This window comes from Lingula anatina, chromosome 7 (genome assembly GCF_051362555.1).
Source record: "Lingula anatina isolate TDL-2025a chromosome 7, LinAna3.0, whole genome shotgun sequence".
Classification (NCBI taxonomy): domain Eukaryota; kingdom Metazoa; phylum Brachiopoda; class Lingulata; order Lingulida; family Lingulidae; genus Lingula; species Lingula anatina.
The window spans coordinates 5,563,271-5,785,581 of NC_141773.1; the positions used below are offsets into that span (position 1 = coordinate 5,563,271).

At 36.6% G+C, this 222,311-nt stretch overlaps 12 protein-coding genes across 27 annotated transcripts; 4 read left to right on the forward strand and 8 right to left on the reverse strand.

The window, feature by feature from the left end:
• Nucleotides 1–218: 218 nt before the first annotated feature.
• On the reverse strand, nt 219–2,625 carry LOC106170129 (uncharacterized). Of its 4 annotated transcripts, none has more exons than XM_087018319.1 (2): nt 2,455–2,625; nt 219–1,966 (listed from the first exon to the last, which is right to left on the reverse strand). In XM_087018319.1, exon 2 carries the CDS (start codon nt 1,964–1,966, stop codon nt 857–859), a length of 1,110 nt encoding a protein of 369 aa, XP_086874445.1. In that variant the 5' UTR covers nt 2,455–2,625; the 3' UTR covers nt 219–856. The 4 variants fall into 4 exon arrangements, with proteins under 4 accessions (XP_086874445.1, XP_086874443.1, XP_086874444.1 ...); XM_087018317.1 differs by having other exon boundaries at nt 219–1,979; nt 2,455–2,594; XM_087018318.1 differs by having other exon boundaries at nt 219–1,979; nt 2,320–2,499.
• A 1,433-nt stretch (nt 2,626–4,058) lies between these two features.
• On the forward strand, nt 4,059–6,947 carry LOC106170130 (uncharacterized). The gene is made up of 2 exons (XM_013549875.2): nt 4,059–4,083; nt 4,665–6,947. Coding segments are annotated over exons 1-2 (1,116 nt in total). The 5' UTR covers nt 4,059–4,081; the 3' UTR covers nt 5,779–6,947.
• A 3,882-nt stretch (nt 6,948–10,829) lies between these two features.
• Nucleotides 10,830–99,767, reverse strand: LOC106170113 (centrosomal protein of 70 kDa). Its single transcript, XM_087017694.1, has 18 exons — nt 99,690–99,767; nt 99,296–99,367; nt 95,606–95,705; nt 91,446–91,569; nt 90,846–90,942; nt 90,114–90,287; nt 89,582–89,667; nt 89,276–89,344; nt 88,945–89,100; nt 88,546–88,623; nt 87,655–87,766; nt 14,562–14,660; nt 14,136–14,303; nt 13,500–13,640; nt 12,983–13,154; nt 12,582–12,696; nt 12,167–12,246; nt 10,830–11,705 (listed from the first exon to the last, which is right to left on the reverse strand). The coding sequence occupies exons 1-18, from the start codon at nt 99,726–99,728 to the stop codon at nt 11,644–11,646; spliced, it is 1,944 nt and encodes a 647-aa protein (XP_086873820.1). The 5' UTR covers nt 99,729–99,767; the 3' UTR covers nt 10,830–11,643.
• A 5,325-nt stretch (nt 99,768–105,092) lies between these two features.
• Nucleotides 105,093–112,144, reverse strand: LOC106153127 (mitochondrial glutathione transporter SLC25A40). Of its 2 annotated transcripts, none has more exons than XM_087017261.1 (9): nt 111,984–112,144; nt 110,885–111,072; nt 110,548–110,615; nt 109,896–110,023; nt 109,405–109,578; nt 109,093–109,199; nt 107,947–108,025; nt 107,481–107,564; nt 105,093–106,655 (listed from the first exon to the last, which is right to left on the reverse strand). In XM_087017261.1, the coding sequence occupies exons 2-9, from the start codon at nt 110,996–110,998 to the stop codon at nt 106,435–106,437; spliced, it is 975 nt and encodes a 324-aa protein (XP_086873387.1). In that variant the 5' UTR covers nt 110,999–111,072; nt 111,984–112,144; the 3' UTR covers nt 105,093–106,434. The 2 variants fall into 2 exon arrangements, with proteins under 2 accessions (XP_086873387.1, XP_013382394.2); XM_013526940.2 differs by lacking the exon at nt 111,984–112,144 and adding an exon at nt 111,530–111,780.
• Nucleotides 111,970–130,838, forward strand: LOC106153125 (tetraspanin-31). Of its 3 annotated transcripts, none has more exons than XM_087017264.1 (7): nt 111,970–112,107; nt 119,044–119,211; nt 122,518–122,625; nt 123,081–123,197; nt 123,402–123,566; nt 124,886–125,002; nt 127,482–130,838. In XM_087017264.1, the coding sequence occupies exons 1-6, from the start codon at nt 112,048–112,050 to the stop codon at nt 124,958–124,960; spliced, it is 693 nt and encodes a 230-aa protein (XP_086873390.1). In that variant the 5' UTR covers nt 111,970–112,047; the 3' UTR covers nt 124,961–125,002; nt 127,482–130,838. The 3 variants fall into 3 exon arrangements, with proteins under 3 accessions (XP_086873390.1, XP_086873388.1, XP_086873389.1); XM_087017262.1 differs by having other exon boundaries at nt 124,886–124,956; XM_087017263.1 differs by lacking the exon at nt 124,886–125,002.
• Nucleotides 130,839–131,381: 543 nt separating this feature from the next.
• Nucleotides 131,382–134,955, forward strand: LOC106160861 (isoamyl acetate-hydrolyzing esterase 1 homolog). 2 transcript variants are annotated; one of them, XM_013537628.2, is made up of 6 exons: nt 131,382–131,540; nt 132,568–132,623; nt 133,029–133,248; nt 133,618–133,705; nt 133,936–134,066; nt 134,376–134,955. In XM_013537628.2, exons 1-6 carry the CDS (start codon nt 131,490–131,492, stop codon nt 134,550–134,552), a joined length of 723 nt encoding a protein of 240 aa, XP_013393082.2. In that variant the 5' UTR covers nt 131,382–131,489; the 3' UTR covers nt 134,553–134,955. The 2 variants fall into 2 exon arrangements, with proteins under 2 accessions (XP_013393082.2, XP_013393083.2); XM_013537629.2 differs by lacking the exon at nt 131,382–131,540 and adding an exon at nt 131,962–132,178.
• On the reverse strand, nt 134,840–146,486 carry LOC106153109 (glycerophosphocholine cholinephosphodiesterase ENPP6-like). Of its 2 annotated transcripts, none has more exons than XM_087017067.1 (8): nt 146,222–146,486; nt 138,642–138,790; nt 137,915–138,080; nt 136,906–136,996; nt 136,388–136,595; nt 136,074–136,211; nt 135,672–135,786; nt 134,840–135,364 (listed from the first exon to the last, which is right to left on the reverse strand). In XM_087017067.1, exons 2-8 carry the CDS (start codon nt 138,717–138,719, stop codon nt 135,123–135,125), a joined length of 1,038 nt encoding a protein of 345 aa, XP_086873193.1. In that variant the 5' UTR covers nt 138,720–138,790; nt 146,222–146,486; the 3' UTR covers nt 134,840–135,122. The 2 variants fall into 2 exon arrangements, with proteins under 2 accessions (XP_086873193.1, XP_013382373.2); XM_013526919.3 differs by lacking the exon at nt 146,222–146,486 and adding an exon at nt 141,802–142,614.
• Nucleotides 146,487–147,508: 1,022 nt separating this feature from the next.
• On the reverse strand, nt 147,509–170,035 carry LOC106153124 (coatomer subunit alpha). Of its 4 annotated transcripts, none has more exons than XM_087017071.1 (30): nt 169,865–170,035; nt 169,255–169,368; nt 168,785–168,858; nt 168,589–168,669; nt 168,238–168,314; nt 167,797–167,906; nt 165,380–165,595; nt 164,860–164,995; nt 161,563–161,796; nt 161,128–161,194; nt 160,716–160,791; nt 160,222–160,304; nt 159,900–160,039; nt 159,498–159,583; nt 159,086–159,224; nt 158,617–158,779; nt 158,073–158,219; nt 156,788–156,977; nt 156,356–156,451; nt 155,897–156,109; nt 155,441–155,533; nt 154,993–155,099; nt 154,383–154,526; nt 154,009–154,145; nt 152,876–153,062; nt 152,329–152,439; nt 151,939–152,100; nt 151,505–151,617; nt 151,089–151,170; nt 147,509–148,122 (listed from the first exon to the last, which is right to left on the reverse strand). In XM_087017071.1, the coding sequence occupies exons 1-30, from the start codon at nt 169,902–169,904 to the stop codon at nt 148,063–148,065; spliced, it is 3,678 nt and encodes a 1,225-aa protein (XP_086873197.1). In that variant the 5' UTR covers nt 169,905–170,035; the 3' UTR covers nt 147,509–148,062. The 4 variants fall into 4 exon arrangements, with proteins under 4 accessions (XP_086873197.1, XP_086873196.1, XP_086873195.1 ...); XM_087017070.1 differs by having other exon boundaries at nt 155,441–155,536; XM_087017069.1 differs by lacking the exons at nt 147,509–148,122; nt 167,797–167,906 and adding an exon at nt 166,685–166,794 and having other exon boundaries at nt 150,992–151,170.
• A 990-nt stretch (nt 170,036–171,025) lies between these two features.
• On the reverse strand, nt 171,026–175,628 carry LOC106153118 (beta-1,4-N-acetylgalactosaminyltransferase bre-4-like). Its single transcript, XM_087017127.1, has 7 exons — nt 175,619–175,628; nt 173,813–174,048; nt 173,328–173,521; nt 172,561–172,689; nt 172,058–172,162; nt 171,692–171,830; nt 171,026–171,091 (listed from the first exon to the last, which is right to left on the reverse strand). The coding sequence occupies exons 1-7, from the start codon at nt 175,626–175,628 to the stop codon at nt 171,026–171,028; spliced, it is 879 nt and encodes a 292-aa protein (XP_086873253.1).
• A 378-nt stretch (nt 175,629–176,006) lies between these two features.
• LOC106153117 (beta-1,3-galactosyltransferase 1-like) lies at nt 176,007–176,933 on the forward strand. Its single transcript, XM_013526928.2, has one exon. It carries the CDS (start codon nt 176,007–176,009, stop codon nt 176,931–176,933), a length of 927 nt encoding a protein of 308 aa, XP_013382382.2.
• A 151-nt stretch (nt 176,934–177,084) lies between these two features.
• LOC106153108 (carbohydrate sulfotransferase 11) lies at nt 177,085–193,561 on the reverse strand. Of its 5 annotated transcripts, XM_087017988.1 has the most exons (8): nt 193,209–193,561; nt 190,432–190,489; nt 182,955–183,530; nt 181,545–181,631; nt 181,074–181,166; nt 180,528–180,598; nt 180,026–180,166; nt 177,085–179,332 (listed from the first exon to the last, which is right to left on the reverse strand). In XM_087017988.1, exons 4-8 carry the CDS (start codon nt 181,624–181,626, stop codon nt 178,454–178,456), a joined length of 1,266 nt encoding a protein of 421 aa, XP_086874114.1. In that variant the 5' UTR covers nt 181,627–181,631; nt 182,955–183,530; nt 190,432–190,489; nt 193,209–193,561; the 3' UTR covers nt 177,085–178,453. The 5 variants fall into 5 exon arrangements, with proteins under 5 accessions (XP_086874114.1, XP_086874115.1, XP_086874113.1 ...); XM_087017989.1 differs by lacking the exons at nt 190,432–190,489; nt 193,209–193,561 and adding an exon at nt 183,904–184,192 and having other exon boundaries at nt 182,955–183,507; XM_087017987.1 differs by lacking the exons at nt 190,432–190,489; nt 193,209–193,561 and adding an exon at nt 183,904–184,192.
• A 294-nt stretch (nt 193,562–193,855) lies between these two features.
• LOC112041261 (carbohydrate sulfotransferase 9-like) lies at nt 193,856–194,773 on the reverse strand. The gene has a single exon (XM_024074148.2). It carries the CDS (start codon nt 194,752–194,754, stop codon nt 193,864–193,866), a length of 891 nt encoding a protein of 296 aa, XP_023929916.2. The 5' UTR covers nt 194,755–194,773; the 3' UTR covers nt 193,856–193,863.
• Between the last annotated feature and the right edge of the window lie 27,538 nt (nt 194,774–222,311).

Sequence of the window (222,311 nt, forward strand, 5' to 3'; positions counted from 1 at the left end):
AGAAAAAACAGTGACTTATAAGCCCACCGGGGCTGGGTGCAAAAAATAAATTAATTAATTGACAAATTAAAAAAATTAAAAAGAAGGAAACACCTTGTGCACTTTTTCCTTAAACGACGTTCTACATTCTTTCCATCAATAATTGAACCATCTACGGTATGACATGGTAGCCAGCCCGTGTCCCCATGAAGTGCTAGGATAGGTAGAAATCGATGAAATCAGGAAAAGTAAGGAATTGGTTTATTTTGAGTGTTTTCACTATGAGAATACATCTAGAATCCCCAGACTTTAAAAGCATACTAAGTCTAAAAGGGTGCAATACATGAAAAATGCAATATCTTATAGGACTGAAATTAGTTAAAAAACATACCAGAAATGTAAAGAACTACATACTCAAGTGATAGGAATATGTACTGTCTGTATTATAAACATCTCCATGCCTGCCAGTGACATATGAAGACCCCCAGAGGGCTGCAATTATTTAAGTACGCTTTGGTGTGCAATGTGACCCATCAGTTTATTATAGTCCTACTTCATGTGAATGAGTATAATTTGATCCTTATCTCTTTTTTTTTGGAGCATTTATTAAATGTGTATGTTGGGAGAACAACATTAACCCGTTTCCGAGTTTCAAACTTTTAATTCTGCACAACTACACGTGAAATTCGCCAGTTTACTTTATGAAAGTGGTTAAATTACCTTTATTTTCCTGCATAATTTATGTTTGTCCAACGAGGCAAGATAATTTTCGTTTTTCTTTTGGTTGTCCACCCCCTGCAAAAAATCCTGGGTTCAGCACTGAAAGTAATGTCTTACTGTTTTCCTTATAGAGGGGGTAGAACGTATAAGAAGGGAGTTAGTGCAAGGGAAAAACATCAGGAAAGAAATCGGGTTCATCCTTCTCATTCCCATACAGGATTTTCTTTACTTTTGGTAAACTTCTCCAGTGCAGAATCCTTTGAATACCTGGATGGGACTTATTGAATGCAGTGGTTATAAACTTTGTGGAAACTCTGTATTCAACACTTTGTTTTCTCCTGGCTTTCCCTGGAATGTCAGTATACATGGCCTGTCCCTTAAAAGTCTGAAGCAAGTTAATTTTCCCCCCTTTAGCGGTTTCAACTGTGTTGTTCTTGTTAATCCACGTACGAAAATAGTCACGCGATATACGGAAGTCTTCAGAATCGGTGTAGGCTCCCTTTAACATATTGATCGAGTGATGCCTTGCATTATTTGCGTACACCGCATTGCAAAGGACACGATTTGAATTATAAAACATCGCAGATATGTGAATGACAAACCACTGAGCAAAGAACCATGAGGTGTGATCTAAATCGCTTATGTATGGCAACAAAAAGGAAATTGTGTGGCGGTGAAACCCGTTGAAAATAGCATCGAAGTTGTATTTCACCCCAACTGGGGCTGGAGCATCGTGCTTGTTAAAACTATATCTTGGAAACCCAACTGCCGGTTGGAAATCGAGTAAAAACATTTCAAATCGATCATAAGGGTTTCTTGGTAATTTTCTTCGCCACCAGCGTTTTTTATTCTCCTCATTAGTTAGCAACAGATCATCGTCCAGAAATAGGTAGTACAAGTAGCCGCCGTCATTCCTTTTAGCTGCACGTTCAATTGCTTCCCAAAGCAGCCGGTTACGACCTGTGGCATGAGTGCTATTCGGAAAGTAAATGTCGCCTGTTTTGTCTCTGTAAGTCAGCCATATTATTTCTCTATTCGGCGTGGCCTTGAGACCGGGAATAGGGCGTCTTGATGCACCTTGGACGAGATAGACAAACTGCGATTTTCTTGTCCTTTTGGGTGAATCATTTTCACCTGTGCTATTAGATATTGGAGAACGGGTAATCACAGTGTCTGGGACATCCAAGCGAGCCGTATATTGCACCCACAGGAGTATCACAGAGCCAACAGCAAACAAGAATACGTGAAAGCATTTCTTCATCGCCATCTGAGACCCGATCCTAAACAAAAATAAAAAGAACAAAATTAATTAAAATAACCTTGATGTTCCTCTGAATTCTGAGGACGCTATGCTAACCAGCAGCGCATTTTAAATAATATGCTGTTTTGAGGATGTTCTCTTTCATTTGAGACAAAATAGATCGATTGTATTAACAAAATCAGAAGCATATCGATATAGGCTACTATTGTTATTGAGGCTGATAATGTGGTTTAAAAGATTTGAGATTTTTTTATTCAAGATAAATCACCAAAGCAAGAATCAAAAGGCCACGAATGCATTCCACTCAGTTGCTCGGTTGCTTCAAAGGGTAAAGGTATATATGCTATCACAATAAGTACCTGTAACTATTCTTTTGTCACCTCACGTATCACTAACACTGCTGCTGCTAGTTATTCTGATAAATTCACATCTACTGCATAAAACAACTGGCCACGAGTGGGCGCAAACTAACTCCCTTGTACATTTATACTAACCTGGGTTTTACCAGTACATTTGTCCTGCGTCCGTTCGCAGGCTCTATTCTAGTATTGTACACCGTTGAAGACAGGATACAGTACAGTGCGGTCAAGATATGAATCTGTGTATCGCACGATCATCGACCCTACGATATATGTGTGTAAGTATGCAAATTATCATGATGGTCTGACCAACAATTTTGGTAATTTCGGTTTAATTTGCATTTAATGATAAACTTCTCAGCTGCCCTGCATTATACATGTACTTGCACACGTATATACTGGGGAGGGGGAGGGGGCGGTGTCACCGTACAGTATTATTTGCCATGCATTCATAGGGAAATAATGAACTTCCATAAAAAACAATACTTTTGAAAAGAAAATTGATAACATCGCACTTAAGGTGATCTGGAGAATGGATTCATAAAATTTTAATTGTGGTCATCGTTTGAACATTTACCTTTGTGTGATTTGTCTTCGTTGGCACTTGAAGGCACTGTGCGTACAGCTCCCCCCCCTTCGAAAAAAAGTTAATTCCTAATTGATAAAATATTTAATTGTTTCACCCAAGTCCTCTTTTTAAAATTCCATGTCTTATGAACAAAATTTCCATGAGAATCGACCTTAAATCATTATTCGTAGATGCACACAGGGCGATAAAATAATAATAATAATAATAATAATAAATAGTACATATTTCACGTAATTTCCATATCTAAATCTTATAAAGAACCTTAATAAAAAGAGATATTCCAACTAATTTCTAGATTCAATTCTAATCATAGCAACATAAATAATTGCTTATAAAACCTTAATTCATACATGTAAAACGCCAGTACGATACAATACAAAGCTCCAAGAATGTCGAACAGGTTTTATTTGTCATTCTGTTGTGGTGTCCAATTCACACAGCCCCTACCATGCCAACCTGACAAGGTAACAGGAGAAGCCGCCCTACTACTAGACTCTTCTTTCCTGCCATGTTCTTCTTGTAGCTCGTACTGTGTATGTAGCTCCAAAAGTTCGTAATCAGGAGATGTCATTTTCAGAGCCATAGGGTGCATTCCCAGATCGATCCAGACGTTTAGATTTAGATTGGCCTAACTCCTAACTATAACTAATTAGCTTTTTTGGAGGAGGGGAAAAGTTGTACGACCATTAGGTGCGATGTTATCAACGTATTCTTCTCAAAATTATTTTTGATTAAAGAAAACGTTTACGATGCCCCTATGAATGCATGTCAGTTAATGTCAGCTGACACCGCCCCCCATAAATATACATGTTAATGAAAATTTGCATATATATGTATCCATTGGTCAAAGATCGTGCGGTAAATTGATGCATATCTTGCCTGCATTTTATTGGAGGGGGGAAATAATTGTACGACCATTAGGTGCGATGTTATCATCGTATTCTTGTCAAAATTATTTTTGATCAAAGAAAACGTTTATGATTCCCCTATGAATGCATGTCAGTTAAAGCACTGACACCGCCCCCATAAATATACATGTAAATGAAAATTTGCATATATATGTATCCATTGGTCAAAGATCGTGCGGTAAATTGATGCATATCTTGACTGCATTTTACTGTAACTTGTCAGTGTACAGTATTAGAAGAAAGCCACCGAACGGTAAGTACAAACATGTATGTAATAAAGAGTAAGTTTGCGCCCACTCGTAGCCAGTTGTGTTCTGCAGTATATGTGAATTTAGCAGAATAATTAGTAGCAGCAGTATTATTGATACGTAGTTGACTAAAGAATAGTTACAGGCACTTTTTGTGATAGCATATACCTTTACTCTTTGAAGCAACTGAGTCTGAGTAACATGTCATTTCTCGCGAATTAAGGCATTCTTACGTACATTGTATTTTTGTTAACAAGTTTACAAACCCCAAAAAATCCACTGTAACATTTATTAATCCGAAACTGTATACATCAGTCACACATAGCGGCACATGGGATTGATTCAGGGTCTTTTGATTCATAATTTGGACATTTATCTTTAAAGCAAAATCTTTTAAACCACTTCATTCATCTCAATAACATTAGCATCTAACGAATATAATTTTTAAATGACTTTTTGAGTACAATCGATCTACATGTTGTACTTCGTCCTAAATGAAAGATACTTTTATTCTTTGAAAATGTGCTGCTGGTTTACATAAAAGGGCACGTATACAGAGGAACACCAAGATTAATTAATTTTCTTTTAATTTTTGTTTAGGATCAGAACTCAGATGGCGAAGAAGAAATGCTTTCGCCTATCCTTGTTTGCCGTTGTCTCTGTGATACTCCTGTACGTGCCATATATGGCTCGCTTGGATTTCCCAGACACTGTGATTACCCGTTCTCCGATATCAAGTAGCAGAGTAGAAAATGATTCTCCAGAAACGACAGGACAACCGCAGTTTGTCTATCTCGTCCAAGGCGCATCGAGACACCCTATTCCCGGTCTCAAGGCCACGCCGAATAGAGAAATAATATGGCTGACGTACAGAGACAAAACAGGCGACATCTACTTTCCGAATAGCACTCATGCCACAGGTCGTAACCGGCTGCTTTGGGAAGCAACTGAACGTGCATCTAAAAGGAATGACGGCGGCTACTTGTACTACCTATTTCTGGACGATGACTTGTTGCTAACTAATGAGAAGGATAAGAAACGCTGGTGGCGAAAAAATTTACCAAGCAACCCTTTTGAACGATTTGAACTGTTTTTACTGGATTTCCAACCGGCAGTTGGGTTTCCAGGTTATTTTTTTCACCTCCCTGATGTTCCATCCCCAGTTGGGGTGACATACAACTTCGATGCTATTTTCAACGGGTTTCACCGCCACACAATTTCCTTCATGTTGCCATACATAAGCGATTTAGATCACACCTCATGGTTCTTTGCGCAGTGGTTTGTCATTCACATATCTGCAATGTTTTATAATTCAAATCGTGTCCTTTGCAAAGCGGTGTACGCAAAAAATAAAAGGCATCACTCGAGCAATGGAGCCTACACCGATTCTAACGATTTCCGTATATCGCGTGACTATTTTCGAACGTGGTTTAACAAGAACAACACAGTTAAAACCGCCAACGGGGAGATTATTTACTTGCTTCAGACTTTTAAGACACAAGCCATGTATTTGGACATTCCGGGAAATGCCAGCAGAAAACACAATATGGAATACAGAGTTTCCACAAAGTTTATAACCACTGCATTCAATAAGTCCCATCCAGGTGTTCAAAGGATTCTGCACTGGAGAAGTTTACCAAAAGTAAGGAATATTCTCTATGGAAGTGAGAAGGATGAACCCGATTTCTTTCCGGATGTTTTCCCCTTGCACTAACCCCCTCTTTATACATTCTACGCCCGCCACAAAGAAACCAGTTAGACATTTTCACTGCTGGACCCAGAATTTTTCTGAAAGGGGGTGGACAACAAAAAAGAAACGACAAAATATCTTGCTTTCCTGGACAAACATTAAATATGCAGGGAAAGAAGTGGTAATTTAGACACTTTCATAAAGTAGACTGGTGGACTCACATGACGCTGTGCAGTATTAGAAAAAAATTAAAACTCGAAAACAGTTTTATGTTTTTCTTTCAGCGATTTTCGACAGGGTTTAAATTGGTTCTTATGGGGACATTGCTTAAATCAACAGGTCTTTTATATAGATATGAAACACACATGGTGTATGCCTTAAATATTATGCACATATATATATCATGTATCTTTCTATCCGGCATAATTTCGAATTTAAATAGGGAATCTTATGTAAATGGAGAGCATAGAGTAGGAGTGACCACTGACCAGTACCGATAGAATAATAAAAACCCCTTGCTTCAACCCCTGAGTTCTGATCGAGTACGGGCGGGGAGACGGCAGTTGCCGTCTATAAAGGGCTGTAACAATGTATGTTCCACGTGTCCTACCCTTTACCACTGGTAGCACCAGGACCACAGATTGATTTATCACTAAACATTCACAGTTATGTCTCAAAATAAATGATAGCACTTTTCTCACATACTTACCAGGGTATCTGCGACCTACCCTCTACCAGGTTCACGGTTATTATTGTGGTCATTTTTTTTTTTTTTTGCTGAATGACATCAGACCAAAATGACTGTCTATTTATCTAGAGACTTATCTGTGAATATCTGTGAAAAATCAATCTGTCGCCCTGGTAGAGGGTATCTGCGACCCTGGTAAAGGGTATATATACACACACACCCCACATCCTTCTCGGGTGCGGACACAAAGACATCGTGATGTCCTACTCCCAGGTTCAAAATTTCACTCAATTAAACATAAACTAATATGCTCTTCAAAAAAGAGATATGGATCAAATTATACTCTTCTACCGGTACACGAAATAGAAGTTAAATAAACTGCTATGTTATCATTATATTTCACATCTAAATAATTGCTGTCTAACAGCCCTCTGTGCGTCTTCATATGTCACAGGCATGCATGGAGACAGTTTTTATATAATAAAGACAGTACATATTGCTATCACTTGTGTCTGTCAGCGTAGTTCCTTACATTTCTAGTGTTTTTCACTAATTTCCATCCTATGAGACATTGTATTTTTCATGTACTGCACCCTTTTAGATTAAGTTGTGTTGTGAACCGTTCAAAATGACTTTCACTTTAGTTTATAACTGTACTGAACTTCAGTGCATGTATCAATTTCCATTAAAGAATTAACTAATCTATGGGCTCCGACATGACTCCGGATTCGACTCAGTCTTTCACTTTACGTGCACAGAGAAGCATAACAGAATAACCTTACATCTTCAGTCTCAAGTCTAAAAGTGTCTTTATTATGTACAACATTCACATTTTATACACACTATCTACAGGGAATCTATGCGTACAAGTGGCTGCTACTTATTTACATACTACTAATTGTTGTGCAATATTAACAGGTGATATGTATCTGTCTCAGGCATAGGCCTACCTATGGGCCTCTACAGAAAATAATATTTATGTATACAGGACAGACGCAAATAAGATAATAATAATGTGGAATTGGTGCAGGAGTGCAGAGTATGCTTTGGAGTTCGGATTCAGGATATACTCTCAGTGAAAGCGATTCGTTTTTTTTTTCAGAGTTCATCGAATTCTACTTACATGTATTCTAGCTCTAAACGAGGACACAGGACGGGTACCCTGTAAGTGCCGTAGGTGCTTCAATTATTGATGGAAAGAATGAAGAACATCGTTTAAAGGAAGAGTGTATACAATATTTTCTTTTTTTTTTGCACCCAGCTCCAGTGGGCTTATAAGTCACTTTTTTTCTTTATGTTAAAAAATTTCAATCAACTAATACTAAAAACATATAAATACGTTAACTAAATATAAACGTGTACCTAATATTTCTTACAGATTAAAGTTTTCAGATCGTAAAGGCGCACTCGGTACATGTAGGCCCTACCTCTGGTAAATATTATATATATATATTTTCCATTACTTTTTAAAGTTTTTCTAACCAATCCAAATTTAAAAAATCTGAATCGTTCTCCAAAATTCTTGACATCATATCTTCTATGAGGTTATATGTACAGTAAGCCGAACATCCACATATAAAATGCCTCTCGTCTTGTATTTTTCCACACTCACCAGGCCCGTAGCCAGCTATTTCAAGGGGAGGGGGGTCTTTTTCTGAAAAAGTGGACCTTTTACCATATAATCCCCATGTACCTAGGTCAAATTTTACCCAGAGTGGACCTTTTTCCAGCAAAAAGGGGGGCTCTTTCGAACCCCCCGAACCCCCCTGGCTACGGGCCTGCTCACACATCTATATCACACACACTCGTTCCTCTACACTTTCCCTAACAAACATGCCCGTCTCTTTGGGGTGGTAAACCTATCCTTAACTGTGTCGCCAATAATCTTGTCATTTTGTCAACTGTGACATATTTTTCTACCTTACATTCCCTTTCAAATAGTCTGTACATGTACGTCCCGAGTTTATCATAAAAGGGAGAATCTCTCCATTCTCTCGACACCAAATCTCTCAAGCTTATATAGGCCTATATTACCGCACAACTATCCACATCTACCTGTACAGGTACACTAGCTCAAATTTACTTGTGATGCTAAATTCTTGTAGTACAGTATATAACTCCCTTGATAAGTTATTTTTGCGCTTATTATGATATATGATAAAAAACTTTTTCGCTGATCTTGATGAATTCATTAAAATCAGTTTGGTCCAATATCTCAGCATATTTAACCACCTTATGGGAATGGGAATGCAATCCGTCTCTTCGCGGAGCCCCAATACAGTGGCGGATTTTGAGGGGGGATCAGGGGGGTCCTGACCCCCCCTTCGATTTCTGGTCCCCTCTTGAAATGAAAAAAAAATTGACTAACTGAATCATAGTTCTAAACTGTTCCAGGCCCCCAATCCCACACCATGTCTCTCTGTGTGTGTGTGTGTGTGTGTGTGTGTGTGTGTGTGGGGGGGGGGGGGGGTCGGCTTCGCATCTACGGATCCCCCTTCAAATAATCCTAGATATGCCCCTGTAATATAATATGGGTGCAAATTTATTAATACCTGCTTTTAAATGACTAAAGCCCCAAACAGTAGACGAATATTTCAACTATGATTTAAACTTGATGTTTCAGAGACTTTTTGCTTCATTAATAACTGACACAAGAGTTCCACCTTCAGACTCAGACAATAGTTTACACATGGTTTAACACCAGGCTCATAACGTACGTGACGATTAATGATATGAACGGCAAACTTTTAAAATTTATTATAACTGTGAACACATGGAAACTGGCCAATTTCTTAATTGGTGCATGCTTTTGAAAAAAGATAAGTATTAGTAACACTATAAAACACACATAAGACCCCATCATTACAGGCATTTACTGGCGCATTAATTTACATAGCAGGAAACTTGATTGCTTATTTTTAGCCATATTATAGTTTAGATTATCAGTATAAGATATTCTTAATCACACATCTCATGGGCGTAACTAGGCATACGCACGGATGCACTGTGCGTACAATTTTTTTGGCCAACCATGATATTATTTTATATAAATTCACGGAATATAAAAGAAATTCCTCTGCTTATTAAAGTCACCTGCATGTACAAATCCTCTGTATCAATTGTATAGGCACAGTTGTTCTTGCAAACTGAGGTAAACAATGCCTGTAACCTTAACAAGTCCTATCTTAATCGTCCATCTAACTGATACTTTCTTTACCTCTTAATTGGAGGGTTCAGTGGCCCTCAACTCTTCTGTACCCTCTTTCTTGAGAATATCTAGCGATATTTATTTAAGAAGGAGCTAGAGAAACAAAGGAAGAATTTTTCCTGCAAAGCTTCAAAGAATTTTGACACGGACTTGACCCAGCTTACCCCTCCAAACTAACAGGGTGACATGGGCAATTTTTACAAACAAATAATTTAACTAAGATGTATCAGAGCTCTGTCGTGTCGTACAATTGGTTGTTTTTGGGAGCCTTGCATCCACATGTATGGTGAATGAAACATATATGCGAAGCTAGCCTCCTTTTAAATAAATATACCGTTCTGGGTAATAAGAATATTGAAACTTTTTTAATTGCGAGAATATTTATGACTAATTAATGATTTTATTATTAATGGAAATTAAGCTGCGATGTGTGGTACATATGCTGTAATTACGCTGTCCTTCATTCCTGCATTAGTCTACATTTTGCTGGGAATTATAAAAATCTGTGCGTACAATTTTTAAAGGTCTGGTTACGCCCCTGCATCTGAATCACAATGGCATTATACAGTCCCGTTGAAAAGAAATTGTTCATTATCACTAAATCTATCGTCTTCATAATGATTATTGTAGAAAAGAAATTGTTCATTATCACTAAATCTATTGTCTTCATAATGATTATTTGATATGGAAGGGGATCATTTGATGGGTACTAGTATCAAATTGCAGGATTTGGATTTATATCACAAAACCCACATATAAAGACAGTGTCTGCATATACAGGTAAAAACTTGAAAAAAAAATACAATTATTTTATCAAATACATTAGCTGAACAGGTCTGGTGATAATTCAAAGTGACAGATAAAAAAAAAAAAAAAAAAAAAAAAAAAAAAAAAAAAAAAAAAAAAAAAAAAAAAAAAACTCGATATCTAGATTTTGAAATAAACTTTTCTTCTAAAAAATTCATTTGGAGTATATTATTAAGGCCAGTCACATGATCATATCAATGGGGGTGAGAATATGTGTACGCGCATGTGCACGCACGTGTGCAGGGAATAGAAGCCTCTGGTGCCCCCAAGCATTCCAGAAAAAGAGCTGACCAACATCTATTTTCAATAGTATTGCAACTATCCCCAGCACTAGTGCATAGTCCATTCCAATAATCTTCAATGAATATCAAAAAAGTGGAAAGCTACTTTTATTCAGATTTAAGCATCATGACTGGAGTGTTACAAAAACTGCGGTGTGAAATTCTGATACAAGAAGAAAGAATGATGAATTGCACATATGTATTTGTAAAAGAAAAATATTTATAATTTTGGAAACTGAATGTATATTGTAATGCTAAGAAAACAATTTCTTAATTTTTAAAACTGTTATAATGTGGTGAAATATAAAACTAAACAGGCAACACAGAAAGTACTTAGTGTACTTTAACTATTGCAACGTATGACTGGAAACCAACATGGTAAAACTAATTTTCTGAATTCCAGTCATTAGACTACAGACTCTAGCACACTCTCACTAAGGCACTGCTTGGCTTAGCTGTATAACAGTTAATGTCGTCATGAAATAAAACAATTTAATATAAAATGATTATTGTAAAAGTATTCTAAAAGTTTCCTTCACAAGTGTGTAATACAAATAAACAGACCTGATAAACTAAATTTTTTCCAACCACTATGACAGTATAATTTTATGCAAATTCTTCCCAACTTTGTGTTGTAATATTTATACTACTGCTCATATCTATAAATATAAATAAAATTCACAATAATATGCTATTTTTTAGACTTCCAATGTGTTAGGCTTAATAGAAAACTTTTTACTGTGGAATGTTTCATTCACATCGTTTTTTTAGAGAGTATGAGAGATAGTATGTTATCAAAAGTTCAGCAGTCAAGTACAGAATATTTTGTGTCTTCATGTCCAGTTTCATTCCATTATAATCATCATTCTTATTATGCTTGTATACAAGTCGGTGTGGCTGGCTGATCATTCTGTTAACAACTTCAGAGCTCTCACTGCTGGGATGACCTGGTCTATACGGCTGACACCTGTTAATAAATAAATAAATAAATAAATAAATAAATAAATAAGTTAAAAAAAAATAAAATGTCAGTGATTAAGGCCATGTGCAATTTTGCTCAAAAGCTGTGGAAAAATTGAACATTCATTTTTTATTAATAATATGTCGAATAATACATAAAGTCTTTTACTCACTAATAAAGTAATGAAACAAAAAATACTGAAGTTACTATAAATTAATTTATTAAACTAATGAAATTATTGAAGAATATCATAAACCTTCACTATAATCTTGTTTTACAAAAGTAAGAGGGTTAAGCTCCAAAACTAAATTTAAGTTAAAAAAAGGGCCTTCAAAAACAAATGATTTTTTTTGCTTTACAAACACTAAATAGACCATTTCATTCTAGTTTCAAAAGTTCAGCAGTCAAGTACAGAATGCCATGCCAACATACAATATTCACAAATATATTTAAAATATATATTATACCTAGAATATCCATGAGTTTATCCATCATTTCCTGGAAAACTGGGAAGAATTCATCATGCTGCTCAAGGCGTTTACGGACACTGGAATGAATAAATATAAGGTATGTGAAAGCTTGAAAAAGGCAGGCAATGGAAATTCTTCTTAAAGAAAAGATGGTTTCATTCTTCTTATAAATAGTATGGTTTCAAAGGAACAAATCATTCAATTAACATAAATATCCAAGCTGCCTTTCTGCTTAATTATGATACTCATAAATCTTCTCATTAACTTTTAATGTCTGTCAAACTATGGATGGACTAAAAACATCAAAATTTTATTGAAAACAAAATGTGTAGAAAACTAAAAAATGCACTTTTTTCACACCTCTAATATCACCTTTTTTTTCAGAAAAAGTAGTACACTGTACACACTGTACCTATCTAGGTCTTCCTCCTCCAGTAGTTGTTTCAGCTGCCTCCAGGTGGTGCTGGTGTGCTGTTGACACAGTTGACCCACAGCATCTACTATGGCAGTGGACTTGGCATCTTCAGCTGATTTAATAAATAAATAAATAAATAAATAAATAAATAAATTGATATGCTAATCTATACATTAATCTATAGAAAAATTATGTAAAAACTAATTGGGTGCAGGACACAAAACCTCCGCCCAGGTTCTTCTTGAGGACACTTGTTTGAGAGAACACAACTGAGCAATTGCTCTTCTCATGGGCCACAGGGTCTGGAAATCTATTTCTGCTAATCTCTGATTGATGATGCTGATGGTGGACTGTAGTCATTATGATGATGACAAAGATCAAACTCAAAGAGTACTTACGCAGTCCTAAGAGATCTCTGAGAGACCTAAGCACATTGTGGACCTCCCCAAGCTTGCTGTAGATCTCGTTCATTCTGGGATACACTCCATTCACAGATTCCACATCAAAAAGGTTCTGGAAGTGCTCCACTATGTTCTTCAGCACTGTACCAGAAGGAAGCTCTGTGCCGTCCTGAAATACACCAAATCTCATCAATATTTTAAAATGGCAATGCAGCTTAACCCCCCTGTGTCTGTGAATTAATCTTGTCCGTTGGCTTGTCTGTCCATCCTCCCCTCCCCCGAACAAAAAGTTGGTAACTCTTATGGAAGTTGAAGTGTAACTATATATAGGATAAACAATTTAATAAAGGTGGTTTTCTGTGTCCAATCAACATCTGTATCATCTTGCAATGCACATACATTTATAAAGTAAAATGAACAGTCGGGTAAATATAAAAATCTCAGAACTGCACAAAAAGTTCAACAAAAGAAGCCTACATGGTTCCCCAACCTCATACTTTGCCCCTCTACTTACTGGCTCCTCTGACACGCCACCCTCAAAGGTCAAGGCATCAATGGCTGAAATGATCTGAGAGACTTTGGCGTCCCCCACCAGCTTACGGTACGTGAAGGGTGCGAGCCTGGTTGACAGCTTGTTCACAGATTGCTGCAACTCCTACGAGGTACAAAATCAAAAATTAAATTTATATTGCTATATAGCATTTGTGGTGCTTTGACGGCACACAATAGACTTAAAGAGTAGCTTTCTTATAAAATTTGTAGCTACATCTCAACCGGAATGTTCTAGATAAATTTTAAAGGAACAATGACTTAACAATACAGTATCTGTAAAATACACAAATTGTTCACACTCTGCTGCAACTCTTACAGGGTAAATTAATTTTTTTAATGACAAATAATTTTATACAATAAAATAAAATTTATATATATAATATATATATTTTCCCCTTTTTTCTACACTCTGATTCTTTTACAAGCATCTACAGTTTTTGTCTAAAGATGCCTTTTCATGTTCTGAAAACTGAAAACACTGATAATAAAATTCATTTTTTAATCATTGTAATCAAAAGAAGTGAAAATAAAACTTAACTAAAAAGTTTTTGATAACTCATTTATAAAAGTTTTAAAAAAATCATAAATGGGATCTTACTCTAAGAGAGGCAAGCTCCTGCACCCAGAATTCTAGAGTGGGTAGAACATGACTCCATGTCCTTTCACACCAGACTGCATGCTCTCGTTTGTGAGATGTGCGCTGAGCAAAGTCTTTAAGTTTCGGGGCTCTTTCAGAATTAACAATCTTCAGTACATCTTTTGCAAACTGAGGAAATAAAAAATTCATTCATCAATACAACTGAAAATTGATAAAAGTGCACAAAAAATTGCTGCATTATTGCTGTAAAGAGTTTCAACACTAATGAATTCTTAATCAATTATTACTGTCAATGGGTATTATTTCTTTTTTTATTCACAGCGTTACATATTTTTGTTGAAAAAAGTGTGTGTGTGTGTGTGTGTGTGTGTGTGTGTGTGAGAGAGAAAGAGAGAGAGAGAGAGAGAGACTGTCATCTTAACAAACCTGTTCAAGTCTTGGAAAAGCCTCAACTGCATTCTGCTGCTTTTCAATCTTTGGAGTTATATGCCTGAGGTCAAATACACCAAGACATTCACAGGTACCCTAAAGATAACAAAAAAATTTAAACTTAATGATATTTTTAAAGTCAAACCGTCATCCTGATATTCTACTGTCTTAACCTAGAATGACAGCATGCATATACACACATGTAAAAAAACATCATGATTCAATTGAATATGTGAATATAATCTTATCAGATAATGTTTTCTGTGACTGAACAAATAATAACAACCAAACTAAAACACATTACTGAATTGTTTTGCCAGTCTTGTTGCAATAACCAACTTGCTAAATAAATATGAGACAAATAAAAAAGAAGACTGAAATGGTAATACTGGGTATATGGCACCAAACCTTATCATACAAGTGATAGCTAGAAGATTGTAATTTAAAAAATGACACGCAGGTAAACTACTGATAATTTATGTATATATTGCAACAAAATTAATTAAACTAAATGGGGGTTGGCTGATGTTTAAAAAAATAAACTGTTAGGTATGTTGATTGCAGCAGTATCAACAAATAAAAATGACAGAAAAATATCAAGTGTAGAAGAGAGAAGAATGGTATACTGGTATATAGACGAGTTTTTATCAGATAAAAAAGGAAACAAAGCTGTCAAATGTACAGACAAAAAAAAAAAAAAAAAAAAACTCATGCACAACAGGTAACATGATTAATCAGATTACAGTTTCAGGACCAGGTAGAGACAGTGAAAATACAAGTGAAGACAAATCGAATGATGTTAAGAAACTGACACACATTGGAAAAAATTATTTTTAGAACATGATGTAGATTTGGCAAAAGATTGTGGCTGTGAATGTGATCAGTTGCAATTTTATGTCAACACCACACCAAAGTCCAGTCAACAGCTTTGTTTGTTTTGTTGTAGGATTAAACACTGTAAGATGATTAGTTTACAGGTAGACAAGATAAAATCTTGATTGCAATCATAGCTCAGAAGTCACCTGTGGAAAGTCTACTACTTGGGCTGTGACAACTGTACACATGACACATGAATAGAACAATGGTGACACTAAATACAACTGGTAAGAAGGGACAGACAGAGATAAGACAGCTTGACAGAAGTAAACTTGAATATCTTGACATATTTGACATGTGGGATAAGGTATAAAAGCAACTACACAGTAGAAACCAGACAGAAAGCTCTTGGACAAGAGCATAAGAACAGTCATGATGTAAGGTGTACATAAATTTTGGGCCATGATATAGAATTGGCAGAAGATTGTGGCTGTGAATGTGACCAGTCACAATTTTAAGTCAACATTACACCATGGTACAGACAGCGTGAAAACACAAGTGAAGATTTATTCGAAGATTCAACCCACTGTATATTTTTGGCAATAAAGGAGTGGCTGGGGAATATAACACCAGTGCTTCTTTTTGTCAAACCTGTTCAGTGGGAAAAACCTCAAATAATGTGAAGAAATAGATGCAGATGGGATAAAAATTGGCCATGATGTAGAATTGGCAGAAGATTGTGGCTGTGAATGTGATCAGTCGCAATTTTAAGTCAACATTACAACATGGTACAGACAGCGTGAAAACAGAAGTGAAGAAATGTACGAAGAAGATTTAACCCACTGTATATTTTTGGCAATAAAGGAGTGGCTGTGGAATATAACACCAGTGCTTCTTTTTGTCAAACCTGTTCAGTGGGAAAAACCTCAAATAATGTGAAGAAATTGATGCAGATGGAAAACAAATTTGGTCATGATGTAAAATTGGCAGAAGATTGTGGCTGTGAAACTGACCAGTCACAATTTTATGTCAACATTACAACATGGTCAAGACAGCGTGAAAATACGAGTGAAGACGAATCGAATGATGTTAAGAATTTGACACACGTTGGGAAAGATTATTTTAGGCCATAATGTAGAATTGGCAGAAGATTGTGGCTGTAAAACTGATCAGTTGCAATTTCATGTCAATACTACACCAAAGTCCAGTCAACAGCTTTGTTTGGTTTGTTGTAGGATTAAACATTGTAAGATGATTAGTTTACAGGTAGACAAGATAAAATCTTGATTGCAATCATAGCTGAGAAGTCACCTGTGGAAAGTCTACTACTTGGGCTGTGACAACTGTACACATGACACATGAATAGAACAATGGTGACACTAAATACAACTGGTAAGAAGGGACAGACAGAGATAAGACAGCTTGACAGAAGTAAGCTTGAATATCTTGACATATTTGACATGGGGGATAAGGTATAAAAGCAACTACACAGTAGAAACCAGACAGAAAGCTCTTGGATAAGAGCATAAGAACAGTCATGATGTAAGGTGTGCATACATTTTGGGCCATGATGTAGAATTGGCAGAAGATTGTGGCTGTGAATGTGACCAGTCATAATTTTATGTCAACATTACACCATGGTACAGACAGCGTGAAAACACAAGTGAAGAAATAATCGAAGATTCAACCCACTGTATATTTTTGGCAATAAAGGAGTGGCTGGGGAATATAACACCAGTGCTTCTTTTTGTCAAACCTGTTCAGTGGGAAAAACCTCAAATAATGTAAAGAAATAGATGCAGATGGGATAAAAATTGGCCATGATGTAGAATTGGCAGAAGATTGTGGCTGTGAATGTGATCAGTCGCAATTTTAAGTCAACATTACACCATGGTACAGACGGCGTTAAAAACAGTAGTGAAGAAATGTAAGAAGAAGATTCAACCCACTGTATATTTTTGGCAATAAAGGAGTGGCTGGGGAATATAACACCAGTGCTTCTTTTTGTCAAACCTGTTCAGTGGGAAAAACCTCAAATAATATGAAGAAATTGATGCAGATGGAAAATAAATTTGGTCATGATGTAAAATTGGCAGAAGATTGTGGCTGTGAATGTGATCAGTCGCAATTTAAGTCAACATTACAACATGGTATAGACGGCGTGAAAACAGAAGTGAAGAAATGTACGAAGAAGATTTAACCCCACTGTATATTTTTGGCAATAAAGGAGTGGCTGGGGAATATAACACCAGTGCTTCTTTTTGTCAAACCTGTTCAGTGGGTAAAACCTCAAATAATGTGAAGAAATAGATGCAGATGGGATTAAAATTGGCCATGATGTAGAATTGGCAGAAGATTGTGGCTGTGAAACTGACCAGTCACAATTTTATGTCAACATTACACCATGGTACAGACAGCGTGAAAACAGAAGTGAAGATTTATTCGAAGATTCAACCCACTGTATATTTTTGGCAATAAAGGAGTGGCTGGGGAATATAACACCAGTGCTTCTTTTTGTCAAACCTGTTCAGTGGGAAAAACCTCAAATAATGTGAAGAAATAGATGCAGGTGGAAAACAAATTTGGTCATGATGTAAAATTGGCAGAAGATTGTGGCTGTGAAACTGACCAGTCACAATTTGATGTCAACATTACAACATGGTCAAGACAGCGTGAAAATACAATTGAAGACGAATCGAATGATGTTAAGAATTTGACACACGTTGGGAAAGATTATTTTAGGCCATGATGTAGAATTGGCAGAAGATTGTGGCTGTTAAACTGATCAGTTGCAATTTCATGTCAATACTACACCAAAGTCCAGTCAACAGCTTTGTTTGGTTTGTTGTAGGATTAAACATTGTAAGATGATTAGTTTACAGGTAGACAAGATAAAATCTTGATTGCAATCATAGCTGAGAAGTCACCTGTGGAAAGTCTACTACTTGGGCTGTGACAACTGTACACATGACACATGAATAGAACAATGGTGACACTAAATACAACTGGTAAGAAGGGACAGACAGAGAAAAGACAGCTTGACAGAAGTAAACTTGAATATCTTGACATATTTGACATGGGGGATGAGGTATAAAAGCAACTACACAGTAGAAACCAGACAGAAAGCTCTTGGATAAGAGCATAAGAACAGTCATGATGTAAGGTGTGCATAAATTTTGGGCCATGATGTAGAATTGGCAGAAGATTGTGGCTGTGAATGTGACCAGTCACAATTTTATGTCAACATTACACCATGGTACAGACAGCATGAAAACACAAGTGAAGAAATATTCAAAGATTCAACCCACTGTATATTTTTGGCAATAAAGGAGTGGCTGGGGAATATAACACCAGTGCTTCTTTTTGTCAAACCTGTTCAGAGGGAAAAACCTCAAATAATGTGAAGAAATAGATGCAGATGGGATAAAAATTGGCCATGATGTAGAATTGGCAGAAGATTGTGGCTGTGAATGTGATCAGTCGCAATTTTAAGTCAACATTACAACATGGTACAGACGGCGTTAAAAACAGAAGTGAAGAAATGTACGAAGAAGATTTAACCCACTGTATATTTTTGGCAATAAAGGAGTGGCTGGGGAATATAACACCAGTGCTTCTTTTTGTCAAACCTGTTCAGTGGGAAAAACCTCAAATAATATGAAGAAATTGATGCAGATGTGATAAAAATTGGCCATGATGTAGAATTGGCAGAAGATTGTGGCTGTGAATGTGATCAGTCGCAATTCTAAGTCAACATTACAACATGGTACAGACGGCGTGAAAACAGAAATGAAGAAATGTACGAAGAAGATTTAACCCTACTGTATATTTTTGGCAATAAAGGAGTGGCTGGGGAATATAACACCAGTGCTTCTTTTTGTCAAACCTGTTCAGTGGGAAAAACCTCAAATAATATGAAGAAATTGATGCAGATGGAAAACAAATTTGGTCATGATGTAAAATTGGCAGAAGTTTGTGGCTGTGAAACTGAACAGTCACAATTTTATGTCAACATTACAACATGGTCAAGACAGCATGAAAATACAAGTGAAGACGAATCGAATGATGTTAAGAATTTGACACACATTGGGAAAGATTATTTTAGGCGATGATGTAGAATTGGCAGAAGATTGTGGCTGTGAATGTGATAAGTCGCAATTCTAAGTCAACATTACAACATGGTACAGACGGCGTGAAAACAGAAATGAAGAAATGTACGAAGAAGATTTAACCCTACTGTATATTTTTGGCAATAAAGGAGTGGCTGGGGAATATAACACCAGTGCTTCTTTTTGTCAAACCTGTTCAGTGGGAAAAACCTCAAATAATGTGAAGAAATAGATGCAGATGGAAAACAAATTTGGTCATGATGTAAAATTGGCAGAAGATTGTGGCTGTGAAACTGACCAGTCACAATTTGATGTCAACATTACAACATGGTCAAGACAGCGTGAAAATACAAGTGAAGACGAATCGAATGATGTTAAGAATTTGACACACGTTGGGAAAGATTATTTTAGGCCATGATGTAGAATTGGCAGAAGATTGTGGCTGTAAAACTGATCAGTTGCAATTTCATGTCAATACTACACCAAAGTCCAGTCAACAGCTTTGTTTGGTTTGTTGTAGGATTAAACATTGTAAGATGATTAGTTTACAGGTAGACAAGATAAAATCTTGATTGCAATCATAGCTGAGAAGTCACCTGTGGAAAGTCTACTACTTGGGCTGTGACAACTGTACACATGACACATGAATAGAACAATGGTGACACTAAATACAACTGGTAAGAAGGGACAGACAGAGAAAAGACAGCTTGACAGAAGTAAACTTGAATATCTTGACATATTTGACATGGGGGATGAGGTATAAAAGCAACTACACAGTAGAAACCAGACAGAAAGCTCTTGGATAAGAGCATAAGAACAGTCATGATGTAAGGTGTGCATAAATTTTGGGCCATGATGTAGAATTGGCAGAAGATTGTGGCTGTGAATGTGACCAGTCACAATTTTATGTCAACATTACACCATGGTACAGACAGCATGAAAACACAAGTGAAGAAATATTCAAAGATTCAACCCACTGTATATTTTTGGCAATAAAGGAGTGGCTGGGGAATATAACACCAGTGCTTCTTTTTGTCAAACCTGTTCAGAGGGAAAAACCTCAAATAATGTGAAGAAATAGATGCAGATGGGATAAAAATTGGCCATGATGTAGAATTGGCAGAAGATTGTGGCTGTGAATGTGATCAGTCGCAATTTTAAGTCAACATTACAACATGGTACAGACGGCGTTAAAAACAGAAGTGAAGAAATGTACGAAGAAGATTTAACCCACTGTATATTTTTGGCAATAAAGGAGTGGCTGGGGAATATAACACCAGTGCTTCTTTTTGTCAAACCTGTTCAGTGGGAAAAACCTCAAATAATATGAAGAAATTGATGCAGATGTGATAAAAATTGGCCATGATGTAGAATTGGCAGAAGATTGTGGCTGTGAATGTGATCAGTCGCAATTCTAAGTCAACATTACAACATGGTACAGACGGCGTGAAAACAGAAATGAAGAAATGTACGAAGAAGATTTAACCCTACTGTATATTTTTGGCAATAAAGGAGTGGCTGGGGAATATAACACCAGTGCTTCTTTTTGTCAAACCTGTTCAGTGGGAAAAACCTCAAATAATATGAAGAAATTGATGCAGATGGAAAACAAATTTGGTCATGATGTAAAATTGGCAGAAGTTTGTGGCTGTGAAACTGAACAGTCACAATTTTATGTCAACATTACAACATGGTCAAGACAGCATGAAAATACAAGTGAAGACGAATCGAATGATGTTAAGAATTTGACACACATTGGGAAAGATTATTTTAGGCCATGATGTAGAATTGGCAGAAGATTGTGGCTGTGAATGTGATAAGTCGCAATTCTAAGTCAACATTACAACATGGTACAGACGGCGTGAAAACAGAAATGAAGAAATGTACGAAGAAGATTTAACCCTACTGTATATTTTTGGCAATAAAGGAGTGGCTGGGGAATATAACACCAGTGCTTCTTTTTGTCAAACCTGTTCAGTGGGAAAAACCTCAAATAATGTGAAGAAATAGATGCAGATGGAAAACAAATTTGGTCATGATGTAAAATTGGCAGAAGATTGTGGCTGTGAAACTGACCAGTCACAATTTGATGTCAACATTACAACATGGTCAAGACAGCGTGAAAATACAAGTGAAGACGAATCGAATGATGTTAAGAATTTGACACACGTTGGGAAAGATTATTTTAGGCCATGATGTAGAATTGGCAGAAGATTGTGGCTGTAAAACTGATCAGTTGCAATTTCATGTCAATACTACACCAAAGTCCAGTCAACAGCTTTGTTTGGTTTGTTGTAGGATTAAACATTGTAAGATGATTAGTTTACAGGTAGACAAGATAAAATCTTGATTGCAATCATAGCTGAGAAGTCACCTGTGGAAAGTCTACTACTTGGGCTGTGACAACTGTACACATGACACATGAATAGAACAAGGGTGACACTAAATACAACTGGTAAGAATGGACAGACAGATAAGACAGCTTGACAGAAGTAAACTTGAATATCTTGACATATTTGACATGGGGGATAAGGTATAAAAGCAACTACACAGTAGAAACCAGACAGAAAGCTCTTGGATAAGAGCATAAGAACAGTCATGATGTAAGGTGTGCATACATTTTGGGCCATGATGTAGAATTGGCAGAAGATTGTGGCTGTGAATGTGACCAGTCACAATTTTTTGTCAACATTACACCATGGTACAGACAGCGTGAAAACACAAGTGAAGAAATATTCAACCCACTGTATATTTTTGGCAATAAAGGAGTGGCTGGGGAATATAACACCAGTGCTTCTTTTTGTCAAACCTGTTCAGTGGGAAAAACCTCAAATAATGTGAAGAAATAGATGCAGTTGGGATAAAAATTGGCCATGATGTAGGATTGGCAGAAGATTGTGGCTGTGAATGTGATCAGTCGCAATTTTAAGTCAACATTACAACATGGTACAGACGGCGTTAAAAACAGTAGTGAAGAAATGTACGAAGAAGATTCAACCCACTGTATATTTTTGGCAATAAAGGAGTGGCTGGGGAATATAACACCAGTGCTTCTTTTTGTCAAACCTGTTCAGTGGGAAAAACCTCAAATAATATGAAGAAATTGATGCAGATGGAAAATAAATTTGGTCATGATGTAAAATTGGCAGAAGATTGTGGCTGTGAATGTGATCAGTCGCAATTTAAGTCAACATTACAACATGGTATAGACAGCGTGAAAACACAAGTGAAGATTTATTCGAAGATTCAACCCACTGTATATTTTTGGCAATAAAGGAGTGGCTGGGGAATATAACACCAGTGCTTCTTTTTGTCAAACCTGTTCAGTGGGAAAAACCTCAAATAATGTGAAGAAATAGATGCAGATGGAAAACAAATTTGGTCATGATGTAAAATTGGCAGAAGATTGTGGCTGTGAAACTGACCAGTCACAATTTGATGTCAACATTACAACATGGTCAAGACAGCGTGAAAATACAAGTGAAGGCGAATCGAATGATGTTAAGAATTTGACACACGTTGGGAAAGATTATTTTAGGCCATGATGTAGAATTGGCAGAAGATTGTGGCTGTAAAACTGATCAGTTGCAATTTCATGTCAATACTACACCAAAGTCCAGTCAACAGCTTTGTTTGGTTTGTTGTAGGATTAAACATTGTAAGATGATTAGTTTACAGGTAGACAAGATAAAATCTTGATTGCAATCATAGCTGAGAAGTCACCTGTGGAAAGTCTACTACTTGGGCTGTGACAACTGTACACATGACACATGAATAGAACAATGGTGACACTAAATATAACTGGTAAGAAGGGACAGACAGAGATAAGACAGCTTGACAGAAGTAAACTTGAATATCTTGACATATTTGACATGTGGGATAAGGTATAAAAGCAACTACACAGTAGAAACCAGACAGAAAGCTCTTGGACAAGAGCATAAGAACAGTCATGATGTAAGGTGTACATAAATTTTGGGCCATGATATAGAATTGGCAGAAGATTGTGGCTGTGAATGTGACCAGTCACAATTTTAAGTCAACATTACACCATGGTACAGACAGCGTGAAAACACAAGTGAAGATTTATTCGAAGATTCAACCCACTGTATATTTTTGGCAATAAAGGAGTGGCTGGGGAATATAACACCAGTGCTTCTTTTTGTCAAACCTGTTCAGTGGGAAAAACCTCAAATAATGTGAAGAAATAGATGCAGATGGGATAAAAATTGGCCATGATGTAGAATTGGCAGAAGATTGTGGCTGTGAATGTGATCAGTCGCAATTTTAAGTCAACATTACAACATGGTACAGACAGCGTGAAAACAGAAGTGAAGAAATGTACGAAGAAGATTTAACCCACTGTATATTTTTGGCAATAAAGGAGTGGCTGTGGAATATAACACCAGTGCTTCTTTTTGTCAAACCTGTTCAGTGGGAAAAACCTCAAATAATGTGAAGAAATTGATGCAGATGGAAAACAAATTTGGTCATGATGTAAAATTGGCAAAAGATTGTGGCTGTGAAACTGACCAGTCACAATTTTATGTCAACATTACAACATGGTCAAGACAGCGTGAAAATACGAGTGAAGACGAATCGAATGATGTTAAGAATTTGACACACGTTGGGAAAGATTATTTTAGGCCATAATGTAGAATTGGCAGAAGATTGTGGCTGTAAAACTGATCAGTTGCAATTTCATGTCAATACTACACCAAAGTCCAGTCAACAGCTTTGTTTGGTTTGTTGTAGGATTAAACATTGTAAGATGATTAGTTTACAGGTAGACAAGATAAAATCTTGATTGCAATCATAGCTGAGAAGTCACCTGTGGAAAGTCTACTACTTGGGCTGTGACAACTGTACACATGACACATGAATAGAACAATGGTGACACTAAATACAACTGGTAAGAAGGGACAGACAGAGATAAGACAGCTTGACAGAAGTAAGCTTGAATATCTTGACATATTTGACATGGGGGATAAGGTATAAAAGCAACTACACAGTAGAAACCAGACAGAAAGCTCTTGGATAAGAGCATAAGAACAGTCATGATGTAAGGTGTGCATACATTTTGGGCCATGATGTAGAATTGGCAGAAGATTGTGGCTGTGAATGTGACCAGTCATAATTTTATGTCAACATTACACCATGGTACAGACAGCGTGAAAACACAAGTGAAGAAATAATCGAAGATTCAACCCACTGTATATTTTTGGCAATAAAGGAGTGGCTGGGGAATATAACACCAGTGCTTCTTTTTGTCAAACCTGTTCAGTGGGAAAAACCTCAAATAATGTAAAGAAATAGATGCAGATGGGATAAAAATTGGCCATGATGTAGAATTGGCAGAAGATTGTGGCTGTGAATGTGATCAGTCGCAATTTTAAGTCAACATTACACCATGGTACAGACGGCGTTAAAAACAGTAGTGAAGAAATGTAAGAAGAAGATTCAACCCACTGTATATTTTTGGCAATAAAGGAGTGGCTGGGGAATATAACACCAGTGCTTCTTTTTGTCAAACCTGTTCAGTGGGAAAAACCTCAAATAATATGAAGAAATTGATGCAGATGGAAAATAAATTTGGTCATGATGTAAAATTGGCAGAAGATTGTGGCTGTGAATGTGATCAGTCGCAATTTAAGTCAACATTACAACATGGTATAGACGGCGTGAAAACAGAAGTGAAGAAATGTACGAAGAAGATTTAACCCCACTGTATATTTTTGGCAATAAAGGAGTGGCTGGGGAATATAACACCAGTGCTTCTTTTTGTCAAACCTGTTCAGTGGGTAAAACCTCAAATAATGTGAAGAAATAGATGCAGATGGGATTAAAATTGGCCATGATGTAGAATTGGCAGAAGATTGTGGCTGTGAAACTGACCAGTCACAATTTTATGTCAACATTACACCATGGTACAGACAGCGTGAAAACAGAAGTGAAGATTTATTCGAAGATTCAACCCACTGTATATTTTTGGCAATAAAGGAGTGGCTGGGGAATATAACACCAGTGCTTCTTTTTGTCAAACCTGTTCAGTGGGAAAAACCTCAAATAATGTGAAGAAATAGATGCAGGTGGAAAACAAATTTGGTCATGATGTAAAATTGGCAGAAGATTGTGGCTGTGAAACTGACCAGTCACAATTTGATGTCAACATTACAACATGGTCAAGACAGCGTGAAAATACAATTGAAGACGAATCGAATGATGTTAAGAATTTGACACACGTTGGGAAAGATTATTTTAGGCCATGATGTAGAATTGGCAGAAGATTGTGGCTGTTAAACTGATCAGTTGCAATTTCATGTCAATACTACACCAAAGTCCAGTCAACAGCTTTGTTTGGTTTGTTGTAGGATTAAACATTGTAAGATGATTAGTTTACAGGTAGACAAGATAAAATCTTGATTGCAATCATAGCTGAGAAGTCACCTGTGGAAAGTCTACTACTTGGGCTGTGACAACTGTACACATGACACATGAATAGAACAAGGGTGACACTAAATACAACTGGTAAGAATGGACAGACAGAGATAAGACAGCTTGACAGAAGTAAACTTGAATATCTTGACATATTTGACATGGGGGATAAGGTATAAAAGCAACTACACAGTAGAAACCAGACAGAAAGCTCTTGGATAAGAGCATAAGAACAGTCATGATGTAAGGTGTGCATACATTTTGGGCCATGATGTAGAATTGGCAGAAGATTGTGGCTGTGAATGTGACCAGTCACAATTTTTTGTCAACATTACACCATGGTACAGACAGCGTGAAAACACAAGTGAAGAAATATTCAACCCACTGTATATTTTTGGCAATAAAGGAGTGGCTGGGGAATATAACACCAGTGCTTCTTTTTGTCAAACCTGTTCAGTGGGAAAAACCTCAAATAATGTGAAGAAATAGATGCAGTTGGGATAAAAATTGGCCATGATGTAGGATTGGCAGAAGATTGTGGCTGTGAATGTGATCAGTCGCAATTTTAAGTCAACATTACAACATGGTACAGACGGCGTTAAAAACAGTAGTGAAGAAATGTACGAAGAAGATTCAACCCACTGTATATTTTTGGCAATAAAGGAGTGGCTGGGGAATATAACACCAGTGCTTCTTTTTGTCAAACCTGTTCAGTGGGAAAAACCTCAAATAATATGAAGAAATTGATGCAGATGGAAAATAAATTTGGTCATGATGTAAAATTGGCAGAAGATTGTGGCTGTGAATGTGATCAGTCGCAATTTAAGTCAACATTACAACATGGTATAGACAGCGTGAAAACACAAGTGAAGATTTATTCGAAGATTCAACCCACTGTATATTTTTGGCAATAAAGGAGTGGCTGGGGAATATAACACCAGTGCTTCTTTTTGTCAAACCTGTTCAGTGGGAAAAACCTCAAATAATGTGAAGAAATAGATGCAGATGGAAAACAAATTTGGTCATGATGTAAAATTGGCAGAAGATTGTGGCTGTGAAACTGACCAGTCACAATTTGATGTCAACATTACAACATGGTCAAGACAGCGTGAAAATACAAGTGAAGGCGAATCGAATGATGTTAAGAATTTGACACACGTTGGGAAAGATTATTTTAGGCCATGATGTAGAATTGGCAGAAGATTGTGGCTGTAAAACTGATCAGTTGCAATTTCATGTCAATACTACACCAAAGTCCAGTCAACAGCTTTGTTTGGTTTGTTGTAGGATTAAACATTGTAAGATGATTAGTTTACAGGTAGACAAGATAAAATCTTGATTGCAATCATAGCTGAGAAGTCACCTGTGGAAAGTCTACTACTTGGGCTGTGACAACTGTACACATGACACATGAATAGAACAATGGTGACACTAAATACAACTGGTAAGAAGGGACAGACAGAGATAAGACAGCTTGACAGAAGTAAGCTTGAATATCTTGACATATTTGACATGGGGGATAAGGTATAAAAGCAATTACACAGTAGAAACCAGACAGAAAGCTCTTGGATAAGAGCATAAGAACAGTCATGATGTAAGGTGTGCATACATTTTGGGCCATGATGTAGAATTGGCAGAAGATTGTGGCTGTGAATGTGACCAGTCATAATTTTATGTCAACATTACACCATGGTACAGACAGCGTGAAAACACAAGTGAAGAAATATTCGAAGATTCAACCCACTGTATATTTTTGGCAATAAAGGAGTGGCTGGGGAATATAACACCAGTGCTTCTTTTTGTCAAACCTGTTCAGTGGGAAAAACCTCAAATAATGTAAAGAAATAGATGCAGATGGGATAAAAATTGGCCATGATGTAGAATTGGCAGAAGATTGTGGCTGTGAATGTGATCAGTCGCAATTTTAAGTCAACATTACACCATGGTACAGACGGCGTTAAAAACAGTAGTGAAGAAATGTAAGAAGAAGATTCAACCCACTGTATATTTTTGGCAATAAAGGAGTGGCTGGGGAATATAACACCAGTGCTTCTTTTTGTCAAACCTGTTCAGAGGGAAAAACCTCAAATAATGTGAAGAAATAGATGCAGATGGGATTAAAATTGGCCATGATGTAGAATTGGCAGAAGATTGTGGCTGTGAAACTGACCAGTCACAATTTTATGTCAACATTACACCATGGTACAGACAGCGTGAAAACACAAGTGAAGATTTATTCGAAGATTCAACCCACTGTATATTTTTGGCAATAAAGGAGTGGCTGGGGAATATAACACCAGTGCTTCTATTTGTCAAACCTGTTCAGTGGGAAAAACCTCAAATAATGTGAAGAAATAGATGCAGGTGGAAAACAAATTTGGTCATGATGTAAAATTGGCAGAAGATTGTGGCTGTGAAACTGACCAGTCACAATTTGATGTCAACATTACAACATGGTCAAGACAGCGTGAAAATACAATTGAAGACGAATCGAATGATGTTAAGAATTTGACACACGTTGGGAAAGATTATTTTAGGCCATGATGTAGAATTGGCAGAAGATTGTGGCTGTAAAACTGATCAGTTGCAATTTCATGTCAATACTACACCAAAGTCCAGTCAACAGCTTTGTTTGGTTTGTTGTAGGATTAAACATTGTAAGATGATTAGTTTACAGGTAGACAAGATAAAATCTTGATTGCAATCATAGCTGAGAAGTCACCTGTGGAAAGTCTACTACTTGGGCTGTGACAACTGTACACATGACACATGAATAGAACAAGGGTGACACTAAATACAACTGGTAAGAATGGACAGACAGAGATAAGACAGCTTGACAGAAGTAAACTTGAATATCTTGACATATTTGACATGGGGGATGAGGTATAAAAGCAACTACACAGTAGAAACCAGACAGAAAGCTCTTGGATAAGAGCATAAGAACAGTCATGATGTAAGGTGTGCATAAATTTTGGGCCATGATGTAGAATTGGCAGAAGATTGTGGCTGTGAATGTGACCAGTCACAATTTTTTGTCAACATTACACCATGGAACAGACAGCGTGAAAACACAAGTGAAGAAATATTCAAAGATTCAACCCACTGTATATTTTTGGCAATAAAGGAGTGGCTGGGGAATATAACACCAGTGCTTCTTTTTGTCAAACCTGTTCAGAGGGAAAAACCTCAAATAATGTGAAGAAATAGATGCAGATGGGATAAAAATTGGCCATGATGTAGAATTGGCAGAAGATTGTGGCTGTGAATGTGATCAGTCGCAATTTTTAGTCAACATTACAACATGGTACAGACGGCGTTAAAAACAGAAGTGAAGAAATGTACGAAGAAGATTTAACCCACTGTATATTTTTGGCAATAAAGGAGTGGCTGGGGAATATAACACCAGTGCTTCTTTTTGTCAAACCTGTTCAGTGGGAAAAACCTCAAATAATATGAAGAAATTGATGCAGATGTGATAAAAATTGGCCATGATGTAGAATTGGCAGAAGATTGTGGCTGTGAATGTGATAAGTCCCAATTCTAAGTCAACATTACAACATGGTACAGACGGCGTGAAAACAGAAATGAAGAAATGTACGAAGAAGATTTAACCCTACTGTATATTTTTGGCAATAAAGGAGTGGCTGGGGAATATAACACCAGTGCTTCTTTTTGTCAAACCTGTTCAGTGGGAAAAACCTCAAATAATATGAAGAAATTGATGCAGATGGAAAACAAATTTGGTCATGATGTAAAATTGGCAGAAGTTTGTGGCTGTGAAACTGAACAGTCACAATTTTATGTCAACATTACAACATGGTCAAGACAGCATGAAAATACAAGTGAAGACGAATCGAATGATGTTAAGAATTTGACACACATTGGGAAAGATTATTTTAGGCCATGATGTAGAATTGGCAGAAGATTGTGGCTGTAAAACTGATCAGTTGCAATTTCATGTCAATACTACACCAAAGTCCAGTCAACAGCTTTGTTTGGTTTGTTGTAGGATTAAACATTGTAAGATGATTAGTTTACAGGTAGACAAGATAAAATCTTGATTGCAATCATAGCTGAGAAGTCACCTGTGGAAAGTCTACTACTTGGGCTGTGACAACTGTACACATGACACATGAATAGAACAAGGGTGACACTAAATACAACTGGTAAGAATGGACAGACAGAGATAAGACAGCTTGACAGAAGTAAACTTGAATATCTTGACATATTTGACATGGGGGATGAGGTATAAAAGCAACTACACAGTAGAAACCAGACAGAAAGCTCTTGGATAAGAGCATAAGAACAGTCATGATGTAAGGTGTGCATAAATTTTGGGCCATGATGTAGAATTGGCAGAAGATTGTGGCTGTGAATGTGACCAGTCACAATTTTTTGTCAACATTACACCATGGTACAGACAGCGTGAAAACACAAGTGAAGAAATATTCAACCCACTGTATATTTTTGGCAATAAAGGAGTGGCTGGGGAATATAACACCAGTGCTTCTTTTTGTCAAACCTGTTCAGTGGGAAAAACCTCAAATAATGTGAAGAAATAGATGCAGTTGGGATAAAAATTGGCCATGATGTAGGATTGGCAGAAGATTGTGGCTGTGAATGTGATCAGTCGCAATTTTAAGTCAACATTACAACATGGTACACACGGCGTTAAAAACAGTAGTGAAGAAATGTACGAAGAAGATTCAACCCACTGTATATTTTTGGCAATAAAGGAGTGGCTGGGGAATATAACACCAGTGCTTCTTTTTGTCAAACCTGTTCAGTGGGAAAAACCTCAAATAATATGAAGAAATTGATGCAGATGGAAAATAAATTTGGTCATGATGTAAAATTGGCAGAAGATTGTGGCTGTGAATGTGATCAGTCGCAATTTAAGTCAACATTACAACATGGTATAGACGGCGTGAAAACAGAAGTGAAGAAATGTACGAAGAAGATTTAACCCCACTGTATATTTTTGGCAATAAAGGAGTGGCTGGGGAATATAACACCAGTGCTTCTTTTTGTCAAACCTGTTCAGTGGGTAAAACCTCAAATAATGTGAAGAAATAGATGCAGATGGGATTAAAATTGGCCATGATGTAGAATTGGCAGAAGATTGTGGCTGTGAAACTGACCAGTCACAATTTTATGTCAACATTACACCATGGTACAGACAGCGTGAAAACACAAGTGAAGATTTATTCGAAGATTCAACCCACTGTATATTTTTGGCAATAAAGGAGTGGCTGGGGAATATAACACCAGTGCTTCTTTTTGTCAAACCTGTTCAGTGGGAAAAACCTCAAATAATGTGAAGAAATAGATGCAGATGGAAAACAAATTTGGTCATGATGTAAAATTGGCAGAAGATTGTGGCTGTGAAACTGACCAGTCACAATTTGATGTCAACATTACAACATGGTCAAGACAGCGTGAAAATACAATTGAAGACGAATCGAATGATGTTAAGAATTTGACACACGTTGGGAAAGATTATTTTAGGCCATGATGTAGAATTGGCAGAAGATTGTGGCTGTTAAACTGATCAGTTGCAATTTCATGTCAATACTACACCAAAGTCCAGTCAACAGCTTTGTTTGGTTTGTTGTAGGATTAAACATTGTAAGATGATTAGTTTACAGGTAGACAAGATAAAATCTTGATTGCAATCATAGCTGAGAAGTCACCTGTGGAAAGTCTACTACTTGGGCTGTGACAACTGTACACATGACACATGAATAGAACAATGGTGACACTAAATACAACTGGTAAGAAGGGACAGACAGAGAAAAGACAGCTTGACAGAAGTAAACTTGAATATCTTGACATATTTGACATGGGGGATGAGGTATAAAAGCAACTACACAGTAGAAACCAGACAGAAAGCTCTTGGATAAGAGCATAAGAACAGTCATGATGTAAGGTGTGCATAAATTTTGGGCCATGATGTAGAATTGGCAGAAGATTGTGGCTGTGAATGTGACCAGTCACAATTTTATGTCAACATTACACCATGGTACAGACAGCATGAAAACACAAGTGAAGAAATATTCAAAGATTCAACCCACTGTATATTTTTGGCAATAAAGGAGTGGCTGGGGAATATAACACCAGTGCTTCTTTTTGTCAAACCTGTTCAGAGGGAAAAACCTCAAATAATGTGAAGAAATAGATGCAGATGGGATAAAAATTGGCCATGATGTAGAATTGGCAGAAGATTGTGGCTGTGAATGTGATCAGTCGCAATTTTAAGTCAACATTACAACATGGTACAGACGGCGTTAAAAACAGAAGTGAAGAAATGTACGAAGAAGATTTAACCCACTGTATATTTTTGGCAATAAAGGAGTGGCTGGGGAATATAACACCAGTGCTTCTTTTTGTCAAACCTGTTCAGTGGGAAAAACCTCAAATAATATGAAGAAATTGATGCAGATGGAAAACAAATTTGGTCATGATGTAAAATTGGCAGAAGTTTGTGGCTGTGAAACTGAACAGTCACAATTTTATGTCAACATTACAACATGGTCAAGACAGCATGAAAATACAAGTGAAGACGAATCGAATGATGTTAAGAATTTGACACACATTGGGAAAGATTATTTTAGGCCATGATGTAGAATTGGCAGAAGATTGTGGCTGTAAAACTGATCAGTTGCAATTTCATGTCAATACTACACCAAAGTCCAGTCAACAGCTTTGTTTGGTTTGTTGTAGGATTAAACATTGTAAGATGATTAGTTTACAGGTAGACAAGATAAAATCTTGATTGCAATCATAGCTGAGAAGTCACCTGTGGAAAGTCTACTACTTGGGCTGTGACAACTGTACACATGACACATGAATAGAACAAGGGTGACACTAAATACAACTGGTAAGAATGGACAGACAGAGATAAGACAGCTTGACAGAAGTAAACTTGAATATCTTGACATATTTGACATGGGGGATGAGGTATAAAAGCAACTACACAGTAGAAACCAGACAGAAAGCTCTTGGATAAGAGCATAAGAACAGTCATGATGTAAGGTGTGCATAAATTTTGGGCCATGATGTAGAATTGGCAGAAGATTGTGGCTGTGAATGTGACCAGTCACAATTTTTTGTCAACATTACACCATGGTACAGACAGCGTGAAAACACAAGTGAAGAAATATTCAACCCACTGTATATTTTTGGCAATAAAGGAGTGGCTGGGGAATATAACACCAGTGCTTCTTTTTGTCAAACCTGTTCAGTGGGAAAAACCTCAAATAATGTGAAGAAATAGATGCAGTTGGGATAAAAATTGGCCATGATGTAGGATTGGCAGAAGATTGTGGCTGTGAATGTGATCAGTCGCAATTTTAAGTCAACATTACAACATGGTACACACGGCGTTAAAAACAGTAGTGAAGAAATGTACGAAGAAGATTCAACCCACTGTATATTTTTGGCAATAAAGGAGTGGCTGGGGAATATAACACCAGTGCTTCTTTTTGTCAAACCTGTTCAGTGGGAAAAACCTCAAATAATATGAAGAAATTGATGCAGATGGAAAATAAATTTGGTCATGATGTAAAATTGGCAGAAGATTGTGGCTGTGAATGTGATCAGTCGCAATTTAAGTCAACATTACAACATGGTATAGACGGCGTGAAAACAGAAGTGAAGAAATGTACGAAGAAGATTTAACCCCACTGTATATTTTTGGCAATAAAGGAGTGGCTGGGGAATATAACACCAGTGCTTCTTTTTGTCAAACCTGTTCAGTGGGTAAAACCTCAAATAATGTGAAGAAATAGATGCAGATGGGATTAAAATTGGCCATGATGTAGAATTGGCAGAAGATTGTGGCTGTGAAACTGACCAGTCACAATTTTATGTCAACATTACACCATGGTACAGACAGCGTGAAAACACAAGTGAAGATTTATTCGAAGATTCAACCCACTGTATATTTTTGGCAATAAAGGAGTGGCTGGGGAATATAACACCAGTGCTTCTTTTTGTCAAACCTGTTCAGTGGGAAAAACCTCAAATAATGTGAAGAAATAGATGCAGATGGAAAACAAATTTGGTCATGATGTAAAATTGGCAGAAGATTGTGGCTGTGAAACTGACCAGTCACAATTTGATGTCAACATTACAACATGGTCAAGACAGCGTGAAAATACAATTGAAGACGAATCGAATGATGTTAAGAATTTGACACACGTTGGGAAAGATTATTTTAGGCCATGATGTAGAATTGGCAGAAGATTGTGGCTGTTAAACTGATCAGTTGCAATTTCATGTCAATACTACACCAAAGTCCAGTCAACAGCTTTGTTTGGTTTGTTGTAGGATTAAACATTGTAAGATGATTAGTTTACAGGTAGACAAGATAAAATCTTGATTGCAATCATAGCTGAGAAGTCACCTGTGGAAAGTCTACTACTTGGGCTGTGACAACTGTACACATGACACATGAATAGAACAATGGTGACACTAAATACAACTGGTAAGAAGGGACAGACAGAGAAAAGACAGCTTGACAGAAGTAAACTTGAATATCTTGACATATTTGACATGGGGGATGAGGTATAAAAGCAACTACACAGTAGAAACCAGACAGAAAGCTCTTGGATAAGAGCATAAGAACAGTCATGATGTAAGGTGTGCATAAATTTTGGGCCATGATGTAGAATTGGCAGAAGATTGTGGCTGTGAATGTGACCAGTCACAATTTTATGTCAACATTACACCATGGTACAGACAGCATGAAAACACAAGTGAAGAAATATTCAAAGATTCAACCCACTGTATATTTTTGGCAATAAAGGAGTGGCTGGGGAATATAACACCAGTGCTTCTTTTTGTCAAACCTGTTCAGAGGGAAAAACCTCAAATAATGTGAAGAAATAGATGCAGATGGGATAAAAATTGGCCATGATGTAGAATTGGCAGAAGATTGTGGCTGTGAATGTGATCAGTCGCAATTTTAAGTCAACATTACAACATGGTACAGACGGCGTTAAAAACAGAAGTGAAGAAATGTACGAAGAAGATTTAACCCACTGTATATTTTTGGCAATAAAGGAGTGGCTGGGGAATATAACACCAGTGCTTCTTTTTGTCAAACCTGTTCAGTGGGAAAAACCTCAAATAATATGAAGAAATTGATGCAGAAGGGATAAAAATTGGCCATGATGTAGAATTGGCAGAAGATTGTGGCTGTGAATGTGATCAGTCGCAATTCTAAGTCAACATTACAACATGGTACAGAGGGCGTGAAAACAGAAATGAAGAAATGTACGAAGAAGATTTAACCCCACTGTATATTTTTGGCAATAAAGGAGTGGCTGGGGAATATAACACCAGTGCTTCTTTTTGTCAAACCTGTTCAGTGGGAAAAACCTCAAATAATATGAAGAAATTGATGCAGATGGAAAACAAATTTGGTCATGATGTAAAATTGGCAGAAGTTTGTGGCTGTGAAACTGAACAGTCACAATTTTATGTCAACATTACAACATGGTCAAGACAGCATGAAAATACAAGTGAAGACGAATCGAATGATGTTAAGAATTTGACACACATTGGGAAAGATTATTTTAGGCCATGATGTAGAATTGGCAGAAGATTGTGGCTGTAAAACTGATCAGTCACAATTTTATGTCAACATTACACCATGGTACAGACAACGTGAAAACACAAGTGAAGAAATATTCAAAGATTCAACCCACTGTATATTTTTGGCAATAAAGGAGTGGCTGGGGAATATAACACCAGTGCTTCTTTTTGTCAAACCTGTTCAGAGGGAAAAACCTCAAATAATGTGAAGAAATAGATGCAGATGGGATAAAAATTGGCCATGATGTAGAATTGGCAGAAGATTGTGGCTGTGAATGTGATCAGTCGCAATTTTAAGTCAACATTACAACATGGTACAGACGGCGTTAAAAACAGTAGTGAAGAAATGTAAGAAGAAGATTCAACCCACTGTATATTTTTGGCAATAAAGGAGTGGCTGGGGAATATAACACCAGTGCTTCTTTTTGTCAAACCTGTTCAGTGGGAAAAACCTCAAATAATATGAAGAAATTGATGCAGATGGAAAACAAATTTGGTCATGATGTAAAATTGGCAGAAGTTTGTGGCTGTGAATGTGATCAGTCGCAATTTAAGTCAACATTACAACATGGTCAAGACAGCATGAAAATACAAGTGAAGACGAATCGAATGATGTTAAGAATTTGACACACATTGGGAAAGATTATTTTAGGCCATGATGTAGAATTGGCAGAAGATTGTGGCTGTAAAACTGATCAGTCACAATTTTATGTCAACATTACACCATGGTACAGACAACGTGAAAACACAAGTGAAGAAATATTCGAAGATTCAACCCACTGTATATTTTTGGCAATAAAGGAGTGGCTGGGGAATATAACACCAGTGCTTCTTTTTGTCAAACCTGTTCAGTGGGAAAAACCTCAAATAATGTGAAGAAATAGATGCAGATGGAAAACAAATTTGGTCATGATGTAAAATTGGCAGAAGATTGTGGCTGTGAAACTGACCAGTCACAATTTGATGTCAACATTACAACATGGTCAAGACAGCGTGAAAATACAAGTGAAGACAAATCGAATGATGTTAAGAATTTGACACACGTTGGGAAAGATTATTTTAGGCCATGATGTAGAATTGGCAGAAGATTGTGGCTGTTAAACTGATCAGTTGCAATTTCATGTCAATACTACACCAAAGTCCAGTCAACAGCTTTGTTTGGTTTGTTGTAGGATTAAACATTGTAAGATGATTAGTTTACAGGTAGACAAGATAAAATCTTGATTGCAATCATAGCTGAGAAGTCACATGTGGAAAGTCTACTACTTGGGCTGTGACAACTGTACACATGACACATGAATAGAACAAGGGTGACACTAAATACAATTGGTAAGAAGGGACAGACAGATAAGACAGCTTGACAGAAGTAAACTTGAATATCTTGACATATTTGACATGGGGGATGAGGTATAAAAGCAACTACACAGTAGAAACCAGACAGAAAGCTCTTGGATAAGAGCATAAGAACAGTCATAATGTAAGGTGTGCATAAATTTTGGGCCATGATGTAGAATTGGCAGAAGATTGTGGCTGTGAATGTGACCAGTCACAATTTTATGTCAACATTACACCATGGTACAGACAGCGTGAAAACACAAGTGAAGAAATATTCAAAGATTTAACCCACTGTATATTTTTGGCAATAAAGGAGTGGCTGGGGAATATAACACCAGTGCTTCTTTTTGTCAAACCTGTTCAGAGGGAAAAACCTCAAATAATGTGAAGAAATAGATGCAGATGGGATAAAAATTGGATATGATGTAGAATTGGCAGAAGATTGTGGCTGTGAATGTGATCAGTCGCAATTTTAAGTCAACATTACAACATGGTACAGACGGCGTTAAAAACAGAAGTGAAGAAATGTACGAAGAAGATTTAACCCACTGTATATTTTTGGCAATAAAGGAGTGGCTGGGGAATATAACACCAGTGCTTCTTTTTGTCAAACCTGTTCAGTGGGAAAAACCTCAAATAATGTGAAGAAATAGATGCAGATGGGATAAAAATTGGCCATGATGTAGAATTGGCAGAAGATTGTGACTGTGAATGTGATCAGTCGCAATTTTAAGTCAACATTACAACATGGTACAGACGGCGTGAAAACAGAAGTGAAGAAATGTACAAAGAAGATTCAACCCACTGTATATTTTTGGCAATAAAGGAGTGGCTGGGGAATATAACACCAGTGCTTCTTTTTGTCAAACCTGTTCAGTGGGAAAAACCTCAAATAATGTGAAGAAATAGATGCAGATGGAAAACAAATTTGGTCATGATGTAAAATTGGCAGAAGATTGTGGCTGTGAAACTGACCAGTCACAATTTGATGTCAACATTACAACATGGTCAAGACAGCGTGAAAATACAAGTGAAGACGAATCGAATGATGTTAAGAATTTGACACACGTTGGGAAAGATTATTTTAGGCCATGATGTAGAATTGGCAGAAGATTGTGGCTGTAAAACTGATCAGTTGCAATTTCATGTCAATACTACACCAAAGTCCAGTCAACAGCTTTGTTTGGTTTGTTGTAGGATTAAACATTGTAAGATGATTAGTTTACAGGTAGACAAGATAAAATCTTGATTGCAATCATAGCTGAGAAGTCACCTGTGGAAAGTCTACTACTTGGGCTGTGACAACTGTACACATGACACATGAATAGAACAAGGGTGACACTAAATACAACTGGTAAGAATGGACAGACAGAGATAAGACAGCTTGACAGAAGTAAACTTGAATATCTTGACATATTTGACATGGGGGATGAGGTATAAAAGCAACTACACAGTAGAAACCAGACAGAAAGCTCTTGGATAAGAGCATAAGAACAGTCATGATGTAAGGTGTGCATAAATTTTGGGCCATGATGTAGAATTGGCAGAAGATTGTGGCTGTGAATGTGACCAGTCACAATTTTATGTCAACATTACACCATGGTACAGACAGCGTGAAAACACAAGTGAAGAAATATTCAAAGATTCAACCCACTGTATATTTTTGGCAATAAAGGAGTGGCTGGGGAATATAACACCAGTGCTTCTTTTTGTCAAACCTGTTCAGAGGGAAAAACCTCAAATAATGTGAAGAAATAGATGCAGATGGGATAAAAATTGGCCATGATGTAGAATTGGCAGAAGATTGTGGCTGTGAATGTGATCAGTCGCAATTTTAAGTCAACATTACAACATGGTACAGACGGCGTTAAAAACAGTAGTGAAGAAATGTAAGAAGAAGATTCAACCCACTGTATATTTTTGGCAATAAAGGAGTGGCTGGGGAATATAACACCAGTGCTTCTTTTTGTCAAACCTGTTCAGTGGGAAAAACCTCAAATAATATGAAGAAATTGATGCAGATGGAAAACAAATTTGGTCATGATGTAAAATTGGCAGAAGTTTGTGGCTGTGAATGTGATCAGTCGCAATTTAAGTCAACATTACAACATGGTCAAGACAGCATGAAAATACAAGTGAAGACGAATCGAATGATGTTAAGAATTTGACACACATTGGGAAAGATTATTTTAGGCTATGATGTAGAATTGGCAGAAGATTGTGGCTGTAAAACTGATCAGTCACAATTTTATGTCAACATTACACCATGGTACAGACAACGTGAAAACACAAGTGAAGAAATATTCGAAAATTCAACCCACTGTATATTTTTAGCAATAAAGGAGTGGCTGGGGAATATAACACCAGTGCTTCTTTTTGTCAAACCTGTTCAGTGGGAAAAACCTCAAATAATGTGAAGAAATAGATGCAGATGGAAAACAAATTTGGTCATGATGTAAAATTGGCAGAAGATTGTGGCTGTGAAACTGACCAGTCACAATTTGATGTCAACATTACAACATGGTCAAGACAGCGTGAAAATACAATTGAAGACGAATCGAATGATGTTAAGAATTTGACACACGTTGGGAAAGATTATTTTAGGCCATGATGTAGAATTGGCAGAAGATTGTGGCTGTAAAACTGATCAGTTGCAATTTCATGTCAATACTACACCAAAGTCCAGTCAACAGCTTTGTTTGGTTTGTTGTAGGATTAAACATTGTAAGATGATTAGTTTACAGGTAGACAAGATAAAATCTTGATTGCAATCATAGCTGAGAAGTCACCTGTGGAAAGTCTACTACTTGGGCTGTGACAACTGTACACATGACACATGAATAGAACAAGGGTGACACTAAATACAACTGGTAAGAAGGGACAGACAGAGATAAGACAGCTTGACAGAAGTAAACTTGAATATCTTGACATATTTGACATGGGGGATGAGGTATAAAAGCAACTACACAGTAGAAACCAGACAGAAAGCTCTTGGATAAGAGCATAAGAACAGTCATGATGTAAGGTGTGCATAAATTTTGGGCCATGATGTAGAATTGGCAGAAGATTGTGGCTGTGAATGTGACCAGTCACAATTTTATGTCAACATTACACCATGGTACAGACAGCGTGAAAACACAAGTGAAGAAATATTCAATGATTCAACCCACTGTATATTTTTGGCAATAAAGGAGTGGCTGGGGAATATAACACCAGTGCTTCTTTTTGTCAAACCTGTTCAGAGGGAAAAACCTCAAATAATGTGAAGAAATAGATGCAGATGGGATAAAAATTGGCCATGATGTAGAATTGGCAGAAGATTGTGGCTGTGAATGTGATCAGTCGCAATTTTAAGTCAACATTACAACATGGTACAGACGGCGTTAAAACAGAAGTGAAGAAATGTACGAAGAAGATTTAACCCCACTGTATATTTTTGGCAATAAAGGAGTGGCTGGGGAATATAACACCAGTGCTTCTTTTTGTCAAACCTGTTCAGTGGGAAAAACCTCAAATAATATGAAGAAATTGATGCAGATGGGATAAAAATTGGCCATGATGTAGAATTGGCAGAAGATTGTGACTGTGAATGTGATCAGTCGCAATTTTAAGTCAACATGACAACATGGTCAAGACAGCGTGAAAATACAAGTGAAGACGAATCGAATGATGTTAAGAATTTGACACACGTTGGGAAAGATTATTTTAGGCCATGATGTAGAATTGGCAGAAGATTGTGGCTGTAAAACTGATCAGTTGCAATTTCATGTCAATACTACACCAAAGTCCAGTCAACAGCTTTGTTTGGTTTGTTGTAGGATTAAACATTGTAAGATGATTAGTTTACAGGTAGACAAGATAAAATCTTGATTGCAATCATAGCTGAGAAGTCACCTGTGGAAAGTCTACTACTTGGGCTGTGACAACTGTACACATGACACATGAATAGAACAAGGGTGACACTAAATACAACTGGTAAGAATGGACAGACAGAGATAAGACAGCTTGACAGAAGTAAACTTGAATATCTTGACATATTTGACATGGGGGATGAGGTATAAAAGCAACTACACAGTAGAAACCAGACAGAAAGCTCTTGGATAAGAGCATAAGAACAGTCATGATGTAAGGTGTGCATAAATTTTGGACCATGATGTAGAATTGGCAGAAGATTGTGGCTGTGAATGTGACCAGTCACAATTTTATGTCAACATTACACCATGGTACAGACAGCGTGAAAACACAAGTGAAGAAATATTCAAAGATTCAACCCACTGTATATTTTTGGCAATAAAGGAGTGGCTGGGGAATATAACACCAGTGCTTCTTTTTGTCAAACCTGTTCAGTGGGAAAAACCTCAAATAATGTGAAGAAATAGATGCAGATGGGATAAAAATTGGCCATGATGTAGAATTGGCAGAAGATTGTGGCTGTGAATGTGATCAGTCACAATTTTATGTCAACATTACACCATGGTACAGACAGCGTGAAAACACAAGTGAAGAAATATTCGAAGATTCAACCCACTGTATATTTTTGGCAATAAAGGAGTGGCTGGGGAATATAACACCAGTGCTTCTTTTTGTCAAACCTGTTCAGTGGGAAAAACCTCAAATAATGTGAAGAAATAGATGCAGATGGAAAACAAATTTGGTCATGATGTAAAATTGGCAGAAGATTGTGGCTGTGAAACTGACCAGTCACAATTTGATGTCAACATTACAACATGGTCAAGACAGCGTGAAAATACAAGTGAAGGCGAATCGAATGATGTTAAGAATTTGACACACGTTGGGAAAGATTATTTTAGGCCATGATGTAGAATTGGCAGAAGATTGTGGCTGTAAAACTGATCAGTTGCAATTTCATGTCAATACTACACCAAAGTCCAGTCAACAGCTTTGTTTGGTTTGTTGTAGGATTAAACATTGTAAGATGATTAGTTTACAGGTAGACAAGATAAAATCTTGATTGCAATCATAGCTGAGAAGTCACCTGTGGAAAGTCTACTACTTGGGCTGTGACAACTGTACACATGACACATGAATAGAACAAGGGTGACACTAAATACAACTGGTAAGAATGGACAGACAGAGATAAGACAGCTTGACAGAAGTAAACTTGAATATCTTGACATATTTGACATGGGGGATGAGGTATAAAAGCAACTACACAGTAGAAACCAGACAGAAAGCTCTAGGATAAGAGCATAAGAACAGTCATGATGTAAGGTGTGCATAAATTTTGGGCCATGATGTAGAATTGGCAGAAGATTGTGGCTGTGAATGTGACCAGTCACAATTTTATGTCAACATTACACCATGGTACAGACAGCGTGAAAACACAAGTGAAGAAATATTCAAAGATTCAACCCACTGTATATTTTTGGCAACAAAGGAGTGGCTGGGGAATATAACACCAGTGCTTCTTTTTGTCAAACCTGTTCAGTGGGAAAAACCTCAAATAATGTGAAGAAATAGATGCAGATGGGATAAAAATTGGCCATGATGTAGAATTGGCAGAAGATTGTGGCTGTGAATGTGATCAGTCGCAATTTTAAGTCAACATTACAACATGGTACAGACGGCGTGAAAACAGTAGTGAAGAAATGTACGAAGAAGATTCAACCCACTGTATATTTTTGGCAATAAAGGAGTGGCTGGGGAATATAACACCAGTGCTTCTTTTTGTCAAACCTGTTCAGTGGGAAAAACCTCAAATAATATGAAGAAATTGATGCAGATGGAAAACAAATTTGGTCATGATGTAAAATTGGCAGAAGTTTGTGGCTGTGAAACTGAACAGTCACAATTTTATGTCAACATTACAACATGGTCAAAACAGCATGAAAATACAAGTGAAGACGAATCGAATGATGTTAAGAATTTGACACACATTGGGAAAGATTATTTTAGGCCATGATGTAGAATTGGCAGAAGATTGTGGCTGTAAAACTGATCAGTCACAATTTTATGTCAACATTACACCATGGTACAGACAGCGTGAAAACACAAGTGAAGAAATATTCAAAGATTCATCCCACTGTATATTTTTGGCAATAAAGGAGTGGCTGGGGAATATAACACCAGTGCTTCTTTTTGTCAAACCTGTTCAGTGGGAAAAACCTCAAATAATGTGAAGAAATAGATGCAGATGGAAAACAAATTTGGTCATGATGTAAAATTGGCAGAAGATTGTGGCTGTGAAACTGACCAGTCACAATTTGATGTCAACATTACAACATGGTCAAGACAGCGTGAAAATACAAGTGAAGACGAATCGAATGATGTTAAGAATTTGACACACTTTGGGAAAGATTATTTTAGGCCATGATGTAGAATTGGCAGAAGATTGTGGCTGTAAAACTGATCAGTTGCAATTTCATGTCAATACTACACCAAAGTCCAGTCAACAGCTTTGTTTGGTTTGTTGTAGGATTAAACATTGTAAGATGATTAGTTTACAGGTAGACAAGATAAAATCTTGATTGCAATCATAGCTGAGAAGTCACCTGTGGAAAGTCTACTACTTGGGCTGTGACAACTGTACACATGACACATGAATAGAACAAGGGTGACACTAAATACAACTGGTAAGAATGGACAGACAGAGATAAGACAGCTTGACAGAAGTAAACTTGAATATCTTGACATATTTGACATGGGGGATGAGGTATAAAAGCAACTACACAGTAGAAACCAGACAGAAAGCTCTTGGATAAGAGCATAAGAACAGTCATGATGTAAGATGTGCATAAATTTTGGACCATGATGTAGAATTGGCAGAAGATTGTGGCTGTGAATGTGACCAGTCACAATTTTATGTCAACATTACACCATGGTACAGACAGCGTGAAAACACAAGTGAAGAAATATTCAAAGATTCAACCCACTGTATATTTTTGGCAATAAAGGAGTGGCTGGGGAATATAACACCAGTGCTTTTTTTTTGTCAAACCTGTTCAGTGGGAAAAACCTCAAATAATGTGAAGAAATAGATGCAGATGGGATAACAAGGCAGCAAAGCTGTCAAATGTACAGACAAAAACCAGAAAATAAAAACGCAGGAAATAGGATACTGTCAATTCTGATGAACTAATGTATTATGCTTACTGTAACTGCATAGCCAACATCAAATTCTTATTCTGCATAACATTGGATTAGGATGAAAGTAAAATGTGTATCAAGCATTAGACTAAGTTCCCATACCTAAATCAATCTAACAGGATCAATGCAACTCCAAGGGGTTTCTCACTAAATTGCTTTCAGTTTGAGAGTCTTAGGATTCTGGCATGCCAGTTTCAGAAGGCGTGACAGACAACTAAGCCACTTACATTGATTGCAATTTAGCGAGAATTCCCATGGAGATAGATCGATCCACAGTTAGCGTGATAGGGTCTGGAAATAGTCCCTAAGGTGTCAGGCTGATAAGAGTTAAACTTTGGAAATGCCAGAATGAGGTACAGTGAAAATCACACACAAAAAAATTGCTTAAACTCATTAAAAAAAAAAATATATATATATATATATGTATATATTATTAATTTTTTTTTTTTGGGCTGTATGTCAATCCTAAGAATCATTCTTGTAACTTAACAAAATACAGAAAATGTTACAAAGTAAGAGTACAGGGCTCCTGGCAGATGGGAGTGATAAGTCACAACTTGAAAATGCCAGTATAGCACTCTATAAACCTGCATTGCCTCCAAAACAGAAAACAATCACACTGGTTTTCAAACACAAGCTGCGCACTTCTGTCTTATGAAACTTTTCACTAAGTTTCAGTATCGTAAGTAACATGGTTTTCCCTTAATCGCTATCCTGGCAGCAGTGTCCAAAATAGGGTTTTCTTCAACTTTCATGCAATAAAACATAATACTTAACAGCATAATGACCATCAAATTTTTTATAAAAAAATAAAAGTATCATGAAAATTCAGAAAATGTGATTTGGGAAGGTCTTCAAGGCCATGGAAGTTCAGAGTCACACTTTCAAAATGCCAAAATGTAAACAAGAGATAACTGTACTGAAATGATTTTCTTTCCATTTTCAACACCTTTTTTAAAACAAAATGATCAATAAACTGTCATTTTTAAATGTTCAACTAGGAAAATATAGGAAAAATAGCAATAGAACAATTTTCAATGTCCAATTTGCTCCATTTGCAGATGCTGAACATAGTGAATGATTAAATCTGACAAACTGCAATGATGAGTTCCTTTCCATTTATGATACTTTATTACACAATGCACAATATTATAACAGGTTTACCGTCATTTTTATATAATCAACAAACAATATTGTTAAGAAGCAGAAAATGTCAAAACAACACTTTTACATATCTTATTAGTTCCATAATGAGACTGTTAACATGCCTAAGAATTAAATCTGAAGAAATAACAATTATATACAAAAATACAGAAAATGCACAGCACTTCTGGTGGATGGGAGTATAAAATCACATCTTGAAGATGCTTGTGTTTGAAAAATAATTTTAAAAAATTTTTAAATAAAACGTAAAAAATTCCAATAAAGCTGCTATTCAAACTTTTAATCTAGCTGTATTAACTTGATATTAATAACCCCACCAAGTTTGAGAAAAATAAAGCACTGTTATTCATCTATAGCATGTTGGCATAACACAATCTTTTTGTTGTAAATTTATTTGCAATGTTAAATACCATTTATCTGCACAATTATCACCAAATCCTAATTTTGTGACACAGTTAAGAGAGCTAAACCTATGGGACTTTACAGGGAAATCTCAAGGAGTGTTTTATGTAATCTCATTTAATGGCCAATTGAAAATTAATGAGTAGGCAAGTGACTTTATAGACCTTAATTTAATTAGTGATCACCCAAGGGACAATTTTATAGACTAGCTGCCATCCATACAGTACCATCATATAGCACAAAGGTGTTGCATACATGCTGAAAAAAGTGAAAAAAACAGCATAACTTCCCTAAAAATGACCCGATGATGCTGATTTTCAAACTTGACCTGCGTATTATGAATATTCATTAGTTCTGCAAGTTTCAAACCAAAAGGTAAAATGGTTTTCCACTTATCATGTTATCAGTGTTGCATATATGCTGAAAAAAGTGAAAAACAGCATAACTTCCCTAAAAATGACCCAATCATACTGATTTTCAAACTTGACCTGCGTATTATGAATATTCATCAGTTCTGTAAGTTTGAAACCAAAAGGTAAAATGGTTTTCCACTTATCGTGTTATCGGTGCTGCATATATGCTGAAAAAAGTGAAAAAACAGCATAACTACCCTAAAAATGACCCATTCATGCTGATTTTCGAACTTGACCTGCGTAATATGAATATTCATTAGTTCTGCAAGTTTCAAGCCAAAAGGTAAAATGATTTTTCACTTATCATGTTATCAGTGTTGCATATATGGTGAAAAAAGTGAAAAACAGCATAACTTCCCTAAAAATGACCCGATCATGCTGATTTTCGAACTTGACCTGCGTATTATGAATATTCATCAGTTTTGTAAGTTTCAAGGGAAAAGGTAAAATGGTTTTCCACTTATCGTGTTATCGGTGCTGCATATATGCTGAAACAAGACAGCACTGTTCTGCAATGGGTTTACTTCCATTTTTAAAACACTTTTTTAACATAAAACAAAATAAACAGTTTTCTACCATTTGTATATGATCAACTAAGAAAATTGATGAGATGGGAAAAATATCAATAGAACAGTGTTAAATGTCCAATTTCCTCCATTCTGAGATAATGAATATAGTAGATGATTGAATCTGCCAAACTGCAATAATATTTATTTCCATTTTTGACACTTTATAACATAATGCACAATAACAAGTTTACCATCATTTTTACATAATCAACTAACAATGTTATTAAGATGCAGGAAATGTCAAACAAACACTTTTACGTATCTTATTAGTTCAATAATGAGACTGTTAATATGCCTAACAATTGAATCTGAGGAAATGTGAAAAAACAGCATAACTTCTAAAAGAATGGCCCAATTATGCTGATTTTGGAACTCAACTTGCGTTTTAGTTAGTTTGACTACTCCTGTGAGTATAATGACAATTGGCCTATCTGTTTTTCTTATATTGTGTTATAAGCGTTGCATATATGTTGAAAGAAGTGAAAAAACAGCATAACATCCCTAAAAATGGCCCGATCATGCTGATTTTCAAACTTGACCTGCGTAATTTGAATATTCATCAGTTTTATAAGTTTCAAGCCAAAAGGTAAAATGATTTTCCATTTATGGTGTTATCGGTGCTGCATATATGCTGAAAAAAGAGAAAAAATAGCCTAAATTCACTAAAAATGATCCAATCACGCTGATTTTCGAACTTGACCTGCGTATTATGAATATTCATCAGTTCTGTAAGTTTCAAGTCAAAAGGTAAAATGGTTTTCCACTTATCGTGTTATCGGTGCTGCATATATGCTGAAAAAAGTGAAAAAACAGCATAAATTCCCTAAAAGTGACCCGATCATGCTGATTTTCGAACTTGACCTGCGTATTATGAATATTCATCAGTTCTGTAAGTTTCAAGTCAAAAGGTAAAATGGTTTTCCACTTATCGTGTTATCGGTGCTGCATACATGCTGAAAAAAGTGAAAAAACAGCATAAATTCCCTAAAAGTAACCCGATTATGCTGATTTTCGAACTTGACCTGCGTATTATGAATATTCATCAGTTCTGTAAGTTTCAAGTCAAAAGGTAAAATGGTTTTCCACTTATCGTGTTATCGGTGCTGCATATATGCTGAAAAAAGTGAAAAAACAGCATAAATTCCCTAAAAGCGACCCGATCATGCTGATTTTCGAACTTGACCTGCGTATTATGAATATTCATCAGTTCTGCAAGTTTCAAGTCAAAAGGTAAAATGGTTTTCCACTTATCGTGTTATCGGTAAAAGTGCACGGCGACGGCAACGGCGACGACGGCGACGACAGACGCAGATGATGGCAATATGTACAGACACATCTGTGTCTGTACATAAAAATTGGCCATGATGTAGAATTGGCAGAAGATTGTGGCTGTGAATGTGATCAGTCGCAATTCTAAGTCAACATTACAACATGGTACAGACGGCGTGAAAACAGAAGTGAAGAAATGTACGAAGAAGATTTAACCCCACTGTATATTTTTGGCAATAAAGGAGTGGCTGGGGAATATAACACCAGTGCTTCTTTTTGTCAAACCTGTTCAGAGGGAAAAACCTCAAATAATGTGAAGAAATAGATGCAGATGGGATAAAAATTGGCCATGATGTAGAATTGGCAGAAGATTGTGGCTGTGAATGTGATCAGTCGCAATTTTAAGTCAACATTACAACATGGTACAGACGGCGTTAAAAACAGAAGTGAAGAAATGTACGAAGAAGATTTAACCCACTGTATATTTTTGGCAATAAAGGAGTGGCTGGGGAATATAACACCAGTGCTTCTTTTTGTCAAACCTGTTCAGTGGGAAAAACCTCAAATAATATGAAGAAATTGATGCAGATGGGATAAAAATTGGCCATGATGTAGAATTGGCAGAAGATTGTGACTGTGAATGTGATCAGTCGCAATTTTAAGTCAACATTACAACATGGTACAGACGGCGTGAAAACAGAAGTGAAGAAATGTACAAAGAAGATTCAACCCACTGTATATTTTTGGCAATAAAGGAGTGGCTGGGGAATATAACACCAGTGCTTCTTTTTGTGAAACCTGTTCAGTGGGAAAAACCTCAAATAATGTGAAGAAATAGATGCAGATGGAAAACAAATTTGGTCATGATGTAAAATTGGCAGAAGATTGTGGCTGTGAAACTGACCAGTCACAATTTGATGTCAACATTACAACATGGTCAAGACAGCGTGAAAATACAAGTGAAGACGAATCGAATGATGTTAAGAATTTGACACACGTTGGGAAAGATTATTTTAGGCCATGATGTAGAATTGGCAGAAGATTGTGGCTGTAAAACTGATCAGTTGCAATTTCATGTCAATAATACACCAAAGTCCAGTCAACAGCTTTGTTTGGTTTGTTGTAGGATTAAACATTGTAAGATGATTAGTTTACAGGTAGACAAGATAAAATCTTGATTGCAATCATAGCTGAGAAGTCACCTGTGGAAAGTCTACTACTTGGGCTGTGACAACTGTACACATGACACATGAATAGAACAAGGGTGACACTAAATACAACTGGTAAGAATGGACAGACAGAGATAAGACAGCTTGACAGAAGTAAACTTGAATATCTTGACATATTTGACATGGGGGATGAGGTATAAAAGCAACTACACAGTAGAAACCAGACAGAAAGCTCTTGGATAAGAGCATAAGAACAGTCATGATGTAAGGTGTGCATAAATTTTGGGCCATGATGTAGAATTGGCAGAAGATTGTGGCTGTGAATGTGACCAGTCACAATTTTATGTCAACATTACACCATGGTACAGACAGCGTGAAAACACAAGTGAAGAAATATTCAAAGATTCAACCCACTGTATATTTTTGGCAATAAAGGAGTGGCTGGGGAATATAACACCAGTGCTTCTTTTTGTCAAACCTGTTCAGAGGGAAAAACCTCAAATAATGTGAAGAAATAGATGCAGATGGGATAAAAATTGGCCATGATGTAGAATTGGCAGAAGATTGTGGCTGTGAATGTGATCAGTCGCAATTTTAAGTCAACATTACAACATGGTACAGACGGCGTGAAAACAGAAGTGAAGAAATGTACAAAGAAGATTCAACCCACTGTATATTTTTGGCAATAAAGGAGTGGCTGGGGAATATAACACCAGTGCTTCTTTTTGTCAAACCTGTTCAGTGGGAAAAACCTCAAATAATATGAAGAAATTGATGCAGATGGGATAAAAATTGGCCATGATGTAGAATTGGCAGAAGATTGTGACTGTGAATGTGATCAGTCGCAATTTTAAGTCAACATTACAACATGGTACAGACGGCGTGAAAACAGAAGTGAAGAAATGTACAAAGAAGATTCAACCCACTGTATATTTTTGGCAATAAAGGAGTGGCTGGGGAATATAACACCAGTGCTTCTTTTTGTGAAACCTGTTCAGTGGGAAAAACCTCAAATAATGTGAAGAAATAGATGCAGATGGAAAACAAATTTGGTCATGATGTAAAATTGGCAGAAGATTGTGGCTGTGAAACTGACCAGTCACAATTTGATGTCAACATTACAACATGGTCAAGACAGCGTGAAAATACAAGTGAAGACGAATCGAATGATGTTAAGAATTTGACACACGTTGGGAAAGATTATTTTAGGCCATGATGTAGAATTGGCAGAAGATTGTGGCTGTAAAACTGATCAGTTGCAATTTCATGTCAATAATACACCAAAGTCCAGTCAACAGCTTTGTTTGGTTTGTTGTAGGATTAAACATTGTAAGATGATTAGTTTACAGGTAGACAAGATAAAATCTTGATTGCAATCATAGCTGAGAAGTCACCTGTGGAAAGTCTACTACTTGGGCTGTGACAACTGTACACATGACACATGAATAGAACAAGGGTGACACTAAATACAACTGGTAAGAATGGACAGACAGAGATAAGACAGCTTGACAGAAGTAAACTTGAATATCTTGACATATTTGACATGGGGGATGAGGTATAAAAGCAACTACACAGTAGAAACCAGACAGAAAGCTCTTGGATAAGAGCATAAGAACAGTCATGATGTAAGGTGTGCATAAAATTTGGGCCATGATGTAGAATTGGCAGAAGATTGTGGCTGTGAATGTGACCAGTCACAATTTTATGTCAACATTACACCATGGTACAGACAGCGTGAAAACACAAGTGAAGAAATATTCAAAGATTCAACCCACTGTATATTTTTGGCAATAAAGGAGTGGCTGGGGAATATAACACCAGTGCTTCTTTTTGTCAAACCTGTTCAGAGGGAAAAACCTCAAATAATGTGAAGAAATAGATGCAGATGGGATAAAAATTGGCCATGATGTAGAATTGGCAGAAGATTGTGGCTGTGAATGTGATCAGTCGCAATTTTAAGTCAACATTACAACATGGTACAGACGGCGTGAAAACAGAAGTGAAGAAATGTACAAAGAAGATTCAACCCACTGTATATTTTTGGCAATAAAGGAGTGGCTGGGGAATATAACACCAGTGCTTCTTTTTGTCAAACCTGTTCAGTGGGAAAAACCTCAAATAATGTGAAGAAATAGATGCAGATGGGATAAAAATTGGCCATGATGTAGAATTGGCAGAAGATTGTGGCTGTGAATGTGATCAGTCACAATTTTATGTCAACATTACACCATGGTACAGACAGCGTGAAAACACAAGTGAAGAAATATTCGAAGATTCAACCCACTGTATATTTTTGGCAATAAAGGAGTGGCTGGGGAATATAACACCAGTGCTTCTTTTTGTCAAACCTGTTCAGTGGGTAAAACCTCAAATAATGTGAAGAAATAGATGCAGATGGGATTAAAATTGGCCATGATGTAGAATTGGCAGAAGATTGTGGCTGTGAAACTGACCAGTCACAATTTTATGTCAACATTACACCATGGTACAGACAGCGTGAAAACACAAGTGAAGAAATATTCGAAGATTCAACCCACTGTATATTTTTGGCAATAAAGGAGTGGCTGGGGAATATAACACCAGTGCTTCTTTTTGTCAAACCTGTTCAGTGGGAAAAACCTCAAATAATGTGAAGAAATAGATGTAGATGGAAAACAAATTTGGTCATGATGTAAAATTGGCAGAAGATTGTGGCTGTGAAACTGACCAGTCACAATTTGATGTCAACATTACAACATGGTCAAGACAGCGTGAAAATACAAGTGAAGACGAATCGAATGATGTTAAGAATTTGACACGCGTTGGGAAAGATTATTTTAGGCCATGATGTAGAATTGGCAGAAGATTGTGGCTGTAAAACTGATCAGTCACAATTTTATGTCAACATTACACCATGGTACAGACAGCGTGAAAACACAAGTGAAGAAATATTCGAAGATTCAACCCACTGTATATTTTTGGCAATAAAGGAGTGGCTGGGGAATATAACACCAGTGCTTCTTTTTGTCAAACCTGTTCAGTGGGAAAAACCTCAAATAATGTGAAGAAATAGATGCAGATGGAAAACAAATTTGGTCATGATGTAAAATTGGCAGAAGATTGTGGCTGTGAAACTGACCAGTCACAATTTGATGTCAACATTACAACATGGTCAAGACAGCGTGAAAATACAAGTGAAGACGAATCGAATGATGTTAAGAATTTGACACACGTTGGGAAAGATTATTTTAGGCCATGATGTAGAATTGGCAGAAGATTGTGGCTGTAAAACTGATCAGTTGCAATTTCATGTCAATACTACACCAAAGTCCAGTCAACAGCTTTGTTTGGTTTGTTGTAGGATTAAACATTGTAAGATGATTAGTTTACAGGTAGACAAGATAAAATCTTGATTGCAATCATAGCTGAGAAGTCACCTGTGGAAAGTCTACTACTTGGGCTGTGACAACTGTACACATGACACATGAATAGAACAAGGGTGACACTAAATACAACTGGTAAGAATGGACAGACAGAGATAAGACAGCTTGACAGAAGTAAACTTGAATATCTTGACATATTTGGCATGGGGGATGAGGTATAAAAGCAACTACACAGTAGAAACCAGACAGAAAGCTCTAGGATAAGAGCATAAGAACAGTCATGATGTAAGGTGTGCATAAATTTTGGGCCATGATGTAGAATTGGCAGAAGATTGTGGCTGTGAATGTGACCAGTCACAATTTTATGTCAACATTACACCATGGTACAGACAGCGTGAAAACACAAGTGAAGAAATATTCAAAGATTCAACCCACTGTATATTTTTGGCAATAAAGGAGTGGCTGGGGAATATAACACCAGTGCTTCTTTTTGTCAAACCTGTTCAGTGGGAAAAACGTCAAATAATGTGAAGAAATAGATGCAGATGGGATAAAAATTGGCCATGATGTAGAATTGGCAGAAGATTGTGGCTGTGAATGTGATCAGTCGCAATTTTAAGTCAACATTACAACATGGTACAGACGGCGTTAAAAACAGTAGTGAAGAAATGTACGAAGAAGATTCAACCCACTGTATATTTTTGGCAATAAAGGAGTGGCTGGGGAATATAACACCAGTGCTTCTTTTTGTCAAACCTGTTCAGTGGGTAAAACCTCAAATAATGTGAAGAAATAGATGCAGATGGGATTAAAATTGGCCATGATGTAGAATTGGCAGAAGATTGTGGCTGTGAAACTGACCAGTCACAATTTTATGTCAACATTACACCATGGTACAGACAGCGTGAAAACACAAGTGAAGAAATATTCGAAGATTCAACCCACTGTATATTTTTGGCAATAAAGGAGTGGCTGGGGAATATAACACCAGTGCTTCTTTTTGTCAAACCTGTTCAGTGGGAAAAACCTCAAATAATATGAAGAAATTGATGCAGATGGAAAACAAATTTGGTCATGATGTAAAATTGGCAGAAGATTGTGGCTGTGAATGTGTTCAGTCGCAATTTTAAGTCAACATTACAACATGGTATAGACGGCATGAAAACAGAAGTGAAGAAATGTACGAAGAAGATTTAACCCACTGTATATTTTTGGCAATAAAGGAGTGGCTGGGGAATATAACACCAGTGCTTCTTTTTGTCAAACCTGTTCAGTGGGTAAAACCTCAAATAATGTGAAGAAATAGATGCAGATGGGATTAAAATTGGCCATGATGTAGAATTGGCAGAAGATTGTGGCTGTGAAACTGACCAGTCACAATTTTATGTCAACATTACACCATGGTACAGACAGCGTGAAAACACAAGTGAAGAAATATTCGAAGATTCAACCCACTGTATATTTTTGGCAATAAAGGAGTGGCTGGGGAATATAACACCAGTGCTTCTTTTTGTCAAACCTGTTCAGTGGGAAAAACCTCAAATAATGTGAAGAAATAGATGCAGATGGAAAACAAATTTGGTCATGATGTAAAATTGGCAGAAGATTGTGGCTGTGAAACTGACCAGTCACAATTTGATGTCAACATTACAACATGGTCAAGACAGCGTGAAAATACAAGTGAAGACGAATCGAATGATGTTAAGAATTTGACACACGTTGGGAAAGATTATTTTAGGCCATGATGTAGAATTGGCAGAAGATTGTGGCTGTAAAACTGATCAGTTGCAATTTCATGTCAATACTACACCAAAGTCCAGTCAACAGCTTTGTTTGGTTTGTTGTAGGATTAAACATTGTAAGATGATTAGTTTACAGGTAGACAAGATAAAATCTTGATTGCAATCATAGCTGAGAAGTCACCTGTGGAAAGTCTACTACTTGGGCTGTGACAACTGTACACATGACACATGAATAGAACAAGGGTGACACTAAATACAACTGGTAAGAATGGACAGACAGAGATAAGACAGCTTGACAGAAGTAAACTTGAATATCTTGACATATTTGACATGGGGGATGAGGTATAAAAGCAACTACACAGTAGAAACCAGACAGAAAGCTCTTGGATAAGAGCATAAGAACAGTCATGATGTAAGGTGTGCATAAATTTTGGGCCATGATGTAGAATTGGCAGAAGATTGTGGCTGTGAATGTGACCAGTCACAATTTTATGTCAACATTACACCATGGTACAGACAGCGTGAAAACACAAGTGAAGAAATATTCAAAGATTCAACCCACTGTATATTTTTGGCAATAAAGGAGTGGCTGGGGAATATAACACCAGTGCTTCTTTTTGTCAAACCTGTTCAGTGGGAAAAACCTCAAATAATGTGAAGAAATAGATGTAGATGGAAAACAAATTTGGTCATGATGTAAAATTGGCAGAAGATTGTGGCTGTGAAACTGACCAGTCACAATTTGATGTCAACATTACAACATGGTCAAGACAGCGTGAAAATACAAGTGAAGACGAATCGAATGATGTTAAGAATTTGACACGCGTTGGGAAAGATTATTTTAGGCCATGATGTAGAATTGGCAGAAGATTGTGGCTGTAAAACTGATCAGTCACAATTTTATGTCAACATTACACCATGGTACAGACAGCGTGAAAACACAAGTGAAGAAATATTCGAAGATTCAACCCACTGTATATTTTTGGCAATAAAGGAGTGGCTGGGGAATATAACACCAGTGCTTCTTTTTGTCAAACCTGTTCAGTGGGTAAAACCTCAAATAATGTGAAGAAATAGATGCAGATGGGATTAAAATTGGCCATGATGTAGAATTGGCAGAAGATTGTGGCTGTGAAACTGACCAGTCACAATTTTATGTCAACATTACACCATGGTACAGACAGCGTGAAAACACAAGTGAAGAAATATTCGAAGATTCAACCCACTGTATATTTTTGGCAATAAAGGAGTGGCTGGGGAATATAACACCAGTGCTTCTTTTTGTCAAACCTGTTCAGTGGGAAAAACCTCAAATAATGTGAAGAAATAGATGTAGATGGAAAACAAATTTGGTCATGATGTAAAATTGGCAGAAGATTGTGGCTGTGAAACTGACCAGTCACAATTTGATGTCAACATTACAACATGGTCAAGACAGCGTGAAAATACAAGTGAAGACGAATCGAATGATGTTAAGAATTTGACACGCGTTGGGAAAGATTATTTTAGGCCATGATGTAGAATTGGCAGAAGATTGTGGCTGTAAAACTGATCAGTCACAATTTTATGTCAACATTACACCATGGTACAGACAGCGTGAAAACACAAGTGAAGAAATATTCGAAGATTCAACCCACTGTATATTTTTGGCAATAAAGGAGTGGCTGGGGAATATAACACCAGTGCTTCTTTTTGTCAAACCTGTTCAGTGGGAAAAACCTCAAATAATGTGAAGAAATAGATGCAGATGGAAAACAAATTTGGTCATGATGTAAAATTGGCAGAAGATTGTGGCTGTGAAACTGACCAGTCACAATTTGATGTCAACATTACAACATGGTCAAGACAGCGTGAAAATACAAGTGAAGACGAATCGAATGATGTTAAGAATTTGACACACGTTGGGAAAGATTATTTTAGGCCATGATGTAGAATTGGCAGAAGATTGTGGCTGTAAAACTGATCAGTTGCAATTTCATGTCAATACTACACCAAAGTCCAGTCAACAGCTTTGTTTGGTTTGTTGTAGGATTAAACATTGTAAGATGATTAGTTTACAGGTAGACAAGATAAAATCTTGATTGCAATCATAGCTGAGAAGTCACCTGTGGAAAGTCTACTACTTGGGCTGTGACAACTGTACACATGACACATGAATAGAACAAGGGTGACACTAAATACAACTGGTAAGAATGGACAGACAGAGATAAGACAGCTTGACAGAAGTAAACTTGAATATCTTGACATATTTGGCATGGGGGATGAGGTATAAAAGCAACTACACAGTAGAAACCAGACAGAAAGCTCTAGGATAAGAGCATAAGAACAGTCATGATGTAAGGTGTGCATAAATTTTGGGCCATGATGTAGAATTGGCAGAAGATTGTGGCTGTGAATGTGACCAGTCACAATTTTATGTCAACATTACACCATGGTACAGACAGCGTGAAAACACAAGTGAAGAAATATTCAAAGATTCAACCCACTGTATATTTTTGGCAATAAAGGAGTGGCTGGGGAATATAACACCAGTGCTTCTTTTTGTCAAACCTGTTCAGTGGGAAAAACGTCAAATAATGTGAAGAAATAGATGCAGATGGGATAAAAATTGGCCATGATGTAGAATTGGCAGAAGATTGTGGCTGTGAATGTGATCAGTCGCAATTTTAAGTCAACATTACAACATGGTACAGACGGCGTTAAAAACAGTAGTGAAGAAATGTACGAAGAAGATTCAACCCACTGTATATTTTTGGCAATAAAGGAGTGGCTGGGGAATATAACACCAGTGCTTCTTTTTGTCAAACCTGTTCAGTGGGTAAAACCTCAAATAATGTGAAGAAATAGATGCAGATGGGATTAAAATTGGCCATGATGTAGAATTGGCAGAAGATTGTGGCTGTGAAACTGACCAGTCACAATTTTATGTCAACATTACACCATGGTACAGACAGCGTGAAAACACAAGTGAAGAAATATTCGAAGATTCAACCCACTGTATATTTTTGGCAATAAAGGAGTGGCTGGGGAATATAACACCAGTGCTTCTTTTTGTCAAACCTGTTCAGTGGGAAAAACCTCAAATAATATGAAGAAATTGATGCAGATGGAAAACAAATTTGGTCATGATGTAAAATTGGCAGAAGATTGTGGCTGTGAATGTGTTCAGTCGCAATTTTAAGTCAACATTACAACATGGTATAGACGGCATGAAAACAGAAGTGAAGAAATGTACGAAGAAGATTTAACCCACTGTATATTTTTGGCAATAAAGGAGTGGCTGGGGAATATAACACCAGTGCTTCTTTTTGTCAAACCTGTTCAGTGGGTAAAACCTCAAATAATGTGAAGAAATAGATGCAGATGGGATTAAAATTGGCCATGATGTAGAATTGGCAGAAGATTGTGGCTGTGAAACTGACCAGTCACAATTTTATGTCAACATTACACCATGGTACAGACAGCGTGAAAACACAAGTGAAGAAATATTCGAAGATTCAACCCACTGTATATTTTTGGCAATAAAGGAGTGGCTGGGGAATATAACACCAGTGCTTCTTTTTGTCAAACCTGTTCAGTGGGAAAAACCTCAAATAATGTGAAGAAATAGATGCAGATGGAAAACAAATTTGGTCATGATGTAAAATTGGCAGAAGATTGTGGCTGTGAAACTGACCAGTCACAATTTGATGTCAACATTACAACATGGTCAAGACAGCGTGAAAATACAAGTGAAGACGAATCGAATGATGTTAAGAATTTGACACACGTTGGGAAAGATTATTTTAGGCCATGATGTAGAATTGGCAGAAGATTGTGGCTGTAAAACTGATCAGTTGCAATTTCATGTCAATACTACACCAAAGTCCAGTCAACAGCTTTGTTTGGTTTGTTGTAGGATTAAACATTGTAAGATGATTAGTTTACAGGTAGACAAGATAAAATCTTGATTGCAATCATAGCTGAGAAGTCACCTGTGGAAAGTCTACTACTTGGGCTGTGACAACTGTACACATGACACATGAATAGAACAAGGGTGACACTAAATACAACTGGTAAGAATGGACAGACAGAGATAAGACAGCTTGACAGAAGTAAACTTGAATATCTTGACATATTTGACATGGGGGATGAGGTATAAAAGCAACTACACAGTAGAAACCAGACAGAAAGCTCTTGGATAAGAGCATAAGAACAGTCATGATGTAAGGTGTGCATAAATTTTGGGCCATGATGTAGAATTGGCAGAAGATTGTGGCTGTGAATGTGACCAGTCACAATTTTATGTCAACATTACACCATGGTACAGACAGCGTGAAAACACAAGTGAAGAAATATTCAAAGATTCAACCCACTGTATATTTTTGGCAATAAAGGAGTGGCTGGGGAATATAACACCAGTGCTTCTTTTTGTCAAACCTGTTCAGTGGGAAAAACCTCAAATAATGTGAAGAAATAGATGTAGATGGAAAACAAATTTGGTCATGATGTAAAATTGGCAGAAGATTGTGGCTGTGAAACTGACCAGTCACAATTTGATGTCAACATTACAACATGGTCAAGACAGCGTGAAAATACAAGTGAAGACGAATCGAATGATGTTAAGAATTTGACACGCGTTGGGAAAGATTATTTTAGGCCATGATGTAGAATTGGCAGAAGATTGTGGCTGTAAAACTGATCAGTCACAATTTTATGTCAACATTACACCATGGTACAGACAGCGTGAAAACACAAGTGAAGAAATATTCGAAGATTCAACCCACTGTATAATTTTGGCAATAAAGGAGTGGCTGGGGAATATAACACCAGTGCTTCTTTTTGTCAAACCTGTTCAGTGGGAAAAACCTCAAATAATGTGAAGAAATAGATGCAGATGGAAAACAAATTTGGTCATGATGTAAAATTGGCAGAAGATTGTGGCTGTGAAACTGACCAGTCACAATTTGATGTCAACATTACAACATGGTCAAGACAGCGTGAAAATACAAGTGAAGACGAATCAAATGATGTTAAGAATTTGACACACGTTGGGAAAGATTATTTTAGGCCATGATGTAGAATTGGCAGAAGATTGTGGCTGTAAAACTGATCAGTTGCAATTTCATGTCAATACTACACCAAAGTCCAGTCAACAGCTTTGTTTGGTTTGTTGTAGGATTAAACATTGTAAGATGATTAGTTTACAGGTAGACAAGATAAAATCTTGATTGCAATCATAGCTGAGAAGTCACCTGTGGAAAGTCTACTACTTGGGCTGTGACAACTGTACACATGACACATGAATAGAACAAGGGTGACACTAAATACAACTGGTAAGAATGGACAGACAGAGATAAGACAGCTTGACAGAAGTAAACTTGAATATCTTGACATATTTGACATGGGGGATGAGGTATAAAAGCAACTACACAGTAGAAACCAGACAGAAAGCTCTAGGATAAGAGCATAAGAACAGTCATGATGTAAGGTGTGCATAAATTTTGGGCCATGATGTAGAATTAGCAGAAGATTGTGGCTGTGAATGTGACAAGTCACAATTTTATGTCAACATTACACCATGGTACAGACAGCGTGAAAACACAAGTGAAGAAATATTCAAAGATTCAACCCACTGTATATTTTTGGCAATAAAGGAGTGGCTGGGGAATATAACACCAGTGCTTCTTTTTGTCAAACCTGTTCAGTGGGAAAAAAATCAAATAATGTGAAGAAATAGATGCAGATGGGATAAAAATTGGCCATGATGTAGAATTGGCAGAAGATTGTGGCTGTGAATGTGATCAGTCGCAATTTTAAGTCAACATTACAACATGGTACAGACGGCGTTAAAAACAGTAGTGAAGAAATGTACGAAGAAGATTCAACCCACTGTATATTTTTGGCAATAAAGGAGTGGCTGGGGAATATAACACCAGTGCTTCTTTTTGTCAAACCTGTTCAGTGGGTAAAACCTCAAATAATGTGAAGAAATAGATGCAGATGGGATTAAAATTGGCCATGATGTAGAATTGGCAGAAGATTGTGGCTGTGAAACTGACCAGTCACAATTTTATGTCAACATTACACCATGGTACAGACAGCGTGAAAACACAAGTGAAGAAATATTCGAAGATTCAACCCACTGTATATTTTTGGCAATAAAGGAGTGGCTGGGGAATATAACACCAGTGCTTCTTTTTGTCAAACCTGTTCAGTGGGAAAAACCTCAAATAATGTGAAGAAATAGATGCAGATGGAAAACAAATTTGGTCATGATGTAAAATTGGCAGAAGATTGTGGCTGTGAAACTGACCAGTCACAATTTGATGTCAACATTACAACATGGTCAAGACAGCGTGAAAATACAAGTGAAGACGAATCGAATGATGTTAAGAATTTGACACACGTTGGGAAAGATTATTTTAGGCCATGATGTAGAATTGGCAGAAGATTGTGGCTGTAAAACTGATCAGTTGCAATTTCATGTCAATACTACACCAAAGTCCAGTCAACAGCTTTGTTTGGTTTGTTGTAGGATTAAACATTGTAAGATGATTAGTTTACAGGTAGACAAGATAAAATCTTGATTGCAATCATAGCTGAGAAGTCACCTGTGGAAAGTCTACTACTTGGGCTGTGACAACTGTACACATGACACATGAATAGAACAAGGGTGACACTAAATACAACTGGTAAGAATGGACAGACAGAGATAAGACAGCTTGACAGAAGTAAACTTGAATATCTTGACATATTTGACATGGGGGATGAGGTATAAAAGCAACTACACAGTAGAAACCAGACAGAAAGCTCTTGGATAAGAGCATAAGAACAGTCATGATGTAAGGTGTGCATAAATTTTGGGCCATGATGTAGAATTGGCAGAAGATTGTGGCTGTGAATGTGACCAGTCACAATTTTATGTCAACATTACACCATGGTACAGACAGCGTGAAAACACAAGTGAAGAAATATTCAAAGATTCAACCCACTGTATATTTTTGGCAATTAAGGAGTGGCTGGGGAATATAACACCAGTGCTTCTTTTTGTCAAACCTGTTCAGTGGGAAAAACCTCAAATAATGTGAAGAAATAGATGCAGATGGGATAAAAATTGGCATTGATGTTGAATTGGCAGAAGATTGTGGCTGTGAATGTGATCAGTCGCAATTTTAAGTCAACATTACAACATGGTACAGACGGCGTTAAAAACAGAAGTGAAGAAATGTACGAAGAAGATTTAACCCACTGTATATTTTTGGCAATAAAGGAGTGGCTGGGGAATATAACACCAGTACTTCTTTTTGTCAAACCTGTTCAGTGGGAAAAACCTCAAATAATATGAAGAAATTGATGCAGATGGAAAATAAATTTGGTCATGATGTAAAATTGGCAGAAGATTGTGGCTGTGAATGTGATCAGTCGCAATTTAAGTCAACATTACAACATGGTATAGACGGCGTGAAAACAGAAGTGAAGAAATGTACGAAGAAGATTTAACCCACTGTATATTTTTGGCAATAAAGGAGTGGCTGGGGAATATAACACCAGTGCTTCTTTTTGTCAAACCTGTTCAGTGGGAAAAACCTCAAATAATATGAAGAAATTGATGCAGATGGGATAAAAATTGGCCATGATGTAGAATTGGCAGAAGATTGTGGCTGTGAATGTGATCAGTCGCAATTTTAAGTCAACATTACAACATGGTACAGACGGCGTTAAAAACCGAAGTGAAGAAATGTACGAAGAAGATTTAACCCACTGTATATTTTTGGCAATAAAGGAGTGGCTGGGGAATATAACACCAGTGCTTCTTTTTGTCAAACCTGTTCAGTGGGAAAAACCTCAAATAATATGAAGAAATTGATGCAGATGGGATAAAAATTGGCCATGATGTAGAATTGGCAGAAGATTGTGGCTGTGAATGTGATCAGTCGCAATTTTAAGTCAACATTACAACATGGTACAGACGGCGTGAAAACAGAAGTGAAGAAATGTACAAAGAAGATTCAACCCACTGTATATTTTTGGCAATAAAGGAGTGGCTGGGGAATATAACACCAGTGCTTCTTTTTGTCAAACCTGTTCAGTGGGAAAAACCTCAAATAATGTGAAGAAATTGATGCAGAAGGGATAAAAATTGGCCATGATGTAGAATTGGCAGAAGATTGTGGCTGTGAATGTGATTAGTCGCAATTTTAAGTCAACATTACAACATGGTACAGACGGCGTTAAAAACAGTAGTGAAGAAATGTACGAAGAAGATTCAACCCACTGTATATTTTTGGCAATAAAGGAGTGGCTGGGGAATATAACACCAGTGCTTCTTTTTGTCAAACCTGTTCAGTGGGAAAAACCTCAAATAATATGAAGAAATTGATGCAGATGGGATAAAAATTGGCCATGATGTAGAATTGGCAGAAGATTGTGGCTGTGAATGTGATCAGTCGCAATTTTAAGTCAACATTACAACATGGTACAGACGGCGTGAAAACAGAAGTGAAGAAATGTACGAAGAAGATTTAACCCCACTGTATATTTTTGGCAATAAAGGAGTGGCTGGGGAATATAACACCAGTGCTTCTTTTTGTCAAACCTGTTCAGTGGGAAAAACCTCAAATAATATGAAGAAATTGATGCAGATGGAAAACAAATTTGGTCATGATGTAAAATTGGCAGAAGATTGTGGCTGTGAATGTGTTCAGTCGCAATTTTTAGTCAACATTACAACATGGTACAGACAGCGTGAAAACACGAGTGAAGAAATATTCGAAGATTCAACCCACTGTATATTTTTGGCAATAAAGGAGTGGCTGGGGAATATAACACCAGTGCTTCTTTTTGTCAAACCTGTTCAGTGGGTAAAACCTCAAATAATGTGAAGAAATAGATGCAGATGGGATTAAAATTGGCCATGATGTAGAATTGGCAGAAGATTGTGGCTGTGAAACTGACCAGTCACAATTTTATGTCAACATTACACCATGGTACAGACAGCGTGAAAACACAAGTGAAGAAATATTCGAAGATTCAACCCACTGTATATTTTTGGCAATAAAGGAGTGGCTGGGGAATATAACACCAGTGCTTCTTTTTGTCAAACCTGTTCAGTGGGAAAAACCTCAAATAATGTGAAGAAATAGATGCAGATGGAAAACAAATTTGGTCATGATGTAAAATTGGCAGAAGATTGTGGCTGTGAAACTGACCAGTCACAATTTGATGTCAACATTACAACATGGTCAAGACAGCGTGAAAATACAAGTGAAGACGAATCGAATGATGTTAAGAATTTGACACGCGTTGGGAAAGATTATTTTAGGCCATGATGTAGAATTGGCAGAAGATTGTGGCTGTAAAACTGATCAGTCACAATTTTATGTCAACATTACACCATGGTCAAGACAGCGTGAAAATACAAGTGAAGACGAATCGAATGATGTTAAGAATTTGACACACGTTGGGAAAGATTATTTTAGGCCATGATGTAGAATTGGCAGAAGATTGTGGCTGTAAAACTGATCAGTTGCAATTTCTGGTCAATACTACACCAAAGTCCAGTCAACAGCTTTGTTTGGTTTGTTGTAGGATTAAACATTGTAAGATGATTAGTTTACAGGTAGACAAGATAAAATCTTGATTGCAATCATAGCTGAGAAGTCACCTGTGGAAAGTCTACTACTTGGGCTGTGACAACTGTACACATGACACATGAATAGAACAAGGGTGACACTAAATACAACTGGTAAGAATGGACAGACAGAGATAAGACAGCTTGACAGAAGTAAACTTGAATATCTTGACATATTTGACATGGGGGATGAGGTATAAAAGCAACTACACAGTAGAAACCAGACAGAAAGCTCTAGGATAAGAGCATAAGAACAGTCATGATGTAAGGTGTGCATAAATTTTGGGCCATGATGTAGAATTGGCAGAAGATTGTGGCTGTGAATGTGACCAGTCACAATTTTATGTCAACATTACACCATGGTACAGACAGCGTGAAAACACAAGTGAAGAAATATTCAAAGATTCAACCCACTGTACATTTTTGGCAATAAAGGAGTGGCTGGGGAATATAACACCAGTGCTTCTTTTTGTCAAACCTGTTCAGTGGGAAAAACCTCAAATAATGTGAAGAAATAGATGCAGATGGGATAAAAATTGGCCATGATGTAGAATTGGCAGAAGATTGTGGCTGTGAATGTGATCAGTCGCAATTTTAAGTCAACATTACAACATGGTACAGACGGCGTTAAAAACAGTAGTGAAGAAATGTACGAAGAAGATTCAACCCACTGTATATTTTTGGCAATAAAGGAGTGGCTGAGGAATATAACACCAGTGCTTCTTTTTGTCAAAACTGTTCAGTGGGAAAAACCTCAAATAATATGAAGAAATTGATGCAGATGGAAAACAAATTTGGTCATGATGTAAAATTGGCAGAAGATTGTGGCTGTGAATGTGATCAGTCGCAATTTTAAGTCAACATTACAACATGGTATAGACGGCGTGAAAACAGAAGTGAAGAAATGTACGAAGAAGATTTAACCCACTGTATATTTTTGGCAATAAAGGAGTGGCTGGGGAATATAACACCAGTGCTTCTTTTTGTCAAACCTGTTCAGTGGGTAAAACCTCAAATAATGTGAAGAAATAGATGCAGATGGGATTAAAATTGGCCATGATGTAGAATTGGCAGAAGATTGTGGCTGTGAAACTGACCAGTCACAATTTTATGTCAACATTACACCATGGTACAGACAGCGTGAAAACACAAGTGAAGAAATATTCGAAGATTCAACCCACTGTATATTTTTGGCAATAAAGGAGTGGCTGGGGAATATAACACCAGTGCTTCTTTTTGTCAAACCTGTTCAGTGGGAAAAACCTCAAATAATGTGAAGAAATAGATGCAGATGGAAAACAAATTTGGTCATGATGTAAAATTGGCAGAAGATTGTGGCTGTGAAACTGACCAGTCACAATTTGATGTCAACATTACAACATGGTCAAGACAGCGTGAAAATACAAGTGAAGACGAATCGAATGATGTTAAGAATTTGACACACGTTGGGAAAGATTATTTTAGGCCATGATGTAGAATTGGCAGAAGATTGTGGCTGTAAAACTGATCAGTTGCAATTTCATGTCAATACTACACCAAAGTCCAGTCAACAGCTTTGTTTGGTTTGTTGTAGGATTAAACATTGTAAGATGATTAGTTTACAGGTAGACAAGATAAAATCTTGATTGCAATCATAGCTGAGAAGTCACCTGTGGAAAGTCTACTACTTGGGCTGTGACAACTGTACACATGACACATGAATAGAACAAGGGTGACACTAAATACAACTGGTAAGAATGGACAGACAGAGATAAGACAGCTTGACAGAAGTAAACTTGAATATCTTGACATATTTGACATGGGGGATGAGGTATAAAAGCAACTACACAGTAGAAACCAGACAGAAAGCTCTTGGATAAGAGCATAAGAACAGTCATGATGTAAGGTGTGCATAAATTTTGGGCCATGATGTAGAATTGGCAGAAGATTGTGGCTGTGAATGTGACCAGTCACAATTTTATGTCAACATTACACCATGGTACAGACAGCGTGAAAACACAAGTGAAGAAATATTCAAAGATTCAACCCACTGTATATTTTTGGCAATAAAGGAGTGGCTGGGGAATATAACACCAGTGCTTCTTTTTGTCAAACCTGTTCAGTGGGAAAAACCTCAAATAATGTGAAGAAATTGATGCAGATGGGATAAAAATTGGCCATGATGTAGAATTGGCAGAAGATTGTGGCTGTGAATGTGATCAGTCGCAATTTTAAGTCAACATTACAACATGGTACAGACGGCGTTAAAAACAGAAGTGAAGAAATGTACGAAGAAGATTTAACCCACTGTATATTTTTGGCAATAAAGGAGTGGCTGGGGAATATAACACCAGTGCTTCTTTTTGTCAAACCTGTTCAGTGGGAAAAACCTCAAATAATATGAAGAAATTGATGCAGATGGGATAAAAATTGGCCATGATTTAGAATTGGCAGAAGATTGTGGCTGTGAATGTGATCAGTCGCAATTTTAAGTCAACATTACAACATGGTACAGACGGCGTGAAAACAGAAGTGAAGAAATGTACGAAGAAGATTTAACCCCACTGTATATTTTTGGCAATAAAGGAGTGGCTGGGGAATATAACACCAGTGCTTCTTTTTGTCAAACCTGTTCAGTGGGAAAAACCTCAAATAATATGAAGAAATTGATGCAGATGGAAAATAAATTTGGTCATGATGTAAAATTGGCAGAAGATTGTGGCTGTGAATGTGATCAGTCGCAATTTTAAGTCAACATTACAACATGGTACAGACAGCGTGAAAACAGAAGTGAAGAAATGTACGAAGAAGATTTAACCCACTGTATATTTTTGGCAATAAAGGAGTGGCTGGGGAATATAACACCAGTGCTTCTTTTTGTCAAACCTGTTCAGTGGGTAAAACCTCAAATAATGTGAAGAAATAGATGCAGATGGGATTAAAATTGGCCATGATGTAGAATTGGCAGAAGATTGTGGCTGTGAAACTGACCATTCACAATTTTATGTCAACATTACAACATGGTCAAGACAGCATGAAAATACAAGTGAAGACGAATCGAATGATGTTAAGAATTTGACACACATTGGGAAAGATTATTTTAGGCCATGATGTAGAATTGGCAGAAGATTGTGGCTGTAAAACTGATCAGTCACAATTTTATGTCAACATTACACCATGGTACAGACAGCGTGAAAACACAAGTGAAGAAATATTCGAAGATTCAACCCACTGTATATTTTTGGCAATAAAGGAGTGGCTGGGGAATATAACACCAGTGCTTCTTTTTGTCAAACCTGTTCAGTGGGAAAAACCTCAAATAATGTGAAGAAATAGATGCAGATGGAAAACAAATTTGGTCATGATGTAAAATTGGCAGAAGATTGTGGCTGTGAAACTGACCAGTAACAATTTGATGTCAACATTACAACATGGTCAAGACAGCGTGAAAATACAAGTGAAGACGAATCGAATGATGTTAAGAATTTGACACACATTGGGAAAGATTATTTTAGGCCATGATGTAGAATTGGCAGAAGATTGTGGCTGTAAAACTGATCAGTCGCAATTGTCAACATTACACCATGTCAACATTACACCATGGTACAGACAGCGTGAAAACACAAGTGAAGAAATATTCAAAGATTCAACCCACTGTATATTTTTGGCAATAAAGGAGTGGCTGGGGAATATAACACCAGTGCTTCTTTTTGTCAAACCTGTTCAGTGGGAAAAACCTCAAATAATGTGAAGAAATAGATGCAGATGGAAAACAAATTTGGTCATGATGTAAAATTGGCAGAAGATTGTGGCTGTGAAACTGACCAGTCACAATTTGATGTCAACATTACAACATGGTCAAGACAGCGTGAAAATACAAGTGAAGACGAATCGAATGATGTTAAGAATTTGACACACGTTGGGAAAGATTATTTTAGGCCATGATGTAGAATTGGCAGAAGATTGTGGCTGTAAAACTGATCAGTTGCAATTTCATGTCAATACTACACCAAAGTCCAGTCAACAGCTTTGTTTGGTTTGTTGTAGGATTAAACATTGTAAGATGATTAGTTTACAGGTAGACAAGATAAAATCTTGATTGCAATCATAGCTGAGAAGTCACCTGTGGAAAGTCTACTACTTGGGCTGTGACAACTGTACACATGACACATGAATAGAACAAGGGTGACACTAAATACAACTGGTAAGAATGGACAGACAGAGATAAGACAGCTTGACAGAAGTAAACTTGAATATCTTGACATATTTGACATGGGGGATGAGGTATAAAAGCAACTACACAGTAGAAACCAGACAGAAAGCTCTTGGATAAGAGCATAAGAACAGTCATGATGTAAGGTGTGCATAAATTTTGGGCCAGACGGCGTGAAAACAGAAGTGAAGAAATGTACGAAGAAGATTTAACCCACTGTATATTTTTGGCAATAAAGGAGTGGCTGGGGAATATAACACCAGTGCTTCTTTTTGTCAAACCTGTTCAGTGGGTAAAACCTCAAATAATGTGAAGAAATAGATGCAGATGGGATTAAAATTGGCCATGATGTAGAATTGGCAGAAGATTGTGGCTGTGAAACTGACCAGTCACAATTTTATGTCAACATTACACCATGGTACAGACAGCGTGAAAACACAAGTGAAGAAATATTCGAAGATTCAACCCACTGTATATTTTTGGCAATAAAGGAGTGGCTGGGGAATATAACACCAGTGCTTCTTTTTGTCAAACCTGTTCAGTGGGAAAAACCTCAAATAATGTGAAGAAATAGATGCAGATGGGATAAAAATTGGCCATGATGTAGAATTGGCAGAAGATTGTGGCTGTGAATGTGATCAGTCGCAATTTTAAGTCAACATTACAACATGGTACAGACGGCGTTAAAAACAGTAGTGAAGAAATGTACGAAGAAGATTCAACCCACTGTATATTTTTGGCAATAAAGGAGTGGCTGAGGAATATAACACCAGTGCTTCTTTTTGTCAAAACTGTTCAGTGGGAAAAACCTCAAATAATATGAAGAAATTGATGCAGATGGAAAATAAATTTGGTCATGATGTAAAATTGGCAGAAGATTGTGGCTGTGAATGTGATCAGTCGCAATTTTAAGTCAACATTACAACATGGTATAGACGGCGTGAAAACAGAAGTGAAGAAATGTACGAAGAAGATTTAACCCACTGTATATTTTTGGCAATAAAGGAGTGGCTGGGGAATATAACACCAGTGCTTCTTTTTGTCAAACCTGTTCAGTGGGAAAAACCTCAAATAATATGAAGAAATTGATGCAGATGGGATAAAAATTGGCCATGATTTAGAATTGGCAGAAGATTGTGGCTGTGAATGTGATCAGTCGCAATTTTAAGTCAACATTACAACATGGTACAGACGGCGTGAAAACAGAAGTGAAGAAATGTACGAAGAAGATTTAACCCACTGTATATTTTTGGCAATAAAGGAGTGGCTGGGGAATATAACACCAGTGCTTCTTTTTGTCAAACCTGTTCAGTGGGTAAAACCTCAAATAATGTGAAGAAATAGATGCAGATGGGATTAAAATTGGCCATGATGTAGAATTGGCAGAAGATTGTGGCTGTGAAACTGACCAGTCACAATTTTATGTCAACATTACACCATGGTACAGACAGCGTGAAAACACAAGTGAAGAAATATTCGAAGATTCAACCCACTGTATATTTTTGGCAATAAAGGAGTGGCTGGGGAATATAACACCAGTGCTTCTTTTTGTCAAACCTGTTCAGTGGGAAAAACCTCAAATAATGTGAAGAAATAGATGCAGATGGGATAAAAATTGGCCATGATGTAGAATTGGCAGAAGATTGTGGCTGTGAATGTGATCAGTCGCAATTTTAAGTCAACATTACAACATGGTACAGACGGCGTTAAAAACAGTAGTGAAGAAATGTACGAAGAAGATTCAACCCACTGTATATTTTTGGCAATAAAGGAGTGGCTGAGGAATATAACACCAGTGCTTCTTTTTGTCAAAACTGTTCAGTGGGAAAAACCTCAAATAATATGAAGAAATTGATGCAGATGGAAAATAAATTTGGTCATGATGTAAAATTGGCAGAAGATTGTGGCTGTGAATGTGATCAGTCGCAATTTTAAGTCAACATTACAACATGGTACAGACGGCGTGAAAACAGAAGTGAAGAAATGTACGAAGAAGATTTAACCCACTGTATATTTTTGGCAATAAAGGAGTGGCTGGGGAATATAACACCAGTGCTTCTTTTTGTCAAACCTGTTCAGTGGGTAAAACCTCAAATAATGTGAAGAAATAGATGCAGATGGGATTAAAATTGGCCATGATGTAGAATTGGCAGAAGATTGTGGCTGTGAAACTGACCATTCACAATTTTATGTCAACATTACAACATGGTCAAGACAGCATGAAAATACAAGTGAAGACGAATCGAATGATGTTAAGAATTTGACACACATTGGGAAAGATTATTTTAGGCCATGATGTAGAATTGGCAGAAGATTGTGGCTGTAAAACTGATCAGTCACAATTTTATGTCAACATTACACCATGGTACAGACAGCGTGAAAACACAAGTGAAGAAATATTCGAAGATTCAACCCACTGTATATTTTTGGCAATAAAGGAGTGGCTGGGGAATATAACACCAGTGCTTCTTTTTGTCAAACCTGTTCAGTGGGAAAAACCTCAAATAATGTGAAGAAATAGATGCAGATGGAAAACAAATTTGGTCATGATGTAAAATTGGCAGAAGATTGTGGCTGTGAAACTGACCAGTAACAATTTGATGTCAACATTACAACATGGTCAAGACAGCGTGAAAATACAAGTGAAGACGAATCGAATGATGTTAAGAATTTGACACACATTGGGAAAGATTATTTTAGGCCATGATGTAGAATTGGCAGAAGATTGTGGCTGTAAAACTGATCAGTCGCAATTGTCAACATTACACCATGTCAACATTACACCATGGTACAGACAGCGTGAAAACACAAGTGAAGAAATATTCAAAGATTCAACCCACTGTATATTTTTGGCAATAAAGGAGTGGCTGGGGAATATAACACCAGTGCTTCTTTTTGTCAAACCTGTTCAGTGGGAAAAACCTCAAATAATGTGAAGAAATAGATGCAGATGGAAAACAAATTTGGTCATGATGTAAAATTGGCAGAAGATTGTGGCTGTGAAACTGACCAGTCACAATTTGATGTCAACATTACAACATGGTCAAGACAGCGTGAAAATACAAGTGAAGACGAATCGAATGATGTTAAGAATTTGACACACGTTGGGAAAGATTATTTTAGGCCATGATGTAGAATTGGCAGAAGATTGTGGCTGTAAAACTGATCAGTTGCAATTTCTGGTCAATACTACACCAAAGTCCAGTCAACAGCTTTGTTTGGTTTGTTGTAGGATTAAACATTGTAAGATGATTAGTTTACAGGTAGACAAGATAAAATCTTGATTGCAATCATAGCTGAGAAGTCACCTGTGGAAAGTCTACTACTTGGGCTGTGACAACTGTATACATGACACATGAATAGAACAAGGGTGACACTAAATACAACTGGTAAGAATGGACAGACAGAGATAAGACAGCTTGACAGAAGTAAACTTGAATATCTTGACATATTTGACATGGGGGATGAGGTATAAAAGCAACTACACAGTAGAAACCAGACAGAAAGCTCTAGGATAAGAGCATAAGAACAGTCATGATGTAAGGTGTGCATAAATTTTGGGCCATGATGTAGAATTGGCAGAAGATTGTGGCTGTGAATGTGACCAGTCACAATTTTATGTCAACATTACACCATGGTACAGACAGCGTGAAAACACAAGTGAAGAAATATTCAAAGATTCAACCCACTGTACATTTTTGGCAATAAAGGAGTGGCTGGGGAATATAACACCAGTGCTTCTTTTTGTCAAACCTGTTCAGTGGGAAAAACCTCAAATAATGTGAAGAAATAGATGCAGATGGGATAAAAATTGGCCATGATGTAGAATTGGCAGAAGATTGTGGCTGTGAATGTGATCAGTCGCAATTTTAAGTCAACATTACAACATGGTACAGACGGCGTTAAAAACAGTAGTGAAGAAATGTACGAAGAAGATTCAACCCACTGTATATTTTTGGCAATAAAGGAGTGGCTGAGGAATATAACACCAGTGCTTCTTTTTGTCAAAACTGTTCAGTGGGAAAAACCTCAAATAATATGAAGAAATTGATGCAGATGGAAAATAAATTTGGTCATGATGTAAAATTGGCAGAAGATTGTGGCTGTGAATGTGATCAGTCGCAATTTTAAGTCAACATTACAACATGGTATAGACGGCGTGAAAACAGAAGTGAAGAAATGTACGAAGAAGATTTAACCCACTGTATATTTTTGGCAATAAAGGAGTGGCTGGGGAATATAACACCAGTGCTTCTTTTTGTCAAACCTGTTCAGTGGGTAAAACCTCAAATAATGTGAAGAAATAGATGCAGATGGGATTAAAATTGGCCATGATGTAGAATTGGCAGAAGATTGTGGCTGTGAAACTGACCAGTCACAATTTTATGTCAACATTACACCATGGTACAGACAGCGTGAAAACACAAGTGAAGAAATATTCGAAGATTCAACCCACTGTATATTTTTGGCAATAAAGGAGTGGCTGGGGAATATAACACCAGTGCTTCTTTTTGTCAAACCTGTTCAGTGGGAAAAACCTCAAATAATGTGAAGAAATAGATGCAGATGGAAAACAAATTTGGTCATGATGTAAAATTGGCAGAAGATTGTGGCTGTGAAACTGACCAGTCACAATTTGATGTCAACATTACAACATGGTCAAGACAGCGTGAAAATACAAGTGAAGACGAATCGAATGATGTTAAGAATTTGACACACGTTGGGAAAGATTATTTTAGGCCATGATGTAGAATTGGCAGAAGATTGTGGCTGTAAAACTGATCAGTTGCAATTTCATGTCAATACTACACCAAAGTCCAGTCAACAGCTTTGTTTGGTTTGTTGTAGGATTAAACATTGTAAGATGATTAGTTTACAGGTAGACAAGATAAAATCTTGATTGCAATCATAGCTGAGAAGTCACCTGTGGAAAGTCTACTACTTGGGCTGTGACAACTGTACACATGACACATGAATAGAACAAGGGTGACACTAAATACAACTGGTAAGAATGGACAGACAGAGATAAGACAGCTTGACAGAAGTAAACTTGAATATCTTGACATATTTGACATGGGGGATGAGGTATAAAAGCAACTACACAGTAGAAACCAGACAGAAAGCTCTTGGATAAGAGCATGAGAACAGTCATGATGTAAGGTGTGCATAAATTTTGGGCCATGATGTAGAATTGGCAGAAGATTGTGGCTGTGAATGTGACCAGTCACAATTTTATGTCAACATTACACCATGGTACAGACAGCGTGAAAACACAAGTGAAGAAATATTCAAAGATTCAACCCACTGTATATTTTTGGCAATAAAGGAGTGGCTGGGGAATATAACACCAGTGCTTCTTTTTGTCAAACCTGTTCAGTGGGAAAAACCTCAAATAATGTGAAGAAATAGATGCAGATGGGATAAAAATTGGCCATGATGTAGAATTGGCAGAAGATTGTGGCTGTGAATGTGATCAGTCGCAATTTTAAGTCAACATTACAACATGGTACAGACGGCGTTAAAAACAGAAGTGAAGAAATGTACGAAGAAGATTTAACCCACTGTATATTTTTGGCAATAAAGGAGTGGCTGGGGAATATAACACCAGTGCTTCTTTTTGTCAAACCTGTTCAGTGGGAAAAACCTCAAATAATATGAAGAAATTGATGCAGATGGGATAAAAATTGGCCATGATGTAGAATTGGCAGAAGATTGTGGCTGTGAATGTGATCAGTCGCAATTTTAAGTCAACATTACAACATGGTACAGACGGCGTGAAAACAGAAGTGAAGAAATGTACGAAGAAGATTTAACCCCACTGTATATTTTTGGCAATAAAGGAGTGGCTGGGGAATATAACACCAGTGCTTCTTTTTGTCAAACCTGTTCAGTGGGAAAAACCTCAAATAATATGAAGAAATTGATGCAGATGGAAAACAAATTTGGTCATGATGTAAAATTGGCAGAAGATTGTGGCTGTGAATGTGATCAGTCGCAATTTTAAGTCAACATTACAACATGGTACAGACGGCGTGAAAACAGAAGTGAAGAAATGTACGAAGAAGATTTAACCCACTGTATATTTTTGGCAATAAAGGAGTGGCTGGGGAATATAACACCAGTGCTTCTTTTTGTCAAACCTGTTCAGTGGGTAAAACCTCAAATAATGTGAAGAAATAGATGCAGATGGGATTAAAATTGGCCATGATGTAGAATTGGCAGAAGATTGTGGCTGTGAAACTGACCATTCACAATTTTATGTCAACATTACAACATGGTCAAGACAGCATGAAAATACAAGTGAAGACGAATCGAATGATGTTAAGAATTTGACACACATTGGGAAAGATTATTTTAGGCCATGATGTAGAATTGGCAGAAGATTGTGGCTGTAAAACTGATCAGTCACAATTTTATGTCAACATTACACCATGGTACAGACAGCGTGAAAACACAAGTGAAGAAATATTCGAAGATTCAACCCACTGTATATTTTTGGCAATAAAGGAGTCGCAGGGGAATATAACACCAGTGCTTCTTTTTGTCAAACCTGTTCAGTGGGAAAAACCTCAAATAATGTGAAGAAATAGATGCAGATGGAAAACAAATTTGGTCATGATGTAAAATTGGCAGAAGATTGTGGCTGTGAAACTGACCAGTAACAATTTGATGTCAACATTACAACATGGTCAAGACAGCGTGAAAATACAAGTGAAGACGAATTGAATGATGTTAAGAATTTGACACACATTGGGAAAGATTATTTTAGGCCATGATGTAGAATTGGCAGAAGATTGTGGCTGTAAAACTGATCAGTCGCAATTGTCAACATTACACCATGTCAACATTACACCATGGTACAGACAGCGTGAAAACACAAGTGAAGAAATATTCAAAGATTCAACCCACTGTATATTTTTGGCAATAAAGGAGTGGCTGGGGAATATAACACCAGTGCTTCTTTTTGTCAAACCTGTTCAGTGGGAAAAAGCTCCAATAATGCGAAGAAATAGATGCAGATGGAAAACAAATTTGGTCATGATGTAAAATTGGCAGAAGATTGTGGCTGTGAAACTGACCAGTCACAATTTGATGTCAACATTACAACATGGTCAAGACAGCGTGAAAATACAAGTGAAGACGAATCGAATGATGTTAAGAATTTGACACACGTTGGGAAAGATTATTTTAGGCCATGATGTAGAATTGGCAGAAGATTGTGGCTGTAAAACTGATCAGTTGCAATTTCATGTCAATACTACACCAAAGTCCAGTCAACAGCTTTGTTTGGTTTGTTGTAGGATTAAACATTGTAAGATGATTAGTTTACAGGTAGACAAGATAAAATCTTGATTGCAATCATAGCTGAGAAGTCACCTGTGGAAAGTCTACTACTTGGGCTGTGACAACTGTACACATGACACATGAATAGAACAATGGTGACACTAAATACAACTGGTAAGAAGGGACAGACAGAGATAAGACAGCTTGACAGAAGTAAGCTTGAATATCTTGACATATTTGACATGTGGGATAAGGTATAAAAGCAACTACACAGTAGAAACAGACAGAAAGCTCTTGGATAAGAGCATAAGAACAGTCATGATGTAAGGTGTGCATAAATTTTGGGCCATGATGTAGTATTGGCAGAAGATTGTGGCTGTGAATGTGACCAGGCACAATTTTATGTCAACATTACACCATGGTACAGACAGCGTGAAAACACAATTGAAGAATTATTCGAAGATTCAACCCACTGTATATTTTTGGCAATAAAGGAGTGGCTGGGGAATATTACACCAGCGCTTCTTTTTGTCAAACCTGTTCGGTGGGAAAAACCTCCAATAATGTGAAGAAATAGCTGCAGAAGGGAAAAAATGGCCATGATGTAGAATTGGCAGAAGATTGTGGCTGTGAATGTGATCAGTCGCAATTTTATGTCAACATTACAACATGGTATAGACAGCGTGAAAAAAGAAGTGAAGAAATGTACGAAGAAGATTAACCCACTGTATATTTTTGGCAATAAAGGAGTGGCTGGGGAATATAACACCAGTGCTTCTTTTTGTCAAACCTGCTCAGTGGGAAAAACCTCCAATAATGCGAAGAAATAGATGCAGATGGAAAACAAATTTAATCTTGATGTAAAATTGGCAGAAGATTGTGGCTGTGAAACTGACCAGTCACAATTTTATGTCAACATTACAACATGGCAAAGACAGCGTGAAAATACAAGTGAAGACGAAAAGAATAATGTTAAGAATTTGACACACATTGGAAAAAATTTATTTTAGGCCATGATGTAGAATTGGCAGAAGATTGTGGCTGTAAAACTGATCAGTTACAATTTCATGTCAAAACTACACCAAAGTACAGTCAACAGTTTTGTTTGGTTTGTTGTAGGATTAAACACTGTAAGATGATTAGTTTACAGGTAGACAAGATAAAATCTTGATTGCAATCATAGCTGAGAAGTCACCTGTGGAAAGTCTACTACTTGGGCTGTGACAACTGTACACATGACACATGAATAGAACAAGGGTGACACTAAATACAACTGGTAAGAATGGACAGACAGAGATAAGACAGCTTGACAGAAGTAAGCTTGAATATCTTGACATATTTGACATGTGGGATAAGGTATAAAAGCAACTACACAGTAGAAACCAGACAGAAAGCTCTTGGATAATAGCATAACAACAGTCATGATGTAAGGTGTGCATAAATTTTGGGCCATGTTGTAGAACTGGCAGAAGATTGTGGCTGTGAATGTGATCAGTCACAATTTTATGTCAACATTACAACATGGTATAGACAGCGTGAAAATACAAATGAAGACGAAAAGAATGATGTTAAGAATTTGACACACATTGGGAAAGATTATTTTAGGCCATGATGTAGAATTGGCAGAAGATTGTGGCTGTAAAACTGATCAGTTGCAATTTCATGTCAATACTACACCAAAGTCCAGTCAACAGCTTTGTTTGGTTTGTTGTAGGATTTAACACTGTAAGATGATTAGTTTACAGGTAGACAAGATAAAATCTTGATTGCAATTATAGCTGAGAAGTCACCTGTGGAAAGTCTACTACTTGGGCTGTGACAACTATACACATGACACATGAATAGAACAATGGTGACACTAAATACAACTGGTAAGAAGGGACAGACAGATAAGACAGCTTGACAGAAGTAAGCTTGAATATCTTGACATATTTGACATGTGGGATAAGGTATAAAAGCAACTACACAGTAGAAACCAGAGAGAAAGCTCTTGGATAAGAGCATAACAACAGTCATGATGTAAGGTGTGCATAAATTTTGGGCCATGATGTAGAATTGGCAGAAGATTGTGGCTGTGAATGTGATCAGTCACAATTTTATGTCAACATTACACCATGGTATAGACAGCTTGAAAACAGAAGTGAAGATATGTACGAAAAAGAATACACCGACAGAATATTTTTGGCAATAAAGGAGTGGCTGGGGAATATTACACCAGCGCTTCTTTTTGTCAAACCTGTTCAGTGAGAAAAACCTCCAATAATGCCAAGAAATTGATGTAGATGGAAAACAAATTTGGTCATGATGTAAAATTGGCAAAAGATTGTGGCTGTGAAACTGACCAGTCGCGATTTTATGTCAACATTGCACCATGGTATAGACAGCGTGAACACATAAGTGAAGAAATATTCGAAGATTTAATCCACTGTATATTTTTGGCAATAAAGGAGTGGCTGGGGAATATAACACCAGTGCTTCTTTTTGTCAAACCTGTTCAGTGGGAAAAACCTCCAATAATGCGAAGAAATAGCTGCAGATGGAAAAAATGGCCATGATGTAGAATTGGCAAGAAATGCGAAGAAATAGATGCAGATGGAAAACAAATTTGGTCTTGATGTAAAATTGGCAGAAGATTGTGGCTGTGAATGTGACCAGTCACAATTTTATGTCAACATTACACCATGGTATAGACAGCTTGAAAACAGAAGTGAAGATATATACGAAAAAGAATACACCGACAGAATATTTTTGGCAATAAAGGAGTGGCTGGGGAATATAACACCAGTGCTTCTTTTTGTCAAACCTGTTCAGTGGGAAAAACCTCCAATAATGTGAAGAAATAGCTGAAGATGGAAAAAATGGCCATGATGTAGAATTGGCAGAAGATTGTGGCTGTGAATGTGATCAGTCGCAATTTTATGTCAACATTACACCATGGTATAGACAGCTTTAAAACAGAAGTGAAGAAATGTACGAAGAAGATTTAACCCACTGTATATTTTTGGCAATAAAGGAGTGGCTGGGGAATATAACACCAGTGCTTCTTTTTGTCAAACCTGCTCAGTGGGAAAAATCTCCAATAATGCGAAGAAATAGATGCAGATGGAAAACAAATTTGGTCTTGATGTAAAATTGGCAGAAGATTGTGGCTGTATATTTTTGGCAATAAAGGAGTGGCTGGGGAATATAACACCAGTGCTTCTTTTTGTCAATCCTGCTCAGTGGGAAAAATCTCCAATAATGCGAAGAAATAGATGCAGATGGAAAACAAATTTGGTCTTGATGTAAAATTGGCAGAAGATTGTGGCTGTGAAACTGACCAGTCACAATTTTATGTCAACAATACAACATGGTATAGACAGCGTGAAAAAAGAGGTGAAGAAATGTACGAAGAAGATTAACCCACTGTATATTTTTGGCAATAAAGGAGTGGCTGGGGAATATAACACCAGTGCATCTTTTTGTCAAACCTGCTCAGTGGGAAAAACCTCCAATAATGCGAAGAAATAGATGCACATGGAAAAAAAATTCGGTCTTGATGTAAAATTGGCAGAAGATTGTGGCTGTGAAACTGACCAGTCACAATTTTATGTCAACATTACAACATGGCAAAGACAGCGTGAAAATACAAGTGAAGACGAAACGAATGATGTTAAGAATTTGACACACATTGGGAAAGATTATTTTAGGCCATGATGTAGAATTGGCAGAAGATTGTGGCTGTAAAACTGATCAGTTGCAATTTCATGTCAATACTACACCAAAGTCCAGTCAACAGCTTTGTTTGGTTTGTTGTAGGATTAAACACTGTAAGATGATAAGTTTACAGGTAGACAAGATAAAATCTTGATTGCAATTATAGCTGAGAAGTCACCTGTGGAAAGTCTACTACTTGGGCTGTGACAACTGTACACATGACACATGAATAGAACAATGGTGACACTAAATACAACTGGTAAGAATGGACAGACAGAGATAAGACAGCTTGACAGAAGTAAGCTTGAATATCTTGACATATTGGACATGGGGGATGAGGTATAAAAGCAACTACACAGTAGAAACCAGACAGAAAGCTCTTGGATAAGAGCATAACAACAGTCATGATGTAAGGTGTGCATAAATTGTGGGCCATGATGTAGAATTGGCAGAAGATTGTGGCTGTGAATGTGCCCAGTCACAATTTTATGTCAACATTACACCATGGTACAGACAGCGTGAAAACAGAAGTGAAGAAATGTATGAAGAAGATTACACCCATTGTATATTTTTGGCAATAAAGGAGTGGCTGGGGAATATAACACCAGCGCTTCTTTTTGTCAAACCTGTCCAGTGGGAAAAACCTCCAATAATGTGAAGAAATAGCTGAAGATGGAAAAAATGGCCATGATGTAGAATTGGCAGAAGATTGTGGCTGTGAATGTGATCAGTCGCAATTTTATGTCAACATTACAACATGGTACAGACGGCGTGAAAAAAGAAGTGAAGAAATGTACGAAGAAGATTAACCCACTGTATATTTTTGGCAATAAAGGAGTGGCTGGGGAATATAACACCAGTGCTTCTTTTTGTCAAACCTGCTCAGTGGGAAAAATCTCCAATAATGCGAAGAAATAGATGCAGATGGAAAAAATGGCCATGATGTAGAATTGGCAGAAGATTGTGGCTGTGAATGTGATCAGTCGCAATTTTATGTCAACATTACAACATGGTATAGACAGCGTGAAAAAAGAAGTGAAGAAATGTACGAAGAAGATTAACCCACTGTATATTTTTGGCAATAAAGGAGTGGCTGGGGAATATAGCACCAGCGCTTCTTTTTGTCAAACCTGCTCAGTGGGAAAAACCTCCAATAATGCGAAGAAATAGATGCAGATGGAAAACAAATTTGGTCTTGATGTAAAATTGGCAGAAGATTGTGGCTGTGAAACTGACCAGTCACAATTTTATGTCAACATTACAACATGGCAAAGACAGCGTGAAAATACAAGTGAAGACGAAAAGAATGATGTTAAGAATTTGACACACATTGGAAAAAATTTATTTTAGGCCATGATGTAGAATTGGCAGAAGATTGTGGCTGTAAAACTGACCAGTTGCAATTTCATGTCAAAACTACACCAAAGTCCAGTCAACAGCTTTGTTTGGTTTGTTGTAGGATTAAACACTGTAAGATGATTAGTTTACAGGTAGACAAGATAAAATCTTGATTGCAATCATAGCTCAGAAGTCACCTGTGGAAAGTCTACTACTTGGGCTGTGACAACTGTACACATGACACATGAATAGAACAACGGTGACACTAAATACAACTGGTAAGAATGGACAGACAGAGATAAGACAGCTTGACAGAAGTAAGCTTGAATATCTTGACATATTTGACATGGGGGATAAGGTATAAAAGCAACTACACAGTAGAAACCAGACAGAAAGCTCTTGGATAAGAGCAAAACAACAGTCATGATGTAAGGTGTGCATAAATTTTGGGCCGTGATGTAGAATTGGCAGAAGATTGTGGCTGTGAATGTGATCAGTCGCAATTTTATGTCAACATTACAACATGGTACAGACAGCGTAAAAAATGAAGTGAAGAAATGTACGAAGAAGATTCAACCCACTGTATATTATTGGCAATAAAGGAGTGGCTGGGGAATATAACACCAGCGCTTCTTTTTGTCAAACCTGTTCAGTGGGAAAAACCTCCAATAATGCAAAGAAATAGATGCAGAAGGGAAAAAATGGCCATGATGTAGAATTGGCAGAAGATTGTGGCTGTGAATGTGATCAGTCGCAATTTTATGTCAACATTACAACATGGTATAGACAGCGTGAAAAAAGAAGTGAAGAAATGTACGAAGAAGATTAACCCACTGTATATTTTTGGCAATAAAGGAGTGGCTGGGGAATATAACACCAGTGCTTCTTTTTGTCAAACCTGCTCAGTGGGAAAAACCTCCAATAATGCGAAGAAATAGATGCAGATGGAAAACAAATTTGGTCTTGATGTAAAATTGGCAGAAGATTGTGGCTGTGAAACTGACCAGTCACAATTTTATGTCAACATTACAACATGGCAAAGACAGCGTGAAAATACAAGTGAAGACGAAAAGAATAATGTTGAGAATTTGACACACATTGGAAAAAATTTATTTTAGGCCATGATGTAGAATTGGCAGAAGATTGTGGCTGTAAAACTGATCAGTTGCAATTTCATGTCAAAACTACACCAAAGTCCAGTCAACAGCTTTGTTTGGTTTGTTGTAGGATTAAACACTGTAAGATGATTAGTTTTCAGGTAGACAAGATAAAATCTTGATTGCAATCATAGCTCAGAAGTCACCTGTGGAAAGTCTACTACTTGGGCTGTGACAACTGTACACATGACACATGAATAGAACAATGGTGACACTAAATACAACTGGTAAGAATGGACAGACAGAGATAAGACAGCTTGACAAAAGTAAGCTTGAATATCTTGACATATTTGACATGTGGGATAAGGTATAAAAGCAACTACACAGTAGAAACCAGACAGAAAGCTCATGGATAATAGCATAACAACAGTCATGATGTAAGGTGTGCATAAATTTTGGGCCATGATGTAGAATTGGCAGAAGATTGTGGCTGTGAATGAGATCAGTCACAATTTTATGTCAACATTACACCATGGTATAGACAGCATGAAAACAGAAGTGAAGATATGTACGAAAAAGAATACACCGACTGAATATTTTTGGCAATAAAGGAGTGGCTGGGGAATATTACACCAGTGCTTCTTTTTGTCAAACCTGCTCAGTGGGAAAAACCTCCAATAATGCAAAGAAATAAATGCAGATGGAAAAAATGGCCATGATGTAGAATTGGCAGAAGATTGTGGCTGTGAATGTGATCAGTCGCAATTTTATGTCAACATTACAACAGGGTACAGACAGCATGAAAAATGAAGTGAAGAAATGTACGAAGATTTAACCCACTGTATATTTTTGGCAAAAAAGGAGTGGCTAGGGAATATAACACCAGCGCTTCTTTTTGTCAAACCTGTTCAGTGGGAATAACCTCTAATAATGTGAAGAAATAGCTGAAGATGGAAAAAATGGCCATGATGTAGAATTGGCAGAAGATTGTGGCTGTGAATGTGATCTGTCGCAATTTTATGTCAACATTACAACATGGTACAGACAGCGTAAAAACTGAAGTGAAGAAATGTACGAAGAAGATTCAACCCACTGTATATTTTTGGCAATAAAGGAGTGGCTGGGGAATATAACACCAGCGCTTCTTTTTGTCAAACCTGTTCAGTGGGAAAAACCTCCAATAATGCAAAGAAATAGATGCAGAAGGGAAAAAATGGCCATGATGTAGAATTGGCAGAAGATTGTGGCTGTGAATGTGATCAGTCGCAATATTATGTCAACATTACAACATGGTATAGACAGCGTGAAAAAAGAAGTGAAGAAATGTACGAAGAAGATAAACCCACTGTATATTTTTGGCAATAAAGGAGTGGCTGGGGAATATAGCACCAGTGCTTCTTTTTGTCAAAACTGCTCAGTGGGAAAAACCTCCAATAATGCGAAGAAATAGATGCAGATGGAAAACAAATTTGGTCTTGATGTAAAATTGGCAGAAGATTGTGGCTGTGAAATTGACCAGTCACAATTTTATGTCAACATTACAACATGGCAAAGACAGCGTGAAAATACAAGTGAAGACGAAAAGAATAATGTTGAGAATTTGACACACATTGGAAAAAATTTATTTTAGGCCATGTAGAATTGGCAGAAGATTGTGGCTGTAAAACTGATCAGTTGCAATTTCATGTCAAAACTACACCAAAGTCCAGTCAACAGCTTTGTTTGGTTTGTTGTAGGATTAAACACTGTAAGATGATTAGTTTTCAGGTAGACAAGATAAAATCTTGATTGCAATCATAGCTGAGAAGTCACCTGTGGAAAGTCTACTACTTGGGCTGTGACAACTGTACACATGACACATGAATAGAACAATGGTGACACTAAATACAACTGGTAAGAATGGACAGACAGAGATAAGACAGCTTGACAAAAGTAAGCTTGAATATCTTGACTTATTTGACATGTGGGATAAGGTATAAAAGCAACTACACAGTAGAAACCAGACAGAAAGCTCTTGGATAATAGCATAACAACAGTCATGATGTAAGGTGTGCATAAATTTTGGGCCATGATGTAGAATTGGCAGAAGATTGTGGCTGTGAATGAGATCAGTCACAATTTTATGTCAACATTACACCATGGTATAGACAGCATGAAAACAGAAGTGAAGATATGTACGAAAAAGAATACACCGACTGAATATTTTTGGCAATAAAGGAGTGGCTGGGGAATATTACACCAGTGCTTCTTTTTGTCAAACCTGTTCAGTGGGAAAAACCTCAAATAATATGAAGAAATTGATGCAGATGGGATAAAAATTGGCCATGATGTAGAATTGGCAGAAGATTGTGGCTGTGAATGTGATCAGTCGCAATTTTAAGTCAACATTACAACATGGTACAGACGGCGTGAAAACAGAAGTGAAGAAATGTACGAAGAAGATTTAACCCCACTGTATATTTTTGGCAATAAAGGAGTGGCTGGGGAATATAACACCAGTGCTTCTTTTTGTCAAACCTGTTCAGTGGGAAAAACCTCAAATAATATGAAGAAATTGATGCAGATGGAAAACAAATTTGGTCATGATGTAAAATTGGCAGAAGATTGTGGCTGTGAATGTGATCAGTCGCAATTTTAAGTCAACATTACAACATGGTACAGACGGCGTGAAAACAGAAGTGAAGAAATGTACGAAGAAGATTTAACCCACTGTATATTTTTGGCAATAAAGGAGTGGCTGGGGAATATAACACCAGTGCTTCTTTTTGTCAAACCTGTTCAGTGGGTAAAACCTCAAATAATGTGAAGAAATAGATGCAGATGGGATTAAAATTGGCCATGATGTAGAATTGGCAGAAGATTGTGGCTGTGAAACTGACCATTCACAATTTTATGTCAACATTACAACATGGTCAAGACAGCATGAAAATACAAGTGAAGACGAATCGAATGATGTTAAGAATTTGACACACATTGGGAAAGATTATTTTAGGCCATGATGTAGAATTGGCAGAAGATTGTGGCTGTAAAACTGATCAGTCACAATTTTATGTCAACATTACACCATGGTACAGACAGCGTGAAAACACAAGTGAAGAAATATTCGAAGATTCAACCCACTGTATATTTTTGGCAATAAAGGAGTGGCTGGGGAATATAACACCAGTGCTTCTTTTTGTCAAACCTGTTCAGTGGGAAAAACCTCAAATAATGTGAAGAAATAGATGCAGATGGAAAACAAATTTGGTCATGATGTAAAATTGGCAGAAGATTGTGGCTGTGAAACTGACCAGTAACAATTTGATGTCAACATTACAACATGGTCAAGACAGCGTGAAAATACAAGTGAAGACGAATCGAATGATTTTAAGAATTTGACACACATTAGGAAAGATTATTTTAGGCCATGATGTAGAATTGGCAGAAGATTGTGGCTGTAAAACTGATCAGTCGCAATTGTCAACATTACACCATGTCAACATTACACCATGGTACAGACAGCGTGAAAACACAAGTGAAGAAATATTCAAAGATTCAACCCACTGTATATTTTTGGCAATAAAGGAGTGGCTGGGGAATATAACACCAGTGCTTCTTTTTGTCAAACCTGTTCAGTGGGAAAAACCTCAAATAATGCGAAGAAATAGATGCAGATGGAAAACAAATTTGGTCATGATGTAAAATTGGCAGAAGATTGTGGCTGTGAAACTGACCAGTCACAATTTGATGTCAACATTACAACATGGTCAAGACAGCGTGAAAATACAAGTGAAGACGAATCGAATGATGTTAAGAATTTGACACACGTTGGGAAAGATTATTTTAGGCCATGATGTAGAATTGGCAGAAGATTGTGGCTGTAAAACTGATCAGTTGCAATTTCATGTCAATACTACACCAAAGTCCAGTCAACAGCTTTGTTTGGTTTGTTGTAGGATTAAACATTGTAAGATGATTAGTTTACAGGTAGACAAGATAAAATCTTGATTGCAATCATAGCTGAGAAGTCACCTGTGGAAAGTCTACTACTTGGGCTGTGACAACTGTACACATGACACATGAATAGAACAATGGTGACACTAAATACAACTGGTAAGAATGGACAGACAGAGATAAGACAGCTTGACAGAAGTAAGCTTGAATATCTTGACATATTTGACATGGGGGATAAGGTATAAAAGCAACTACACAGTAGAAACAGACAGAAAGCTCTTGGATAAGAGCATAAGAACAGTCATGATGTAAGGTGTGCATAAATTTTGGGCCATGATGTAGTATTGGCAGAAGATTGTGGCTGTGAATGTGACCAGGCACAATTTTATGCCAACATTACACCATGGTACAGACAGCGTGAAAACACAATTGAAGAAATATTCGAAGATTCAACCCACTGTATATTTTTGGCAATAAAGGAGTGGCTGGGGAATATTACACCAGCGCTTCTTTTTGTCAAACCTGTTCGGTGGGAAAAACCTCAAATAATGTGAAGAAATAGCTGCAGAAGGGAAAAAATGGCCATGATGTAGAATTGGCAGAAGATTGTGGCTGTGAATGTGATCAGTCGCAATTTTATGTCAACATTACAACATGGTATAGACAGCGTGAAAAAAGAAGTGAAGAAATGTACGAAGAAGATTAACCCACTGTATATTTTTGGCAATAAAGGAGTGGCTGGGGAATATAACACCAGTGCTTCTTTTTGTCAAACCTGCTCAGTGGGAAAAACCTCCAATAATGCGAAGAAATAGATGCAGATGGAAAACAAATTTGGTCTTGATGTAAAATTGGCAGAAGATTGTGGCTGTGAAACTGACCAGTCACAATTTTATGTCAACATTACAACATGGCAAAGACAGCGTGAAAATACAAGTGAAGACGAAAAGAATAATGTTGAGAATTTGACACACATTGGAAAAAATTTATTTTAGGCCATGATGTAGAATTGGCAGAAGATTGTGGCTGTAAAACTGATCAGTTGCAATTTCATGTCAAAACTACACCAAAGTCCAGTCAACAGCTTTGTTTGGTTTGTTGTAGGATTAAACACTGTAAGATGATTAGTTTACAGGTAGACAAGATAAAATCTTGATTGCAATCATAGCTCAGAAGTCACCTGTGGAAAGTCTACTACTTGGGCTGTGACAACTGTACACATGACACATGAATAGAACAATGGTGACACTAAATACAACTGGTAAGAATGGACAGACAGAGATAAGACAGCTTGACAGAAGTAAGCTTGAATATCTTGACATATTTGACATGTGGGATAAGGTATAAAAGCAACTACACAGTAGAAACCAGACAGAAAGCTCTTGGATAATGGCATAACAACAGTCATGATGTAAGGTGTGCATAAATTGTGGGCCATGATGTAGAATTGGCAGAAGATTGTGGCTGTGAATGTGCCCAGTCGCAATTTTATGTCAACATTACACCATGGTACAGACAGCGTGAAAACAGAAGTGAAGAAATGTATGAAGAAGATTACACCCATTGTATATTTTTGGCAATAAAGGAGTGGCTGGGGAATATAACACCAGTGCTTCTTTTTGTCAAACCTGCTCAGTGGGAAAAACCTCCAATAATGCGAAGAAATAGATGCAGATGGAAAACAAATTTGGTCTTGATGTAAAATTGGCAGAAGATTGTGGCTGTGAAACTGACCAGTCACAATTTTATGTCAACATTACAACATGGCAAAGACAGCGTGAAAATACAAGTGAAGACGAAAAGAATGATGTTAAGAATTTGACACACATTGGAAAAAATTTATTTTAGGCCATGATGTAGAATTGGCAGAAGATTGTGGCTGTAAAACTGATCAGTTGCAATTTCATGTCAAAACTACACCAAAGTCCAGTCAACAGCTTTGTTTGGTTTGTTGTAGGATTAAACACTGTAAGATGATAAGTTTACAGGTAGACAAGATAAAATCTTGATTGCAATCATAGCTGAGAAGTCACCTGTGGAAAGTCTACTACTTGGGCTGTGACAACTGTACACATGACACATGAATAGAACAAGGGTGACACTAAATACAACTGGTAAGAATGGACAGACAGAGATAAGACAGCTTGACAGAAGTAAGCTTGAATATTTTGACATATTTCACATATGGGATGTAGTAAAAAATGAACTGCACAGAAGAAACCAGACAGAAAGCTCTTGGACAGGAACATATCTACAACGCTCATGTTATAAGGTGTATATAAATTTTAGGCCATGATGTACAATTGGCCGAAGATTGTGGCTGTGAATGTGACTAGTTAGATTTTATTTCAACATTACATTATGATCTGTTTGGGACAGTGACATGCGACTTTTACATTTCAAGATGTTTTGTTGAAAATACTGCAAGGAAACCTTAGAGGTACTTACCCAAAGATATTTCCTGCATAGGTCTAATGGCAAATAGTCAATATCATCTATTTGTGTGCTGTATTTGCTTTCATCAACATATTTGACACCTGTCTGTTTTTCTCCAGGAAGACTGGAAAATTGGGTCAACAAAGTACATATAGTAATCATTTCAAATCTGAATGAAAGACAAGAATCTACATTAAAAACCTTGTAACATATTTAAACAAAGTACATATAGTAATCATTTCAAATCTGAATGAAAGGCAAGAATCTACATTAAAAACCTTGTAACATATCTAAATTATCAGCATTAAATTTTTTTAATATAACAGAAATAAAATCTACATACCACACTGAAGTCTTAAGGTTGTTGTTGTTTTTTTTTCAATATTCATACATAGATTAACCAAGTTACATTTTAGTATTTTATCTTTGAAATGTACAGATAATTGTGGCGTTAAATTCCAATTAGAATAAAGAAATTTGAAAATCAAATAGGTCTACCTCTGTTAGCACTGGGTTCACAACAAATGCATATCAAATTAGTATTAAAATTTGGTTTACTGTAATGTTTGGAACATTCTGCTATCTTACTGACCGGGTGTCAAGTTAAATACGCCTTCAGAAAAGAGTGAATAAAAACGGGAGAAAAATTGATATTCTATTGCAAAAATAATTATCTATAACAAAGATATCTGATATCTGATAAGCACATCTGAGTATATATTCAGAAAACTGTAACCTTAAAACTCTTATATCTACAAAGATATCTAGTAATTTCCAACATGTTCACCATTAGTCTTCCAACAGTCAACATGAAATAACACATTTAATTATTTCAAAAAGACCATAAAGAAGAAATCCAAAAAATTAGGAAAAAATAGGAACTCGACACCCTTTTCTTTTCACCTGATATTGTGCATTCTAAGTATCTTCTCCAGTTTCTTGATCCTCTGTTGTGCAGCTCTGTAGTCTTTGATATCAGGCCTTGAGAAAGAAAATGTTACACTCTCTCTTATTTATCCATTTCCCACAGTCTCAAATACCATCTTGAAAATAAAATGTTACACTCTCTTATTAATCCATTTCCCACAGTCTCAAATACCATCTTGCCTATTGCAATCAAAACATTGAAATGCCTAAGAAGAAAACAAACAAGCCATTGCATTTAATAGGTACTTGTAAAATAGTAAAGTAAAGTGATTGGTGAAAAAATCTGCTCACTCAGGTCTTATGCCAGGCAAATCTGTAAGTTTGAATGAACAGAAAGTACCAACAACTGAAAATCAAATGCTACAATACACCAACCTGGCATCAAGTTCTAATTTCAACACCTCAGACTGATCTTCTAAAGCTTTATACTTTTTCTTGGATTCTCTAAGTTGTTTCTCATATGCCTGTATGAGAGCTTTATAGTTTCCAGTGGCATCAAATGCTGTCTCCTGTTTATGTTCACCAGTAGGCCTGAAATTCAGAAAAAAAATTGCTACATCTTTCCATCAACTTTTGCATTTACATTTCACTATGAATTATCTTTCAGAATCCCAACAGCTAAAAAAGATGCAAAATGGGAAAATAACAGAAACCAACTTTGGAATAATAAAATAAAGGCTATTAAGGAATCATGGCAATGACCTACCGAAGCATATCCAACTCCTTCCTCAATGTGAATATCTGGCCTTCATATGCATCAATCACATCAAGGAGTCTGCAAGGACACATGTCAAACAACGGAAACACTGGATGAAATATGCTGATAAAGTTTGCACGACAGTTTACTACGCTATGATTTCTGGCACAGCTAATTTCACAATTGTTATCTAAAGTAAACTAGTTAAGTTTGAATGTAGGCAATGTTCTCGAGGATTATATTTCAATCCATTAAAAGTTAACATGCACAAAAATGTTGCGTAGAATAAATACGTAATAAACAATGGCTTCTCACTTTTCATCTATTTTGGACTGTGGCCTTGTGGTTTTTCTCCTGAACTGTTGGAAGACCTCTTTCTGTCTCATCTTTCTGGCCTCATCCTGCACAACAAAAACCAAACCATGACATCTTCCCAACTAAAACCATGCCTCCTTTACATGTAGATCAAAGTTAAGTCTATTGCAATGTTTAACAATTATAATATTGACTCCCAACAAATCATGCTGTTAGAGCTCAAATAAAAAAGGAGTTCTGCAGGACCATGTTCATCAGAAAAAAAATAGCTTCTTAGTCCAATAACAAATCCATTGAAAGTATCCATTGAGGATAGTCACCTTATCTGGAATGCACGACAAAATTCTGAAAAAAATTCTATTTCATTTTGCTGCTGTGATGAATGCCACAAGATAGTACTATGAAGTCAAAATAATCAAAGGGAATCATCATTTAATATTCAGTACAATATAAAAGCCCTAGATCTTCCGATGGTACATATATCAAAGATGGTAATATAGTAAGTTGTTAACAAAATGATCAGAATATAAACCTCGTCATTCATCCTTTTTATTTTCTCAGTCAATCTGTCCATTTCTTCCTGCTGCAGGGCACACTTGCTCTCCAGCTGTTTACACCTGATGTGGATGGCAGTCTTGGTGTTTTTCAGTCTCTCTCCCTCCTCCTCAAGCACATGGTTCTTGCTGCTGTGGCTGCCCTCAAGGTCCTGTGAATAAGATGACGTGAAAAGAAATTTGCATCAAAGGAATAAGTAGTCTATGATGGCTTCTGTAAGTAAGCTGATCAAATTTATAGAAATTACCTACTGATGAGACATATAGAAGAAAAGGGGCTGGAAACAGCACTTATAAACTGTGGTGGGAGATTTTCATTGCAGATAATCGGTTCTTTTTACAAAGAGAGGCGTACAAAAAAATCTCAGGGTGTCTCAGGATGTAAAAACAAGCAACTTAATTATATCAGTCACTTAGTTTACCCTTCACCAGACACATGACAGACAGACTACAAAAAGCAAGCCTTAGAAGGATTGAATAGCAAGCAACTGATAAATAAATAAATAAATCTTTATTAATGATGTCTAAAAAATCATAATTATCATTACAGTTAAATGTTTATTTTTGTTTTATTTAATTTTTGAGTCAACTTAAAAATTTGTTTTCGAAATCTAACATAGTCTGCGAAATGAGGATACTGACTTTTGACCACCAAATACCCCTGCCCTCACCCCCTCCTCAAAAGGACATGAAGCCCATGCCCCAGTCACCTGTATCTTGCACTGAAGACTCTCCACCATGATCTTCAGGTCCTTGATCTGGTTCTCGTAGCCATCACTGAGGCTACTCTGGTGGCGCAGGTCTTCTCTGAAGAACATAAATCTTAAATTTAGAATTTGAAAGTACATCCGGTCCCCATAAATGCTATTATAAGGTATGCCTTGGCTTTCGTGAGAAAAAAGTTTATGTTTTAGAGAAAATAATTTTTTTTTTTTGCCGTATAACCATCTTAATGGGTAAAAGCCACTATAATAACACACTGCACTTAAGAAAATGTGCATGCCTAAACAAAAGTTAGAAATCAGATAATTAAATTTACAAATCAAATGATATTTGAGAGAAAAATATACTTAATCCAGTTGGTTATTATTGAGTACGAGACTTACCTGAGCTGGAAATAACTGAGTACAAGATTTTTGACTTATTTGAGCTAGATACAACTAAGTATGAGATTTTGGACTAACTTGAGTGGGTTATCAGAGTTATTAGTGAGTATGAGATTTTGGATTAACTTGAGCTGGTTACTGGTGAATATGAGATCTTGGACTTACTTGAGCTGGTTATTGGTGAGTATGAGATCTTGGACTTACTTAAGCTGGTTATTGGTGAGTATGAGATCTTGGACCAGCTCCTGTCTTCTGTCACAGTCAGACATTAAGGTGAGGAAGCTCTCACGGAGAGATTTTGTCATAGCAGCATCAAGGACAACAACCCCTGGGATAGGATACAAGATATAATTTCAATAAATACATAAATATTAAATTAATGAAATCCTGTAGTAGTTCCCATTTTTATCCCAGTCTGACCTAAGAGTGAAGGAGTTTTAATGAAAAAATGTAGTCATTACTAAACCAAGGATAGCCACTGGGTTATAAACTAAAAGCATTTTCAAAGAATTTAACTACATAATAATAAAAACATAATATAAATAAATTTGAAAAATTGCCAAAATTATCTGTATTATTATTAAGCAATTCAAATGATTCAAGATCTACATACAATAAAAAGTTGTTTAATTAAACCACTACTTAAGATCAAGATTACTATTCAATGAAATTTGCTGTAAAACAATTACTAAATAAATAAAGATCAACTGCCTTTCCTATTCACTGTAAACAACCAACCCAGCACTGACTAGCATTGGTGGAGTACAAAAGATAACAAGGCAGCAAAGCTGTCAAATGTACAGACAAAAACCAGAAAATAAAAACGCAGGAAATAGGATACTGTCAATTCTGATGAACTAATGTATTATGCTTACTGTAACTGCATAGCCAACATCAAATTCTTATTCTGCATAACATTGGATTAGGATGAAAGTAAAATGTGTATCAAGCATTAGACTAAGTTCCCATACCTAGATCAATCTAACAGGATCAATCCAACTCCAAGGGGTTTCTCACTAAATTACTTTCAGTTTGAGAGTCTTAGGATTCTGGCATGCCAGTTTCAGTAGGCGTGACAGACAACTAAGCCACTTACATTGATTGCAATTTAGCGAGAATTCCCATGGAGATAGATCGATCCACAGTTAGCGTGATAGGGTCTGGAAATAGTCCCTAAGGTGTCAGGCTGATAAGAGTTAAACTTTGGAAATGCCAGAATGAGGTACAGTGAAAATTACACACACAAAAACAAATTGCTTAAACTCATAATATATATATATATATATATATATATATATATATATATATATATTATTAATTTTTTTTTTTTTTTGGCTGTATGTCAATCCTAAGAATCATTCTTGTAACTTAACAAAATACAGAAAATGTTACCAAGTAAGAGTACAGGGCTCCTGGCAGATGGGAGTGATAAGTCACAACTTGAAAATGCCAGTATAGCACACTATAAACCTGCATTGCCTCCAAAACAGAAAACAATCACACTGGTTTTCAAACACAAGCTGCGCACTTCTGTCTTATGAAACTTTTCAAGTTTCAGTATCGTAAGTAACATGGTTTTCCCTTAATCGCTATCCTGGCAGCAGTGTCCAAAAAAGGGTTTTCTTCAACTTTCATGCAATAAAACATAATTCTTAACAGCATAATGACCATCAAATTTTTTATAAAAAAAATAAAAGTATCATGAATATTCAGAAAATGTGATTTGGGAAGGTCTTCAAGGCCATGGAAGTTCAGAGTCACACTTTCAAAATGCCAAAATGTAAACAAGAGATAACTGTACTGAAATGATTTTCTTTCCATTTTCAACACCTTTTTTAAAACAAAATGATCAATAAACTGTCATTTTTAAATGTTCAACTAGGAAAATTGTTGACATAGGAAAAATATCAATAGAACAATTTTCAATGTCCAATTTGCTCCATTTGCAGATGCTGAACATAGTGAATGATTAAATCTGACAAACTGCAATGATGAGTTCCTTTCCATTTATGATACTTTATTACACAATGCACAATATTATAACAGGTTTACCGTCATTTTTATATAATCAACAAACAATATTGTTAAGAAGCAGAAAATGTCAAAACAACACTTTTACATATCTTATTAGTTCCATAATGAGACTGTTAACATGCCTAAGAATTAAATCTGAAGAAATAACAATTATATACAAAAATACAGAAAATGCACAGCACTTCTGGTGGATGGGAGTATAAAATCACATCTTGAAGATGCTAGTGTTTGAAAAATAATTTTAAAAAAATTTTAAATAAAACGTAAAAAATTCCAATAAAGCTGCTATTCAAACTTTTAATCTAGCTGTATTAACTTGATATTAATAACCCCACCAAGTTTGAGAAAAATAAAGCACTGTTATGCATCTATAGCATGTTGGCATAACACATTCTTTTTGTTGTAAATTATTTGCAATGTTAAACACCATTTATCTGCACAATTATCACCAAATCCTAATTTTGTGACACAGTTAAGAGAGCTAAACCTATGGGACTTTACAGGGAAATCTCAAGGAGTGTTTTATGTAATCTCATTTAGTGGCCAATTGAAAATTAATGAGTAGGCAAGTGACTTTATAGACCTTAATTTAATTAGTGATCACCCAAGGGACAATTTTAAAGACTGCTATCCATACAGTACCGTCATATAGCACAAAGGTGTTGCATACATGCTGAAAAAAGTGAAAAAACAGCATTACTTCCCTAAAAATGACCCAATCATACTGATTTTCAAACTTGACCTGCGTATTATGAATATTCATCAGTTCTGTAAGTTTGAAACCAAAAGGTAAAATGGATTTCCACTTATCGTGTTATCGGTGCTGCATATATGCTGAAGAAAGTGAAAAAACAGCATAACTACTCTAAAAATGACCCGATCATGCTGATTTTCGAACTTGACCTGCGTAATATGAATATTCATTAGTTCTGCAAGTTTCAAGCCAAAAGGTAAAATGATTTTTCACTTATCATGTTATCAGTGTTGCATATATGGTGAAAAAAGTGAAAAACAGCATAACTTCCCTAAAAATGACCCGATCATGCTGATTTTCGAACTTGACCTGCGTATTATGAATATTCATCAGTTTTGTAAGTTTCAAGGGAAAAGGTAAAATGGTTTTCCACTTATCGTGTTATCGGTGCTGCATATATGCTGAAACAAGACAGCACTGTTCTGCAATGGGTTTACTTCCATTTTTAAAACACTTTATTAACATAAAACAAAATTTTTTAACATAAAACAAAATAAACAGTTTTCTACCATTTGTATATGATCAACTAAGAAAATTGATGAGATGGGAAAAATATCAATAGAACAGTGTTAAATGTCCAATTTCCTCCATTCTGAGATAATGAATATAGTAGATGATTGAATCTGACAAACTGCAATGATATTTGTTTATTTCCATTTTTGACACTTTATAACATAATACACAATAACAAGTTTACCATCATTTTTACATAATCAACTAACAATGTTATTAAGATGCAGGAAATGTCAAACAAACACTTTTACGTATCTTATTAGTTCAATAATGAGACTGTTAACATGCCTAACAATTGAATCTGAGGAAATAAGAAAAAACAGCATAACTTCTAAAAGAATGGCCCGATCATGCTGATTTTGGAACTCAACCTGCGTTTTAGTTAGTTTGACTACTCCTGTGAGTATAATGACAATTGGCCTATCTGTTTTTCTTATATTGTGTTATTAGTGTTGCATATATGTTGAAAGAAGTGAAAAAACAGCATTACTTCCCTAAAAATGACCCAATCACGCTGATTTTCGAACTTGACCTGCGTATTATAAATATTCATCAGATCTGTAAGTTTCAAGCCAAAAAGTGAAATAGTTTTCCACTTATCGTGTTATCGGTGCTGTATATATGCTGAAAAAAGTGAAAAAACAGCATAAATTCCCTATAAGTGACCCGATCATGCTGATTTTCGAACTTGACCTGCGTATTATGAATATTCATCAGTTCTGTAAGTTTCAAGCCAAAAGGTAAAATGGTTTTCCACTTATCGTGTTATCGGTGCTGCATATATGCTGAAAAAAGTGAAAAAACAGCATAAATTCCCTAAAAGTGACCCGATCATGCTGATTTTCGAACTTGACCTGCGTATTATGAATATTCATCAGTTCTGTAAGTTTCAAGCCAAAAGAAAAAACAGTTTTCCACTTATCGTGTTATCGGTAAAAGTGCACGGCGACGGCGACGACAGACGCAGATGATGGCTATATGTACAGACACATCTGTGTCTGTACATAAAAATATTTCAACATGAAACCTTCTCATGGATCGGCGCCACCTATGTTTGTGTTACCTGGTATGTTGCCCACTTCCCCAGGATGTATGAGGTGTATTGGAGGAAAACCATGGTGCCGGAGTTTTCTGTTCACTTCTTCCCATTCTTCATACTCTACCTGAAATCAGGAGATAACCGATCGATGAAATATATACCCTAGACTCTAATGAATATTTACTACATTTTATATAAAAATCTGAGGTCCAGTGTCAGTTTTTTAGGACTGTTTTGACCCAGGTGGACAATATTCTAGTACCTAAAATATATAAAAGTGTAGTCCAATCAAGTCTCACTTAATGTCATAACTAATATTTAAGTAAATTCTATTATAAAAGAATCAAGTTTGAGGTGCCACTCCTAATTCTGTGTCACCCAAAATTTTCCACTCGGGTGCACCATCATTGTTACTCAACCAATACCTTTAAAAATCTGCTCTAAGCAACACTTTTTGGGTGACAAAGTCAGGTTTCATATTTTTAGTAGTCTAAGAGATCATATGGAAAGATTAAAGTTTGTAAGTCCATGGGTATTTTCACAATATGCAGTCCAACATTTACCCTAAAATTCCTGGTGGTCCACACATAGATATGTGCTTGGTGAGATCTGGGGACTTCCTCCATTTAAACATGAAAACTTCACAGATTTTTCTATATGATAAAGACTCCAACGGCTAGTTCAAATTAAGATTTCCTAATTTTGTGCAACAAAACACAGAAATTGTCATAAAATTACGACTGGCTACAAACTTCCAATTCACTTTCCTTTCAATGGAAATTCTTGGACGTTATTCCAAATTTCACAAATAGTAAACTCAATCCTGAGTCTGAAAAACTATTTTTTTAAATCAGTGCAGTACTGTTCTGTAGCTATTGGCTACCACTGTGATGGAACTCTTCTCTTAAAAATGCATGTCAATAAAACACTGGCAAAAATGGTATGAAAGACTGCAAATCAATTCCACGGTGTGATCACTGGCACAAGTCTGATTCACTGAACCAAGTTAAATAAAGCAGAGAAATCTTTTCTCTTCAAAGTGTAGTTTTTTGTTTCTTAAATTCATGTCACTTCACATAATGCACTGTGTCCTCAATACATCTAGATCTGTACCCAAATTTTAAATCTTGTATCTTAAAAATAACTGAGAGCCAGGAAATATGGAAGCACAAACTAGGCGTCTCAAAAAGGTTACCACGTCTCCTTACTAACTGCATTCTTCACGTCCACAAGAAGCATTAATATTCATGTGAATGATATTTAATTAGGAATACCACTCCAACACATATCGAACACTTCTTCTGTAATCCTAATCACACACCCATAATATATCACCAAACAGATCACATTCTTGTAACAGAGGACCAGATCAACATTGTTAGTGATAATCATTTGTGTTCACTTTCCTACAAAGCCCCAGATCAAACAGATTTTGGGAAATCCAGGGTGCTTTCATTCGTAAATACCCCTTGTTGTTAAAATCCGATACAAACACCACAGAGCTTGCATACTAGCGGCTGCATATAAATCATGCAATCAGAATCTAATTATAGAAAACGTCTTGATAAAAAAATTAATAACTAGGAAAATAAAAATGACATAAAAGAGAATCTATAGATTTTAAAGATGAACATTCATCATCAAAATGCTTCAGGAAAACATATAATAACATTTTGATGATGAATAAAACATTATCCTATTTCTATTCTCGCATTTACATTCTAATCAAAGTTTGCACTGACCTTATCACCTAAAATATATCTCAAATTACATTGGTTTTGAATCTAAATTCAACATTATTGATACTACAGTGGAACATATCATTTTTCAATATAAATTAAACATTTGCCTTGACAGGCGTTAAATAAATGGAGATTATTTCTTGAGCCTGTTAAAGAAAACTCGAAAATAACTAAACCGGTAGAAATAGCCAATGCCATATTGAATGACATACTTATAAGTGCAGACAAAAACTAAGTTGGCAACATATAAGCTAGCCCCACATGAGGTTAAAATAAAATCTATCATAAAAGTTATAATAACAACAGGGTTTATAGCAACTGCTCACAACAGCCAACTGTGATATGTCTATACCGCTTTTTTTTTCAGTACACTGTTAACCACTGTTGAATCATCAATCTGATATTTAACAAAAGGATTTTCTCTGTAGTGAGAATATTCCACCTGCAAGGTCCCTTTGTCATATTGAAGCAAATATACAGAATCAACAACTTGCGGAAGATGGTCTTCAAAAGCTATTTTAAATACACTGCTTTTATCATGTTTCTGCTGGAAAACTTGTTTTTATAAAAGTGCATTGATTACTAGTACTTTTTAGGTGCAGGTGTTATTCCAAAAATAATAATAGCAATTGACTTACCTATGTTTTCCAAGTGATTCTAGACTGTACAATGGATCAATAAGGCAGTAAATCTCTTCAGCCAACAAGATATTAATACAATACTCTTTATGGCCCATTCATTATATAATATATCTGGTCATTACGATATATTTAAGTATCTGCACATGTTCTGATCCCCTGTGTCTGTCCACATTGTCATTGTCACTGTTCAGCACAAGCTGATTCATTCTCAACTATCTGATTTTTTTATTGGAAATTTACTGAGATTCTCAGACCCACTTTGAACATCATCCATTGGATTTTTAATGTCTGATCCATTTTTATCTTTATTTCTTTTTCATTTCTTTTTCACCTTATTATCACAATGTTTACTGTAACTCTTCTTAATCTTATTACATTTTCAATTCACTGGAAAGTTTTGTTAGGTCAAACCAAGTGCAGGTCAAGTACTAATCTCAACATAATCAGGTTATTCTTGTAAAAATTACATTTATATACGTTTTTGGTTTTCCCGCTTAAATTTTGAGGAATCATTTGTCCGTGAACTGCCATATTGTCTTTTCATCAAACTTGACATCTAAGGAAAATTGAACAAAATTGAGACACAACTTGCTAAAAGTATCAGGTGTGTTGTTGAACACATTACTGCATCATTTACCCAATAACTATAATAAAACAATTTTAAAATCTGCCTCCACAGCTTTTTTTAAGCATGTAACATCCATCTACAAGACTAACTGCTGCAATAACAATTTACCAGGGCTTTCATGACAACAAACATGTATTTGGACATGCACAATACAGATTACTAAAACTAACAGTCTCGGATACATGTGTGAAGTAATTTTTAAAGTCCTAAAATAATGATAATCAACATCTGTACTAGTACATCTTTACATCAGTCAGTCATTTCAAAACTGGCATCTGTGTGTACTGGCCAGTGTTAGTTAGTGCCAAAATGCTTAAGGTGCATTTGCAATAATGAAACAATTCCAACTCCATGAGGACTCTTGCTGAATGCAATGGGATGAGCTGAATGACACACCTCTTTGAGAAGCTAGAGATTGGTCAACTCTCGTGAGCATTCAACTGCACTCAAAACAAAGTGAAAAAGCATCCACAAGCTGAGAACACAAGAAAATTAATCAACCCCAAGCTGTTTCACCTGTATTTGTGAAGGGGGGAGCCTGTGTCTCAAAGCAAAACATATAACAAATTGCAAATTAGTACTGTAAGTGCAAAATAAATGGACACTATTAAGCTTATTTTCGTTTTGCTCTAGTAAACTTACTAGTAGCACAACTGTGAAAGCTCAAATTCTGTGTCTGAAAACAATACTTAAACATTTTTACCTTGAAGTCCACACTTGGTGAGTCACTTGAGCCTACGTCTTCAGAATACCCATCGGGCTCTTCATCGCGGCCCTTGAAAATTAAGAAAGAACGAGAGATAAGGACCCTTACAAGAAGCCGCTGTCACCTTGCTTTAGTTTTCTGCCTTACATGAAAAGTACTTCTCGCAGACAGCATGCAAGGCAGAAAATTTAGGCAAGCTGCACTGCCGGTGATATTGTCACTTGTTCTGCATCAGTAAAAGCGTTCATCTTTTACGCAAGAAATTTCAACTATTTTGCGTTTTATGTATCAGAGTGTAAAAACATATCAATATCGTCAATGTTATACTCCTACAGTTTCATTCTAAAGCAATGGAAAATTATAAGTGCAATAGAAAAACGAGTTTATGTACCTTGTTTTGATACCGCCGTTTTGAACTGGGCGCCGCCATGATGGGCTCATAGAAAACAAGGCGTTCCGATTTACTAGTGTGACGTCATTTGATTTGGGGGGGGGGGGGGGGGGGGGGGGAATTCCACCAGTCAGACCTACATATATGTTTGCTGGGAAACCTGAATCCCAGTCTGGATTATTATTTTATTTCTTTAAATCTCATAAATCAAAACATTTATTGATTTTGTTTCCTATGTAGATCTACTGCCAATGTTTTGGCTGCATGATTCCATTTATTGAAACTTTTAATTGGTCTGCTGGTCTTTACAAACTGCTGCATGTAGACGATCGAGGATTAATTAAAATGTTTTACACCATGGAAGTTTATCTAATTTTCAAAAAGTACCAGAAACAATATTATATCCACTGCTGACTCATTACTCCGATTAAAGGGTATCAAGACATCAAGATGATGGAGGTGGAGGGGGGGGGGGGGGGGAAATAAAACAAAGAAACAAAGATTATGATTTTTTTCTCGTTTCCCATAAAGAATATCGATTTAATTTATTTAAAGATGTGGCGGTTTTATTTTCTTGAGAAAAGTACCAAAAATGATATTGTTTTGAATAAACGTTTTGATTTAATAGAGGGCGAACGGTGCCATTTGGTACGGTTTAGAACTAAGGTTCAGCTAGTAAAAATTCTGATTGCAAGAGGGGGACCATTGGTGTGATTTTTTCAGAAATTGAATAGGGGGGGATGGGGTCAAGACCCCTAATATTTGTGAAATCAAACATGATTTTTTAAAAGATAAACTCAAATGGCACTAAATAGATTTTTTATTAATGTTAACAAATAATGAATTATTGTTTTAAAAGTAACTACAAAAGTTTCAACCTTGAAGGTACACTCCATGGGTTTGAAAATCCCCCAAACGCCATCCACAGCAGTGGCGGATTTAGAGGGGTGTCGGGGGGGGGGTCTTGACAAGTGTTTAAGAGAACGTTATTCTAACGTTCTACACTTCCACTGTCATTGATCATTGATCCGAGGAACGTTGCTATTAAAGTATATAAATTTTGATGAAATTTATACAAACTAGAAAAGTACTCAGAGAGCGCAGACCTCCGCCAAGGCAGCAAAGTCTCCATCCAATACCGTTTCACCCCTAAATTTTCGATATTTTTTATTATTGATTGATTATTTATCCGGATCACCACCAAAAACTAATCATCTGTTCCTTGGCCCAGTTCTGACAGTTCCTGAAAATTTCATCAAAATGGGTCTATAGCTTGTTATGTTGATGACAGACAGACAGACAAACAAACAAACAGACAAACAGGGGTGAAAACATAACCTCCTTGGCGGAGGTAATTATACATTTTTGTTAATTTTGGCAAAAACACACGAACAAAGGATTTCATATTTTGCATCACTACAATTTGCACAATTTTAGTCATCACATCTGGTATTAAAACGTTCTAACACTGTTATAAAAATAAAAAAAAAGATATGTGTCGGTTATATTTACCAATATAGCAAGCAGCAGTCGCGCCATACGCTATCGGTATAAGGTTGGGCTTCAAGCCTGCGTCATACGCTGTTTTAACTACATCTAGTGGCTGATTATAAATTGGGGTTGGGGTTAGTCAGCGACTAGAGCGAACCCTCGGGCAGTCGGTATCTACCCGAAATTACCGACATGATGAAATGCTTTAAAAACCTAAAAAAAAAAAAATAGACTTAATTATGTAATAAGGTTTATCAAAATTATTAAGGTGTTTTCAAGTAATTCTGATAGGTAATTGGATAGTTTTAACTTCATTTTTGAAAATTCATTCTAATAAATTGCTTACAAGGTCAGCTAACACAGGAGTAGTGAAAAGGTTTAGCACTGAAAACTTGACAGAAGCAGGTAAGGTGGAATAGCACGCCTCGGTCTTCTGATAGACAAATTAGGGAGTCCATTCAATTAGAGGGGTTTAGTGGATGTCAGGTGGGGCGATTCCATTGCATAAAAAGGGTGACAGGTGGGGCAGGTCCATTGCATTAGAAGGGGTGCCAGGTGGGGCAAGTCCATTGCATAAAAGGGGTGACAGGTGGGGCAGGTCCATTGCATTAGAAGGGGTGGCAGGTGGGGCAGGTCCATTGCATAAAAGGGGTGACAGGTGGGGCGAATCCATTGCATTAGAAGGGGTAGCAGGTGGGGCAGGTCCATTGCATTAGAGGGGTGACAAGTGTGGCGAGTCCATTGGATTAGAGGGGTGACAGGTGGGGGCGACTCCATTGCGTTAGGAGGGTGCCAGGCGGGGCGAGTCAACTGCATTAAAGGGGTGACAGGTGGGGCAGGTACATTTCATTAGAAGGGACGTCAGGTACGGCAAGTCCATTGTATTAGAAGGATGACAGGCGGTTGAGTCCATTGCATAAGAAGGGTTGACAGGTGGGGCGAGCCTTGTATTAATCCGAATTTGGTTCAGAGAACAGAAACTGAAGAAATTATTTTGTTTTACTCCCAGAAATCAAATTTTTGGCCAGTTTCTGCCGTATCCATTTTAAAGACCAACTTGCTTTAAGCTTACATCATAATCATCCCACCTTTTCATTATTACGTTAAAATGTCAAATAAAGTATTTAAACTAAGAATAGGCCGCCAAGTTAAAACAATTCACGATAGCAAAAGCCAAAACCCATCAAAATGGGACCTCCTTATATAAGAAAATTTAGGAAAAATTATATCAAAACGAATTAGTTGCATATGCTATAGAACAAAAATCTCATGTGAATTTTTTAAAAACCAGGATTGTAAATTTATATAAATTTGAACTATAACATGTAGGTTGTTGGAAACCATTTTAGATATTTTATTTCAGTGCGCTAATACAGCTTGGAGGGTTTATTTAGAAAATTCTGGTCATTTTACAACTATTTAAAATTTATGTACCACAAAAATCTGTCAACCACAAAAAACATTGACATTATTTACAGGTCAGATTGAATTTGAAAGTCCTCAAACACTAAAAATAACTCATTTTCCATTATGATTACAACTATTCTTGTCATAATAATTTCATAACAACGTGAAAAATAAAACGCCAAATTACAAAAGTTTTTTTTTTTATTAAGTTTTCATATAATAGATGTCCGAAGGAGCGTGGGTTCCTGTGTGTGAAACAAAGGCTAGATTTCATATGTTGCTTTCAGGCAGATGATGTGCAGAATATCGTTGAGCTCCTGAAAAGATAAAATAATGTTTAGAACTTTGAACTAAACAGACAGGCTCTCTACATTCTAATAATACACGTAATATTACAGGGCAGAGGGCACGTATAAATGGAATTTATTAACTAGTCTGATGTTCAGTTTCAGCTAGCGCAAAACCAAAATTATGATCTGGAATTAGTTAATGATATAACCAAATTGCAGGTTTGAGGCCTCTTGTTAAAAAAGGTAACATTGATAGCACAACCCTTTTCATTTGCAGGGTGGGTGAGGTTATTGCTATGACCGTTAATATATTCCTCTTGATATCAAAAGTTATAACTCGTGCTGTAGTACATGTTGATGCATTTCAGAGAAAGAGATCATTTACTAATTCTCTTCGAAAATTATAACAAATATATTGCACATATATAATAAGTTTCCATACAGTGAACCGTGTAATGGATGGACAACACACGGCACAATGGAGACGACAGGCTATAGTGATACTCACATACATTTGCTTCCAGTGGCCATACCTTATAAAAGCTCAATCTTCCGACTTCACCACACATACTGTTGCGTCTACACCCAACTCTGTCAAACTGCCAAGTGAGCATTCGGGAAGACAGCTCGCACTACGATGGACAACTTGTTCTTATGCAAATAACAACTGCAGGTATAGCTCATTTTAGGTGAGACGTCGAGAGGTCATTTAAGGTGAGAAACTGTTCACGAATGTTCAAACCCGGTGGTAATACCTTCATATGCTCAAAGTCGTGCAAATATTCGATGTCACATACAATACTCTACAAGGCCAAAAATGTCTAACTGGGCCTACTACACATGTAGCCCAGGTGTAACAGGAATTGGTGTGATATATTTTTCGGAAACCAAAGGGGGGTCCTGACCCCTCCCCCCCCCTCCTCTAAGTTCGCCACTGCACCCCGCCATGCAGTTACATGATATGTTTCCTCCTCTGCCCAAATTCGCTTTTAATACTCTGCAAAGCTAGACTTTTAAGTTAAAACACATACGGAGACAATTCTTTATACGTTGCTGCACCTTCACTGCGCAGTACGGCCCCTCCGAACCCCTTTTAAAAGGGGAATTAAAAGCATATATACCAGTATTCAAAATTATGTAACCGATTGAATTTTTGATGGATTTGATTAAATAACGGACTGTTTATTCTACATTATTTGAAAAGATGTTTCATCAATTTTTTTTCCTTTTTTAAAAAAATTACTTATATATCTGTATGTATATTGTAAAATCTATTGAACATAACTGGATTTCAGATATATTATTATAACATCCACCAAAAAGGTTGCATCCGTTTATCTCTGTTTGCCTGTTTGTAAAATTGACGAAAAAATTTGTGGACCGATTTTGATGAATTATTTTGGAAACTGTCAGGAGTGGACTAAGTAAGAAAAGATTAGATTCCATTTCTTAATTAATAGTTAACTTTTTGTCTGCCCACAACATTATGCAGAAATGTGTGGATTTTGATGATATTTTCGGAAACTGTCGGGAGGGGAGCAAGTAACAAACTTGGATTTTGGTGACGATTCATATCATTGTTCAGTTACGAAGTTAATCAATAAAGTCTGTTTGTGTAAACATTTTGTTGAAATTTTCAGCACAGGGACAAAATGGGGTAGAATTTGGTGGTGATTAATTGATTAGCTCACTATTTTGATTAGTTTATGATTGTTTTATTAATCAATTATTCATACATGAGAACTGAATTATTTACAATATTAATAAATAATCATTTATAATTATGAGAACTGAGTTGCTTTTGGTGAGATCTGCACTCTGTAAGTGCTCTTTTTATTTATTATTATCCTAGCAAACACATGTTACGCTAACAAATCGTAGCGCATGCACTTATTTACAAATGAGCAAAAGGCGTTTGTCTTTTTGGAGTGTCCAAAAATTGGCATCACTCTACGCTGTTAGTGATCAGAGATGAGTCTGCCATGTAGTGAAAAAGGTCAGAAAATATGCAGGGGGGTCCAGGGGGCGGCCTAAATCAATGATATTTTTGACTCCCAAAAAGTTGGAAGTCCGCAGATAGTCGGAGAAATCTCATCCCTGACAATTCAAGCGCCACTGCAACAATAATGAAGCCCAGCTCAAACTTAAAAACAAAATGCAATCAAACAAACATAATGGAGATTTTATGAGTAATTTTACTTATGAGCAAAAAGACAACTTTTTCTCTGATTTACAAATATTTATTCTTGTTTATTCATATCAAATATTCAGCGCTATATGTAATACTGCTTGAATGTACAGCCCTCTCTCTCTCACCCAGTTCATTGCCGTGAACTCGTGCCATTAAAACCATGCTTATCATGTGCCCGTCTCCATAAGAGAACCTCAATTTTATTAAATCATATATTTGGCATGTCTTCTACTGTTTTTGTTTATTTAGTGAAGCCCCTACCTACATACTGGCAACCCTACTGTAGGACTGGAAAATTCTTTGATATCAGGAAACCTTCTAAATTCTAATCTTTAAATGTCATGGCTAATAAAATAATTTTTTACTAATTCACCTTTTTAAAACAAATATTTGAGCTTTAAACAGTAAATGTGCGCTATACATAAAGCAATTATTTGGACGTAAAAATTTCACATGTATGGAAGATTTGAAGTTGTTTACTTTTTTCTTCAGAAAAATGAATTATATGTTTATCAATGAAATCAATACAATTCTAATTGAAATAAATCAAAGGAAAAAGTCTACCATTAAAATTTAAGACCTCTTCCACATATCAACCCGCAAAAATGCTAGAAATATGGTTGATTCTACTTCAAAAATTATCATAATAATACAACTGTGAAGCTTAAATAAATATACCTGCTTCAATGAAAATGACATTAGACATTTCATTGTTATTTTCAAAAGCTGTAGAATATAATTGATGACCCTAACTGCCAAGTACACTTAATCATATATATATATATAAAGATTTATAAAGATTCTCCATCAAGGAGTTTCATCCTGTTATTTTTAATATTTTTACAGTCTTTTATATTCTGAGGCAGTACAATGCTATTCTTTCTATATTTTCAACACTTAGCTTTATCTTGACCTCCATACTATCTGCTGAACACACACTTGGTAATTTATCTGACAGTCATAATCATCACACAGAGTTATATAATATGTATTTAAGCACATCTGTCAAATCTGCACTGAAAATCATTGCATATTTTGTTCAAAAAATAAAGTAAAAACAGGAACCCTGTCAAATCGGGCAGATGTGCACTTCAATATAATGCATACAAAATCCTTGTCAGACTATTCCTTTTGAGCTTTGGTTGCTGTAGGCTTGAAATACCACACAATTCAATCCAATTCAAATGCACATTGAATTCAACACATAATATTTTCCATCACAATTTTATGAGACCAGTATTTGTCCATAGTAAGTAACTTTTGTCAGTCTTGAACCTGAAAACCTATGGGAGTTCTGGTTTTACACACTATCTTATTGCAACAATTTGACTTCAATTACATATAATATTCAGACATACTAAGGCGGCTATGTTTTATTAGAGCCAGCATTCACTTGAAATGTATGTGCTACTGAGGACTTGAATAGTCCATCTGAAGAAGTCCTGCTGCGAGAAGACACGTGTTCTAGTTCCTCTTCCACATGTCTGCGAGCAGCATTGGTTTTTTTGAAAAATAATTTGGCATACTCGTAGGATCCTATCATGATGGCACAGGCAGGGGCCACTTTTACCACCCGGGGCACTATTCCTATCATAGAGAAAAGAAAATGAAAACTTTATGTTGGTTTACATAATGGCATTACAGTGACACTACCACAATCAAATACTTTCTTTTTGATCAGGAGCTACATTTGCTTCATCAGGTGGTTAAAGGTCAATGTTTAAAGGTACTTATGAACCGAGCATCGGTGGAGCGTGGATTCCCAGTAACACATGTAAACCACTTCTACTAGTTTCTTATACGACTCTAATAAATTTGACATGCCAAGGGATAAACTGAATAAATCACCCGATCAGCCATAAAAGAGCTTTAGAGTGCTCCTTTCTTTAAATTTTTGGTTGTCAATTTAACCTACTTTCGTGACCTACTTTTCTGCCCCATTGACATACAGCATAGAATGCTAGCAGAAAAATCTGTTCAAACATCACTTTCCGGTAAAATTAAACAGTGCCTTTTGGTAATTCTCTTAGTTCTACTACTTGAAACTATATGCTGGCATTTGGTTGGTTTTTATGAAAAAAATTGACTTTGTATCAAATTGTATGTATCTTTAATAAAATTAGTTTTAAATAAGTGAAAAGATGCAAATTCAAAAGTTAATGACTAACTCTGAATCCAGATATGTATGTATGTATGTATGTATGTATGTACGTATGTTCCAAAAGTAAGTCTGTGAATATCTCATATGCAATTCTCCAAAGAAAATCAAAGAATTATGGTAAATCAAACTTATCAATCATATTCTTAAGTTCTCTGTCAAATAATTTGACATTTTCTTTGTTATTTAGAACAATCCACTGGTATGTCTTAATATGCTATTGCCAGATGGCTGTACATAACTATAACACTTACCTGTAAACCAGGAATTATATCCTTTCTTGCTTCTCATTTCCATCAATAATTTCAAAGTTGATGTTGTCACTTTGTTCATTTGTCCTGCAATACAAAAGGGTATAATGATACCACTATTCTAACTTTTAAGTGATAAATCAAAATTAATCTAAGTGATTAATTAAAATTTACGATTAATTAAAATTTCTACAATTCCTTAACTTTTCTATATGAGATAATCTCTCAGAGATAATGAAGCTGCTTTTGGCGAAAACATACTGATAATTAGTCACATAACAGAAAATAACTTTTTAGAAAATATGTAACAGTTACAGTTAGGCAGTGAAAAAATTAACAGGGGTTTCCTCAGTGTAACTTTAAGAGGCCTATGACACACTTTAAAAAAATTAGGATCCTTTCTTTAAAACATTCGTCCTCTAAGTTCAAAATACAGAGACAACCCTGATGTATGCAGTGGAATTTCTACCTTTACGTTCCATATCTCCCATTTCAATTTGCCTGTGGGTTTTGACTACATCAAATGGTAAAGTTAGGACTCCAGCAATCTTGAAATAGAAATAAATTACTGGGTTCCAAATTTTAACAACATTAGGCAAAATAACAAAATCTAAATCATGACAAAAAAATATACATGTACTAATAATTATAAAGTTGTAGACTGATTTTGCTTACTACAGACTTCATGATGCCCTTCAATGATTTTTAACATTAAACCAGCATATTCCAGATATTCCTTATAGACACATATAAATCAAATATAAATTTATTCAAATTAATAATCTGGGGCCGGTTTCACAAAGCAGTAGTTAGTTAGCGATCGGTAGTTAGCCTATCGCTAGTTAGAGTGCCGTTTCACGAAGCAGTCGCTAGTTCTCTCGCTCGTTATTGTCTCGTTGTTGCCTTGGATATTTAACGACTGGTCAGACCAGTCGCTAACTCTAGAGTTTCATCGTACGCATGCGTAATGAGTGAAATAAAAAGGTTGCTTAGTTACCGTTGTCTGTCGTTTGTCTTTGTATCCAATATGGCGGCTACTTTTCTTGCTATCCGTACCGCCAGACGGCAACGTAGACTACGACGTTTTCATGAAAGGCAGAATCTATTAGAATATACACACGATGATGCAATTTACGAGAGGTTGCGCCTAGCTGTGACAAAAAGAGCGGCAAAAAGGTGGTGGAGATCCTTTACGACGACCTCAAAGCAGACGTTCTTATGCATTTCCAGCCACCAAAAATTGGAGAGTTAGTGCTTTCGTGACACTTTTACGCAAGAGTTCCACTTCCGGCAGACGGTTTCGAGACTACGGTGAGTAACGAGAGAACTAACGACCGAACTTTACGACTGAACTTAGCGATGAGTTAACGACTGCTTCGTGAAACACCCCTCGAAAATCGCTAAGTTTGCTCGTTAGCGAGGTAGTTCAGTAGTTAGTTGTTCTAACTAACTACTGCTTTGTGAAACCGGCCCCTGATCTAAATCTGATGTAGTAAATAAATCTGGCAAAGAAGTGTTTTCATAAGCCACATTAGAATTTATTTGGCACTTGACTAATATGTACTCCATTAAAGTCAGCCTCACATAGTATTAATTCAAAAACAGGACTACTTACAGTGCCAGATATAGCACCAGATGCGAACGCTTGCCAGAAGGATGGCTCACGTGCATTCTCCCCAGCAATTAACGTCTTGAAAATTTCGTAACTACACCAGTATATACCTGAATGAAAAAACATAAAAAGATTTACAATTGTTGCTTGAAAATCAAAATTTGTAATGAGTGTTTTTAGTGTTTTTATCTTCATGCTTCATATAAAATTACTAAATGTTAAAACATTTCTAGAATAAACTTGCAATCCCACCATCTTTATCTCCAATTCCAACATATTCATACAACTTATCAAATTTAAACTTGAGAAAGGGACCTGAGAAGGGCACATCTCTGAGAAGTGATGGTCCAAGACCCTGCCACAGTGATAGCACTCCTCCATGTTTCACTGCGCCCCGGACTGCGAGACCTAACTGGCCGTAACTGAGATGCTGAGACTGCTTCTTGGTGCGTATCAGTTCCAGTGGAGAGACAACAGTGGTGGTTAAGACTGAAACATTTCAATGAGTTCTCATTACATATAAACATTGCAGTTAACTGGTAATTCATACTGCTAAAAAATTTTTTTCAACACTTAAGCACTTCAATTAATTTTCTACTTAGAATTTCTTACATTCAAAGTTAGACACCTACCAGTGATAACTTCCAAATTCATATTTTAAGAACCAAGGGTGACTATGATTCCAAATGGTTAAAAAAATTTCTATGTTTTCTAAAATAATTACTCCTGCTTAGAAGTATAAGAATATCAGCAAATTCTACTATCTTCTCCATATTTTTCTTTTTAATAATTCATACAGACATTACCTCTGGCAGACATGCCTGCCAGTACAGGAACAAATGCAGTCTTTCTGTTGTCTTCTCTATAGCCCATCTTGTACTTGAGCTGGTCATACACAGTGAAGTATAACATGGTAGCAGGAACTGCCATCACTCTGGAGAATTCGTGAAGAATTGATCAATGATTATCAGACTAAATCATTATCATGACACCCACAAAGCAAAAACTTTTATTTATAAAGATAATTCTTCAGCATGCAAAATAAATAAATAAATAAATAAATAAATAAATAAATAAATAAATAAAGGCAACCAGTGTTAAAAAAACAATGCATATCAAAATAATTTGAAGCTATTTAAATCAACTTGTTCCATACAAAAGTCATAATAATATCAGCCACAGCTTGATGCTGAACCAAATGAAGGATGGATTCGATATAATATTTGATAATAAATAAGTGCACGATAAGTATAAGTACTGAGCTTAATTTCTTTTAATAGCAGACATAGGGAAAGTGCCCATTTGCTTGAAATGCCAGAGGACCTGCAAAATTTTTGATATCACAGGTCCTCTGGACTGACAAGGTTTCAGTGAAAAAACTATACAAAAATCACATGTAAATACAGACTAGGAGAAATAAAATAAGTTTTTCCCCCAATTCTGAAATACTTCACTTACAAAGTTGGTGACAGCCCACTCCACAGTGAAGGTATCCCTTCATGTCTGGCAATTCTTATCATAGCATCCTAATAATGAAATCAATGCTTTAACATTTTGTAACAGTAGCAAAGTGGCCAAGAAATATAAATGCAAAACAGTTAAATGTATGAGCAACATCTGATGGTTATATAAGTTGTTATGAAAACATATTCAGTTGACAGAAACATTGTTGTGGACAGCCAATCAGTGACTATTTATCTCATAGAAAAATGAAATCTGTAAACTTATAGTTTGACTGACTAATATTTGAGTTAAATCTTTATCTAATATTCTTAAAAACAATATGTCCCCTTACTGCTGTCCCTGTAAGTTTGGGTCCAGGTATTCTCTTCTTATACCAGTGCACATCTTCTTTGCAGGCATCTCCGTTCTCACACGTACACACATGCTCCATCAGGCCGTTGTTCATTATAAAGCACTCGCCTGCCTTCAGAGGTCTCTCCTGGGCCTGGAGACGAATCTTCACCACATCCAGGGGGGTTACTGAAAGGTCAGAGTTTACACATTTTTTTTTACAAAAATTATCTTCATGATGGGCAAAATTAATTGGTTTTCAAAGGGTAGGACTTGGGATGGTGTGAAGCCAGGGATAACTTGAGATGTTCAAAATTTGAGATAAGATGGCCACTGGAAATAATTTTCTGGATATTTAACTATTATTAAATATTATCTGAGACTACTAGTATAGCCTATATGATAGCATAAAACAGGGAATATAGAACCTGAATATTACAATCCTAACAGTAAAGAGCCTGATCAGTACAGTTTGCATTAGGACTACACAGTGTAAACATCAAAATTTTGAACAGTTATAAAATACAACCAGACAAGCACTCTGTTAATGCGCAGCTTTTCCACCATATCATTACAAATACAGATCATCCCGATGAATATTTAAGCGTAACTATTAAAGCGTAACGCTGATGTGATGCCACCTTACCAAACAGTGAGGTAAGCATGGCCCCACAGGATGAGGCGATCATCTGCTGTAATGGGGAGATTCTATCTCGATCCTCCATCACAAATTTCTGTAAAATCTATCCGTAATTTAGAGATAGATACCCCGCCATTTTTTTCACCAAAGATGAAGCTCATGCATACTAAACAGGAATACTTTTTAAACGCGTGCCTTGCCGTCGCACACTGAGCTCATGACCCATTTTGTAACTGGGTCAAGGTCATATCCAATCCATGGAGCTGATTGATCTTTTATTGTTTTACTTCGATCTTATAGATTATATATTTTTTCAATAATATGGAATGCAAGTGATTACTACACCCCTCTAACCAAATAAACTTAGACATATATAACAATTATTAAATATGGTGCCAATACAACTAAAAACCTTATTTACATATGATATCGAAACAAAGATAGTAATCAAATAATAGACCTTCTTTCCAACACGACTGATAGAATTTCGTAGTTCAATATTTTGCGGTGTTGTCGGCGCCAAAATGTGCGGAGGGTTCAGCTGCTCAAAGAACGCCCTTGCGGCGTTAAACATTCTGTATATAGTAAGTAAATTTTTTGAGTTTTGTGTCATTTACTTCACCAAACGCTGACGCCGGTTTCCTCCATTCGCGAAAGACTCAGTGTCGGTGAGTCGAGCAGTCACCTTTGCTTTGTCATCAGCCAAAGACAAACAAGAACTGAAGAAGACGAACTTGTGGAAAAATTTGTCTTATAGTTGTCCAAGAAGCTTGTTTATTTAAAGTTTGAAGTCTGTATTGCTGTGGCATGCCATGTAGTCTGTCAGTACTCATTTTAATGCAAAAGAGGAAAAAGGGATGAAATAAATTCCAAGTCATCTTAGACTGAGATGATGTCAGATGCAGTTACAATGAAATCGTGACGCACAGCAGCATTATTTTGTTACTTGGACATGAACTGAAAGCTTAAATTAAGGCTATGTCAAAGATTATGACGATAAGAAAAAATGGTACTTACTTAGGCGTTACCTAAAGCTAAAGAGTTATACCCATATTTTAACATAGAGTTACAAAATGCAGGATTTAAAAAACGAGTGCTTAAAACACCTGAGCATATCTGAGGCCATTTAAGTGATTATTCTCGATCATATATATTAATAGATTAATGCCTGCATTCATATCACCAAAAATGATGAAAATAAACACCTCCTTTCAAACATTGCCACCTGCCAACCATTTAGTGACAGTTTTAATTTTTGGGTACTCCAGAAGTCAGTACTAAAAATTAAGATTGAAAGAAAGATGTGATTTGAAAACCATCTCATAAGCATGGGTTAAGGATATTCCCATATTGTTAGGAAAGGATGAACAAATGTTGGTTTGTCTGAGGGAAAGTATACTGATGTATCCCAGGAATATTAATTAAGATTTTTTTGCAGGATTATCTTTTAAAACCTGTTTACAAGTCTTTAATCAAAATCTACATTTTTCTTTACATTACATCTTAATTTTGTCTCAAAGATAATAAGACACTGCAGAGGTAAAGATGATAGTGCTGTAGCTGTAACCAGAATATCTCCATGCTATATGTATATATATCACAATATTGTTTACATTGGTACTCCTTTTTGGGGCCCTTGATGCCCTTTTATGACCCTTTCACAATTACTCATCATCACTGTGGTTTAGAAATGTTCTCCAAGCATCAGAAGGGATCCAACATGACCTCTAAGTATCACATTTAGTCAGTGATTATCATATTAATTTATACTGGAACCTGTCATATAAAAATTAGGATAAATATTTTTATTAGTTATAGTTATTAGTAATCTGTAGAAGTTAAAGTGATAATAACTCTTCGTTTCGGCCAAAAAATGAATTTTCCTGGAGTAAACAACAATTTTCCCATACTTACCAAGGGTTAATGAATCCATTTTTACATTCAAAGTTAGTCCCTGTTTTTTTTCTAAAAAGTTTGGTTTTTTGTTAAAATCTCTTAAGAGATTTTAACAAAGTATAGCCATCAATGGAGGTCACCTGGTCTAAAGACAAGCTCAGATATCAGAATAATAGCTATAACTGCCGTTTTTGTGGTAAAACAGAATATATTATATTTCTATGAGTTATTCACAATGTTTTTATTTTGAAAAATAGATCTCATACGAAGAGTTATTATCCCTTTAAATTGATAAAATTCAAATTTGAGGAAATATTAAAAAAAGTAAATGATCTGAGTTTATTTCAAGGCCACTTATTTCAGTAGACGAAGGACTTATGGTTAGCATTTTTAAATAATGTGATAGTTGCGTGCTTGATTCAGTAACCATTCCCCAAAACATAAATCAAATGATAACTGGCAAAATTTGCGTAGTCAGTCATATGGGAAACAAGTCCAAGGTCAAAAGTGGTTTTACATGTACAAAAAATATCCATTTTGATTGTGGATTGAAATTTTTTTTGTGATATTGCATTTTTATTTCATTTTCATTAATTGCAGAGTATATGCACTATACATACAGAAATTTATTAATTTTTTTATTTGTGAGTGAATGTTTCAAAAAGCGTGTTTCATTTTTGATTAATTACCTTGAGCATCTGAGTGTATGAATGTTGAATGAGAATTTAACTAGCTCTTTGCAAAATCAATAAATATCTACTGTATTTTAACCAAAAAAAAAAAAAAAAAAAAAAAAAAAAAAATTGGCTCCAGACAAGGTGTGAAAACATAGAATGGAAGAATTTAATATTCATTAAGCAGGTACTAGTATGAACTTCCAACCAAGTGACCTTTTCTACAGAAGCCTGCAACATGTGTTTATCAAGATTAATTTGAATATATATATATATATATATATATTATGGTGTCAGGTGGTTGAAGGTCTAAGCTGAGTAAGTATGACTTCAGCAATCAGCTGATATTAAACAGACTGGTGCATGTGTAACTAGACCAGTGTGATTAGTCATGCCGTTTAAAGGTTAAGTCATTAATTCTAGACAGTGTGTAGCAGCATAGTGGCATCAAGGTATAAAATTTTTCTCTGTCATTGAATGTCCATTTTTTTCACCCCTGTGTTGCCAATGTGTCTCTGATGCTCATTTCCACCACCAGTTTATAACAGTGGTTAAGTCATTAATTCTAGACAATGTATAGCAGCATAGTGGCTTCAAGATATAAAACGAGTATGAACAATACAAATAAATTTGTATTCTATTCTATAAATTTGTAAGGCCATTTATGTGAAATATGTAACATTACTGAATGTCCATTTTTTCACTCCTGTGTTGCCACTGTGTCTCTGATGCTCATTTCCACCATCAATTTATATCTGTGGCAAACAAACAGATTCTGAAGGAGGTTGGAGGCAGAGGGGGAGGGGGGTCTTCAGTGACCCACTGACTATTACTGATATTGGTAAACAGAAAAGTGCTATGGTATGTTATGATGTCTATTTAAACATCAACCTGTGTCAAAAACAGGACAAAGTTTTGTGTCAAATTTGTCATATGTATCAAAATTTATTTAATCTGCGTGGGATGAAATGAACAACTTCTATATTATGCTTAACACTGTGTATTCAATCATTTTAATGGATATGAGATACTGCCAGTTTGTATAGTTTCAGGAATTATGAAAGAAATGTGTGCTGTTTTATTGTGATGGCTAGCTGTATATCCGCTGAGCATGACTGTTTTGAGACTGAAAATATCATTTGTCTTACTAGTAATCTGTCTGGTAAAAGAACTATCTGCATTTTTATAGCTGACGCTCTGAGCTAGCAAATGATAAATTGCACTATTTAATTTGAAATGATAAATTGCAACTTGCAAATCTCGTACAAAAAAAAAAAAAAAAAAAAAAAAAAAAAAACATTACCATAACCATAAAATTGAATTTTCAGAACCATCATTGAATATCCACATGCAATGGAACATCAATTTTATCAGACATAAGAGTGTAAGGTATCTATATTTAGAATATTTTGTAACATAAGATTGGGGTACTATCAGTCTGGGAATAATCTTGTTATCTTTGTGTACAACAGTACTGAGTAAATGTACATACAGTATTCTTCTTGAATCATTATAATCAAAGGAGGCATAGAGAAGAACTGTTTTGAACAGTGATGGCTTTAGGTCTTTCCTTTCATTTTGAAATGGCCGTGTTATTTGACTTCATAGCGCGAATGATTTTTAATTTATTTAAAGTGGACGTTGAAAAAAAATCAAGATCACTCATTGCATGAGGAGGTGATCGTGTTTTACTGGATTCGTAATTTTTTTCATACAAATGTAACACCAGCAAACAATCGCAGTCAAGCTTTTAAAGAACAGGGTAAATAGAGAATATGGTCCATATTGAGATATGAAATATATATGCTTGTATAAAATTATGTTGGATGTAATATGTGTTTATGATATCTCCATGAGGGTATCAATATGCATGTCAAGGTCAGTGTAGGGTCAAGGTCATATTGAGGATGGTTTTAGTCCAAAGCAACTGAATGTTGATATTTTTCATTCCTCCCCCTCCCTTAAAAAGTGGTTATTTTCAAGTGGTTATTTCCTTAACACTAAAAAAAATTCACTTTTGATGAAACAGTTCTGAACTTGATATTTGTTCCATAATTATAATTACACAGTTCCACAGTTATGAAATTACTACAATATTATTTCTTGTAATTAGAGCCATATTTATGTTCTGTCTTAATTGCAATCTGTAATGAGAATCTGACATCAGAATTAGGAGCAGCTGGCATCAATTTTTGTTGTTATATATTACCTCACTGAATTAATGGATTTGAAGATTAATGGTGTGATGAGGATTTAAGGGTTACAGACATGATTATAAGGACAATTGAACAACATGATGCAGGCATTCTGTTTTAACAGAAATAAAAAAAAAATGGAATAATAATATTATAATGGATGGATTAATGAACTGGTTTTGCTTCCTCACTCACACCCAGATGCTAGGAAGAAGAAAGTCAACAGACATGTTATTTAAAAATAAATAAATAAATAAATAAATAAATGAATATTTATAGATTAGTTAATTAATTAATAAATAGAACAATGAAATATTTTGGCTTTGAAAACACATTTATGAAAAGTTGTCACCAATGACACATGCAGGAGATATTTCAGCTCTCATTTACTGGTTACTTGTTTGCCCCCCCCCTTCATCCTCCTCTTCTCTCTCACACACACACACACACACACACACACACACACACACACACTCCTGGAACATGAATATTTTAAAATAATATTAAAGTTAAATGTGTTTTCTATCAGTTACAGTGGTTGTTGTTAGGACCACAGAGGGATAACATTTGGTTATGCAGTGAGATCTTTTCATAGGAGGCTGTCAGGCCCGTAGCCAGGGGGGGTTCGGGGGGTTCGAAAGAACCGCCCCTTTTGCTGGGAAAAGGTCCACTCTGGGTAAAATTTGATCTAGGTACATGATGTTTTTATGGAAAAAGGTCCACTTTTTCAGAAAAAGAACCCCCCTTTTGAAATTGCTGGCTACGGGCCTGGCTGTTATGCTGCTCAGTTACTTGCACTGAGATGGACCAGCTTGGCTTGACCTGAAATGAAAACTCAGAAAGGGCCCTGTGGATGTATTTGGTAGTACAGGCATTGCTTTGTACATGTATCCAGAATGTACAGACCAGAGTTGATAAGATTAAAGCTGATCTTTTATTAGGCTTACAAGATCACAAAGACCAGCGTGTTGACTCAGGCTCCCCTGTGCACACACTGGAAACCATCTGTCATTTGTGCGGCTGTAGAAGTCGTGATGTTCTATTGAATAGGCTTGAACACATGGTATTTAGTGCAATAAGGGAAGAAAGTTTATTGACTCGGGTGCAGAAGTGTATATACCTCTGTAAGGTTAACAAGCAAGGCATTTGGGAGTTTAAAATCCCCCACCCAATCTAACAAAAAAATAAGAAATAAAATAAAATGAAATAAATATAATATTATATATATATATATATATAAAGAAGAAAATGGATTGCCCTTAATGTGCTAAAGCAAGACTTTTTGTTCAGGGATGGAGTTATGCCCCATACTGTACAGATTGCCATCTCACCTCACATTAGAAATGTGTTAAATTGATAAATGCTCCAAAATGCCTGTGCTTATGCTAAGAAACAAGAAATATAAATGCTCATATTTTATATTTTCAAAGGGATTTTTGTTTTTTATTAGCAAAAAAGTTGTCACCAATAACACATGCAAGAATAGTATTACTTAAAAACACAGCTTATCATGTTTTTTTTTATTTTTTTTTATCAGCTATAATCATCTACTTGGCATTGTGACTAAGTGCAATTGATGGTTACTACTAGACAGTCATTGTATCAGAATTAATGGGTGCTATAATGTGGAAATAGTTTCAATGAGATTCCTATTAGATGACTGTTGCAGTAAGAGCAGTTTTATTGAGCAGGGTTAATTCAACATTTCATTGTGAACAGACTTGATCTTATTAGCCTGTTTGGAATCGATTGGGTGGCTGAAGTAGCATTTAACATGGCACATAGGCAGTATGCATCTGAAAGAAAGTCATGTTGATGTTTTTCTGTTTTAGATAGCACTTATATTTTATTGCATTTTTTAAGTCATAGTGATGTTTTTCTGTTTTAGATAGCACTTATATTTTATTGTATTTTTTAATTTTTTTTGTTAATTAAGGGAAAGTTAAGTCATTTTTGCATTTCTCAAGTTAAAGTGAATCATATCTGGCCAGTTGTCAGCTCTTTGACCTGTGAAAGCAAAACATAGAATGGTACTTCTAATCACATACTGTAGAAGCATAAAGGTAAACCAGTTACTTGGTGGCTTTGCTTTGTCACAGATAATCATGGTATTTGACTTACAAGTACTGTGAACAAAGAGCAGCTAAGGACATGCTTGTTTCACTAATCCTATGTTTCAGCACCTTGGTTCACAGGGAACAAAAGAATGATTAAGTAGCTGTCTATATAACACCTGTGTTACCTGGTCAAACATCATTTCACAGTGTTATGTAATGTAGGAGATAGTTACCTGGCTGTGAAGGACCAGCTGTGTTTCCAAGATGTGAAACGGATATTTATGATTTCAAAGGCTTTGGTCTGAGTGATTCTGCAAATCAGTAGACCTTTTTTTCATAGACCGAAATTTTAGTAATCTTAGCAGAGTCAAATGCCAACACAGGAAAAAGTTTTTTAAAAAATAGTGTAATTTCATGCATTCTGGTGAATTTTAATCAAAATTATTATGGCATTTATTCTTTTCTTAAGAGAACTTAATAGACTGCAGGACCACACATACAAAATAAATAAATAGTTAAATTATGAAACATGTTGCACACTGATATATTGATGACATCTCCAACTTGCTATTATTCAGAAAAGAGTCTATAACAAGTGTCATTAATCCATTTAATAGCATTATTATTATTACTATTATTGTTGTTGTCATTGTTTTTATAACTATTATTGTTATGATGTGATCCTGTTTTATTTTCAGTTAGTCTCATTCATCCTGATAGGTGTGGCAGCCTATGCCAAGGCAATGGCGGTGGTCACCAGCCTGGCCCTGGTAGGGGGGATCATTGCCTGTGGAGTGTTCTTACTACTGATAGCCATCATAGGACTCATTGGAGCTATCAAGCACCACCAGGTGCTGCTCTTCTTTGTATCCTTGACCTGTGACCTTGATAGAAAAGGCGCGTTTACATTGAAGGGGGAGTTCTGGTTTTATTGTACCACCAGCGTTAGCGCTGGCGGTACACATGGTTTCGGTCCCGTCCGGATCGTTCCGCCGGCTCCGCCGGCTCCGTTGGCTCCGCCGGCTCCGCCGGCTCCGCCGGACGGCTACCGTTACCGCTTCTCCTCCTAGACGGTCAGGGCCCCCGTACCCATCTCATGGATTTAGGTCACCTATAATCTCAACTCGTTCCACGTAAAATTTGGGCTTTGTCGGTATTGGGGTCTGGGTGTGGCACTCATTGCAATGCACCCTTGTCTAAAAATGGCAAAATTAAATGCTAATTATCTACCCTACGGAAGGAGTTATGGGAAAAATTTCTATAGACGGCTTTCCAAAAGTCATATGTGTAGATTTCAAATATACCCTTGGATTTGACCTTTGACCTCTACTTCAAGGTCAAATGGGCCAAAATTTTCAAAAAAATGAAATTTTTTACGAAAAAATTTTTTTTTGCCCTGTTATTCAGACACCACACAGACTTAACCAATAATATTATTGGAAAGTGTTACCCTTCAGGTCATCTTTCATCTCCATGAATTTGGGGTCAATCGGTGCATTTTCACGGGAGTAGCGACCATAAGATACCGAAACTGAAAACTGTCTCTAATTTGGGAACCGTTAATGCTAGAGACCCATTCTTTTTTGCATTTTGTAGAGCATGTAAAGCCCAACACTGGAGGTGGTCTCGGTTTTTTTGTATTCCATACGGTTTTCGAGTTACGCTGTATCAAAAAGTACATATTGGTGGTAAAAGCAAAATGTGCAGTACGGTAATGGATAATAAATTTTGAACTCTGGAAAAATAAAACATAAGGCTTGGCAAAGCAGACAACTTGTGTTCAAAAATGACATTATTTCATCAAATTTGAACTTCTGAAACTTCAGAGCACCTCCTATTTCAAGAATTTTGACCAAAATGACATTTTCTTTATTTTAATTAATTTTTTCTGTACGAAATTTAAGGCACATTATGGTAACTCCAAAATTATAACATCTAGTCCCTTATATCTCCAAAACTGGCAGAGATAGGTCCATAGTTACTATTGAAGTTGAATAGGAAGTCATATACTGGCAATCTTACTATGACCTTGAAATTGACCTTTGACCTACTTTTCACCATGAACTGAACTTTGCAAATTTTTCTTCCCTTTTATCTCCAAAACTGGCAGAGATAGGTCCATAGTTACTATTGAACTTGAATAGGAAGTCATATACTGGCAATCTAAATGTGACCTTAAAATTGACATTTGACCTACTTTACACCATGAACTGAATTTTGCAAATTTTGCTTTCCTTTTATCTCCAAAACTGGCTGAGATAGGTCCGTAGTTACTATTGAACTTGAATAGGAAGTCATATACTGGCAATCTATATGTGACATTAAAATTGACCTTTGACCTACTTTTCACCATGAACTGAATTTTGCAAATTTTGCTTTCCTTTTATCTCCAAAACTGGCTGAGATAGGTACGTAGTTACTATTGAATTGAATAGAAAGTCATATACTGGCAATCTAAATGTGACCTTAAAATTGACCTTTGACCTACTTTTCACCATAAACTGAACTTTGCAAAATTTGCTTCCCTTTTATCTCCAAAACTGGCAGAGATAGGTCCATAGTTACTATTGAACTTGAATAGGAAGTCATATACTGGCAATCTATATGTGACATTAAAATTGACCTTTGACCTACTTTTCACCATGAACTGAATTTTGCAAATTTTGCTTTCCTTTTATCTCCAAAACTGGCTGAGATAGGTCCGTAGTTACTATTGAACTTGAATAGGAAGTCATATACTGGCAATCTAAATGTGACCTTAAAATTGACCTTTGACCTACTTTTCACCATAAACTGAACTTTGCAAATTTTGCTTCCCTTTTATCTCCAAAACTGGCAGAGATAGGTCCATAGTTACTATTGAACTTGAATAGGAAGTCATATACTGGCAATCTAAATGTGACCTTGAAATTGACCTTTGACCTACTTTTCACCATGAACTGAACTTTGCAAACTTTTCTGCCCTTTTATCTCCAAAACTGGCAGAGATAGGTCCATAGTTACTATTGAACTTGAAAAGGAAGTCATATACTGACAATCTAAATGTGACCTTTAAATTGACCTTTGACCTACTTTACACCATGAACTGAATTTTGCAAATTTTGCTTCCCTTTTATCTCCAAAACTGGCTGAGATAGGTCTATAGTTACTATTGAACTTGAAAAGGAAGTCATATACTGGCAATCTAAATGTGACCTTAAAATTGACCTTTGACCTACTTTACACCATGAACTGAATTTTGCAAATTTTGCTTTCTTTTTATCTCCAAAACTGGCTGAGATAGGTCCATAGTTACTATTGAACTTGAATAGGAAGTCATATACTGGCATTATAAATGTGACATTAAAATTGACCTTTGTCCTACTTTTCACCATAAACTGAACTTTGCAAATTTTGCTTCCCTTTTATCTCCAAAACTGGCAGAGATAGGTCCATAGTTACTATTGAACTTGAATAGAAAGTCATATACTGGCAATCTAAATGTGACCTTGAAATTGACCTTTGACCTACTTTTCACCATGAACTGAATTTTGCAAATTTTGCTTCCCTTTTATCTCCAAAACTGGCTGAGATAGGTCCATAGTTACTATTGAAGTTGAATAGGAAGTCCTATACTGGCAATCTAAGTGTGACCTTGAAATTGACCTTTGACCTACTTTTTATCATGAACTGAACTCTGCTAATTTCTTTCTCTTTTAACTTCAAACTTGATAGAGATAGGTCCATAGTTACTCTTGAACTTGAATAGGAAGTCATATACTGGCAATTTACTGTGACCTTGAAATTGACCCTTGACCTACCTTACGAAGAACTTAAATTTGATTGTACCATATATATTTTTTGCAATAGTTAAAAAATTCTTGTTGATTGCATTTTTACAGCTTGTCAAGCACAAAACTGGTGGCTGTGTCCTGTATTTTGTGTATGTGGGGGTCTATACGAATGTGTTTGCTCCAGCTGGTGGTACAATATTTGGAGGCGGTATCGCCTCTCTGATCCTCTAGTCTGATCTATGATCACATCAAGGCCGTGTTCAAATTTAGTCAGTTGGGGTCAAGATTCCATGGTATTGTTATTACAATTTTTTAATAAGTTAAACTTACAAGTTTTGCTTAAATTTATGTGTGATACAGATATTTTTTTGTTTTCATAGTTTCCTGAACTTACAACAGTACATGTTGATTCTTTTCCTGTTGTTCCTAGTCCAGTTTGCAATTTCATGTGCGTGCTTGGCCGTCAATGAGTCACAGCAGCAGCAGATTGCACAGGCAGCGTGGAAGGTAATGTTGAACATATACATGGCTGGTGGTACATGTTCAGGAGGCAGCTTACATCTCTCTGAAGCTCTTGTCTTTTTACTGACTGTCTGAATCAATACTTTGTTGAACCACTTTAGAATTTATTCAATTTAGAAGCTTTGTTGGTCTGCCAAATGCAGACTAGTGGTCTACTAGGTTAATATTGACTCTGAACATAAGTACTAATATTATACAATGTATGAGAGGTAAAAAATTATAATATGACTTACAGCAATTCAGGTATCGGTGAATTTTCAGTCTGCAACAAAAATACTTTTGAACCTACTGGCACATAAGGCCTTCAGGGTCTAACAGTGAACCGATAGTTACCAGTAACTGAACAAATAATACAAAATACTGGTATTTTGTGTTGAGCCAACAGTTACTATTACTGACTGACTGTATTGCTGATAGTTCTATATAATTTCTAATTACAGATAGCAGAGGATGACCTGAAAATGAAAATCCAGGAATTATTTGAATGCTGTGGCTTTGATACATCCTCCCAGGCTCTGCCGGCTAATGACTCAATGTCTCATCCAGACTGTTTGAAGGTACAACGTTGTTATTATTATTATTACATGTCCTCAGTGAGAAACCGGAGATCTTGATGAATTTTAAAACAAACTGTGTGATGGAAATGTTTGCCCAGTAATTACACTAGTCTAATCATGAGGTGCATTTTACCTCCGTGAATATTTTAGTCATGTTCATTTCAGTGTTTATTGTAATGTAATGGGCTGCATTTCTTCCCCCAGATAAAAGGTTGCGCGAGTTCAGGTGCGAGTGAGTTCTGCTGTAATCTGGTGAATGGGTCCAAGGACTCCTGCCCAGTAGAACCCTGCTTCAACAACTTACGCAATGACATCCAGACTGCCTTTAAAATATCAGGAGGCATTGGACTGTTCTTCAGTTTTACAGAGGTGAGGGCACACTTGATTGTGAGTTCGGCATGGTGTTTGTCTCTTGATATCCCCAGGGTTGCGTGAAGTAGTTTTATCGAAAACTGGTTTTGGACTGAAGAAAATAGCTTAATACTTACGAACCTGCTTTGATTAATTTCTTTGCATTATAATCCTGTAGAGTTGTTCACAAACTGATTTTAGAAAGACTGTTGCTGCTGGATAAGGTCTGAATATCACTGATTTAACAATAATTAATAACAATCTCAGCAGGAAATTGTTTTGTGATGAGAGATACCTTAAAACTTGACTCATTTTAAATATTTAAAAAAAAATGGAAGAATTTTTTTGAAAACATTTCCCCACTTTCTAAATTGATGGAGATTTTTCATTTGGTTATTATGGAAAAAATTGACTTTTTCACTTTTGACAAGTTACTTAACAATACAAGAAAAGCATGCTCAGGACCCATTTTTTCAGTGAAACACATTAAGTTTAAGGTGACTTATTTGTTGGGGTTTATGATATTTACTGCAAATTGAATTATAAAGTCTACAGTTTGCTTCATGAAAATATCAAGTTCATGTTTGTGAATTGTCTTGTTTTTTATTGCATGAATAAAACTATTGTTTAAACTTGGTTGAAAATTTAGAATTTCAAGTTCCTTTTTCGGATATGTTCACATGAAGTTGTTAGTTAAAATATTCATGCAGTTCTGTGAAGTGCTTGCAAGTATGTTTCACTGTCATTATTTATTTGTTGTTGTTAAATTTGGTGAATTATTTTGTAATTGAAATAGGTCATTTTGAAATGTCTTTGTTCTTAATCAAATTTCAATATGAAATATGAAAGTAAATTAAAATTTATTATGTTTACATGATTAAAGGTTACAGTTGCTCCACAATTTTTGGCCAATTCATCAAAACACCCCTGGTTGGTGGGGCCTTTTTTATATTTACTAAGCAAGTAGGCATTTGAATGCTCATCTTCTAATGACAAAGTTTTTGTTAATGTTTTGATTAAGGGGAGTGTGCAGTGGATGACACATTGCTGGCTTATCAACAATAAGATTTATTTAAGATTTAAAGATCAGTTTTTTTTGTTCTTGATAATTTATAGTCATATAGATTTTGTTCTTTATCTTTTTATATTACATTATTGTGTCTGATAATATTGAACATTTATGTTACGTACTAGTTTGTGTTTTGTTTGTTTGTTAATTTGTTTGTTTTCATGTGTCTGTATCAATAACTGATAAGTTGGGTGTTTCAGATCGTGGGCATGTACATCTTAATGATTGACAGCTTGCCATAACCATATATGGTTCATGTGTGTTTCAGATCTTGGGGGTGTGGCTAACGGTCCGGTATCGTAACCAGCGAGACCCAAAATCGAGTGCTAGTGCATTTTTGTAATTATAGCAGGTTTCTAGATGATTTCTAACCCACACCAGCTAGGTATTAATGTTCTGTGTGTTGCATGATGCTAGAGGCGGTGGGATGCTAGCTTAGGGAAAGGCGGGTATTTTATAACAGGGAAGAAGTAGAAATGCTGGGGACGATTTACTGACATGGAAAATGCCTTCTTTTTATTTTCTAATCTGCACTGAATGAAAAGACAGGTTTGTAGAAAAAAATATGCTTCTGAAAATTTAATTGAACTTTGAATTGGATACATGAAAGAAGAAACATCATGATGACTGTTTTGTGAAAAAAAATTCATTCAGTTTCTTTCAAGGCTGATAAATAAGTATGGAAAGATGACATAAAAAAGGCAGCTTTCAGTGTTTCAGATACCCCAGCATTGGTACATTTTATTGTATGTTATTTCATAATAACCAAAGGGTATGTGAAAGCTTTCCTATGCGCCATAAGCATAGAAGATAATGGCTAATTTCTCCAACTCGTGTTGTTTTCTTGCTAAGCCTACCATTGATATGGCCATGTGCTTAACTTTTTGGCATCCCCTGTATTTTCACTAAAAACCTGACTTTGAATGGCTGGGTATTATTCATGTTCTCAGTTTACATATCTAAATCGGCCAGCTCTCTGATAAACTCATTCCTAAAAATATATGAATTTCATTACAAGATTTTTAGCACATTGATGACAACAACCCACTGTATGTTTAAATGTCTGTAGGGACGTCAAATAGTTGTCGTCAGTAGGAACTTTTTTTAAAAAGGACAACAGCCTCAAAAATTGGTCAACTTGGTGTTCATGCCATTGCCCACTCTTTGTTATTGTCAGTAGATTTTTGTATTGATTTGTTCAGCTAGCTGGTGTCTCATTTTTCAAAGTTAAGACGATGCCATCTCTGGCAGATTTTCCTAAGATCTGCATTCTTTTTTGAATCTGCTTGTTCATAAAAACTACCAGATACTTGAAGCTTCCTTTCAATTAATCAATAATGATTCTGCGCCTTCAGATGACTAAACCATTTTCATATGTTTAATACAGCACAAGGTTTCACTAGTAAATGTTAGTTTCGATTCCCCGTTGATAACAGTTGGGGAGGGTGGGGGGTGCTAGTAAATTAATGTACCACACTACTTTTGCTGAATTTGTTACATGGTATCAGTAGATTGAAGCGTCTTTCTCACCAGGGAGATGAGATCACGAAAAAAGACGAGACATAAATTGTGTAAAGCTGACTGGTCTTATTTATCAAGGATATTTGGCTATGAACCCTAATTTTTTACCCTATCATCTTGGGATGTGCTAAAAAGGGAGTTCATCGAATGTAGTTTTCTCAGCTGTCTTGGACAGAGTAGACCATGTTAAGAAGGGGAAAGTGCTGAAATTTCCAGGATTTATTATTTATTTATTTATTGATTTATTTATTTATTTTTATGAAGATCTACCACTCATTGTATTCCCATAAGGATACATTGGTTGAGAAAGGTCTTAACATTTTAATTTGTAGTCAGTTTTTGTGGTGTTTGGCTTTTGTTTTGTCATATTAGTTACATGGTATTTAGTAGTTTGTACAGTGGTTACAGGTTTGGGATACAAATGCTGACTTGCAGCTGTTTTGGTAGTGGGGTCCAATTTTTATTTTAGTTTGTTTAGATGGTGGAGATGGTTTGGGGTTTGTACTATTTAGTTAAAAATGACATGATTTTTGTGTTGCTAATTGATCCTTATATGTATATATTTTTATGTCATGCAGTGCTTCATCAGTGCATATTTTTTGAAAATGTGTCTCGTTTAGAAAATTGCTTTGAAAAATTTTACTGGTCAATTTGCATGTTATAAAGGTATCCATGTTGTTTTGAAAGTGTATGTTTTTCCATTTAAAGTTTTTTGCGAATCCAAGCTTTCAAAATTGTCCACACCTGATATTGTACTATATGCTGCATGTCTTATTGACCATTTAAAAAGTTAAATTGCATGGCCAATAGTTCAACTTCATCACGGTGGGCATGTACTTCTTTCGTAGAATAAAAAAAAACTTTGTAACTTGCAATATGTTTACCAAATAATAAATCAAAAAAGAAACTGAACAACAAAAATCAAATGTGAATTTGAGATAAAAAGGCCCAAGATATTTCCAGTGATAAACAAATTTGATATTTTAAATAGTTTTGTTTTCCCGCATAAAGGAACAGCTTTTGCCCTAACTGGTGGTGTTGAAATTGATAGCAGTGCTTCAGGAATTTACACGCGTAGTGTTCTAGTATTGAATTCATGTTAACTTGGTCATATTATATTTTATTTGCTGTTGACCATTATTATTATTATTATTATTATTATTATTATTATGCATGATATGTAAAGTGACAAAGATGACAATATCCCTCAGTTTTTACACCAGAATCAATACTAACAAAAAAGGTGAGAAGATACGAAGATTTAAGAGATGTTATGTTATGTACTAGTTACTAATCTATGGGTCATTGCTTTTCATTCCTGTTCAAATTCTGCTTCTTTTCAGATCGTAGGAGTTTGGTTAGCCATCAGATTTAGGAACCAGAAAGACCCAAGAGCCAATCCCAATGCCTTTTTATAGCAGTAAATGAATGATAGGACATTAGCGTACTCAGTTTGCCAGTTGAAAACACATGTAGGCCATTCAGAACAGAAGTTCTTAGGATTGTCTGATCCAGAGATCAAATATGGCAGGCCCTACATGAAAGAAGAGCTGACTAATCTGCTGATGGTCTCCCTGCCTCCATACACGCCATTCTTGCAGGGGTCTAGCAAAGAAACCTTGGATACGTGATTTAATCCATTTACGTAATGGCCTGTGTGGAGGCGGGGTGACGATCAGTGGATTGGTCTGCTCTTCTTTAGTGTAGGGTTTGCCATATATGATCCCTGGATCTGTGGAGCTTTGGTTCTTTGGTTCTGAATGGCCCCTTGGAGTAAGAGGTGGTTTGAAGAGAAGGTTCTGACGGATACCCACATCAGTGTCTGGAGTGAAAGACATTTGTATTTCAATATAGCTAGCTAGTATTTATGGAAACTTTGAAAATAGGTATTGTGTTTGAAGTCGTTCAAGCATTTGATGTACTTCATGTTGTTGTTGATGTTTATTATGGTTATTGTATTTTTAAATAAATAGCAAGTAACTTGGGATATGTGAAGTAGTTATTGTTTGCATTTTGGAGGTATCTTTATTTTACATTGCAGAAACTAAGTTGTTTCCTGGGGCCTGTTTCTCAAAAAGACTATGCTTAGTTTTGGTGCCAAAAAATTAGCCCACAAGTTCATAGCTCACTAATATAATTAAACAGAATAATTTAAAAGGCCACACGAAGCATCTTCTCATTTTAAGATGAATAAAATAAGCTCTTTAAGAAAATTGTGATTGTCATAATTAAGATTTTTACTCAAAGTGGTGTGGCAGATACATTTTTTGTGGGCCAAACATTCTTATAAGCTCTTAGACCTATATCTTTTTATAGTTGGCTATCCAATTTTAGCAGTCTCTTTGTGAAACAGCCCCTTGATGTGTTAGTAGTTCTTTGACTGATGCTTGTGGACATGATATTTCCAATGTACACGTTTCAGCCAACATTTGCCTGCTCCAGAAGTACAGTTTCACAAAAAAATTTAGGCCTGAAATTTGATCTTAGACTAGTCTCTTAGACCAAAATTTCATCACTTTGTCCCAAGATAAATAATGTAGTCCAAATATGTAAAACATTGCACCTGTTTTACAACATGTTAATTTTGAATTACAGACCAATACTTTCTTCAGTGGGCTGAATTTATCTTGTAGTGAAGAGAACCCAAGTTTTTGGTCTTTTGGCCTAAATTTTTCTTTTGTGAAACTGAGTCAGACTTGGTTCAGTCTGCAGTACTATCCCAGTGTTGTTAGTGAAATAACTGGAAAATATATATGTAACTTACAATTCTAAAGAATGTTTTGCTCATATTCTTATTTGATGTGCGTACAGTAAATGATGCACAACTCCTTTGAAGTTCAGGTAAAATCTTTACCTTAACAGCTTTATTTCTCATTCAAGATTGCTATGTGTACACGCTTTAAAAACTTTTTTTTTTAATGTGTAATTATTCAAGATATGACAGTGGCTATCAACATTATAAAGTTAAAGTTTATACAAGCTTTGGACATTGTGCACTGCACTAATATATTTATCCGAACATACAGCTAACTAACTTTTCAGACGTTAAATCAACAACATTTTTATTATTGCTTACAATATACCGTTAAGGGGTAATCATTAATTCATTTTGTTCTAATTTGAAGAGTAATTATCGTTAATCAAAAATGTGATTTAGACGGCCCTCTCATTAGTCATTAGAACAGAAAACATCCTTTTCTGCCTGACTTTCCACCCTCTTTGTTGTTACATGTATTATAAAGGTGTAAATTAATGTTGAACATTCCTTACTGTCCATGTTTGTTGTGACAATATACTAACTGTTCCAATTTATATTGGTTCTTTTGTGTTCCGTGACATTGCTGTTTCTGATCCATTCCATTTCTGTGTTAACAAGCACCTCCTTGTGTTATTTCATAGTAATTTTACATGTGCTTTTTTTTTTTGCTGTCATAGTGACCTGTGAGCAGGAAGTTGGTGTGTACCCTCTTGCACATGGGTTTTATTCCTGATTATGAAATTCCCTGAATCGCCAAATGTAAGATCATGCCCTTGGTTTTGATGTACCTGTACTTGATTAAGCTAAGTTCTGGTGATGATGACGGGACTTTCAGTAGTGGTATAGGGCTTGAATTTACTTGTTTTTTATTTTTCCCATCATATTTTAACAACAGATTTGCTGGAAGCAAAGCTAGTTCTGTAAACTTATTTGGTAGATTCTGTTTTGGGATATTATTTTTGTCTCATTTGGCAAATTACCAAAGAAAAGTAGCCTTGATATTGATAATTTTGTTTTAATTGATGAAAACTAGCTTGGGGGGTTGAAAAAGGGTTTTTCATTTTAGATCAGGTCAATTTTTAAAGAAAGATAAACCTGTGTCTTATACTTAGTTGTTGTTATTTAACTTTCTGGATATTTTAAGTAGAGGGTAAAGAGGTTGTTTGACTAGTTGTAATGGCTATTGAACTATTTTATCTTATCTTCAGTTAATCATTTTACATTAAATGTTGTTGTTATCATACCACAGTACCTCTTCCACTGTCAGCTTTAATATATTAATAATTGTTAGAAATTTATTTACTGTATGAGTATTTACCTGCTAGCTAGTTCCCTAGTAAAAAAAAATAAATAACGTTTTTTCTTTATAACATGTTTCAGAATATTTTAGTATAATATTCAGTTATGCCATGTTCTGCTGTGTTACTGGTTTAAATCTGTTAATACTTGCTGTTCATTGTTACATGATATAGAGGTGTGCAATAATGGTAGCTCCACTGTCTCTCCCTTGCCTGGCTGACTGATTCTGGGCTCCTCACTGTCAGTATTTTATCAAGTTGGAATTACAAGCTGTAAATGTAGAGGCAGTTGTTGTTGATGGATGTAGAAAACACATGTTCACTGAAATAAAATGACTTGTTAGCATGTCAGAGGTGGGGATGGACCAGCAGGATTCCTGGATTTTTTTTTTCTGAAACTAACATTAGGGAAAGGTTATTTAAAGTTTTCCATGAGGTTTCATTCATATTTGCAGCTCTGATGTATTTCAGTGTGCTCATGTCCATTGTTAGTTTATTTCAGTAAAGTGTGTTTTGTTGACAAGTTTTATGGCACTGGTGCTGGTTTATTATTGTTTAACCAACTGATAAATAGTATATATACATACATATAATATATAATGCTGCTGTACATAGTTGGAGGAAATAAATATTAAGGTTATTGATTTTATGTCATTCCTTTAATCTCTCTCTCTTTCTCTCTCTTGCTCCAAAATAACACAGCATTTCTGGTTTGTAATTAATTTAACGGACATGAGCAACCAGGCCTGTAGCCAATGATTTCAAAGGGGGGAGGGGGTCTCTTTCTGAAAAAGTGTATCTTGTCTGACAAAAAGGGTAGTTCTTTTGACCCAGACCCTCTGCTTATGCGCCTGGTTGCAGTAGTGATTTATTGAAAAAGAAAAGTGTTTTAGAGGGGACTTCAATGCACACATTTGCATTTGGGATGTTTTTGAATTAAAAAATCTCATCTACTTTTTAATCAGTTTTAACTTAGGCGTGGAAAGGTTTCTTTTGGCTTCAGCAGAAAGCAATAGCTAGGTTAAGGTTTGATTGGCGTTAAAAGTGTAAATCTAAATCAAATTTTGATAACATTCGTACAAGGTTAACAACATATAAAATCCGTTGAAACATTCAATAGAATAAATATACGTTCGCTACCAATGCAATGAAAAGAGTGCTCGGTGGTCTGTCTTGCTGCGCTTGGTTCAGGGCAGTATCGGTGCATAGTTGTGCCGCGCGAAAGACACATGCGAAGAAGATATACATGTAGTTTTGTTAAAAGAAAATAGCCTACTAGATATTTCACGTTAAATATGGCCATAAATGTGCCGAGAGTGCTTCTGTTTGGAGATTCTTTAACGCAGGTATAGTATCGAGTCGTCAATCTGTCCAGTGCGTTAAAATGAAACTAGCAGAAGTGACGTACGTTTCGGCACACCTGTTTCCAACTTGTGTTACAATTAAGAATGCAATCAAGCCTATAAACACACGCCATTTGTATATATCACGTCACATCTGGCCTCGAAAGTTGCAGGTCGGATCGAGGCTGAAGACTGTGACAAAATCCACAATTGCTAACTGCAGTAAGTAGCTATCGACGCTTTTTCAATCAGTTTCACTTCATTGCGGGGAGGTTTCCAAAACTTCAGTAGAAAGGAATAACTTACGTCATGGTTTAAATTCAAATTCTAAATCTAAATTGAATTTTTATTTCATTCAAAGAAGGTATAAAAATCAACATAAAATCCGCTAAAATTAGTAGCAGCAATTTATATTTGCTTCTGATTTGTGCATAAATGTTTCACGCTGGTTGAAAAGTGTGTTTGGTGGTTTGTCTTGCTGCACTACTACTGGTTTTGTGCAGTATCAGTGCACAGTTTGCAGGGCAAAAGACACATGGTGAAAGCAGATTTCTTAAAGAAAGTATCCAAATAGATATTTTACATTGACTATGGCTGTAAGTGTGTCTAAAGTGCTTCTTTTTGGCAGTTCTTCAACACAGGTATAGTATGTCGAGTATAGTTTATCTGCATGTGCAGAACTACGGGGAAACTACCAGTAATGAAATACTTTTAATTCTGCTGCAGTTCATTCTGTCATCTAACTTTAAAATACCGTTACCATACTTAAAAAAACAATAATTTAAATAAACTATCAAAATCAGTTCAGTGTTTTTAAACAAAATTATGAAAAAAGGCTACTATTAGATCTGATGGTTGCAAATAAAACCCAGCTGTTACCCTAGTAATAGGCATGTTAAAACAACCTTAAAAATGAATTTGAAGTATGGGCAGCAAGGAAATTGAAAACATGAGACTTAGAGGTGAGAAATCTTCAGAAATGAGAGTTGTAGACTGTAAGAAGTTACTAGTGTATATGTTTTCTTTACAGTTTGGCTACAGTGAGGACGGCTGCTGGGTGTCTGTAATAGCTGATAAGCTTCAAAGGTAGGGCGATCTGCAAGGTCTGTTTCAGTTTGATGTTTATTACTTTGTTTTACTGAGTATATGACTCAACTGAAGTGATTGCAATTAGGCTGGTAGGCACACAGCATACCTTCCATGTACATCTGCCATTAGATATATAAGAACTTAAAGAAGCAGACTGTGTTGCCTTTTCTTAAAGCATTAAAGATCGTCTGAATTTAGAATTTGCAACCTTTAAGTCCACTGGAAGTCAAAAGTTATGAAATATAAAAAATCAAAACATTTTAATGAGATCTTGTTTAGATCAGCAACTACTATGTGGCACCCAAGGAGTCGAATGGTGAACATCATCATGAACATACTTCAAGCCTTGGTCCAATGATTTTCTTATTTCAATGTAATAAACATGGATCTTTTACATTCTAGGAGATGTGATGTCATCAACAGGGGATACTCAGGGTACAACACAAGATGGGCCCGCCTCATGTTACCAAAACTGGTTACCAAGGAAACAGCCAATGACATTGCTGCCATGGTGATATTCTTTGGCGCCAATGACTCTGTGCTGAAAGATTTGAATCCTCATCAACATGTCCCGCTGGAGGAGTACCAAGATAATTTGTCTTCAATGATTACTTATCTCAAGGTAGGGAAATATAGCTTCAGAAGATTATTTTCACCCTGGAAATCATTGACCTTAGGGCTAATAAAATTTTGTATATGTAAATGGGAGGAACAGGGTACTTATTGCTCTGATGAGAACATCAAGAGATCACATCAACGGCCATCGGTCTTCTGATGGAAAGTCAATTTTTTTATTTGACCTCTTGGTGTGAAAATGTATTGTTAATATTGAAAATTTGGCACATGTTGTCAAAGTAAGCTTTGGCAGACTTTAAAGATACCAGCTGGTGGAAAATCTTTCAAAAAATGAAATTAAATAAAAAAGAAAAAAAAAGATAAGAAAAAAGTTGAAGTATGAGTTTAACCCAGATTCTGTGGTACATGATTTCAGAGCTGTGGCTTGGGGAGTAATAGAATTATCCTAATAGGACCTCCCCCTTGTGATGAACAACACTGGAAAGAGAGAATGGATGCTGAGGGTAAGTCAGGACCCACTAACTGTAACCCCTGCTGAGGGTGGGTGAGGACCACAAATTGAAACCCAGGGGGGTGTTGGATCTTCTCTCCCCCTATAATGATGTAAGACAGATGCTACAAAATATCTGTGATACAATCCTAAATGTTGTAATATAAGTGTTACCTATAGAGTTGATTAACTTTCATAGACACCCAATACAAGTGTATTAAATATTAGATAATCACTTTTTAGGTCGTCCGCAGTCTAAGTCTCAAGAGCAGACAGCCCTGTATGCTAAAGCTTGTGAGTCAGTTCACAAATCTCATGGTACAGGGTTTGTGGACCTATATACTGATATGCTGAAGGCAGGCGCAGAAGGAGACGTAAGTATCACAATGTTGCATGCACTAAAAGTGCACCTAATACAACCAAAGAGCCTAACAGACTCAATGGACTTCTCTAACACAGTGACATGATGTGCAGTAGAGCTTGGGCAAAGGCACAACAATGTATTTTTGGATATTTAATTGTCACATCTAGCACAATTGCACAGTGGATGGAGGCACATGACAGATGTTTTTTATAGTCATGACCAATGTTATTACACCTACTGAAATATTTCATCATCAATGAACAGATTAGAATTAAAAAAGTCATTATTCATTTGAATTTTCATTGATTTTTTTTTTCAGAGTTGGAAGTCATTTCTAAATGATGGTTTGCACTTCTCGGCGGCTGGCTCAAAGTTTTTGGCAGAGCGGTTATGGCAGCAACTGGAAGGCATAGTCTCTGACATTGGGATGATTTTTCCAGATTGGAAAACAGTAGATTATGTTAATCCAGAAGCAGTGTTTTCTGCTATAAATTAATATAGACTCTATATAAATTATCACCTGTTACCTCAAGATGTGATTTATCTGGGACAAGCATTATGGAGCAATTTTTTAAAATATTATTATATTAAGATCTAATGTGAGCATCACTTTAACTTGAATTAATGCATTAATCAAACAAATTTTCCTGTCCCTTAATGTCTGAGGCATTTTAATTTGCAGTAAAATGTTCTGTACTAATACTCGTTTCTCTTATAACTGATATAACCCATTCTTTTAAGTGAAAATACATTCCATTTTACATGCAATTATTCAATAATATGTCATTGATAATTCATTTATTGCCATTTGACTATATTTTCGTACAAAAATCGGTCTTGATAGATTATTTGAAATGTGCTAATAGCAGTAGAAATATATAGATGTTATACAATAACAAGCGTCATTGTTTATGTCTGATAATATTCAACATCGTGTGCCCTAACATCAATACTATTTTACAAAATAGATGTTCTGTAGAAACATTTTCTTTCTTCATAATGTTAAAACACATTATGCAACATATAGACTTATGAAAAATTAATTAATCTACATCTTTCACTTTAATCAAGGTTCATAGTTATTATTCACAATAACTATGATCACAACACTGGGTGCAATGGATTTCACGCTGGCTGTATTAGCCTCTTCTTGTGCGGTGAAGTAGGGGACTTCATTTTTTAAAAACGGCTCCACGTTAGCCCACGTGCCGTTATGGTGTGGTGAGGGTGTCACGTCTAGCACTTTACACATCAGTTGGTACATGTCCACCGCTTCAACAACGGTCGTCTGCGCACCGGGGCGAAAGGCTGGAAAGAAGACATATTTTTTGCTTATATTTGTGAAGTCTGTGTTGAAATGTTCAAGGTTATTTTGCTATTGTTTCTTTATATAAACGAAACATTTACAAGTTTTTTTCAAATGACGAAGCCACGTTTATTATTTCACGTGCGACTAGAGCAGCGTTTCATTGTCGATAAATTTGGTTGGTTATTTCAATTATATTGAATTTCTTGAATGTGAGTACGTAAGTGTAAACAGAACAACAAACGCATCTCTACGCTTTATTAGAATAAGTCGTGAAAACCGCAATATTGGAGCAGATTCCTTTCTCACCCGGTCCATATGCTGCAAAAATTCCTTGCATGTCTATGTCAAAGTTGTCATAACCATGCCAGCCCTGTTCTGGTAGTCCGGTGTCAGAATACACTCCAACGCTACGGCTGGAAAACTGCAGGAAAAATGTGGCATGATTTACGGCCGCCGGTGTTTGATTTACTATGCGGATTTTCTGTGTTTGGTTTTGGTAATTGAGCGCGATAGAAAAAATTACAGTATGATTCTCTCTTACAAAATGCCTTATGTATAAAACTTCAATTAGAATTTGACAGCCACATTGTTAAATATCAGACGCGGTATAATTAAATCATTTACAAGAATGTTGATGTTATTTGAAATTAAAATGGAAAAGCCAATGTCAGTCTAATGGACCCGCAAATAAAAAAAATGGGAACTTGCCGTTAAGATATAATATCCGGGATCCGCCACAAGGAGAATGGGTGGGGCACGATAGTGGTGCTTGTAGTGCCATCTATCGGGGATTTCCTCTCTTAGGTATGCTGACCAATGTTCCTCTATTGATAGTGCGTGCAGTACCTTTTAATAAAAAACGAAAAAAAAAGTTTTCAGGTGCGTTTTTACATGCAGTGTATTATTATTATTATTATTATTATTATTATTATTATTATTATTATAAGTGATAGTAGTAGTATATAGATTTTTTTCATTATGAGAAGACTTATTGAAATAATACCGCGCAAAACCATACCTACCTGCAGAGTTTTATTCTGAGCTGGCCACACCCCCGTCACCGCCCCCGCCCCCACTGTCCTCTCCAGGTCAAAGTACGACACGTGGTGACGTATATCTAACACGTGCTCTGGCACAGATACTGATGTCATACCGTGATCTGACATCAGCATGATATTGACGTCATCAGACATGAATCTGTCTTCCAGCTCTTGATGCAGGTAGTCAAACCTAAAATATATTTTACAGACCGCATATGTTAATAAATCTGACTTTATCTTATGTGAAGGTTTTGAAATCCAATGATATATATATCACCAAATATTTAATTTCTAATCAAAATTAATGCCGCCGCTGAGCGCGTCACAGAAATTCATCTATTGAGTTCTAGATCATAATAAGGGTAAAACCTTTGTCAAAAATGTATGGATGAATAAAGAGATAAATATATAAACAGGTAGATAAGTGAATGAATAATGAAATCGAAAAAAAAAAAAAAAAAAACTGATAAGCCCGCGCCCTCCCACCCCTTTCAAGGTACCTGGCATCCAGCTGGTATATGAGTTCCTGAACTTCCTGGGTGTCGGGACCGAACTTGTGACCGAATTTGTCCGGTAACTCTACGTAGATACCTGTAGAATAACAGAGACACTGTCCTGTTGGCGGTCTTGTTCTTTTAAATTACTATTTTGAAACAAATCTATTAACTGGAAAAGATAATTAATACAAATGGGGATAATCCGAGATAGCCCGAAATCTCACGACTTACCGCAAAATCAAGTTTTGGAAAAGAGAAGAATAAAAACACAATGGGAGACTTACAAGTAAAACCTGACAGAATTCTCCACAGGACAAGTTCACTTCACTTTGCTTGCCGTGTTACATTTGTAGTACTTTCTAGGTCGACATTCCCGACACTGCAGCACATTGAATTTCCCTTATCGCTAAAAACATGTATACAAAAAGTTATACCCCATATTCTGAGTGTTCTGGCGCCTTTCCTAAAGCCATATGACGTCACGTAGTGTCAACCACAACCCGTTAGGCTATCTCGGTTGATTCCCATATTCCCAGGCTATTGAGAGGCATTTACTTGACAATCAAAATGAGTTTTTCATTAAAGTAAAAATAAACCTATGTGTTTTTGAAATAAAATGAAGGCGTGTTTGTAGTTGATTGGTATTATATGCCAGACATCAAAGCATTTTATAGCACAAGTTCTTTCATAAAAAGCATCGAAACCTGAGAGTACGCACCAGGGTTCGTATAAGCGAGAGGTGGTAATGAATCGGATATGGATACAGATATGGAAAACGAGATCGAAATTTGTTATAAAGGTCCATGTTGCGCCAAGTAAATGCAATGTCTGGGTTGTAACTCTTCAAAGTTACCATCTCAGTATTTATAGGTAAGACCAGGGAATTATATCCTAGACTGCGATATAATTCCCTGGTAAGGCGTATATAGATACAAAAACTGAACAGTGGCATAATTTAAACATTTAGATAAAAACTATGGCACAAAAATATTCAAATTATCATTAAACAGACCAATGAAATCTGCCGACTCGTTCTGAAATAGCCTCAAGCTCTCCTCTATGGCGACATCGAGGTCCCCCAGGTGGGGCATCGTGGTGTAGGGGAGGCAGAAGGTGGGTCGGAGGCCCCCCACGCTCACCTCACATCCGGGCCAGAAGTACAGGTAACTGGAACGACCCTGTTGTAAAATTAAAGGCGGAAACGCTGAATTTAAAAGCTTAAACGAAACAATGATTGTTCTTGATTTAATGTGAACATAAACTTTTTCCACCGTGAGTTTCAAAGAATACTGGACAGCCCCCCCCCCCCTCTCCCCCCTTTCAGCACCATCGCTATGCGTTACTGTGAACTGGACAGGCGTGTTGGCAACAGAAGCTAGTTTCCAGTATTCTTTGAAGCTTAGGATGAATAGATCTACACCTAATCTATAAGAGAGAACAGCACAATTCTCGTAAGAATTCGTAAGAATTTTTTCCAAATGATCCCTGAGCACCGTGAGGTCGGTGTGAGGTCCCTGTAGGCGCAGCTCTTTTAACCACTGCGTTATTAAAAAAGGCGGAGACGGGGAGAGAGAGGCGAGTCTCCAGGAGAAACTGAAATTCGTTCCCGAAGGGACGCAGCGAAGTTGACCGAAAGAAAAGTCAGTAAGAATGTGTGTGCGTGCGTGTTTGACAGAGTGCGCGCGCGCGCGCGCGCGCGCGCGCGTGTGTGTGTGTGCAAGCACGTGTAGTATTCATACCTGTTTTTCAGCTGTTATCCACACTGGCTCCCCACCCTCCCACCACAGTGACTCGTACTGGGCAGGGTAGCGACCCATCCGGAAATACTCGGCATATTTCGGGTCGTACACGTAGTTTCCAAGCAAGCCGTGACTCTCAACGTAGAGACCTGGCAAGGGAACGAAAATTGTTACTCTTCTTTATGGGTTCTTTGCCCTGATTAATTTATTCATTTATTTATTTCATCAGATGCAATTGTCCTAATTATAATACATAATCAGAAAGCAGTTGAGAGAGAGAGAGAGAGAGAGAGAGAGAGAGAGAGACAGATGAGGGAGATGAGTTCAGGTTTTATGGAATGAACGTAATTTCAAATAGATTAATTTTAGGTCAAAAACATGTTTTTGTAGGTCTAATATGAAAGCAGGCGGATTGCGGAAATTCATGAATTTCTTCAGTTGTGAAAACAGGGCGCATGAAACTCAACTACTCGGAACCGTAAATTATATTTTCATATGCGGTCAGTCGGAAAAGCTCGGTCAATTAAATCCTTTCCTGTTATGCTCTTTAAATGAGTCATAAATGATATCAAAATACGCGACCAGCATCTGGACGAAGGTCGTCAAGAACTTAAATGAGTTTTTCAGAAGGGGTGGTGATTTTTCAACTTCTTTATCGGGGTATCAAGAAAGAAAAACATCTTATATTGGATCTCATTTTTAAAGGTCTAGCAAACTCGGGTCTAATTGTCTATGTGCGTAATGAGACTCTTAGTGCAGTTGCAGGCCGTTTTGTTCGTGGGTAATACTACATGGGGATGATTGTCAAGTGGAAAACGATGCTCTTTTGTTCCCGGGGAAAGATGAAAGACGAAAGCTCCACCTCTTAACTACCTGTTGAGAAATCTAACTTACAGATCAGCATGCTTATGGCAAAAAGATGAGTAATTTTACAAAACAGTGAACACCAATAGTAAAGTGGCTCGGGAAGGCGACGTGGTATCCTGCACCAAGAGGGGAAATGAAACGCCAGTGCGCACCTAAAAAGATATTGGGTGCATCTTTGGAAATTTGTGGTTTCAAAACTTCTTCATTTTTTCTAGACAATCCGTATTTATCTCAAAATCATGTCACATCATTTGTAAACTACAGAGATCTTGTTCAAACTGATAATGAAAATTGCTTATGGTTTTGCTCAGTACAACTTTCTTTCATTTTCGTCTCCCCAATTTTTGTTAAATGCACATTTTGGTAAAAATTACTAGAACCAATAAACACTATGATTAATAAAATCAGAATACTTAAAATCCTTTTTAATAATTCTGATTTTGTTCTATGTAAAAACTTTCCGAAAATGAACATATTTGAACAGCTAAAAGTCAACCTCTTTCTGTGTCGCTGACTTGGCGTTTCCACTAGAAAAAATAAAAGATTTAGATCAGGAACGAGTTATAAACCTCTGTTGTAATGTGTTGGGTTAAACGACCAGCACTAAAAGTGGACGCTTGAGGTCAGCAGACGGACCAATGATTTAATTAACGGGGCATTCAGCGAACGGGAGAACGGTTCCACGATTTCAATTTTCTCTCTTTTAAGTAAAAGTTGAGGGGTGAAGCAATTACCTTTTAAACAGTTGACATGTTCCACGGGGTCAGATTTACTGTCGATTCACTTTAGCCAATAAGTTCAACTCTAGAGTCAGGTCAGTGAAGTTTGCAAGATAAAAAAAAGACAAGTGGCACCACGGCACCCCCCCCCCCCCCCCCACCACCATGCTAACATTATTTCTTCGCATATTTTGCAAGAAAGGCTAAATAATCTCGATGTTTTAAGTGGTCGACTTCGGAAAAGCTGATATCTTTTTAGACAAGGAAACGCAGATGGGGACAAACGAAGACATCAAACATTTCTTCATCTTTTTTTATGACTCTAATCTAATACTGGAAGATATTATTGTTCACCCTTCCGCCACCCCTCTGGTATCGAATACTATATAATACTACGTCTCTCATTTAAGAAGAGGCTTGAGTTATCGTAACCCAAGTCCAAACTGCAGAGCTTTCGAATTTAATATAACATTTAACGATCTTTGAAATGACCTGCGAATAGTCCAAACTTTCTGACACGCGCACGTAGTCGCGTTTCCGGTTACTACATTTTGATAGAACGAAAGAAATTTCACTGCCCAACTGGTATATGTACTGGTATTCGTAGAGCTGTATAAACTTATAATATAGCGCTGAGAGAAGTGCCATTGCCCCTACTTGATAGGATTGAATTGCTCTTTTTTGAGAGTTTGAATTTGACTGTAAGTTTTCATACTTTTACAAATAAATATTTTTATGTATGTATGCAAGAAGTCTTTATAAATTTAATTGAGTTGTAAAATGATAATCATTATTATTATCGAAAAAAAGCCATCAAATTTGTCATCGTGAAAATGCAGCTAACGATAAACGTGAGAAAGCGAAGTCTGGTTTAGATTTAAAGAAAGGGGAATGAAAAAGAAATAAAGAGTTCCGTGTGAGTGATTTTTCTGTCCATTTACTCTCTTCAAATTCGTTTAATTTACTGCGACCGGAGGCTAACACGAACTTCCGATGACAGGAACATACCAATGTGCTTGGCAGGTTATGACTTTACAATCTGGCCCGCGTTTGGATCTGCTACTGAATCGTCTTACAATCTTTGCCGATTTCGTTTTAAAATAGGTCGACTCATTGCAGACGTCATATCAAGTAATTTGGCATGAAATCGCTGCAAGAATGGGAACGTTTTTTTTTTCTGTATAGTGAGGTAGGAAGTGCTTGCGAACTGTAGAGCAAATTATTGTAATTGATGTGAGCGGAAGAAACGGCGATGACATGTGTTGATAAATACTAGAGTAAAACCAACAGCATTTGTAACAGTAAGTTATTCATATATCCGTATTATAAGGTTGACAACAGTAGTAAGTTTTTAGAAGTAGGAATAATGGTTTGTAGCGACAATTAGTAGCATCAGTGTCAAAGTTTGCTCCGCATAACTGCATGACAACAAGTAACATCGGAACAACGGTTTACAGGGCTGCTGTGAATTCTGATTACCACATAGAGCAGCCAGAAGAGAGGGAGAATTAATTAGTAGCAGTAAGTGAACACCATTCACTGACACTGAATTTGTCACCACAATTATCTCCTACCTGTTACCAGTGACTGATAGTTCGGGTAGGAGCTGGAGGGGAAGACAGGACGCAAGTACGTGGCCGATGCCCCCTTTTCCTTGATCCGAGGAAACCCACGCAGTCCGGGGAGGTCGTCGTAGTCCCAGCGGAAACCGTCTAATAAAAACACGAGCAGTTTTTGGCGAATTTTGACAGCTGAGCGGGCTACGCCGCCACGCGCGGACAGCCCTATTAACGCTGCACAGAGGCTGAAGTGGAAGAACGACAGCTTCAGCATACTTTCTTCTTGGCGATGACCCCTAGCTCCAGATATGCTTGACCTCCTGGAATAGTTTGTTTAAGACGGCAAAACTGAGAAACCCCGTTTCGTGCAGAAACCCCCCAAAAACGCCTGACAGCTACTTTCCTCGGGACTCGTTGTCCGTCATTGATTCGATCTGGGAAAACATTATAACTATCGCAGGGAAAACACAACTCTATATAATACTGGTGAGTGAACCTCAGCCCCGAGTACGCACGTGTGTGTGAGTTAATTATATCAGAGCTACCACTTTTCAATGGCTTACTCCATTGCATTCGCAGCTCATCCAAATAGGTTGGAGGAACAGACAATGTGGAGATATGTGATGTTTTCGTAGTGACGGGCTGACACGAGAGGTCGCAGCATTTGTGGATTATCGAGCACTGGTCCAGGTGTCTTCACCTGAGAAACGCCACAATCACTGGGTGGTCTCAGATCTTATGCCTGACACAAACCAGCCACTGTGGAAACACTTCGCCTAACAGCTTCCCAGTGGCGTTTATTTTCTGCTTATTTTTTTCTTCGGTTTCTTTTTTTTTTCTTTCCTGGATTGCAAAATATTTTTAATTGCAAGGATTTGACACATGTTTATCAGCAAACGTGTGGAATATTTTTAATTGTTCCTGTTCCTTTTTTCCCTGCTCCACTTTCTTTGAATCATATTATTATTATTATTATTATTATTGTTGTTGTTGTTGTTATTACGAAACTCTTCCACAAATATACTTGCATAATTGATTATCTATGCATCACTATCTTTCTTTTTTCTCCTGTCCTGTGTATATAGACGAATAGAAAGTTATACACACGTTGTCAACATTTTATACGTATGATCACTGACACCGTATTGCCACCATAATAACGAGCTGCCAGTAGTTAGTGCCTGTCGTCAGTCTGCTTGCTATCTATAGGGCAAGTCAAACCAACACAGGTCTATTTATTTCGTATACATTTCTACAGTTATTCGTTCTTTTTTTTTAATTTGACATGTCTGTCCTTTTGGCGGCCTGTCTAACAATGCACATACGCTCCGCAACGGTCGGTGTAATTCTGGGATTGTTTGTGACCCGGCCTAAACAAAATTGTAATCGATAATTTTACCATGCCTGGCGTCAAAGATGTGAAAGTTCTATTTCAGTACATAAATGTTGTCGAAATATATTCTCTTTGGCATAATGATAAACTGAGAAGAAGCATTACATATTTTACCCCACTGGCTCACAAAGCCAGCCGACTACATGCTTTAGCCGTTGATCGCATTGTTATCGCGTACGTCTTCATTTTCTGAATGGCACAAAAAAAAAAAAAAAAAATAATAATAATAAGTTTCACCCTCTGCCTCCTTCATTCCCACCCCTTCTCACCTCCTCGAGCAAACCTCTGAAAACACATATATACACGAAGATTGATTGTTTTAACAAGATTGTCTTAAAAGAGATATAAATATTAGAATTTGATGAAGTAAAACATTTAACAAGAAAAAGACAGTATCACAGAAAGGTCTGAGTAACGTTTCCTCTAGACTTTGATTTCCCTTCGTTATATCGCGCTCGCAGATGCAGATGTTTGTCAAGTGATGGAAATTAGTAGAGTGCAATAATTACCAAACAAGGCGAAAAATTTTCAGTATATGAAAGAGACTAGAGTAGCATGCACTGAAAGTCGGGACAGCATCACACCAACTTGGGGTATTTTCTGCATAAACTTTGCGAGTCCATGATGCTTCTAATAACAAAACTAACTTTCGAAAAGTGTAAAGAAACTAACTCCCCAAAGAAAGCTACAGTGAAGCTAACGGCATTATACATGATTTAACTGCACAATCATTTCAATAATAGGGACGATTCTGAGACTTTAAAGCCGCATGGTTTGCATTTTTGAATGATTTTTTTCCAAAGCGGCCCGACAGACACCACCTGCGTAAACAACCCGATGACATCGAAGAAAAATAACCGAGAGAGTGATTCTGAAATATTAAAACCCTGCCAGTGCCCGCGAACAGGTTATCCTTACTAGGCTGATATTATATAGTCAGAGCCATTTTTTCCATTTCCACAGGTCGCTAGTTACCACTAAAAGGGTTATCGTATAACCTCCCCGAAAAAGATTTTATTTATGCCCAACAACAAACAGATTTGTTTTAAAAAATAATTTTTATTTTTCGTTATGAAAACATAATATTGGGACAAGAATGCAACACGAAGAATGGGACAAAGGGTGTAAATTATATAAAAATGTAAAATGGAATCATCATGTTTGAAGAAACAGAAGTTTCTGTGGCTATTTTTCTTTACTTTAAATTTCATGAAAATCATCGCTTGCATTTTTCCAGAGAATATTTTATCAGTTGAGCGATTCCTATGTTGGATTTCAGTATTTCGTCTCTTCCCATTTCCTTGAAATTCTGCGGATACAATGCATTGTTTAAACTAAGAATTTCGGTGTCTTTAAGTTTAGAAGTTATATTTTCGTCGGAGCCCATCATTTGGTTGGCGTCGTACTGCGTCCAAGTCGAGGGTCCGTCAAGCATTGAATATTTGATCTTTTTCTGAGTTACCAAGCGTTCTAAAATAGGCTTAACTCCATTAACGATCTCTGACCACTGAACGGGATATTCTTTTAGTTTTCCCTCAGAATAAAGTCGCAGGTTCTTGAGCTGTAAGTCCAGTATTAAGTCTATCCTTGCCATCCATTCTATCGTCAATTTTGTCCCCGCTTTCATGGGACCCAAGTCTCCTACGTGAAGATTGTCAACATTCCCTCGAGAGCTCGCGCCAACGACGTCGGCATCCGGGAGTTTTGCCGCAAGTTCTTTATAACTTTTCATTCCTATGGTGTCAATATCAAGGTAGACGCCTCCGAACGTGTGGAGTATTTTAGCACGGAAGTAATCTGAGCGGTGGTGAATGCGTAAAAACCGGTAAGCTTTGTGCACAGTCCCTACACTTTTGATAAACTCTGTGTCATTGAGGACTTTCACGTTAAAATCTCTAAAATTGTGACAGGAAAGCGTCTCCAGACAGAGATCCACATAGGCAGGGCGGTGATGTCCCTCCCAGTATATCCAAATAAAAGGTTTGTTGTTGTATTCGTACAGCCCGCGTTCACTTAAAACCAAATCCTCTTTTTGAACGCCTGTAGTGGAATAATATTGAGAATTTCTGTTTATTCCTTCATTTAAACTGCTTTTGTTATTTTTTAGGTCTGTCCTTCTCGCGAGTTGATATCTGGTGGACAGGAAAATGAGAGAGACGGTAGCGACGCCTATTGCTGCCAAAGAAAGTTTGAACAGTAGCTTCATGGTTTGGGCAAATGACTGAAAAGGGAAAGGCAGGCATAACATTTTCGACACACAGAACATCTTCGTAGAAAGCGCATAGACCTACATAGTGCGACAAATTGAAAAAGCAAGTAGATCAACAAATTAAAAATTATTATAATAAAAGAACTAGTAAACGAACTACAGGGATATGGTTTTGGTGCCTTGTATCCCCTTATATTTCCTTCATCTCGTTTCCTCTGCCCCCCCCCCCCTTTGCTTTTTTTTAAATCTCTGTCTTTTGTTTTTATCTGCTTTCCACTTCACAAGCACAGCATTTTAACAGAACAGCGTGTAGTAATTGATAAAAACAGGTTGTAGCTCTCAGGTAATGTACATATATCATGTACCCTTTATCTGGGCCATAGATTCATTATGTGCATATTACTGCAGCAGAAAATCGTGTCATAATTTAACCAGTGCATATTACTGCAGCAGAAAATCGTGTCATAATTTAACCAGAGACCTATCTGTGAATATCTTATGAAAAATCAATCTGTGACACGGGTAGAGGGTATATAATACCATGTGAGTCGTAACATATGCTGTAATCTACCCAATCCCCACCGTAAGATGCACGATACGACGTCTTACTTACATACCCTCTACAAGGGTGGCAGATATTATGGAGAAATTTTCAAATTACTGTCTATTTATCTAGAGACATATCTGTGAATATCTTGTGAAAAATCAATCTGTTGCTCTGGTAGAGGGTACTACTTGCAATGTTTGCAGCGTGTAAGCTTAAGGTGGTGGACACACACACACACACACACACACACACACAACTGAGCAAAATTCTATGTTATCATACTTACACTCCAAAAGTGCAAAATCCTTTTAAGCTCCCCTCTCTGTCTGCTATCATCCTGCCATCTCAGGTGTCGTCGTTTGTGGGTATTCTGTAAGAAGCCTAAACCGATGTAAGGTCAGCACCAGTAGTAAGTTCTATGTGCCTCTATTTAGATGTCAAAACATCTGCAGGTCTCTTTAGATAGAAAAAAATCCTAAACATACGCACAGCATCAACACTTGAGGTTTCCACGTTATCTACGTGTCAGTTTATATATATCTAGTATTCATCTCGAGCCCGACAACAATTGGCCTCTATCTCCTCGGGAAATGCAGCTTATCGTTCATGTCACGCATTATTTTGGTCTATCTTGTGTGGCGAGGTGCATGATGATGAAGCGTACTGTGCCCAGAAATGTGCACGTCTATTAATTAAGGTGTAGTTAACACAATGTGGTAACCTAAACCAATAGGTATTGCTCCTCAGGTTTTTTAGAAACCATCAGAGTACGTGTGAATACGATAAAATTACAACCATTAGGACAAAAATTAACATGGGAAGAGATGAAGGTGAAACGTGTGTAGGTTGAGGTGGTATTTGCAGACTCGTAAACGGGTAACAAATGCGCATATCATCAACTGTCGAGCTCCTAGATAGACAGGGGGAGTGGGGGGTGTTGGTGTAGGTAGCCCCAGGCACTGCCCCCATCCCCCAGTTTTGGTTTGTTTGCAAACATTTTAAAATGTGACAAGCCCAGAAAAGAGAAATATTTCCCCGTCCCTTTGATAAAATTCTGGACGAAGAAATTGAGGACTTGGAGTCAAAACAGAAATGTATTTTATCCATGTTCTTGAGCCGTTAGGTTATAATATTTATTTATACTATAAATTATGTGCAGCACCTCAACATTACCGTCACGATTTGTAACTTGATAACGAAAGCGTGGCAAAATAGCATATATCATGTCAAGTTCAGAAGAATAGAGAAAGCATGATTGCGAGAAGTGATGTGCTATTTTCATAGTAAAAGGCTTTGTGCTAGTTATTTGAATTGTAACTCTTAAGAGATTTTCTTAAGGAGACAGAGACTCCTTTGCTGTCAACATTCTTCGAATGCTGGGTATTAATAAAAACACTGAAAAAAAAACTGGCAAAAACTTCTTAAGATTAAATAATTTTTTTTTTATTTTCTTTTGTCGTTTCCAATGAAATTTTGCCTATGCTAACTAAATAGTCTTCAAGTCCAATCCCCACCCTGAAAATCATCAGCCATCAATTCTTAAACCTAGCAGAAAATATCTGCACTTGTAATCTAAGCTGTAATGTCTCTTTTCTTAACAACAGAAAGTGTCATCTTTTCATAAATTATTTTTACATCCATTAATGGCTGTGATAGGTCATACATGTTTAACCATGCTTATTTTATCTAAACAAAGTCTATATCGGTCCCACAAAAAAGCGTATTTTTTTTCCAGGATTCATAAAATATTTTTCTGTGATCCACTTCCACAACTGTCCTTTTGTCCTGCGCCGATGTCCATAAATTTTCACTTCTATCCAGTTGTCCATTTTCATACATGTCCAGGTGGTGTAGTACACATTAAGACAAGTAAGCAGAGAACACTTAGCCTGGCAGCTCACAGGTTTTTGAAATGGTAGGTGAAATAGTTTGTTTTGAAGTCTTCACTTCCATTTTGTTATGTGTGGTACACATAATGTCATAAAATTAAATATGATCCAATTTTTCTTCACCAGTCAGATCAGCATCGGTCAGAGTACATAGTGTGATAATTGATTCAACAAATGCTTTGAACTCCTAACCACAGTGTCATTATTGTTTATTTATTTTTCAATCACTGTATCAGCATTATCTAAACTGAAGTTGACTTATTCTGAGCCCTATGCAGTCTTTTCCAATCTCTGTCACCTGAAAAATAGGAAAGTGAAGCATGTGAACAGATCATCAAGAGACAATGAATACACATCATTAAGGCAGATACTGGAGAAGTGAGAGGGAATTATTAAATAACACACAAATATATAACTGAAAATTAACACTAACTAAGAGTAGAATAAGAGTAGAATATAGTCCGGTTGCTTAGGGCAAAAAAATGGCCAAATCGTGACACAGCGGATAAAAGCACCAAATTTTGCATGTGGGTACCTTTTGACATACTAGATCAAATTAGAGCCGTAGCCCACGGAAAAAACTTACCGTTTGGCCCAAAAATCCAAAATGGCCGCCAATTTGTGAAATTTTGTAGAAATATATACATATCTATGTTGATTTTAATCAAATTAAGTATTTTCTTAATGTTTTCCACATCCTTATTACCCATATTATGCATATGTGTCAGATAACAAACTAGTGTCCTTGGACTTATTGAAAAATCCAAGATGGCCGCCGTATGGCATAGGAATATTAGAACATGTACAAGGGTTTTCAACTAACTAATGCCAACTAGGAAGATGCATTGCCCACTATCTAATTAATTTTGTTTCTTATTACACAAATAATATATTTGTGGGGAGTAACTAGCCTTTATTCACAGGCAATTCGAGAAAAATCCAAGATGGCCCCCATATCAAAGGAATATACTAGTATACACATAGGGCTTCTTCTGCCATGGATAATAATATTAATTGATAAATTAGGTTTGTTTCTGAGTATTTTCCACATCTTTTTAATTAACATAATACATATGTGATGAGAATGTTATGTGTATCCTTTTTGAAAACAAAACAAAACAAAATGGCTGCCATTAGCCGTAGAAGGTGGGGATAGGCTTACAAATAAAATGAAGCTGAATTCAGTTGTTATTCTGTTTTTTTTTAGTATTATTATCCCATGATACATATCTGTTAGGTAATTAATGTCCATATTTTATCATTTTGGGGAAATCCAAGGTGGCCTTCTTTTCCTCATAGGAAAACTGGTGCATTAGATTTTATAGGCACTTCTAAGGCAAATGAGGGTAATCATGATATTTTTTCAAAATACTTAAGGGTATACACTTGTTACCCACCAGATAGATATCTAAAAGTCCAAAAAGAATGTGGGAAATACCGAGAAACAAAATTCATTTTATATTGAACCCAATGTTTCTCTGGCAGTAGTTGACTGTACTATTCCTATTGTGAATTGCAGCAATCTTGAATTTTCTCAAATACGCAAGATGCACACTTGCTACACACCAGATTTATAAAGAGTAAGGTTAATAAGGATGTCAACATGTTTAAACATCAAACGGCTTTATTTGAACTGTTCTATTAATTGACACCTATGTGCATTTGAATGATATATTCCTATGACAACTGGCAGCTATCTTGGGTTTTCTCCGAATAATACTCAAGGATACATACACTTTCAAAACACACAGAGTCTTTCATAAGGATAAATAGGATATGAAAAACATTTAAAAACGACCCAAAGTTAACTACATTTAAATCGTACTCAGTGTATCTCTAGCATTATTTGATTATGTGTTCGAATATTCTAATGACAAAAGGCAGACATCTTGAATTTTTTCAGAATACCCAAAGATACACACATGCTACAGACCAGGTAAACATCATAGGGGTAATAATAAATGGAATGAAAAACATAAATTATTTTTAAAACAAACCCATGGAAATGTAATTGTATAATGAACCATATGCCTCTCTAGCAGCAATTGAAACCCACCCATTAGTATTCCTATGTTAAATTGTAGGTATCTTTTTCTCAGATCCAAGGATGCACACTATTTACCCACCAGATATATATCATAGGACTAATAAGGATGGGCAAAACTTGATAAGCAAAAACAAATTCACCCTGGTAGTAGATGAAAAGCCATGGATGTGCAGTTGTAATTCCAGTAGTATTCCTATGGCCAGTGACGGCCATCTTGGGTTTTCTCAAAATGATCAAATATGCACATTTATTACCTGCTAGATATGTATCACAGTGTAATAATAATGTGTAAAACACTAAAAGAATAAACTGAATTTGATAGTGAATTAGCTGGCATTAGTTCCAACCCTTTGTAATACTAGAAGTATTCCTATTACATATGACGGCCATCTTGGATTTTCTCAAAATGCCCAAGAATACTGTTAGTTACTAACCACATACATATTGTGTGGGTAGAAAGGATGTGGAAAACACTCAGAAACCAGCTTAAATTGATAGTGAAAAACTAATCTTTCCAGTTGCCATTAGTTGAATCCCCCGTATACTAGAATTCCTGTGGCACATGGCAGCCATCTTGGATTTTCCAAAATGCCCAAGAATACTTCGTAGTTACTCACCACAAACATATTATGTGGGTAACAAAGATCTGAGAAACAGACTTAATTTGATAGTGGACAACGTATCGTTCTAGCTTGTAATAGTTGTGCACTAGTATTCCTATGGCTGTTTCTATGGCAAATGACAGCCATCTTGGATTTTTTCAAAAAGTCCAAGGGAACTTGTTTGCTATCTGACATATATGAATAAAATGGGTAATAAGGGTGTGGAAACCTCTGAGAAAATAATTTATTTGATAAAAATCAACATAGGTATGTACATATTTCTAAAGAATTCAATAAATTGGCAGCCATTTTGGATTTTTTGGCCAAACGGTAAATTTTTTCCGTGGGCTACGGCTCTAACTTGATTTAGAATGTCAAAAGGTACCCACATGCAAAATTTGGTGCTTTTATCCGCCGTGTCACGATTTTTTCCTTAAGCCACCGGACTAATAGAATCATAAATAAAAGGGAGCCGAAAGACTTGGCATCAACAGTAGTATAAAAGTATGGCAAATTATACATAAGAGATAGTTAAAAGACTTAGCATTGTCATGTCAAGGGTAAAAAAATAAGAGAAGTGTCAGTTAGATATATACTTGTTCCACGTCAACTCACCTGTGTGACCTTGCACACCTGTCCCTTGTACTCTGGCAGGTAACAGGCACCACTGAGAGGACACTTAGCCACTGGCTTACCTCTGGAGATGGAAATTATTTCTTTATTTACTTACTGTATTTTTTTTATGAACAAGCCCATAAAGATTATTTGGCACCCAATCAAGCAAACATTTTGTCATTTTCCAGAATCTTTATATGGGATGAGTTTGACAGACTTATTAAGTATAGAAAATAGACTAAGAAATTTTGCTTTGAAGAGCTGTAAACAGAACAAAAAAAATTGTTTCTGTCAGCTATTTACCTTCCACATTAAAATACTCTGTAAAAAGGGGATGCTGGCACTAAATGAACTTGCTCTCTATTCAAAACTGTCACACATAGTACATTTACATATCAGGAAGTAAATAAATCTACCTGTAAATAGCAGTGTATGTTGCTGCACAAATGTCAAAGGGATTATGCTGATCGTATTTAAGTTCGTGAGTGTCTGTTGGATTCTTTTCACAAGCCTGGAGAATTTTCCTTGTCTGAAAATAAATAAAGAAATATATAGTCATAAAAGTGCTAAACTCTGTTCATGATGCATGTGGAACGGAATAATATAAACATAATGGCAGCGTTAATCAGTACTTAATAGACACATTTCAAATAACAGAATTTCAACAGTTGGTCCTAATCTCCAAGAAATATTCACTGGTTAAAAAATCTCTACATGTACAGAATTTTTAATATGGCTTGTCAACACGGGTGTGTTTTTCTTTTGTTTCTTTCTATTTATTTTTTAAAATTTTCCTAAGAACATTATACCCTAAATCATTTCTCTGACTATAATAAAATGGACGTGTTACCTGCTGAGCTACATCTGGCTTGGGACCAAGCTCTAACAGTCTCCTGGCAAAACTGGCGGCAGTTTTATAATTTTTCAACTTGAAGAACAAATTGAGCGCTGTCCTCAGTGTCAAGATGAGATGTACTGGTTGTAGATTACAGTGGGTGAAATATGCAGCCATCTGAAAATAAAGAACACTTGACTTTAGATATGTTTTTAAACATTAATTATCAACTTTATTCGAGGAAAAAACACTGATCTTAAAATAAGCATCACAAAGTGGAAAAGACTGCCTGTGCTATTTCAGCCCTAAAAATATTACATTTTTGTCAAAAGGTGCAAATTAATTGGTTGTCAAGATGGTACTGTAAATCTGTCACTTATAAAACCAATTCCCCGGTTCTCTTACCTCACAAAGTCTCTTTTGTTGTTCTAAATTTTCTTTTGGCATTTCTTTTCTCTTCAGTTCCATACTAAGTCCTACTATATATTCTCTACAGATCTCTATCAATTGCTGGGCCTGGAATGGAAGATTTCAATACAAATTATCTTTTAAAAAGATCACTAAAGTACACCATCAAAAAAGTGGATTTAAAGTGGATTAGAATGTAACAGACACTTTTCAAAATTGTATGAGATAAAAACATTCATCCAAGAAACGATTTATCATACTTGCGCAATATCATTAAACCATATCTTAGTTAACTGGAGATTTTAAGCAAAAAAACAATATAATTTTAACTGTAAGAGTCTATTTATTTAACAACCTTCTCCAAAATTAACAGCTATCTTTTAAATCATCTGAACTGGAAGAGTCTGTTTTAAATAACTTTCTCTAAAATTCAGAACTTAAATTTAAAAGCAACAGCTGTGAGAGAGAGAGAGAGAGAGAGAGAGAGAGAGAGAGAGAGAGAGAGAGACTAAAGGAGAAAGAGAGAGAGTGCAGTGGTTCCAACCTCTGTGATTTCCTGTTTCGTATCCACCACCAGGAGAGGCACACTGAGCAGTATGGACCTAAATCTGTCCACAGCCTCGGCAAATTTGCCCTGGGTGGTCATCTGGTATGCTGTCTGCAGCCGCTGGACCAAGCTGGCCAGCTTCAGACCACAGGCTGGCAGTCCGTTCCTGGCCCCTGCTTCTTTCCTGGATGAAATATATCACATTTATCCATTATACACAACATTAAAACAATATAAGTAATGTATACTCTATTTTATTCAATATGCGTTTTCCTACTAATTACCTTTGATTTCTTCCTGTAATCTTAGTGAGGTGAATTTAAATTCCTTTCTTACTGCCTTTTACAAGAAATTCCGTCAACTTGGGTCGGCATCAACAAGATATATCTTCTGCTCTGACTTCTAATCCCAATATTTCTTAACTGTCATAGATTGTTCAACATAAAGCAAAATAAACAAATAAATAAAAATAAAAAGTAAAAAAATACCCTTGGCAATATTCCAGTTATATTAAACATCAAGTTAATATCCCAAATAGAGCCAAACATCAAATTCTCAGTCAATTCATATAGGAATAACTCAATAACTCACCAGTTTCTGTGTGGATATCCATACAGTGGTGGTAGTGAGGGCAGACCCAGGTAGATTATTACTACTACTAATACAACTATTACTACAACAGTACACAGTAATAACTCACCAGTTCCTATGTGGGTATCCATACAGTGGTGGTAGTGAGGGCAGACCCAGGTACATTATTACTACTAATACAACTACTACTACAACAGTACACAGTAATAACTCACCAGTTTCTGTGTGGATATCCATACAGTGGTGGTAGGGAAGGCAGACACAGGTACATTATTACTTCTACTAATACAACTACTACTACAACAGTACACAGTAATAACTCACCAGTTTCTGTGTGGATATCCATACAGTGGTGCTAGTGAGGGCAGACCCAGGTACATTATTACTACTAATACAACTACTACTACAACAGTACACAGTAATAACTCACCAGTTTCTGTGTGGATATCCATACAGTGGTGGTAGGGAAGGCAGACACAGGTACATTATTACTTCTACTAATACAACTACTACTACAACAGTACACAGTAATAACTCACCAGTTTCTGTGTGGATATCCATACAGTGGTGGTAGGGAAGGCAGGCCCAGGTACATTGATCTGGACCTGGAGTAGGTCTGGAGGAAGATCTGCTTGTATTCTTCAAAGGAAACAACACCTATCTGGTCATGGAGCAGCTGGAGAGGAAAAGAACCAAAAATTCTGTTAAATTTCGTTTCAAAATAACCTAGGAAAGTTGAAAATGAGAAAGTCATGAAGAATTTGTTGAGCTACACAACAGATAAAACACACACCTCTAACTCTCTAAAACAGCAAAGAAAGATCAAATTTCATTTTTTTTGTAATTTACAAAAGTAGCCCTAAGAACCTGTTCGCTGTGCCACAACATGACTGTGCTTGTAGAGTAAACTCACCCTCATGGCTGTCTCAAAGGAGCCTGCCAGCAGGTGATCCACTGGCAGCTGGGAGTTGTTACACCACACCTGGGCCTGGCTGGTACCCTTGGTGGGGGGTACGAAGTAACCCTCCTCTCCAGCCTCTGTGACAGGACCCACCTCCTGGAAGACAGTGATTGACAGGTGTCACGGTGGATATATATTGTGATTGACATTTGTGTCACAGTGGATATTGTGATTGACAGGTTTCAAGGTGGATATTTTTACTCATACAGTTGTAGTTTAAATTAAGTACAAAATTTGAATATTTTACACCAGAGCACATACCATCTTTGTGTGTGTGTTAAATATAAAATTCAATTTTCATTTTTATTTAAATTAACCAGACTTAGATTATCATTACCGCAGAGTCATTCTTTACCTCCATCAACAAAAGAAGTTCTGATTTTTCGTTGACAATGAATTGTACGTGGTAATTATATCTCAAAAACTTTTAATGAAATATTCAGGATAGACAGCTTCTTTGGAGAGATAGAAGTGAATACAACTTCCACTGAATCCCAGTCCCCCTATTTCTGAGATTAATAATTTTTCACAGCCTTGGTACAGGTCAAACTGGGCACCTTACCAGGTCAGCGGGCAGTTCCAGGTCGTCATCTCCCACGTCCCAGCCACCGCCTTCCTCTCCACCTGGGATGATGTCATCCATACCCTCGCCAGGGGGGCCAAAACCATCTGAATGGGGAGAGAATGGATTATTTAACAAGGTAATATCAAGGTTAAAAATAAAAGATTAAAGAAATAAAAAGTACAGTTATATAAAATGAAAGAAATAAGAAAGAATAATGTAAAATCAAGGATATAAAAAAGTAAAATGGATACTATCATATACTTAACCTTGTTTCACTCATACAGCAGCATGATAGACAACTATAAAGTTTTGTTTAAAAATGAATCAATATTGGAAACCATCACTACCAATATAAAAATTGCCAAAAAATATTATTGCTCATAAGGTGGTGTAATACACACAATTGCCCTCTAAAAGTCATCATTTAAATAAGTCAATCTCATACCATCATCAAGCACCAGTTCTGCGTCTTCTCCCCATCCTGCTTCCTCCGTCTCATCAGCAGCCATCATGGATACACCGCCACTGGCAGCCTTGCCTGCTGGAAATATATGGAGCTTGTGAAACAGGAGAACTTACCCAATATTGTGAGCATCCAGTGTCTTAAAGACATAATTAGTAACTCTTGGATGTGACAGTGCATTTTAGGGGTAAATTTTTAAAATTTAAATGATCATAATAAATTAACATATACTAATTCTTATTATTATCATAATTATTATTACTGTAAAAAGTTATTCTTTCCTATGTTTATCAAAGTTTTCATATTTTAAATGTTTTAAAGTGAACTAGTGCTTCACAATGATGCATTTGTTAAGAGGGTGCAATGACACAAACACACACATCCTCTCTCTCTCTCTCTCTCTCTCTCTCTCTCACACACACACACACACACACAAACCTTTAGCAGCCATGGCCCCCTCAAAGAACCCCTTGGTGACAGTGAGGAGAGGCCAGTTAGACTCCTGCTGTGTGATAGGACATGGGGGCTGGAGGAGGGCCGCATTGGGGTACACCTCAGGTAACTTGTCCTTTTCAGGGTCAAAAGTCTCTCTCAGTTCAGCTGCCTCCTCTTCCAGGCCATGAGTAGCTGCCGTCAAGTAGGCCAGGGATTCTGGAATGAAAGGTGTATTTCTCATAAATAGAGAAGCTTTGTAATGTTTGGAGAGGCATATAAACACATATTCCACTGTCAAAAAAAGTGAGCTGTTAATCACATTCTTACACTTCCACAGATGTCAGAAATTAAAATATCACAGAATATCTGGTATCAAGAAATATGGTCATTGTTTATGAAATAAATTTAGTAGTGGAAGTAAAATATATAGAAAAATCATCTTTTTAACAGGCCCCATCTTACTTTGTCCACATCCCTTGAGAATCTTGACCCTCTCGTTGACATCCCCCAGGTAGAGGGCAGTCTGGAAGTGACCGCTGGTGTCCTTTCTGATCTCAGCTAAAATTTAAGATCAGAAAATTTTGAAGTGGATCATCATCATTTATTTATCAGCTGTTGTCAACTGCTGTTGTTCCCATGTCACAGCATAAAAATGTTTCAATAAAATGAAAATTGGAAAAGCAGTCATCAAACACAGCTGGTAAAGGTATGAAGTTTCTCATTTTCGTTTGTCAAAACCAATAATTTTAATCTTTGCAACAACGCCAACATGACTTTGAAGTTCTGTAGCTAATTTGTTATTTTAAAGAAAACACAATGAAAACACAAATAAAGTGACTTCTCTACAAACTCTAGGAAACCATCACTACTTAGATAAAACATGCACTGCCTTACCAATCTTCATCATCTTTCTCAGCTTCTCCAGGTTTCCAGTGATGAGATACAGGAAAGACAGTTTGTCGAAGTTCTTGGTTCGCTGGTATGCCATTTCTACAATCTGATGATTCCCCTGCAGCAGAGCAACCTCGCCTAATTTCTCCCAGCAATTCTTATCGTCCAGTGCCCTGGCTGCTTCTAGAGCAATCTGAATAATACAGGAAACAACATTTAGTACATCAAAAGCTAAAGGAAAAATAAAGCTTTTAAAATAACATTCTGAATTTAATAAAATAGATTTTAAAAAAAAGCTTTCTAAAATGCCATTCTTCCTGACCCTCAAACTGGCAGCAATCTTTTTTTTTCTTTTTAAATCTAATAAAACAAGGAAAACATTTACAGGGATGCTAGTGGGGTCCGGAAAGAAAACCTGAACTTTTTTTTGGCAAAGACCGGGGGGGGGGGGGGGGGGGAGGGGGGGGGTACAAATTGATTATGAAACAATTACTATATTTCAAATTTTATTTAATAAATATATTGCAATATATGTCATCACAACTTCATGGTAATTTTCAACAGTTGTTTCCAAGGATAATCTTGACATTGACAAGATGGAAGTGCCATCAGTACATAAACACCTACCACCCATAGTAGACAGTAATGATCCCTCACGTAAGCAACAACTACGTGCTTTGGCATGCTTAGTTGTTTTAGCATGGTTTTTCAGAGCTTTTTTACCACTGCTTCCATACCGGATCACGTCGTTGCACCATACACACCAAGCTTCTCCGGGGGACTTTCGCTTCCGAACATAGGTAGAAAAAAATCGTCATTGTCCTTTTCCTCCAGCCAACTCCAACTAAATCTATTTTTGACAGTAATGTCGATGTTTCTAATATCGTCTGTTCCCCTCTCCGCAAAATCCATTTAGTTTGGTTTAGTTCAAAATTCCGCGCACGCGGTGTCAAAACTTTCCACATGGGTGCCGACATTAAAGCCTACATTTCCAACCAATCAAGCGCCATAAATAAATCACGTGCTACGGTTGTGACTAGATATTGTGTTGAAACGCAGCTCTGTCGCAATGGTTGAAATGCGACGTTCCTCTGACGCATCGTTCGTCCAGTCCGCGACCACGTTAAAAACGAGAATTCCGGAACAAAATATAGTACCAGAAAATTTTATAACTGGACGCAAAAAACCGGAATTCCGGTAAAAACCGGAAGACTAGCATCCCTGCATTTACAATATTCACATTTTAATTCAACCACACACATATACCAAACAGAAACCAAACTCTAACCTCAATGTTTCCACACTCCAGCGCTAGCCCAAAGCGTGTCCTCTCGTCCTTCACAAAGTGCAGCGCCACCTCAGGGTAGCCCTTCTTCTGCAGGTACGCTATGATGGACTGGCCTACCAGCTTGGCGTTTCGCACCATGTGCAGGACCTGAATCACATCAAATATATACAGAGGGAGTTAATGTAATGTGAGAAAGATCATTACTGAAGCACATTTTACACTATTAAAGGTTACTCTGAACATCATCATTACTGATGCACAAAAATGCTTTGTTACAAAAATGAAAATAACTTCTATATTGTAAATATTTTGTGATATGATGGAATGATTTAAGAGGTATGCACCTCGAAAAAAGTGTTATCAATTTTGACACTGATTAAACAGATACACTGTACACTAGAACATCTGCAAGAAAATTCACTTTTCCTTTTTTCTAGTGCATCTAAACTTCTTTCAAGCACTGACTTTTGATCTGAGATTATGAGTTTTCAATGATCAAACTCTAAACACAGAATCAGTGGGTTCAACAACCCCTACAACTGACCTCGTCATACTTCCTGTTGACCAGTGCCAGTTTAAACTTGAACTCAGTGGGGTCAATACCCAGCACCCTGGGTCTGCACTCTCTGTCCAGGCAGTAGACACTGTTCCCCTTGATACGGGTGATGTAGATGGGGAGGTCCAGGGTACGGATGATGCCATGGTCACTGGGAGAGGGGGAATGAAGAAGATGTGATTGAACTAATTTGGTAGAATATATTTAATGGGATACAATGATGATGAAGATATCCAGATATTAGTTGTTTTGCTTTTCACTGTATACTCCTAATATAATGAGAGAGAGAGAGAGAGAGAGAGAGAGAGAGAGAGAGAGAGAGGGGGGAGAAGGAGACTGCGTAAAAAAAAAAAAAAATGGACAACACATGTCTCTTCAGAAGAAAGCAACATCTTTTTTTTCATCATAATTAAACTCTCCCTAATTTAGGCTATCTAAACTGAAACCTTCTACTGACCCATTGACCAGTGCATATTTGATGTGGTTACTAGTTGTGTAGACAAACACCCCACTCTCGTCCCAGGCACCGCTCTTCACACGGATGTTCTCGTGGATGGTACACAGGTTGTCTAGCTTCCTGTTGCAGATAGCAATGGCTGGAAATACACAACAAGATAAGAGTTTGTTCTACAAAATATCCAAGCAAAGTCCCTTTAACATAACTCTTAGTTGGGGCAATAGAGTTTTTTAAGTATATAATACCAGTTGTTCTAAACTTATTGTTTGTAGAAAATACCTGGACTAATATGGCTAACTCAAATATATGTAGTCTACTATTCAAGTTTAGCAGGCTGAGCTAAGACCCCAAATACTACACTTTTTGTTAAACAGGCTAAAGAAGTGAACAGCCTTAATATGTGAGAGCTTACCATGTTTGCTGAGTAAAGCCACATGGGACATGTCACTAGACCATACCACGTACTTCACCTTGGATAACTTCACTGTGGCCAGGGTTCTGAAAACAATTCAATATAAAACATTGGTATCACTGTCATATCAACTATAGGTGGTCTGATGGCACATAGTTAACTTACACTAGTCTACTAACATTTGCTTGATTTGCTTTCTAAACTGGACTGCAATTATGGTAAAATAAAAAGTGAATATTATAACTCAGTAGTTCTGAAATTAAAGCCCTGATAATTGTAGCCGGGCATTGCAAATTTCTGCACTGCCAAAGAGTAAGAAAGTAAACTTAATCAGCAATGAGATGAGAAAAAGCTCCCATTGATCTCATTTCTGTCACTGTTATCCCCCCCCCCCCACTGTACCTCTTCTGCTGCACATCAAAGAGGGTGACCCCATCTTGATTCTTGATCAGCAAACAACCAGTCCCTGCATAGAAGATATCCTCAGCATTCTGAGCCTGGGTCTTCTTAGTGATCTCATTCTTCAAGTTCTTCAACACAATCTGAAATTATACAGGAACATGTTTTTGGAAAAAATTCAACACAATCTGAAATTCGCAGGAACATGATAAAATTCAATTTCCTCACAGCCATGTTTCTTAATATAATTTTATAATTTTAGCTTTTCACTGCTTTTTTTATTTTGTTTTTATTTACATGATTTTTTGTGTTGTTTTCTACTTACTGTGTGGGACCTGTCCAGTACAGCAAACCTGTTCCTGGCCACCCAGACAGCTGACAGTCCCGATGATCTCTTACCTTCTGGAGCTAAAACAGGATAAAACATTGGTATAGTTAATAATGACAAAATAAGATAAATGAAAAATTAACAAATATCAAAACAAGGTTTTTACATAGGCCAGTCTGTCTTATACAATGAAGTTCTCCAATAAGCTTTACAATGTAGGTTTAGAGAATTTACTAGTACCCAATAAATATTAAGATCAGCATCTATATATATATATATATTTTTTTTTTATATAAAATAGTAAATATATGGTATAATTATCCCAAACTCCTTTCTGAAATAAGGCTGGCAAATGCAACTGGTATTCCATCTCCAGTCCAAATGAGTTTTGGTAATTTTTAAAGTGAAGAAGGGTGATGAACAAACAACATTTTAAATTTAGCATTTTCTGTCTTTTTTTTCCTTTGCTGAAACAAATGCCCCCAACTCACCATCTGGGTTCTGTGAGTCGGAATCCTTGGGGATAACATACAGGTCATAGGTGCTGTTCTCCACATTGGACGCTCTCTGGAACACAACACAGCATAATTACCAAACCACCAGTTACGACTTCTGTTTAAAATTTTACATATGCAAAATATGTTTACTATGGTGGCTTGAGTTTGCAAGAGTGCCATACTAGCACATGAACATTTTGCCAAATAGTAATGATGATTTATTTTGGTTGAAGAAAATGACAAATATTTTTTCATTATCTTATTTTTTCTTTCTTTTCTTTCGATTGGACAGTTGAACTTGAAAATGTAAGCCTTATCTAATGCTTTAAGAAAGAATAGGCTTTACATTGCCATGAGAACTGTTAAAGTCCTGAAAGGCTCAAGATGACAACTCTAGCTAACTTACCGTGCAGAGGAGGACCGAGTTCTCTGCAGGGTTGTAGGACATGCTGTACACAGGGGTCCTAGAGCCCCTGTGGATAAAATAATGGGAAAAATAAGTACATTTTGGGTGGTATGTATGAAACAGCACCAGTAAAATATGAAGAGGACAAAAATCAACACCAGATTTTTGATGACATTGTTACATTGTTGTAGTTGCTGACTTATGGTCTCAGAGAAGCAAGTATGAAGTGAAAGAAGAATTAAGGGCATTTTTTGCCACAATGCCCTTATACTACTTCTACATTTGTCATAAAACTAATGTAAAATGAAGAAATACATTCTTCTTATATGCCTTTGGAGACATAAGAAAGGCTCCCATCATTTTCAATTTCAGAGTAGGCAAAAAGTTAGGAAGGGCAAAGGTTCCTGTTCAGAGTTCTAACTGCCCCACACTCACCCCCTCAACTGCATCACAGCCACATCTTTGGAAGTCGTGAAATCCAACTTGCGCAGGAATCGCTCCTTGACATAGAACAGTGTGTTTTGGTACACTGCGTAGGCAGGGCGTTCGCGTTCCAGTTTGAAGATGAGCATGCCGCTGTCGTGTCCTGCTGCAAAGATGTTGAGGCTTGGGTGTGCCCCCAGCACCCAGAACCTGTCATGCTCACGGCGGAATGTCTGCACTCCAGTCCTGTAATACGGGGGAAAAAAACATGGTGGTCAAATAATCAGTAATCACATATTTATAACTGACTGCAGAGTGACTTAATTACAAAGAATTAGAGCATTACATTACATTAAAAAATAACAATTTTAATTGATAACAACAACACTATTGCCAATAATGGAAATTTTTTAAAAGTTATAAAAACTAGAGGATCAGAGAGGCGATACCGCCTCCGAATATTGTACCACCAGCTGGAGCAAGCGCATTCGTATAGACCCCCACATATACAAAATAAGGAACACAGCCACCAGTCTTGTGCTTGCCAAGCTGTAAAAATTCAGTCAACAAGAATTTTCAAAATATGCAAAAAATATATATATAACTAAAAATGGTACAATCAAAGTTAAGTTCATCGTAAGGTAGGTCAAAGGTCAATTCCAAGGTCACAGTAAATTGCCAGTATATGACTTCCTATTCAACTTCAATAGTAACTATGGGCCTATCTCTGCCAGGTTTGGAGTTAAAAGAAAAAGAAATTAGCAGAGTTCAGTTCATGATAATAAGTAGGTCAAAGGTCAATTTCAAGGTCACACTTAGATTGCCAGTATATGACTTCCTATTCACGTTCAATAGTAACTATGGACCTATGGACCTATCTCTGCCAGTTTTTGGAGATAAAGGAGAAGCAAAATATGCAAAGTTCAGTTCATGGTGAAAAGTAGGTCAAAGGTCAATTTTAAGGTCACTTTTAGATTGCCAGTATATGACTTCCTATTCAACTTCAATAGAGACTATGGACCTATCTCTGCCAGTTTTGGAGATAAAAGGGAAGCAAAATTTGCAAAGTTCAGTTCATGGTGAAAAGTAGGTCAAAGGTCAATTTTAAGGTCACATTTAGATTGCCAGTATATGACTTCCTATTCAACTTCAATAGTAACTATGGACCTATCTCTGCCAGTTTTGGAGATAAAAGGGAAGCAAAATTTGCAAAGTTCAGTTCATGGTGAAAAGTAGGTCAAAGGTCAATTTTAAGGTCACATTTAGATTGCCAGTATATGACTTCCTATTCAAGTTCAATAGAAACTATGGACCTATCTCTGCCAGTTTTGGAGATAAAAGGGAAGCAAAATTTGCAAAGTTCAGTTCATGGTGAAAAGTAGGTCAAAGGTCAATTTTAAGGTCACATTTAGATTGCCAGTATATGACTTCCTATTCAACTTCAATAGTAACTATGGACCTATCTCTGCCAGTTTTGGAGATAAAAGGGAAGCAAAATTTGCAAAGTTCAGTTCATGGTGAAAAGTAGGTCAAAGGTCAATTTTAAGGTCACATTTAGATTGCCAGTATATGACTTCCTATTCAAGTTCAATAGAAACTATGGACCTATCTCTGCCAGTTTTGGAGATAAAAGGGAAGCAAAATTTGCAAAGTTCAGTTCATGGTGAAAAGTAGGTCAAAGGTCAATTTTAAGGTCACATTTAGATTGCCAGTATATGACTTCCTATTCAACTTCAATAGTAACTATGGACCTATCTCTGCCAGTTTTGGAGATAAAAGGGAAGCAAAATTTGCAAAGTTCAGTTCATGGTGAAAAGTAGGTCAAAGGTCAATTTTAAGGTCACATTTAGATTGCCAGTATATGACTTCCTATTCAAGTTCAATAGAAACTATGGACCTATCTCTGCCAGTTTTGGAGATAAAAGGGAAGCAAAATTTGCAAAGTTCAGTTCATGGTGAAAAGTAGGTCAAAGGTCAATTTTAAGGTCACATTCAGATTGCCAGTATATGACTTCCTATTCAACTTCAATAGTAACTATGGACCTATCTCTGCCAGTTTTGGAGATATAAGAGACTAAATGTTATAATTTTGGAGTTACCATAATGTGCCATAAATTTCCTGCAGAAAAAATTAATTAAAATAAAGAAAAGGTCATTTTGGTCAAAATTCTTGAAATGGGAGGTGCTCTGAAGTTCCAGATGTTCAAATTTGATGAAATAATGTCATTTTTGACCACAAGTTGTCTGCTTTGCCAAGCCTTATGTTTTATTTTTCCGGAGTTCAAAATTTATTATCCATTACCGTACTGCACATTTTGCTTTCACCACCAATATGTACTTTTTGATACAGCGTAACTCGAAAACGGTATGGAATACAAAAAAACGGAGACCACCACCAGTGTTGGGCTTTACATGCTCTACAAAATGCAAAAAAGAATGGGTGTCTAGCATTAACGGTTCCCAAATTAGAGACAGTTTTAAGTTTCGATATCTTATGGCCGCTACTCCCGTGAAAATGCACCGATTGACCCCAAATTCACGGAGATGAAAGATGACCCGAAGGGTAACAATTTCCATTAATATTATTAGTTAAGTCTGTGTGGTATCTGAATAAGGCCGCAAATAATTTTTTTTTCGGCAAAAATTTTGTTTTTTTGAAAATTTTGGCCTGTTTGACCTTGAAATAAAGGTCAAAGGTCAAATCCAAGGGCATATATGAAATCTACACATATGACTTTTGGAAAGCTGTCTGTAGAAATTTTTCCCATAATTCCTTCCGTAGGAGAGAGAATTAGCATTTAATTTTGCCATTTTTGGACAAGGGTGCATTGCAATGAGTGCCACACCTAGACCCCAATACCGACAAAGCCCAAATTTTACGTGGAACGAGTTGAGATTATAGGTGACCTAAATCCAAGAGATGGGTATGGAGGCCCTTACCGTCTAGGAGGAGAAGCGGTAACGGTGACTTGGCGGCGGAGCCGCAGGAGCCGGTGGAACATACGGGTCGGGACTAAAACCATGTGTACCGCCAGCGCCTACGCTGGTGGTACAATGAACTGAATCTGCAGAGCTTCTTTATGATAACCATCACTACTGACAGACTGTAACTGCACTTGAGAGAGAGAGTGCCTCTGCCTGGTCATAATATATACCAGAAAGCGTGAACATTACAAAGGTTACATATAAAATACATAAATTACTTAAAATGGAGGAGGGAAGAGTGGTTGAGATGAACAGTGCAACACAGTGACAAAGTTAATATTGTTTTGTTATTTGGAGTAGTGGGATGAAGTGTTTGTCACCTACCTTTTAGACATGTCCCATACACGGATGCTCTTGTCCTCGGAGTTGCTGAGTATCAGCTCCTGTCTGGGATGAAACTGGACACAGGACACATTGTTGTAGTGACCACGACAGGTGTCCACCTCCCATGCCTTGGACTCTGGAAGTGGACAGGGACAGAGATAGTATTGTGCTGGGCATCCAGACACATGAATACAGGTACTTAGATGTATAAACTATTATTATGGACATGAAAGAGGTTCAAGGGCCTGGTGACAAAAGGAAAACTCTCTGTACATGAATTCCAGCCTAACTAACTTACTACACTAATTTAAATCTCCTACCATGATAATCAAAACAACAGCAAGACAATTTGACAATGAATACACATACACAAAATAATGATGTCTCTTATAATCCCCCCACCAATACCACTAAAATAAGGCATATGCTTTTCTTTTGAATATAACAGACTACCATTCAAAATTGGGGCACCCACCACCACCAACGTATGTTGCTAAAATAACACAAATTCTTTCCTTACCATTCATCCTCCACAGTTTAATCTGTCTATCATCAGCTCCAGAGACAATGAGGGGGAGTGTGGGGTGAAAGGAGACCCAGTTGACGCCCCTATCGTGCCCCTCGAGCACATGCTTCACTATGGCATCAGACGTCCCAAACAGGTCAGTCTGGTTGGGGTTTCTCAGCCTATCTTCTAGACCTCCAGGGCCTGGGGCTACGTTCTTCTTACGCAAACCTGGGGGAATTGGTTATTATTTCTATACATACCAAACATATTTGCCGATACTTGACTTACAAGAAATTGACAAATTATAATTTTTACCATTACAATTTCTCTAAATTTTTCATGAGAATAAATTCTACCTTATAATGATAAAGATCCATGCTCTCATAATTGTATAATCTTGTATCTTTAAACTATACATCTTTTTTTTTTCAAGTAGATACTTGTATTTAATCATGCTGTGTATATTAACAAAAGTGCAGATTTGCATATCATATTACTTGATAAAATATATACTTATGAAAATGAATAAATATGTCAATGAAAATGGATAACTGCACACTATGGCAAGCACTAGCATAGCCCACTAATTTTCAATTAAACACGAGCATGCTTATTATATAAGAAGCTATAATTTATAGCATCAAGTTATGTTCAAATAGGCATACGTTATTTCAAATCATTCTATAAAAGAAAAACACTCGTATAAATTTCAGAATGTTTACTGTTAAAGATGCAACGGCAAAGCAACAAAAATCAAATAACCACAAATACTACTGACAAAATTAAATAAAAGCAAAGAAAAAAAATAACTAAAATTTCTATGAAATAAAAATTAGAAGAACTAAGGAAATAAAATAAAAACTCCAAAACGTGCAAGAGACTTAAAGTCAGCAGTAGTATAGCTAAAGCTGGGATTGTGTGTAGACACACCCTTGGTGATATGATAGAAATAACAGCAACACAGGCTTTTGACTGCATCAAAAATTGTGATAAACTTTCTAAAATGTGCTCTTAGATCTAAAATGCTGCTGCTAGCAATGAAGTACACAGTGGCATAACATGCTGATATATAATCATGGCGTTTCTTTTAAAAATTACTTTTTTTATTCTTTTGAAAAGTTGCACTCTTTTATATTTGTCTGATAACAAAGTTTCAGAAAAAAAAGTTAAACGTTTTAAAATCATTTCAATATACTATGGTGGTGCAAAACACCAACACGAGGGCTCCTCTATCTCTTTTCTTTTTCGAAATATTTTAATATTTCCCTTCCCCCCTTTTTAAATAGATAAAAATTAAAACAATAATTATATACACACCACCAATGTCCCAGATTCTGATAGTCTGATCAAGAGAAGCAGATACAACCATATCCTCCGTAGGGTGAAACTGAGCACACATCACATAATGTCCATGACCAGTCAAGACACTGAAGGAGCAAACAGATCACAGGGCCCAATCAATCAATTAATATAATTAAATATAATCAATTCAGGGCATGCTGTTGGTTTGGCCAATCAGGTAGCCAAAAGCAAGGTGCTGTTTTTACAGTAGGTGTGGTTAAGACTGATGGCTTTAATCTCCCTGAAAATGGACTGGAAATAATAGGAGAATACTTCACTTGGAAAGAATGCCAGTTCTTTATACCAAAATAGGAAGTTTTTTTTTTTCTTTATTCTTGAAGACTGTTGACGGTCTCACTGCAAACTGGACTGCGACCAGATGAAGGTGGGGCAAGCTTTATAATTTGAGGATGTTAGAGATGGGAGTGGAAGAATCACATTCTTTTTTTTAACTGGTCAAAATCATTCTTGGAAAAGCAGAAAACATTAAAAAGCACAGATTGTTCAAAAGTTACTGCTAGCTGTAAGCTCTAATGTCTCAGCACAAAGAGGAGTTAAAAATCAACAGAAAGCCAGATGTCTTCAAAGACACATTTGGTACTAATTAAAATTTTTACACCAAGAATACTGTTTAAATTGAATGAAATTCAAAACTTGTTTAAATATAAATAGGACTTTTGTATTTAGTATTAACACTTTAAAAAATCTTTGGGGATTAGAATATTGATCAGTTGACATTAGACATGATCCTTTGTGCTAAGAAACAGAGAGGAAGGAAACTTGGTGCCATGAAAGATTATAAAAGATCTGCAAGGAAGGAAATGAAATAACTGTTAAACAGAAATTTAACCAGTATATGAGAAAATGATTTATCAGTGACAGAGTTTAACTCCAAATCTAAAACAGTAACAAATTATATCTTTTCACGCAAAAGTTCTCATTTTCACTGGTATCATTCCCTCACATAAACTGATCAATCAAAACAAAACCAAAGAAATAAAAAATAAACAAGAGTTGATCAATTTTGCAACCACTGAAAGCAGCAACTGCAGAACCAGCCTCCAGTACCATCTGTGGCCAGTTTTTACCTGAAATGTCCCACACTCTCACGGACTGATCCAGAGAGGCAGAGACTACCAAGTCTTCACTGGGGTGAAACTGGGCACACATCACATAATGACTGTGGCCTGTTAACACACTGAGAATAATAATAATAATAATAATTAAACAGCAATTTAACTGGAAATATCATCACACTGGTTGCTGAGGTAAAAAACAACATCTACTTGATGTTGCTGTCTTTCACAGACTGAAAAATTTATGATTTCTGGATCTTATAAATAGCAAGTATCACAGCATTCTCATTTTGCACATAATTTGTTCAAGGGGTAATTGCATATAATTTCTTCTAGGAAACACTCTATTTTTCCATCTTTTAATCTAACAGAATATGATATATATTTGGCAAAACACATAATTAAGTATTCAACACCAATTCTGATCATTTAGTTCTACTTCAGTAAGCTTACCACACACAGTTTCTTGACTGCCAGTTCCAGATACGTATTGTCTGGTCATCTGATGCACTGAGAATCCATGGGTATTCCTACAGTATAAGGTACAATGGAATAACAAAGAAGAAAACAAAAATAAAAACTCAACTGGGTTTGTTTTATCAAACACCAAAAAGTGAAATAACTAATTCAGTAGAAATGGCTGGAATTATCAATAATCAACTATTTATGTACAATTCATAAAACACAAGCTACCAAGTTAAGACATTGTTTCACATCAACAGCTGTAGAAGATTATTTCAAATTTGAAATGTGGCTTAAAACTCTTCTCTCAGTAAGACATGACTTGAAAAAGCAGATACTCACATGATGAAAGAAAGTTGTTCTAATGTAATCCAGATGTCCAAGTAATGTGAAAAGACACCTTCTCTGTTTATAATTCCACACCTAAAAATGAAAGAGATACATTCAAAGATTTCATGATCATGCTTCTTAAATTCTGAGGTAAAAAAAAGTGATTTTTTCTACAGTGTTGACTGACAAGAGCCATATGTTACTTTACCTTAATTTTGTAATCATCTCCACCAGAGACAAACAGAGGCTGCTGGTTATGGAAACAGATTCCTCGAACAGGGCCTAGAGTAAAAATATCAGGTTAACATATATTGTGTGTATTTGTTAATATTTTTACAGTCTAAATCAAGATTGTCCCCAAATAAAAATATAAGGCTAGTTATATTGAAGCAAGGACAGTAGGTCAGTGAAGTTTTGAAAATATGTTCAGTTAATTAATTGTAAACCTTTTTGCTTTTGGTCTGTAGATTCTTAAACAATTTTTTGCACAAATTCATTGCATCTATTTTAAACTCAACTCTCTCTTTCCCTTTAAGTCTACAAATCAACATATTCTCTCTTTCTCTCTCTCTCTCTCTCTCTCTCTCTCTCTCTCACACACACACACACACACACACACGCTCTCTCTCTCTCTCTTTCTTTCTCTCCTTCCATAACCCTACTGGTAATAAAACTGACCATCATGTTCATCAAACTTGTCGATCAGTGTACACATTCTGTAGTCCCACAGCTGGATCACTCCATTGTGTAAACTGGACAAGATCCATGGCCGCTTTGGGTGAAAGGATATTCCTGGAGAAAAAAGAAGATGCAAATGTAACAAGGTAAAGATGCACATTTCTAATCTACATTGAAACCTTTCTCAGGCTAATTGAAGTATAAACACCATACTTTGTCAAACTTTTAGACTTAGGGTCCAAGTAAAATTGCATGTTTCATTTATAATTTCCAACAAAATGATCATTCCCCATTGTAAAATTATTTACAGTACAATGCTAGTTCAGGATTTTGTCAGTGCTACAAATGAAATAATAGGGAACTTCCCTAAGCACGTACTACACTGCTTACTTGGTACGTCTTCAAAATGTTGATGGACAATTTTCAAAATTATTTGTTGTGCAACTTTCTAAACTACATTGATTTTTAAAAAAGGGGATATTTCTACGAAAACATCGAAGAATTGCAAAAGGTTGAGGCGGTTTCGCATTTGACAACATTAACAACCTGTAGTTCGTGTTTGTAACTTAAATTTTTTCTTGTCGAAAGAAATGACATATTGCTACATTACCTTTCACCCTGGCTGACTTCGTTTCAAACTTTGTTAACATTCTGCAATCCAACCACCTGCAACTTTTCTTTATTGTGTATTTGTTCCTCAGAAAATTATGTTATTGCCAGCCGGCAACTTCCAGCGTGGATCCAATATGGCGGACTTGTTCCACGTATTCTTCACTCTGATTGGTCAAAGAACTGACAATTGCGTTTATTGCGATAATGTCACCTCTGCTGCAATTTCTCAAAATGTGTATACATACACATGTATGTACATTCTTCTGATTTGTTCGAAATGATAATTTATACAACATTGGTCAACAAGGTCGTCCCGATCTCAAGAGGGTACATGTTATAAATTTGAATAAAAGACATAAATATGGATATCTTCACCGCTATTTTGTATTTCTGAACCATTAATCATGTTAGATATAGTATGTGGAATAAAAAAAGCACTGTTCGTAACAATTTACTTTTGTGAGGTGATCATTTTATAAATGAAAGCGCAAGGACATGGGGGTGGGAAAACCTTTTTGACCAATGTTGTATATATTTATCATATTCCTTTGCATATTACGGGTATAAATCTATTTATGGGTCTCCTTGAATAAGTTTGTGCAAATAGGCGAATATAAGAAACTCCCAAACAATTGTCTTTGTGCGTGTTATGTAAGTAAAATTGCCTTATTTAAACGAAATATAAAGTTTACGTTCTAAGAGCACAGTCAGATGGAAAGTTCATTTGCTCTTAATTTTCTTTCCATTAAAAACATGCACGACATTTTGACTAGATCTACGTTTAACAAATTAATACTAATTAATATTACTGTTACCTAATTATTCCAAATAAATGTAATACGATACAAGAATGAAAGATAACAAATGCAATGAAACGAAGGAATGTATCTCAAATAAAACCGCTTACTTTTTATTTTAATTGTCTGTATTATATTGATATAATGTTTATCATTTCAATCCAAGAACGCTGCTTAGGATGAGGTAGAATATGTTATCCGTTTCCTTTCAGTTTTAAGTACTCCTTTAGTCGTCTTAGTCAGCATCAGAGTCTACTTGAGTGCCTCAGGTGGTTCACGTGTGCCCTTTTATAACCTGCTTATAGACTATTACATGCATCGTACACTTTCAACAGTTTCTCCCCCTCAAGAATGCTTTCAGCCTACGGCTCAGCATTTAACTCTAATACTTCTGCCCCTCCCCTTTCTTTTTTCTTTTCTCCATAACCCTAAATTTGATAACATGAAACGATAGTATCAGTTTTCTATCTGCAATAGCATCAAAATGACTTTACTGTTATATACTGAGATTTAAAAGGAGTCTATTACAATTTAGTGCTCTCCTCAAGTTCAGATGAAAACCCAGCTACATGTAGGTCTAGGTGTACATTTGCCATCTTGCGTTTTAGTCGCCATCTGCTGTGTTTCTGTCGCCGAGTTTTCCGCATAGATCGCCATCTTTTAATATGTAGTCCTATCCGTCGCCCTCTTCTAAGAGCAAGCATTTCTTTTTCAGTGGGCTTCTTTAAATTGCTTTCCTTCCAGATATTCTAAAAAAAAAATAAAACATGGCATGCAAAAATGTGCCTCTACAATGTTGAGTATCTTACATTGAAGAGGCATTGCTGACAACTTTTTACGTTAACATTTTAAGTTTAAACTTTTGAAATTATCAACAATACAAATATATGACAGCTGAGACCTCCCTTTTATTCTCTGGTGATACTCTACCCTTATCAGCATGATGAGCATCAGATCAACGTATTTTGAATTTGCGAGCCATGTTTACATATCTCTTTAATAATTAATATCTGATTTATTGAGCTCACCTCTATCACGTCCTCCTCGCTGACGTTGACTCTGATCAAAGTATACGTCGGCCTCTTCTCCAAAGATACTTTGGTGTATCTCAACGACGTCAGTCCGTCTACCGGTTGTAACCACTTTGTGTGGTACAAAAAGAATTCCCTGCAAAATTATGAAATGCACGGTTAGCTGGTAGGGCCAACAAATTAAAAAATTGTAACTCATGTTAAAGAAAAACGCAACTCTTTAAACGGAATGCCGTAAACATTAACTTATGGTAAAAGTAAAGAAAAGTAAATAAATAAATAAATAAACAACTTGTACATGTAAATTCCTGTCCAGATTATTTTTCGCCAAATACTACCCGTTTTAATGGAACTGATAAGCACCTCATGATATTTTTGGGGTTTGTTTTATCTTTTCCATGGGCTATTGCTTTGTAACGTCCAATTTCTGGTGGTAGATACTGGATTTTAATTCCTTTGTCAGTCAGCCTTAAGTATAAGAATATGATGAACGTTTTAACATCAAAATATACAAATTTGACGTGTTACAATAAAAATTTTAATACTTGAGATGGATTTCTGATAGTGTCCCACCATTCCCCTCTCTTCCCTCCACTAGACAAAATTGTCTCCTGCAAAATAAATTAAATAAATAAAAAGTAAACATAAGAGAGAAATGATGGGGGTCAATTCAATGCTCCCCTCTGCCAACTTCTCTGCAGCATTGAAAATCCGTGAACTGAAATAAATGATGCTTGGGGTATGCCCCACGTGGACCTTATTGTGTGTCCTTTCTACCCTCTAAAGAAAGCTCCTAAACGTACCTGCACACACACACACACACACGCAAAGAAGCACACATATTCCATTATATACTAGTCACTTACCTTTTTCTAAAATCATCGTCTTCTCCGCCCCAACCAAAATATACATTAGAGAAGCCGTTGACAGACGTGAAAGTCTCTCTTGATACTGCCACCACACCTCCGATATACCCACGATATGGAGTTCTACAATGTCATGAAATACATGATATAACAATATAATCTATAAAATATCTTTCTTGTTCGTTTTGCATGCATGGTTCGTATATGAATGATATATGGTTATCATTTTAATCTGTTCATTAAGTTTTAATATTTTGAAACATGTAACGTGCCAGTCCGAGTTTCAGGTTTTTTACTGTTTATCTATAATTCAAATTACAAAAAAAGATGCATAATAAAATCTCACTCATTGGCCCTACCACTTTGAGCCCCAAATGGATTTTTACTACTTTGTTATGTGTCTGGGAAGGGCGGGACAGGGGCTGGATTTGCTGAATAAAAAGGAAATCAAGCCAATCCTACATCATGATAAAAACCGATGAAATCAGGTTTTTGTGGAGATTTCATTCTCTCGCTCTGTTACAAAGACCAGCCTTCATAATCCAATGTATGAGCGCGTTCGACGTTTATCGGGATAGAAAAAAAGGCATTTTGTCTCGATTCACCCGCCGCTTTTGCGTGCAAAGGCAATAAAACAAAGACTCAGAAAGGTTGAAATGTGTGTGTGTGCGCGCGCGCGGCGATGCTGGAGGGGGTGGGGATATTGGGGGATGTTTAGATCGTGGTTTACTAGATCCGCCATTAAAATGATTGTATGGGCCACGTACTTCCACTTCCATTTGTCCTGCCCGGAAGCCATATGTGCCACGCCCAAACCCTGGGGACAGGTATACAGGAGCTGGTTGTTCTCTGGAATCAAGTCCACGTCATGGAATATGTAACAAGAGAAGTTGTAGGTGTGCTGGGATTCCACAAAACCCACGTTCATGAGGAGAGCTCGGTTGAAGGTGGCCGGGGGTACCTTGATGTGGAATTAAAATGTTTGTTAAATTATACAGCAGAATATAAGCCCAAAGACTTCACTATGACGTCATTAAAGTTTTACAGGCCTCACAGACCTGTGTTTGGTATAAAAACATAAATAAACTCAGATTGGATACAACCACAACAACGTAATGCTCCAAGTTCAGACTCGTACCGAACTTAGTGTATATTGTGTATTCAAAATTCATCTGTTTTCCAAAGAGGTGCAGTTGCTTAGATTTTGCCACACTAATGGCTGATGACAATAAATCTATATAGTCTAATATACCTGTTCTATGACAAAGATAGTGTAGTGGATTTTCTGGTGCTGGAGAAACGGGTGCAGGTTCTGAAGGAGTATTTCCAGATGGGTCTGTCTATCTCTGAACGGAATGATGACAGCCACGTGGGACAGGGCGTCACAGGTCTTGGGAAACCAAGAGCCGCCGGGTGTCAAGTCTTTGAACAGCTCGGCCTTCAGATCATTTGACATTATATTGTGCATGACTACACTCACTCTGGTCTCTGAAGATGAAGGAGAAATATTCACAATGGATGTTAATAAAGGCATACGTGGAATGGAACTCAGGAGAATTTGATTTTCGTACATAGTTTTTTGCCCAGCTTTAACTTTTTTAGGTTTTGTACACGTAAATGCTTTTATATTTTCCTTTTGAGCAACTTAATTTGCAGTATTTTAATATCTCAATCCTATTGTGCATATGCTGCAAACAAGTAGATTTAAATGAGCAAGTTAATGTATATTTATTATACTCAGTTTTCAGTTATGTATCTAACCTAGGTGACTGATATTTATTCTACAAGGATGACTGGCAACAACCGGCTTGTACGTTATAAGCCTGAAAATATAGCATAGTAATGGGTTAGCCAATAGTGTCTACTCTTTTAGTTTGCTTTGTGTGTTTTCAATGGGTCCTTTTTTTCTTGAAATTAGTTCTAGATAATGGTTATATTTTAGTTGCAACATAATAATCATCTACTTGCAGATTAAGCGTAGTTCATTCATTCGTATATGCAATATGCCTTTTGCGGCCAGATGACTAGATGTTGACTTCTTTTATTTACTAAAGAGCTTGCTCGCCAGCCTTCATTTGTATACTGGAGAGCAATGTCTTCAGTAAACAGTAGAAGTCAACATCTAGTCATCTAGCAGCAAAAGACATATTGACATACAATAATTGGTATAGCTATAGCAATAATAAATCAAAACTGAAAATGGAATTCATTAAAAACCTTATGCTCTAGACATATTATAAATGCACGAGCGGCTTGACTGCAAGAGGGGGTGGTACAGAAACATGTTATAACTAATATGCATTACATAAGTAGATACAAAAAGAAGAGGAAAGAAAAAGGTGGTGTATCACTACTCACCTAGTTGTTAAATAAAGAATGACAACGAACTGGAAAAGACATAAAATGACCAGTGTTCTGTAACTGGCAAACCTAAAACTTAAAATGAACTTCTTCACCATTATCTAGTAACTATAGGTGTCTCTTCCCAAATTTAAACTCGATATCTCAAGCAGTCAGCAGCGTTGATGCTAGTCCCACGTCGATTGCCAATAAAACCAAAACCAGGCCAGTAAAAGTTTGTAAAAACATTCAGTTTCTAGCCACTGTTTCAGCTTTGGCAAGCGTATTCTTAGACTCTGCTGTCCTGAAGGGTAACGAGGCTGACTGTCTTTGGCACGAATGGTCTTTAACTTCTTTGTGTATCACCACAGGAGATATCCACCAGAGCCATGCCATGCATAGTAATGACTTCAATCTGAATCATATTTTCATGACCGAGGTATTGAAAATATATGTTGCAGAAATTATGTCGCTTTCTACATGTATCTTCAGGTCATTCTGTCAGTGATTAACACGAAAGCGGTAGTATCTAATCATACCAGTTGGCGAAAACTGTGATGATTTCCAAAACCAAGTAGATTTGATTTGACATAAAATACTAACTGTTTACGAGTAACCACTGTCATGACTGTCAGATAAAAAATTCGTTGACCAAATTAGGGTCCGGTCTTGTTAGACAAGAAAGCCCAACCACGTAAGTACCCAGGCCTACTCTCACCAACTGCCATTTTTGAGTCCTTGCGATATCACCGTGTATATGGATCAGACAAAAGCCTTGGGCAAATTTGCCTGAAGTATTTGCAATAAAATTAGGGGAAAAACAATGCAAGCAATTCAGCTGTGAAAACCTCATTGAAATACTGGCAATAAATTGCTTGGATATGAAACATAAAAGCTACATACAGCGTTTTATATCGTTGCATTGGCCGTGATTGTAACAGCGGATTCGGTACCTTTTTTAATGCATTGGCATAGGGATGATGACCATGTCGACATACACGGCAGCCGAGGTGTCAATGTTATTGAGCATATCCTTGTACTGGGTATTGTACGCAACTCTTTCAGTACTTTCACCAAGAGGTGATTCTAATTCTTTAAGTAGGCTGATGTCGCCGCACGAGAGACCAAAACTGCAGAGGGACATCAAACCGAGGGAGGACATCGACATGGAAACTTTGTTGCAATATGGGAACCAAAATCTCCCAGATGGCGATCGGGCATGTAAGATATGTACAATACCAAAGGCGACCTATTATGTGTCACCCAAGAACTCGTGCAGGGACAAAAACTACAAAATAGTCTTTCTGATAAATTCTTATCACTCTCATACTGAAAAGAGAAAAGCGATACGGGAGACGTGGGCCAATTCCGCACTTAACGTGACACGTGACTTCAAAGTCGTATTTCTCATTGGATACCACAAACACCGTGAAGATTTGAACGCTCTCGCGCGGCGGGAAAATGATATATATCACGATCTTGTCATAGGTGACTTCATAGAAAGCTATGCCAACTTGTCTAGAAAAACCTTATTGGGCTATCAATGGATTGTTGAGAATTGCATGAATGCAGAATTTGTCATCAAGACAGACGATGATATTTTGATAGACAGCAGACGGATCTATGGCAAGCTCAAGACCGAAATGATGGCAACAAGCGCCCTTTTCGGGAACTGCATGTATTCCGGTGTACCACACCGAAATCCCCGTTCAAAATGGTACTCGCCGTACCGGTTCTACCCCTACCAATACTACGGCCATTTTTGTCTTGGTTCTTTGTTTATTCTCAAGGCAGCCGACATTGCGAAGATGTGGCACAATTCTCATAATGTTTCGTATTTTCACATAGAAGACGTTTACACATCTGCACTGCTTACGGAGTCAGTGGGCATTGAAAGGAGGGTGGCCAGAGGATTTAACTTACAGGGAGACGTGGCGGCTTCTCCTACAGACGGCAAACACACTATGGCCCAGCTTCTAGACACTCCAAATGATTTCCACGAAGTATGGCAGTCTTATCTGCGTCACTTTTAACTTTTTGGGAGGTTTTGTTTTGGTATTTGGATGCTCAATGGAATGTGAAGTAGAGGGATATGAAAATAGTCATCATATTGTTTTGGGTTATTTTGAAAAATGTCCACTTTGGTCCACGTTTTCAAGTTTTGCAAAGAAGTAGAATACGCAATAAAAAAAAAAAACAAACATTTTATTCAACGTCATATAACGCTGTAAATCTGCTCAACATCATATAATGCACTTCGGTTTTACTTCAAAAATGTTTTAAATTATACCCAATAAAGTTCCATTAATGATTTATTTAAAATAACACCATCCATAACCATTATAATATATTCCACCTATGGAATGTAACTGTATTATCTTATAACAACTGGAACCATGCTGTTGGTTCATGATATACTTAATATAAACACATTGAATCTTTTGTCTGTGGCCCTGTACAAATATAATTGTAATGCTTTAAAACATCAAATAAAAAACATGAAACAATGACGTATAATATAGGAGAGCGTATCCGTATAAACAATTTGCCACTATGACATTGCTGGACTGAACACTATAAAATAACATACCCATGTGAAAAAAAACACGTTAAGTAGCCTAATGAAAGGTGAATTAAATAACTGCTGAAATGTGACCTTTCGATTAAAAATGGCTCCGCGGTCGCGAAGACAAGGATGCTAAGGTGTATATTGCTATAGGACCCTTTCTGCTATATTTGTATTCGTTGTTTGTAAAATCACCCGCGCTTCGAGTGAGTTAAGTAGGTTCACTGCTGACGTCACCCGCAGGTGAATACACTAATCCTCTAAGGCTATAATTAATAGGTTTAAAAAGAAACCCACGTTATCACAACACGCGCTGAACATTACAAACGCACCAAAATGTTCAAAAATGTTCAAAATGTTGTAAAAAATGTTCAATTGTACAGAGATAAACCTTCCTCTAAAGAGTTCTACTTAACATATTTCTATTGGAAAGATAAGAACATGTTAACAATGTATCACCAAGAAGGATGGTCTGTTCTCCATCAAGATATGGGTATCCATAGGTCATCATGTGCACACCGTTGTTCACCATGTCCCAAATTGATACGTGATCATTTTTAAAAACTGTTCAAAATCTGATGCTCGATTTTCTATTTAGCAAATCGTCATTGCAATAAATAAATAAATAAGTAAATAAAATGTCGATACTTACGTATAGATATATTGACAACATAAAATCATGAAAGTACAAACTTACACTAAAATAAATCTTACATTAAAACAAAACTAAAAAGACTAAAACAATACTGAAGGGAACGTAAATACACATTAATGATATCCCTAAATATACTGATACACCAAACCAATGGCCACAATCTCCCAATATAACATCCCCTTGCTGGTAAATATTTAAATATTTATTCTATCACATTTTAAATCAGTGGATTAAGTGGTTGGTCCCATGTTGAAATCCATGACTAGATTTTCGTCTGAATATGTGACCTGAGGCTCTTTAGCTCGGTTTCAGTCACGTACTGATATCTATTATCAAAGCTTTATATTGAGATCATAACCTAATATATCTGCATCAATTTTATATATATTTTGTAGTTCTTTGATCATCTCAGGTTTAAGAGCCTTGAAATACTTTGGAACTAAATCCATGGTTTTGTGTTTTGCATACGCAGTATTGTCCGACTGCGGGTATGTGAATTCATCAATTCCTAACATTTTCAAAAGATTATTTGAATCCTCAACGATGGTTTCGTACCTTCCTATGACGTCATAATCGACGCTGCAGGGGTGGCACAAGGAGTGCTGAATACCCCAGTGAATGTCAGGAAACTTCTTCGTATTTATCACATACTGGATATATTCTGGGAATGTTACATTATAATCCATAATCATTTTATTTGTTACGTTCCGTTTTTTGTTCATAGAACGTAATACGTAGCCCGCAATTCTTGGGTGGTAATAACGAAAGTGACCCCTTGCTTTATCGAGTTTATCCCTGAAAAACGAAACCAGTCTTTCGAAAGGATGCCTCATGAAAAATACCTTTTTGTAGTTCTTAAGTCTTGTGTCACTGTCTGCTCTCTGTTTAAAAGATTGCAATCTTCTCATTACTTTGTACGACAATCCTTCGTGCACCTGCTCCTGACCTAGGGGCCAAATGTAGGACTTGTTGTAGTTGCATAGCATCATCAACATGATTTTCTTCCAGTTTGTGCAGCCAACTTTGGGAATTTCACAGAAGATGAACTTGTGATGGTCATCCACCCAGTACTGATGTAAAGCTCCGCCTGCTGGCAGTGGGCTTGTCTTGATTTTGTATTGCGCACATTTTCCGCGTATGTGTTCTTTCCGTTTTTGGATCTCCTCCGCCCATACTGCGTCAACCGATGAAGCGTTCATTCGGGGAGGAAGCTGCAAAAGTCATAAATTAATGACTGATATGGAATGAGAATATAGATTATATCTCAAGATATAGAGTGAATACTTTTAAAAAATGTAGGTTGAAACAGACTTAGCACTTATAAGGTGTTGACATTTTTGCTTATTAGGCATTTTTTTTGACATTTTCGCTTTGAAGTAGCTTGGCTCGGTAACATCTGCTTACTATAGTATGCTAGGGGAAGATAAATTCTAAAGCCCCCTTTACACCGGACGGCGTCCTTTCTGCGTCCAGCAGTACGGCCCCATTTGAGAGTTTAAAAATTATAATACTTTACGTGCCGACAACTGGCCGATCATTGAGCATTCATTCTGATACAAAATCAACGCTCGTGCCTGCTTATTAAGACCACAGCGATGCCAAATTTCATGGTCGCAGAAAGGACGCAGAGAGGACGCCATCCAGTGTAAAGGGGGTATAACCAGGCAGGTTTAGTTCTACGGAAGTCCAACTTATCTGCATCACTGCATTCCAATTATTATGATTATTATCATTTTTTAAAAATTATTATTATTATTATTTATTTATTTATTTATTTTTTTTTTTGCAAATAGATATAATAGTTTAAAAGCATGTATACATTATTTACTGCTAGCCAGGATATAATTACTGGTCAGCCTACAGTATGTCTGACTGAGTGCGTGAAAAAAACAATAAAAACTTACCGGACCCCATAACGGCTCACGAACCAGCTTTGGCTTTTTATCCCTGGACATTTTAGTCCTAAATTCGATTGGCTTACAGCTTCTCAGCGTCTCTGGTTCAGGTGGTTTTGTTGTCGTCTCCTCAGCCTTGGCGGTAGTGGACTGTCAGATGAATTGTATTTGATTGATTAAATGCTTAAAAAATACCCCCTTAATCACGAGTGGTCTAAATAATAATAAATGTACATTCTTTTAAAAATGTTTCAATATCTCTTCATATAATATGTATTGGTAATGATTGAATTGAAATTTATTCGATTAAAAATACATAAACAATGGCTATATTGTTTTTGTCTAGAAATATGAAACCTACTAGACGGTGAAGAATATCACATAGTGATCTGATCTCATTATAAATGCAACAAAGAAACTCAGAGGTTTATTAATCTAATTTTATGTTATTAAAGTGAAAATGAATGCAGCTAATATCTATGATAAATGAACACGAATATTCAACTCTTACCATGTCTTGCCGTTCAACTTTCCTTTGTAAACCTACAACAGAAGCCATCTCCTCTGAGCTGAGTCCAATTTCTGAGTAGAAAAAAAATTAGGTAGAATAGCTGGCTGGGCAATACTGGACTCACTGCAATTACTTCATCATTTAATCTTTGACAACAAATGATTACTAATTTTACGAATGAGAGGGAGAGAGAGAGAGGAATGAAGGTGAAAAGGGTGTGAGAATGTTAGTAATGAAAGGAACTGTACTAGTAAGACAAGCTCTTATCACAAGTAATCTAAGCATATTTATGGGCTTATGGGTTCACTTATTTTACACGTTTTCTAATGGGCATGAGAATACGTATAAAATAAGTGTTTACTGGCGGAGAGGTAAGGTAGAGAGAGTAAGCAAAAAAAAAAAGAACTTTAGGGCACATTCTTCTTCTTCATGTGCCATCACCGATTCGGTGTTTGACGAACGATGATATTTTGCCAAAGGGTTCTATTTCTCGCCATGACCAAAGGTGTCTTGTTGGTAATTCAAAATTGTCAAGAAAGGACTTACGTTGTCTGCCTCGGGCCATTTTGCCAGGTATTCTACCTCTAAGGCTAAGATCTTCTAATCCCTCTTTTCTGGGCACATTAAAAGGTCTAAAAACTGATATTCAAATGATTCAGATGTACTTTACCCGCCAAATTAATTCTGAATTGAAATCTTGGGCAAAAAAGCAATTTTCATCTTCTCATTCATTTGAATTCGATGTTTTATCCCATTTCCTTTTAATGATTTAGATCTCTATGACTGCCCAGTAACTCAAAACGCCGTATCTTCCCGTCCATTGGGTACTTTTATTTGAGGGGCTTTATAGCTTTTAGGTCTAAATAGGGAAAGAGAAATAGCTTTGCGGGATTGGTACACAGAGAGAGTATGATTTTACGATATTTTTCAAACACGTAGGGCGTACCTTTAATCAACTGAAAGGGGGGTCATTTCCACAATTATTCATTTTTCGTGGACATATATACGTTTACTCACGTAGAATAGAATAAAGCGTCCATATGATTGTGAGGATAGCGGACACCTGTATGCCCCGTGTTATCACCATACGGACCCTCATTGTATCTGAAAAAAAAAAGGGAAAATGAATAAGGACTCTCATCAAGTTAATTAGTGATAAATCCAATTTTCTTGTTTTTTTCTTCAAAGACTTAAAACCCCTCTTAATGAGACCCCTTGAAACACTTTCAAAGCGTCTGCAGGCATATAATGCAAAGCATACTGAAATCCTTCAACTTAAATAGTGCATAATGATATCTACATGTAACATGTTTGTGACAGAAGAAATCCATATAACGTGAGGGCTGTTTCATAACAAATATGCCTTAATGTCGTAGACCGACAATTCCTTTATTTTAGTAAATTATGACCGATGTTACATTTCTTTAAAGCACTGGTTAACATGTATAAGATCTAATAGAATGAGGTTCAAGCAGACCAAGAATCAATTATTGAATTAAAAAAAAATACTAGTTAGCATAAACATTTCTGCAATCCCAATTTAAACAATGTATAACAATGGATCAATAAAACTATTTGTAGGCCATGTTTTTACAAACTAAAAGCATTTGGTTACTTTCCTAATTTCCGAAAAAATAAATTATAAGCATATTTGAACCTCTGTTCAATAATCTGTGTACATTATTCAATAAATTAGTAAATATTTTTACTGCTGTCATGATAAACATCCAAGACAAACGTGGAAAATTGATGGATAAACGACACCAACAAATAGGACAGACACCTCGAAATTTTGAAAAACACGAAAAGGGACCTATTTTCAGGGGCAACCAGACATTGCTGAGTACCTGGGCATTGAGGCATGTTATGCAAAGAAAACGATAGGGACTTTGAATAATATGAAAAAAAAATATGAAGCTTTAAAATGCCACATCAGAAGTAACACTCTCCCAAAGTTATGGTATAAGCATAGAAATCTTATACCCTTAGTCAATTGCATTTTAATATGTCGCTATTCACGATGCTTTCGAATCACGGGCGACGTGTAACACCCAATTTATCTTTCGTGTTTGTAAAGAAATATTTACCGTTATTTAGAAAATCCACCCAAAAGACATTGTCATTTGGATAATAGTCAAGCTAAGTGTATTGTGACATAACCAACCCAACAACTGTGCGAAAATTGAATAAAACGTTGGCAAATTTTCTATTTCTAGAATGTGTATAAATACTGCTATCTACAATTGATTATTGTCATCGAAATTATCATTGTTAATTCATGTAAAACTGACATTTCTAAGGCTGTGATACATTGGAGTGATCTTCATAATATGACATTTGCAGTATATTAATACCTGTCTATTTTCCCACCTTACGTATATATCATATGATTTAACGTTCATCATGTCTCATAAAATAAGAACTTACCTGTGTAATATAGCTATTGCAGTCTTCGCGTTTTCCTCTATTCCCTCGGAGAATGATTAAAAAGGAAAATATTATTTCCAGCTCACGCAGCTTGCCCTAACATTGCGCTATATTCCCTACGTGTACACTGAATTCTCGCAGTAACCACTGGGCGAGTCGAAACTATATATTCTGGAACACCGGAATGACGTAACCAACCTACAGGTTAAGCGTTTGTTGGAATGTTAAAGAGCTGACTTCAAAATTTGGTTTGGAGTTCGATATTTTAATAACACACACATATATCTGACAAGGCAACTTTACCTGTCAACTCCCTTTGTGCTATATTAAATGTAACGGCTTATGATGTGCAGTACGTATCCCCCCTGTGAATAATTTCAGAGTCGTGCCCTTTACTCCATATTCCTCCTCGGCGGTCAGGGAATGGTGGCGTCAGTGACATTCACATTTTGTCTCCAAGCCGGGCACACGGCCTCTCCTTGTCATAGTTGACTAAATCCACCCCTCACGTCGCAGTCCCCGTCGCTTTTTAGAGGTTGATGTTGAAAAAGATCTGAAATGACATCACAGTCTTACCTGTGAAAAATACGCGTGCGTCAATAAACGGCCATTTTGAAAGACGCATATGCATGGGCGTGTGAGAGACTGGATTTATAATTGTTTGCCAAAGAATCGATCGGCATGTATTGTTACAAGTGGACGCAGTAACTATAGGTGACCACGGGGTGGTATATAGAACGGCTAAGCAAACAGCTTTCTAGCTTTGTAGCAGAGAGGGTCCATAAGGGATGGACCTTGCCATTGGCCATTGGTTATTTTCAGAAGAGACCCTGACCCCTGAAAATGACTTTAAAATGACGTTTTTGTGCGTTATTGAAATAAACGATTGCTATTAAATATCAAAGGTGACATAAAGGGAATTAACTGAGAAAAAAAGAGCTTCTCTCACCTTTCGCGGATGTCACGACGTCGAAGATCAGTAAAATGACACAACATTTAACGACAAAATTCTCACAACACGTCCAGCAGTACAATGAGCAATATAGAGAGTACTGAACAGTAGAAACGTCCACCTTTTGTCCTACTACCCCGTCATACAAAGCGCGATCAAACAACAGGGATCCGATTACTAGTATTAACCTGTCCCCAAAGGTGCACCTGGGCGAAATAACTGAATAACTTAAGCCACACTGAAAATAAGCCTTAACTTCTAATACTGAGCAAAGGCTAGCGACGAATGGATAAATGTATTATGAACAGAGGGACAAAAGCAAATGGTATACCTGTCAACATTGACAACTGTCAGAGAGAAAGAGTCCCTTTTGTTCCACCTCAACACGTACAGACACACACACACATACAAAAAGGGCGTTTCTCTCCGTTTCTTATAATTTCGAAAGGCATGAACTGTTGTTAATGCTTTAGAAAGAAATACCTCGTTTGAAATGCATTAGCAGTTTTCTATACTCAAATACTCTGACTACATAAAAATCAAAGAATAATCAATGTGGCCAGCAAGTGATTTATTAAATTTCAACTGAAGTCTTTCAATTTATGACATAAAATATTGATAATATATATAATACAGGTGTTTTAACAGCTCTTTAAAAAGAGACACTTTGTGTGTTGTCAACAAAGTTAAGAGGTCTAAGTATTATTTATAAAAGGATGATCTATGGGTCGGGATGCCGCACACGCGTCCTGTTCAATTCTACTGTATTGTATAGCGCAACGGCAAATATATTTTAATTAGATAAAAAAAAAGATAAATAAATAAATAAATGGCACCTGCCTTACAAACACGAGTACAAATTTGATTTAAAGTACTTAGATAAGATAAAATGTATTCAGTCAATAAAGATATACACTAGATATATACAGAATCGAGAATAAATTGAGAAGTAAAAGAGTCGATGTTTTAAAAAGTGTAATAGATTTTTGAATAAATAAATTCAAGCACTTGTATTATAAAGATTCTCGGCTGAAGGATAGAAGCTCTCAGTATGATTAGCTTTCCCGACATTAACGTCAGAAAAAAAACAAAGATAATTAAAGATATAATGATCACGATAGCAATTACTGCAGGAAGTGCGCCTAAGAAAGGTAAATTGAGACGGGAAGGAGCTAAAACCATAATTGGGTGCTGCGTCTTAATGAGACCTCGATAATTGCAGTGGTTGCGTTCGAAAACGACCAGGGGCCCATTCCACAAAATAACTTAAAACCCGAAAATTGGTCTGAACTTTTAAAAATGATTAAAGATATAATGATCACGATATAAATTACCACAATCAGTGCGCCTAGCTACGGTATATTGAGACGAGGATCCGAATTAAAATTTTCTTATTTTGGATCCTACTTTGAGACGAGGAGATGCTTAAACCATAATTGAAAGCCGCGTCTTAAAAGGATATCGTTAGCCTTTGCCAAAAACTCCTCCTTTATTGCCTTACATAAATTCTTTTGGATAACAGATAAATCTTCAGTGTTCAGTGACTACTGTAAATAATTTAACATTTACACACATGTCATATTACGGGTGACGTCATAATTGCGAATTTGGGGCAAAATTGAAAAAACTGCCGTCTCAAATTTCTCCTTTACCTGACCACCCACGATCACCGTTTAATGACATCATTTAGTACTCCAAAGCCCTGCCAGCGATTTTTCTGAAAAAGCTTAGCTCAGATTTTAATAATATAATAATTATTTTGGATCCTAGTTCATTTTGAGTCCTATTTAACCTGTGGTAGTCTAATAAAATGAAATACTTCAGCTGTTTCAAAAACATCAATAACTGAGATCATGTTACACACATCATAATACAAACTAAATGAGACAATAATTAGTGCTGGAAGGCAGGATTGTACCTATGACTGTACTGTACTTAAGACATAAATCATATCATTTCAAAACCCACCTACCTGTATGTCAATGTTACCTAGGTGACGTATACCTGTTACAGTCTGTCTATAGGAGTAGTACATCTGACAAAACCATGTCTTTCCTCTTTAGGGAATTCTCTTAAATTAATTGTTTATCCAATCTCCCGATTAACGCGTAAATGACTCTTTATAAATATTTGAAATATAGTTAATTATTTTCACTACCCTATTTTCAAACTGTCCTCGCTCTGAAGTTCATACGAGGGGGTGACAGTAAGCATGCAGGCCTAGCAGTGCACCATTTGACGGTCCGTGGAGCCAATATTACTTTTTATCAATAAAATTTATTACACCCCTGAGTCCTACGGCTCAGAAAGAATTACAATGAAAATATATCTTATAACAACAATGCAACTACTTCTACTATCAGATTTATTACGATTAGGCGCATTGCCTGAAAGATTTCCAAAAGGCAATTGAAAGTTTCTTTAAGACAATCAAAGTGGCTAGCCATTTGTAAATAGAAACGTACTTCATCAAATTGTAAATGTTTGTTATAGCATAGCCAGATTTACTCCCGAGAACAGTTACTTGGATATATATTTCATTTTATTATGCAATTTACTTAACACCATGGGGCACAGGTGATGCATACGACGTCATTTACCTGTCTACGTGTCTCAATAGGTTGCTATAACAGCCCTGGTGTAATGGCCCCTGACATTAACTGCCTGTCAACGGGTAAACTCCACACTGAGCATGGTACCGTGGGCGACAGAGCTTGAAATCATTGGGATGTATAAATCATACGGTGGTATCGAAATATCTAAGAAGAAAAATCACGAAATGCCGCCTATTTATGACTCAAATTGATCAGATTGTGCGGAGATCCGGGTCGTCTTGATAGTAACACATAAAATAAGGCAGCAAAACTGTCGGAAGTACAGACAAAAACCAGAAAAAAAATGATACACAAAATGGGTTATTTTGTCAAGTTTGAAGTAACATTGCATAATGCTTAAAAACAAAATTAACACCAAAATTTAACTACAGGAACAGCAAGGCGATACGCGCCTCTTGGTATTTTCCACCGGCGAGAGCAAGGACATTAAAGTTGAAGGGAAGATGCAGGGTGAACAAAAGACAGAAAAAGAAAGAACCCATAAAATTTTTAATATTTTTTCAAAATCCTACAAAGGTCCATCAAAATATCAAGAAATTTGCTGGACTTAAACTTCAATATGTGCATGATTTTTTCCCAAAGTTTCAATTTTCTTGGTTGCTTTGCATAAAAGCTACATGTATGTTCTTTTTAAAATGGCCTCCGAGGCATTGGATGCACATTTCATGTGTCGCGTAAAAGTTGTCAATTTCTCAAACACATTTCTCCTTAGAGTTTCCCTCATTTTTGCTGCGATTGCTCCCCACAGTTCACCAATCATTTGAAATCATTTGAGGGTTGTTCTGGTATATTTTATCATTGAGATACCGAGTACACCCACAGAAAAAAATCTGGGGGAGGTTCAAATCCGGTGAATGCCGTGCCCACTCAAAATCACACTTCCTTCTGTTCTGATAATACGAATGAATGCGACACTGAATATTTTCCATGCCACACTCGATTGTCACCTTGATTGGTTAAAGAATATAATGACACTTCACTTCGAGCGTTACACTTAAGTGGGCCGGTACAATTAAAGAGGAACGAACATGTAATGTCGTTACAGAATTTTTTCTCCCTTATACAAATTTGCTTCAAGTTCGCTTCCTGCTGACATTATCAGAACTTGACGAGGTAGGGTTGCGTTAACGTGATTCTCTGACGAAATATTCGGCCCGGTAAGTTGTCAATCTTTCAAAGCGGATCGGTCAAGTAAGGGTGAAAATTAAGGTCTTGTTCTTATATATAGCACTGTGCTGGGTCTTAGCCCGGTTTACAATAGATGCCAATATGTCTGGCCTTTTGTTGAGGCCTCTGACGGGAACAAAGACACATGGGACACTCGAGCACCAAAAAGCCATCAGGTGGCTCTTTTCTTCTTTATAAGTGTACGACCCGACGAAAATGAAATAGAATTGAAAAATAAACGGGATAGAATTAAAAACAAGGAAGAAAACAGAAAAATAATAATTTAAAAAAAAGAATAAATAAATAAATAAATAATCCTCAGACCATGGTCACCACCCAAAACATCCCAAGCTACTTTGCCTAGATTTTTCGTTTGAAAATTCGGCCCAGATTTCAGCACGAAAACTCGCCTAAACCAATCCCGGGGCCGTGCGCGTGCGTCACACGCTCAAAAGTTGACAGCCATTTTTTTTTACGTGGAGATACAAGGGGATTTTCCTCCAAAAATGCGCCAATGCTGCAACGTTTATTAGGTCAAGTTATGTATGCATGCTATGCCAGCTCGAGGCACCCCTAATGGGAAAATGTTAGTAATCGACCACATAGGACCTAGTGGTATATTTTCTCACATATTTTGTTGAATTATAAAATCAGGGGCGGATTTAGGCCGTCTTCTGGGTCTTCTGGAAGACGGTCAGATTTTCTAGTTTACATTGACGGGTATCTAATGTTTTCTGTCGGAAGACGGTCAAAATGGAGAATGGATCAACAAAGATAATTTGGAAGACTGTCAGTAAATATCTCTGGATCCGCCCCTGAAAATTCCTTGGTTTTGGCACTATCAAACGACCAAAAGGATGATACTTCGGTCATATTTTGATATTCCATATACATTAACATTAAAATGGTCCACGCCGAGTCTTAGAAACAATTCCCAGACCCTATCGTACTTACTTTGGATCGAACTATCTCCAAGGGGATTCTCGCCTAATTGCAATTAACTTTAGCGGCTTAGATGTCAGTCACGCCTACTGAAGCTGATAGGGGGTAATTAAAGGGATAATAACTCTTCATTTTGGCCAAAAAATGAATTTTCCTGGAGTAAACAATTTTCCCATACTAACCAATGGTTAATGAATCCATTTTTACATTCAAAGTTAGTCCCTGTTTTTCTCTAAAAAGTTTTTTTTTTATTTTTGTTATAATCTCTTAAGAGATTATAACAGAGTTTAGCCATCAGTGGAGGTTACGTGGTCTAAAGACAAGCTCACATATCAGAATAATAGCTATAACTGCCGTTTTTCTTGTACAGCAGAATATATTTTATTTCTATGAGTTGTTCACAATGTTTTTATTGTGAAATGTAGATCTCATACGAATAGTTATTATCCCTTTAACTATCGTTTAGCAGCTTAAGCAGGCGTCCCAGACAGACTAAGCCACTTAAGCTGAAAGCAATTTAGCGAGAAACCCCATGGAGATGGGCCGATCCTGTTAGATCGATCTAGGGATGGGAACCCAAGTCCTATTTCAGAGTCACGGAGCACTGTCAGGAAGACTTGGGCAGGCCCAATTGTGATAGGTGCGACAACCAGACACCACCCTGGTGTCCTCATTGAAGATGGCATGTCTTTACACTAGTAAAAATCTGTAGAAATAACCCTATTATTGCTTGAGGAAATCAACATTTCAACCGACACAAGATTATCACCAAAACCGAATACCAATGCGATGCAAATACATTTGGATGACAGAAAAGACGATCTTAAGCATTCCTGGGCCTCTGGTTTCAATTGCCATTCTGCAGCATGAGTTATGCTGGGGTGTCTTCTTGAATTCTTGGATTAAGATGGCTTAGAATATAAAAGCCGAGTGCATCATTTGTTTAACGTAATCCCGGCTGTGGTTTATGTTGACATCCATTTTTACCATTTTTACTCTTAGTGATTCCGTTACTTCGTAACAGAGGCCAACTAAGTGATGACTTTAATTCCACGTTTACTCCAGCGGGCAGCGGGTACGTGTCCCTTCGTTAACGTCTGACGTACCCCCCCCCCCCCCCCCCTAAAAAGTATAACTATCAAAACGAGAGAAAAGAAGGCAATTTTATATCTCTATCACAGCCAAATTGTCATTATTTATATTAAGTGTTTTATATGTGTAGAGAGAAGCGACGCCAACTTTTTTATTCATGTTAGTACCTTCCTACGTGATACATACGTAACCACTAGTTACCTGAAGCATGGAAGTATATTTCGATGTCTCATAAAACCGCAGAACTTTAGCTTCTTTAATAGGGGTCAAGAAAAATGTTGATATGGTGTGTTTAAAGCACACGATGGGCGATTGATCCTCAAAGTAAAATTACTACTGGATATTTCAACACCTTTTCCTTAATCAACAAGGTATGTATTCAAACATCGTCGCAGACTTAAACCCAATATTGAGTTGTAAGTGTCTATGGTTTGAGTTACTCTCGTCATGGGGGTGAATACTGATGATACCGGTGAAAATTGGAAAACGGTGTGAAAATCGTAATTTCTCACCATTTTTGGATACCGTTAACATTGGTGCTATAAGATAAAATTGCAAAAATATCCAGGGGAATTATTTTTTTCCGCATTATAAAAGTCTAGCTTCTTAAACGTAGAGCTATGTGTAGCTGCGCCTTATTTTCTATTCTCTGTGACTACACTTTCAATTATCCAGAGAATTCTAAACAAATAAATAAACATCTCCTTACCTTTGAAATCATCGTCTCATTGAAGAATCAGCGGCGTCCAAGTACAGCCTAGTATGACCTGGTAAAGTATAACGCAGATATAATGCTGGGCAATTAAAATGTATCGCCTATTGCCAATTTAACTACTTAGCATGCAGCCTCGGGAAAGAGGTCAGGAACAAATGCCTTCTTATATTATCCTTATCATGCAGTACCAGCTCAGGTAAAGGAGCCGATACACTCCCATTTATAGAATTACTGAAGCTCAACCAGCGATCGACGTGCATCCGTGTCATTTATACAAAACAGGAGGCATTCCTTTTTTCATATAGAAAAGCTCTGTACGCGAACCAATTCTCCTTTCGGTGTTAGCGTTAAAAAATTTACATTGTTTTCACAATGGAATTCCCCACCTGTTATCTATTTTATATATTTCAATGAACTGGAAAATGTCTCGTGTCGAAAAGTCCTTTCCAGGGGCGGATTGCATGAGGCCGTCTTCTGGGTCTTCCGGAAGACGGTCAGAGTTTCAAATTTACATTGACAGGCATCTATTTTTTCTATCGGAAGACGGTCAAAAATGGAGGATGGATAAACAAAGATTATTTGGAAGACTGTCAGAAAATATCCCTGGATCCGCCCCTGCTTTCTCCACATCAACTATTTCTCGAACTATTTTTGAAGAACAATTCTTAAAAGATTCCGACTAAACAAACAAAGAGAAATTATAGTCTGGTCAAATGATGTTAGTTCTAAAAAATACTATTTTCCAGTACATACATGTATACTAAGTTTTCGCGTTCTCTACAAAGAGGCTTCGATCAAGCTGTTACAAAACTGAACGTTCAGTTTTGTTACAGCTAGGAGACCTATGGTACAGTTAAATTTTCGTGGACAGTTAAAACTTTGAGGGCCCATTTTTATCATTTAAGACATTATTTTCTCTTAAAAGCACCCCGTTTCTACGCGGTTTTGACTTGAAGATCGACGAGCACTGCAGTATCTTGTTGAACGACTTACAAGGACGTTTAAGATTGCGTGTCATATTAGTTCATGTGTCATATTTATGTCATATATGATTACATACTCATATAACAGCGTATCGGTGAGTGGCAGTCTTAAAAGATTTACCAGTTAGTCAGCCAATATTTCGTGTTAATAACGCATGAATAAATTTTATCAACTAGAAATGGATAATTTATCGAGGGCACGAGTAACCTCCTGTCAAGATCCATTGTTAGTACCTTGTTGCCACTCACCTAGGCTACGACTTTATGCTTGATTATATCATAAATCTTCTGTGATACTGTAATTCTGGATCCATGTCAAGTCACAGATGTCTAGTTACTTTTAAATAATTAAATTAACTTACAGAGTGGAGTTAAAGGAGATAGAGATATAAAGATCTGAGAACTTCAGGCTATTGATTTTTATTCCCTCTCCTAGCTATGCTTCACTGATAAGATTTTTCTATTCCGTACCTGAGTGTGGAGTAGCACCGAGGAGAACAGAACATATCGTACTATGCTGCTAAGACCGCGTTCAGATTCAAACATCGTAACAGCTGGATCGACCCAGCTCTGTGTGGAATTCTTGCTCTGGTGAATTCAGTATGATAAGCTCAATTGTCTGACACGGCTCCCTGAATCTGTAGTTTTAAAATTAGTTAACTACCCCTAGCGGCTCGAGGAGGCATGTCAGAAATATAAGCGGATTACAGTGTTTGCACTTAGGGAGAATCTCCCGCAGAGCTGGCTCGATTCAGCCAGTACGATGGGTTTATCTGAACGCCCCCTAAGTCATGTCAACTGATCCAGACCTGGAGCGCGTCTGTTGCTAAAGAGGACAACGTCTACACTGAAGTAAGACATTAGGTGATTCATTGAGGGCACAGACTTGACTAGCATAACAATTAGTGATGTATACGATGCTCTGGAGGACAATTTTAATGTGGAGGAGGTCAGGAAAATATGCCACAACGGCTAAGTAAGAGATAAAGAAATGCAGCTTTAACTTCGCTGGCATCGAGGTAATAGGCCTTTTGCAGCTAGATGACTAGATGTTGACTACTTTTGTTTACTAAAGAGCTTGCTGTCCAGCATTCTTTCGTTAAGTGGAGAGAAAGCTCTTAAGTTAACAAAAAAAAAAAAAAAAAAAAAAAGTCAACATGTTCAGCAATTAGGAAACATGAAGGATAGAAAAAAAAAAACTGAATTAATTTTCCATACTTTCATTATTAGTTAAAGATTTAGCGTGCCCTAACTGCCCTATAGGCCTACCTCCGGGCGGGGAGGGGGGGGGGGGGTGCTTGGTATGTAAATGGTGATTAAGAGCTCATTGGTGAGTTTTCAAGGATATCGTTACATAATGGTATAATAGTCTTTGAGCGAATTTAGAACAGCGGACTAACAGATCCGCGGATCAAATATGGAAACCCGCTTAAAAGCTTGCCGCTTAGACACTGAATAGATTCAGCACGGGGATTAAAAAAATAAAAAGCCAGGATTTTACACCGCTTCTACGATCACAACGAAAACAGATTATACTAACTTTAAACAAAGATCATAACCTAATATATCTACATCAATTTCATCGACACCGACCCCGCATTATGAAACAAAACCGGAAGTTTGCCCTTTTTTACCCAGCATGCAGAGCGTAAACAATCCCTGTTTTCACGTAAAGTTTCAAGTGTCTGCTACAATGTATCAAACGCGCTATGCAGACGCAATATGAACTGAAAACAAGTGTGGAAAATTCGTTGCTCCCAAATTTGATAAAAATATTAATGAACTTACCGGGTACGTTTATTCAAGCAGGTTTTAAAGTCATTTACCGTCCGCTCTTGTCTGCAAAAGTTATTGTCAGTGTCTCGATTTCTAACATTTTCACACCGGTTACGGGTTACGGGTAGATACATCGATCGCTGTGGACGTAAACACGTCCCTCTTTCTTTAGGCCCTACTACTATGTTTTGTAACTTGTCTCGTCTTTTACATTGTTTGTGTTTCTTGTTCTCGGGGAATTGAAATCATTTTCAAAACATCCACTTTCAAGAGTAACAGGCAAAGTTGAAGTATTCCAAGATCTCATAGAAATGGCTTGATTGTTCGGCTGTGGGTGCTTTCTGTGTACTGTAAACTGCCGCTAGAGAACGCTACAAGCGCTGTCACGCGACTTGTGTCTTTAAATGAATTTGTTCTCACAAAATAACACTTCATGTTGACTTCATGTTAACAGATTATTCTAACTTTAAATCAAGATCACAACCTAATATGTCTGCATCAGTTTGTTCCCATGTTAAGATTAGGTTAATATTTTTCTGACTTAACTTAATGATTATGACCCTGAAACCGCCCCCCCCCCCCAAAAAAAATAATAATAATAAATAAAAATAAAAATAAAATAATAAAAAATAATAATAAATAAATAAAATAAAATAAAAAACAGCCTTCAGTCTCCGACCATAACAGATAATTCTAACTTTAAATCAAGATCATAACCTAATATGTCTGCATCAGTTTTATACATAGTCTGCAGCTCTTTGATCATCCAAGGTTTAAGAGTGGTGAAATGTTTGGAGACCAAATCCTTGGTCTTGTATTTTGCAAAGTCAACATTGTCTGACTGCGGATAGGTGATTTCGTCAATCCCTAACATTTTCAAAAGATTGTTGGAATCCTCAACGATGGTTTCGTATCTTCCTATGACGTCATAGTCGACGCTGCAGGGGTGGCACAAGGAATGCTGAATACCCCAATGGACATCAGGATGCTTTTTGGTATTTATCACAAACTGGATATATTCTGGGAATGTTACGTTATGTTCCATAATCATTGCATCTGTCACATTAGGCCTCTTGTGTATGGAACGTAAAACGTAACCAGCAATAAACGGGTGATAAATATAGTATTCATTTTTTGCTTTATCGAGTTTTTCTCGAAAAAATGAGACCAGTCTCTCGAATGGATGTCTCGTGATAAAAACTTTAGTGTAGCTTTTCAGTCTGGCGTCACTGTCTGATCTGCGTGTAAATGATTTTAATCTTTTCAACACTTTGTTGGACAATCCTTCGTGAACTCCAATCTTACTCAGGGACCATATGTAAGACCTGTTGTAGTTGCACGTCATCAGAAGCATGATTCTTTTCCAGTTTGTGCAGCCAGCTTTGGGAATTTCACAGAAGATGAACTTGTGGTGGTCATCGACCCAAAACAAATGCAAACGTTCCCCTGCTGGTAGTGGGTTTGTTTTGATGTTGTGTTCAGCACATTTGCGGCGTATGAATTCTTTCCGTTTTATAATATTCTCTGCCCACGATGTATTAACCGATGAAGCGTTCATCCTGGGTGGAATCTGAAAAAAAAAAAAAAATGATGAATTAAGAAAGCAAGAAACGGGAGCAATTTATAGACAACAGAAATAACCTACCTGCTAAAGAAACGGGAGCAATTTATAGACAACAGAAATAACCTACCTGCTACAAAGTTGGTTTTGTTCCCGTTATATATATATATATATATATATATATATATATATATATATATATATATATATATATATATATATATGTGTGTTTTGATAATTTTTCTCGGTAAAATGAGTGCAATTAAAATGTTTGCTTAAACGGTATTATATATGATACATGTATTATTTATTCAAAGCGAGTGTGCAAATATTTACTGTGTTAGATGTGTATTTTGACCTTATGCAAAACCGCAGCAATTGCCTCGAGATATCAAGCAATATAAGGGAAACCTCAGCGGATTCAACGTTTCTAACCATAGCGCATAATTCCTTAAACCCTTCCATGTAAAACGGAATCCACCAAAGTTGGTGGAATAAGAGAGGAAAGCAAGCTTTATTAAGTTCCATAATTTCTCACGAACCATCTTTGGCTCTTTCTCCATGAGTAGTTTTCCTGTGAGTCCTCTCGGTTTACAAATTTTCAGCGTCTCTGCCTCCTCTGATACTGTTGTTTTTGGCAAGAAAGAGGTCCTTGTTTTTGGTGAACTCGTGGTTTTTGAGATATTCCATGTTGCTTCAGTTTTTCTCCTGCTAGCTTTGGCATTCCCCGGAAACGCTGTGACTTGTAGATTGGCGTCACTAGTTTCACTAATGTTGGGGAAGGTTTGCCTCACAGTTTTCTTGATTTTGTCGTTGCGAATCTGTTAATAAATAGAGATGCAAAAATACTGTCAACACTAAACTGTCAATTTGTTTTGTATCAGAGTTCAAATTTTCTAAAATTATTGACATGTGGTCATGTAAATTCTGTTCCTGTGCATATAAGCAAACAAAGTCAAATGTTTTGTTCTTTTTTTTCGGTAAGAAAAACATATGAATAAGTATCTGCTATATTGTGTCCGCTATGCTTTTTTCAAATTGTATAACCTGCACCATGTCTTACTTCATTGGCAGATTATGGAGTTTTAAATAGCCAAGAGAAAAAGTTGTTTGATCACTTAATTTTCTTTTTTATATGAATTTTGATTTTGATTTTTGATAAATGAATGTTATCTTGTAGTATGTTTTGTGCTAAAGAACAACAGTAATGGACCTCAGGTTGCCTAACTCATGAGGGTGGGGTTGTCCCTGGGCGTGAATGATTCAATTGTCTCAATTGAAGAATTATTGCATCGTTACTTTTAATATAACCTGCACAAAGGCAGATTTGAAAAAAAAAATTGATGATTATTATAAATATTCAATGTCCAGGTACCGACATTAATATCCACGAAACAGGGCCCATAGGGTTGAACGCCCTTCCACAATTTCTTCCTCCTTAATTGGAGAGTCTTGTTAATTTTATTCCATTAAATCATCCTTAATTACGTAAGGGTATATGGTGTTTATTTATTTACTTTTTTACAATAATATACATGTATTTCTTGGGTCCAGAGGGGTTGTAGTACCGCCTTCTGCAACCAACTCACTACTAGAGAGCGAACATGATAATTTAGATGTTACCATTACTAACTCTCCCTTTGTAAGACCCGTCTCCTTAACATGCACCTTTCCAACTGCTATGTCGTTGCGTCTGATTTCTAAAAGAAAAAAAAAACAGATTTGATATAGTGTTAACATTTCCGGAACATCAATCAAACTAGTCACCGATCCTGGAAAACGTACGAGAGAGAGAGAGAGGTCAGAAGATATACTGCTATTGGTGAAAACATAACGCTTCAATCAGATATTCTAAAAGGAATTACATGTATATAAAATGACACGATAGTGGTAGTGGATTCGTGTATAAAGTTATATTTTACTCACTTAGAGACACATAAGCCATCCATGCTATTATTCCGAGAGTGAAAAGAGCAATACTTCGAATTACTACCGACCTTGTGTTCATGCTCTCTAACAAAATAAATAAATGAATAAATAAATAAATAAAATTATTAGAAAAGCACTCAGAAAGGGCAAACCTCTACAAAGACAAATAATTAAGTAATTAACCATTATAAATGGATTACCACGAAAATCTAGCGATTTGTTCCTCGGTTCAATTCTGACCTATTCTAAATATTTCATCAAAGCTATAGTATACTCATATCTCTTTGCTTAATGTTTCTGATAAAAAAGGCTATTGGAACCGAAAACATAACCTTTTTGCGAAGGTAATAAATATCAGTAAAGGCCTTATTCTGTTCCATGGGCCTCGCACTTTTTCTAATTAAAACGTGGGGACTATTTGTGGCATTAACGTTATGTCATCCTTACGTACCTATCAGTGGCTTTTTGCAGAGAAGGATGTACTACTAAGGATGTACTACTACTAACGGCTAATCCATATACATGTACATACTCCTGCCGGTAACAGTGTAAAAAAATGGAGGTTTGTCTAAATATAGTAGAATAATTAATTAGACTATATTTGCCTTCTCTACCCATATTCTGTGAATGCTCATTTGGAACCAGGATGAGGTTAAGGTTAAGATACCAGTATAAATCTTTTGAATTAAGTGTGCCACTGCTAGTGCAATATAACGTACACGTTTTTTAAGCACGGCACCTTAACATTATACTGATATACTCATTATACTGTTATCAATGCAAAGACCCAATTGGGAGCTGGTCTAGCCCAGTGAGTAACTGGACGAGCTTGGGATCTGTGACATCAAGCTTTCGGGAGGAACGTGTATGTATATGAAAAGCATTGAAATGGAGAAGATTTCATTGGAATGAATTATGTACTCGGCAAAAATGTAACACATTATTTGATACTACAGACTTACTTGACATTTAATATGGAACATTTTTTCACAACATTTTTCTTTGATTTTTTCTCCTACTTATCCGACCTATGGATGAAAACAAGGATTTGAATGTTGTTTTAATAACTTTTTCTGATCTTTTCATGATAATTGTGTTCTTTAACTGAAATCAACTCATTAAGCAAACAAAAAATATATGGTTGATTCTTAGTCAAACAGCAACCATTAAAAGCATTATTTCGATCCCCATATTTTCCAAATTATCATCTGTGAAAGAGTTAAATGCTTCAAAAAGGACGCTCGTATCAGTGTCTAGTCACAGCAACGCTCAGTGGTGCGTCTGGCCTCTGCTACTGTGGCTCTAAAACGGTAAAGTATTCCTTCAGACAGGTTTCTTGGAGTTTGAATAGGAATATTTTTCCGGGCGTCGGTCGGAGCTTGTCCAATTTGGTTCAGATTTGTTGTAGGACCAGTAGGCCATCGGCGAGTACTACTGGTAGCTTTCCAGGCTTTAAATCTAGCAATTTTGACGGTACTAGCGGTAGCTGCTCAGACCTTTGGTTCTGCAAGTAATCTGCAAGTACAGGTGCTATGCGTAGACGGATATCTTCAACTTGTAATGTTAAAGTGTTCCTGAGGTGCCCTCTAGCAAATGTAAGGTAGTTGGTTTCCAGAATATTCCTGTTTTTGTTCTGGTTAAGGTTTCTATAGATGACTACCAATGAGGTTTTGGCATCAACGTGAAAATTTCCCCAAGTAACATGCTCCCACCTCACCAAGTTGCTCTGGAAGCGACACACACTTAGTTGTAGGTTTCTTTGGAATGTCTGAGAACTCTCATTTGACCACCTTGGAAGTTTACATGAAATCTAAGTTTCCAGTATTGTGCCCAAACACTTTTTAAATAGTTCCCAATTCATTGCAAAAATAGACGGCGATATGCGCTGTTCAAAGAGGGTTCCTCAGAGGTTGCATAGTATAGTGACCTGCTCAAACCAGTCTGGAAATGACAAAAAGCCTTGAAAACGCTTTTTGGAGACAATTTGCCACTCATTCTGAGGGGAACTGGCTGTCTTTGTTTATTTGTAGCGGCAAAATCGTAAAAACAATGGATTTTGTTTCCCGGTGGTAAGTGCTGGATGTCTTGGGCGTGACCTGTGTGGAGGCACACCAGTCTGGGCATACGTCTGTAAGCCTTTGCAGAGCTCTCCTCTGTTTTGCGTATATCTGTTTATCTGTTTTGCGTGATTCTGGCGCAGAGCAACAATGCTGCCACACTTTGCTTCGCTTTTTTTTTACGCACGGTAACATCCTCTACTGTAAAATTTCAAAATCTGCGCGATCTTTGCTGAAATATCGAACATTTTTTTTGGACGGAGCCATGCTCTGTAATAGTCATGCTTAGAACAGACCAAAGATTGCTACCCAAAGAAATCACCACACATTTTAATTTGTAATGCAACCGTGCTTCAGACAAAGCAGTCATTTAATTGTACTGACACACCTGACTGCGCATTCAGTTATTCTCAAAATTCATATGAGATGCACGTTTTAGAAATAAATAATACATTTTTACCTAGACATACCTATGAATATAAAATATTCCATATTAAGTGTCAAGTCTGTGATACATTACAATTAGTGTCAATATAAAGCAGTATTAAAGTTATCAAATGCTCAGGACATGGCATTATGTCACATAATCTAAACTAGGTCCAAATCATCTCTATATTATTATTACGTACACACCTACTTTGACTACTTACCTGTTTATATGAAACCGTTCGTCATCAGCTACAGGACTGAAATAATCCACTATCAAACTGATTGAACATGCATATCTACTTAACTTGCTTTCAATTTAATTCTTTCATAATATCATTGTTCATTTGGTTAAATATTTTTCCACTTACTAGGTGCGACGAAGTAGCTTGAATAGCCTCTTCTAGATGGTATCAATGATAAGCTTAAATTTGGAATGATTGTTTGGACGTTTTACGTCCTCGCTTTTTGACGTCGAAGTATATACAGCCACCTGCATTTTACAGTGCATTATTTAACTTTTGATGATTAATCATCGTGCAAGTCAGTACGCCCCTATATATATAGTTTTTGCATTGAACGTTTGTGGCTGTCATGTTTAGAAAAGCGAATATAAGTCTGCTTTTTATTGAATGAAAGACCTTGATATTTTTAATTGCTACACAGTACAGTTAGAATTGTATTCATAGCGGAAACTAACAAATCCATGAAAACAAAAATCACATTATAACCCAGAAAAGCCGTCTTTTTTTGCAATCAAAGGAGCTAAGTGAGGCTTTCCGACATGACGCACTGGATGTGGGCTGAACACAGCAGCAGTTCTTCAGGGTTGCTGGATGCCTGGATGATTCCCTGGTTCTCACGTCACGAGATGGGGCACCTGTATGTCTGAACAACATATCAATTGTGCTGAAAAAAAAAATTAAATCTGATATGAAATAAACGGAGCGACCCAAATAATGAAAAAATATCGAGAAAAAGATTCATTCTCCGTTGCTTTCTATGTTTCAGTATCCATTTGCAAGAGGTGACTTAAGGGATACTACAAACTTCATAGTGACAGTTCTCACAGTACTCGCATGCTGAGTGATATGTTGCAGCAACGCAATGTTCTGAGGATGGAACGACCTTTTTTTGAGCTCTGATAATAACCTTATTGTGCCCCTTGGTCATTGATTGGAGTTAACAATGCGGAGGAGATTCAACACCCTAAAAATCTGGACTCATTCCGCCAAGCTCGCCGGGAAATTGCTAATCTGTGCCAGAATGGCGGGAAAAAGCCAGACAGATTATTGTGTCACGTATGGGGATTTTTTACCAGTTTCGGATAGCATGATATCGAGCTACTGGAGAGTTTTCAAGGAAACAGTTTTTGTTATGTTACATGGATGGTTTAAAAATCTTTAACTTTTATTGCATGCTTTTAATGTTTTGGCTAAAATATACAAGAGTCCTTATGATAATAAAGTCCACTTGGAATGGAATATTTTCTCCCGAGATAATGGGAAATTTAAAAAAGTGCAGGTACCCGTTTTTAATCGTCCTCCTCACCTGCATCATTGCCTATGGAATCTATCAAATTTATTAATAAGTGGAAAGGGTTGGTCCAATGTTAAGATTGGTTAATATTCTTTTGACTTAATATTTATAACCCTGAACACCCCCCACCCTCCCAAAAAAAGTGTAAAAGGTTGGTCCAATGTTGAGATTGGTTAATATTCTTCTGACTTAATGTTTATAACCCTGAATTGAACAATAAATAAATAAATAAAAAAAAAATAAATAAATAAAATAAAAAACAGCCTTTTACGCCGCTTCATTCTAGGACCTTAACAGATTATTCTTACTTTAAATCTAGATCATAACCAAATATATCTGCGTCAGTTTTATACATAGTCTGTAGCTCTTTGATCATCCAAGGTTTCAGAGTCTTGAAATGTTTGGAGACCAAATCCTTGGTTTTGTATTTTGCAAAGTCAACATTGTCTGACTGCGGATAGGTGATTTCGTCAATCCCCAGCATTTTTAAAAGATTGTTGGAATCCTCAACAATGGTTTCGTATCTTCCTATGACGTCATAGTCGACGCTGCAGGGATGGCATAAGGAGTGCTGAATACCCCAATGAATATCAGGATGCTTTTTGGTATCTATCACATACTGGATATATTCTGGGAATGTTACATTGTACTCCATCACCTTTTTATGTGTTACGTTCTGTTTTTTGTGAATAGAACGTAAAACGTAGCTCGAAATTTTTCGGTCGTAATGATCATTTTTGGCTCTTTGAAGTTTTTCTCTGAAAAATGAGACCAATCTCTCGAATGGATGCCTCGTGATAAAAACTTTAGTGTAGCTTTTCAGTCTGGCGTCACTGTCTGATCTGCTCTTAAATGATTTTAATCTTTTCAACACTTTGTTGGACAATCCTTCGTGTACTCCAGTCTTACTCAGGGACCATATGTAAGACCTGTTGTAGTTGCACGTCATCAGAAGCATGATTCTTTTCCAGTTTGTACAGCCAGCTTTGGGAATTTCACAGAAGATGAACTTGTGGTGATCATCCACCCAATACTGACGTAAAGCTCGCCCTGCCGGTAGTGGTATTGGCTCGATTTTGTGTAGCGCACATTTGCGGCGTATGAATTCTTTCCGCTTTGTAATTGCCTCTGCCCACGATGTACATGTATTAACTGTTGAAGCGTTCATTCGCGGAGGAACCTGGAAAAAATAGATGGATAAAGAAAGCATATAAGGGTGTTTGACAAAGAGCAATTTATAGATAAGAGAAATAATCTACATGGTACAAAAAATTTTTTTTTGACGATTTCACTCAGATGCGTGGTCAAATTGACATCTGTTGATAATTTTTCTCAGTAAAGTGAGTGCAATTAAATCATATTATATATGACGTATATATTATTTATGCAAAGCGAGTGTGGAAATATTGACTGTTTAAGATGAGTATTTTGGCCACAATTGCGTCGAGATGTCGTGAAACATTTTCCATGCAGAACAGAATCTACCGACATTGGCGGAGAGAGTAAAGCAAGCTTAACTATGTTTCATACTTTCTCATGAACCATCTTTGGCTCTTTCTCCGTGAGTAGTTTTTCTGTGAATCCTTTCAGTTCACAACTTTTCAGCGTCTCTGCTTTCACTAATACTGTTGTTTTTGGTGAGCTGGTTGTTTTGGAGACATTCCATGTTGCTTCAGATTTTCTCCTATTAGCTTCGGCTTTCCCCCGAGATGCTTTGGCTTGCAGATTATCTTCACTAGTTTCACTAATGTTGGGGAAGGTTTGCTTCACATCTTTCTTTACTTTGTCCTTGCGAATCTGTCGATAAAGAGAGATGCAAAAAATACTTTCAACACTTATTTGTTTTGTATTAGAAATTTGAACTTCCAATTGGATTTTAAGGGATAAAATTTTTCCTATTGCCATGTGGTCACGTAAATACTGTATAGAAACAGACTTAGTCGAAGCTTTTTTAATGAAAAATTTTTATCTTTGAAAAATTAAATTTATCAGAGATATTAAATGTCCAGATCCTGTGGAAGAGCGTTCTTTGACACTCCTCTTTCTCTTAATTGGAGAGTCTATAGAGGTTGAAATTTTGTCCATTTTATTTCTTTTAATTTTCTTTTTCGTTACGCCTTTTGCAACCAGCTGACTCCTAGAGAACGAACATAATAATGTATATCTTACCAACATTTCCCCTCCTTTTATAAGACCTGTCTCCTTAACGTGCTTATCAACTGCTATGTCGTTGCGTCCAATTTCTGAGAAGATAAAACTATATTAGATATTGATATCATATGGCGGCGACATTGGCCGAATATCAATCGAATCTGTCCTGGAACATGTTTGGTAAGTTGAACAAAAATAGGAGAGAGAGAGAGAGAGAGAGAGAGAGAGAGATGGGCAGTGCTGTAATCAATAATATATCCTGACAGAATTCGCATTTATATGAAATTGGTGGTGGTGGATTCGTGTATAAAGTTATCATTTACTCACTTAGAGGTGCATAAACCATCCATGCTATTATGCCGACAGTGAAAATAACAATACCTCGAATTACTACCGGCCTGGTCTTCATGTTGTCTATCAACAAATAAATAAATAAATAAATAAATATATAAATTAATAAAACAAAAAATTAGAAAAGCACTCAGCGGAAACTTCTACCAAGACAAATAATTAACTAGCAATTAACCATTTATTAATAATAGATCGTTAGCAGCTACAAGATTGACATAATCCACTATCAAACTGATTGAACATGCAATATAAATCTACTACAATTGCTTTCAATTTAAGCTTTAATAATATCATTGGTATAAGTCATAGTTGTTCATTTGGTTAAATATTTCTCAACTTACTCGGTGCGACCAAGTACCTTGAATAGCCTCTTCTAGATGGTTTGGATGATAAGTCTAAAATTTAGAATGAATTCTTGGATGTTTTACTTTAACCTATGCGCCTTTGCTTTTTAACGACGGAGTATGCAGCCACCTGCATGCAGCAGGGTATATTTTAAATTTAGATGTTTAATCATCTGTAAGTCAGAAGGCCCCTATAAAGTTTTTGCATTGAATGTCTGTGGCTGCCATATTCTGAAAAGTGGAAATAAGTCTGCTTTTTTATTGAATGGAACCCCTTGCTACGCAATACTGTAAGAATTGTATTCATTGCGGGGTCTAACAAATCTTTGAAGCAAAATATCACATTATAACCCCTGATATTTGTTGATAGCGCAATCTAAGGAGCTAGTTGAGGCTTTCCCACATGATATGAACACAGCAGTTCTTCACGGTTGCTGATGCCCCTGGGTTCTGGTATGCCTGGATGGTACCGTGGTCTTCGTGATACGAGATATACCACCTGTATATCAGAATAAAATAAAATTGTGAAATAAAGTAGCAATCTAAATAGTTGGAAAATGTCAAAAAAAAAAAAAAAAAAAAAAAAAAAAAAAAAACTCATTCACTGTTGCTTTCCCTGTTTCATTTGAAAGAGGTGAATTCAGATACTACAGAGTTCAACGTGACAATGTGATGAGGATAAAACGACCTTCGTTGAGCCCTGACTCTAACCCCAACGACCAGCGTTTATCAAGATCGCCAGATTTGAACCACATAGACAACCTGTGGTTAGGTCATTACTCGCCGAATCAACGGCCAACTGGTCCTATATGTACATCAAAAGCGAACCAAATCGGACAAAATTTGACCGATGCCTGGAATGTTATTCTAGATCAAACCCTGAAAACCTATCTCAAGGAATGCCTTGTCGCTTGAGAGCGCTGGTAGCAGCCAGATGCGGTCAGACGCACTAGCGACCGTTGCTGTGACTAGACAGCTGACATGAGGGTCCTTTGTGGGGCGTGTAACTCTATGACGATTTGGAAAACATGGAGATCCAAAATATCGCTTTTTTATGGCTGTCGTATGACTTAGGATCAGCAATGTATTTTTGTTTGCTTCACTGGCGAATTCAATTAATGAACTGATGTCGCAATGACATCAAAGATATTATTAAAAGCTATTAGAACACGATTTTAATCTTTTTTCATTATCAGTCAGCAAAATAGGAAAAAACTGATGAAAAAAGAGTTGGGAAAATTTCCATATTAAATGTCAAGTGTGTAGTTAAACAACAATTTAAACTACTTGGTATACACCTTAACAGTAAATTGAATTGGAAAGATAACACCGCAAAGAGTGTAAAGAAGGCACGGCAAAGACCGTATTTTTTAAGATCATTGAGAACTCTTACTGATAGCGTGCCTATTTTAGTCAATTTTTACAGGTGTGTAATTGAAAGCATTCTAGCGTACGGAATTATAATATGGTATAGCGGAACAGCTGGGGAGGAAAGGAAGAAATTAGCAAACGTTGTAAAAACTGCAAGCAGGATTATCGGGCAGGGTCTCCCCAAGCTGGAAGATATTTTTAAAGACAGGACGGAGAAAAGAATTGTCAACACCATGAAAGACTCTTTCCATCCTGCATCATCTCTTTTTACGTTTTTACCAAGCAACAGTAGACTTTTAACTTTTAAAGGCAGTAAACGCTTTTTAAATAGCTTTTATCCAAGTGCAGTGACGCATTTTAATTTGATCTCAAAACTAAATTCTTAATTTATTTATTTATTGTATTATTTTATTATTTTACTCTGTATACTGCTCCAAAAGGAAAATGATTTCCGATTTTTATAATTGGCTAAATAAACTCTTATCTTATCTTATCTTATCTTATCTTATCTTATCTTAACGTATTAGTCTCTATTTCCATCACACAAAATAAAGAACTTCATATCTGAAACCTGGTGCGGAGATGACTTTTTCACCGGTTTTGGATAGAGTGATATCGGAGTTTTCAAGGAAATTGTTTTTGTTATGTTACATAATGGTATAATAATCTTTTTAAATAAAAATAAATAAATAAAATAAATAAATCAATAAAAACGAGCCTTCAGTCTCCGAACAACAGATTATTCTTACTTTAAATCAAGATCATAACCTAATATGTCTGCATCAGTTTTATACAAAGTCTGCAGTTGTTTGATCATCCAAGGTTTAAGAGTCTGGAAATGTTTGGAGACCAAATCCTTGGTCTTTTTCGCAAAGTCAACATTGTCTGATTGCGGATAGGTGATTTCGTCAATCCCTAACATTTTCAAAAGATTGTTGGAATCCTCAACAATGGTTTCGTATCTTCCTATGACTTCATAATCGACGCTGCAGGGGTGGCACAAGGAGTGCTGAATACCCCAGTGGACATCAGGATGATTTTTGGTATCTATCACATACTGGATATATTCTGGGAATGTTACATTGTACTCCATCATCATTTGATGTGTTACGTCCCGTTTTTTGTGGATAGAACGTAAAACGTAGCCTGCAATTCTTGGGTCGTAAATATCATTTTTTGCTCTTTGGAGTTTTTCTCTGAAAAATGAGACCAGTCTCTCGAATGGATGCCTCGTGATAAGAACTTTAGTGTAGTTTTTCAGTCTGGCGTCGCTGTCTGATCTGCTCGTGAATGATTTTAATCTCTTCAACGCTTTGTTTGACCATACGTGGTGAACATCATTCTTTTTTTGGGACCATATGTAAGACTTATTCAATTTGCACGTCATCAGCAGCATGATTCTTTTCCAGTTGGTACAGCCAACTTTAGGAATTTCACAGAAGATGAACTTGTGATGATCATCCACCCAAAACTGATGTAAAGCTCGCCCTGCTGGTAATGGGCTTGTTTTGATTTTGTGTAGCGCACATTTCCGGCGTATGAATTCTTTCCGTTTTACAATTGTCTCTGCCCACGATGTATTAACTGATGAAGCGTTCGTCCTGGGTGAAAGCTGGAAAAAATAGATGAATTAAGAAAGCATATCAGTGTGTTTAACAAAGACACAATTTATAGATTAAAGAAATAAGCCAACTGCTATACAAAGTTGGTTTTGTTCCCGTATATATACATTTTTTCTGACGATTCTACTCGGATGCGTGGTCAATTTGACTTTGTTGATAATTTGTTGATAATTTTTCTCGGTAAAATGAGTACAATTTAAATGTTTGTATCAATCACATTATATAGGATATATGTATTATTTATTCAAAGCGAGAGTGCAAATATTCACTGTGTTGGATGAGTATTTTGACCTTATGCAAAACCGCCGCAATTGCGTTTAGATATTAAGCAATATAAGGGAAACCTCAGAGGATTCAACATTTTAGTAAACATGTCGAGTACTTCCTTAATGCGTCCATGTAAAACGAAATCCACCGAAGTTGGTTGATTGAGAGAGGAAAGCAAGCTTTATTAAGTTCCATACTTTCTCTAACGAACCATCTTTGGATCTTTCTCCATGAGAAGCTTTTCTGCGAACCCTCTCGATTTACAACTTTTCAGCGTTTCTGCTTCCACTGTTGTTTTTGGCAAGAACGATGTCCTCGTTTTTGGTAAAGGCTTGGTTTTGGAGATATTCCAAGTTGCTTCAGTATTTCTCCCACTAGTTTCGGCTTTCCCCGGAGACGCTTTGGCTTGCAAATTAGCTTCACTAATTTCAATAATGTTGGGGAAAGTTTGCTCTTCAGTTTTTTCATATTTGTCCTTGCGAATCTGTTAATAAATAGAGATGCCAAAATACTATCAATACTAAACTCATTTTGTTTTGTATTAGAAATTTGAACTTTCAGTTAGACTTTAAGGGACAAAATTTCCTAAAATTATTAACATGTGGTCATGTAAATACTGTTGCTGTGTATATAAGCAAACCAAGTCAAACAATTTTTTTCTTTTTTTCAGTAAGGAAAAAAAATTTACATGAATAAGTATTTGGTATATGTGTCTGACATTGTATAACCAGCTCCATTTCTTACTTCAGCGTCAGATTATGACGTTTCAAATAATGGGCACCAAAAAAAAAAAGTTGGTTGGTCACTTAATTTCCCTTTTTATATGAATTATTTTGACGTTGATTTATGATAAATGAATATTATGATAAATGAATATTCTGGCACCTTCACGCATGCGCAGTAGTATCTCTATTGCCATCGGATCATGAAGGTTCCACTAATATCTGTCGTGTGTATATGGATCTCATCTTCTTCGTCTTGTTGTTGCTCAAAATCGACAAACACATTTTTCAAAGCAACCGCGACCGCCATTTTCTCTCTTTAACTTATTACTACGCATGCGCAAGGTGCCAGAATCTCCTCCAAGCGCAGCCGAGAATTAATTACAGCTTTGGAAGTGACTAGCTCGCGCTGCTAGTTAATTACGCGCGCAGACCGTGATCACTAGATACCACCAATGGATTTTTGGATTTTTAGAATTTAGATTTTTCATGTGAACGGTGCCTAATATCCATGCAACAGGGTCCCAGCGTCCTTTCACAATTTGTTTCCTCCTTAATTGGAAAGTCTTGTTAATTTCATTCCAATACATTTTCATCCTTGATTACATAAGGGTATACGGTGTTTTTTTTTTTTTTTTTTAACAATATGGTAGGCCTAGATGTATAAAATGGGTCACTGCACTCACGCGGGGTTGTAGAACCGCATTTTGCAACCAACTCACAACTAGAGAGCGAACATGATAATGTAGATATTACCATTACTGTCTCTCCCTTTGTAATACCCGTCTCCTTAGCATGCACCTTTCCAACTGCTATGTCGTTGCGTCTGATTTCTAAAAGAAAAAAACCAGATTTGATATAACGGTAGCATTTCCCAAACATTAATCATACAAGTCACTTATCCAGGAAAACTTGAACAAAATAACGAGAAAGAGAGAGAGGTCAAAAGATATACCGCTATTGGTTAAAACATAGCACTGTAATCAATCAAATATTCTAAAAGAAATTGCATGTATATGAAATGAAATGATAGTGGTAGTGGATTCGTGTATTAAGTTATCATTTACTCACTTAGAGACGCATAAGCCATCCATGCTATAATTCCGACAGTGAAAATAGCAATACCTTGAATTACTACCGACCTGGTCTTCATGTTCTCTAACAAAAATAAATAAATTAAAAAAAAAAAGAAATTAGAAACATTCTTTGCAGAGAAGAATGTTCATGTAGATGAAAAAAGAGAACCACCAACACCAATTTATTATGTGTTGATAGATTTTACTTTATGTTGAATTCTGTGACAGTTCACGGCCTTTGACTTTTATATATGTAGGTGATGGTTTACAAGTTGGATAAACCGATAGCCCCCCCCCCCTCCATATAAGGTCCTTTTCTATTTCTGATCAGTTTTACTATACACACCAGCCCTGTTGAGAAGCTAGAGTCTATGGAAAACAGAGTCTATGCAAAACATCTGATCCATATACATTCACCTACAACTGTATTTGTCTTTTCTACGCATAATCTATAAATATTCATTTCGAACCAGGTTAACTTTAAGATACCAGCATATATCTTATGAATTAATAATGCCACTGCTAGTACGATATAATGTATACGTTTCTCAGGCACGGCACCTTAACATTATACTGATATACTAATTATAATGCAAAGATCCAATTGGAATCTGGCCTAGAACAATTGTGATCTGGTCCAGCCCAGTTAGTAACTGGACTAGATTAGGATCTGTGACATATAATATATACATCGAGCTTTCAGGAGGAACTTTTATGTATATGAAAAGCACTCAAATGGAGAGGATTTCACTGAAATGAATTATGTACTCGGCAAAAATCCGCATGAAAATGGCTGTTAGAAATGTAACACATTATTTGATACTACAGACTTACTTGACATTTAATATGGAATATTCTTTTTCAAATCATTTTTCTCTGATTTTTTCCCTACTTATCCGACTATATACAGATGAAAACAGGGATTTGAATCTTGCTTTAATAACATTTACTAATTTTCATGATTATTGTGAGATCAGTTCTTTATCTGAAATCACCCAATTAAGCAAACAAAAATACATGGCTGATTCTTAGTCAAACAGCAACCATTAAAAGCGCTATTTCGATCCCCATATTTTCCAAATCATCATCTGTGAAAGAGTTAAACGCTTCACAACGGACGCTCGTATCAGTGTCTAGTCACAGCAACGGCCAGTGGCACGTCTGGCCTCTTCTGGCTGCTACTGTGGCTCTAAAACGGTAAGGTATTCCTTCTGACATGTTTGTTAGAGTTTGAATAGGAATATTGATCCAGGCTTCGGTCGGAGTTGTCCAATTTCCTTCAGATTTGTTGTAGGACCAGTAGGTCATTGATTTGGCGGGTACTGGCTACCCACAGATTGCTTATAGGCTTCAAATCTAGCAATCGTGATGGCCGCTTCTCACACCCTTGGTTCTGCAAGTAATCTGCACATACAGGCGCTATTCGTGGACTGATATCTTCAACTTGTAATGTTAAAGTGTTCCTGAGTTGCCCTCTAGCTAAGGTAAGGTAGTTGGTTTCCTGAATATTCCTTTTTGTTCTGGTTAAGGTTTCTATAGATGACTAACAATGAGGCTTTGTCATCAACGTGAAATGTGCCCCAAATACTGATGCTCCGACCTCCCCAAGTCGCTCTGGGACTGACATGACGCTTAGTTGTAGGTCTCTTCGGAATGTCTGAGAACTCTTATTTGGCCACTTTGGCAGCGGTATAGATAAAATCTATGTTTCCAGTATTGTACCCAAACACGTTTATGGTCCCCAATTCATTGCAGAAATAGAAGACGATTTTGCGCTGTTCACAGAGGGTTCCTCAGATATTGTATGGTATAGTAACCTGTTAATAAGTCTGGAGATTACAATGGCCCTTGAAAAAAGCTTTTTTGGTGACAAGTTGCCTCTTATTCTTCGGGGAACTGGCAGTATTTGTTTATTTGTAGCAGCAAAATCGTACAAACAATGGATCTTGTTTCTGGTGGCAAGATCTGGATACCTTGGGCGTAACCTGTGTTGAGGTACATTAGTCTGGGCATACCTCTGTAAGACTTTGCAGAGCTTTCCTTGCGACACAATGATCTATCTGACGATTTCTATCTGTTTTGCTCCATTCTGGCGCAGAGCAACAATGCTGTAACACTTTGTTTCGATCAGTTTACGCACGGTAACATCTTCTATTTGTATGCAAAATTCCCATATTTTCTGCGCAGTCTTTGTTGAAATATCGAGACTTTTTTGGACTGAGCCATGCTCTGCCATAGTCAAACCAAGTAGTTGGAACTCCTTGGTCATACTAAGACCAGTCGAAAGAGTGCTACCCAAAGAAATCACCACACATTGCGTTGTAAGGGACGCGATGGCGCCCCTTAGCATGTCCCACGCCCCTAGGATGTCGCGGCGCCCGCGCCTAGAAAGATTTATGATAAGGTAGCGCCTAGAAAGATTTATGATAAGGTATTATTATAATGAGACATTAAGGTAGATATAAATAGAACAGGTGGTGGGTAGAGAGAACAAGTTAGGTAGTGGGAATAAAGAAGCTGTTTGGAAATCCACGACTCTTGTTGCTCACTTCTTCTCGATCTGTGAACCTAAAATCGAACCTTACAGCGTTATGCTTCAGACAAGGCAGTCAGTTAATTGTACTGACACATCTGACTACACATTTATTAATTCTCATAATTTACATGAAATGCACGTTTTAAAAATATATAATATATTTTTACCTAGACATGCCTTTGAAACGAAAATATTCCGTATTAAATGACAAGTCAGTGGTACATTATTATTATAATCAGTGTCAATTAAGAGCAGTATTAAAGTTATCAAATGCTAAGGATATCGCATTATGTCACATAATCGTAACTTAGTCCAAATCATCTCTATATTACAATATAATTACTTTAACATACCTATTTGGACTACTTACCTGTTTATATGAAACCGTTTGTTATCAGCTACAGGACTGAAATATTAATCGAATTAATCGAATATGCATAATTTACTGAACTTGCTTTCAATTTGATGCTTTTATAACATCATAGAAGCCATTATTGTTCATTTAGTTAAATATTTTTGAACTTACTAATTGTGATGAAGTAGATTGAAGAGCCCGTTCTAGATGGTGCTTTTTGATGTATACCGTATACAGCCACCTGCATTTTACAGTGCGTTATTTAAATTTTTGATGTTTAATCATCGTGCAAGTCAGTGCGCACCTTTATAGTTTTTTGTATTGAACGTTTGTGGCTGCTATCTCTTGAAAAATGAAAATAAGACCTTGACATTTTAAATCGCAACACAATACTGTTAGAATTGTATTCAAAACGGAAACTAACAAATCCTTGAAACCAAAAATCACATTATAACCCCGAAAAGCCAACTATTGTGCAATCTAAGGAGCTAGCTGAGGCTTTCCCGCATGACGCACTAGATGTGGGCCGAAAAAAGTTTAATTTGATATAAATTAAAAATTGAAAAAAATATCGAAAAAAACTCTGGGCTTTCTCTGAGCTTTCTCTGTTTCAGTTTCAGTATCCATTTGCAAGAGTTGATTTAAATGGTACAGCAGGCTTCATCGTGACAATGCATTTGCTCACAGTTCTCGTAAATTGAGTGATTTGTTTCAGGAACGCAATGCTCTGAGGATGGAATGGCATTCTTTGAGCCCTAATAATAACCCTATTGTGCTCCTTCGTCACTGATTGGAGAAAGCAATTTAGAGGAGATTCAACTCCCTAATAATCTGTAGCCAATCCACCGAGCGCACCAGTAACAAAATTGTTAATCTGCATCAGAATGGTCTGAAAAAGGCAGACATTGCCAGACAGATAAGTGTTTCACAAGGAACGGTCCACACAGTTTTATAGAAATATGCCCAGACTGATGTACTTACAGAGAGGCCACGCCCAATGGATCGAAATCTATACTGCCGAAACTAAACAGAGACCACCCATTCCATTCAGAATGAGGGGCAAATTGCCATCAGAACGCGTTTTTCAATTACAAGGCCCTTAGCGACCACCAGACTGGTTTCAGCAGGTTAGAATACCAGGCGACCTCTGAGGAAGCCACTGTAAACAGCAACACATCGTCGTCTGTTCCTAGAATGAATTGGGGACCATGACCGATTTTCGGTAGAATACTGATATCGCGTGGCTCTCTTAATTGAGGTCAGATTTCACCTGAACTGTTCAACTAGTCATAATAGAAGTTACAGACATCCTGAAGAGGCCTGCCACGTCTAGAGTGCCTAGGGTCATTGGCTGCATCAGTATTTGGAGTGAATATTAAAATGGGGCCAAAACATTAAAGGTAGTAATCGATGAAAAAATCTGGGAACCACTCGTCCACCAGTTGCTATAGGGGGCCCCTTAGGAACAATTTTAAGTTGTACAATGAAAATGCCGGTTAACACAAAGCACCTTTAATCACAGACAACTTACAGAACCATTAAGATCGCCAGATTTGAACCACATAGACAATATGTGGGTAGGTCTGATCGACGAATCAACTGCCTACTGGTCCTACAACAAACCTGAACCAAATCGGACAAGTTTTGACCGATGCCTGAAATGTTATTCTTGATTAAACCCTTCAAACCTATCTCAAGGAATGCCTTGCCGCTTGAGAGCCCTGGTAGCAGCCAGTTGAGGTCAGACGCACTAGCGACCGTTGCTGTGACTAGACACTGACATGATGGTCCTTTGTGGGGCGTGTAACTCTATGATGATTTGGAAAAGATGGAGATCCAAAATATCGCTTTTTATGGTTGTCATATGACTTAGCATCAGCAATGTATTTTTGTTTGCTTCACTGGCGATTTCAATTAATGAACTGATGTCACAATGACATCAAAGAGATTATTAAAAGTTACTAGAACACGATTTTTATCTTTTTCATTATCAGTCAGCAAAATAGGAAAAAACTGATGAAAAAAGATTTGGGAAAATTACCATATTAAATGTCAAGTCTGTAGATAAACGACAACGCATTAGTCTCTATTTCCATCACACAAAATTAGAAACTTTATATCTAAAACTTGGTGTGGAGATGACTTTTTCACCGGCTTCAGATAGAGTGATATCGGAGTTTTCAAGGAAATTGTTTTTGTTATGTTACATAATGGTATAATAATCTTTTTAAAGTTAAAACTTCTATTGCATATTTTTATTTATTTGGCTAAATATGTGCTAAGTATACAAGGATCCTTATGATAATTAAGTCCATGTGGAATGGAGTATTTTCTCCCTAGATAATGGTCAATTTTTGAAGATGCGCGTACCTCCTTACCTGCATTATTGCCTATTGGATTTATCAAATTGATTAATAAGTGAAAAAGGTTGTTCCAATGTTAAGATTAGGTAAATATTTTTCTGACTTAACGTAATGTTTATGACCCTGAACCAAATAATAATAATAATTATAATAATTATAATAATAATAATAATAATAGTAAATAAATCAATAAATAAATTAAACAAAATAAAAAAGCCTGTCTCCGACATAATAGATTATTCTAACTTTAAATCAAGATCATAACCTAAAATGTCTGCATCAGTTTTATACAAAGTCTGCAGTTCCTTGATCATCCAAGGTTTAAGAGTCTGGAAATGTTTGGAGACCAAATCCTTGGTCTTTTTCGCAAAGTCAACATTGTCTGATTGCGGATAGGTGATTTCGTCAATCCCTAACATTTTCAAAAGATTGTTGGAATCCTCAACAATGGTTTCGTATCTTCCTATGACTTCATAATCGACGCTGCAGGGGTGGCACAAGGAGTGCTGAATACCCCAGTGGACATCAGGATACATTTTGGTGTCTATCACATACTGGATATATTCTGGGAATGTTACATTGTACTCCATCATCATTTTATGTGTTACGTCCCGTTTTTTGTGGATAGAACGTAAAACGTAGCCTGCAATTCTTGGGTCGTAAATATCATTTTTTGCTCTTTGGAGTTTTTCTCGGAAGAATGAGACCAGTCTCTCGAATGGATGCCTCGTGATAAGAACTTTAGTGTAGTTTTTAAGTCTGGCGTCGCTGTCTGATCTGCGTGTAAATGATTTTAATCTTTTCAACATTTTGTTTGACCATACGTGATGAACATCATTCTTTTTTTGAGACCATATGTAAGACTTGTTGAATTTGCACGTCATCAGCAGCATGATTCTTTTCCAGTTGGTACAGCCAACTTTAGGAATTTCACAGAAGATGAACTTGCGATGATCATCCACCCAAAACTGATGTAAAGCTCGCCCTGCTGGTAATGGGCTTGTTTTGATTTTGTGTAGCGCACATTTCCGGCGTATGAATTCTTTCCGTTTTACAATTGTCTCTGCCCACGATGTATTAACTGATGAAGCGTTCGTCCTGGGTGGAAGCTGGAAAAAATAGATGAATTAAGAAAGCATATCAGTGTGTTTAACAAAGACACAGTTTATAGATTATATATATATATATATATATATATATATATATATATATATATAATAAAAAGAAAAAGAAGAACAGCAACTTTCTTGCCCCGACCGGTTTCTTTCTTTCTTCAGGGGGTTTTGTTTATTTGTTACTAGGTGATGTCATAATATATATATATATATATATATATATATATATATATATATATATATATATATATATATATATGGTCAAATAAACACAAACTGTTGTTGATAATTTTTCTCGGTAAAATGAGTACAATTAAAATGTTTGCTTAAATCATAATATATGCGATGTATGTATTATTTACGCAAAGCGAGTGTGCAAATTTTTACTGTGTTAGATGAATATTTTGGCCTTATGTACAACGGCCACAATTGCGTCTAGATGTCACGCAATAGAAGGAAAACCTCTGCAGATTCAACATTTCTAACCATTCCAGTGGCGGAATTGGAGGTGGGGTTGAGGGGTGTCAGGGAGATCCTGATCCCCCACCGTTTACTGAAAAAAAAGAACACACCAATGGTCCCTAGCTGAATCATAGTTCTAAACCGCATCGTTCTCCCTCTAAAATACCAAAAGTTTTCGGGTCCCCTGACCCCACGCTCAAGGGGGGGGGGGGGGGGGGGAGGGGGGGTTGTGAGGGTCGGCTGTGCATTCGCGGACACCCCCACCCCCCTTCAAATAATTCTGGATCCGCCCCTGCATTTTGAATACTTCCTTAAATCCTTCCATGTAGAACGGAATCTACCGAAATTGGCGGAATGAGATAGTAAAGCAAGCTTAACTTAATTAGTTCCATACTTTCCCATGAACCATTTTCGGCTCTTTCTCCGTAAGTAGCTTTTCTGTGAATCCTTTCGGTTGACAAATTTTCAGCGTCTCTGCTTCCATTGAAATTATTGTTATTTGTGAACCCGTGGTTTTAGAGACATTCAAGGTTGCTTCAGTATTTCTCCTATTAGCTTTGGCTTTCCCCCGAGATGCTTTGGCTTGCAGATGAGCTTCACTAGTTTCACTAATGTTGGGGAAGGTTTGCTCTGCAGTTTTCTTGATTTTGTAGTTGCGAATCTGTCGATACAAAGAGATGCAAAAATAAAGTCGATGATTTTTAATGAAAAAATTTTATCTTTAAAAAAATGATATTTATCATAAACATTCAATGTCCAGGTCCTGTGGGAGAGCGTTCTTTGACCCTCTCTCTCTTAATTGGAGAGTCTTAATAGAAAAAGCCCACCAGATTTAACTTTTTTGTGTATATCATTCCTTTAATTTTTCTTCCTCGTTCCCTCACTCTGATTACATAAGGGTATACGTTGTTTATTGTTTTTTACAATAAAATACATGCATAACTGTATACTAGCGGGGTTGTGGGGCTGCCTTTTGCAACCAACTCACTACCAGAAAATGAAAATGATAATGTATATCTTACCAACATTTCCCCTCCTTTTATAGGACCTGTCTCCTTAACGTGCTTATCAACTGCTATGTCGTTGCGTCCGATTTCTGTGAAGATAAAACTACGTTTGATATTGATATTATATGGCGGCGACATTGGCCGAATATCAATCGAATCTGTCCTGGGACATTTTTGGTAAGTTAAACAAAAATAGGAGAGAGAGAGAGATGGGCAGTGCTGTAATCAATAATATATCCTGACAGAATTCGCATTTATATGAAATTGGTGGTGGTGGATTCGTGTATAAAGTTATCATTTACTCACTTAGAGGCGCATTAACCATCCATGGTATAATTCCGACAGTGAAAATAGCAATACCTCGAATTACTACCGACCTGGTCTTCATGTTGTCTAACAACAAATAAATAAATAAATATATAAATAAATAAAACAAAAAATTAGAAAAGCACTCAGCGCAAACTTCTACCAAGACAAATAATTAACCATTTATTAATAATGGATCGTTAGCAGCTACAAGATTGACATAATCCACTATCAAACTGATTGAACATGCATATTTACTACAATTGTTTTCAATTTAAAGCTTTTATAATATCATTGGTATAAGTCATAGTTGTTCATTTGGTTAAATATTTCTCAACTTACTCGGTGCGACCAAGTACCTTGAATAGCCTCTTCTAGATGGTTTGGATGATAAGCCTAAAATTTAAAATGAATTCTTGGATGTTTTACTTTAACCTATGCGTCTTTGCTTTTTAACGACGGAGTATGCAGCCACCTGCATGCAGCAGGGTATATTTTAATTTTAGATGTTTAATCATCTGCAAGTCAGTAGGCCCCTATAAAGTTTCTGCATTGAATGTCTGGCATATTCTGAAAAGGCTGGCATATTCTGAAAAGTGGAAATAAGTCTGCTTTTTTATTGAATGGAAGACCTTGCTACACAATATTGTAAGAATTGTATTCATAGCGGGGTCTAAAAAAATCCTTGAAGTAAAATATCACATTATAACCCCTGATATTTGTTGATAGCGCAATCTAAGGAGCTAGTTGAGGCTTTCCCACATGACGCACTGGATGTGATATGAACACAGCAGTTCGTCACGGTTGCTGGATGCCCCAGAGTTCTGGGATCCCTGGATGGCACCGTGCTCTTCGTGACACGAGATATGCCACCTGTATATCTGAATAAAATAAAATTGTGTTGGGAATAAACTTAATTTGATAAGAAATAAAGTTGCAATCTAAATCGTTGGAAAAATATCAAGAAAAAACTCATTCACTGTTGTTTTCCCTGTTTCAGAATTCATTCAAGGAATACCTTGTCGCTTGAAAGCGCTGGTAGCAGCCGGATGCGGTCAGATGCACTAGCGACCGTTGCTGTGACTAGACAGCTGACATGAGGGTACTTTGTGGGGCGTGTAACTCTATGACGATTTGGAAAACGTGGAGATCCAAAATATCGTTTTTAATGGTTGTCGTATGACTTAGCATCAACAATGTATTTTTGTTTGCTTCACTGGTGAATTAAGTCTAGATGAACAAAAACGTATTATTTTTTATTTCCATCACACAAAATTAGAAATTTTATATCTGAAATTTGTTGCGGAGATGACTTTTTCACCGGTTACGGATAGCGTGATATCGAGCTAATTGGGGAGTTTTCAAGGAAATCGTTTTTGTTATGTAACATAATGGTATAATAATCTTTTTAAAGTTAAAACTTTTATTGCATGTTTTTATTACTTTGGCTAAATATATGCTATGTATACTAGAGTCCTCATGATAGTTAAGCCCATGTGAAATGGAGTATTTTCTCCCTAGATAATGTGCAATTTTAGAAGGTGCGTGTATCCATTTTTAATCCTCCTCCTCACCTGCATTATTACCTACGGGATCTATCAAATGTATTAATAAATGAAAAAGGTTGCCCCAATGTTAAGATTAGGTTAATATTTTTCTGAACTCAATATAACTCAATGTTTATAACCCTGAACCAAATAATAATAATAATAATAAATAAATAAATAGATAAATAAATAAATAAAATAAAATAAAATAAAAAAGCCTGCCTCCGACATACGGCCATTCTCAATAACTAGGTCCAATTAGGGTTTTTAAAAAGTGAAAATTGAATTTATCATTTTGATGTTGTTTTATGCTCTAAAGTGTATTATTCAGTAAAGTTGCCCAAAAATTGTGTATGCAACACTTTCACCGATCCTGAGATACGTGTGCCGTAACAAAGGGGTATAGAGACTCAAACAGGGCACAAAAAACCTTCGTGATCACAGAGGTACACATAGTTTGAGGCGTCGTATGAACTTATGCATCGAGCGGAGATTTTTCAAAAGATACAGTGTAAAATAGTAATGTTGCACAAATTTTGCACATTCGAAATAAAAGATATATGGCAGAAAATGCACTCCAGAGCCTTTGTCTAAAACATGTTGTGCGATCAGGGAAAATGAAAAAACATTTTCAAAATTCACACACGAGTCTGTCTTTTTGCCCTCAGTAAATCTAAGACACCCGTAAGGCTTGCTTTTCATGTGAAATAAAACCTATGTGCTTTCTTCCAGAAAAGACAGTGTTCCCTGGTAATTACTCTCTACCCTGTAATATGCAATCCAGGTACAAATGAAACATACATTTTGTAACGAAGATTTAATGTTTTTAACACTGAAATGACATTCTACAGTTTGGTACATAAGATGTATAAAACTGAAACCAAGTTTAAAAAAACTTTAAAGATATGCATCACGAACATCTTGCTGTGATTTCACTCTGTTCTGTATATAACAAAACACTGTATCTAAATACGGCAAATTTGTGTGTACATTAAGCAAATAACTTAGGGAAGGAAAAACAAGTTACAAAAAGCAAAAAAAAAAAAAAACAAAAAAACTGCCATTTGTTTTATTGTTTTACATAAGAAATACTTCAATTCAAAACAAATAGTAAAGCTCCCAGGTTTGAAGTTTCCACCTTGGAAAAGAAAGTTCGGGTATAAGTAAATGCATAATACATAACGAAGGTTTAAATATATTCAACAGTTTGCATTTATATCAAAGACTAAAATTAAGCTTTAAGATCACTTTAACGATTTGCATAACATAGGCTACATCGTGCTGTGATTTACAAACAAACAGTAGAAAGTCCCTATTTAAAAATTTCCACCTTAGATAATAGGCTAAAATGAAATTTTGTAACGAAGGTTTTATGATCCTATAAAATTAATTAATCAACTTCTGAAAGTGAGTTTAAGAGTAACAAACTTGTAACAACAAGTAAATATCTGTTCATGAACATGTTCAAATATTTACAATAAAAGTATACTTCTTTTAAAACATATACAGTATGCGTTTTCTGTCCTTTTCCGACAGTTAAAACATGCGTTGTGTTTTTCCGCAAGCCTCTGGGGCACTGATTATGGTTAAAATGGTGTCGTGTTTTAGACAGATTTTATCTTCTCTAGAGGGCCATAGTAGCAACTGCTTGCAATTCTCCCTAAAACACACTTCCACCTCTTCATCCTCCTTAACTTCTATCAGAGATCTTTCCAGTATACCACTCCCCACTATTAATTGCTGCAACATACGCCCGACAGTCAGGGCAGCGGCATCTCTCTCGGGTGTCTCATCAACGTCTGAGTCTTGTTCGTTGTCATTGTAGGTGGTCACTTGAAACACCTGGCCACGCCATGTACTGAATCTACTAAATCGTAGGAAGTTTTCACTCACTATCGTCCACTTCTGCTCACTTACACAAGTAACCTTTCACTCTCACGACCGATCTCAGATTCGATGGTCTAAAACTTCACGTACGTTTGTGCGACAGAAACAAAGTCAACCACAAGAATAAATCAACGTAACGCTGCTTTATTCAACAACTGACCTCGATTCATTACAAAAAGTGGCTTTTATACAACTTTCTTTTATAGCTATGATCTTATACGGATTTTCTGCTGCATGCCCGTGTTCTACCAGAGCGCCAAAAGTTAATTGTTTCTGATAATAACGTTGTCGGGAGCGTCACATGATCTCCGGGCGATCCCGACAGCCAGGTAGTGCAAGTTACTCCAGACAAACACATGTCGCAGTTAGCAACTAACATTGCGAACCTTGACCTGCTATGTCTCAAAACCCACAACGGCAGGTACTTTCATAGTTCCCTTTAACGGCTTGATTACTCTCTTTTCCTGTTCTTTTTGTTTTTGTTTTTGTTTTTTTTTTCTCACACTTTGCTGCTGACACAAACAGGAAAGAGACGTGTGCCATGCTCAACTGGACAGCCCATTTGAAAAAAAGAACGTGCGTCTTGTATCACGGCCTTGTCTGCTATCATTGCTTTGTCAGGGTGTGCACCCCTTTTCTAGCGTAGAATCGACACAACTTTTTACGTTTTTTCGCATTCCGATTTTGCCTTTCGTCATTTGGAAGTGCAGAGGATGGAATGTAATTCCGTCTAACCCTTTCACGTTCTATTCTTAGATATTCTTATGCATTCCTTTCCTCAAGTCTCTGTCTATACGTTTTTTTTTTTGTATTTCTGCTCTACTTTTTGTTATATCTGTATCTTATTGTGACCCTGAAATAATTAGAAACCTTCGTTGCCGACATAAAACTTTCGTTACCTTTGATTCACCGTTTTCAAATACAGCAGAAGTCCCTTTCAATCAAAATCAAATTCTGTTTGCAACTTAGGAGGATTTTTATTAAGTACACAATATATCGTTCATGCGAGATATCCATCCCTTCTCCTCCAGCAAACCGGTTAATCTCAAATACATAGAAATATACATGTTAATCAAATTCACCATCTTCTATTTTCTTCTGTGTTTTATAAATCAATGAATATTCAAGTTAAAAAAAAAAAACAACCATTTGTTCTTCTAATATCGCACATAATTTTAGGCCCAGCTGATATAATAATGTTACAGTAAGTGATATACAAAACAATACTCAAACTACAAACCTTCGTTACCAAATGATCACGGAGGTTTACACGTTTGAATTAAATCTTATATACAACAATTTATCAAGTTCAATATGTACTTGTAAAAAAGAAAGATTATGGTTATGATATCCCATTTAAACATTCTTGATAGGCCCCCTTGGTCATACTATACTTAGTCATTATAACTTAGGCATACTTACACACGGTGATTTTGCTTTCAAAACAGAGAGAATCTGCTCCACGTGATTCATCTGCTGCTCACAATGGCGGCTGTTGTACAAAAGGCGGCAAATATCTACTTAAATATTGAGTTATTCTTTATTTCCTGGTTAATTTGAGATATCGGTAACGAAAGTTTAAGTAACGAAGGTTTAGTAACACCTTAGAGTCAACCAGTTTCCTACGACTTTTTCCTCAAAAAACAAGTTAGATGTGATTTACTCGAATGGTCCGAAGTCTGCTTCATGAATAAAGTGATATATGGCAGGTTTTTCTGGCAGAATATACTAGGAATAATGATCACGAAGGTTTTGTCATTTACTCATTAACTGAATTTCTCTGTGAAACTTCATTCATACATCGTAAAAAACAGACCTGGCTTCTGTTATCTTGTCTTGTTTAAAACATTTATAATACCAAGTTAGGAACGAACTTCTATCATGAAATGTTCATAAATAACTTCTTGAAGATTAGCCGTGTCTAAAATCGCACAACGGAGGTTTTTTGAAAAATCAAAATTTGGGCGACACTGCATATCAAAGGAATCATATTCAAACAGTCATACATACTGACGTTTAAAAAGCCTTATCTGAAAAAACAATGTTATGTGACCTGAAAAAAAGGTATGTCACAAAAAGAAAAATATATTGTCGTGGTATAAACTTAGCATGTTTGATGGA

What these genes read in the sequence shown, in the direction of transcription:
- LOC106170129 (XM_087018319.1), bottom strand. Translation starts at nt 1,966, where the DNA reads ATGGCGATGAAGAAATGCTTTCACGTATTCTTGTTTGCTGTTGGCTCT.
- LOC106170113 (XM_087017694.1), bottom strand. Translation starts at nt 99,728, where the DNA reads ATGGCGGCGCCCAGTTCAAAACGGCGGTATCAAAACAAG. An exon ending in AAATTAGAACTTGATGCCAG is followed by an intron (nt 88,624 to 88,944) that starts GTTGGTGTATTG and finishes TTCTTTCTCAAG; the next exon opens with GCCTGATATCAAAGACTACA. An exon ending in GTGGCGTGTCAGAGGAGCCA is followed by an intron (nt 13,155 to 13,499) that starts GTAAGTAGAGGG and finishes GGTGTATTTCAG; the next exon opens with GACGGCACAGAGCTTCCTTC.
- LOC106160861 (XM_013537628.2), top strand. Translation starts at nt 131,490, where the DNA reads ATGGCCATAAATGTGCCGAGAGTGCTTCTGTTTGGAGATTCTTTAACG. An exon ending in CAATGATTACTTATCTCAAG is followed by an intron (nt 133,249 to 133,617) that starts GTAGGGAAATAT and finishes ACATGATTTCAG; the next exon opens with AGCTGTGGCTTGGGGAGTAA. An exon ending in AGAGAGAATGGATGCTGAGG is followed by an intron (nt 133,706 to 133,935) that starts GTAAGTCAGGAC and finishes ATCACTTTTTAG; the next exon opens with GTCGTCCGCAGTCTAAGTCT.
- LOC106153109 (XM_013526919.3), bottom strand. Translation starts at nt 142,060, where the DNA reads ATGCTGAAGCTGTCGTTCTTCCACTTCAGCCTCTGTGCAGCGTTAATA. An exon ending in CGAGTCGGCAGATTTCATTG is followed by an intron (nt 136,997 to 137,914) that starts GTCTGTTTAATG and finishes GTTATTCTACAG; the next exon opens with GTATCTACGTAGAGTTACCG. An exon ending in ATATACCAGCTGGATGCCAG is followed by an intron (nt 136,596 to 136,905) that starts GTACCTTGAAAG and finishes AATATATTTTAG; the next exon opens with GTTTGACTACCTGCATCAAG.
- LOC106153117 (XM_013526928.2), top strand. Translation starts at nt 176,007, where the DNA reads ATGTCGCCGCACGAGAGACCAAAACTGCAGAGGGACATCAAACCGAGG.
- LOC106153124 (XM_087017070.1), bottom strand. Translation starts at nt 169,904, where the DNA reads ATGTTAACAAAGTTTGAAACGAAGTCAGCCAGGGTGAAAG. An exon ending in GCTGTGATGCAGTTGAGGGG is followed by an intron (nt 161,195 to 161,562) that starts GTGAGTGTGGGG and finishes TTTTATCCACAG; the next exon opens with GGGCTCTAGGACCCCTGTGT. An exon ending in GGCTTTACTCAGCAAACATG is followed by an intron (nt 159,225 to 159,497) that starts GTAAGCTCTCAC and finishes GTGTATTTCCAG; the next exon opens with CCATTGCTATCTGCAACAGG.
- LOC106153125 (XM_087017262.1), top strand. Translation starts at nt 112,048, where the DNA reads ATGTGCGGAGGGTTCAGCTGCTCAAAGAACGCCCTTGCGGCGTTAAAC. An exon ending in CGTTAAACATTCTGTATATA is followed by an intron (nt 112,108 to 119,043) that starts GTAAGTAAATTT and finishes TTTTATTTTCAG; the next exon opens with TTAGTCTCATTCATCCTGAT. An exon ending in TGTTCTTCAGTTTTACAGAG is followed by an intron (nt 123,567 to 124,885) that starts GTGAGGGCACAC and finishes TGTGTGTTTCAG; the next exon opens with ATCTTGGGGGTGTGGCTAAC.
- LOC106153118 (XM_087017127.1), bottom strand. An exon ending in CAGGACAAATGGAAGTGGAA is followed by an intron (nt 172,690 to 173,327) that starts GTACGTGGCCCA and finishes TATTTCATGACA; the next exon opens with TTGTAGAACTCCATATCGTG. An exon ending in GCGAGGAGGACGTGATAGAG is followed by an intron (nt 171,092 to 171,691) that starts GTGAGCTCAATA and finishes TATCAAATTTAG; the next exon opens with GGTTATGGAGAAAAGAAAAA.
- LOC112041261 (XM_024074148.2), bottom strand. Translation starts at nt 194,754, where the DNA reads ATGAACGCTTCATCGGTTAATACATCGTGGGCAGAGAATATTATAAAA.
- LOC106153127 (XM_013526940.2), bottom strand. Translation starts at nt 111,608, where the DNA reads ATGGAGGATCGAGATAGAATCTCCCCATTACAGCAGATGATCGCCTCA. An exon ending in AGTGGGCTGTCACCAACTTT is followed by an intron (nt 110,024 to 110,547) that starts GTAAGTGAAGTA and finishes CGAATTCTCCAG; the next exon opens with AGTGATGGCAGTTCCTGCTA. An exon ending in GGGAGATATGGAACGTAAAG is followed by an intron (nt 107,565 to 107,946) that starts GTAGAAATTCCA and finishes TTTGTATTGCAG; the next exon opens with GACAAATGAACAAAGTGACA.
- LOC106153108 (XM_087017988.1), bottom strand. Translation starts at nt 181,626, where the DNA reads ATGAGGGTCCGTATGGTGATAACACGGGGCATACAGGTGTCCGCTATC. An exon ending in AAGTTGAACGGCAAGACATG is followed by an intron (nt 180,167 to 180,527) that starts GTAAGAGTTGAA and finishes TTCATCTGACAG; the next exon opens with TCCACTACCGCCAAGGCTGA. An exon ending in GTGAGCCGTTATGGGGTCCG is followed by an intron (nt 179,333 to 180,025) that starts GTAAGTTTTTAT and finishes TGACTTTTGCAG; the next exon opens with CTTCCTCCCCGAATGAACGC.